This window comes from Rhipicephalus microplus, chromosome 3 (genome assembly GCF_043290135.1).
Source record: "Rhipicephalus microplus isolate Deutch F79 chromosome 3, USDA_Rmic, whole genome shotgun sequence".
Taxonomy (NCBI): Eukaryota; Metazoa; Arthropoda; class Arachnida; order Ixodida; family Ixodidae; genus Rhipicephalus; species Rhipicephalus microplus.
The window spans coordinates 238123352-238345466 of NC_134702.1; the positions used below are offsets into that span (position 1 = coordinate 238123352).

Consider the following 222115-nt stretch of genomic DNA (forward strand, 5'->3'; position numbering starts at 1 on the left):
GGAGTGAGGGGGCAGAGGAAGCTTCTCCTCTATTGCTTCCAGAAGGGGCACCCCTTGGAATAGTAAATTTTTGCTTTCAATGCCATGGCGAAAATAGTTTAAAGTGAGGGGGGGAGGGGCACGTTACCCGTTTGACACTCCCTGGCTACGCCCCTGGCACTAGCATTTTAGGCAGAGCTGTGCGCGTTAATGCATAATTCTCTCTACTGTGTGTCGACTTAGCTCATTGACTTTGGACGGTTAGTTGCTCTGAGCCTAATTTTGACGAACATTTAAAGGTCGATATAGGCTTGCCCAGTTGATTGGCTGTTTTGCTGTTTAAGTTTGTGCTGTTAATTTTGCCTGTTCGTTTTTTTTAGCTGTCAAGTGCAAGTGACGCACATAAATTATAGATACGACCTGCATTGATATCTCGTATGCTAAAATTTAAAGAATGCATACAGGTAAAGAAACAGCTTTTGGGGTAACTGTTCTATTTATATGAAAACGGATCCATTGGGAAAAGCTATTCTGAATGCGGCAAAATGTCACCTTTTTTATATATTTGAAATACCCTCAATGTACATTATAGGGGGAGGAGCAAACATGAAAAAGATAAAAAAATAAATGAACAACCAATCAGGTGCGGTTAGTGACAATGTACAATAAATACAAATAGTAAAAGAGAAGACCATTTAAATGCTGGTTATACATTATGTACCCCACGATTAAGTCAGAAAAAACGGATGGCAGGATTTTACAGTTATAGATCATGTTCACAAGGGCATGTTTGGAAATATTCAGATCACGTACGTTTACTAGAGACGATGGCAGATTGTGCTAGTAAACAGAGGTTTCCAGAAGAAATGAGTGTGCGCTCGTGACAGCGTTAGAAAAGGAGACCTTGACTTCATGACAATGATCCCTACGAGCAGGTATGAATGGTGATGGGTGAATGAAGAATAATCGGAGAGTGGTATTGAGAGAACATATTTTATGAAAAAGTGAAATGCGAGCTCTCTTGCGGCTGATTGCAAGTAGTGGGATGTTAAGAAGAGTTTTCACTTCTGTTACGCTTCCTTTACGGGGTAGTTTGTTTGTACAAAACTGACAAAGCAATTTCACGTTGCCTCAATTGCGTTAATTAATATGAATTCATGCGGACCCAAACCGATGATGCATAGTCTAACTGAGGACGCATATACGTGGTTTAGAGCAGTAATATTAGTGAAGATACTTACGGCAAAGTTTCTTACCATTTTTCATGTCTCTCTTCTAATTTTTGCTTTTCTTCGAAGAGCCACTCACCAGGTTTGACAATTTTGAGCCGACAAGCGCAATGCATACATATGGAGTTCACAATCACGTCTGCCAAACTTTGCAACAATACGCGCCGGGGAAATGGGTCAAACTTCAAGATGAACGCTGCTCATCCTTCCTTTCGCGGGCGAGCACCCAGGAAATTAGGGTATGACGTGCACGTATGAAGTGCCCTACGTACACGACAGTGCAGCGACGTTGGTCCTCTACGTAGACGACTGTGCTTTGACGTTACCAACAGCGGCACATGACATGGCGAAAATTTTTTAAAACGACATGCGTGTTTTACGTAATTTGTTACTTGAAGAGATTAATAAAACTTCAGGTAAATATTGAGACGCAACAAGTGAATGTGCGTGTCTTTTTCATTTTTTTTTTCTGTTCAATTGCAACGAGATGCGGAGCTAACGTACCGGCGTTTCGCATGCGTTCGTGTCCTCGCGGTTCCTGCATCAAGTATACGCCTGTCCTGGAAAATAAATAATTGGTCTTGCGCTTTCAAGCACTCATTATGCTCATCTCTTCTACCGCGTCTACGCCATCGCTTCCAAACCATCTCGCAAAAACAGGCAGTAGACAAAAAAATGGCAGCATATCCACGGAGTGAATGATGGAAAGTGGGGCGAAGCATTCGTCCGTCCATTCGTTCTTGCTTCCGTCCGTTCCTGCGTACGTCTGTGTAACCGTCCATGCGTCCATCCACCCGTCCGTGCGTGCGTCTGTTCGTGCGTCCGTCCCTGCGTTCGTCCATGCATCCGCGCCTGCGTCCGTTCATGCGTCCATCCATGCATCTGTCTGTGTGTCCGTTCGTCCATCTATTCAGCACTCCAAGTACAAGTACCACCATCTCGCATCTTTTCATCATATATTCTCCATATAGAAGCACCGCCATCCAGCGGACATTTCAAGGACTAAACGGGAGGTGGCACATGCACACTTTCTTACGGCTTGCGCTTCGGGTTTACTTCCCACCTTTAACCACCTCGAGTTCATGGTATACTAGTTCACTGTATTCATGGCTATGTGGCCCAACGCTCGCTAAACCTTTCTAAAACCAAGAAGGTTACACCCAGCGAGTATAACGTAGCAACCCTTTCTTGTCAGATCGTGCTCAATGTACATGCCAATAGCTGCTAATGGGGATCGCAGCGTGCGCGTTACCTAAAGGCCGAATGCTCCTGTCTCTCATTCCCCCTTAGCAGCCATTGACATGTGCATTGAGCACTATCTTTCATTGTTCAACAACGCACAGAAGAAATCTCTCACAGGAACCACCTTGGAGGTCAAAATCGTAAGGACCGCTATTTCGGGTATGTGCCACTGGTGGTTACGTACTACGAGGGACGCACATGCCACGCCATAAGGAGCTTCGCCCCTAAAAATAACGCTGGTCAATAAAACAACGGCACTCGCGTGCTCGGGGGTTGGGCTTGGTCAGGCACATCATGCGCACGTGACCTCTTGGTCGGATGCCGGAGAGCGTAAGGAAGAGATTCGGCTTGCGAGGTCTACATGGGGGAGCGGCAGGGGTTTCAAGCTTACCTCTTAGCATTCCCCCTTAGCAGCCATTAACATGTGCATTGAGCACTATCTTTTATTGTTCAACAACGCACAGAAGAAATCTCTCACAGGAACCACCTTGGAGGTCAAAATCGTAAGGACCGCTATTTCGGGTATGTGCCACTGGTGGTTACGTACTACGAGAGACGCACATGCCACGCCATAAGGAGCTTCGCCCCTAAAAATAACGCTGGCCAATAAAACAACGGCACTCGCGTGCTCGGGGGTTGGGCTGGGTCAGGCACATCATGCGCAAGTGACCTCTTGGTCGGATGCCGGAGAGTGTAAGGAAGAGATTAGGCTTGCGAGGTCTACATGGGGGAGCGGCAGGGGTTTCAAGCTTACCTCCTCTCATCCTCGTTTTGCACCGCTCAATAAAAAAACTCTTTTCTCAGCTCGTAAGGAACCAATAGAAAAACTTTTTGTGGCATAGTGCTCTTCATTGGACACACAACTTCCACAGTCTAACTAAAATTTGTTATGGGGCCTGGTGACTGGCCCTTTAAGGACTGACTTCAGGGATCAAAAGTATGAATTTGGGCATGTTGTAAATACATAACTGATCACATATCACAAAAATTTCACTCGGGACAAGAGAAGGTACAAGGACGAGTGCTCACTTCTAACAAGATTTATCCTGAAGAGCAAACAGATATATACTCTTGAAAAGCGAAAAACGGACAAATCATTCAAGTAGCCCAAAACTGCCATGCACAAAAACCTACATTCTCAGGAAAGACAATTCATTTGCACAAAGACCGAGAGAGAGAGAGAGAGAAAGTGCTGACGCAGTTCAGCTCTAGTCTACAAATTATTTTTGCCTCGATAATTTCTCTTGTAGCTTTATTTGTTTTGTTTTTTCTTCACGATAATGGTGCCACATAAAAGTGGTCTGCAGGCACACCTGCTGCAGTGCAAGGCCAAGAAACTACTGCTACCATCCTTGAGGTTAAAAGCATGTTCACTGCAGCACGTGTGGCTGCAAACTGCTGTTGTATGAAACTATTATCTCTGGAAGAAAAAAAACAAATAAAACAACAAGAGAAATTATTGAGGAAAAAAGGATTTGTAACTAGAGCTGAACTACGTCAGCACTTTCTCTCTCGCGCGCGCGCTTTGTCAAAATGAATTGTCTTTCCTGAGAATGTAAGGTTTTCGTGCATGGCAGTTGTGGGGTGCTTGAATAATTAGTCACATTTTCGGATTTCAAGATTATAGCGACGTAGTCCTCTACACGCCTTTATTAGGCCTGGACGACGTGGCCAAAAACATTCACTTCCGAGGCACAGAACAGACAGTACAGACTCAAGGGCTATCTCCACTAACGATGGAGGTGAGGAACACTATGTGATGATGGTTATGTAATGGTAATGGAGAAGCGTGTTGTAAATTCCCACAGTATATATATGTTCGCTATTAAAGATAAATCTTGTTGGAAATGAACACTCGTCTTTGTTCCTTCTCTTGTCCTGGGTCAAATTTTCGCGCTTTGTGGTGAGTTAACCTTCTCCATTCACCATCTCGTTTTTCTCCTTTGCCGTAAGTGGTGGAGCGTTAACTAGGAGTAAATAAAAACATTGCCAAATGTGGCATGCCTGTTACCCACAATCCTTTTTGTGGCATTCCTTGTTTATTGACTTCTCATCACGTCAAACCTGTCTCTTCCATAAAATTTCTAAGACTTGCTTTTGCTTTGTTTTTTCTCCCAAAAGTAGAAAAATTTCCTTCCTTGAGCGAAATTTCCTGAACTAAAGGTATTCATATGTAATGCAAGGAATGAAAAAGAAACAAAAGAAAATCCATAGGAACAACAAATTCTATTATTTCTCTCCTCCCCCCCCCCTCATTTTCTTTTTTTACATTGCGCCAAAATAATTTCACAGTCAAAACACAGTAATCATATTTTCCTAGTCTAGAAAACCTAAAGGTATTGACTTGCATTAACCACCGGCTTCTTGGCCAATCCCCCTTAGTGGGTGAGAGCCACAAAAGAAAGGAACAAGCAAGCAAGCACCGGACGAGAAGAAGAACACGACCACCAGCTGTCAACAAAATCGGCGTCAACAAAATCGATGGCCTTAAAGACGCTCCTTATGCTAATTCCTCCTCAGCTGCAGCTACTGAAATTAGTATGGGTACCCGGTCACTGCGGCTTAGAAGTAAATGAAATCGCTGACTCTCCAGCACGGGCAGCATTGGAAGGGCCAGTACTATCAGTCCTTCCCGAAGTGGCCACTATAACTGCGACAAGATACAGAAAACTTGCGCTTAGTGCAGACGCTATGGAAGCAATATTGTCAACACCAGAATTTACCCACTTAAGATTTCCATGGAAAATTCATTGGTGTCCTACAACTCAGTTGGAAACCATAATAACCAGATTTCGATGTCGCGTCCCCCAGTAAAATTTCTATTCACATAGGGCTGGTCTGGCGATATCACCACTATGCAACTTTTGTTCAGAATTGGAAACAATAGAACACTATTTTTTATAATGTCACCGATAAAAAATGTTCAGGAAACCACTCTTAGTCCTCCCATTCGCTAGCCTGGGGCTGAATTTCACTATAAAAAACATACTTTCTTTTGGTCCTTACGATCTGGGCTTCAGCCACGAGAACGTTTTCTATGCAGTTTCCAAGTACCTTAATGAAAGTTAAAAAAATTAAGCTTTTAATTGCGTGATTATTCTTCGTGCGAAAAAAATTCCAACATACACAAGAGCATTGTTGAACCATGCTGATTCCTGATTGATTGATTTGTGGGGTTTAACGTCCCAAAACCACCATTTGATTATGAGAGACGCCCTAGTGGAGGACTCCGGAAATTTTGACCACCTGGGGTTCTTTAACGTGCACCCAAATCTGAGTACACGGGCCTACAACATTTCCGCCTCCATCGGAAATGCAGCCACCGCAGCCGGGAATCGAACCCGCGACCTGCGGGTCAGCAGCCGAGTACCTTAGCCACTAGACCACCGCGGCGGGGCACCATGCTGATTCCTATTCAAGGTAATGGATAATTGTCTTATCTAAACGAGTTGCAAACAACTATTGCACTCCTTTCGTTCTGCCTAGGGTGTCTTCTTTTTTTTCTTTTTTTTCCGGTGGGTGGTTTCGATATTGAAAAAAAAATCTTACTGAATTAAGTCATCGATTCTTGGCCGATCCCCCTGAGTGGATACGAGCCATGGCTGTGGGATCATTGTCATCATCATCATCATCATCATCATCATCATCATCATCATCATCATCAGCTGTGCGGTGGTCCTGATTCTTCCAGAACGGTGGACGGTCACTGTTTTTTCTGTTGCTCTGATCCTGTTCTGCGCTGCTGCTCACCGGTTGGAACGGCTTGAACGACGGGCGGCAGGATTGCACTTGAGCTTAACGTTTGCTTCTTTGTGGTTTTAGGGCTATTTTGGCAGTTGTTTGTGGTTTGTGCCATTTGATTTTCTGAGTTAAAGCGACTCAGGCTATTTGGATGTCGGTTTCTTCGCCTGGCCAAGGGCCTTCTCCTTGGCTAGCATCTATACCGGCCAAGGATTGGCCGATTGATTTTTTTTTTTTTTTTTTTGCAGTGGGGTTATCAAGGTCCCCGTGGCTCTGGTACCGACCAATGGAGGTACGATACCTATGAACAATCCGAAGATAATTCAGACGGAGCTTCGGAAAGCCACATCACACTTTCAAAAGATCACTAAGGTCCGGCATTTCGGTCGTGGTGGTATTTTGTGCTGCTCTGCCGATTAGGAGTGCGTCCGAAAGCTTCTCAATTGTTCCGAATTTGCAATGCAGCTGGTGAGCCCATTTATTCCAGCGCATCTTGCATGTTCGAAAGGCATAGTCCGTGGTGTAGGTACCAGCCTGACCCCTGCAGAAATTCTTGAGTTTTTTTCGGTACCAGGTGCACGCGTCTGGTTGGATATAAAAAATCGCCTACCGAATCGGTGATAGTAACCTTTGCGGGAACGATAAGGTCATCTGAAATTAAGACTTGGCCTCTTATCTATAAGGTAGAGCCTCTATCCCCTAAGCCAATGCAGTGCTTAAATTGTTGAAAACATGGCCAGAGCGCCAAAGGGTGCAGATCAACTGCCAGATGTCGAATATGCGGAGAAAATTACGACAGCCGTAAGTGCAACTTGACGGAAGAGAAGTGCTGTTTACGTCATGAAGCGCATCCTGCAGACTCTTTAGATTGTGAGGCGAAAGAACAAGAAGTTAAGCTGCTGGAAATTCTGGAACGCAGGCGTTGCTCCCGGAGGGAAGCTGTGACTGAATTACAAAAACGCTTGAAAGGTTACGCAAGCGTAACAGCACGACATACCATTGCTACAGATGCATCGTTAGCAAAATCTATCGCAGAGAATATAGAGAAGGCAACGGAAAAGGCGATGGAGCGTCTTGCCAGCAGTATTATTGGAGTCGTTGCTTAATCGTTAACATCTCAGTTGACCCAAATCATTGCTTCAGTGTTTATGAAAAATCACACTTCATGGGATTTGGAGGTTTCAAAGTGTGCAGGGACAGAAAGTCCTATAGCTCCTACACGATGCACATCTCCTCAAGCAGGACCCTCCAATATGATACTGCGAGCAGATCCAGAACCTATATTAGATGACTCTAATGAATTCACAGATATGGATGCGGAATCTCAAAATTTCTTGAAGCGTGCCAGATCTCCCCTATCGAAAAAGTCTTCACAATAATCAAAATCTAAAAAGTACTTGTCAAAGAAAGACTTTTTGGAGAACTTCTCCAAAAAAGACTTTTTGAAGAAAGATCTTTTGGATCAAGCAGTCTCTGCGGTGGGTTTATAGTGTCAAAATAGGCTGCTTGAAAGTATTACAGTGAAATTGTCGATCAATAGGGTCGGTTACCACAGATTTATCGTTTATTTCTTCGCAAATTTCCCCAGATATTATTACTTTACAAGAAACTTTGCTTACAAATGGACAAAAATTTTACCTAAAAAATTATCGCTTATTTCGTTTAGACAGACCTAGCAGAGGTGGTGGACTTGTCACTTTTATATCAACTAAATTTAGTCATAGAGCGAAGATTAACTACTTGTGCATAGATAATAACTATAAAATTATGGTATTAGACATCACTCTGCCAGGCTGTTCTCCTTTTTATTTTGTTAACGCATACTTTCCGGTATGAATACAGGACACAAGATGCTTAGATGCAATGTTAGCTTCCTGCAGGAAGGATGTAATATTACTGGTGACTTCAATTCACACCACGTGTCTTGGGGTTTCACGACTGATGTAAATGGAAGGCGCAGGAAGGATGTAATATTACTGGTGACTTAATTCACACCACGTGTCTTGGGGTTTCAAGACTGATGTAAATGGAAGGCGCTTGTGGGAATGGACTGTTGATAATCACCTATATTGTGGAAATTTACCCACTGTTACGTTTATTAGGAGACAATCAAAATCAGCGATAGATCTGACCTTCTCCAGCTCCTCACTAAGCATATCGTCGTGGAAAACATTAGATTGCGCAACAAACAGTGACCACCTTCCTGTTAGCTTCGATGTTAACTTTCCCGTGATATTTTTAAATGACAAAATTGGCTCGTTTGTAAATTATGAGCGTTTACAAAAAGACTTAAAGTCTACTTTGGTTCTTCGCAAGGACATGCAGAAAGACATTCGGGCTATGAGTCTGTGTGCGGTATTGAGAAGAGCAATAAAAAAGTCAACTTTTTCAATAACTTCAGGCACAGGTGGGTCGTTTAGCCCATGGTGGAACGCTGATTGTATGAGGGGTATAGAAAACAAATAGCGGCGGGGAAGCAACTTATCCACAACCAATGTCCAAAAAACTGGTGTGACTATAAATACGTGGCAGCAGATTTTAAACGTACAGTACGTAAAGCAAAAGATAACTATGACACTAACAAATTCAGCTATCTTTCAAAACCAAACAACAGCAAAACGCTTTTTAGATTTTTGCGTTGAAAAGTTATACCACCATCAGAAAAAATTGATTCTTCAATTCTAACGCCTAGCGAACTCACTGAAATTTTAGAAAACGTTGCTTAAGGATTAGAAGAAAGATTCAGATCAATAATGCCAAGACACATAGTGAAGCCAATTGCAGGGGAGGAGTTCAATGAGGTGACATTAGCGGAACTAGCGGGTGTAGTGAGGCACTTACCTCCTACAGCACCTGGACCAGATGGAGTAACCTCAGCAGTGATAAAAGTACTATATGACATTTCCCCACATGAACTCTGTATTATGGTTAATTACTCTTTGAAAAATTCTTGGATACCGGTGGATTGGAAACTTTCCAAAATAATTCTGATACCTAAAAAACAGGAACTTGGGTATACACTTGACAATGTGAGGCCAATTTCTCTTACATCTAGTTTGGTTAAACTAACTGAAAGAGTTTTGAATGCACGTGTAATAAAATACATTGAGAAGAAATCAATACTGAACCTCAGTGAAATTGGCTCTAAATCGGGATGCTCCATATGGTGTGCGCACGTGGATTTGGAGAGTCGTATACAGCTGGCTAGGCGTAGAAGAGAATATTTTGCATTAGTTACTCTGGATTTGGCCAAGACGTATGACAAAGTGGAGCATAAAATACTAATAGAGCAGATGGAAATGTATCACTTACCAAACTACATGACATCATGGGTAGCAGAGTTTTTAAGAGAGAGAGAGTTGCTTTCAAAGGGGTTGTTTTTCTAACAGATATCGACAATACTGTGGCGTACCGCAGGGGGCAGTGCTCTCACCGGTGTTGTTTAACATCTTCCTCAGTTCGATTCCAACACATAGCGATATTCATTTATATGTGTATGTAGATGACATTGCTTTCTTTGCGACAAACAGTGATCTGCAATTACTTTATCAGACATTACAGAATTACCTAAACATGATAGAGGAATGGCTTAAAAAATTGGAATGTCTCTAAACGTAAACAAAAGCGCGCTTCTAGCGTTCTTGTTCAAGGATCCTGTCGACATCTCCTTGATGTATGGCACAGAGCAGATTCCCCAGGTGGATTCACTCAAATACTTAGGCATCATATATAACAGCTCGTTAAACTAAAAAAGCCCCATCGATCACATTGGGTCCAAAGCAACACAAGCCATGGGGTGGTTATGCAAGCTCAACGACATAAAAAGGGGGTTGCGAAGAAATACAATGGTAATGGTCTATAAAATGTACATTAGTTCTATCATGGAATTCGGCTGTGTCTTATTTTCGGGCAGTGCGACATATAAATTGAGACCGCTAATACTATTAGAAAGGGAGGCTTTACGACTGTTCCTTGGACTGCCCAAGTTTGTTGCTAACAATGTGCTATACATTGAAGCGCGTCTACCGTCGTTGTTCAATAGATTGAAAATGCTTACTATTTAAACGTTTTTAAAACTATACACTTTGCCCCAGAAAGAATTGTTTTATGCTTTTATTAAAAAGCCAAGCTTATTTTTTGAAATTTGGTGGTCGCGATTCCACTGCCCACAGATCATGTTCGTTCAAGCGCTGCTAGAACCACTGAACGTCAAAATCAAACGTATTTTGTCAACAAGAAACGTTAATTTAGATCTTCAAATAGAGTTTGATAATATTTATCCCTCTAACGCAAAGCAAATGCCATTTAAATATTTAAATGATTGGCTGCAGGATTACTTGGCACACGTTAACATGAGCAACATAATTGCGACTGATGCATCCGCATCAAATGAAAAGGCTGGGGCAGGTATCTTCTCACGTTCCCTTGACTGATCCTTTTCGGTTAACTCCCAATTTACACACCAATATTCATAGCAGAATTGTTTGCTATTGTACTGGCACTACGGAAACTTACTTTGGGCGAATCGGAAGCAGTCGTAATTACAGATTCTTTTTCAGTATGTGCTGCTCTGTCTTCAGGAGCCAACTTAACACTTATGCACATGTTTCGACAACTCATACCGACAAACCTGAAAAAACTGCAGCTCTTATGGGTACCAGGCCATCGTGGCATATATCTCAATGAGATGGCGGATGCACCAGCCACAGTATCTCTTAGCGGTCCCCTTATCCCGATTTTGCCTGATACGGCTTACGCGACAGCGATAAGGTTTAGAAACCTCTGTTTGCATTAATACGGCTGCTACTCATTGGATAAATATCGAGATTTCGCACATCTAGGATGCCGCTGGAATAGACAGTGGTGCGCAACACGGCACTTGGAAGTTACTTATACAAGATTGCGTTGCAGAATTCCGCAACTGAATTATTATTTGCATAAGGTTAGGCTAAAAGCGTCACCTTTATGTCAGATTTCTGAAGAAATGGAAACGATAGATCATTTCTTTTTGTTCTGTCGCCGATATTTTCATCAGCGGAAAAGATACCAGGTAGCTCCACTTGAAAAATTAGGATTAGAATTAAATGTGGCAGTAATTTTATCGTTTGGCAGCATTAAATTCGGTTATATGCACAAGGACGTCTGCTCTGTGATATTTGAATTCATATATATATATATATATATATATATATATATATATATATATATATATATATATATATATATATATATATATATATATATATATTTCGTTTTAGACTCACCATTACCTCTGTCTCAAATCGCATCTGAGAGCCTGCATCGCTCCCTGTTTAGATATACTCCTTTTTCGATTTTTGGCTTCTCTGTCTATATATTTTTTTTTAGTTCAAACTTACGTTGTGGTTGAAAAACCATAAGCCTTTTACTTAAGATCCTGCCGCCTGGTTCTTGGCCGATCCCCCTTTGTGGGTGTTCGCCAGAGTATCAAGGATCATCATCATCATCATCATCATCATGATCAGAACCGAACGCGGTCTCGGCGCGCGACTGGTCCTGGTCCTGGTCTACCTTCTTTCAACCAAGTCTGCCGAGTCTGCCTTCTAGTACCCGGTGGTTTGGTACGACCTGTCCGCGGGGTGTCGGTTGTGTGTCGTGCGGCAGTGTTTTGTAGTTGTTCGATTTCCATTCTTTTGCTCTACTCTCTCTTTCAGCTCTCTACTCTCTCTTTCAGCTGCACGCGCCACATCAGTGTACCGATCGATGCTCACGAGTCACGAGTCGTGGAAAAAGAGAGTCCCCACAGAGTCAGTCATAGTAACATTTTCAGGCGTACACAGACCAACAGAGATTAAGGCATGGCCTTTAATTTATAAAGCTGAGGCTCTCGCTCCCCACCCGCTTCAATGCATTCAGTGCAGGCGTAATGGTCATACCGTTAAGGGGTGCAGATCGCCTCCTCGGTGCCGCGTATGGGGAGAAGAGCATGACCCGAAAACGGGTTCCTCGCAAAATGAACGATGCTGTCTTTGCCAAGGTGCTCACCCTGCTGATAATTCAAACTGCCCGGCTTGAGATCAAGATCGCCAAATTTCAGAGATAATAGAAAGGAAGCGATGCTCATGCCGTGAAGCTCGAGCCACAGTATTAGATAGATCGTGCGGGTACGCGGAAGCTGCTGCTCGACATTCTAAAGCTATGGAAACCTCTATAGGAGAAGTTGTGACAAATGCTGTCGAAAAGGCCATGTCGAAAGCACTGAACGCCCTGTTTTCTACCCTGTCAGAAACAATCGGGCAAGCTTTGACAACTCATATTAGTCAAAGCTTACATAGCGCAGTAAACCCTACTATCAATACAGGTATCGCGCTTACCCACGAAGGCATAGATGAAACCACGCCAGATACTGCGTTGGAGTACACTGACACTCTTCCATCTCCTTGCGAACAGCACGATGGGAGTGGTTCCGAGACGACTGCACAAACTGTTGAAAATATGGATTTGGACAATAGAGCCACAAAACGCCGGGCTTCCCCTTACTCACTGAAATTCACCATCCTGCATAAATTGAAGTAAAAAAAGTGCCAGGACAACAGTCCGCTGACAAATTATGAGTTAATAAAGGACAACATCATTCAAAAGGCAGTTGAGGCCGCTGGTATACCTTCAACATAGGGTCATTGAAAGTGCTTCAGTGGAATTCTTGCTCAATTCTCGCTGCAACTACTGATCTTTTACATCTCTGTACTGAATTTTCTCCTGAAATAGTTATATTACAAGAAACATGGTTATCTACGGAAAACGTTTTGATCTTAGACGCTATCACTGCTTTCGTTTAAATCGCCGTACATGTAGAGAGGGGTTAGCGATTTTCATCTCTACGAGATTTGCCCATAGAGCAAAGATAGCATATCAGTTTACATCGACAGAGTGTGAAATTTTAGCAATAGATATATCTATTTCTGGTTGTACATTATTTTCAATATTCAATGCTTATTTCCCCACAGGTGCTGTGAATACTACTTTATTAGATTCTGCAGTAGCCGCGTGTAAAAAGAATATAATCATCGCAGGAGATTTCAATTCACACCACATAACATGGGGTTATAGATCCAATGTCAGTGGAAAACGGTTATTAGAATGGGCCAGTCTGAATGGCATTCAGTGTGTGAATTTCAGGTCCCCCACTTATATATCTGGCCTATCACGTTCTGCAATAGACCTGACTTTTTCTAACTCAGGTTGTATCATTTCGTCCTGGTCCACCATCACAGCAGCCACAAATAGTGATCACCTTCCAATATTCTTTGAAATAATATGCCCACTTACTTAGACAAATAACTATGTCCGAAATTATGTTAATTACACCAAATATAGAGATACATTACAATTAGGCTTAAATGAACAGGCAGGTCAAAGCGAGCAGGCAAAGGCCCTTAATTTATGTCAGCTATTAGGTGCCTCTATGAATAAATCTAAATTCAGTAAACAGTCAACTAGCAGTAGTACTCATTCACCATGGTGGAACACTGACTGTGATCGCGATTATAGGCGACGAAAGGCAGCTTGGAAGAAACTAATCTACAACCAGTGTCCATGTAACTGGAAAAACTATAAATATGTTGCTGCTATATTCAAGCAAACGGTTGAGAGAGCAAAAGAGGAGTACAACTCTAGACATTACAGCTATAAGTCGGAGACAAAAAATAAGAAAGCCCTTTTTGTATTCTTACGATACAGAAAGGTTGTTCCGACACAAATAAATCTAGAATCGATTTGTTTATCACCTGCAGAATTATCGCTGTCAATGGAAACAATCGGGGAAGGCTTAGAAGATTGCTTTACATTGGTACTACCCCACCCTTTGCCGAACTCAGAAAAAGTTAATGAATACAATGCAACAACACTAGAAGAAATATCAGAGGTAGTACAATGACTGCCAGCTTCATCTCCAGGTCCTGATAACATAACAACAGCGATGATAAAAATTATGTTTGATTTGTCTCCCAGCGATCTCTTTAACTTTATAAATTTTTCTATAGAAAATGCCTGGGTGCATCCTGACTGGAAAGTTGCTAAAGTAACACCACTACTTAAAAAACAGGGAGCAGGTTATGCTATAGACAACATTAGGCCCACTTACCTCAATTCTAATCTTGTTAAGCTAATAGAACGGGTTCTATATTGACATCTTGAAAAATGAATAGAGCGAAATAATGTATTGAGTGAATCTCAAACTCGATTTAGACCTGGCTTCTCTATATGGTGTGCGCATGTTGACCTGGAAGCTAGAATTAAACTTGCTCGGCACAGAAATCAATACGCCACTCTTGTGACTTTATATATTGCTAAGGCGTACGACAGTGTGGAGCGCGCCATCTTAATTAGTAGGCTTCGAAGTGTTAACGTTCCCGAGTATCTATTTTCATGGATTCAAATTTTTTTAAATGGACGTACATATTATTGTTCGCAGTATGGGCTATCTTCACAACATTACAAACAGACAAGGGGAGTTCCTCAGGGATCCGTTCTTGCGCCCATTTTATTCAATATATTATTAGGCTCTAACCCACGATAAAGTGCAAGTATGTGTATACGCAGACGATATAGCCTTCTTTTCAGCTTCAAATGACATACACTCGTTGTACCACATTTTACAATCATATTTAAATGCTATTAAAGTATGGCTTAGTGACTCGCGCATGTCCCTTAATTTTACGAAAAGTGCTCTTCTTACATTTCCATTGAGTTCTCTTGTCAGAATAGCATTGATGTACAGACAGGACTTCATTCCACAGGTAGACTCATTAAAATATTTTGGTATAATATACACTTCAAATCTCAAGCGGTATAATATACACTTCAAATCTCAAGGGTTGCTCAAGCGTATCAACAATGGTCGAATTGGAATGCGTAGAAGAGCTTTATTGATGACATATTGCATGTATTGTAAGACAGTAGCAGCTTTGGAGTCTCGACGGCGTTTATTAGGCCGAATGGCCTGATCAACCAACCCTTCGAACGAAGACGACGTTTTTTGTGATGATGATTATATACAGATGAAGAAGATGAAGGTCAAACGTTGTCAATATTGTGCTTACACTAATATCCCCCTCGTGCGGAAGCGGCCAATTAGGCCGCTGTTAATGACGGTGGTGTACCGCCCAATATTAGAGTTTGGATGTGTGTTGTTCTGTGGGGGACCCACTTATAAATTACGTCCGCTTCTTTCTATAGAGCGTGAGGCATCGCGCCTATGTTTATGCCTCCCTAAGTTTGTCGCTACTAATGTTCTTTATCATGAAGCACATCTGCCCTCTCTACGAACCAGGTTTCCCATACTGACTGTTCAAGCATTTTTGAACATCTACACCTCCCCACAGAGACGCTCCCAATATGTATTTATAAGGAAGCCTTGCATATTTTTTTTATTGTGAGTGGTCTCGGCTACGTCGACCTCAAATAGTTTATGTGCAAGAACTCTTACACCGATTAGGGGTAAAAATCCGTGATATGAGTTTCTCACAGGTACGGAATCCTACGGTCAGAATAGAGCTTGACAATATATTTCCTAAATATGCTAAACTTTTGCCGATAAAATATTCGAATGGGTTGCTCGGAGACCATCTCAATAGCCTACAGATAAGTTCAGTTATAGCCACAGATGCTTCCGTTAATACCGACAAAGCAGGAGTGGGCATCTACTCAACAGCATTAGATTGGTCTTATTCACTGTGACTGCCCGATTTTACGCCAATATTCCAGGCAGAATTAATGGCAGTGATTCTGGCCATACGCAAGCTACCAACATAAATCCCTTCGGCTGTTATACTAACTGATTCTTTGTCAGTTTGCACTGATCTGACAGCAACAAAAACATCGCCTTGTTTATTAGAATTCTATACGTATATACCCAGTCACGTTCGTGTTATTCGATTGGTTTGGGTGCCAGGTCACACTGGACTAATACTAAATTAAGGGGCGGACACACTGGCGGCTGAATCAATTCAGGGCCCCATTCTGAATATTCTGAAACCCTGCTGCTTATATACAATCACGCGATTTCGGAATTTCTGTATGCGCCAGGAACACACAAGCTCTTTTGTTCTAAATGGCGCAGATTTTCAGCACCTTAAATTTCAGTGGTACAGGGCTTGGTGTGCAACAAGACAATTCGAAGTGACATTCACTAAATTGCGAGGCAGGATTCCACCTTTAAACTTTTATTTATAGAGACCTGGTTTTATTTTCCCCCTCATTGTCACTATTGTACACGAACAGAAACTATAAAGCACTTTCTCACAGAATGCCGCAGGTATCATGATTTAAGGAAAAAATTTCTAATACCAGTTTTCCAAAAACACGGGCTTGAGCTGTCTGAAACAGTACTGCTCTCCCTAGGGGCTTCGGAACTAGGTCATTGCAACAGGGACATATATGGAGCCATATATAGCTATATAAAAGAATGAAACCGGCTACCATGCTAATCTCATAAGTACATACTCATTACTTATTTTCGTCTTTAGTCTATTTTATATATTTTACTGTATTTTATTTATTTTGTATCCCACTGCCGCGCGATTCATGGCCGATCCCCCGTAGTGGGTTGAGCCATTCCTCTCGGGAGCAACCAACCAACCAGCTAAATTTCAACTGAACGAGGATTGCAGAAATATTATCATGAGTGGCACACAACAACCCTAATGCATGCAGCCTTTTAACATGCGCAGCATTAAACTTCAAAACAAGTATCGAATATTGCCGCGAACCATGCATTGGGTTTGTTTATTTGTGTTTTGTTTTTTCGGCCTGGCTGCGCCGGCCTGTGCTATCGCCGTTTTCACAGCGCTTCGAACAAACGCTACCACAGCGTTTCGAACAAACGCTACCACAGCGTTTCGAACAAACGCTATCGAACAACGCTTCAGGCGTTGTTCGATAGAAACAATGCTTCAAGCGTTGTTTGTTAGAAACGCTGTTCGAACGAACAGCGTTTCTGACAAACGCTATCACGGCGTTCTCGATACAATTCGACTATTCGAGAAACCCTCGCGCCGAGGGATATAAATTCCCGCACAGCCGATGCCGCGTCATTCGATCGCCGATGCTCACTAGCGTGCCCGTCGTTTTTCCGGCCGCTGCTTCGCCGCCTGTGTATTTTTTCAGTTGTTAGGGGAGCACAGGTTCGCTCCAATAAACTTGTTTTCCTCATAGACAACTGCGTCGTCTTTTGCTGCGTGACATCTGGTGGAGGTGCGGGGTACATGAACCCTAAGCCATTGCCAAGCCGACAAGCACGCCCAACTCGTGTCAGCCGCCGACAGCAAGGCCTTCAGCTAGAGTTTGGACTGCTCCCGGATAAAAAAAGGAAAGAAGACGTAAAAACCACGATGATCAACGCAGGCACCATGACCAGTGCTACCAACCCTCCCGTCGTTCCGCAACAACCTCGTGAGCCCCCATCATTCCGAGGATCTCCTGGTGAAGACCCGAAAGAGTGGCTGGAGAAGCTGGAGCGCATCCGCATCTTTAACAGGTGGGATGACAAAGAAACTTTTCGTCATGTCTTCTTCTATTTGGAGGATGCAGCTCGAACGTGGTTTGAGAACCATGAAGGCTCCCTAACCGACTGGACTGTCTTTAGGAGCGAATTCCTCAAAACATTCGCTACGGTTGTGCGGAAAAAACGAGCCGCCCTTTTGTTGGAGACGCGAATGCAACACCCTAACGAAGGTGTTATACTGTTCGCTGAAGAGTTGAAGATGCTGTTCCGGAGAGCTGACCCCGAAATAGCAGAAGAGAAGAAGGTGCGCTTTCTGATGCGGGGAGTTAAACAAAAGCTCTTCGCTGGACTCATCCGCAACCCCCCTAAGACCGTCGCTGAGTTCGTCACCGAGGCTTCGATGATCGAGAGGACCTTGGATATGCGTTCGCGGCAATACGATAGACCACTCAACACCCTTTCGGTGAACCCGGTAAACGCCCCTGGATTGGCGACGGAAGACTTGCGGGAGACCATCCGCGCCGTCGTTCGCGAGGAACTGAGGAAATTGTTCCCAGCAACGCCGCAGCCCCAAGTCGCCTCCCTCACTGACGTCGTCCGCGAGGAGGTTCAGCAAGCACTGGGGAATTCCACGCCGTCGGAAACATCTTGCGAACCACAAGCGATGACCTACTCCGCTGCTGCTCGTCGACCCCGACCCATCCCAACCCGTTATCAAGAGGCCCCGCCGTACCGCCACCCAATGTCGCCCGCCCGACCCCCCGTAACCCGAAACCAGGCGCCCAGGAAGACCGAGATGTGGCGAGCGCTAGATAATCGTCCGCTGTGCTACCACTGCGGAGAGGCCGACCACGTCTACCGCCGCTGCCCGTACAAGAGGCTGGGTTTGCGTGGGTTCTTCGTCGACGCACCCCGCCCGCGAGCCGGCCAGCGCCCATTTGAGATCGAAGAATACCTGTCGAACACGAGCCGTGGACCATCCCGTTTCAACCGTTCGCCGTCGCCCTACCCGTACCAATCCCCCAACCGTCGCAGCCATGCTGACTTCGCCCGTGGAAGGTCCCCCAGCCCACAAGGGGGAAACTAAAAGCAGCAACTTCTGGAGGTGAAGTTGCACAACGGCGAGAAAATGAAAACCCTCCAACGACGCAAGACCGTGACTCACGACATGCCCTCATCCCGACGACCCGACGACACCCTGACGAGACCCCCGAAAACGACGACAGCTACGCTGCGCGAGGCGTACCCGAAATGACGAAGCCTGCCGCTGAGAAGACGACGATAACGACGCATAGTGCCCGACCATCAACACGTGCAAGCCGCGATACGACGCCCCGACGCACCCGAAATTCGAGGAAAGCGGCATCCGACGTCCAGTTGTCAATCGACGGCCTTGACGTAGTCGCCCTCATCGACACGGGAGCCGACTACTCGGTCATGAGCGGGTCATTCGTGTCCAAGCTAAAGAAAGTTACGACCAGATGGGACTGTCCGCACATACGCACAGCAGGAGGCCACCTCGTGACCCCAAGTGGAATGTGCGCATCGCGCGTCACCATATACGGCACTACGTACCCTTCGGAGTTCGTCATTTTGCCTAACTGCTCCCGCGACGTAATTCTCGGAATGGACTTTTTGACGGACAATGGCGCAATAATTGACCTGCAGACCAGGTCGATAACGTTTTCTTCCGATCACTCCACGACGCCGCAGCCGAACCTCGGACACCGTGCTGCTGTAAGAATCGCCGACGATCACGTCACCCTGCCACCCCGCGCAAGCTTGGTGATCGCCGTCTATTGTGAAGTTGCTACTCCTGACGTCGACGCTATCGTGGAGACTGACCAAAGGTTGCTTCTAGACCGCGGTGTGTCTGTCGCAAGAGGCATTACGCGGTTTAAGCAACGCAGATCCCACGTTTTGGTCACCAATTTCACCGAGGAGTACCAGCATCTAAACAAGGGCGCTGCAATTGCGTTCCTCGAAGAAACGCAAGAAGCGAGTCAAGTGATCGCGGTCGCCACCTTTGAACGCGCACGCGCAGATGCTTCCAGGCTGCCACATCCTTTCGACGTGAAACCGGCGCTGTCGCAAGAAAATCGGGACAGATTACTGGAGTTGCTTCGTCGCTACAGCGAGTGTTTTTCCTCGAACTCGAAGTTACGTCAGACACCTTTGGTGAAGCACCGGATAATAACCGAAGATGGAGCCCGACCTACCAGACAGTCACCGTACCGCGTTTCTTCACACGAGCGCGAAGCCATCCGGACTCAAGTTGATGACATGCTCAGCGACGACATAATACCGCCATCAAAAAGTCCGTGGGCTGCACCGGTTGTACTCATGAAGAAAAAAGATGGCACTTTCAGATTCTGCGTTGACTACCGGAGACTAAACAAAATCACCAAAAAGGACGTGTACCCCCTGCCACGAATCGACGACGCCCTCGACCACCTCTGCCATGCCAAGTACTTCTCATCCATGGATCTGAAGACCGGCTACTGGCAAATTGAAGTGGACGAGAGAGACCGAGAGAAGACTGCATTTATAACCCCGGACGGTCTATACGAGTTCAAGGTGATGCCGTTTGGGCTGTGCACGGCGCCCGCAACGTTTCAGAGAGTCATGGACACTGTGCTAGCAGGCCTGAAGTGGCACATTTGCCTCGTATACCTCGACGACGTTGTCGTATTCGCCCGGACTTCCGACGAACACCTCACAAGGTTGGAATCTGTACTCGAGGCCATTCGTACGTCGGGGTTAACGCTGAAGCCTGAGAAGTGCCGTTTCGCGTACGAGGAACTCAAGTTCTTGGGTCACGTCATGAACGCCGCGGGAGTCCTACCTCACCCGGCAAAAACATCAGCCATTGCGAACTTCCCAAGGCCGAAAGATAAGAGGGGTGTGCGAAGGTTTCTCGGACTGTGCGCATACTACCGGCGCTTCGTCGCAAACTTCGCACGCATTGCAGAGCCACTCACGCGCCTGACGAAAGAAAGCACCCCTTTCGGCTGGGAATAATGATATGTGGGGTTTAACGTCCCAAAACCACCATTTGATTATGAAAGACGCCGTAGTGGAGGACTCCGGAAATTTCGACCACCTGGGGTTCTTTAACGTGCACCCAAATTTGAGTTCGGCTGGGAAAACGACCAAGAAAAGGCATTCTGCGAGCTGCAACAACGCCTGCAAAACCCGCCCGTGCTCGCTCATTTCGACGAAAACGCCGAAACGGAAATGCACACGGACGCCAGTGGTATCGGTTTGGGTGCCGTCCTCGTCCAAAAGCAAAGCGGTTACGAAAAGGTAATCACCTATGCAAGCCGTGGTCTGTCGAAGGAGGAGAGAAACTACTCTGCCTCCAAGAAAGAGTGCCTGGCTATCATACGGGCCATTTCAAAATTTCGCCCATACGTCTATGGTAGACAGTTTAAGGTTGTGACAGACCATCATGCGCTGTGTTGGTTCGCCAATTTGAAGGACCCCTCTGGCCGTCTTGGGCGGTGGAGCTTGCGCCTGCAAGAGTTTGACGTTACAATATTCTACAAATCCGGCAGGAAACACTCCGACGCCGACTGCCTGTCCCGCGCCCCCGTCGACCCACCACCACAGGACTCCGATGAAGACAGCGCGTTCTTCGGAGTCGTGACAGAGAGCGACCTAGCCGCCCAGCAGCGTGCCGACCCTGACCTCCGTGCCATGATCGACTACCTCGAAGGACGCAACGTCGCCGTGCCTAGGGCGTTCAAGCGCAACTTACCAGCATTCAGCCTCAAAAACTCCATCCTAGTGAAGAAGAATTTCAACCCCGGAACGAGAACGAATTATCTACTTGTCATCCCCGCAGACCTTCGTGACAAAATTTTGGAAGCATGCCACGACGACCCGTCTTCCGGACATCTCGGAACAGCTCGCACGATTACAAAAATCAAGGCGAAATGCTTCTGGCCCCGCCTTACATCCGATGTCGCCCACTACGTCCGGAGCTGCCGTGACTGCCAGCGATGAAAAACACCCCCGACGAGACCAGCCGGACTTCTGCAGCCGATCGCCGTCCCAACGAGGCCCTTCCAACATATCGGAATGGACCTTCTGGGCCCGTTCCCTACATCCCGATCCGCGAACAAATGGATTGTCGTAGCGACAGACTACATGACGCGCTACGCAGAGACCACCGCTTTTCCTAGGGGAACTGCACAAGAAGTTGCAAAGTTCTTTATTAACCAAATTGTGCTGCGACATGGAGCCCATGAGGTCCTAATCACGGACCGCGGAACGACCTTCACTGCGGAGCTCATGCAAGGAATCTTACGCTACAGCAACACAGATCACCGAAGAACGACGGCGTACCACCCCCAAACGAATGGACTAACGGAACGGCTCAATAAGACAATCGCGGATATGCTGTCTATGTACGTCGACGTTGAACATAAGACGTGGGACGAAGTCCTCCCGTACGCCACGTTTGCGTACAACACGGCTATTCAAGAAACCACGCAGATGACACCACTCGAGCTCGTCTACGGAAGACGGCCGACTACGATGCTCGACGCCATGCTTCCGCACGTAGAAGACGGCGATCTCAACGCCGACGTCCAAGGATACCTCCAACGTGCAGAGGAGGCCCGCCAGCTCGCTCGAGCTCGTATAACGGACCAGCAACTGGTGGATGCCGGACGCTACAATCTCCGACGCCGAGACGCCGAGTACCATCCTGGAGATCGTGTGTGGGTTTAGACTCCCATTCGACGACGTGGACTCAGTTAGAAACTTCTACGACGCTATTTCGGACCCTACCAGATTCTACGACGTGTTGGCGAACTAACGTACGAAGTGATCCCCGATGGGGACTCCCGTACATCACGACGACGCACGCGGCCCGAAGTCGTCCATGTGGTTCGCTTAAAACCTTTCTACGGACGATGACGAACTTTTAATTTGTGTGGACTGTCCCTTATGTTAGCATCGGGTCGATGCACTCTTAGAGGGGGGGTAATGCCGCGAACCATGCATTGGGTTTGTTTTTTTGTGTTTTGTTTTTTCGGCCTGGCTGCGCCGGCCTGTGCTATCGCCGTTTTCACAGCGTTTCGAACAAACGCTACCACAGCGTTTCGAACAAACGCTATCGAACAACGCTTCAGGCGTTGTTCGATAGAAACAACGCTTCAAGCGTTGTTTGTTAGAAACGCTGTTCGAACGAACAGCGTTTCTAACAAACGCTATCACGGCGTTCTCGATACAATTCGACTATGCGAGAAACCCTCGCGCCGAGGGATATAAATTCCCGCACAGCCGATGCCGCGTCATTCGATCACCGACGCTCACTAGCGTGCCCGTCGTTTTGCTGGCCGCTGCTTCGCCGCCTGTGTATTTTTTCAGTTGTTAGGGGAGCACAGGTTCGCTCCAATAAACTTGTTTTTCTCATAGACAACTGCGTCGTCCTTTGCTGCGTGACAATATTGTATATGTTTTTTTTCAGCAACAATAACTTGCCCTTCGGAAGGAAAATTTGTAATATGAATTTTTCAAAAATAGTCATTTTTGAAAACCGGTCAATATATCGAAACAGTTTAGTTGATTCATAATTATGCAAGAACTAGTTCTTGCATGCCTGTGGCACTGCGATTGTTAATGTGGGCAGGTTGAATTTTGAATGCCTCAGCCTTTTGGTGTTATATTACAATCAAATATTTTATGAATTCAATTATAAAATTCGCTCACAATGAGTTTGCTCCCGTTCAGCAATCAAAGTCACTGCATACATTGCCCATATTAACTTCACACTGCCACAAGTCTCTAGGTGGAGCATGACAACTACAGAGTGCGTTCTCGGGTGGCGGATAGAGAAAGGTCTTACAATGAAGTGATGCTAAGCAGCTTCAATAATCAAGACTGGTACTTGTGCCCATGGACCAACAGGCAAAAAACGCATATGACAACAGGAGTCATTTCACCACAGTGGTGGGCAAGTTGAAAGTTGCAAGTGCCATTGTTTATATTCTTTGATTCATCTGGTTTTTTCTCTGTTTTCCTCATCTCGTACAGGTCCAGCAAATAGTGCACTCACCATGTTGTCAAGTCGTCAGGACGTTGGATGAGGCTGTCTTCTTCCAGCTAAATTATGCACTACTCTCTAAGAAGGGGGTCAATTTCTATTTTGTAGCAGTCATTTTACAGAAAAATGTTAGTAAAATTTTTCTTGGTTGTAAACAGACCACATACTTGCTTGGTTGTAAACAGATATCACATAAGACAAGAATTTAAGAGGACAACAAAAAAGTGCTGCGATGAGAACCTGTTATCAATAGGTAGGTAATAAACTTTATTGAAGATCCAACGAGGAATGACTGGCCCGGGCTAGGCTTCCAGGAGCCGTCGTCCACTGAACATCGTGCGATGTCCTTGGCAATAGGCCTGGCTCGCTGGACCGCCCAAATTTGGTCCACTGCACGTGGGCTGAGATGGATGGCTTGCCACCACTCAGCCAGTCGTCCTGGGGTACACTCACGCTCGTCCGAGTAGTGGCGGCGAACACCGCAATCGCACTCCCAAAGTATATGCGCCATGTCAGCTGTCTCATGCCCGCACCATGGATAGCCGGGTGGAGGGAGGGTCACAGTCTATGCAGGTGTCGCAGATTCTCAAATGTTTTGGTGTGCAGACACCTCAGGTCAGACGCCTGAGACCTCTCTAGCTGCATGTGGGGTGGCGGGGAATATCGTCGCGCTTTCCTATAGTGGTTGATGATCTCGTGTAAAGTAACCATGATGTCCTTGCAGTCCTGTAAGGCCTCGGGGTCTGCTATCGTCGTCGCACAGGTATTATGTCCTCCAACCTAGGGTGACTCGCCATCGTCGATGTGTCACACATCGGCGGCCCTTTCGTCTGCGTCGCGGCACGTTCGCAGTCTCGCGACGAAGTGGGCGCGCTTGTTTTGGTTCAACGGAAAGTCAGACCTTTAGTCGCTGCAAGCTCTCCCACGTTCGCGGGGAACCACTTGAGAGACTTGGCAGCAATCGCGCCAGACTTGATATCATCGGTTGTGGCGCTTAGCATGTGCGCCGCCTCGACAGAGACCCATCCCTTCGTAAAGTTTCAGACCACCGTCTTGGCGTCAGTCAGGATAAGCGTGTCCTCGTTTCTGCTATGAACTACTGCGAGTGCTATGGCCCTTTCTTCTGCCGCCTCAGAAGATGACAGCCTTGCGCATTCCGTCACCAGATTTCGTTCCCTCGTGTCGACCACCGCCATGGAGAATGCAGGTGTCGATTGGCGCGGTTGTTGGTCGCGCCCGTTCTGCTGTTGTCTTCGGTCGGACCGGGGGTATCTAGCAGCGTCGGCAGAAAGGACAACGTCTCGGCTGCCATGCTCTTTTAGGATCACCTCCGCTCTGCATCTGCGCCATTCGGCATTGGGCACTGGGTGTATGTTTCTGGGCGTATTCTATGTGAATATACTATAGCATTCTTGACCGCTGGCAATAGCGCGTCCTTCAGTCCCCGCATCCCGAGGTGATGAATCTCGAGGGAGTCGAGGATGGTTCTTCAGGTCTTGATGCCCGACAGTCTCTTGAGCTGCGCGGACCTCTGAGCTTCGATGATTTCGGCTAGCATGCTCTGCACGCCCAGCTCAAAGAGCCGGCATTTGGCCGTGTAGTGAAATACGCCTAATGCAGTTTTGTAAGCCCTGTGGATGGTCATGTCCAGCTTGTTGCTTCCGCTCCTACTCCAGTTGACGTAAGCAGCAACGTACGCGACGTGGCCTAAACCATACGCTTGTATTAGTCTCGCTACATCGGGCTCTTTCATTCTTCTCCTCTTGTTCGCGATCTTTCGTATCAAGTTCGTCTCGGCTGCCTTTTTATTCTGCGGCCGGGTGACCAGCTCGGAATCGGCACCGTTTTCTTCCAGCCAGAGGCCAAGGACTCGTATCTTGTACATCGTGGGTGTGCGGACTCCTTATTTTGTCGTGACACACACGCCGTCAACTGGTCATTCTTAATTTGTGTCTTTTATTTATCTCACATTAAGTAACCGCGCATGCTTGCTTTGCAGGCTCAGAGAAAATGTAGCTCCCTTTCTTGCACACAAAAGGCTGCTGGCAGTGAAACAGAGCGCCCCGCCACGGTGGTCTAGTGGCTAAGGTACTCGGCTGCTGACCCGCAGGTCGCGGGATCAAATCCGGGCTGTGGCGGCTGCATTTCCGATGGAGGCGGAAATGTTGTAGGCCCGTGTACTCAGATTTGGGTGCACGTTAAAGAACCCCAGGTGGTCGAAATTTCCGAAGCCCTCCACTACGGCGTCTCTCATAATCATATAGTGGTTTTGGGACGTTAAACCCCACAAATCAATTAATCAATCAGTGAAACAGAGCGTTATCAGTGCTTTGATACATACTTGAAAAACGAACGCGAATACGACGAAGCCACAAGACAAAGACGCAGTACTGAGTCTTTCTCGTCTTGGGTCTCCATCGTGTTCGTGGCTTTTCTCCAAGATTGCATCGTTTCCAACTCGACGAAATGTTTACCTTACTGCACTATTTGGAATACTTCATAAAATAATGAATGTCCGAAGTTTTGTATCCGTGACACTTTCACAAAATGCATCACTCCTAGTGTCAACGATAGAGCTATTACAAAACTTCGATAAGTCGCAGTACACATAAGAGCAAGTTCAAACATGTCAGTTATATTGATTGATGCAGTTTTCACAAGGCCATAGTGGAGCACTGGGTGCATGTGAACTCGTAAAAAAGTTATCAGGCTGTCTGAAGTTTTGCCCCTATGGGAAATATGCACTGGCTTCATAACTGCGAAAGTGTTTAATGAAAGACCGGCAGGTTACAGCTCGTGGAGCAACAACATCAGCCAAGTGCATTTATACACGATATGAAATAAATGCATGCACAGGGCACTTGTGCATGAGACAAATATAAGCATTTGCGACTGCTGTGGCCAAATATGCATCTTGGCGCGTCCACTTAAGGCAGATAAAAGGACAATCACTGAAGTATGGTCAAGCTTAACTGCATTGCGAAAGCACTGCGGTAAAGCCAGCATGAGCAGTAAAGCGCATTAAGTGATATCAACATGATATGAATTAAATGCATGCACAGGCCTTTTGTGCATAAGACAAATGTAAGCATATGCGACCGCTCAGGCCGAATATGTATTTTGGCGCGTCCGTTTCAGGCCAACAAAGTGACATCACTAAAGGATGGTCAAGCTTCACTCTATTACGAAAGCATTGCGATAAAGCCTATAAATAAATGATGTGCTGTAATCAAAGCACAGTGCCCTATTCATCGTACTTACCTGTTGGTGCATTAAAGCTGCTCAAGCGGATAGCTTCACATTTGCCAGGTTTCCATGTGAGCGAGAGGCAATACCTGATGTGATAATAGCTATTACGTATCTTTAATTCCTCACTCTAAGAAATATAATCCCTCGTTATATATAGCCAGCTATATATAGGTGGTTGATCACAATTTGCATTTGCATGACTCCTTGAGTAACTTTGCCACGTGCCAGCTTTGCACATGATATCTTAGCTCTCACAGAGTGCAATAGATAGCGTGGCTTATTGCACGTGCAATGCTGATTAGGTTAACTGCAGCACAAGGGGAATAAATTTTTAAAATCTCGCGGTCCAGATGTATTTGTTCAGGCATGCGGGGCTTATTCTTACGTATGATTCCTGCTTACGAGCTGCGCAGTCTGTGAACTGCATTGATAGAGGAACTGATGGTGGAAAAAATTACTTTTTTCGGCTAAAGGAAACCATGAATAGATGTGAAGCAGTGGGTGCTAACGCTTACACTGGCGGTGGCGCTGACGCTGGCTCTCATCGTGGCGTTGCGCAGGAGAGGAACCTGGGGAGGCGCCAAGCACGCAGTGATGGACCGGTGTTTCCTACTTTAACATGCCAACCACTGCTAATGAATGAGAGACACAGGACTCCTATTGGACACAGAAACCCGCAGTTCACTTTTAATTAAGTATAACGCGCACTCTGCCAAGTTTCATTGTTCAACAACGCATAAGAGAATTGTATCACCGGCCCTACCTCGGAGGTCAAGATCCAGCTAGTGCCTGATACGGGGTGGTTGCTTGGTTGGTTGGTTCCTCAACACCTTGACGTAACCCACCTAGCCAGTGAACGGTTGTGCAGCGCTAGTAGTCGTTTTTCTTTTTATCAAAGAACTCGCTAGCAGACACTGCTTGCGTTGGTGGTGTGGGGCTAGAGAGGATGGAGCGTAAAAGAGGGGAGAGAGGGATAGGGGACCCGCATGCGCAATGGGGGTGTAAACACAGCGTGGAGGGATGCCTCGAGGGGAAAGAGGGAGGAGCAATTGCTAGCAGACGCTGGCTGCGTCGGCGTTGCGAGGCGAGTGAGCGGGGAATGTAAGAGAGAAGAGAGACGGGGAGGGGACGCGCATGCGCAGTAAGGGTGGTCACGCTGCACACCGGATCGAACTCGATCATAACATCCTTGGCATCTAAAACGGCACCAGCGTACGAGAGAAAATTGCTGGATCTGCAGTCGAAGGCTTTCCGCCGACGAAATGTAGACTGCAGACTTTAGATCACATTACTGGCTGCTATTCAGTTCAGTACTTTAAAGATACCAGTGAATTTTCATGGAGCGTAAATTCACGACAACCTATAGCCACATGCACTTTATAAATGTGCCTGCAAAATCACTTGTAAATTTTCACGGTATACAGTAATCTAGTGTTCCCGCCTGTTTCTGAAGCATTGTTACAGCAGAAAACTGAAAAAAAAACATTGTCCCAGGTGCGTATATATATATATAGTTCTCGTAAATTCACACAGCAATTTATACGCGACTTTCTAACTACCTGACACGTACACATGGCCCCACTCATGGGTAGGCTGCTGTGAGGAGCACGCACAGTAGCTTTCATTGACTCTCGAAGTGCGGCGTGTTACTCGTAACATAAACAACAGCGTCATAAGGCTTGACTACATTGTAGTCTTATGGCCTTCTTTGGCTCTCAAGGGGCAGGATGCTCTCCTGGAAAAGAAAAAAAAACACATCCCGTGCAGAGTAGTAATCTATGCATAATGCGGAGCCACTAGGAAGACATGCTGTGCAATTAAGACATGGATGTCAGAATTTGCATGTTAGAAATCGTCATTTATGCCCATCATACAGCGTTATGCAATGCAAACTTCGCTGTATATTAAACTAGCGAAATCGCCGCAAGCACACCTAGAGCGTGGCATGTAAATCACGTGGTTCATGATTGCATGTCATGATTTCCATGTTAACATTTGCCCTTTATGTTCATCATGCAGTGACGTCCATAGGTTGACCATCTCACTCACGAGTCGACTCAATCGTACTCCGACCAAGCCGTCAGTCTCAATCTGAGTGAGCTGCATAAGTTTTGCCGACCTATGGTTACGTCTTATCAAATTTGGTATGTATCATACTATAGCAAAATTACCGCAAGCCCACCATGAGCGTGACATGTATGTAAGCCCATTTGCGGCGTGAATGTTATAATTTTCTCATTACCACTCCCTTAATTTATGGTATTTGTATAAAAACATCTCATCATATCATATTTGGCTTATATCTATATAATGAAATGGCTGCGAGTGTCTTGAGGCCATGTCACGTAAAATATTCCGTAGATGACATGCGTGTCATAATTCGCTCTTTAGGGTCTGTCACTAATGTTTGTCATACACTTTGGTGACGCCATACCAATTTTGTTACATATCTAGTTAACGAAGTCGCCGCAACAACACCTACGTGTCATGGCATGCATGTAAATCAGATCATTCATGACAAGTGGGTCATGATTTTCATAATGTGTCCTGTCATTTATGTTCATCGTAACAATGAATGTATAACAAAATGTATACCGGTTTTGATATACATCCCTTCAATGATATGCTAAGGAGAGCACAAAGTCTTAGATAGATAGATAGATAGATAGATAGATAGATAGATAGATAGATAGATAGATAGATAGATAGATAGATAGATAGATAGATAGATAGATAGATAGATAGATAGATAGATAGATAGATAGATAGATAGATAGATAGATAGATAGATAGATAGATAGATAGATAGATAGATAGATAGATAGATAGATAGATAGATAGATAGATAGATAGATAGATAGATAGATAGATAGATAGATAGATAGATAGATAGATAGATAGATAGATAGATAGATAGACAGACAGACAGACAGACATACAGACAGACAGACAGACAGACAGACGGACGGACGGACGGACGGACGGACGGACGGACGGACGGACGGACGGACAGACAGATAGATAGATAGATAGATAGATAGATAGATAGATAGATAGATAGATAGATAGATAGATAGATAGATAGATAGATAGATAGATAGATAGATAGATAGATAGATAGATAGATAGATAGATAGATAGATAGATAGATAGATAGATAGATAGATAGATAGATAGATAGATAGATAGATAGATAGATAGATAGATAGATAGATAGATAGATTCAAAGTCACAGAAGTTTACTAAGAAATGCGTTGCATTTGGCATTAAGCAATTTTAAAAGGTCACCTTTTATTACTATATTGCGTGAATGGAGCCAGTGCTTTATCTGGCTTATTAATTGCATCATAATTAATTTCTTGTTATAATAAGTATACGAAACACCCTATTGCATTTGCAGAACACCTTGACGAAAGTAGCATGTTGAAATCTGTGTTGGCTGGATGACTCATTGAGAAGCCGCCACCCTCTGGCCAGATTGCTTGAATTGCCTCTGTTGGCAATCAAACGCCAATAATAACCTTATTTTATTTATAGAAAGTGCCAAGTTCACTGTATATACCTCAGGTCAGTGGGCTTGGGCTGAAAGCTATTGTTTCGAATGCATGTTGGCACTTGCATTACGTCGTCGAAAAGCTGGCAGAGTTAAAAATTGAAAAAAATATTTCTCGAGTCCAGAAAACAATACCTCTCTGTAACTTCACATATCTTTAGCTAATATGTATAGTTTTATGTATACTTTTAGTCCACTTAGTGACCAAAAAGGTTAGCTTTCAATAAACACCTGGCTTTTTTTAATAAAAGTGAAATCGGAATGTCTTTTTCAGACGATATACCTTAAGCACCTTAATTGTTTTTGCTTCATATCATGTTGAACAAGCTGCTATGACAATTTATTTGTGCTGTTTAAATTTGACATGCTTCCAGAGTGAATATCAAATTTCACAAATTTATTCATTTTGGCTCGTGCCAAAATCTGCTAATGAGTTTATATAATAAATAATTATTTTAAAGTTTCTTTACCTCATCTGCTTGCAATAAAAACCATTTTATCGAGTGCATCCTATAGACGTCCTTTAAAGGAATTGTTTGATACTGTATAGCTGAGTTGGTGCAAAGCTACGAACCAGCACCAATAGGCAGGAAAACTTTCGTCTGCAGAAATTATCAAGTAGAGCTAGTTTTAAACACAAAAAAAAAAACTGGTCATTTTTTAAGCGAGATTTCGCAAAAAGCTGTTAGACAGTGAGAATCATTTTAATGGAGAGTTGGAGATGTTTGTCTCGCTTTTCGCCAGACATTCTGCGCTAGGTACTGGGTGATTACTATGATACATACAGTCATAAACACATAACACATACACTCACACACGTGCACTACACTATTTACAATGTTTCGTTCAGGCTTGGGGCCCACAAGAATGTCAGCAGCGTCTTTGTGGCATGTAAAGCACTGGAGCTACTTTGCCAAGGGCCTATTATATCCGGTGAACTTGCATTGAATGACTCTCATTAAAAAGTAAAACTGATTGTTGTCTAGATTTAACAAATTCTTGCACTTTATATTATACTTATTACGCCTTTATCTTGTGTTTGTTTGACACCATTGAGATCATGCTGTAATTTTAAACATTCAAAAAACATTTCATAGAGTTATCAAACAAATGACCAAATTGAATGGTACATTACACCTCACTTGCACTTTTCAAATATCTGCACACTAATAATTCTGACACATAAACTCTACCACGATGTGTTCAAATTCTTATTGCATGACTTTGTCAGTGTACTGTTGTGATTTATTTTAGAGTCTTCCCCCTAAATATGGGTTTACAGAGTTTAACAATGTGGTTCAACCTTTTTGAGACAGTCTAGTGGAAGGCTCCAGGCACTTTGAACTACATTGGGTTCTTTATTGTGCCGTAGAATCCCCCATGGCGCGGTCCTCTAGGATTCAGTTCTACTGAAATGCACCCGTGGTGACTGAATCAATCAAACCTGCATCTACTGGGCGAGTAGGCAAGCACTGTATGAGCCACTAAAGCGGCGCCACCTCTGAACTTATAAGCGCATACATGTGCACGTGTCTATACATGCAAGTGCTTCTCGAGTAAAAAATGATCTTTTGTGGCTAAAGTATTGTCTTCCTATTTTTTTCCTGGCTTAAAAGTGGCATAACAAAACATTCACAAACATTATGGACAATAACCAAGCAGCCCAAAAATTGATAGAGGGGTGTTATATCAAAGGGAAGGGGACTTTGGTACATTACCTTACTGCAAAAGTGAGCGCCACTGGGTGCCAGCGTCCAGCGCCATGCCTAACTATGGGCCCAGTATGGCGCTGGTACTGGAACGCTGTAGTAGCAGCGTCCCAGTACTCTGCGCAAACTGCCTTCACAGGGTCATAATGGGGGTGCCCATTCACCATAAATAAATAAATATATAAGTAAAATAGCGCGCATTCACATTACAATAAAAAACAAACAAATGGAAAAAATAACATGGTTTGTTACGTGATTCAAACTCGCCACCTTCCGATTTTGAACCGAGTACACTACCCACTATGCTACGTCTTTTTTCCTTTTTTCTTAATTTCCTATTGAACTTCACACACGGGGTGCTAAGATAAAAATACTACAATACGCAACGAACAATACAAAAAAATTAAAAATAACTAAGGCTATCAAGCATCACTAAAACACAAACCTTCCTAGAATTCCTTCATGGTCAGTAGGGCTTCTATCCTATCTAACCATGAATGTACACATTCGTCTGTTCTTACTACCTCGAGAAATCTTGAGATACTTTCTTTAAAATACTTTCTCGCTGGTCTCCTGTCAGGGTCACATTGAAGTCCGGTCATTCGAGAGCGCCGTATACTGTGCAAGGTAGCCATCATGATAAAATCGAAAGGTAATCCATCCTCATTCTCTATTGCCAAATACCTGATCCCATGAGGGTCTAACGGGAACTCTTTTTTATTGCCTTTTGTAATACGTCTCAAAAGTAAACTCCTTCGCAACAGTGCAGGAAAACATGGTCAATAGTTTTCGGTGTCTTACAGATTAGATCCCCATGGCATATAAAACCCACGCTCCTCTAGGAAGGTTCTTACAGGAAGTGTTCTGGTGTGTAATTTAAAGAAGAACTTTTTTGCACTTGGAGCTGCCGGCATTTTTAGGGGCGAAGGTCCTTATAGCGGCACCCGTTCGTCCCTCGTAGTCGTAGTAGTGGTGTGTAACAAGTGTTACATTTTGACCAGCGAGGTGGTGCCGGTTGGAGATTTTTGAACAATAAAAATTCGCGGCCGTGCACGTTAACTAAAATCCGAATGCTCCTGTCTATCATTCCCCATTAGCAGTCATTAGTGTGTGCATTGAGCACTATCTGACAAGAAAGGGTTTCTAGGTTATACTCGCTGGGTGCAACCTCCTTAGCTTTAGAAAGGTTTAGCGAGCGTTGAGCTGTAGTGCCATGAATACAATCGACTAGTGTATACCATGAACTCGAGGTGGTTAAAGGTGGAAAGTAGATTCGAAGCGCAAGCCACAAGAAAGTAAAAGCCGAATTCTCCTGTCTCTCATTTCCCATTAGCAGCCATTGGCATGTACATTGAGCACAATCTGACAAGAAAAGGTTGCTACGTTACATTCACTGGGCGTAACCTCCTTGGTTTTAGAAAGGTTTAGCGAGCGTTGGGCCGCAGTGCCATGAATACAGTGAACTAGTATATACCATGAACTCGAGGTGGTTAAAGGTGGGAAGTAGACCCGAAGCGCAAGCCGTAAGAAAGTGTGCGTGTGTCACCTCTCGTCTAGTCCTTGGAATGTCCGCTGGATGGCGGTGCTTCTATATGCGGAATATATGATGAAGAGATGCGAGATGGTGGTACGTGATGATTGATGACTATTCCACCACCGTAGTTAGATGCAAGGTGCCCACTGGTCATTTTCTGTCGGCCTAAAAAAAAATGCGTTTCTGGGCTTCTTTATACACCTTGTTAAAATTAAGGTGGAGCGAGACTTTTGATGCTTCAAATATGGCTATTATATTATGGCTGTACAAGAGCGGCGGTAGAAGCTATAAATTTAAATTTTGCAAGGTATTTTAAAGGTATATAGATGCAGCTTGCATTGGAGATCATAATTAGTTCTAAATTTTTAGCGTTTTGTAGCGTGAGCTACACAGGCCAAGGTTCAGCAGTTCCGCGTGGCTTACCAAAATCTGTGCTAGCCACCCAAGCCATGCTACTCATGCCCGAGGAGCAGTGACGTCAACAGCGCACAGCTGGTGCGCTGGAGATGGCCTGGAAGCAACTGGAGTGGCATGTCACATGTGGGCTGGCGCTTGACTCGCGTGAGATCGCTCACTCGTCCGTCCGTAGCTCATGTTACGTATATGCTGGGCATAGCCGAGGTAAGCCACTGCAAATTCTTTTTTTTTTTCGGTTTAGTGTTCTTCAAATGCACCTCGTTTTTTTAGGATCTAATATCCACAGAACATTGAAGTTTTATAAAGAAGATATAGCTACCAACGCTTTGCAGAAATGAAACTAAAAAGGCGCTACCGAACACATCAACTTGTTTTACATTTTATCAATGTAGGAAAATTGCAACTTATGGCTTCTTTATACAAAAAAGAAACTACCTTGGTTACTATAATTCCAGTTCCAGTGAAGCATATGCACTAACATATGCGAGAGTTTTTGATTGATTCTCAAGAAAAAAGTGAATAAATGTTGAAAAGTCTTCTTTTGAGGACGCAAAAATCACATAGACGTACACCCATATCTATCCCGTCGAAGATAAAGGGCCAAAAAACATTTTTTAACCGCCATTGCCCGAATATCATAAATTTTCTGAAGGGGAAAGAACTCTATCCCGTACGTCACTGCGAAAACCTAAAATTGAATATTTTGACCTAAGGAAGTCTCGTCCCACCACAAGGCTTCAAATGTGTGCAACAAGTTACGTTCGGAATGCTTTTTGTTTTTGTTTTTTCTTTAAGCTAACTATGGAAAGCAGCTGTGGGGGTGAATCAGGAGGTTTTGAGTTTGAGGAATGGGCCAGCGCGCGTATCACGCCTGCGCGGTGAGTTCAAAGACGTTAACCAATGACTCATCAAATGGTGCTAACAGACCGAATGCGTGGATGGAATGGAAGGTGCTTTCGGCAAATGCAGCGACTGGAAGTCACATTTCTCACGTGTCAAAGGTAAGTTTCTCCTATCAGAACTGTAACGCTCTCAAATTTGTGATTGCTATCGAACTGTAACGCTCTCAGATTTGTGATTGCTATCAGTTTTTCTCCGAAAACACGCACAAGCTCTGTGATTTTTCAAAGAGGTGAAGACATCACGACTGAACTTTAGGCACGGGGTGTTGTTTACTTTGAAAACCACAGTTTGAGTAGAACGGGGCCGTTGAATGGAGGTACTCTCTATCCTAGAGCCACATTGCATTACACAATGCAAAAAGAAAAAAGAACAAGGTACCTTACGTGTACAGCGGGAGTACGATCAAAAATTTACCCAGGTTAGCAGGACAAGTCCTAAAAAACGAGTGCACAAGAGGCAACACTATACCACCACAACCCATTAAAGATATATAAAGCAGCGTTTGCTGAAGGATTGCTGTTCTTCGAGCAAAAAAGACACACTTGTCATCACCTTTGACGAGTGACAGGTCAGGTTTTGATAATATCTGACATGATATCTGACATATACTTATGTAACAGAAGGCAATGTTTTTCTCGTCAGTTTTAGCTTTTAAAAAATTGGCATTGATTGCATGTCTGAAGTGAAGAGCAGTAATGAAATGCCAGTGTCAGTGCACATTTCTTGCGAAACAAAGAAAGAAGCTCTCAGTTCCACTTCCTTCCTAAGAAAGATACAGGGATTGAACCAACTACAGACATTGCGATAAAGGTGCTAGTATCAAAAAGTATCGATGTAGCGTAGTTTGTGCAACCCCATTTGACCTTTTGTTTCCCACATACAATCTGTGCAGTGAACACTAACGTAAAAAGATAGGCAGTTTTGTTCAAACTAATACATAGAAAACTGCTTACGTCAGTGCTTCTGCATTTTATCAGAATTTCATTACTGTCGCGTTTGATGCAGCCAGGAATGTGGAATTGACCGGTGGCCAACAATGCACTGAACTTTTGAAAGCTTTCACAAGACAGGAAAAGTTTGAAAGCAGTTCATTTCTTTTGTATTGTTATTTTTTGGATTTGCTATCTCATTTTGCTATCTTGATGAGATCCTTCTTCACCCATTGCCATTGTTTTTTCTCTGTTCTATAAGTAAGTTCAACGTCGTCATCCTCACTGTCTCTAGCTTTCGCCATCCATGCATGGCTGGTCTCTCTGGCTGAATATACTCATTTACGCAATCCAAGTCTTCCAAGTTTTCATCTTCACATCAACAGGGTTACATATTTTGAAAGAAAATGTCTTGGATTTGCTCATCTATGAACTCTTGTCCCAATATTTAAAAACCATTCAAGGCTTTGAGGTGGTTTAAAAGTTTGATTGCAGTAAATCAATTAAAATAGGACTGCGTCTCACTTCCAACTGCAGCAGACTATTTGTAATACAAGAAAGCTGGACTTCCACGTCCTGAGTGCCACAAATGCGTATGCAAGCCTAAACTGCACACAATGTCGCCCATTATCAATAGAGCCAAACTACTATAGAAAACCGAAGCTCAAGTTTCCGGAGCGACAACAACGCCACGCCCGGCCCTGGCGGCAAGCTCCGGAGAACCTAAGGATAAGTGCGGCAGAGGGCGCAGGTGATTCGCTGAGAGAGAAAGGACAAAAATAAATATTGGAAAAATAAAATATGGACAGTGTGCCGTAAATGGCAGAGAAATTAAGCTGAAAATTTACCTTTTTTCCATTAAGATAGAATTTATCGAAGTAGAGGCATTAGGCCAACATAAAAAAAGAAAAAAGGTTTTCTTTTTTTTTTTTTGTCGAGCCTGGTGGCATACTTGTCACCACCCCGTTATAAAGGGGACGCTCATAGCATCCATCCATCCATCCGTTTAGAGTGCCTCGATGCGCGCGCCCCCGCGCGCATCGAGGCACTCGATGCGCGCGGGGGCCTCGAGCGCGCGGGCATCAAGGCACCCTAGCTGTGTTTCGCCGAAGTGGGAGCGCGTGCTTCCGTGAGTGGTAGTATATTTATGTTCTGTGGTGCTACACGCACAGGACGCAGCAGTCGGTGCGGGGAGCTTCAGTGCCGTGACGACAGCTTTGCGCGCAAAAACGAGACGCTCGCTGTGCGTAGTTCCATTTCCGCGATGCCACAGGCGACGCCATGGAAGCGTCGGCGAGGTCCAAAGTATTGTTGTGCCGTGGGCTGCCACAGCAGTGCAGACAACACCAAGGGACGCGTTTCACGTGTAAAGCTGTATCTGTTTGCCCAACTCTGCAGGGCTGACTGGTGCATGAATTCACTTCTTCATTATGTATGTGGATGCATACCGCGGCTGCGTGCTTGCACTGTGCTTTAATGCCAGCTTTGCAGCTGCATGCGCCTTCTCGAATACAAAGATTCTGCTTCTTCTGGCATGACCATGTGTCACACACTTCGGGTGAGGACCAGCCGATCTAACATCAAAGTGCGGCAAACTCACAGGCTTCCACTTTACGCTTCGACCTGCGACGCCTGAAAGACCTCGAAGTGGTACATTTCAAATTTATCAGCAGGCCGGTCGACACGTGCGGGGTTGCACGTGCGGGGTTGCACGTGTGGTGATGTTTGGGTCTGACTGACGTACTCATAAAGCTGACACGGACATTTGGTTAAACACAGACAAACATCTAATCAAAACACGACAATGGCAAAGAGTTAACAACAATTAACCTAAAAGCAAACAACGAAAGTTCGCATGGTAGAAAAGAACAGCTACAAAATAAACTATGCTCTAGTGCTACAACAGGTACAAACAAAACACAAATACACAAAACATAAATACGCAAAACATGCGAAACTAAAAGAGTAGAAAGAAAATTTACGAAATAAATATCATGCTTGCGCTTCTGAGTTTCGTCGTGCGCACACAACTACAAATATTGAAAAGCTAGTTGTGCTGAAATATCACTTGAAAAAAATCCAATAAAAAATATCATACGCACCAGGCCAGCTCGTGGTACACGTAGGGGAGCCGACGTGGTGCCGCTGAAGATCTCGCCAGCTTAGTAGACGTCGCGGGTGCCCGGTATTGCAGCCGTCTCAATACGTTGCGCGGGGCACTCCATGATCGCCGCCTACGCGAGACTCACGACACTATACGACCGCGCTCCTCGGTGGTTGAACGTCAACTGCGAATGCAGAAGCAGCCGAAACTTTTTCAGGGCTTACGCGTGCTCCCGTTCCCTCTGGAGGTCATTTCTTTTTCCTCGAACACATGCGTGCCCCTTTCGGTACAACTGTAAAGAAGACGCGGTGGCGCCGTTGTTGGGTCATTATTATACTCACCAGATGTCGTGTTCCCAACACGTACAAAGGCGCCCTTTCTTGGTGGAGGAGGGGCGCACGGGCGCTACGAGAATTGAAGTCATTTGTGACACCATGAAAAAAAAACTGAATAGCCAGCTAGTTGCCACTGTTTTTCACATGGAACTGCCTTCTCAATATTCAGCAACGTGTTACATGACGGCACACGTTTTAAACCTAACCTCATATTTGCACCTCTGCCAAAATGTTTCAGGAGCGCGTACAAAGCGAAAATTAAGGTGGCAGAACATGCTTAAAAGTTAATTACACTCCGCACAGTGCTTCGAGTGCGCGTTTACGTGCGCGCTAATTGCGCGTCGCTCAACCGATACCACACCCCGCCTGTCATTCGGCACCACTCACACGAAGCCGCGTTCGCGAAAGATGGAGCAAGCATGACAGAGAGCCGCAAAAACGAGGCGAGCACTTCAACTTGACTCTTGAACTTCTCGGACATTTTAATGCCATAACCGTATAAAGTTTAGTTTTCATTTATTTTTTAAGAACGCCGCAGACGTTTGCACATGACCGTACACGACTGCTACTGTTAGATACCAAATCAAAACAACAATTATATGTAATTTTCGTAAACGTCCACGCGCGGCTTCTTATATGTCGACCGAATGATACTTACCTCGATGATGATGAAAACATTTCATTATGAAAATTAAAGGAAACGGAGAAGGTCCCTATTCTAGGACTCCTATGGTAACTTCTGTGACAGCCCAGGTCCTGAGAATGAGGGTCCGGCAGACCTCAGGGGCGCCGCCGCGAAGGGTGCCTTCCCACTGCTCCGGGGTACGGGAGGACCGAAGGATTGGAGGGAACGAAGAGAAGTAAGCGGCGGAGCACTCTACAGTAACGTGAAAATTTGGGGGGAGAGCATCACAGCCTCGACTAGGCATCAGCTAGTATAACGAGTCGGGTATATTTAATTTATGAAGTGGAGGTTCGGAAAAGTTACCTCGAGGCATACGTCATACATGGTAATGTCCCGGACCTAAAAAAATGCATTTCTCAGTGACTCGCGCCTCCTCTTCTTCTATCGGCTGCTCCACATCATAAACGTGACTAACGAGCTTTTCTCCTTCTGTTACATTCACTTGTCGGAAGTGCTTGTTTAGTTAAGAGATCCTTTAGAAAGCCGCACTGCAGGCGGTACATTGTGAGGCGACTCAAATGCACCACGCGCGCTCTGCACGAGCAGGTGAACGGAAAAAGCGTTGGCGGGAAGAGAAAACGCGCGATATATATTCCCGATTTCTACTTTTCTACCAAAGATGGCGCGGCCTGTCCAGACTCGCAGGTATTTACTAGTTTGTGCGTGTGTGTGTTTGTTTCTTTGTGTTTTTTTTTCTTTTGCCACCCCATGGGGGAAGTGCATGTACATTAAACACGCAAATTTTGTAGTAGAGCTTAGACTTTCTCTTTTTCGTAGGGCAGGGATTGAGTTTTGTAATTATCGAAGAAGACAATTCATAAGGACAATCGGTGTCATAAAGACGTGGTTAAAAAAACTGTAAAGTGTTCAGGATGCGGAGTGAGTTTGAAAATGGACCCAAGTGCATAAGCAAATTGGGATGAGGCTGACGCGAAGTGTAGGCAATGTGAGATCGAGGAAAAAATGCAGAAAACGATGGTTGCCCAGAGTGAACTGCTGTTGAGAATCACCGAGCTGGAGACTGCGTTCGCTACAGAGCAAGAAAAAACGAGGGCAATGGGAGAAAGGCTGAAGTCCACCGAGGAAGCACTAGCCAAGGTGAACAAAGCAGTGGCCGACGGAGAGAACATTAGGGCACCGGCAACCAGAACGACGGAGAAGAAAAAGCTAGCAAGTTTGGAAAAGACAGGTTCAGCCGGTTCAATTGCCGCAAGGACCAGCTTCAGCGAAGTAGTGGTGGGGCTGGGAGGGGACAAAGCAGCCGGCGTCACCGGTACAAGTAACCCTTAGGTGCAGGACGCTCCAGCTGAAAAGTCACAGCATGTGATAATCACCGGGGATTCGAATTTAAATAGATGCGCAGAAGCAATCAAAGAGCGGGTAAGAGATGACAAGAGGGTTGCAGTAGGGACGTTCCCAGGACGCAAGCTGGAAGCAGTCATTAGGGAAGCGAGCGCAAAACGGAAAACTACAGCTGATGGACGAAACCTCGTGATAATTGTAGGTGGTTTAAACGATGTCTGAAATGAAGATACGGCAGCACTAGTGACCTCACTCAAGAAAGGGGTCAATGACATGCACGCTATTTCTCCTCAGGTACAGGTAGTGATATGCACGATACTGGAGGTACCGGTGCATGACGGCAACTTGCAAAGAGTGGTTGTCAACGCAAACCAAGAGATATGGCGGATGAGTCGAGAGTAAGGCTTTGACGTGTGGAAATAAACGAAGAGGTGCATAGGTGGGGTGGTTTTCAACGAGACAGAATTCACTTCTATGAGCGGCTAGGTTATGAGGTGGGTTGGCGACTTGCAGGACGCGCAGTAGCTTTTTTGGGGGGCACGCGGGCCCTTCGGGGTGCAGGATAGCTAGTAAGAAGGAAAACAACCAAGGAGACTTTTTGACAGGTGATGTGGACAGATACGATTCCAAAGTGGCACCAGTATCTAAGATAGGTAGAGTCCGGGGCAGAAATAGACGTAGCCACGAGCGCCGAACCAATTCAGACATAAGGTATATTAGCATACAGGGTGGCAGGAACAGGCTGAAGTGGGAAGAGATAGAAGAACAGCTAAAAGAGGAGAAGCCGATGATATACGATTTTGTAGAAACACATCTTAGGGGCATGAAACAACCTCCTAACAATCCGGACTGCACGTGGGAATATTGTAATAGAACAGAAGGCAGCAGAAAGGGGGTGGTATTGGAGCATTCATTCATAAAAGTACAGACTGGCAAAGGGTCAAGCAGGAGTGCAAGGAACATTTATGGCTAAAAGGGAAAGTGGCAGGGCAAATGACACTCATTGGTTTGGAGTACTTGTGGACGGGAGCAAAGGCCATAGAGGAAAACCAGGCAATGGTAGAGTGTATATCAAAGGACACTGATGAGTTAGGAGGAGAGTAAGAGATAATTATACTAGGATATATGAATGCGCGCATAGAAGATATAGACGGGTATACCGACTCAATAGGCAAAATGATCATGGATATGTGTGAAACACATGATTTGATCATTTGCAGCAGTACCGAGAAGTGTGAAGGGCAAATAACATAGGAGGTAGGAAGGCTGCAGTCGACGATAGATTACACACTGATGTCACATAGGATGTATGATAAGCTCAGGGGAATGCACATTGATGAAGGTGGCTCCAGAAGTCTGGGTAGTGATCACGAACGTATCAGGCTAAGTTTTGGAAGAGCAGTGAAAGTGGGAAGGAGACAAGATGAGCAACTACAAGAAAATTTAAATTCAGAAAGGCAAATAGAAATAGCTACTAAATAAATTGAGAAAGTAATCACTGAGGAGAATAAAACAGTGTGGACATACACGTATCTAATTAGACTGTTTGAGCTAGAGCTTGTTAAGGCACGTTACAAGTCACCCCGGAAAAGAAGACACAAACCCAAGAGTTGTTGGGACAAAAAAGTTAACAGAGCCATAGCAAAATGACAGGAAGCCTCTAGGCAACACAGACATGCTAAGCAGCAGGGTGAACCGACAGATGAAGTTGAAAGAAAATGGGAAATCTTTTTAGGCTGTGGGATGCATCCCTTCTGATCAATGAAAAGATTAGAAGAAAGGGAGCTCAGTGGCTGGCAGAAGTAGATAAAAAGATAGAAAGGCAGCTTCGAAATTTTGGAACCATCTAATGTCACAAAGAAATGAGACGAGCCTAGAGCAGAGATTTATAACTACTGCTTAAGGTGTTAGGCTAGAAGGGGACGAAGCTATTGAATATATAAAAAACAAGGGTGACAGAAAAATTTCAACAAAGAAGTGCTTCATTCACCACAATAGACAGGGATGAATCAAGTGGCCCAATGGCTTTATTTTCACGAAAGTGGGAAAGGGCTGTGAAGAGGGTTCTTAGTAGTACATCAACAGGCCCAGATGGCATTCCAAGTATGCTGATAAAGACATTAGGTCCGAAGTCTAAGCAGGGTTTGAAAGAGGCAGTGAGCAAAATAATAATCGATGGTGAAGTCCCCGATGGATGGAAACTTAGCAGGATAAGCATGATCTATAAAGGAAAGGGGGACAAAGCTAACATAAACAACTACCATCCTATAACAGTGACATCAGTGGTCTACAGGCTGGCGATGCAGATTATAAAGGAAAGACTGCAGGCATGGATACAGGATGAGGGAGTGCTGGGGGAACTGCAGAATGGGTTTCGGAAACACAGGAGGTTGGAAGACAATCTGTTCTCACTGACGCAGTGCATCGAAATAGCAGAAAAGGAACACAGGCCCCTGTGGCTAGCATTTTTGGATATCAAGGGAGTGTACGATAGCGTGGTTCAAGAGGAATTGTTGGGAATACTGGACACACTAGGTGTGAAAGATAAGAGTGACTAATCTTTTAAAGGATATCTATAAAGGTAACAAGGCCGTTATAAATTGGGAAAAACAGGTATCCAAGCCTGCAGCGGTAAAACGGGGGCTCAGGCAGGGGTGTCCTCTGTCACCCTTGTTATTCATGATGTACCTACAAGGATTAGAGGCCAAATTATAGGGAAGTGGACTGGGCTTCAACCTCTCTTTCGTCAAACAAGGAAAACTCATTGAACAGGCACTACCAGCATTGATGTACGCAGATGATATAGTACTAATGGCCGACATCAAGGAAGATTTGTAGAGATTGATGGACATCTGCGGTAATGAGGGAGATACCTAGGTTAGATTTCAGATTCAGTAAGGAAAAATCAGCAGTCAAGATTTTTAATGATAATGAAGGTAGTGAGCCTAGAATACAGGAGGTCACGCTAGAGATAACAGATAAATACAAATATCTGGGCGTATGGATGAGCAATGGGGCCGAGTACCTAAGGGAACACGAAATATACATGACGACTAAACGTAACAGGAATCCAGCGGTGATGAAAAAAAGGGCACTGTGGAATTACAATAGGTATGATGTTGTGAGAGGAATATGGAAAGAGGTCATGGTTCCTGGTCTGGCGTCCGGCAATGGGGTCTTGTGCATGAGATCAGAAGTTCAAGCAAGATTAGAAATTAAGCAACGTGGAATAGGTAGGCTTGCCTTAGGAGCTCACGGGAATACACCAAATCAGGAAGTACAAGGTGATATGGGATGGACAACATTTGAGGGCAGGGAAGCTAGCAGCAAGATAAAATTTGAGAAGCGATTGAGAGAAATGGGGGAGGAGCGTTGGGCTAGGAAGGTTTTCAGCTACTTGTACATGAAGAATGTCGATACAAAATCGAGGAAGCGAACCAAGTAATTGACTGGTAAATACTTAAACAGCAGGTATCCAAACCAAAAAGAACTATTGGTTAAGAAGAAAGTGAAGGAAACGGAGACTGACATGTGGAGAATTGGCATGATTAAGAAGTCCGCACTAGAGATCTATCGAACTTTTCAGCAGGAAATCGCCAAGGAAAGAATCTATGATAATACTCGGGGTAGTTCTTTACTGTTTGAGGCCAGGACGGGAGTATTGCGAACTCAGGCCAAATACGAAGGGGTAGGCACGGTATGCAGTGCGTGTCGAGAGGAAGAGGAAACTGCCGAACACTTGATAATGTTCTTTAAAGGGCTTCACCCTATAGGTCAGGATGATGGCGCAGAGTTTTTCAAAGCACTGGGGTTTAGGGACAGGGAGGGCAAAATAGACTTTAAGCGGGTAGAATTAACTAGAAGGAGGTTATCTGATTGGTGGCTAAAGTCCAGGCACGATTGAAAATTGAACCCTTCACTGCAAAGTACGAGTGCTCAACCTCACTATTTAAATGTAAAAAAAAATAAATCTAGTTTTTGGTTCATTAAGTATTACGGCTTGGTGGCGTTAGCGGCCGCCCGATCTAAAGGGTATAGCCATATCATTCGATCTATCCGCAGCGCCATCATATGTTGCTTCGGCTTCCTATACACTAAAATGGTTAAGCAGGCTTCGCGAAAAGAATAGAGGTACTTATAACTAGTTACAGTATAATCTCGTTACAGTGGATTCGCTCACAACATACTTTCGAATACAACATACCAATTAGTGGTGTTATGCCGACCATCCTATTTGTTCCATTGATTGAGCTTCGTTTGCTACAGGTTCTGGTACAATGGACATTCGGATATAGTTGACTAAAATGTGAGGCCCGCAAGGTGGTCAGTACTCTTTAACGGCAGAGTTTTCTACCACGAAGTTCCAAATTCAGTAACTTCCGACTGATACATTGGCATATTTTAGGGACGGGAACGGCACACCACGGATATCGACGTACCAATTCAAGAACAAAAGTCGGTTAATGATTAGTTATGCTTAACTATGCAACAAAGGAATCGGCTCGCAGAGTGCTTAATCTTGCGTTTCGGGGCAGTGATTATTAGCCGCTGCTCAGAGCGGTCGCGCGTACCGAGCTTGGCCGAGGAGGGGGGCGGTCCACCGCTGTTGCGCAATATGCCCATCCGTGATTTTGAGGAGCCAGTGGGCGATGTAATAGGTCACTTTCGACGAAGCACATTACAGCTTCATCACTTTTGCATGTCCGCTTACGGATGGCCTTGGCCGTTAAATTTGGAGCGAAGTTGGGCCTAGCAACGGCTTCAAGCAGAAAGCTCGGTTGCATTGTGCGTAGCAGCACTGCCTGAACTCAGGTGCGGATTATCCAGGGTTCAAATGAACCAGGCCCTCCGGTGTAGACAGGCCTGTAATGGGCAGAAAAAATAACCGACTTCCTTGTTTTGTTAGAAAATGTTTAACCCTCCTGCTGGATTCCCCTGATAGAAACAGATTATCTATCTTAGTAATCAATCGTGACAATATACATGCTTCTAACAGGTCTTTCGATGAATGCCACGCATAATCTCGAAGTCAGCTCACAATTCTGCAGGCTGTGGTAAAAGCCTTTTCCTCGCCCAAGACTATGCATCGTGTAAAGGGAAAGAGCTGATCCTTTGCACGGACACATAGAGCATCCCGACGAGCGCTTTAGCAACTGTAATAAATATTGTTTAATGTGCTGAATGAAAATAACTGGTATCAAGCTGACGCAGAGGTATGCTATACTATGCTTCCATTATAGTGTAAACAATGCACCATGGAATATATGGCTTGGGTTATTTGCTGCTAAATCTAAAAAGGGTCAAGTCTCGAGCATGACAAAGTGGAAAAGAATGGGGGCAGGGTCCCCCCTATCTTTTTGAACCAAGCCCTCCGCGCTATTGATCTGGTTCTGCCTGACCTACATTGCGCCCCGTGAACACAGAACAAGTGCGCAAACGTCACCAAGTAGCGCTATTTTCAACGATTGTGCCGTTTAGGAGCTATAATTTTTTTGAAAAATGGCGCTTGTTTGTGTGTGTGACTTCTGCAATAATTCTCGCAACCTCAGCCTAGCATAAACATTTTTCTTACAGTTCTTCTGCGTAGTTTTCAGCAACAATATTCGGAATAAAATTTAAAAAAAAAGGGCTACAGAAACTAATTAGCTGGGACATTGAAAAAATCATGTTTTATGCCCCTGTGGAGCGTAAATCCATTTATGACTAGTGTGATGACGTTTATTCGAGCCGAGAAGTCGCAGCGAGGTCGCAACGGAAAGTGGGCGTACGGCAAGTCTGGCAGAGGCGGCACAAACTCTCGCGCAAGCAGAGCACGGGCTTTTTGTTGTCTTCCGAAGGCGCATACGCGTTGGTGCGTATGCTCCACTACAATACCCCCGGGATGAAGGGTAGCCATCCTGGCGACTCAGGGAGTAGGCACAATGATGGGGTCGTAGTAGGGCTTGAGACGGTCGACGTGTACGGTCTCGCGTCCTCGACGGCGCAAATCTGGTGATTGTGTTAACGGCTCGATGATGTAATTCACCGGGGAGGTCGCGTCAATGATACGGTACGGACCATGGTACCGGGCCAGAAGTTTGGAAGATAGGCCAGGAACGTGCGGGGGCACCCAAAGCCACACAAGGGAGCCAGCACGAAATGTAGGAGCTATGCGGTGAGCGTCGTCGTGTCGAGTCTTTTGTAGACCTTGAGCCTCACTTGTCAGAGACCGAGCCAACTGACGGCAGTCTTCAGCGTATCTGGCGACTTCCGAAAGCGGGGAGCACTCAGATGCATCAGGGCGGTACGGTAGTATAGTGTCGAGGGGGTGGGAAGGTTCGCGGCCGTACAATAGAAAGAACGGAGAAAAACCGGTAGTCGCTTGCGTCGCGGTGTTATAAGCGAAGGTAACAAAGGGCAATACAGCGTCCCAGTTAGTGTGGTCGGAGGAGGTGTACATCCTCAGCATGTCGCCAAGTGTGCGGTTGAACCGCTCAGTAAGACCATTTGTCTGTGGATGGTATGCGGTAGATTTCCGGTGGATAATATTGCATTCAGCGAGGATAGCTTGGATGACCTCCGACAGGAACACTGGACCCCTATCACTGAGTAATTCCCGCGGAGCACCATGGCGTAGAATGAAGCTGCGGAGAATGAAGAGTGCAACTTCGTGGGCGGTCGCTGCCGGTAGAGCTGCAGTCTCAGCGTAGCGTGTCAGATGATCGACTCCGACAATAATCCACCGGTTTCCAGAGCTACTATATGGGAGTGGGCCATAGAGGTCTATACCCACGCGGTCGAATGGGCGAGCCGGGCACGGCAGCGGCTGTAACATGCCGGTAAGGTGCCGCGGAGGTGTTTTGTTCTGTTGGCAAGTGGTGCAAGACTGAATGTATTTCTGCACAAAACGATACATTCCTCGCCAGTAATAGCGTTGGCGCAGCCGTTCGTAGGTTTTCAGGACACCTGCGTGAGCACTTTGGGGATCTGCATGGAAATTCATGCAGATGTCAGAGCGCATATGAGTTGGGACAGCAAGGAGCCACTTCCGACCACCAGGCGTGTAGTTGCGGCGGTACAGAATGTTGTCACGTAAGGAAAAGTGGGCTGCTTGCCGGCGTACCGCTCTCGTGGAAGGGACAGAAGACGGATCGGTAAGGTAGTCGACTAACAAGGCAAGGTATGGGTCTTTACGCTGCTCCGAAAGCATGTCAGTGCTGTCGAGTGGTGACAAGGTGGTAAAAGGGGGTGACAGAGAAGCCACATCTGGTGTTAATGGCGATCGGGAAAGTGCATCGGCGTCCGCATGCTTGCGACCGGAACGATATACGACACGGATGTCGTATTCCTGCAATCGAAGTGCCCAACGGCCCAGACGTCCGGACGGGTCTTTCAAGGTGGACAGCCAACATAGAGCGTGGTGGTCTGTGACCACATCGAAAGGACGGCCGTAAAGGTACGGGCGAAACTTCGTAAGCGCCCAGATTATGGCCAAACACTCCTTCTCTGTCACGGAGTAATTCAATTCAGCCTTCTTAAGAGCGCGACTTGCATAAGCGACTACGTATTCGGTTTGGGTACCTTTCCGTTGTGCCAAAACTGCGCCAAGACCAACGCCGCTTGCATCAGTGTGAACTTCTGTGGCAGCAGTGGGGTCGTAGTGGCGAAGAATAGGTGGCGAGGTCAGCAGGCGGCGCAGCTGGTGAAATGCGTCGTCACATGCAGGTGACCATGCAGATATACCTTTGCTGTTGGAAATCAGACTAGTCAGAGGTGAAATGATGGACGCGAAGTTGCGCACGAAGCGACGAAAGTAAGAGCAAAAACCAACGAAACTTCTTAGGGCTTTCAGTGATGTGGGCACGGGGAAGTCAGCGACAGCTCGAAGCTTATCAGGGTCCGGAAGAACACCGTCTCTTGTGATGACATGTCCCAAGATGGTTAGTTTGCGGGCTGCGAAGTGGCACTTCTTGGTGTTAAGTTGTAGGCCTGCAGAAGCTAGACACGCCAGAATCTCGTGGAGACGACGAAGATGTGTCGGGAAATCAGCTGAAAAGACTACGATGTCATCTAGGTAACACAAGCAAGTTTTCCACTTGTGGGCCCGCAATATGGTATCTATCATGCGTTCAAACGTCGCAGGCGCGTTGCAGAGCCCAAATGGCATGACTTTGAACTCATACAGGCCATCTGGCGTTACAAAGGCTGTTTTAGGGCGATCACATTCAGCCATTGGCACCTGCCAATACCCAGAACGCAGATCCAAGGATGTGAAGTACTCGGCGCCTTGTAAACAGTCAAGAGCATCGTCTATTCGTGGTAGCGGGTAGACGTCTTTCTTTGTAATCTTGTTTAAGCGGCGATAGTCCACGCAAAATCGAACGGTGCCATCTTTTTTCTTTACCAGAACCACGGGTGACGACCAAGCGCTTTGAGAAGGCTGTATGACTCCACGTTTAAGCATGTCATCTACTTGCTCCGTAATGACGCGGCGCTCTTCGGCAGAAACGCGGTAAGGACGCTGTCGCAGAGGCGAATGTGAGCCGGTGTCAATAGTATGAGTGACAGTCGTGGTGCGGCCCAAAGCAGGTTTCTGAAAGTCGAAAGAAGAGCGAAACTTGTTAAGGAGAGCAACAAGTTGGCTGCGATGCGAGGGGGGAAGGTCTGCGTCAATAGCATCGTCGAAGGCTGGTGAGCTTGATGGCTCAGACGCCTGAGTGATTGCGGCAATCTGACATGGCGTTTCGTCGGGAAGAATAATATCATTGATATGGTCGACAGGTTGCACATATCCTAACGTTTCACCACGAAGCAAGCCAATGGGGTAGTTGCAGTGGTTGGTAACCAGCATTACGGATAAACCAGACGCAATCGTAAGAACGGCAAATGGGAGCACGATGCCCTTGCGTTCAGTAAAAACAGGGGATGGCGTAAATACCACCGTGGCGTCAGGTTGCGCCACACATGAAAGGCTAATAGGGACTGAAGCTTCCGGAGGCAAGGTGATGTCGTCGTCAGCGATGAGTTTGCAGAGCAGTGGTGAATGGTCGGGCGATGGAAACTCACAATTTGGCACTAGGGACACTTCCGCACGGCAACAATCGATGATAGCTTCATGACCTGATAAGAAATCCCAACCCAGGATGAGGTCATGAGAGCAAGATGGTAGTACGAAAAATTGGACGATGTACAAAACGTCTTGGATGACGACGCGCGCCGTACACACAGACGAGGGCTGAATGCGTTGCGCGCTAGCCGTGGACAGCACGATGCCACAGAGAGATGTGGTCACTTTCTTCAGTTTGCGACAAAATTTTGCGTTCATCACAGAAACGGCGGCCCCAGTATCAATTAACGCTTGTGTGGCGACTCCCTCAACATTGACATCAACAACATTTCGCGGCGAATATGGAGGCCTTGATAATTGCGCAGAAGTTGCAGTTCTTGCCTCTGGAACTGCACTGATTAGTTTCCCTCCTCAGGAGGTGGTCTACGACGCATTGGAGATGGTGATCGGCGACGAGGAGATGGGAAACGAGAAGTTGATGGGCGACGATCCGAGTCAGAGTGCCTCTGTTCGTATGCAGACGTGGTGGCCTGCTGCGACGCATAGGTAGGAGTTCCAAAGGAGGCGTACGCAGGTGTGGGACGGCGGCGGCAGTAGCGTGCAATGTGGCCAGCGATGCCACACGCGAAGCAGATAGGACGGTTGTCATAAGTGCGCCACTCATTAGATTGACGGAAAAAGCGAGGTGAGGGCCTGTAAACCGGTGGCGCTGCCGGAGGAGTTGGAGCCGATAAGGATACTGGATGCGGTGGGGGTCGCGCAACCACAGCTGCGTAGCTGAGAGGTGAAGATGGTACAGGTGGTGCGTAGCTGACAGCTGAGAGATTAGATGCTGCTGAAGTGCATGCGTAAGGGGCCTGCACTGTAGGTAGGGCATCGCAAATTTCAGTGCGTATGGCCTGCTGCAGTGTCGAAGGCAGACTTGCGGTGGGCGCGTCGCTATGCGGCAGCAGGGAGAGCTGTCGGGCGACTTCCTCCCTGATGAAGTCTTTGATCTGGTTGGACAGGCTTTCTTGGCGAACGTTGACATTTGCGAGTGCGACAGCCGAGTTCGAATCTGGTGGTGAGACACTCTGTCGGGCGATGGAACGCTGACGGCGTAATTCATCGAAGCTCTGGCACAGGCTTACGAGGATTGCCACCGAGGTCGGGCTTTTCGCTAGCAACATCTGGAATGCGCCATCCTCAATGCCCTTGAGAATCTGCCGAATTTTCTCTTCTTCGGGCATAGATTGGTTAACACGCCTGCAGAGGTCGAGAACATCCTCAATGTAACTCGTAAACGTTTCGCCAGGCTGCTGGGCTCTGTGGCGCAGACGCTGGTCGGCGCGGAGCTTGCGGACCTCTGGTCGGCCGAACGCTTCTGTTACGAGGGTCTTAAAGGAGGACCAGTTGGTGATGGCGGTTTCGCGGTTGGTAAACCAAAGCTTAGCTACGTCTGCCAAGTAAAAGATGACGCAAGCGAGTTTAGAGTCGTCGTCCCACTTGTTGCTGACGCTTACGCGTTCGTACAAGGAGAGCCAGTCTTCGACGTCTTGCTCACCACTTCCGCTGAAGATTGGTGGGTCCCGCTGGCGGGTAGCGCCGGGGCAGGTAGACGGGGCAGCCAATGGTGCTGGCTGGGCTGGGACGGGCTGGTTGGCGACTGCGTCAGTCATGTTTCGCGGTAGTCTTTCAGGCAACTTGCGAGAGCGGAGCTCCAGGTCTTCTTGGGGATCTCAGCACCCTCCACCAAATGTGATGACGTTTATTCGAGCCGAGAAGTCGCAGCGAGGTCGCAACGGAAAGTGGGCGTACGGCAAGTCTGGCAGAGGCGGCACAAACTCTCGCGCAAGCAGAGCACGGGCTTTTTGTTGTCTTCCGAAGGCGCATACGCGTTGGTGCGTATGCTCCACTACACTAGTAATTCTCTCTGGTTGTACCAAACCCATTGAGTGCTCACATAAGTCTGTTGTAACAGCACTTAGATTTTATATACTCCTTTAACCACAGACCAAAACCCTCTCCACTATGGGGGTCTGTTGTAATCAGATTATGCTGTATTACAAGTAATAAGCTAAGAGTAGCATCAAAAACCAGCTACTTATAGTCCTTGCTGGCCACACGTGATGTCCATTTTTACAATGAAAGTAGTACCAATGGTGCCACCAATTAAGTGTGAGCGAAAGCTTAGGCTTTCACGCTTGCGGCAGCTATAGGTCAGAATTTCTGGGGAAATATAATTCAAACAAAACTGCCACAAAAGTGGCACCTGGATTATAAAGAGTTTATGTTTGATGCTGAACTATTTGCTCATAATGGTCACTGAAGACACTAGGATCATTGCATTAGATATATTCCACTCCACCCACAGAGGTGCACCGACTCTGTGGGTGGAGTGGGACAAGACAGACTTGCCATCACAAACTATGTTTTCACAGCTGCACCTGAATCCGTAGGAACCAGTGTGTCTGTCTGTGGTGTTTTCCAGCTTGCTTAGACCTGTAATACTATTATCAATCAAACACTGTTCTTCCTTCCAGTTCATCAGAACTAAAAATATAATTGTGAAAAGTGTGGCAATCCTCCCAACTTATGCGTAGTCACCTTTTGCACATCTGAGATAGAAAGGCAATAGGGAAAAAACAACAAACCTTTAACCCTCTCCTACGACCTGACGTCTGCGAAATTAATTAACAGGAGGCACTATGATTAAATAGAAATACAGTCACACCAATCTCGCATGAGCTTATTTTTCTATAGATCCATATAGAGGACGAATATCACAGTTAACATGCTGTTTCCTTGGCCGTCTTTTAGAGAGGAAAAGGCGCTTGTAAATTGCTCTCCTTGCTCTTTTGTTCACAGGCACAGATTGAGTGGAGAGAAATGGTGGAAGAATACCAAGGTCTCAAACTAATTTGGATCTTTCAGAGCAGCAGTGTCACATTAGGGTATGGGGGTGAGTATATTAAGAGCAGTCCAGTGAGCACTTGCATTTAGTTGGGGACACTTTGACAAAGTTGCAAAGTTATTCCCACAATACATTGAAAATTCAAACAGCATACGATGTTGGTTACAGTGCCACTCTGAACCACTGTAAAGCACCTGGGACACAAACGTGCCCCCCCCCCCCCCAAGTCAACAAGCCAAAAACAGAATTCAGGTGTTCAAATTCTTTTTTTTTCTTATATGTATGTTTTCCTTTTTTTTTTCAGCGTTTTATTTACAAATAATGAGGCAAAAAAGACTACTAGGCACGGTAGTAAGAGCCACTACGGAAATAACATTTGTGCAGATGTCGCGGCAAGTACGTCGATGTAGATGAAGATGGCGCTCAGTTGTGAGAGGCTACGTGGCGGAACCTGCGAAGAAATTTAAAAGAATAAATCAAGTTTGGTCAACTATGTCAGAAGTGTAAAAAACGAACGCACTTCTTGCAATTAAACCAATAATCTTAGAGCAGTATCCACAACTTAGAAGCATGGCTTAATAATTTCAAAGCGACCAGGAGTGGGCTTTACAAGCACTCGTCATTTTGAACATCAGAAATTTATGCACCGCAATCATCACTGTTAGTGTGTACAAGTCGGATTATGAACTACATGCAACACCGACAATGTGCTCCTTCATTTGACTATTCACTGGCGTACCACCATAAAAACCTAACGCCAGTTAAGAAGCTGTGTGCCCGAATCCCTTTTCACACACTATTGTTTTCACAACATTGCTATTCGATATACAGGGTGCCCTAGGTAACCTTAGCCAGAGTTTAAAAATATGCCGAGACGCAGTCACGATGCGACCAAATGCATGTTGCTCACAGTTGCCTGGAGCTAGTCAGACAATATTTTGTGTTCTAAGATATTGTTTAATTCGAACTGTTTAATTAACTAACTTTTGAAAGAACAAAGATGGATAAAAATTTCAGTGAGAAAGTTGTAGTTTGGTTTGCAAAACATCCAATTAGACAGTTTTGAACTTCATATCTGCCAAGTATTTGCATGTTTCCGGTAATTACAAATGCCCACAAGATACAAAAAAATACCACGTGACAAACCCGCTTGCACTAGTGTGCACACCGATTCTGGTGCTCCATAACGTTTCGCATACGAACGATATGCTTCCCTCGCACTGGTTCATGCCCCGCCACGGTGGTCTAGTGGCTAAGGTACTCAACTACTTACCCGCAGGTCGCAAAATTAAATCCCGGCTGCAGCGGCTGCATTTTCGATGCAGGCGGAAATGCTGTAGGCCGGTGTACTCAGATTTGGGTGTTTGTTAAAGAACCCCAGGTGGTCGAAATTTCCGGAGCCCTCCACTACGGCATCTCTCATAATCATATGGCGGTTTCGGAACGCTAAACACCACATATAAATCAATCAAATGGCAATGGTTCATGACAGCGATCAGCAGTCACAGTGGTTATCGTTCTTGTGGCCGATAGCAAAACATGTTCATCCCAAAGCTACCACCATCGTTGCGGCCCTGTCGAGACAGCACAATGGGGCAAATGCTATGATCGTCATCTATTACATCTATTACCTAGGTGATGCACGTTCTAGGTTGCTTAGGTCACACTAAAATGTTTCTACTTTGATTCTTGGCGCAGAGGCTCGATTGGACTCACAGACAGTCACAGGCATGACACGGATGTCCAAACTGCAGAGACCCGATCATGCGCTGAAACCGACTGTTCACGTCTCTCATAGATCGTTGCTATTTCCATCCTCTAGTATTCTCTCGTACATAATCAGGGCCTTCGGCTTACTGCGATAGCTTGCAGCCATTCGTTGCACTGACTGCTGCCCTTTTCATGTTCAGTGAGCCAGGGGTGAGTGGTGGCACTTACCAGATTTTCGTGGCACATAACTCTTTATCATGACAGTTTTTTTTTGGTATGGAGTGAACAAAAACAATTTTCTAAACAGCTCCACTGTTGATAATCAGGACTGATTATATATATTTCAAAAACAGAGGACTAAACAATTTTGCCTGGAAGTTGACCATCATGTGGTATGCCTAGCAGAAAGGCTAAGGTGTGTTTGCAAAATAAGTTTACGGTGCCAATCTATTCTATTCTAATCTATCTATTTCACACTTTGCTGGTATCATCGTCACCCATCACAAGACTCCAACTAACATTGCTAAGCGGTGTTCGTGACAGGTGTTGAACGTATTCATGAGAGCTTGGGCAATCACTAAAATGCCTGATAATAGTACTGGCTGGCATTAAATCTATTTTGGACATAGCGGTGGCGATTTAACCACTTGAGCAAAACATAATACACAAACCAGGTTCTCAGATTGCCCGACTTTCCAGACGATTTCGCGGTACCAATTAAGGCCAAAGATGTGGAGGTTCACTACCTTCTGGAAGTTTAAATAGTTCAAATAACAGAATTCCAAAGTGAATTAAATTATTAGCGAACAGTCCTAGAAAAATATTTGAATATTTTCACGCTGCTAATTATAAGTATGCACACCAATAGTTAGAAAATATGAAGTTTCCCTCACTATATTGCCAAGTGCAGTTGTTTTGCCATTTTATGTAACAGGTCAAAGAAAGGACAGAAATGTCATAACACATGACCACTGTCTCGTGCAAACTGTACGCGAATGTCTAGTAACGTTCCAGATCATTTCAGAAACTTCCAATTGGCTTGAGCACGTAAATGTGAACAGTTGAGTTCACTCCGGACCTAACGCAGTCACCAGCCGCACGTATAAATGTTGACAGAACTTATTGTGGATCACATGAGTCGATGGCTGACAGATGTTCTTGCTACTATTGGTGCATAGAATTCATTACTTGTATGTTGACTTTTCCTTTGCCAGGCACAAGTTTGGCCAAATAAAGAGTTCCATATTTCCCGGTCTTGCTTGGCCTTTGTTACTGTCACAACCATGTAACAATATTGCCGCCAGCACGTAGTGGGTTGGCAGCAAGAGCGGCTCTAAATCTGGAGGAAAAAAGAAGATCGCGTTCTTCTTTGCTCGAGAGCCAGCCACGACTGACGCATCATCCTAGTGCTAGCTACCTGGTGGTTTAATAAATCCCCCAGTACTTGTGACTCATCGTGACAAACTGGTGGAGGTGCTGGGTAGTCTCACGGATGCTGCAGACCTCCCCAGGAAGCCGCGATACGAGTCCAGTGCCAGTCAATACTCCCGTGCATCGGACCAGCCGCCGAATCAGGGGATTGCCTCCGGAAGCCGACGATACTACTCCCACCACGTCGACAAACACGACCAGCGCTTCGGTGCAAACCTCGGCAACCGGCACGGGAAGCACTACGTCGAACCGCTACACGTTGGAAAGCCCACGCGCACCGGCGACGTTCCATGGCTCGGAGCACGAAGACGTTGAGGACTGGTTGGCGGATTTCGAGCGCGTAGCCACCTGAAATCAGTGGGACGACGCGGCGAAACTGGGTCGTGTCTAATTCTATCTCGAAGACGGGGCACGTACGTGGTATAAAACCGAGAGGAACAGCTGACGACGTGGCTCGAATTCTCTCGTAGACTTCTGCAGACGTATGCCAGTGCTGATCGCCAAGAACGAGCTGAACGAGCTATTCTGGCCCGCGTCCAGCTGCCAAACGAAACTGTGACCACGTTCGTCGAAGACATGACGCGCCTCTTCCGACGGGCCGATTCAAGAATGACGGAAGACAAGAAGTTGCGTCACTTGATGCGCGGTATCAAGGACCAGCTTTTTGCCGGCCTCGTGCGAAGTCCTCCGAAGACGGTCGCGGAGTTCTTGTCCGAGGCCGTGACAATGGAAAAAATGCTGCAGCAGCGATCCAACCAATACGACAGGCAAGTCAGTGGCATGTCTACTGCCGACATTTTCACCGCCACTAGAACCAACAACGACTGTCTACGTGAACTCATCCGTGATATAGTACGTGAAGAGTTACAAAAGGCTGGTGTAACACCTCATCCTACAGTCAACTCTATTGCAACTGTGATCAAGGATGAGCTGCACCAGGCCCTCCGGGACACCTTGCCTCATGATACAGCTGTGCCAGCTCCTGCTGAATACCGCCGTGAGACAACCTACGCGAAAGCCTTGAAACGCCCTGCTGCAACGCCGCCATTATTCGTCCATCCTGTTCCTGCTGTTTCACTACAGTCAGCGCAGCACATACCGTACTACGAAGGCACGTACACGCCACCTCCGTTGGCCTTTGTCCCTGGTGCTTCTGTCGCCCATCGTTCAGTGCAACCAGTTCAGTACATCGACGATCGGCGCACGTCTCCTCGAAAGTCTGATGTTTGGCGCACACCTGATCGCCGGCCTCTGTGCTTTCAATGCGGAGAAGCTGGTCACTTGTACCGCCAGTGCCCATATCGCCGTCTTGGGCTTCGCGGCTTCTCTGCGTACTCACCGCCACCCCGTTACGGCCAGAGACCGCGCAACATCGAAAACTACCTCTCCCAGCAGCATGCACCACCATCTGCCGGGCGCCAGTCGCGCTTGCCATCACCGAGGCGATTTTCATCAACGCCCCAGCGGTATTCTACCACACGGTCTCCCTGCCCCCGCCGGTAAAACTAGCCAAAGCAACCTCTGGGGGCGGGGTCGCTGAACGTCGAAGCGCTGAAGACCTCCTATTGACGCAGAACTGTACAGAAACCGGTCCGACATCACATACTGCTGCAAAGGATGGCCGACTTTCACTCGACATAGCAGTGACAATTGATGGTTGTGCAGTTAATGCGTTAGTGGACACCGGCGCAGACTATTCCATACTGAGCGGGAAACTGACAACGCAGCTGAAGAAAGTCATCACGCCGTGGCATAACTCGCAGATTCGGACAGCTGGCGGCCACGTCGTTACTCCACTGGGTGCCTGCACAACTAGAGTACAGATTTAAGGGTACACATTCGTAGCAAGCTGCCTTGTTCTACGCGAATGTTCCCGTGACGTCATTCTGGGAGTTGACTTTCTACAAGAAAATGGAGCTATCATTGATCTGCAAGAGTGCCGCGTCACGTTCTCAGCCCAGCGAGCAATCAACGTGCAGGATGGTGGAAGGCGTGTCGACGTACTCCGTATTTCTGAACAGAGTGTGACGCTTCCTCCACGAACAAGTGTTCTAGTCGACGTAACATGCTGTGGTTTGGGCGATGGCGATGTGGTGGCTGAGACAAATTTAGAACACCTCCTGCAGCAAGGCATTTGTGTAGCTAGAAGTGTAATACACCTTCGTGATGGTCGATCTGAATTGCTCGTAACCAACTTTAGCAACGAGCATCGACATCTTTTCCGTGGCACTTCGATAGCGTTTGCCCACGAAGTAGCAAACGTCACTAACTGTTTCACGTCCGAAATAGTGGATACCGCCGACACGTCAATGAGTAATATTGACATCAATCCTGATCTGTCCACCATTAACCAGACTGCACTACGAGCGCTCTTGTTCGAGTTCAGGTCTTGCTTCGCAACTTGCTCAAAGATCCGCCAGACGTCCATCACTCAACACAGGATCACCACGTACGAGGACGCACGTCCGATACACCAGAACCCCTACCGCGTGTCGGCCAAAGAACGTGAAGCAATACGTACGCAAGCCACCGAGATGCTTGACGATGGCGTTGTTGAACCATCTAACAGCCCGTGGTCATCTCCAGTCGTACTTGTCAAAAAGAAGGACGGGTCGCTACGCTTCTGCGTCGACTACCGAAAGCTTAACAACGTGACGAAAAAGGATGTGTATCCGCTGCCACGTATCGAGGATTCGCTGGATAGACTTCGTCGCGCCCATTATTTCACTTCTCTCGATCTCAAAAGCGGGTATTGGCAAATCGAAGTAGATCAGCGAGACCGTGAGAAAACAGCCTTTGTGACTCCAGACGGCCTATACCAATTTCGAGTGCTCCCTTTTGGCTTGTGTTCAGCACCGGCAACTTTCCAGCGAATGATGGACACTGTCCTCACAGGGCTCAAGTGGCAGACTTGTCTTGTCTACCTTGATGATGTGGTGGTCTTCTCTACCACGTTTGAGCAGCACCTTCACCGCCTGCGCAACGTGCTGGAGGCTATCCGATCGGCGGAACTCACACTAAAGCCACAGAAGTGCCACTTCGGCTATAAAGAACTAAAATTTCTTGGACATGTAGTTAGCGCCGAAGGAATCCGTCCCGATCCGGACAAGCTTGCCGCTGTTGCCGAATTACCAGCTCCTGTCGATAAGAAAGCCGTCCGGCGCTTCCTTGGTTTGTGCGCCTACTATCGCCGATTCATTCATGGCTTTTCACAGATAGCAGAACCTCTGACTCGTCTCACAAGGGACGACACGCCGTTTGTCTGGGAAAACGAGCAACAAGCAGCTTTTGATGAGCTGCGGCAGCGCATGCAATCAGCGCCCGTTCTCGCTCATTTCGACGATGATGCTGACACGGAAGTCCATACCGACGCTAGTAACATTGGGCTCGGTGCAGTGCTCGTTCAGCGTCAAGAGGACATCGAAAGAGTGATAGCCTACGCCAGCCGCTTTCTATCCCGTGCCGAGGCAAATTATTCCACAACGGAGAAAGAGTGCCTCGCAGTCGTGTGGGCAATCACCAAGTTCCGCCCGTACCTTTATGGTCGTCCCTTCAAGATAGTGACGGACCATCACGCGCTCTGTTGGTTGGCAAGCCTGCGTGACCCTTCAGGTCGGCTAGCACGGTGGAGTTTGCGGCTGCAGGAATTTGATGTCACCATCGTCCATAAGTACAGCCGTAAGCATGAAGACGCTGACACACTGTCACGCGCACCCCTTCATGTCCTCAGTCAGGAAGCAGAGGAAGACGAAGGCTTTCTGGGCGCCGTTAGTGCATCAGACTTGAGCAAACGACAGCGAGATGATGCAGAGATTCGTCCAATCAGTGATCTTTTAGAGGGCCAGGGCGCAATCATACCACATCATTTATCCCGCTCGTTGACGTCGTTCTGCCTACGAGATGGTGTGCTGTACAAGAAGAACGCTCGTTCGAACAATCGTGCTTACCTCCTGGTGGTTCCTCGAGACATGCGAGACGACGTCCTCTTCGCTTGCCATGACGAACCCACATCCGGTCATCTGGGCTACTCAAGGACACTTGCCAGAGTGAGCGAGAGGTACTATTGGCCAGGACTTTCAGCAAGCGTAAAGAAGTACGTAAAGAGCTGTCGGGAATGTCAGCGCCGAAAGCAACCATCTGTTAAGCCAGCTGGTTTGCTTCAGCCCATTGAAGCACCCTGCACGCCGTTCGACCAAGTCGGCATGGACATTCTCGGGCCTAGTCCTATGTCTGCGGACAGCAACAAATGGGTGATCGTCGCGACCGACTATTTGACACGCTACGCTGAAACCCAGGCGATCCCACGAGCCACGGCTTCTGAGGTAGCACAATTTTTCATGCGCCACATCGTGTTACGACACGGTGCTCCTTCCAGTGTAATAACGGACAGAGGGACGGCATTCACGGCGCAGCTTACGGACGAAGTTTTCAAACTGAGCAACACCAGACACCGAAGGACAACTGCGTACCACCCGCAAACCAACGGACTTACTGAACGACTGAATAAGACCCTCGCAGACATGATCTCAATGTACATCGACGTACAGCACAAAACATGGGACCGGATCTTGCCTTACGTGACCTTCGCGTATAATACCGCCGTGCAAGAGACCACGCGATTCACGCCATTTCGGCTTCTCTACGGCCGCGAAGTGCAGACCATGCTAGACTCAATGCTACTGTGTCAGGACGAAGACAAGTTGGCAACAGACGCCGAAGAATTCGCAGAGCGTGCCGAGGAAGCCCGGCAGCTCGCGCGACTGCACATCGGCCAGCAACAGCAGGCAGACGCACGACGCTATAATACCCGCCACAGAGAAGTGTTTTACAGCCCCGGAGATCAAGTTTGGGTGTGGACGCCCGTCCGCCGCCGTGGCCTTAGTGAAAAGTTGCCGAGCCGGTACTTTGGCCCATATAAAGTGTTACGCCGCGTCAGTGACGTGAACTACGAAGTGGTTCCGGACTCAACACCCCATGCACGGAGCAGGACACGGCTGAGGCCGGACGTCGTTCATGTGTTGCGCATGAAGCCATTTATTGCGCGTTGTTCGTAACTTTTCCTTTACCGTACAGCGTTTTTTGTGTTTTTTGTTTATTTTGTGAACTTACTTTCTCGTTCGTTGACGTTTCCTATGTTGGCACGCTCTTCAATTTTTACTTTCACTTCATCCGAATTTCCATTTTTTTTTCACGTGCCTAAGTAGTAGCATCGCGGTGCTGCTATGTACTTTCCTTTCCTCTTTTTGGTACTTGTTGTTTTTTTCTTTTCGGAAGGGGGGATAATGCCGCCAGCACGTAGTGGGTTGGCAGCAAGAGCGGCTCTAAATCTGGAGGAAAAAAGAAGATTGCGTTCTTCTTTGCTCGAGAGCCAGCCACGACTGACGCATCGTCCTAGTGCTAGCTACCTGGTGGTTTAATAAATCCCCCAGTACTTGTGACTCATCGTGACAATATAATAGCTTATACCTGCATTTGTTTATCAAGGATCTACTGAAGTACAATTCATAACACCTACGGTGCTAGACCTTTTTTTTTGTAATTTTTGCGAGAACCCTTTTGGACTACATGACAAATTCTTTCCACACAATCTTGCTTGCAAGTTTATCAGGAAATACCCAAGGTCTTTTGATCTCGTTAACAACAACTGGTAACAGTGGTAAAAGTGAAGCCACTCACCGTGGTGCAGCACGATTGCAGGTTACCGCAGGTTACCGTGACTCATGCTTCAGGCAGCTGTCTCCCTGCGCAGTGCAAAGCAGAGAAAGGCCAGAAAAAATAAGTGTTTGTCCTTTTTTTTTCGTTCTGAACATCTGCAATGAAGGTTTAGGTGCAGCTGCATAGCTCCAGGCATATTCTACACTTCTGGAAGACTACAGTATTTTATGTACACATAACTTCTATGGCCAGCTGGTCACTGAAGATGGCACTGATATCGTGCTAAATGAAATGTATCATGCCACTGTGAAACATTAATGCCAAACTTTGCCCACTGCTTTTAAATCAATGTGTGCAGCTTTAGCTACTTAACTACCAAATATAATTTGCAAAGGTTTTGACATGCGAAAAATTGGCAGTGTATTTATGTGCTTCGCTGCAAATAGCATTGAAAATATGATAGTGTTTTGGCAACCCTACTACACGAGTCCTGGTCTCATCCGTGGCCACCCATGATCCCGTTCTCGTAGCATTTCCACCCTGGCATAATAAATACAATGGAGGTTTGTTTGAACCAATTTTTTTCTCCACATTATTACTGCTGGCATGTCATGTATTTGTGTATTCAAAACATGTCAGCAATGTTTTGGCTTCATGTGGTATGTATAGCAGGGTAGTTTCCAAAGACGAACCATTTGTGCAACATGAATGTATTCAGTGATCCCACTGGGGACTGCCGATTTGGAGCAATATTTGGAGCAGACAAATTTCAGTTTTGGAGCACTTTAGAGCAGTAAAACATTAGTTTTAGAGCACTTTGGAGCAACAAAATTTTAGTTTTGAAGCATGTTGGAGCAAGTAATCTTGCGATTAGGTCCACCTTGAAGCACTATAATTTTACTTTTGGGGCAGGTAATCTTGCACTTAAGAGGATTTTGGAGCAGTAAAATTTTAGTTCTGTAGCAGGTAATCTTACAATTCGGAGCACTTCGGCATAGGTATGCCGCCAAACGTCGTTATAATGAAGTTGAAGGGGAGTTGTAATTAAATAAACCTGGATATAATGAAAATGATGAATTCCCAGGAAAATTTGTTATAAAGAGGATTTTGTTATATGCAGGTTCGGTATGAAAATTCGAAAAATAACACACACAAATTAAACGAAAGGGGGGACTGAAGGCAGAGCTAACCCAAAAAACTTATTATTGCAATAGAAATTGTATGGACGCTCTCGGCAGATTTTGTCGCCGCCACCATGTTTTGTAACTAGTCCAAATTGATAACATGCCCCCGCACATCGTAAATTCACGAGCGGGTAAAAGGGAGGGGGGGATTGCTCGAGTAGCAGTAATGAACTTGGATTTCTATGGCGGTCACGATCACTGGGGCACTTGCTATCTCGGCGAGTATCAGTGCAATTTCAACATGAAGGGACTGTGTGAAAAGAGCACATCTCCTAGGAGCAACCGTACTTGCTCACACCAGCGTTTTGTAGGTGTTCCGTGACATCAGATCCAAAAGAGTTGGCTGCCAGTCTTATTTCTTATGGGCATTACAATTTCTTGCTATCACATTGCATTCAGCGCGCCGCCGTGTTGCCAAAACTAACTGACTAATCACGAAAGCTACCAGCCTGCGAACTCGCAGCGCGGCGCAGGACGGAAGCGCGTGGCTAGTTGACCTCTGAAAATCGGTCGTCGTCGTCCGTAGTCTGAGAGAGTTTCCATCAGCGCCTAATCTGACATCTCCTTGGTGGTGACAACACGGTTGCCCGAAATTAAGAAAAGTTACAGTTTCGGCGCAAGGGCGAAGCAATGAATGCGTAACAACAACTTGGAATGTAACGCTAAGAACGGCAAGCAGATCAAAACGTGCAGCACGCTGCTCACATACAAATGATGCACGAAAACAACATACACAGGACGAGAGCGAACCAACAATGTTGACTGTTCAACACTTAACGCACTGTTTAAACAAAATCGAGACACGAGACATAATCATAGGTACAGATATGAGCGCAAACTAACAAGTACCCCAGTTGTTACTTCGCTGTGCTAGAAAAGCACAGCAAAGTGCTTTTCTAGCGAGTGTTTTTGTAAACAGCGCCTGTAAAGCGAGCAAAGTGATCATTGTGCGCCTGGCAGCTATACTCAATCGTACCGCCCGAAGCCGAAGGTGCGCGATTCTCCCTACCGACGGATTAGCCTGCGCACAAGCTCGGGCATTCTTTTTGTTTTCCCTTTCTTCAGTTCTTATCTATAAAGATACATATAAACATACAGTGAATGATGACGTCGACAGCGGCCCAGCCGCTACTCCATATAATCGAAAAAAAAAGCAAAAGATGAACGTTGTTGGGGGCCACACCATGCGCGCGCAGTGAAACCATGCATGCGCGCAGGGCATTGAAAACGAAGAGCGAATAACACAGATATGGATACTGCAGAAAACTGTTCGGTAAAACCCCTCCATATGCAGCGTGGCCCCACATATGTGTCAATAACTAAAAGTGTGGCACTGACAATACAAAAAAGTAGTTTTCTTTTTAGGGAGAGTTGGGGGGGGTTGGCACACCAGCGCATGTGCTTGTGGCGGTGAGAGCTGTGGCAACGCCGGCTCGTAGGGTGCAGGCCGGCCTCGCGCTTGCTCTCGCCTGGTGCGCCGTGCGCGCCACCACCACTTCGCACTTCGTCGGCGCAGGGGCAACCGCAAAAGATGCATGCTCATATCAAAATGCCCAAATGCGGAGCACATTTCCTAGATTGTCCATGGGGAAAATTCATTACATAAAGGTTGTCTCTCTCTGTTACTTTGTTAAATAGAGGTTGCCAATACATGTACTTCTATGAAGCAACAATGAGGAATGGAAAAACTTTGTTTTATCAAGAAATTCGTTATTTGGAGGTTTATTATAAGCAAGGTAAACTGCACTTTGTTATAACCATTAGTTCGTTATAGCCATTATCCATTTCTACTGACAATTAGCCAGCAAGAGAGAATGTACTCAGTACCGAATATCACAACAGCCCACCTCGTAGAAAAGAACGGCCGTTGGAAGGCAAAAAAGTAGCGAAATAATAAAGAACAATACAGCTTTAATTCCACCAAATTCGGCACACCAGTTGGAAGGTCACTTCGATGAAAATAGCCCATATTAGACATTTACCAACTCTTCTTCACGTGGATGACTGCTTTTTAAGCTGCAGCAGCTATTCCAAGTTCGTCTTTGTGATAATTGCAAGCACCAAAAAAGCATCACAGCAAGTCTGTCGCATCCAGCACTTGCGCAGGCATTGGTACGTCGGGTTCGCTAACAGTAGGCTCCGGCGTGTTCACACATTCGTCACTGTCGTCATGCACATCCGTCACCGCGCGTACTATTTCCGCATCTGACAACTCTTCCGTTGTCACCGCGTCAGCAACAACACCGACTTACGCGCAGAAAGTTAAAGGGACCTAAAACACTTTTTCAAGTAACCATGGAATGAATTCGCTGGAAGAGTTTATTGCCTCAAGAATTCAACGCCACAAAAATTTTTATAATCTGTCCAGTGCGAGTAGAGTTACGAATGTTTGTCACATGCTGCACCCGACGAAAGCCCTGGAAGCTAAGCAAGGAGGGATGGCAGGGCCAGAAAACCTCACTCATGCACACTTCGCGACCTTGAGCACTTTTTTTCGTTTTTTTTTCTTCGAATGCACAATTTTTCAGTGTGATCGCGCGCACGCGTGGACAAGTAGTGGCCTCCCGCGGCGATATCTGTAACGAGCGAGCACGCCATGTTCAAATCAGCCAATGACTGATAGATGGGTAATTTACATGTGATTTTCGGGCATATAACGTGATTTGTCGAGAGAAGAGAAAGCAACTTTTAGCTGACTTTGTTAATTTATTGTGATTTTCAGGCCGCATGCTATGCTATAATATTTGGCTCGCGTGTTGTCGGGGGCCTCTACTACCGATTGGCAGCATTTTCTGACCATGCTCAAAAAGTGTTGCAGGGCTCCTTTAAGCACAATGCGGCGTCAAGGAGAGCATCCCATGACCCTTGGGCCTGGTTGCCCGTGAAACCCTCACTGGCGATGACACCATCGAAATCTTCGACTACTTTTTTTTTTTTTCGACGCGGGACTCAACGGCTTTCAACACTGCCAATGTTCTGCCAATGTTCTGCTTTGCAAATGTTCTGCTCAATTGTTATGTTTTTGAGCTGTCGGGCGGAAAAACTAATAGAGGTGGTGTTGCTCTTCCATTGTGAATGACAAGGAACATAGCCGCAATCTCCACCGTCCCAGAGTGGAGATGAAGGGGAGAAAGAAGTCAGACGCGGGGGCGGGTCAGTGAGTTCACAGGAGAGGGGAGGCCAGCTGATATGCACGCTCGCGCGAGTTCAGGAGGAAAGAGGAGGCAGGCAGACACAGCCACGCGCGTGTTGGAAGGCCGTTCCCGGCAAGTGCAAGGCGCGACTTATAAATAAATGAATCCGTGATGATACGTAAACCGTCGCATGCTATAAGATATTGAATTGACGTACGCCAAAATTATCAGTAAATGCTCGTTGTGGACAAAGAGTGGTTTATTATATCCATTGTGAGGAAACTTTCACTTCCTTAAAATGAGGTTTTAAATACATCGGCGTCTATGAAAACTTCAAGGTGAATTACAATTGCTTTGTTATTTCCATTTGTTCATGATATCCTACTTCGCTACAACGAGGCTCTACTTAACACCAAGCAGCGTGAGAAATGAACATGAGCTCTACCACAACTTGACAGTGGTGCTACTAAACAAGAAATCAAGTGCACACGTGTGCACTTGATTGGATGCCCTGGATATCGTCGTTATATAGAATTCTAACTTCGATGGTAGTTTGAGGTCCTTGGAACGCGAAAATGTGGTCATCAAACCGGTACTTGAGGCCGTTTGCGGTCTCTCGGCCTTTTTATTTTTCAAAATAAACAATATGTCGTGCTTGTTGCATGTTGGTTTTGTTCCTACTTGTAAAACCGTATTTACGTGCGTAATGAGCGCACTCCCATAATAAACCCACCCTCAACTTCAGCCGTCAAAATTTGGACTTTTTTCCCTGCATAATAAACATACCACCTATATTCATACATATATATATTTATATATATATATATACATATATTTATCTGTGCACGACACGTACTCCATCTTCTTTATCTCTGTGCGCCACAGCGGGGTTCATGAATGGGAGTGTAGAGACATCGCAGCTGATAAGCACACAGCGAGCGAGAGCAAGCGAAGGTTACGAATCTGCTTGCGCGAACCGAAGATCGCTTCCTGCAAATACAAAACTTTAAGGCCCAACGATGTGCATGCTATTTTTGAGCGACGACGATAGGATTTGCTGTTTTGAAGGGTCATTCGTTGCTATCGCTTCTCAGGTTTCTGGAAAACCAGAAAAAAAAAAATCGTTTGTCACCCAGAAAATATCCTTGACGATTTCGACAATATGGTAGCACCCCCGATAGGAAGCCAAAGTAACGCATGGTGGCACTGTGGCTCCGGACAAGCAGCGCCATCTTGGGTAGAAAAGTAGAAATCAGGGATGTAGATGGCACGTTTTACCTTCGCTCCAATGTGCAGCCGCTTGCTTACGTGCTCATGCAGAGAGCGCTTGCTGCGTTTCGAGTCATCTCACAATGTACCGCCTGCAGTGCGGCTTCAAAAAGATCTCTGAGCAAGACAAGCACTTCCGAGAAGCGAATCCAACAAAAGGAGTGAAGCTCGTTGGTCAAGTTTATGATGTGGAGAAGACAGCGGAAGAGGAGGATGCCTGAGAAACTGCGAAATGCATTTCTCGGGTCCTCCCTGATAATACCATGTACAACGTATGCCTCGAGATAAGTCTCATTCTGCCGACCTGAAGCCGCGTACACTATCGATGTGCTGTGTTGATGCTTATGAAAAACATATAATTGTTGTTTTGATGTGGTATCTAGCAGTAGCAGTCGTGTACTGTTGTCACAGGTCCTGTTAATTTGGGAGGCAATCGCCGGGCTAATTCCAAGGGACGAAGTATCGGCCCCCCGAACCGCACTGCGAAAGCGTGGACAATTTAGAAGTGGTCCTTTTTGGTGCGCCAGCGGACACCGGCTGTGGCCCAAAGAACAAGTCAGAGCCGAGAGTTGATAAACAAAACAAAATTATATTCTCAATAATGGCAGATCGAAAACAATACACAAGTATGCACACTCCACAATAGTTGAGTACAATATGTCACCAATCAAACAACGTACTACACAGTACAATCAGCCACACTCGAAACAACGGACATAGACAACAATACGCACTACAATGGAGTCGCATGCATTGAACAATCAAGACACTTAAAGACTACAGAGATAGAAAACCTATTCAGTCCAAAGTTCTTGGAACAAAAGTCTGGATGATACTCTTCCAAGAATCACTCACTCAAAGTCCACAGCATTGTTGTCATTCTGCTGCCCCCGAAGTTTCTCTTCCAGGAAACCTCTGTCGTTCCGCTGCCCCCGAAGCTTCCCTTCCGGGAAACCTCACGTCTTCACTTGGCCGCTCTCCAAGCTTCAAACTTCTTCGCCGGAAACACGTCGGCTTCACACTTGCAGCTGTTGCCACGCGTCTTCGCTCGATAGCGGTAGACACACGCTCTTGCCTGTAGCTCGAGCCTTCACCCCTCAGGTGGAAATCCTCTTCTTCTCCTGCTTTGTCACTACGGACAAAGCCTTCGCCGACTACACGGCGGAATACCCTAGGCGCTCTGGCGCTAACTTCTGTCTTCTCCTGATCTCCCATCTCGGCTGCTCGATTAAATACCTTCCGCACGAGAATCCAGAAAGTTCTCATCATTTTGTCGGCGCCATACGCAGCGAAGGCTGGGGAGAGGGCGAGACGGTTCGAAGGCCGTCCGCGACGAATGACACAACCCGGCATCACCACGCCCCTTTCCATCGAGAATCTTCTAGGGCCTGCTCGGCCGCCGATGTGGGGTGAGGAGGTTCGTCGGCGAACCTACGCTTCCGAGGGGAGAGGGACACGTGCCCGGGGAGTCTTTGGATGCTTGTTTTCTTTTTTTTTTATCGTTGACCTCGCGGCGTCACTCCGGCGTTTCGTCGAGAAAATTCGGCGGCGCGCCCTTTTTTGAGCGCTCGTTTTGTGACAACTGTCATGTGCAAACGTTTGCGGCGTGCTGTAAAAATAAATAAAAACTGAAGTTATACGGTCACGGTATAAAATGTCCAAGAAGTTTTAGAGTCATGTCCCCCTTGCTGCACATGACCCGCTGCAACGCCGCGAAGCAGCAAGCTAAGTTTAACCACAGCGGGTCTAGTTGAAGTGCTCGCCTTCTTTTTTTTTTTTTTTACGGCTCTCGTGTCATGCTCGCTCTATCTTTCGCGAAGGCGGCTGTGTTCCCGGCTGTGACTAGACGGGAAACTGATACAGCTTTACACGTGGAGAGCGTCACTTGGTGTTTTCTGCATTGTTGTGGCAGCCCACAACACAATACTTCGGATCTCGCCAACGCTGCCGTGAGGCCGCTACTTCCATTGCAGAAAGGCAACTTCGCACAGCAAGCGTCTCGTTTTAGCGTGCATAGCTGATGGGTCGGCACCCATGTTCCCCGCTGGGGCTTCAGAACGCGTTGAGCACGTGTTGCACGCGCTCCCGTTTCGGCGAAACACACTCACTTGCTTGCAACCTTTCCCGCGTCTCTCCTCAACTGTTCCGGAGCTCGCTGCCAGGGCCAGGCGCGGCGTTGTCATCGCTCTGCAAACTTGAACTTCGGTTCCCTATACTCACCTCGCTTGTTTGCCGCGCGTACGGAAACTTCTCATGTGGAAGTGAGGTGGCGGTCGTATTTTGTAGTTAATCTTGTTATGGACGGTTTGTTCTGATGTCACGGGGGTAGCTTGCTGCAATGTTCGTTACTTGCTACAATGGCAACGCGTCGTCGTGCGAGGTTGCCGCAAAGTTGGCAAAGTGCAACGTAGCGCACGCCTCTGAGCGCCCCTCGAGATCATAGCAAATACCACTGTTGCGGTTAAACGATTGCGAGAAAGGATAACCGCAAAACGCTTTCATGGCCTGCGTGGGCGGCGTGGAAACAGCTTGCAGAAGATAGTGCCATCAACAACCGAAGATGAGTAAAGTGCAACAAAGAACATGTTTCTAAACAGTCTATGCGTCTGCGAAAAGCTAAGTGACCTAACTTTTTTTTTTGCATTACAGCATATTTTGTTCATGCCGAGAAAGTTTTCATAAAATCTGCCCCACATAATGAACACACCCCCAACTTCCTATATTTCAAGAAAAAAAAGTGTGTTCATTATACGAGTAAATACGGTATTCTTTGCTGCAACCAGGTTTCATCTGCAAACGGGTTTCGTTTGCGATTAGAGTACATATATTGTAACGAGTGCAAGAGAAGAAATGTCAAAAACTAGTTTATTATGGGTGAACTTGTGCCCTGAAAATTATGTGCGAAAAGATGGAAAAGTCCGCTAGAGCGTTCCAAAACAAAAACTGTTCATCTGCCAACGCACCTTCTTCTTCGCAGCTCCAACCCACACTGACTCGTGCCTGTGAACAAGAGGCATGAGTCGTGCGGCCCCAAGCAAGAGTGCGCACAAGACTGTGGATGCTGATTCTTCATAATGTCGGATATTATAAACAGTCTTTGTGGCATTAGTCCCCCTTTGAAGTACGCATCGGCCCGATGCGCGATGGAGGGAGGCAAACAGAGAAAGGGAGCATTTTCATTCCTTTTCATACTAGGGCTTCATACGAATGACGTGAACGACTTCTGCGCTGTTTTGCCGCTTTGAACGGATGTGTCCATCGGCAATGACTGCGTAGTTTAGGTCACTAATTCCTCGGAGAACCTTATAGGGGCCAAAGTATCGACAAAGAACCTTTTCTGATAGGCCACGGCATCGGAGTGGTGTCCATATCCACACTCGCTCGCCTGGGTTGTACTGAACTTTTCTGCGGTGCAGGTTGTAGTGGCTTGCGTCCTTAATTTGCTGTTGATGTATTCGATGTCGTGCCAACTGGCGTGCTTCTTCAGCCTTTTGCAGAAAGTTGTCAAGTTCAGATGGCTCGTAATTATTGTTGTCTAATGGCAACATGGCATCGAGTGTCGTAGTGACAGTGCGACCGTAGACCAGCTGAAATGGTGTGACACGGATGGTCTCCTGCACGGCCGTATTGTAGGCGATAGTTGCGTATGGCAAGATTTCGTCCCACAATTTATGCTCAATGTACATCGAGAGCATGTCAGCGATGGTGCGGTTCAGGCGTTCTGTCAACCCGTTGGTTTGGGGATGGTATGCAGTGGTCTTCCTATGGCTGGTGTTAGTCATTGTCATTAAGGACTGCATCAAATCAGCCGTGACCGCTGCTCCTCGATCGGTAATCCCGACGAGTGGGGCTCCATGCCGAAGAACAATATTCTGAATGAAAAACTTCGCGACTTCCGTTGCCGTTCCTCGCTCAAAGCAGCCGGTTTCCGCGTATCGTGTCAAATAGTCAGTCGCAACTATTATCCACCTTTTTCCTGATGCCGACATTAGAAACGGTCCGAGGAGGTCCATTCCAACCTGTTGAAATGGAGTCGCAGGTGGCTCTATAGGCTTGAGAAGGCCGGCCGTCTTGAGGGGTGGTGTTTTAGATGCGGAGCATCTAATACTCGAGGCTTGTAGTGCGGCGCCGTCCGCAAGCTTCCTCCTCCTCCTTCCACCATCTGTGCATCCCTTCCTCCTCTACACACCGCGCGCGCTTCACTCCTCCACCATCTGTGCACCCTTCCTCCTCTACACACGGCGTGCGCTTCTCCTCTTCACGAACATTCGCTAGGTGTATAATGTAGCGCGCATGCGCCGTCACGCTTCGAGAACATCGGCAGCTGACGCGCGCGCATGCGCCGTCGCGCTTCGAGAACATCGGCAGCTGACGCGCGCGCATGCGCCGTTGCGCTTCTCCCCCTTCTCGAACATTCGACAGCTGACGCGCGCATGCACCGTCACCCACCATCTGTGCCGCGCGCGCTTCTCCCCATCGAGAACATTCTACACTTCTCCTGATTCTCCAGTGGACGCGCATGCGCCGTCGCTCTTCGAGAACATTCAACAGCTGACAGTGCATGCGCCGTCGCGCTGTATATATACTCAAGGTTGGCGCTCGCTCGCTCAGTTGCCGCTCGTCGGTTGGTTTGTACGGCGCGCCGACGTCCAAGGTCGCGGTGAAATGAATGCCAACGAATCCACAAACACAATGATCGACGTCCCTTCGACCAGCGCCGCCCTTTCGCATACGTGTGTACGTGTTCACTCATTTAACACCCCCTCCTACAACCACGTTAACCAATTTAGCCATCGACCCAAGTAAGTCGCAATTTAACACCCCATTTCGCAACCACGTTAACCAATTTAGCCATCGACCCAAGTAAGTCGCACTTTAACACCCCGTTAACCAATTATATGCTCCGCATCCTCCTCAGTGTTCCCCCGAGGGAAGCTGCGGGCAATCTTTTTTCGCCTTTGACACTCGCGACATGTCTTGACGTAATGCTTCACGGACGCTAGCAACTTGGGTCAGTAGTATTTCTGATGAATTCTGGCGAAAGTTCGACTCGTACCCAAGTGACCCGCAGACGGTTCATCATGACAGGCTTCTAAGACTTCATGCCTCATGGCTGATGGTACAACGAGTAAGAACTTCTCCTTGTTGTGTTCGAAATTCCTCTTGTAAAGTGCATTATCTCGGAGGTAGAATGAGGATAACCCTCTCCTAAATACGCGGGGAACTTGTTCGTCGTGCCCTTCGAGGGAGCCCGTTGATGTTCGGCGATTTTTGAGGTTTTTATCACACAAAGGAGTGGGAAGTCCCATTCTTCTGAAAGAGTCCAGTGGACTGGTGAACGTGATAAGCAGTCAGCATCATCATGCTTTCTGCCAGACCTATATACGACCGTAATGTCATACTCTTGGAGCCTGAGACTCCATCTCGCAAGCCGTCCCGATGGGTCTTTTAAGCTCACCAGCCAACAAAGTGAGTGGTGGTCGCTGACGGCACGCAACGGCCTGCCCTAGAGGTATGGCCTGAACTTGCTGATTGCCCGTATGACTGCCAAGCACTCTTTTTGGGTTGCAGAGTAGTTTCTTTCCGCTTTTAAGAGGGTGCGGCTAGCATATGCTATTACTTCCTCTTCTCTATTTTGCCATTGCACCAGGACCGCACTTAGGCCAAGATTGCTGGCATCTGTATGAACTTCTGTATCTGCGGTTTCGTCAAAGTGGGCCAGGACAGGTGGGGCTTGCAAACGTTTCTTTAATTCGTTGAATGCACTGTCTTGTTCGGTGCACCAAATAAATGGCACGTCCTCTTTTATGAGTCTTGTTAGAGGTTCGGAAATTTTCGCGGAATTTTTCACAGACCGCCTATAATAAGCACATAAACCCAAAAATCGGCGTACTTCCTTCTTGTCTTTTGGTTTGGGAAGCAGCCCCACGGCCACAGTCTTCTCCAGGTCCGGGCCAACACCTTGAGCGCTGATTACATGACCGAGGAAACGAAGCTTCTCGAATCCAAACTGGCATTTTTCCGGTTTAATCGTCAAGCCAGCTGACTAGATAGCCTGAAGTACCGAACGTAGTCGCTCTACATGCTGTTCAAACGTTGCTGAAAAAACCACAACGTCGTCCAGGTAGACTAAGCATGACTGCCATTTGAGGCTTGAAAGGACGCTGTCCATCATGCGCTGGATAGAATGTTGCAGGCGCATAACAGAGGCCAAATGGGAGTGCTTTAAACTCATATAGACCATCCGGGGTTACGAAAGCAGTCTTTTCACGGTCCCTTTCGTCCACTTCAATTTGCCAATAAGTGCTTTTTAAATCCAATGAAGAGAAGTACCTTGCGTGCCGTAGCCGATCCAACGTATCATCAATACGCGGCAAAGGGTAGACATCCCGCTTGGTCATGCTGTTCAGCTTTCTGTAATCAATGCAGAATCTCAGCGTATTGTCCTTTTTCCTCACAAGGACTACAGCGACGCCCACGGACTATTGGATGGCTGTATGACATCATCCTCCAGCATCTCTTTTGCTTGGCTCTTTATGATCTCACGTTCCTTCGGTGATACTCTGTACGGACTTTGGTGTACCGGCCTTGTAGCGTCATATGTTATTATTCGGTGTTTAACAACCTGGGTCCGCCGTGCTTTTGACGAGGTAGAGAAACATCCGGTGAAGTCTCTTAGGAGGTCTTGAATGATTTTCTTCTCGGCTGGGGATAGGTTTTGGCTGATTGCAACTCTTGCCACAACATCGAGCGCAGGTTCCGAAGTAGGTGGCCCTGACACCAGACCACATAAGTCCGTCACTGTTTGAAAACCGTGCAGGAAGGCGATAGCAGTGTCCTTTGCAACGTGCTAAATTTCGTTTCCGAAATTCATGAGCAATACATCGGCACATCCACCACGTAATTGAATAATGCCTCGAGCTACACAAATGCCTTTCTTGAGCAGTAGTTCGATGTTTGCATTCGCTATACCTTCAGAATCAACGAATGCTTCATTTGTTACACCGACTATTACGCTGCATCGTGGCGGCACGGTAACATCACAATCTATAACACGTAATGCAGTGTGTTCTGGCTCATTTGTGTCTATGGCCAGTTTGGTCGAAAAAGAGACACTAGAATTCTAGAAAAGAGACACTAGACACTAGAATAGCTCTGTTTGCTAGGAGAAAATCCATTCCGAGTATTAAATCTCTAGAGCATTCTGGAAGTATGACAAAGTCAGCAACGTAAGTAGCGCCTTGAATTCAGATTCGTGCGGTACATCTTCCCAGAGGTGTGATGAGATGAGTCCCAGCCGTGCATATCTGGGGTCCACTCCAAGGCGTCAGGGCCTTCTTTAAATTCTTTGCGGCAGCGTAACTGACAACCAAAAAATCAGCACCTGTGTCAACTAAAATGGTAAATTCACACCCGTCTACGGTAACGCGTAAGTCTGAAGAAATTTTGTCTTTACCTAACCTAGTTGTAGTGTTCCGCTCGTCGTTGCTGCACTGGGACCTTGACGGAGAATCTTCAGTTGGTCGGACATCAGCGGCCTTGCCTCCATAGGTCACTGGCTTCAGTTTTCCTGATGGGGACTGCTTGAACGACAATGTGTTGAGGTTGAAGGTGGAGAAGGTGAACTAAATCGTCGAGGGCTTGGCGATCGATAGCGAGCAGGCGCTGGTGATCTAGGCTGATGCTGGAAACCAGCAGTTGGAAACAGATGACCGGACAAGTAATCTTCAATTTCAACGGGTCTTTCGCCATTTCGGGGGCATGACGCGTTTCGAGAAAACCCACTGAGACCAACTCGTCGATATGGGCACATTCTGTACAGGTGTCCAGCTTCACCACAGTGACAACAGAGAGGCGTCCTGTCGGGTGCGCGCCACACGTCGCTTTTTCGTGGCCTCGAATTAGCTGGATAGTTTGAGCCACGCGAAGCCGGTCGGTAGCCACTGGGAGCTGCAAACGAAGCAGTATGCACGGTGGGCTGGCGCACGGCATCGGCGTAAATCGGTACGGGGCGTTCCTGCAATTGCTGTTCAAGTCGAACAGGTTGCGCCTCGGGTTCGGCTTGAAGAATGGCGTGGCGAACTTCATCTCTAATCAGGGTAGTCAGAGACGAAACTGGCGTTGCGACTTGTCGGGGCAGCAGCTTCTGGAGCTCTTACTTCACAATTGATCGCACCATTTCCCTCAATGCTTCGCTGCTGCTTCCCATGTTTGCTGAGAGGACATCCGCAGGAACACTACTCGTGTCATGAATGTAGTGACGGGAGCGCTGCTGCAATGCCCGCTCTATGGAGGTGGCTTCGTTGCGGAATTCAGCAACTGTACGAGGTGGGTTTCGTACTAAACCGGCAAATAACTCCTGTTTGACACCTCGCATCAAGTGACATGTTCATGTTCAGGTCAGCGCGTTTGAAAAGGCGGGACATGTCCTCAATATACATGTTAACGCTTTTGTTCGTCCGCTGGTTTCTGGACTGTAGAACATTCTCCGCCTTCTCCCGACAATCAGTGCTGGCATATGTAGCTACTATTTGTCGTCCGAATTTTTTCTATGTCGGTATGAACACTTCTTGGTTTTCGTACCACGTCCTCGCTGCATCCTCCAATGCGAAGTACACGCGACGCAGTTTCCTTGCTTCATCCCAGCCGTTGGTTCTCGCAACCCGCTCGAAGTGTTCTAACCAATCCTCCACATCCTCGAACGTGTTGCCGTGGAAGGGCTCAGGCAAGCACGGTGGGGACAGAATAAGTTCCGATGATGTCACCTGGTAAGCCATCGTTCTGTTGTCTGTGAACGCTGTTTGTGTTGCTGGAGCACTAGGGAGGGGTGCAAATTCAGGCGGCTCTCCTCGGAGGCGGCGGCTTGAACGCTGGTGTACCGGAGTCAGTTCGCCAGGTTCCAATCGTTGAGGATCGGGGCTTCGCTCTCTTGCGCCAAGGGGGCTTCCTATCATACCCAGCACCGTCCACCAGAATGTAACGGGTGCAAGAGAAGAAACGTCAAAAACTAGTTTATTATAGGCAAACTTGTGCCCCGAAAATTATGTGCGAAAAGATGGAAGAGTCCGCTAGAGCATTCCAAAACAAAAACTTTTCATCTGCCAACGCACTTTCTTCTTCTTTGCAGCTCCAACCCACACTGACTCGTGCTTGTGAACAAGAGGCATGAGTCGTGCGGCCCCAAGCAAGAGTGCGCACAAGACTGTGGACGCTGATTCTTCATAATGTCGGATATTGTAAACAGTCTCTATGGCAATATATGGTGTTGGGGTATGTGGGTAAACCAATGCAGAACTAACACCACTGCAATCACCATCGTGAACAGTGACATATCTCTAGCTTTCTGCTATAGTTGCGCTCATCGGGGCTTTGGTTACAGTTCTGCTGCAGAATGAGGTTGAATTTCATTGCTCCACAGAAGTACTGGCGGCCAATTTTCGAAAGCCGCAACAGCTTGTTTGCAAGAAGGTAAGTAATTATCTCATTAGACTCTCCTACTGTTTCCAGTATTTAAAACATTAATTAATGTTATTTAAATACTGCCACAATTATAGTGTCTAGCGATTTCAAGATTTCTGACATCGTTCCGCGAGCCGCATAAAACTGCCCTGCGAGCCCCATGTGGCCCGTAGAAGGTTTGGCGCAATTTACATCGATTTTATCAGGTTGACGCAGCAAGTCTCATTTGGCACAGTTGGCGCAGGAATGGGATCCCTGTGTATTTTATTGCATGGAAGAGCCAATGGCTGTGCGCATGTACTACTGGTACATTCTGAAGTAGGCGGGACCATATTGTTGGCAGAGGGCTTTTTCGTGCACAGTGTCACATCTTCAAAGCAACCTAGAAAACACTAGGCTCTTTAGAATTTCGTATCTATGCATTATCTAGTAATGTAACACACCACCTTATACTACTTACGTATTGATGTTGCGCCTCAGATATGCGTAATATTCGCTTTTTGATCGACAATGCTTTTTGATCGACAAGTTTGAACGAAGCCACCAGTTCAAAATAACTGGGAGTTCGGAAAGTGCTTAAACTTTAGCTGGGTGGTTCAAGTGTGTGGCAGACAAACAGAACAAAATTTCTGGGTTCAAGCATCTTAAGAAAGGCTATCGCCTTTAAAAGTACAGCACTCTTCCACTGATACGACACTGGCTCAGTTGTAATTTAACTTGCTTAATTCATTTTCAACAGAAGGTCCTGTTCAATGCCTATTCATATCTATGGGACTGTATTTTTGTTATTTCAATTTTGAAACTGCCCTTACTCACAGAGTTCAAACTTGGTCATTCATCCCACTCGATCCCCGCCAAAATTGCGACCACAGTAATGGTTCTAACAATGTCTTTGCAAAGCTCAGGGAAGAACGAATGCAGCAATACCGCCATCCCCCTTTAAAAATACCCACTCTCCTGCCCGTTGCTCAACTTAATGCAGAAATGGTTGTGCAGATTGGATTACAGACGGGTACAATTTAAGGAAGTGGTATTAGCTCCTCAAAGATGGAGTTGAAGAAGCATGAATCAATGGCTAGGCTTGTAGACTAACAGCATAAGCTGGGTGGCCAGTGATCCTGGCAACGGAGAATGTGGCTGAAAAGATGAGCACGATTATTTCTTCAGTCACTATGAATTTGTCAACCAGGTAGGGCCTCTCCATCCTCCTCAAGCCATATCTCACTACAGTTTAGCACTCACATGATCTTACTGTGTCCTTTTAGAGAAATTATGTACAAAAATTTCTTGGGTGATTCAATCCTATACAGCTGGCATATTGGTTAGTCTGGTACAGGCCACTGTGCCTGTCGCATTTTTGAAGAAGCTGTTTGACACATGCGAAACATCAAACACCCCATCGACCGTAAAACAGACCACATACCTTATTCTTCATAATGAGAAAGGGCTGCTGAAGCTGGCCGGCTAGTTGCATTGACCAGAACAATTCATATAATCCTAGAGTAATACCTTCACAAACCAAAATGAGTACTGACCCGGCTTTCTTGGCAGTGGCTGAGGTCCACTTCAATTTGTTGGGGGGTGGCACACCACCCTCCGGGTGACTATACAGACACGATGATGACTGGCATGCTGCACCAAACCTGCAGGGCTGCACCAGGAGAGAGGCACTAATCAACCTAAAGGTAGGGTTACACCACTACAGAATTTAATTCATTTTCAGTGTTTCTGCACAGCTGACGAGGTATTGGTCTTCCCAAGCAAAATTGCATTGACCAAATATGCAGGCTTGCACAAGTATTCAAATGCTTTGAATATTCATACGAATTGTAGAGTATCTAAATTTGCTTCGATTCTAATTTAAATAATTAAAAATTTCAAAGTATTTGCAATGAACGAATAGGTGTATATTAATCTGCATGTAATTGCCTGTAAAGGTGGTTCCACTGCAGTATTCAATGCTAAACCGCGAAAACAACAATCCAAGGAAAAGCCGGCTCTGCCGCAAAGCCTTCCTTCAAACGTAAAGGGGCCCAGCAACACTCGCTGAGCATGGTCAGAAAACGCTGCTGATCAGTAGTCGAAGCTGCCGAGAACGGCCGAGGCAAATAATATAGCCCGGCACGCGGCCTGTAGTTTAAAATAAATTCTCGAAGTCAGCTAAGAATTGCTCACTATCCTCGGCAAATTACACTACAAGCTCATTCACAGCCACTGGCTGACATGAGCACGGCGCGCTCGGTCGTTACTGGGGCCACCGCGGGAGGCTGCCGCTTGGCCACGTGTATGTGCCCGATCGCACTGAAAGGCCGTGTATTCAAAGAAAAAATACAAGAGGAGGTCACGAAGCACACATGACGTTTTTTACTTTCCCTGTGCCATCCTGCCCTGCTTAGCTTCCAGCTCTTTTGTGAGGACGAGAAGAGAAAATGCAATTGAGGTGTGCGACAAATCTTTGGAACTCCGCTCATTCTGAACCAATTCTAAAAATTTTGTGGTGATGAATTCTTGAGGCAATAAGCTTCTTTAGTGGCTCTATGGCCACTTGAAAAAGTGTTGCAAGGCCACTATGTTACCTTCAAATCAATTCATCATTTTATTATGCTTAAAAGCTTGTAATGATGGCTTACATGTTCTAAGTATAATAAACTTTAAATTGTTATATAATTTACAGGTTATCACCAGCATCCTACCGAAACTCAAATCCCGCTGCTACTCAAATTCAAAGACTTCCTTTGAATGGAAAAAAAAAAGACATTTGCGTAGAGCCACTACTTCAATAAATATATATATTTTGCAGATTACCAGGTCACAATAAATATTCCCATTTTTTTAAATATCAGATACATACCATTCGAATTCGATTTGAAATTATTCGACCAAAATCACTATTCGCTTTGAACGTAAAACTCACTATTCGCACAAGCCTACAAATATGGTCCTGGAATGATACATCAGCTGACTGCACTGTTTGTGGTCATGTCCTAAATGGACACAGTTTACAGGGCAGCTGCTGCAGTGCACTCGCATTTAAGCCCTGCATTAATTCAAAACACTTGAAGTTGTACATTTGGTGCATACTCTGACTATGTGTATACGAATTTTAGCACCCTAGGGATGCCAGCTTCAGATGTTCCACAAGGAATCAAGAGCAAGTGGAAGCAGCACAAACATCTTATTGGGAGCACGGCAGCGTGGAGTGAAGAGTGCAACTATCGTACGACGTGCGAGTATGTCCCACTGGCAGGCTTAAACATCTCTCTCACATGTGGCAGTTACGACACAGTCCAGCAGGTATTGAAAGTTCTGGTTGTCTTGCTGTGCTCGCAAAACTTCCATATCTTCCATTTAACACATAACCTGTTGGTCAGCAGTGACATGAAATTTTGACGGAACCTGCAACACCTTCTGAATGTGATCCCAAAATGCTGCCGGTCACATTCAAATCCCCTTAGACTGTGTGAGCCGGATATTATCGCGCTGCACACAGCAGTGGATTTAAAGTTATGTCCCAAAGAGAGCTGCACATGGCTAGTTCTCCTTTGAACAATTTACGTCCCTGAAAAAACCAACTATGTCACGGCAGAAAGGACGCGACCATTGAGCCATTTGAACTGTCTTGTGCAGCACGGTGCTTATTGTGCATCATGGCCACCACGAGGTATCGCCATGCTCTCGAAAGTAAGTCGATGTCTTGAAAGGAGAAAAAGGAGCTGAAGTGCTTAGAAGGAGAGGCTACACTTGACAGGCAACTTCTTTATTTATGGATAGATTTGAACCAAATTCTCACAGTTCGTGTATTTAAATGTACAGATTCTAAAAATGTTACTTTTTTGATATGCCAAGTAGTTTCCAAGATACTCCACAATCAATTTATAACCTGGGCCCTTTTATTTGAAGCTAAATTATAGCAACTAAGCAGGAAACACACACACACACAAAAAAATAACAGTGGTCACAGTGTCGAAATAATGTAGGGTGTTTAAGGGGAGACACGGGTATGGGAGGCCGAAAATTTTCCGAAAAACCAATTTTTTGAAGTATTTTTTTCATAATCATTAAGGTCTAACGAAGCTGTTCCTAAAATATTATAGCCCTGTAATGCATATTTGTCGAGTTATTGGGTCGCAAAGCCAGTTTGATGACCATATTCGCTTCCGAAACCACCTCGAAAACGGTCGTATTCAACGCCGCGGCGCGCGAGAACCGCACCAAGTAGCGCAGCCATTTTGGTCTCACTTTGAAGACGCATTTTTCTATTATCTGTTCCTAGCAGAAGAACGTTTTTCGTCTAGCAACAATGCAGCTATCGCGCATAAAAAAAAACTGAATACTCGCACATCATTGGTGCGTTTTTGTCACGTGGGGCAGTTCCCGGTTTCCTATTGGACGCGAAGGGATTCGTCTGCTAGACAGCGGCATGCAAGCCGCCATTTTGCGTAGAGGCCTAACAACGGCTGTGCATTCGGTGCAATGGCAGGCGGTCATCGGAAGTTCCGGAGTGCTCATGCGTTCGGAAAAAGGCGAAAACGGCGTCCGAGAGCCCGCACCTTATCACCAGCAAGACCTTCTGCCGCTGAGAACTCGGAAGAGGCAGGCTGTGCCAGCGCTATCACCGCCACGGCACCCGCGATCGCGGACGCGATAGCCGAGTCCCAAGATCACACGAGAGCTGTGCGCGTCGACACTCCCCTGGTTTCCGACGCTAAAAAACTGGCCATCGAGTGCCGTGCGAGCGATGTTCTGCAAGATCTTTCATCGAAGTCTGCCACAAAACGCAAGCGGTCTTTTTTGCGAGATTCGGATGGAGCCGCAACGCCTGGTACGCCGTTCACCATCGTTAGCTTAGAGTTGGTCAACGAACTTCTTCAGTGTATGAAGTGCGGTGTGTGTGGCGGGCCTGGCAGAATCTCCAAGAAAGACCACGAATATGGCATAGCCCCGAAACTTGTTCTCACATGTGACGAGTGCGGTAAACTGAGGACCGTAGGGAGCTCGCCGAGAGCAGGGGGGACGCAGCGCACGCCTTCGAAATTAACGTGCTCGCGGTTCGCGCGGCAATGAGCACAGGAAAAGGGCAAACTGCGCTCAACGATATTTTTTCCGCCCTAAATATTTCACCGAGAGGCCTACACACCAACACATACCAGGATTATGTGAAATTGAAAATGAACCCTGCCGCGCAGAAGGCTGCCGCGCGCGTTATTGACGACTGCGCGAGCACCGTGAAAACGGTGTATTCCGAACTCAACTATGGAAATCCTGGAAATATCGCCGTTTCCTTTGATGGGACTTGGCTGACCAGGGGCCACTCATCCCATATTTGTGTAGGGACCGTGATTGAACTATTCACGGGATATGTGCTCGACTTCGTCGTCCTATCGAACTTTTGTTTGGGCTGCCAGCTAGGGCCGAAGGAGGACAACCCAAGGTATGCCGAATGGCTAGCTGGTCACACTCGCCAAAAGAATACCTCCAGTAAGCCAGGACAAATGGAGGTGGAAGCAGCACAAATTTTATTTGGCCACTCATTGGAGAGACATGTGTCCGCTACACAACCATGTTGTGTGATGGAGACAGCCGGGCCTTCAACAGTCTGCAGGAGGCACAGGTACATGGCTTCGTACCAATAGAAAAAGAGGACTGTGTCAACCATGTGCATAAGCGCATGGGCACAGCACTTCGAAACCTCCTGCAAAAACAAAGAGCTGAAGGAAAGCCAAGCCTTGGCGGCAAGGGCAAACTGACAGGCGAGCTGGTCACAAAGCTCACGTCATATTACGGATGGGCTTTACAAAGCAACCAAGAAAGCACTGAGGCCATGAATAATGCTGTCTGGGCAATTTTTTATCACGTAGCATCTACTGATGCAAGCCCTCAGCACTCTCACTGCCCAACTGGTGAAGAGTCATGGTGCAAGTACAACAAGGCTGTTGCCAAGCAGAAGACTCCTCCGAATCATCGCTACAACCTGCCGGAGTATGTGGTTGATACCTTGCGGCCTATTTGCACGCGCCTCTCTGACAAGGAATAGCTGGAGCGTTGTCAGCGAGGCAAAACACAGAACTCAAACGAGAGCCTGCACTCCGTCATCTGGTCGCTAGTGTCCAAAAACAAACACGCGTCGCTTTTCACCGTTGAAGCTGCAGTGGCCGAAGCTGTCGCAAGGTTCAACGCTGGCAAAGGGAGAGCAGATGCCGCCATATTGAAGGAGCTGCACCTGCAGCAGAGTGTTGTGGCCGCTGAAAGATGCTTAGAAAAGGACAGTCGCCGACTAGTGGCATCGGAGAAGAAGCATGAGCATGCTGAAAACTTCAAGCATGCCATGAAAAGAAAGCGCACCAAGGAGAATCATGATGACTACATTCCTGGTGGCTTCTAACATGGTTAATACACCGATTCACACCTTTTCTTGTTATATATAAGTGCTCAGCATGTTCCTAAACTTCTTTTCTCGTTTTTTCAAAACAACATTTTTCATCACACCCTAAGCCATTGCCCACAGTATCTTTTGACGTAGCAGTCGGATTTTGATAATTCTTGCAGCATTTGAAAGCTTATACATTGATTAGTGCAAGAAAACCAAAAAAATACAATATTTTTATTTATAATAGTGATTTAATTAGCAACAAACTTAAGCAACAGTTTCAGATTTCTAATGAGTATAATTGTTAAGGCCATAACTCTGGTACCAATGAAGCTAAAAATAAAATTATGGTTTTGTTGCACTCCCTGGCCTTCATGGAATGCTGTCATATCAAATTTGTAGCAATATTTTATGAGGAAGATGTCAAAAGGCTGGGCAGAATGCAAGTTTATGTAACAGTCAATATTTAAAAATCTAAATGTGATAGCAAAAACTAATTGCATATTTGTTTTCAGCTGTGAAAAATACATATTGTACTAAAATTTCAGCTGGAAATACTGAATATTAAAAAAAAATTTTCAGACCAGTGTCTCCCCTTAAGGAGTGCAATATGCTATAAATTGATTGGTTGGGCCCATTTCAACACGAGTTCGAGGATATAAATGTTCACAGAAAAAAAAAAGCCGCCTTCACATGTGATACATGTGAACCAATTAAAAACACTTTTGAAGTGTATATTGCAGTCAAAATAGGCATATTGCTTACTGCATGCATTTATCTTTCTGCCAAAAAAATAATTATGCTGATAACTCAAACAGAACAGAAGCTATTTTTCTTTCAATAGGCAAATGTACCAAAATTGTTGTTTTGAGAAAACAGGATGAAACGTTTCAAAACACTTTTATTCAAAATATACTAATAAAATTTTATAAAAATGCACCAGGGACACAATTTGCATGTATCCCATCCTTACGCTTCCATTTGACGAGCTTTCTCACACTTTTGGATGCTTATTTATTGGAACTTGCACTCTCCTTCTCCCTAGCCCTCAAGAATATGCTGCTGGATATGGTGATGTCCAGCTCCTCTAGAATTGCAGCAGATGCATTGAGATTTCCTGTGTTGAAGAGCAGCACAGCTTATACAACAGCAACTTGCAGAGCAAAAGAAGAAGCATGCTGCTACTCTGACACCAAACTCTAAATACCTGGAGTGGAGGCCTTCGTTTGAATTCTGAGTGTTGCCCCGCTGACATCTTTGGAGCAGGGCCTTTTCAGACGGCCTAGTGTGTAATGGCAACCCCTTTGGCAATTTTTCGCGTTGTTGCAAACATCGACGAAAGACCCTTAAGCATGGCCGTATCGCGAGCGCGTGCACTTCGCTGGCATTGATCACATCAGCGTCTACCCACACCCAGCCAGAGTCGACATCGCATGCGCTGTCAGGGAGGCACGTGTATATGTGCACTTTATCAATGCTGATAGCATTGACGCTGTCCTAGTCCACAGAATGTCCACTATCCGGGGAAGCTGTCTTACACACTCCTTCGTTGATAACACCTTCAGTAACCGTACAGCCAGCGTCTACGCCGGCATAATCAAACAACGTTGGTGCTAGCTCCCCGTGACCCAGTTGCAGCACCGTTGGGCTTTCTACCGCTGCTTTTCTTCCGTGAATTGCCAAAATGATGCTGCAAATGGAACGTTTTTGTACAGCCGGGCATAGCAAAATGCACAAGCATGTTACGGACATGACGCCAACGCAAGGGCAATACATTTTCAAAATAGCAGCAGACACTGCCAGCAAGTTTTCTTCGCCGATTGGCAAACGCCATTTTGGACACGTGCACCAAGCAACTAATAGAATCTTGCACTGAGCGTAATTTTGGCTTCGCTGCTTCGCTTTTTTTTTTTTGCTTTTGCCAAGGGCACATATTTGTCTACTGAAAAAGAAAAAAGCTAGAAGCACGACCAATCAAACAAGACCAAAATGGTGCCGGTGGAGCGCGTAGTTGACGTGCTGTCGGCGGTTAATGTACGGCTAGTTCCGACTTCTAATTCAAAGGCGTGCTTGCACATAGTTGCTCTTTTTATCGGTCATAACTTGAGAAATAAGTGGAATTTTGAAGCCAAATTTGCAAATATTTGGGAAAGGGCATCGAAAACGTGAAAATGATGAAAAATAAAATGTGAATTTTGGACCGATTTTTTACTTTTAAGAGCTACATCCTCCCAAGAATTGCTCATACATAGACTCAGCTCGTTGCCTCCTTTGTCGTTGCCTCCGTCCTTCCCCCTTTGTAGTTTCCAGCGCACTTGTTGAGATGAAAGCAGAGGAGCACTCAATGAGTCTAATGAATTTCCATAACTCAGCTCATACTTGATGCATTCATAAGAGTTATCGGCAATCGATTTACGAGGCAATAAATTCCCAATACAGGGGCCATTTGATGATTTCTAGGCGAAGTGTTGCAAGGCCCCTTTAAAAAAAAAGGGGGTGATTGTTCATAAAACTGGCGCTCCCGTGGGCCCCGTCTTGGTGTACGCACTCTCATAGCACTCATACCTACCCTCCTTTATTTCTGTGGCCTCCTCTTGTCACATGTGCAATGATTCACAGCCATGCCCTCCTAACACACATCTACGCGCAAGTTCCAAACCCACCACAAGTAGTCATGCAGCAGTCATTACTGCCCTCACCTTTGGGTGAAAGAAGGGACACTTGAGGTTGGTGCAGTGCGGGTAAAACTTGCACTGCTGCACCGATGGGGAGGACACCACTGTTTCCAGAAAAACAACAAAAGAAGGCAGAGCTCAACATGAGTGACATATGCTGAAGCTGCAAATTTTAAAGAGACACAAAGCACGAAGATATTAAAGTGTCGAGACACTCGTCTTCACACTGTTTTTTTTTTTCTTCTTTTTGTTCAGACTGCTCTCTTTACAGAGAACCTGGACAATGCTGCTCAGAAAGGAGTAGTAAGCTATACTTCGTTTCATACATGAGGTGCAATGCCGTGGAAGCTATGCAAGGTGTACAGCCAGCAATATGTGTGAGTATGCGTGTGTCGCGCTTTGCTTTCACTGTGGTAAATGCTCATGCGAGATGAGCATGAACACACATACTAAGTGTCATGAAAAAATACAGATACAGTGAAAGATCAGTATTTCGGATGCCCCTTTTTTCAAACATGTTTGATGACTTGGACATTTATCTAGCACCAGGACATACCACATAAATTCAATATATTTCACAGCTCAAAATTTCGGACACTTAAGGATGGGCTGTTCGATATTTCGGGCTTTCTAAGCACTAGTCGAACCAACCACCACCATTTTTTTGGTGCCGCCATCTTGTTTATTTACATTTTCCTGCAATAGCCTCGAACCGGTGCTGGCCTGGTGCATGACCAATATCTCTACTAGCCTTCGCTAGGGTTGCTACCTCGAACACCTTGAAGTGCTGGATCAAGGCTATTTCTGCATCAGCATTGCTGGCGAACATTTTTCTTTCTTCTCTCTTGTCACTGTTTAACAAATCGGACCACCTCGACTGACTGTTTGCCTGTGCGTGCGCCATGTGTTCCACCTGTGTTGCCTAGCAACAACGCCAGCTAAGTGCGCTGTTTCGTAATGAATAAGGGATTATCAATGTTATCGTGGGTCTCGAGAGCTCCTACGAAGTGGGGTGAGTATGTCACCATGTCGATGGCGAAGAAAGCTGCCATCGTCAAGCTCGTTGAAAGCGGCCGATCACGGGCAGCTGTTGTAAAAGGGTTTCAGATTTCCTAACAGACTCTTTCGGACCACATGAAATACAAGCAGCAGATTTTGGAGGCAGCGGAAAAGTCTACTGGATGTCACCTGAAAAATGCAAGCCAAGGCCCCTACTCAAAGCTCAAGGAGGCCCTTATTTTATAGCTGAAGTCAACAGCGGCAAGCAAGGTTCTTGTCTCCGGGGGCCTCCTCAATCAGAAAGCTGAGACAAAGGTGCTTCAAATGAATATTAGAAAGTTTAAGGTCAGTGATGGCTGGCTAAGAAACTGATCTCAGCTTTAAAACTGTGCAGCAAAAGTGCAGCTGTCGACCTTAGCGCTGTTGCGAACTACCGCTCTGAAAAGCTGCAGTCCCTTTTACAGCAGTACTCGCCAGATGATACTTTCAACTATGACGAGACTAGACTTTGTTTCAAGCTGATGCCAGAAAAGATTCTTGCCTTTGCTGGCGAGCGTTGCCATGATGGCAAACACAGTAAGGAGCGAGTTACTGTACTAATCGACAGCAATATGTCGGGTACAGAAAAACTGCCGATGCTCGTGATAAGCAAGTTGAAAGCATCGAGGTGCTTCAAAGGTGTAAATGAGACCAACCAAAAGGCCTGGGTAACTCGGCAGACTTTTGAAAGTTATGTGAGAAGACTAGATTGCAAATTTGATCTAGAAGGTCACAAAATTTTGTTCTTCGTTGACAACTGCGCTGCACACCGACACATTAACAACTTGAAGGCTGTGCGCGTCGAGTTCTTGCCACTGAACACTACAAGTGTCCTACAGCCTATGAACCAGGGTGTCAAACGCACTCTGAAAGTTAACTATCGCTTGCGTTCGTGTGCGGTGGTATGCCTCGACAGTCGAAAAGCGTACTCGGTCAATTTGCTTGGAGCAATTAGCATGCTCGCCGGTGCGTGGAGGTCGATGGCATCGACAATGCTGCGCAACTGTTTTTGCCACGCGGGATTCATACTGAATGGCGTGTCGGCTGCATCGGACGAGGGCAACGTCGTCCACCAGGTGTCCGGAGGTGAGGTGCTCATCGACGACCTTCGCACTGCGGGCATCGAGATTTCCCCATATGTCTCGTTTTACGAGTTTGCGTATGTGGACAGATAAAGAAATCATTCGTCAAGTTCTAGTAGCGTTTGAGAGCGACGATGATGACTTATCTGCAGCAGCTCAGACGACACAAGCTGAGCTGATGCAAGCTATCGCAACTTTTTCATCTGCTTACAGCGACACGGCAACTCTTGCTGAAATGCGGGCGTACATGCTCATGCAGAAGTGAAGCATAGTCCAGGAGACGATCAATCACTTTTTGCTCCCTCTATCTAAATAGTAAGCAATAAATTGAGCACTTTGGGGACACATTTGGATTTTCGGACTGCCTGATTTTTCGAACATTTTCGAGGTCTCTTGAGGGTCCGATAAATCGGTCGTCGACTGCAAAACATCAAGAAATGGGAACAAAGACATGTGAAGTGATCCAGAACAATGTATAGACAGATGTATTAAGGGGCCCATTTATCTCTATTGTACAAAGCATCTGCCTTGATCGTTAATTCCAGAGAAGAAAAGAAATGTATTAGACGGAAAAATCATCGCACTATTAGTGAAATATACACTGCAAAAAGTCTCGCTAACTTTGCCAGCATTGCACATGATATATGAAACAAAGTATGTGACCTGTAAACAGTAGCATCAACATTAAAGGCAAGGACAAACAAAACCCTACACATGACTGCTTGCCACTTAGCCACAATACACCCAATTGTTGTTTAGTGCCAAGTGGCCACAGCTTAGGACAGCACAAACGGACTACATAAAGAGTGCTTTTTTTACAGATAAATAAAAAAGAGAATTTTAATAGATGGCTTTGTCTTTTAACAGATGGTTTTGGGACACACAAAAAAAAATGAGAACAGGCAATAATGGCAAAAGAAGTCTAGGCGATGTTATTTGTAACGACTGTAATATATCATATTTACTTGCATAATGAATCCACCTTTTTTTAGAAAAGTAGATGCCAATTTCGGGGGAGGGTTCATTATGTGGGAGAAAAAAGCCATCGGAGTTATATCAGTGAAAATTTCGGGTGATGACATTGCTTGTTTTGACCCGTGAAATGCGGGCAAATTTTTTTTGTAGCCCAAAGCTCTTTCTGTTTTGTTCCGTAATGAAAGTGCATGGATCGACGCTGAAGTGTCGTCCAGCCGCTCAGTTCCAATGCTGCAGCCCGTGCTGTTAGTAACCAGCCGTGTAGCTAGTGTACCGGCCGAACGCACGCTGCGCAGCAGGTGTCCCAACTAAGTTCACAATGACAAACCCATTAACAAAAACGCAGCGTCGAACGGTGGCGCACAGACATTGTATTATATGTTGCGAGTGCACAACACGCTGTCGGCGCGGTGGTTGCAGTTGTGCTTTGCATAGGTCTGACATGGCGAGCGCGTGGCCTGTTCCATTTAGGACACCACGCACTTTGTTGTTGTGCCGCTGAGTTTGCGTGGCGCTACCAGCAAAGAGGTTTCTCGTGCATTCAACAGATGGCGCTTTGCTATACTAGGCGCGACTTTCAAATTTGAATTGTCATCGTCTGCGCTCACGCTGCTCGCAACTGTTTAGCATGATTGCATAAGTATCTTTTACTTTTATTGCAGTTATTTTGTCATATAATGAGTTGATTTAACGTTGTTTTGATCTTTACCGGCACTGGCTGTCATACCGAAATAAAATGAACAGATACATTTAAAAAAATTTTTCATTCCCTTTTTGATGTGGTCTCCCCGTGGATGACCTTCGGGTCGGTTAAAACCAAGAGTTCACCAGGTCACATCCGTGCGACATGACAAACACAGAGAGAGTTGTTTCTCATTCCCTTTTTGAAGGTTCAAGGTGGGGGGGGGGGGGGGGGGGGGGTTCGTTATGCAAGTGGGTTCATTACGCGAGTAAATTCGGTAAATGTGAAGAAAGTAGAGTGGAAGCAAAGATAACTTGCTGCTGGCACGAACCAAGCCTGCAATTTACATATAATGCACCCAGTGCTCTACCAACTCAGCTACGACAGCGGTCATCCTCCCATCCATTTCATTGGGTCTATATGTGCATTTAAAACCAGGCAGAGTTGGTCAACACTGCTCGTAGCCATGAAGGCGAATGTGAAATGTGGAAGGCGAATGTGGAATGCCCGACAACCTGGAATGTGGAAGGCGAATGTGGAAGTGCGACACAGCGTCCTGCAAGGGCGCTGTGTCGCACTTCCATATTCCTGATATTACTCTCCTGTAGGACAATAATATCTGGGAAACAGATATCCTGGGAAACACAGAGCTTTCTGGGAACAAGCTTTCTGGGAAACACATGCTCTCGCCTATGCAGCTGGTTGGCCACTCAAAACACAGCACCTTCTAGACAACGCCATGGTGTTGCTCCTTGCAAGGTTGATCATTCTGTTGCAGTCGCAAGCAGGTAAGTGTCGATGCAGGCTGGTGAATCACAGTTACCTCTTCTTTTTTGTGAATCCTGGAAAGCTCTTCACTAACTACCGGCACAAATAACATGATGATGCGCTGGGCTGACATCTTCGATTCTACTGCTGCCAGTCGTATTGGCACAAAAGGAGGGGGGTCATGTAATGCGCCTTTCACAGGTGGCTTTCCATGGTAAGGTGGTTGTACTCGTGATACATGGCGTTACACTTGGCAGATAAACACTTCCGTGTATCCATCCTTAAGTAGCTCGGCGACGATACTCTCCTCGTCTGTCTTTCTAATATAGCTAGTTGACATAAATGACTGGCAAAAGGTTGGATGGCTCAACGTTTTCATGAAGGCAAAAAGTGTAAATTTAAGGGCTAATTTTCTTTGTTAACTACAATATTCATGAGGACTAACAGACAATGATGCCAAGGAAAGTGCCTCAAGAACGAGACTGCAAGTTGAATTCAAAAACAAAAAACTCAAGAAAGGCAGCCATAAAAGGTCGACCCCCCTTTTATACACCAATCATTCGCACAAAATCTTCCGAAGTCTGGTCACTATGAGCAACTAAAGTAAACCACCTTCATTGCCATTGCAATCATCAGTGTCGGTTTGTTTACTTCCCACCTTACACAGTGAGCAGATTGATCTTATGTTTTTTTTTGTCCTATGAATCTGTTTGGGCTGTGAGCTGCATTTTTTCTGGTTCTCAACCACTGGCCAATGACAGCTCATCGTAGCTTAAGGAAACAGCCCTAAAAATCGTGAAGTCATGACGAAACCTATTCTGAAGTTTGTGAAGGGTGTGTTGAAATGCTAGTGCACAAGAACACAAGGGGGTTCCGCGAGTAACACACAACAAATGAAAGCTTATTTTTGCACGAGTGGGTGTTCTCGCAGCTCTAGTCTTGCCGGATGCTCTTTCCTTGTTGCTTCCAGCTATGCCGGCAGCTCCGATTACAGCAACAGGTTATGGTTATGATCAGCAGACAGACAGTGTGCACCAGAGAAACATTCGCTGCTGGCCGACCCTGAAGATCACATTGCGACATGTAGCAATCGAAAGAAAAGATTGTTTCGCTGCCAGACCACAATGAATCTACAGCTGAAGACGAAGGTTGCAGAGTTTATCTGGCAGCTGCACTCGCAGTCTAATTGCTACCGGTAACCTCAAACTGCATGCAAATTAAAGATTTCAAAATGGCTGCAATGTTTGTGAGCCCATGTTTTGGCTTTCTCCCATCCTCAAATTGCAAGCACATTAAGGATTTCAAAATGACTGCAATGTTTATGAGCCCATGTTTTGGCTTTCTGCCAGGTGAACTAATGTGTAAGCACGTGGAATGGCCTTTTCACAGGGGCCATTCTGAATTACATTTAGTTTATGGTGAAGATGCCTTTTAATACTTTGGCCATTCCATGTACTCTCATTTTTATTTTTAGTAGTTATCGTTGAGTGGTCAACCTGTATATTCCAGTCACGACTATCCCATTGATAAAAAGCTGCTCCACTATTGCCTATTTGTGAGTTAACAATTGAACAACAGAAGGCGTATGAGTCACTGAGTACCGTATTCGCTCGCATAATAGGCCACTTTTTTTCCAGAAAATCAGACTCCAAATTCGGGGTGCACTTATTACAGTCGATACCGTATATATCAAACTTGGATATATCGAATTATTGGCTATATCGAACGGTTGAAAAATCCCCTTGAATTACCCATGCAAAAGTATGAGAACGGTGCATCTGTATCGAACTCCCACACAGCGGGACATTCGCTTTATCGAACGCTGCGCCACGTAGAAGTTCAGAAAGTGCATTTTTCCTAGCAAATACTGATTATTTTCAGCCGCATTCTAACAAGTTTCGATCCCTTTTCATGCGTAGATGACGAAAAGGCGGTGTTATTCCGTCGCCCAGATCTGGTACGTTGCGCGGCATTTCACAAGTGTTCCAGTATGTTCGATGTACGATCTGCAGGTATTAATGCCCGGGCATATATGTTTTTCAAAAAGACCGATTGCCGAAGACACCAAAATGAGAATGTGAAGTGACTCAGCGATCTTGTTGCAATGTTCGCATTCCTTTCCTTGTTTATTGGCGCACAATGGCATGCAAGCCTGAAAAGCATGGCCTTGGAGATGTGCAACCTCATGACGTACCATAAAAGTCCGCGTATAACCCAAGACTTTTCCCTAAACTTTATGGAACGAAATTTCAGCTCCGTACGATATGCGGGTCACAAACATCTTCAGCCAAAATTCAGTTTTGGTTTCGGCATAGAATGGTGCTACAGGCGAACATGGATATATCGAACTCAAAGTATATCGCGAATCAGTTCGATATATGAAAAATTCGATATATCAGATATAGAGGCCCCGAGAGCTTACCTGTACCAGATAATCACCTACAACAGGCGAATTCAAGAATGACAACTTATTCCACACACACGCCACAACAGAATGATTTATTTGCGTGAAAAAAATGGCTTATCTTGGCGTGCTGAGTAGTTAGAATGTTGAAGACGCTAGTATCAATCTTATCAAGGCTGTCCAGGAGCGATAGCCCGGTTCCCTCCATGTGGCCGATGCTGCTGCCACTTCAGGAGCGGAGTGCGCGCGTGTAGCCAGCGCTTTGTCCGCACAATCCTCCTCATCACATGCGCTGTCGGCCTGGGCCTCCACAGTCCCTGCGATCGCAGCTACTATGTCCTCGTCAGCGAGGCTCGCAACAGCCAGGACATTGCAGTTCATTTTGACAAAATCGTGCGCAGACACTTCGTGTGAAACTGCTGCCGGGAAGCGGGACAACAACTCGCGAAACGCGTCATCTATGCGCTCGTTGACGTCGTCTTCACCGGTTTCTGCATGTTCCGTTGTCTCAATACCTGCCTAGCGGAGCAATTGACCACTGTGTCCGTTTTCATGTCTCGCCAGAAGTTGAAGATCTGCCCGGAAAAAAACTCGGTGGAGATTTCTAGCCACTCCTTCGCCATATACTGCTGAATGTCTTGGATGCTGACAGCTTCGCCTTCACCAGAAATGATTTTGCCAACGATCTTGTGGCGATGCTTAAATTGCTAAAGCCACCCGGTATTGTCGGCAAAGTTTTTTCACCGAGTGCAGCGGCAAACCATCTGGCTTTGGTGATCAGCATTGAGCCATCCACCGGAATGTTCTTCGCGTGCGCTTCTAAAACCAGGCATACAATGCCTTTTACACATTCCCGTGGGCAGGAGCGCACACATGATAGGCTCGCGAAGTTCGCTGCTGTGCTGCATTTCCTTAATATCTGCTTTGTTTTTCAATAAGGTACTCAGTGTGCTCCACGGTATCTCTAAGTCGTCCGCGACGGTTAAACATTTGTCGTCTACCTCCGCACACTGAATAGCCTTCAACTTCATCGCAGTCAAGGGTTTTGCACTTCTTGATGCTGGACATAGCTACACGAAAAGTCAACAACTCAAAGAGCCCGCAGCGGCTTTGCACACTACACACGCAAAAGAAAAATGCTGCACATGCGGGGGTACGTAGTGGTGGTAGTGGTTAGAAGGCGCATCATTTCTGCAGCCCGGTAGGGAGCATGGTGCAGTGCCTGTGGTACGTAGGCGGCGCGCGAAACGCAACAACACAGCGCTCACAAGGCAATGGCCACCTCCGAGGGCAACAGTAAAAGGCGTGAGCTGTGGTTGATTGGTCAAAACTCTCAAAACAGCAACAAAAAGTAAAAGAAAAAGCGAAAGGAAGAGGACGTCGGCTCCTTCATTCCTGTGGACGAGTACGCAGAGAAAGAATGCGAGAGAGAAAGTGAAAAAAAGAAAGCAAGCCGTTCTGCAAGTTAGAGATTGTGCAGTACAAACCCTCTCGCCCTTACTTTTTTTTCAAAAGCTTGGTGCCGCGCGGAGGTCGCCGGGTGCTGTAAGTGCCAAAGCGCAGCTTCCAACTCGCGCCCAGAGCCACGCTGTCGCAGATATCGCGGGGCGCGGCAAGCACCGAAACGCAACTTCCAGCTTGTGCAGCATTCGATATATTTGAAGGCGGGTAAAAATACCATTCCATATAAACGTGCGAATTTCTATGCTCTTACAAAGGAATTTAAAGAGGATATCTTACGTGTTCGATATATCCGAAAATTTAATATGTGCTGGCTCGATAAATTTGTGTTCGACTGTATCATCATCATCATGTATCATCATGTGTTAGTGCGCTTCTGCGCTGGGTGCTAGGTAGTGTTGGCGGCCCACCCGTGCAACAGTGGTCCTTTGCTTCAACTTGGCACCAATAACGACAGCCACGATTTTGCTCCTGCGATTTTACGCCATGTGAGGCTGCTTTAAAAAGAAAAGTTATTGCTGCTGCCGAAACCATTGGCAACTGTGCCAGGGAGTGGCAGTTTGGAGTCAGCGAGTCGAGTATTCGCAGTTAACGAAAGCAGAAGGATGCCCTCTTTGCTTGCAGCAGCCAGTGAAAAAGTTTCCGCAGACCGATAAATGGAGCGTTTCCTGACGTGGAATGAGAACTCACAGACTTTATGCGGGAGCAGCAAGTTGCACATCTCGCTTTTAACATCGAGCTGCTACAAGTGAAGGCAAGAGGACAAAGGCATTCATCCGGGAGATTTCAAAGTGAACAAGCATTGGGTGTCTCTCTTCACGTGCCACGCAGGGTTATCCCATTGTCAGCGTACGTCGATCTCGCAGAAGCTACTAAAGAGCTAGGAAGAGGATCTTGTGAAGTTTCAAAAGTATGTAATTGCGTTGCGAAAGGTTTTCCCCTTTAAGCTGGGCCAGACAAGCAACGGAAATTGAACGCCGAGCTACCTGGATGGATACGCTCTCGGCGCTGACGGTGCATCAGAAAGGCTCCAGGCAAGTTATCGTGCGATAAACTAGGAACGAAAAAACCAAGGTGACTGTAATGTTGTCCTGCACTGCAGACAATCGCAAGCTGCCACCCACCACCCTACATGGTGTTCAAACAAAAGACGCTGACGAAGGGGAGAAGTTCCCCAAAAAATGTCGTCGTCCGCTGCTAGGACAAGGGGTGGATGGATGAATCGCTAGTGCTTGACTCGATATAGTGGACAGCCCAAAGAACTGCTGGTGCTCCCTTCGATGCTTGTGCTTGATGGGTTTCGGTGTCACCTGACCGACTCCGTAAAGCGACTGCTGCGCGACTCTCACACCGAGCTCGTCTCACAGCTGCGGCCGTGTGATGTGTGCCTTAAGGGGGGACACGGGTCTTGAAAGGCGGAAATTGGGAAAAAAACCGACTGTTTGAAGTTAACATTTTCGGAGTCTGCATCTATTATTGAACTTATCTGAGAAGTTTCAAGCGTCTCACGTCATCATTTCTGGCACAAATTCAATTTATAAAACACCCCCGTGAGATGAATCTGAGCACAAATAGATGCTAAAGTCGCGCTTTTTCCACGCCGAACCATTGCCGTTATACACGAGCTATCGTGGTCATCTTGGTCTCATTTGGAAAGGTCGTTTTTCATCTTCAATTCCCCGCCACCAGTGGCTCACCTTGCTAATTAGTTTTTCAGCAAAAAAGCGTCATCGAGAAGCACCACCGCGCGATTCTATTGGCTGCTTAGGACACGTGACGAAACCTAGGCACCCGATTGGCCAAGTGGCGTTTCCGGCGTCTGCTTTTTCATCGTGACGCGCACGGACATGTGCCATTTTGTCATGGTGCTGTCGACTGCCTGCCGTAGTAAAGAAGTTCCTCGCAGCACTAATTTATGAAGCGGGTGTTGCGATCGTTCGTTCGCTGTGAACCTCAGAAAGAGCCCCGCTATCACTCGGGACAGAAAGGATAGCAAACTCGCGCCGTTCAATGGCGGTCGCCGATTCACCGGTGTAGGCCTAACTCACGTACAAGCCCGTCGGCTGTCGACAACGGCGCTGAAAGCGGCAGCGTTTTGGAACTTCAACAGTTACAGGGCGGCAAGTAAAAAAGCAGAAGTGAAGCTACGAGAAATAGCAATCTTTGCAACGATGAAACGGAAGCGCAGTTTTATCCCTAAATGCGCCGATGCCGCGGGTTCCTCCCGTCTGACGAGAACTGCGTGACGGGTCGCCAGAGTGGAGTTCACCGCGCGTCGGCAAACAGCAGAAAATCAATCCGTTTACGGTGAATGTGCTCACTGCCCGTGCAATGAAGGCTACTGGCAACAGGTAGAGTGCTTGTAACGACGCATCCGCAGCGATGAACCTATTGCGCCGCGGCCTCCACTCGAAAATGTGGCAACCTTACGTGAAAAGGAAACTAACACCTCGCTGCCCTTGGAGACTTGAAATTGATGAGCGAGTGCACGAGTTCGGTCTGCGACATCAACAACTCAATCTGGACAAGCCGGAAAGTCGCTTTATTATAGGACAAATCGCGGATTACGCGCGCGTATTCGTCGCGCATAGGCGTCACCGAACTGGTAAGCGTCCTAGTCGGCCGACGAGCCCAAGGTGACTGCATCAGCTCGAAAGTGTGCCTCTGTGGAAAACATGCAGCGGGCATTAGAAAAAACACCATTTAGGTGACGCAAAACAGAAGGACTACATGCCCAGTGCCTACTGAGAAAGCTGAATTTGCAGATAATTGTAAATAAACAGCTTTTCCATGCTACTGTCTGCCCAAAATGGACTTGTTATGTTTTTGCATGATTTCTCAGGATTCAAATTTTGCTGCAGTTGCAAACTTGTCTAGAAGATATCTCTGCCTCCAGAGCAGCTAGGACTGTCATTTTTGTTGTGACATGTAGCTGTATCTTTAGTTTACACAATGGTAGGTGTGAATTTTTTATTAAGATCTTCTAAAAATTAAATTTTTGCCAGAAATTCGAGCCTAAAGTGGGCGTGTCTGCAAGACTGAAGTGCAAGGTGCGACAAACCTTGCTAAAATTATTAAATAAAAAAAGCACTCCTACCATTGTGTAGCTTATGTTCATTAGTATACAGGTATGTGCCAATAGTAGCTCTGCAATACAAATTTCCTGTCCCATTACACCAGCAAACAATAGGTAATTAATTTCAGGATACTAATTGATTTAGACGAATAGTATTTGAATTTTTTGAATCAGCATCAAAAACTCAATCACAGTTTAAATTTCTTTATAGAAGCATGAAAATATCTGACATTTTGTCTCAAGTACAGTGTCCCCCCTTAAGCGCGAGACAGACGTGCAATTTTCCGTGCGATTCAGCATGCGGTGTCGCATGGTGCGACGTGCCGGATGTGACGTTTCGGGACACACGGGGTCGAAGGAGCTATCAGCGGCAGACTCCACCCCCATGCGGCGCGTCAGCATGCGCGGCCCGACGACTTCGTATCCTCGTAATGTAGCTCAAAACAAACAACACTGCACAGCCCCGCTTCATTCTACAAAAAAATAATGAATAAAACGCCTTCGTGAACGACAAGCACATCTCAACAGCGGTAACAGCTGATTATTCTCGACTCCGACAAGTAGGCTTAGCATGGTGGGCACCGGTCGTCGCCTATGCCGTTCACACTTGAGCTTGTCATCAAGCGCTTGTTTTTGACAACACTATCAAGCTTTGCACGCGTATGTATTTCATTAGCATACGCTATCACTTTCTAGATGTCATCAATGTGAAAAGAAAAGGCAGAAGTGAAGCGAGCCGGCTCACAGAGACCACAGTGTAGCCGTGTTTACCTGCGAAATGACCGTGCATTGCTGCTCACGATCTCCGATTTCGCTGACGGTTTCAAAATGGGCGTTGTCTAGCAGAAATGGCAGACTTCAAACATCACTTTATTCAATCCGGAATAATTTCATGTCACAAGGAAAATGCACTCAATGTTTGTCATGCCACCACAATTGGCGATGTCAGCAAATCCACGCTCGCACCACTTCATCGACTCGCTTCAACCTGGACTACGGGTGGCCTGGACCACGGGTGAATGGAGCGGCAACAAAGAGATGGCACCACCAGCGGCATGACGCTACTTGTTTGCTCGCGCTGTGATTGGCTGCTGCCATGCGACAGTGCGATGCGGCGACAAAAATATCTGGCCAATTTGATGCTCGCCGCACAGGCTAAGCGGCGGTGCGATGCAACGATACGTCTTGAAACGTCGCAAAACATCACCACTCCGGATGCCGCATCGTCGCACCGCAAGCCGCATTGCACGAAAAATTGCACTGTCTGTTTCGCGCTTTAAGAGGGGACGCGGCCTTTGAAAACGGGAAAATCGCCAGAAAGTCATTTTTTGGGAAACCAGTCAAACCACATATTCGGGCAGTATGTGTCACAAACTACCTTTTTTTGTAAATATCGACATCTAATTTGTTGCGAAACTGTTTCAAATAAAGTTAACAACAAGCCACCACAGCCCTCAAGCGACACAGGAGCGCTCAAAATAGCCCAACTTGGTGCGACTGTAGTTTCTCGACCGCTTGACAGAGATCCGCCATTTTGGTGTTGTTTTGTTTGTGAATTCTCGCACTTTCTTTTCCTTCCACTCGCGGCGATGGCAGCAGCGCAGGAAAGGAGCAAGCTACTCATGATTGGAGGGCTCACAAGAGCTTTGAAGTTTCCCGTGGCAGAGACGCGCTGCCGGGATTGGGTGATGGGCGCGCTCCTCAAGGACGAGAGAGACCCTGCGACTGCTATTGGCTGCTGCACGCGATGACATAGTACTCTAGCACATAACGTGGCTCTCCATCGTCCGCTGCTCCTCCATCCCCGGAATTTTTTAATTTTCCGCTCGCTATCAGCTATCGTAGCAGCCGTTTGCATACTCCCCACGTTTCAACCGTTTTTACGAAACGATTTTCAAGCGTCTTCACGAGACGACTTTCAACTGTCTTTACGAGACGGTTGTTGCATTCGCTCACGATGTTGGTACACACGCCATAATCTTTAAGTACTGTTGTACTACATACGCCGCGATTGCGGCGTGTGTAGTACAACAGTACTTAAACGTGCGCATGAACTTCCAAGAGAATAAATTTTCCAATTTGAGAAGACATCTGTCTCGCTCTCTACTTTTCTAATCGTCAACCTAGGAGAAAGCAAGTTTATATTTTGCACTCGTGAATATTTGGTCCACGCTTGATTTGAGTGAAGGCGTTGTTTTTTCTTATAGACGCAATTTGAATGTCGTCATAAGATGCGGGGTCGACGTAAAACTGCGTCGTATGACCATGGTAAAATACATTGTTGTTATTGAAATTTTGCCATAACCTAACCATAACGAAAAATGCGGGTCGTCGCGAAACCGGGGGACATATAACCGAAGTTCCACTGTAGATAGTGCCAAGCGATGGAAGTCCCTGCCCAAGAACCTCTGCTGTCCTTTCCCGTCTGTTTATAAAGTGTGAGAAGTAGTCCCACGAGACTTAAAGTGGCTCACCGGGTGGCGGGCAAGCAAAGTTCCGTCTGCTGGCGTGCGTGAAGAGGCAGTCCTTGCGCTTGCAGAAGGCATCGTACTTGCAGTTGGGGTGGATGAAGAGGCACTTGTCTCGGTACTTGCAGTTGGGGAATGCCCTGCACACATTGCAACCAATCAGTCAGGACACTTGTCTCACATGACTGTATTGTTTAATCCCTCAACAGTTTTGAATGAGCACTAGCTCGTGCTTGCCAAACTGTGCACAAACCATTTTGAACATGTGTGGCTGGTCTGCGTCAGATAACATTTCTCCACAAGTATTTTCAATGAGACCTGCTGGCTTCTAAGCTAGCTCATATGTCATTTCACAGATGGCAGCACTTGCTAGGCAATTTTTTTTCAATTTTAATTGCCATTTCACACTTTTTTTTTCAACATGTTCAGAAAATGAGGTACAATGAAAGAACTAAGTGCACTGTCGCAGAAAAGAAGCCCTTCGTCATCCTATTCTCCAGGCACTAGTTATTCAGATACCGAAGTTTACTTTCATGACTTGACGTGTTATGTTCACCAGTTTCTTCAGAATGACATTATTTTGCGAATCCTGAAAGACACTAATTGGTCATGGGGCGATAAACTTCGTTAGGCTAATTCTAATAACGTATGCTTCAATTTTTTATCAACAAAACATGCTTTCTAGAAGCAAGATATTTGAAGTTTGATGAGAAAAAAATATTTGATGTCTAATGAGAAAAAAGACGGAAAAATTTAAAATAAAGTAAAACCGAAAAGCAAAAGCGAAAGGCTAACCGACCTCACTTTCTTTTTGCATTACTGCATTTTTTCCTTCTCCCGAAAAAGTTTTCATAAATTTCAACCCGCGTAATAAACGCACCGCCCAACTTCGCTCCGATTTTTCAAAGAAACAAGTGCGTTCATTACATGAGTAAATACGGTATTCCCAGAATTCAAAAAGTGTCGGTTGCTTCCTTTCCCTTCCCAACAGCATCACGATACGATTCTTATCCATGCATAGCAACGCCATGGTGAAAAGCTCGCTGAAACAACAGCCACAATGGCTTTCGTGAACAAACCCAACAGTTGCACTAACACACTAACACCAGCAGCGGTCCGCCGTCAAAGTATATCTGACAATCCAGCGACGGAGGCGTTGTACTGTGGAGCGATGACTCTTGCCTTATTCTATGCTCTTCTTATCATCCACTACTTGGGGCTGGCTGATTTTGTTGATAACGTGGACAAACAGCCGCTCTGATTAGTTATTACACTGGCCAAGCCCGGACAGAAGCAAAAGCATTGGTATCATGATATATAAAGTCAAGCGATGTTAACGCAGGCAATAAACTATTTAAAAAGTCAAAGCAGAGAGGAAGTGCTCCACCCATTTTGAAAGAGGATGAAAAGAAGCGAGGGATGGGGGCGTGCCACTCAAGCAACAACTATGAACTTTGCTTCTAAGGGCGTGGTCGTGATCGCTGGCGTGCACGCTAGCTTGGCAGCCATCAGCGGGCAGCTAGCATACACTTCTATATCCTGCACTCTCATCACGGAGAGACTGTGCGAGAAGTGTTTTTCGTCTTGACGTGGCAATATTTTCATACACCAGTACCAGCGTTTTGTACGGTTATGTGACATCGCATCCAAAAGAGTTATCTGCCAGCCTCACTTCGTATAATATTACAATTTGTTGCTATCGCATTCATTGCTTCGCCCTTACAGTGCAACTGTGACATTCATTAGTTATGTACAGGTGTCCATCTTTTTCTAAACCTGAGCACGTGAGCGCCTACCATCGAGTCAATGAGTGTGAAGGACAATGGCCAAATGAAGGAGAATATGCGCACGTGCTCGATGAGCAGTCATGTGCATCCATGTGTGCACCTGTCGTTGCTAGACTGTTACAGAAACCGGACACCACCCCAGCTTCTTTTAAATACTGTCATTGCCATGCTTTTTTTTTTTCCTTTTAAGAATGCAGCCATCAAGCTATAAAAAAGAAAACAGTTTCACCGGAAGGGCAGAGCAATGAATGCGAGAGCAACAAATTGTCAGGCTGGCAGCCAACTCCTTTTGTTCCAATATCGCGTAACTCTACAAAACGCTGGTGTAAGAAAATACAGCCGCGCCAAGAAAAGAGGCTCATCTTGCAGTCTCTTGCATTGAGAGCACAGCACGTAGAAGGGCTCACGAGCCATTCCTGCTGACACCTGCCGTAATTGCACGCATATAGCGATAGCGACCTTAGAATCAATGTTCATGGCTGCTGCTGGAGCGATCACAGCCTTTACGAAACCAAAACTATAACCATTTCGATAAAACGAAAAAGACGATGTTTCAGCCACATTTACAAGCACGGTGTTTGATGGCATTTGCACCTTGGGGCTAAATTATGGTATTGCAGCGCAGTACAGCACTGATAAGTACAGCACTGATAAGCAAGTCTGGCGAAGCAGGAGTGGATCAGAGCAGGATGGTGCAGGTAAATAAGTTTGGCGCACAATGGTGCAAATGGCACAGCTGTTCCACCCCTGCATATAAACATGGGGGATGTTATCCATTTAGAATTTATATGGAACATGACAGTGATGGCACAAATCCCTTGAGAGGGTCCACCTAACTGCTATCAGAATGAAAGAAAAGGGGGACAATCAACCAACTGTTGGCGCCCTCTCCCCGATGCCACTCACTTGCAGGGCACGCTAGGGTGATGGTAGGGGCAGTGGTCCCCATTCTTGCAGGCAGGCCAATAGCGACATTTCTCCAGGATGTGCGAGGCCCCATCGTCCACGACCATGGCCTCCTCTTCCTCCACTATGGAGGCATCCTCCATCAGCTCTGCGCAAGGACATAGAGGAGATCAATTCTTGTTAATGCCAAGGTAAACAAGGCCCAGCAAAAGCCCTTACTCAGTACTGGGTCCCGAAAACCATGGCCGAATTGAAAGCAAAAAATAGAGCGTTCACTGAAGGCTTGCAAGATCTTGACATTTGGCAGCACTGTTACCGAACAGTTAATTGACATTAGCTTTGAAACTAAAGAAAAATCTAACTAAAGAAAAAAGAATTCGGCTTCGATTATTCGTCCTCAATACAAACTTCATACAGAGACGAGTTGATGCAATTAATCTGCAAAATGGTCGATCAATAGAAGGCAGCAACTTGAAAAATTCCGATCATGCGGTTCTAAAAAATATTTTGCTGCACTTTGCAGTTGTGCTTGGTGTGTGCAAGTCACTAACCGGCACTGGAGACTGGAGCCATCATAAGGCGGCTCTTGACTGGTGGCCTTCGGGATGTGGCAGGGATGAGCTGCGCATGGTCGTCTTCTTCCGGCAGTTCCTCCAGGTCATGACCTACGGTCATCACCTCGCGGTGGCTGTTGCTGCTGTTGAAGCTGGTCGGGTCCACGCCGTCGAGGGTGACCACAAAGCGTGGCCACTGCGACGAAGACGGCGAGCTGCCCAGGCTGCCCGGTTGACCACTGCAACAGGTCATCATGGTCACGCAACACACACACACACCCAGCGCCCATTTTTACTGTGTAAGAACTGACAAGGAGATTAATTAATTTGCACAGGTATTTAGGGCATGAAATATCCAAAGCAGTAAGATGCCTGCCAGTGTTGTCTAAAGCATCATTTAATCAATCATCTATTCGCACGAGCCTACTTGATAACCATTTGATCCCGCCTGATTACGCGCGAGTTCTCATCTGAGTACCAGAATGTCTTATTAGAGGTGCCCAGGCAACAGTGCTTGCATTCGGCTCTACGTAACTTGAAGGCCGCCGACAATGAGAGCCAAAAGCAATCCATGCTTAAAAAGTTTGTACATTTGAATGACAGTCAAGTAGGTGACAGTTTTCCTTTCACCAGTCTTCCACTACCTTGCATTCTCATATCTGCAGAAACACACCAAAGTTACAATCAGTGTTTGAATCTTTTCCGTGGAAGAAAAAAAATCAATGACAGAGGCTGTGCTCAAGCATAATCTCTGCACAATCACTCACATTGTCGAATCATCGAGCCCACTCAACCGGTTTGGTGTAGATGTGGGCGTGGTGTCCTTGACAACCGAGTGCACATCCTCGTTGGCAACGTCCAGCTCCAACAAGTCTACAAAAAGACAGCATGTTGGTACTCATGGTGCCATAGCTACTTCTCACAGATCATGCCGCATCCTAGTGCAGTTATCACTACACGAGGAAGCTTAACATCAGTAAGTTTGTGAATGACAAAAGAGTTCAACTAATTGTTAGATAAGATATTCATGTTAGAGATACAGAATGTGCAAACACGGGCACAAGAAAGAAGTCGACAGGGAAGGCGTTTGCACACCATCATCTCTTTAATATCAGTAAGCTTCTAAAATAGCATTGTTATGCAGGTTTCAATCTAATGGTTGTTTTCATTACGAGTGCGTTCATTATGCGAGTAAATACAGTAAACGTTCTTTTGTTTTTGTAGGTCACATCACCAATATTTTTGCGATATCACTACAACGAAATTTTTTTCCACACCCCGTCAGTTTCGTTGAAGCAGAGCCTGAAATAAAAAAAAGTCTTTTCTTTTAAATTCACATGCAAAAAATACAATAGATCCTGGATATATCAAACTTGGATATATCGAATTATTGGCTATATCAAACAGTTGAGAAATGCCCTTGAATTACCCATGCAAAAGAAGGGGGCCGGTGCACCTGTATATCGAACTCCCGCACAGCGGGACATCCGCTATATCAAACGTTGCGCTGAAGCCTAGAAAGTATTTTTTCAAGTAAATATTGATCAACTTTGGGCCGCTTTATCACCACTTCAAATCCCTTCCCGCGCGCAGGTGATGAAAAGGTGGCATTATTCCATCGCGCTGACCTGGTTCCTTGTGCGGCGCTTGTGAGTGCAGCGGTATGTTTGACGCGCTAGCTGCAGGTTAACGCACGGGCATAGTGTTTTTCAAAAAGACTGATTGCTGAAGACGCCTAAATGAAAATTCAACGTGACTTGGCGATCTCATAGCCATGTTCGCATTTCACTTCCTTGTTTGATAGTGCACAACGGCATGCAAGCCTGAAAAACATGGCCTTCGATGTCTCATCAAATGCATGTCTCGGAGGCTATGCTTATTCTAGCTTTTCACATCAAAGCAGCTGAAAGCAGTGGCTGCCGGCTACAAAGGCACAAGTGACATCGATATCACCAACATGTCGACAGTGGCAACTCGACGTTACCTTTGGCGCCTTCTAGACTTGTGTACTTCTCGCCTCATTCTTGATAAATCTTTATTCGGGAGTAGAGCCGAATGTTTACTTCTACATAACGATAAAAAATACGACTGGTGCTTGGAGCGACGTCAAGTAAAGCACAGCCGTAAACTTTCTTTGCCGGCCAAGTGACGACTTCAAGTACGTTGTGACTACTGACAACAGCGTACAGTGCGACTTCACAGGTGCACATGATAGCGTAGCTGTTTTTCACTGCATCGATGCTGAGATCATGGCTGCCGTAGCCGAAGAAGTGTACCCATGCGGTTATGAATATGCCAACGCCTTTGCTGCCGCCGCTATCTAAGCTTTTGCCACGCTACAAAGCTTGCATCGGCATTCTGCATCAATCAACGCTGTTGTGACCGTAGAAGCTGAATTCACTTACTTGAAAAGCTTCAATGATAATGAGGATGACTGGAACATGATGGCGCTCAAGAAGCAAGACAAGTTTATGGACTTCTTCCATGCAAAATAAAGAGCGGTAAGTTGCAGTTCACACCTAGTTCTTCCTTATACGGTCAGAGAATCGTTATGTTAGCACTCGTAGCGATTTCCTAGGCCTGAAATATGCATATTTAGAATTTTCAAATATCCATATACCAAACTATTTTGTGATCCTTTTCGAGTTCGAAATATCCGGGATGGACTGTATAACTTTACGACAAAAAGAGAAAACAAAAAAAGGAGAAAGAAGAAAAACGCGCAGTCAAGCTACTAATGTGTTAAACCCACTGCAATCGGTCATGTGATAACAAGGCAAGGTTCTGCGAACTGTAAAAAAAAAACACCAAAGTCACCGGTATTTCCAACACTTGAGCTGGTGTGGGCAGCAAACTCATTGCTGGTGCACAGTCTCATTTATGGTGAGGGCACTTGTTAATCGGCCGAGGATGAGAGTCAGCACAGAGGTCATAGCATGATCACACTGAAGGATGCCAGAGGAAAGAAAAATGATGAGATTGAATGGCATGAGTTTGACTTGGACAGCTCGAAAAAAAAGACACTGTAATCAAAGTCCATGCCGTCAAGTTTCAGATTCGAGCACGAAGGGTCCGACCGCATCTGGCTCCAGACATTCTCAGAAACGGGCAATTGTGCAGACGAGGTGTCACACTTTGAGTAACTATTCCGAGCCGCTGAAACTCTGTGGAGAGCAGATTTCACCCTCCCAGTTGGCAAGCTGTTGCCAGATGCCAGCCACCGGACGAGCGCAACCGCCTGCTGTCAGCTACCATGCTGTGTAACAGTCTCTCGGGGCTCATCCTTCTAAGAGTTCTTCGCCGACTCACCTCCTTGAGTGCTCCATGAGTGCCCTCACAGCCAATGAGACCATGCGCCAGCAACGAGCTTGCCGCCCACACCGCCTCGGGTGCCGGAACTACCCCTGACTGTGTTTTTTTTTTTTAGCGGTCCATGTAACCTAGTTGAATTTTTTTCGCGGTCCATGTAACCTAGAAGAATTTTCTTTAGTGCATCGCTGAAAACAGTGACGAAGTCGGCAAGCGATTATTCTCCATTAGGATTTAACCGATTAGGTGTGTGCAATCGGATACCTTTGCGATACCGTGTTGTCAAAAGAACAGAAGCTCCCTGATGTGAAGAACGTCTAGTACTTAGAAGAAACAGTTTTTATAGAAAAAGCGATTGTGACCTTTCAGCATAGTGCCAGGCATTGTACGACATAACCATGCCAGTAAGTGTGTTGAAATTAAGCTATCGAAGCTAGACATTGCATGTAGTGAGCTCGTCCCACAGTGTGCAATGAGCGAGCCCATCGCATCACAGGTCTTGCACTATATTACAGAAGCTGTTTTGGTACATGCTTTCCTTTTTCTTGGCAGTGTGTTCAACGGCTCCAATGAATCCACAAAATTCTCTTATCGCAGCCTTTTTGAAAAAGAAACAGTCTTCGAAGCTGAAGTTGAATCATGAAATAAATGTCCCAAAGCAACGTGCAAGTCAAAGGTTCTCGTAATTGAAGATTAGTGCTGTTAGTGCAAATGTGAACAAGTCGTAGTGATTTTCCTTTAATAAAGTCGACTTGCCATTGTCTGCAGACCATTCACAAACTTGTGGTCAGCTGTTGCCCGAGCCCAATACATTAAAGAAACACCTTCGAAAAGCGTAGTAATTGACTATGTGCAGTGCTGGAACAGGGCACATGGGTTTAGGCACAATCCTAGTAGTAGGCAAAAGTGACTTTTGTAGCATGCTTGGCACGTTAAGAAAGACATTTTGGAGCCGGCCTGTAGCAGTCAAAACGTTCAGAGCAGATGTAGCCCCGAATCACAGCTCTTGTGAAACAACATTTTTACACTGCTGCATTTTTTCAAACGCTAAGCTAAATTAAGCATAGCTTTACTATTGCGATATCAATTATATCAACAGTCTCATCGTCTTTCTTGCTGTCGGCGTAATGTTCTGTGTAAAATCCGAATTAATATACAGTATAGACCGCTTATAACGTAAGTCGCGGGAGTCGCGAATATCCGCACTATAAGAGGTGCCACAATATAACCGAAACAACCTTTTCAAGGGCCGCACTTGCGCAAAACGTGTTCAGCATGCAGCTTCACATGTCCAAGAATTGGAACATGCAATGGGTGCTTGTTAACATCAAAATTTCTGAATGTTAAAAGAATGTAACGTTCAAAAACACGTTGCCAATGAAATGAACATGAGGGGGGGGGGGGGGATGTTCAACAAATGAAAGCACCATCACCGAAATTCCCGGACTACCAGACAGCATCGACTATGTGCATTACACAGAAATATGTCAAATCACGTCGAGGATTTGACACCTTGAAAGACGCCAATCATTTCATTTCACAGGCGCACACCTGATTTAGGACATCGTAACCGAATCACGAACCATTATTTGAGCGCTACAGGTATCGCCCTCATTTTCATAAACGATATGTATCCCTTCCTGTCAAGTGTGGCTACCGCAAAGAGTTTCGGAGATGCAGTACCAAACCGCAACTTACATTCACGTGACTACTACCGATCGAAGTCCAACCACTGCCGATTAGGCCTAGCTTGCCGTTTTGTATGTTGCCACGGAAAGTTTGTCCAAAACATAAAGATTCAGCATCAAAAAGATCGCACTAGCAGTGAACCATGAACAGCGTGCGTGATACGAAGTTCGCGTTCGCAGCCGAGAGATTAGTGACGACAACAACTTGCCAAGCTTACGTATGACAGCGCACTGCCAGCAAAAGTGAAAGTTTGCGTGATAACACCGTAAAAGCAAGCAAACGCGATATTTGTTGCAAGCTCAATAACGACGATGTCTTTGCTGACAGGAAACTGTTAAGCGCTATTGCGACTCTGGGTCCCGCGGGTCTCATTCTGGTAGCGGGCCCCCGTCCTAGGACCCATCGTCCAATAAGTCAGATGAGGCGCTCGTAAGAACGGAGTGGGCATGGAACTTCAGCGAAGATGTACACGCATGTGACACCCTTCTGTTATATTGTGCAGATTTCGACCGTCATTGCCTCATGTACCAGGCCTTTGCCCGGAGCCGCGTCTGCGCACCCGGTAGCGTTCCTGGACACGCGCTTCAACCAAACCCTGCGATCAGCTGACTTTCCCGCTTGCCAGCCTTCCGGATTGCGCGTTCGGGAATGCCTGCCGGTGCTCGTCCCCCCACAGTTATCAGCATCGACGGATGCATCAACTGGCAGCTATATAAGGAGCTGGATCTTCGGCCGCCCCTTTAGTGGGCATGGAACTTCAGCGAAGATGTACACGCATCTGACACCCTTCTGTTATATTGTGCAGATATCGACCGTCATTGCCTCATGTACCAGTCCTTTGCCCGGAGCCGCGTCTGCGCACCCGGTAGCGTACCTGGACACGCACTTCAACCAAACCCTGCGATCACCTGACTTTCCCGCTTGCCAGCCTTCCGGATTGCGCGTCCGGGAATGCCTGCCGGTGCTCGACCCCCCACAGTTATCAGCATCGACGGATGCATCAACTGGCAGCTATATAAGGAGCTGGATCTTCGGCCGCCCCTTTAGTGGGCATGGAACTTCAGCGAAGATGTACACGCATCTGACACCCTTCTGTTATATTGTGCAGGTTAGTTCACCGGTTTCCCTCTATGCTAAAAAAACAAACAACGTTTGTTTGCTGATGCTTCCATGCCCACAAGTTTTGCTTATGTCCATTTGCGAGTGCGTTCATGTCGTTAGGCTTCTGGCTATGTCCGGTGATGTTGAGGAAAACCCGGGCCCGCCAAAAGAAGATACGGGGAAGCAATACAACGAGTTAATCTCGTTGATTAAGGGACTGCACTCTAAGATAGACGCAAAACACGAAGAACTTATGGAATCCATTAACGAAGTTAGAGAGGCGCAAGTGTCTCTTGAACAAAAAGTGGCAGAATTAGACGACCGATTAAGCGCAGTTGAGGAATGTGTCCGGGTCTCAGACAGCGAGCCGAATCGTCAACGGGTACCAGAGGTACTTTCGGTTAACAAGCGCCTTGACGAATTTGAAGATCGCTCTCGCTGAGGAAACTTGGTTTTTTATGGAATAGAAGATTGCGATTCGGAAACGTGGGCGCAATCAGAAGAAAAAGTTTGCCAAATCCTCAATGAAGCTCTGAAGCTAAACTTGGGAAGTAGCGACGACCGCATATCCCGCGCGCACAGGCTAGGCAGATTCGTAGTTAGCAAATCTCGACCAGTGATCGTAAAATTTGCTTCTTTTAAGTTCCGAGAAAGCATACTGCAGTCTAGAAGTAGTTTTCGCGAGTCTCATGTGTCAATCAGCGAGGATTTCTGCCGCGCAACAAGAAGCATGCGCAAGAAGCTTTTTGAATTCGGCAAGGCGAGTGGCGAGAAGTATACCGTCAAGTACAATAAGCTTTACATCAACAAAAAGTGCTTTGTGTACTCTCCGGTGACCGACAGCGTTTGTGAGCCGCATACACATGCGCAGAACTCATCAGAAGCTTCGTCCTCCGCTACGCATGCCGACGAAGATACGCTCTTATCCTAACAAAGTTCACCCCTCGGCCACTTATCGTAACTACTCAGTTTTATATTCTAACGTACGAAGTGTTCTTAACAAACGGGATGCATTATCTTCAATTTTTGATGACTGCGCCGCCGATGTTGTAGTGTTAACGGAAACCTGGCTTACCCCTAACACTGCAAGTGTAGAGCTGTTCGATTGTGAAAATAATTATACCATTTACAGATGTGATAGAGAAGAATCGCCAGGAGGTGGTGTACTTATAGCCGTAGCTGATTATATAGTTTCTAGCCAAGTAGTAATAGCATCACCTTTAGAATTTCTCTGTGTTTCCCTCCATGTCAACTATCAAAATGTCATAATTTGTGGCTGTTACCACCCTCCGAGTGCGACGCCAGTGTTTTGCGAGCAACTGCATGATGCTTTGAATGATATTGTCAAAAGGCACCCGCATGCACCTGTTTTTCTTCTAGGCGATTTTAACTACCCGAAAATAAACTGGTCACTTCCTTCTTGTTCATTAAGCTCACTTTCAGCCGACAGTTTACATTTCATGGAGCTGTGCGAAGACTTTAACCTTTCCCAACTCGTAACGCAGCCAACAAGAATGGGCCCCACTTCATCAAATGTTCTTGATCTGATTCTCACCACTGTACCAGACCTTGTCCATTCTATTTCATATATCCCAGGCATAAGTGACCATTGTTTCGTGCACTTCAATCTAACAGGTTCTTTAAGGCGTCGGTCAAACAATCGGAAAACAATAAGAGACTACTCACGCGGCGATTATGACTCAATCAACAGTGAACTCTAATCGAATTTTGAGAGCTTTGCTAGTGGCTTCTTTGATCGCAGTGTTCAACAAAACTGGAACTTGTTCAAAATGAAAGTTGAATCTTTAATCATGCAATACATTCCCACATACGTTATCAAGGGTCGCCAACGCCTCCCTTGGTTCTCAACTGGCATAAAAAAATTGCGGAATAAAAAGAAACGGTTGTTCCGTCAGGCAAAGCAGACTAATTCGTTCGCCCGTTGGCACGTGTACAAATCTGTCCTTTCCGAATACAGAGCAGCTATCAAGGAAGCCAAGCGCATTTTTCTTAATAATACCCTTCCCTCAATTCTTGTAACCAACCCTTCTAAGTTTTGGAAAACTGTTAAACCTAGGGAAAAGAAAAACATTTTGCTTACGAACTCGGACGGGCAGCCAGTTCGCTGTGAAGAGTGTTGCATTGCATTAAATGATATTTTTGTTACTTCTTTTTCAAGTTGTTCTGCTTCTGCGTTGCCACAAATGCCTAGTCGTGATTTTTTACCCATGTTTCCTGTTACCGTTGATGCCGTTGGAGTGCAAAATTTAATTCACAAGCTTAAGTTATCCTCTTCTTGTGGCGTAGATGAAATCAACTCAAAGTTTCTAAAAAACACTGCATTGTATTCATCAATTTACTTGTCCCTAATCTTTTCGCAATCTATTCAGACCTCCACTTTGCCGTTTGACTGGAAAGTGGGGAAGGTGGTCCCTCTGCACAAGTCTGGTAACACACAGTCTCCTCTCAATTACAGACCAATTTCCCTAACCAATGTTCCTTGTAAAATGTTAGAACATATAATTTACTCCAACCTTGTCTCATTCCTAGAATCAAACTCTTTGTTTACTCCCTACCAGCACGGATTCCGAAAACGTTACTCATGTGAAACCCAACTTCTTTATTTTACTAATGACATAGCATCGGCTTTAGATCGCGGCTCACTTGGGCATTGCATTTTTCTTGACTTTCAAAAACCTTTCGATAAAGTACCTCACCAATTACTCCTCCTGAAAATTAGTGCCTTAAACATTGACCCGAACATTCTTAAATGGATTGAATGCTTTCTGACTAATCGCACTCAGTTTGTAACAACTAATGACTATAACTCACCTCTTTCTAAAGTAACATCCGGCGTACCCCAAGGTTCCATATTAGGCCCTTTACTTTTCCTTATATATATTAATGATCTCCCCGACAGCATTAACTCCACTATAAGGCTATTTGCAGACGATTGTGTAATTTACCACGAAATAAACAATGAATCAGATAACCAATTTCTACAGTCAGACCTTGACACTGTCTCAACCTGGTGCAATAAATGGCTTATGACTCTCAACTCTAACAAATCTAAATGCATGTCAATAACCCGGCGATCTATTTCTCCCCCCTGGACCTACAGAATTAACGCAGTTCCCCTCCAGCATGTCTCTTCATATAAGTACCTCGGCGTTTACATTACCAACAATCTATCTTGGCACACGCATGTTACCTACATCTGTAATAACGCTAACCGAACGCTAGGATACTTACGCCGCAACTTTTCTCGCGCTCCACTGTCCCTCAAAATTCTACTATACCGATCACTAATTCGCCCGAAGCTTGAGTACCTGTCCGCTATATGGGATCCTGTGCAGCAAAATTTAATCAACGCGTTAGAATCTGTTCAGAACCGCTCAGCTCGGTTCAATTGTTCTAATTATTCCCGTACTGCTAGCATATCAGAAATGAAATCTAACCTTGACCTGCCCAATTTAACTGTCCGGAGGAAACTGGTGCGACTGCATTTTTTTCATAAGATATTTTTTCACAATCCATCAATGAAGCGAGACCTCATTTCACAACCGTCATACCACTCATCGCGCATTGATCACCAGCATAAGGTTGCCATTCCGTTTTGCCGCAACAAATTCTTTTCAGCAGCCTTCTTACCGAAAACAGCCGCCGATTGGAACCACCTTCCCTCTTCCATTGTAACAATAACAGACCCTTTGTTATTCAAGACTGCAATTTCTCAGCAATGTTTGTAACTATATGCAGTTTCCATTATCTATCTTTGTCTTGTATGTGCTTGAATTCTTCCATATACATTTTTAGTTGACTTATGTTGCCTTCGTGATTTGCGCATCTGACACTTGTTTCTTTTCTTTGTCTTTTTTTCTTGTGTGTTATAAAATGTTGTACCCACCCCCTCTGTAATGCCCTACGGGCCCTGAGGGTATTCTAATAAATAATAAATAAATAAATAAATTTATTCACATGGGTAATAACTGAGAATTCGAAAGGAGGTGATCAAATGATCAAGCAAGTATAAGCTTGCTGCAGAACTGAAAGGAACTAGAACTCTGAAAATATACAAAAGGTCTTCCGCTTATATAGCGCCGCATTGCCAACCCTGGGCGCACTGTCCGCGGCTTCAGCCAATACGGCGCTCGATGGTCTAGGTGCTCCACCCACGAAGGAGGGAAAGACACCACACAATGTACGTGGAGAGGGCACAGTCTACACAATGCCCAAATATGGTCACGAACGCGCTGCACCAATGCTTTGCTCATACTACCAAGATTTCGCGCACGTCCGATGATCCTAGATGATCTTGGTTTTCAAGATCTTTTACGGCAAGTAGGGTGAGGTTCAAAAGACTGGCTCCCCGTACACGTGTCAAGCTTGCCTGACTGCATTTGGCTAGGACAATATAGTGACCTGACAGCTTATCGTCAAACATGCCACTCCATTTAGCCGATGCTCAGGTGAGAAGGGGAAGTAGGAGCGGTCGACTAATCCCTCGCCATTTGCTAGAACCGGTTTGGGTTTTAGCTTTCAGCCCGAACTGCAACTACCACGCTGGTTCCGGCCTCTCCAAATCCATGGTGACCTCGAAAATCGGCCAGTTGCTTCCTTGTTTGCCTGGAAAACCTTGCATGGAGTCGACTTCACAATGGCCTTTCCTTGCTCGTGCGCTTTCTTAGTGCCGAACCGGTCCTGGGACCCCTTGATCACGTTTTGCTGAAAGGAAACCAACCCGTCTTGATGGAACATTCTTGCTTAGAATGCCGTTGAAATATCTTCGTCCAGTTCATAAATGCCGAAAGAACTTCAATAATGATGGCGGTCACGACGGCACATGCAGTTGATAAGGACGGGATCGCACGTGCCACGTTGAGTCGTGCGCGCGGCCAAAGCCCCGCTAGCGACATATTATGCTGTAGCCGCGTCGGCGCCGGTGCAAAGGTTTATCAGTCGCCAAGGCAACCGCCCTCCTCCCTTAATCAGCAACCCCGCGCAGTGCCTCACGGCTTTTTTTAATTTTCTTTTTTCTTCCCCCGCCCTTCGTTCCTTCACTCCTTGTCCCCTCCTTCTTCGTAACAACCTCCTCGTTCGCTCCCCAGCGCACCTCCTTTTAGAAGCACACTCGATACCGCATTTGTCACAATTTCTGGAAACTGCATTATAACCAGTATTTCATCTTGAGGGACTGCACAATGAGCGGTATGCGTATACATGGGGTTCTATGGGAGGGTAAACAAAAGTAGAAAAATACCACATTGTAAGTGGTTGTGCACTATAAGTGGTCTGCGCTGTAATTGAATCTAACACACACAATTTTCTGATAAAATGACTCCATAAATTGTCTGCGTGCGAGTATCAAGAACAAAACCAGGGTTGGCCTTTTTTGGAGGAGTTAGGAGCAGTAACATCTGAAACTGGTGGCTGCATTAGTTGCAAATTTACATAAGTTATTCCTGTCCTTGACTGCGAACTGTGGGTCAAAAATCAGTTTGTGACAACCATACTCCAGCACACTAAAGGTTAACAATTAACAGGCCTTGACCAGGACTACAGAAAAATTCATATCATCCTGAAGTTCGTGTTAGCCTTGATTGTATCATTGAGATGCTACTGTGCCAAGGTGGCAAACAATGAATGCCGGCCAGATTGTGGGTATTGATAGATTTGGTCTCTTAACAGCCTTTTTTCTTTCAATAAAACTGCTTTCTGTTTTAGTGTTCTGAATTGTAAATTTCAAATTTGTCTTTTGGTACCCACTGCACAACAACTTCCCATAGAGCCAATTTTAGTGTCAGATAAATGCTGAAAAAAGGAAAAAAAATGCCCAGGTGAAGCCCTCTGTCCCTACAGTGCCACATAGTCACTCACCTGCATCGTCCTGCTCCGAGCTGATAATGTCTCTGGTGACTACTGCAACAGAAGCCAACAAAACTTTATTATACGAGACTGCACAGACATGTGCACAGTGCCAGGTGATGGCAACACATGTGGTGTGATGCTGTGTGTCACAACTGCATTGCACACACATATTGAAACTAAGAACAAAAAACAAATTCCCGCCTTGGACAAATCCTAACCAAAGCCGTGTGAAAAGAGAACTAATTCAATCGTAACACAAATCATCAAGAGCCTTGCAAAACCAGTCCCTCGCTAGTGATGTAAGAGTGGGATGCTCAATACATCGGTTCTCATCAGAGCTATGCCGAGTGGCTGAAAATTACATAACAGGTGGGAGAGCGCAGCATTGCGGAAAGTAATACTGGGCTTCCACTCTACTACCTCAGTCTTGCTATATAGCAGCAATGGGACTATTGTTTCACTGAAATCCTTGATAAACACACTTCTCCAGATACAGGTTGAAAATACAAAGCATTGAATGAACAGAAAGTCATAAATAGTTACTTAATTATGATGACTTTGATGTATTGAGGTTCATAACATAGGGACTCTCTTCCTGTTAACATTCCATGTGCATAATAGTACAACTACTGCAGGTTTCACTACATGTGCTCCACACATCGTGCTGACTTGTTCGGAAGAATTTCAGAGCTCCTGCTTACAAGGTACAAGGTACAAGGTAAGGTACAAGGTAAGGTACAAAGTACAAGGAACACGGTACACGGTAATAAATTTCTCGGTGACAGGTGCGTAGCAATGAGGAATGGCCACCGCTGCAGCCACACTCACAGCTTTGCGCGAGGCACGACCTGTAGCTGCCTGACCTGATTGCTGCTGGAACACTGCACGCACCTGTATAGTTATTGTTGCTACTATTGTGACGCCATTGTCACTTTTAGCCCAGTGTTTGCATTATTTTTTCTTTGCTGCTGTTTACATTGACTGTCCCGATAAAATGACGAATCTGTCTTCAATAAAATAAGCATTTGTGGCATACATCTACCCAGCACTGCCAGTACAGCTGTCGTCGTGTGTTGATGTACAGTTGAACCCCACTATAACGAAATTAACGGGGCACGCAAAAAATTTCATTGAAGCAAAAATTTCATTCTACTGAAATGAAAAAAAAAAATTGGCAGATCTCACATACAGTGGGAATTGATGATATGCGAAGCACGAATGAGAAATGTTGATATGCCACTTTAAAATCAGCACAACGTTGCGAGGTGGAGGTAAACGATGCCGTACATGATTTCCGCGTCATGATTATTATGTTTGGATGTGTTGTTTACCTTCGTCAGCTATTCATGTCACGTGATACCAAATTTAGCATATGTGGAGCTAGCGTAACGGCCGCGAGCAGGCTATGAGCATGTTTGCACCAGTCATATATTTTGTCATCCATGGACGTTACGTAACATCGAATTTGGTATATGTGGAGCTAGCAAAACGGCCGCGAGCACATCATGAAGGGCCCAGTGTACTCCAATGTAGCGTTGACGCGCGCACACGCTGGGCACAGTGACGCTACGTTAGCATAAAGCGAGCACTCTATAGTCTGATGCCAGGCACGACCAGCGTCCGTCGGCACGGCCCGACGGTAATCGGCGCGAGATGCGACATGCGCGCGCCAATGCTTTACTTAGACAACACCGCGTCTGCCTATTTTCGTGATGGAGGGACGCCGGACGTTTGGAAACACCCATGCGTCAAAGCAACGCAGCACGGCGCGCGCCAGAGAGTATATGGCAGAGCCGGCGCCTGGCGTGGCAACGCCGGAGTGACGCGATGAAATGAACGCCGCCGAGCATGCGCACCGCATCACGTCGAAATGTATTTTTGCCTTGACTCATCCATTGGCGTCACGTAATACCGAATTTGGCATATGTGAAGCTAGCAACACGGCTGCGAGCGCACCATCAGTGTGGCATGTAGTCATGTTGTTACATAACATGCATGTCGTGATTATCATGCTTGGATGTGTTATTTACCTATGTCGGCCATTCGCATGCCGTAATACAGAGTTTGATACATGTGAAGCTAGCTAAACGGCCGCGAGCGCATCATGAGCGTAGCATGCAGTCTTATTGTTACATGACACGCACCTCATGTTTATCATGTTTGCACCAGTATCATACCTTCGTCATCCATTCACGTCCAGTATTACCAAATTTAGTATAAGTAAAGCTAGCAAAACAGCCGCCAGTGCATCAAGAGCATGGCATGTAGTCATGTTGTTACATGATAGGCATGTCATGATTATCATGTTTGCACCAGTCACATACATTCATCATTCATTCATTCACGTACTGTAATACCGAATTTGGTATACATGACGCTTACGAAACATCCGCGAGCGCATCGAGAGCGTGGCATGTAGTCATGTTGTTACATAACACGCATGTCATAATTTTCATGTTACGGTCTGTTGCTGGCGTTTGCCATGCAATCATGTCATACCATACCAGTTTTGCGACATGCCTTGTGAACAAAACCACCGCAAGAGCTGCAGGACCTTAAAATGTAAATCATAACATTCACGACACACATGTCATGATTTTCATGTTATCCCCAGTCAAATAAGTTTTTCACACAGTCATATTATGCCATACCAAGTTTGGTATCGACACCATTATCGAAACCGCCAGGAGAGATAAAAGTCGTAGGCGGACGGACGGACGGACGGGCGGACGGGCGGGCGGACGGACGGACGGACAGACAGACAGACAGACAGACAGACAGACAGACAGACAGACAGACAGACAGACAGACAGACAGACAGACAGACAGACAGACAGACAGACAGACAGACAGACAGACAGACAGACAGACAGACAGACAGACAGACAGACAGACAGACAGACAGACAGACAGACAGACAGACAGACAGACAGACAGATAGATAGATAGATAGATAGATAGATAGATAGATAGATAGATAGATAGATAGATAGATAGATAGATAGATATTGTAGAATGGATGGATCCACACGGACGCTAGTGGAGTCGGCCTTGGCACTATCCTTGCGCAGCGGAAGTCTGGCTTCGATGAGTACGTCGTTTCTTACACGAGTCGCACTCTGACCAAAGCTGAAGAAAATTATTCGGTCACGGAGAAAGAATGTCTAGCCATCGTTTGGGCAATCGCTAAATTGAGACCTTACATATATGGTCGGACATTTGTCGTCGTGACTGACCATCACGCCCTCTGCTGGTTGTCGTCTCTAAAAGACCCATCTGGTCGCCTAGCCCGTTGGGCATTACGACTCCAAGACTACGACATACGCGTCGTCTACAGGTCAGGGCGCAAACATTCAGACGCCGACGCTCTCTCTTGATCTCCACTTCCCCATGACTGTGCAAATGCGCCTGTTTCTACCTACAATTCTGCCTCCCTCACACACGCTGACATGCCATCCGAACAGCGTCAAGACCCTTGGATAGTGTCTTTAATAAAGTTCCTATCGAAGCCATCACCGAGTACCACCAGTCGCTCGCTGCGGCGCACAGCTCGCCATTTCACCATGCGCGATGGGCTACTTTACCGCCGCAATTACCTCAGTGAAGGTCGCAAGTGGTTGTTGGTGATTCCTCGCCATCTACGTGCTGATATTTGCGCCTCGTTCCATGTGGACCCCCCACGCGGCCACACTGGTGTAATAAAGACGTATGCACACGTCCGGCTCCGATACTACTGGCGTGGAATGTACCGATTTGTCCGCCAATACGTGCGTTCATGCTCAAAATGTCAACGCCAGAAGAGTTCACCGCATGCCGTCACTGGACCACTCCAGCCATTGCCCTGCCCATCCCGACCTTTTGATCGCATAGGAATTGACTTACACGGCCCACTTCCATACACACCTGATGGGAATCGCTGAGTGGTTGTCGCTATTGATCATTTGACACGGTATGCTGAGACTGCCGCGCTGCCAGAGGCTACATCACGTGAAGTCGGCTTATTTATTCTTCACAAACTTGTTCTTCGCCACAATGCTCCTCGCGAGTTACTCAGCGACCGTGGACGCACGTTCCTCTCAGAAGCCGTACAAGACCTCCTGCATGAATGCAATGTTGTCCATCGAACGACCATTGCGTACCATCCCCAAACTAATAGCATGACTGAACGCTTCAATCGCACATTAGGCGACATGCTGTCCATGTATGTATCTGCTGACCACACCAACTGGGATCGCATACTACCATTTGTCACCTATGCGTACAACAGCGGCACTCAGTCCACGACTGGATTTTCTCCCTTCTTTCTTCTATATGGCCGTGAACCCTCCTCATTTATGAATACTATTCTGTTGTATTGTCCGGATACTTCAGAGTCTGCAACTATCTCAGAAGTCGCCACCTATGCGGAAGAACGCAGGCAGCTAGCACGTTCGTTAACTACGCAAGACCAAGCACAACAAAAGGATCGCCGTGACGTCAACCTGCATCCCCAGTCATATTTGCCTGGAACACTGGTGTGGCTTCGCGTTGCCTCCTCAGCTCCAGGCCTTTCTTCAAAGCTGCTGTCTAAGTATGAAGGCCTCTACCGCATCCTGCGTCAAGCATCCCCGGTAAACTACATTGTCGAGCCCGTACAGTCATCCACAGACCCCCGCCGTCGCGGCCGTGAGACTGTTCACGTCAACCGACTGAAGCCGCACTATGACCCACCAGTTGTACCTGTGCCTTAGGTCGCCAGGATGGCTCCTTTTCAGCGGGGGAGTGATTTGTAGAATGGATTGGGTGCATTTAGCAGTGCCTGCAAAAGACGAGGAAGGGGACCGTGGTTCGTGCTCGTGACAGCTCCTATTTGGATCGCTGAGCGCTTGACCTGTGTTCGTTTTTAATGAACGCGTCGTGGACTCAACGCTCAACGCGTACTATAGATAGATACGCTCAAGGTCGCCGAAGTTCGCTAAGAAATGCTTCGCATTTAAAAGGCTGACCTGACCTAGCAACACAAGAACTTATTCCTGAAACTCAAAAAGTTTCGGCTGCTTCCTTTCTTTCCCAGCATAGCCATGACAGAATTCTCACACATGCATAGCGATGCCATGCTGAAAAGCACACTGAAACAATGGCATGACTGAGCGAAACAGCTGTACTAACACTAAATAAGCCTAGAATTGCATCGTCAAATTTAACTGAAGCCAAACAGCAGAAGAAGTGTTCGTTGTGCTGAGAATATCCATGCATCAACTCCTATGGACTGCTGACGGGGAATCGAGAATTTTTCGTTGAACCAGAAATTATAATAAAGCAGCGTACATTGCAGTGTGGTTCGATAATATGCATTTCATCAGTGCCTTTGCAACCCATTTAAACAAGGTACTGCTCCAAGCAATTTGCACAAGAGTGGCACAAAAGCAGTCTGTTTAGCTCACCTGTGTCAGCGACAGGTACAGCCACTGAACTTTTCTCCGCAGTTCTGGAAAAGTCCGGCCGAACTTCGGGAACAATGGCACCCACAATCCGTGAAGCCCTCGTACGGGCAGGCTCTGGTTGGATAAGCCGAAGCAATAAATGCCTTAGTGTATGCGCCCTCTTAGAAATAGCAATAACTTCTGTTGCAGCAAAGCTGTGCTGAACAAGAAGTACTTTGGTTTGGGCTGGCTTGTTCATACTACTCATTTTGAAAAGGGCAGCATAACGACACAAGGAAAGAAACACAAAGACAGTGCTCTTTGTCTCTCTGTCTTTCTTTCCTCGGGTTGTTACGCTGCCTTTTTCAAAATGAGCTGGGCAGTAACAAAGCAAGAAAAAAAATGCACAGCACACAGAGTACGACCCAAAAGTTGAAAGTTCAGTCGAGCATGAGTGTTTGGAAAAATGCAGTACCCTTGAGCAGGGGTTCTCAGGTATGTTGGTACAAGGGAATCACCCCAAGCTACAGTAAGTGCCCGCCCCCGGCAAGGTTTTTTTCATTTTTATTTTCAATAAGTTCAAATTCCAAATCCATACTTTAAAAAATACCTCAGGAGTAAGCTCTATGTTTCGCCTTCTTACTCATGTAGAATGATGCACAATCGTGTTTACAGGACACGCTACGCTTAGCGCTCTAGACACATAACGCGTGGCCAACAATGGTGGTAGACAATTGAGCGTAGCAAAGGGACAAAGCCTAAGCGTAGCAGCACCTATCTTGAAATAGCCAAAATGCGCATGGTGGTAATATGAGGCCTCCCGAAATTTAAGCCATCGTGCGTGCCATTTTCTCAGTCTGGCTGACTGCAAACTGTTGCCGGGATTTATTATGCAACTGATGCATTTCTGTTACGCAATGAGATGTGCTTACTGACACTCAGGCATGAATAATGGAGGTTTCCTAGGTCGATCACACATCGGAATCACCGTCTAAGTGAGCTGAGTGCGGAACCAAGAAAAATTTATTAGTGGCTCGTGGAACCCCGAAGAGGGGCCCTGTGGAATCCTTAGGTTCTGCGGAACTCGCTTTGAGAACCCCTGCCTTCGAGAATGGGCATAAAGCATACAATGGTTACGAAATTGGTGATATAGGTGGACATGCAGCATCGACATAGCCTGTTGCCTCACACCCTTTTATCCATGTGGCTTCCTCAAGTTGACACAAAACCAATAATGCTAAACACTGAGAAGACCAAAAAAATTGACATTGCACGAACTCAGCAAAATCATGACGCACAAGAAAAATTCAAAACAGGTAAGCTGTGTGTGCATGATGCTGGTCAGTTTACGCATAACCTAGAAAAGATTCAGACACTTTGTGGACACGCACTGGTTGACCGAATCAAAACCAGACATTTTGTAAAGAGAACTACAGCTCAAGGATTGGTTTTGTTCTAAAAGAATGCCCCTGTACAAATCTCTACTGTGATGTGCATGCCCATCATTCCTTAGTACATCATTCTTTGGCAAACCAAACTCCTGAATGTCCTACGACACTTTTCGTTGTAAGAACTAAAATTAAGGGAAGCGTGCGCACTTTTACTATGTGAACATGCTGCCGCAAGAGTTTTGAAAATTAATGCTATAATAAGGCAGTTACAGAAGGTAGAACATTCGCTTCAGCCGGTATCAAATACGCTTGCGGCCTCACCAGCCTTCTCTGCCATAGGGAAGGAAAGGCGTAGCCCGCCATCACGACTTCGCCCCCTTCAACAACCTGACACATCAGTGATATGTTATCGGCGCATAGCCAGTGAACAAGCAGGCCATCCCGGACTTGAGCTCGTATCATCGTGGTGCAATGAGGAAGTGCAACTCGCGGAGCACCTTTACCCTAGCAGTCAAGTAGTGAGACGCCTCTTTATCTCGACGGCTTTCGTTCTTGCGATACCGCTTATCTTGCTGTAGGGAACTGCACAGGAAAGTGAAAATGCGGATTGCACCACTGAAACAGCATCACCACAGGGTTAAGGCACCGTTCGACGAGTTCCGTGGTGCATAATGTTGCCCATGGGCAAGCTTTTGTGAGACCACACAAACGAGGTGGAGCAATCAGGAAAGAAAAACAGAGGCTGCGTTGTATTTTTTAAATGGAGGGTCTGTGTGGCGTGCAGCCATGTAATAATCGAAAAATGTGATTGCTGTGGTCAACTGTACAAATTGACGAGCTTGTTAAGAGGGTGTAAAAAAAAGTTGCAGCCCGTTTATTGGCCCTTTGAAAACAAATACTGTCAAGAATTTTACAGTGACACATGCATATGCTGTATAATATAAATAAAAGCAACATGATATAAGTAAATGTCATGCACCGTTAGAAAGAAGCTTCTTACCTACGAGTAAACAGCAATGACCATAAACAATCGACACAATCAACAGAAAAAATAAAAAGACAACTTTTGCCTACAAGTTGTCTCAGGTGAATCCACAAGGGGCTGTGTGATTTTTTAAATTCTTTTCCACAGAAGTACTAGCTGTATGCTGTTATTTCTGCAGGTTACATGCATGGACTTTTTCCCCTTCCCAGTGCACTGCATTTCAGGATTTTGGTTGTACATGGTAATTTACAGAGTGTTTTAGAAGCATGGCTTCACAGCAATAAAAACTTCATGCAAAAAGGGCGGTTTAAGCATACCATGCCGTGCTGACTTGAAACCACCTTTTTATATGAGTTATAGAAAAGAAAACGCATACATTTGTTTGTTTCCTGAATACTTCTAAAGCTACAAGTACCAGCATTTGAGCTATAATAAACATCTGATGTCACATTCAAAGGCATCCCCCCACTTTCACTTGAGCCAACAATATTGTTTCATATCTCTATTTCTTTTTAATTTTCTGGTAATTGGTAGATTGTGATCAGAGAAGGTAACAGTGCCTTTATAAATAAAAATTTCAGACAACAGTGTTGGCCTTCTAAAATGTCAAAGATATAAATGTACAGTAGACTTGTGATGATTCAAACTCTGATAAATCAAACTTTGGGGTTAATTAAAACAAAATTCAATATTTTGGTTGGCCCTCTATTCTTTCAATGTATATAAAAGCTTTTTAATTCAAACTCTCTCCTTTGGTGAATTCACACTTTTTGCAGATCTATACCAGAAAATATCAGCTGCTTTCCCACTACTACTTAAAATTTGTGTGCTTATATGATTCCAACAGTCTGAAAATGAAAAATAAGCACCTGAGGCCTTCAAGAAAAAAGGCTTTGCAAGTAAACAAATGTTCGAAACGAAGCACACGCATGGAAAACTGTGGTGCTTCTCAACTGGTATCCAGAGCTTCGTGCTAAAGGCACGTGTACAAAGAAGCAGTTGGCAATTCACGATTTCTTTAAGAGGTCTGATCACCAATAAATGGCTAATAAACTTGCGGACCTTACATCTCTGCTTTCTGTTCATGGCATGCAGTTAGGGTTTAAGAACACATAAAAAATTTTTAAATGTTATAAAATCAATGCCTAATTGTAACGTGTGGTTTCACTTCACCCACAGTCATATACAGTCGAACACGGTTACAGTCGAGCCTACATATAACGTCCCTACTTAAAACGAACTTTTGCTTAAAACGAACAATATCCGCATGACCGTGAAAATATACATTGGTTCAATGGCACAAAATCGCACTTACAACGAACGTCTCCGAGCGCCGCTGATCGGCTACAGCGAACGGAGTCAGCGGTCTGCCTACTTCCCGGGAAACCAATTTTGACTACCGATCAGGCATCGGCGAGGTGCCCATAGATTCTCATTGTTAAACGCCGACCCTGCCTTCGCGCACCTCTACGGTAGTTGCCGCTCTCCCCGACCGCTTTTTGTTACGCACCCCTCCATCCTTTGTTCCCCTGCTACTTTGAGCAACCCGTATCGCCAGGCGAAGCCCGTGTTTTCGCACTGCCACCGATCTTTCGAAGACGGGTCGGCCATCTACCCTGTTTTTGATCGCTGGTACTGTCGTTGGCGTCGCCGGCCTGGAGTGACCAGACCATTTGCCAATATCGTCGGCCACCGACTATGATGACTTTCGATTAGTTTTGTGTTTAAGACTTGTTCTCGCTCACTTCACACTCGGCTCAGCATGCCTTCCGCGCGCGTGCAGAAGCGTGAGAACGGCTGTTAATTTGCGCGGAACAAATCGCGAAATATCGAAGTTCGTGAGGCCACGCAAACATGCCGGCACAACAAAACGTTTTTTTCACCACGGCCGCCGATTCTTCGAACATCGCCGCGTGCACCGATTCAGGCAGCCATGCACTCTTTACAAGTTTTTCTACGTGCGAGTTTCGCGGACTTTTCAAGCAAGCTACCCAACCTGCCTCCTTCCCGTGTGTTTTGGTTTTCAAGGTTGCTCTCCCGCCGCATCCTCCCCTCTCATTATCGCAACTCCTTGCGCTTCTCTCGCAAGTCTGCTCTCCTCTCTTGATCACAATCCCTTCGCCCGTCTCCACCGCTCCGCGACCCCCGCCATGCTGGCTCAAATTAGTTTCATTTTCTGAGTTCTGGCATCTGTGTCGCGTGTGCGCGTCTTGCTTGCTCTTGGTGTGCGTGTGTGGTCATGATGGCCGACGGGAGGACTAGCACGATTTTTCCTACCGCTCAACAAAACCTCGAAAGTGTGACCGCTTGGCTTGAGCGTAATCTGCGCATTAAGTGCCACGTTGTGGAGCGCTTGCTCATAGCTGTTGATCACCTGGCAGCCAACTTGCCGCTTCGGGCGTCCCGGTATTCAGCTGTGAAGATGGTGAATATTTCGTGGGCGACAATGACGACTACATGCGCGTGAAACTTTTTGCGCGAGGCCGACTTCGTCGACGTTGGGCCTGATGCGAGCCTGAAGCTTCCGAACTGCGGCGACGATTTGTGGCAGCGCGTCGTCGACTCTGACCTGAGAGAGTGGGTGGGACATCTGTTGCGATGGTTTAATTACGGCCGATGATGATGCCGACACTGCAGAACCGTGCACGGATTAGGGCATTGTGAATGAAGTACGTGGCGAGAGCGATTTGGAGGAAACGGATAGCGAGAACGACGAAACTTGGGTGTCAGTGCCTCATGTAGCTTATGCCATGGGCCTCGGCGAATGAGCACCCTGCCGTTTTAAATGAACTCGAGACCGCCCTTATCGCTTCTGCTATCTGAAACACATGCATCACAGACATTTTGGGGCATACAAAGTTTGTTCTCACTCGCAACTTTTTTTAAAAGCTGTGTTTCATGTACTGCGAACTTCGGGATACAGCGAATGGATGCCGCGCCACGCTCAGGTTCGTTATAAGCAAGCTCGACTGTATAACGAACCCATACATATCGAATCTTCGAGCATATTGAAAACATAAGTTATGCCCTTGAAATTCCTGTGTCAAAGTATAGAAATTTGCACGTTTATATCGAACAGTATTTTTAGCTGCCTTCAAGTATATCGAACGCCGCGCAAGCTGAAAGGTGCGCTTTGGCACTCGCCGCGCCCCGCCATCTTCGCAGCAGCGCGGCTCCACGCGCGAATTGGAAGGCACTCTTTGGCACTTGCAGTGCCCAACGACCTCTGCACGGCACCATGCCTCCACTGAAACCCGAAACGCTAGAAAACGTAAGGGCGAGAGGGCTCGGACTGCACAATCTCCAACTTGCGAAACGTCCTTTTTGTTTCTCTTTCTCTCTCTCATGCTCTCTCCGCATACCCTTGGGCTCGGAGAGCTGGAATAGAGGAGCCGACGACTTACTTTTTCCACCTCTTTTTAAATTTTTTTTTGCTGTTTTGCAAGTTTTGATCAGCCAACCACAGATCATGCTTTTTGCTGTTGCCCTCGCCTCGCGAGTGCTTTGTTGCATTCCCTGTCATGTCACCTACGTACGACCGCATGTACAGCACTTCTCTTTTGCGTGCGTGGTGTGTAAAGCCGCTGCGGACTCTGTGTAGCCATGGCAAGCGTCAAGAAGCACAAGACCCTCGACTTCACGACGAATTTGAAGGCTATTCCGCGTTTTGAGATGGGCGAGACATGTTCAACCGTCACGGACAACTTTGGGATACCATGGAGCACTCCAAGTACAGTGGCGACCGATTTTTTGGAACCTCAAGGGACCAAAAAAAACGTCCAAAAAAAAAAACGAATTCACGCAAAAAAAAAAGAAAAAAAAACACTTTATTGACCGAGCAGCTTGAAAAAGTGCTCAATACGTTTGTGCAGGACGTTACGTTGCCATACCAACCAGTCAGTTGGCACATCGGCGAGAGTGGTGTTCTTGCTGTAAACAGCGGAAAGCATAACAAACGCTTGCGTTAGTTCAGCACACGTAGGTAGCGCAATCACTGGTTCCTCTGTGTCGGAGCCCAAGTCATCGTCTTCCAGCACCTGAAAAACTATTTCATCGTCAGTCAGCTCGGCACAGAGCTCGATTTCGCTGTCAGCATTAGTAAACTTCTCCAGTGTCACTCCCATGGGAACGGTGCCTGCAGCGCGCAGATGTTCCATGAGATCAGCAAGTGAACACGGTTGATCATATTCAGTACTGTTAACAGATGACAATGGCACTTCATCCCTGAACGCGAAATCCGCGTGGCGGAAACAATTGGGGATTGTGCTTTTGGTAACCACTTTCCATGCATCCGAAAGAATACCAAGTGCAGAGAGCAAGTCAACTGAGTACGTTTTGCCATTGTCCACGCATAGGACCATGCGACTAAGCAGCGTGACCAATAGAGCTGTTTGTGTGCAGATAATGCCTTGATCCATGGGCAGTAGGAGATATGTGTTTGGGGGCAATAATTCCAGTTGCATGGCTTTGAGGTCTTTCACATGACCATTTGCAGCGCACTTGTTCACCATCATTAAAACTTTGCGTCCCTGCCGCTCAAACTTCTCGTCCAGCATGCGAATGTACTCTTCGAAAAGCTTCTGTGTAATCCAAGCCTTCTTGTTGGCTTCGTACAGCACAGGAATGCACGCTCCCTTGAAATATCTGGGATTCTTTGATTTTCAGATAACGAGCACCGGAAGCTTCTCTGTACCCAGTATGTTTCTGCCAAGAAGGACTGTCAGGCGCTCCCTGCTATGCTTGCCTCCGTGGCAAGAGTCCCCAGCGAAAACAAGGGTTTTTTCAGGTAGCAACTTATAAAACAGCCCGGTTTCGTCGCAATGAAATGTATCTTCAGGTGCGAATTGCCAGAGCAAGGACTGCAGTCGACCACAGTGATAACTTTCAACAGCCGATAGGTCGACTGTGGCATTCTCACCGCACAATTTCTTGAGGCTTAAGTCATTTCTTTCTTTTTAATTTTGGACCCAGCGATCGCTGAATTTACACCCCTCAATATTCATTTGAAGCGCCAGGGTCTCTGCCTTTCTCTTCAGAACATCACCGCACACCAGCACCTGTCTGACAATCATGTCTTTCAGCCTTGTGAGGAGAACTTCCTCCAGTTTTAGATGAGCACCTTGGCTTACATCCTATAGTCGCGCTCCAGTCGAATTCTTGGCAGCTGCTAGGATTCTCACTTTGTCTTTGTAGTCCGACATAGTCTGCTTGGAGGTTTCAAGCTGCTTTGCGATGTCCGCTTGTGACCGGCCACTTAACACTTGCCTGATAATGGCAGCCTGCTTCTCCATCATCAATTGACTGTATTTTCCTCGCTTCAAAGCTGTTGACGAAGAGGCGCGCAGGGATGGCGGTGTCGTTGCCATCGGTCAGAAGTGGCGATAAAATCATGATCGGTTGTTCAAGCAGCGATGCAAACAGCTGCACAGGCGACTGATGAACGACTTGCTCGGAGGCTGTCAACAAATCGCCTAATGGCGACACTAGGGAACACCGATGGTCAAGCGGTAAGTGCCTGCTATCCAGGCTATATGCGAGATCAGCTGACCTGACCACATGGTAAATGTGAAGCAAAATCAAGGCTGCAAAGAAAAAAAAACGGCAACGGTGTACAGTGCGTTTTCGCCGGATTTCAGTAGTTTTTGATTTGTGATCGAAAGAAAAAGTCCAGAAAATCAAAGGATAAGTGTTGAAAATGTCCTAAACTCGGTCGGTGTTATACTTTGACTCTATGGAGCGCGTAACGGTGCCATGGCAGAGCCTGGATATTCAGGCAGGTCTGAAATATGGGGTGTCCAAAAAATCGGTCGGCGACTGTACCTTGTTGAGAAACAAGGCCGATATCAAAGCTGCAGCGAACGTCGGGAGCCTGCCATGAGCACGCTTCCACCCACGGGAGTGTAGAAAAGGCACTCTATGCCTGGTTTTTAGAAGTGCGCGCGAAGAACGTTCCGGTGGATGGCCCGATGCTGATCGCCAAGGGCCAAAAGGTTTGCTGCTGCACTCAGTGAAATAACTTTGTAGACAAAAGCGGGTGGCTTCACTGATTTGAGCAGCGCTACAGCATCGTTGGCAAAACCAATTCTGGCGAAAGCGAAGCTGTCAGCAGCCAGGGCATCCAGCAGTAGATGGCGAAGGAGTGGCCGTAAATCTCTCCAAAGCTTTCTCCCGTGGAGATCTTCAATGCCTAACGAGACGTGAAGAAGGACACAGTGGTCAACTGCTTCCGCAAGGCAGGCTTCGAGACGGCAAAACTTGCGGACACCGGTGAAGACGACGACAATGAGCGCATAGACGACGCATTTTGGGAGTTGTTCCGCTTCCTGGCAGCAGTTCCACACGAAGTGTCTGCGGATGACTTCGTGGAAGCAGACTGCAATGTCCAAGCAATTGCGAACCTCGCTAACGAGGACATAGTAGCTGCGGTCGCAGAGACCCAGGACGCTCAGGCTGACAGCTCATGTGACGAGGAGGATCGTCCGGACGAGTTGCTGGCTACCCGTGCGTACTCCACCGGTGAAGTGGCGGAAGCCTTCAGTGTCATTCACTGTTGTATCGGCCACATAGAGGGAACTGGGTTGTCGCAACTGAACAGCCTTGATAAGAATGAGACTAGCGTCTCCGACATTTCAAAAACCAAGAAGCAGGCCAAGATAAGCAAATTTTTTCATGCAAATAAATCAGTTTTTGTGGTGTGTGTGCGAAATTAGTTGTCATTCTTGAAAGCGCCTATTGCAGGTGATGATCCGGTACAGGTAAGCTCTCGGGGCCTTTACCTTTTTATATCGAATTTTCCACATATAGAACTAATTCGCGATCCCCTTCGAGTTTGATATATCCTTGTTTGACTGTGTTGGTTTATCAAAATTTTGAAACACATGAAGTTCAGTACCACCTATTTAGTTTCTTCAGAAAGGAACATTGTCTATATTACCAGTCAGAATAATTTCTGCACAGGCACTTAACACCAACCAGGCTGTTTATTTTTCTTTTCTTGCAATTCTCACCTCATAGCGTAAACATGGCTCTTTTAGTGTTGCAGAGTGATAACGCAAGATATGCCACGCGATTTGAATCCTTGGTGTCCTTCGGCACAAGTAGATTGTCTCTTGGATCATAATTCCTGATATCCTAATAATGCCAACAGTTCCTACGTCACCCCTAGACAAGATAAAAGACGGCGGAAATCCTGTCGGCGGGCATTTGCTCAGCGGTGGTGGCAACAAGAAAGACGTCTGGATCTTCAGTAATCGTTACTTTCTGCTTTTGCAGGTTGGTTTTTTTTTGTTCATTGACTACCTTTAACATATTGCCACCACCGCCACTGCGTCTATTGTACTTTCTGAGCTGTAGTTTCCTTTAACCCCTGTGCTATGTGAACAGAAATGTCTGAGCTGTGTTTGGTTTGTAGCGAGGCTCTACCAGATAATGCCTCGTATCCAACATGCTCCGAATGTAACTAGGGTTACCATTTAGGTTCATGCTCGGGTTTAACCAAAACCACCTTCAAGTCTAAGGATGACGCGATGAAAAAAACATGAAAGTGCCAGACATGCATCGTCTCAGCTGCTCGTAGCAATCAGTCTTCGAGTGGTGGCCTGAGAGATGAAAAAGCACTCGAAAAAGTGCTCATTGAAATTAACGAGAAGTTGGCTCAGTTACTAATAATCCAGAGCAGGGTGGATGCCCTTTTTTCTGTCAAAGAAACTGTCGACAAATTGGAGCACTTGATTGAGTACCTGTCGGAACAGTACGACACGGAGCTTGCAGAATCGAAAAAAGCAATCCGCTGAAATCGTAAGCCTAAGAAAGAAAGTTAAAATTGTGGAATGGACTAACAGTACGCAGGAAGTTTCCGAATTAAAAAAACAAGTAAATGCTCTACAACAATACAGTAGACGGCATAATTTAGAAATACAAGGTATGCCGGTTGTCGATAAAGAGGATTTGCTTGGAAGGATTAACGAACTGGCTAACAAACTTCGCCTTTTCGCGTTGACCCGCACTGACCTTGAGGCGTTACACAGACTGCCAGCTAAGCCTGGAAACAATCCTGCAATACTAGTTCGTTTCACTTCACGTGTTTTACGTGATGAGTGGATGCCCAAGACAACTGAACTTAGAGATGCTAAACTAGCGGTTCAATTCAGAGACAATTTGACGCCGCAGAACAAAAAACTTCTCTGGATGATGAAGGTAAAGGCCCGGGAAATGCACTAAGATTTTGTGTGGCAGAAGGATGGAAAACTTTTTGTACGTAAAGCTTCTGGCCAACGTGCATTGCGCATCAAATGCGAAGCGGATCTTAATAAAATTGCTTGATCGCAGATAACTTCGCCGCGTTCTTGCTTTCCTTTTTTGCATTTCTGTTTCGATGGCTGACCACACTAAGGTTGTGTATCACGATGTTTCTTCAATCAATTCTTTAGCAGATAACGTGAGCGGTAGAGATGATATCTTGTCTGTTTTCCATGTAAATATTAGAAGCTTGAAAAACAAACAACTGGAAATTGATTAATTTTTTGAGTCGCTTGACTACAATTTTAACTTCATGGCATTTACCGAAACTTGGTTTCAGAATGATCAGGACGTCGTACACTTTTCTGGTTATAGATCAGAAGGTGTTTATAGATCCGATCGTAGAGGTGGAGGAACCTCTTTGTATATTAAGGATGGTATTACTTATGATGTGTTGGGTGAATTTTCGGGTGTTACGGCAAATTATGAATCCGTTGTTGTTAAGAGCAAGGGAACAGTTATTGCTTTGGTTTACCGCCCCCCTTCATATGATACTAAACCTTTTCTTGAATATATTACTTCCCTGTTTGATTATGTGTCTACAGAAATGTTGCCTATTGTTCTTGTTGGAGATTTTAACATTGATATATTGAGAAACACTCCACAATCAGATCAATTATTAAACTTGATCGAATCATACTCTTGTGGAAATGTAATATATTCGCCAACTAGAATTACAGGATTAAGTGAAACACTGATTGATTTGTGTGTTACTAACTTTGATAAAAGTGATGTTATTTCTGGAATTTTCGCGAGCGATTTGAGTGACCACCTACCCATTTTCTGCATCTTTCCTGCTAAAATAACAGAATATGCCGAACTCGTACTGCTCCTGTTCCTTATCGTAGGTTTGATGAAACATCTCTCTCTGCCTTTCGCTCAACGATCGAGCTTGTCGACTGGTCAAATGTTCTCGAGGAAGAAAACCCAAGCATCTCATACGATAGATTTCTGAAAGAGGTCAAGCGTTGCTATGAGGAAGCTTTCCCTAAATGTTATGCGAAAATACACAAAAAAAGTGGAAAACCATGGGTAACGAAAGAGTTACATCAGAGAATTACAGCACGAGATATCATGTACCATCAATTTATTATTCTAAAAGATTTGGTACTTCTTAACGAGTATAAGAAAGTGAGAAACAATTTAAACTCTGACCTCAAGAAAGCTAGGGCTGAAAACAGATTCCTTGCTGTTTCCAAAGACTCTAAAAAAGTTTTGAACACATTACGTTCTCTAATTGGTCAAGAACAAAATACCATTCCTAGCATGTTGGTGACTGATGGTGTCTCATACAGTAAAGAGGCTTTGTCAAATAAATTCAATTCATACTTCTTAACCTCTGGTACATATTTGTCTTCCGCCAAGCAATTCAACATTGAAAAATTCATAACTTCCTCTTGTATGAATGCTCTATTTCTATGGCCATGTAGTGAATTAGAGATCTATTCTTTTCTTATGGGGCTAAATAAAAATACTGTGGCCGGTAACCATGAAATCAAAGCCATTCCAGTAACTTTTGTTGCAAATTTACTTGCAGCGCCTTTACAACATATCTGCAACAGAGCGCTAGTTACAGGCATTTTCCCAGCTGCCATGAAAATTGCGAGGGTAACAATCTTACATAAAGGAGGCTCTATCAATGATTTCAATAATTACCGGCCGATATCGATGTTACCCTTATTCTCAAAAGCGTTAGAAAACGTAATAAAAAAGATAACCAAGTTTCTCGATGATCATGAACTACTTGTCTGTGAGCAATTCGGCTTTCGAGCAAAGAAATCTACAGAAATGGCATTACTTGACATTAAAGAACAAATCGCTCAAAATATAGACAGCAAATATTGACCCTGGGAATATTTTTAGACTTTCAAAAGGCATTCGATTCGGTTAAGCATGATATTCTGTTCAAAAAATTACCGTATTATGGCATTCGAGGTATTGCTCTAGAGTAGTACGTAGCTATTTAACAGACAGGTTACAATATACATGTGTTCACGGGTATAATTTCCAGTTAAAACCAGTAACACTAGGTGTGCCTCAGGGTTCTATACTGGGACCTCTATTTTTTATTATTTATATAAATGATATCGTTTACGTGCCAGTGGCTTCTTCTACAGTTATGTATGCAGATGACTCAAGTTTGTTCTTCTCTGGCAGCTGTCTAAAAGATCATGAGAAGAAAGCGAATGAATGCCTGGTCTCACTCTCTTATTGGCTAGATTCAAACCAACTACAGTTGAATATTAGTAAAACTAAATTTATTTTATTTAGGAGCAAAAACAAGTGTGAAGATTACAGGATTTCTCTCTAGTTTGAAAATAATGAAATCCAACGAGTATCGTTATTTAAATTTTTAGGTGTACTTTTTAATGAGCACCTGAGTTGGACACCTCAAATAAATAAAGTACATGCCAATATGTCTCGATCGATTTCGGTTTTAAATAAACTTAGGTCCCTTGTTCCAAACTGGTTAAAGCTCCAGCTATATTATTCTTTGGTTCATTCCCATCTACATTACTGTCTTTTAATTTGGGGCACAACTTCAAAAACCAATCTTGACAGGCTGTTAGTTTTACAAAAAAAAGGTCTGTACGCTACATAGAAAATCTGCAACCTAGAGATCATACTCCTCCATTTTTTGGCAAGCTTCAGATACTTACTGTCTACCAATTATACCATCTTAAACTCAGCTTATATGTCATTAATGAAATATGAAACACCGTTGGCACTTATATGGAGCATTGCTACCCAAGCCATACTCCCCATGAACTACGCTTTGATCGTTTTCAATTGCCTTTTTTCAGAACAACATATGGTAAGCAAACTTTATCATATCAAGTACCTTTACTCCACAAAAATAGCTATGTCCGTGAACTTTTGAAAGAACATAACACTAAAAACAGTGTGAAGAAAAAAGTTAAGATGTACTTCCTTTCTTGTAAGGAGCCTTAATTGTATTATTTACTATAAATATTTCTTTTGTGTCGTTCGTGCTTTAGCATATTAGATGAAAATTGCTCAACAATTTCTTTTTTTTTCAAATGTATTTCTTTATGGTACTTAGTAATTCTGTCAGAAATTTCTCCTTGTTGCATTTATATATATATATATATATATATATATATATATATATATATATATATATATATATATTATGTTGGTACTGCAAATTGGTGATGACTGTAACGTGTTATTTTAAAACGTATGTGTCGACATCTGTTATACTTGTAGAATTTGAATTTTGTGTCCCCTCATTCAAAAGCAGAATGAAATTTGTATCCTTTGTTCCACTTCACCTGAGCAAATGTATGGGTGGAGGGACCTTAGTCAGGCAGATGTAATCTGCCTTTAGTCTCTTTAACCTAGGCAATCATTGTTTTTGTCTGAATAAACAGTGAAAAATGAATGAATGAATGAATGAGTGGACAAGTACCAGTCATGCGTGAACCGAGAAGTAATGCTTTATATATTTTTTACTTGATGAACGGAAGTGATCAACCAGCTATCTACGCATTGTTCTCCGCGACCACACTTAACAGACTTAAGTTTCAAACCATTAGTGATTTTCCTGCACTATCTTGACAGCACCAAGCCAACAGAAGGCAGTTCTTGCCAATGTAATGATTAATGAGCGCTTACGCAGACAGCTCTTAAACTGAGTGTACACAACTTACTTCGTTCCAAGCTGGAGGGGACCACAGGCTCCTCTGAGGATGCTGCAACAAATCAAAATTGCAGTTCACAACTCTGCACTATGAACAAATGTCATGGAATGTTGTAACCTGCATTTGCTACTGGGTGTAAATTCTGGCTATTACCAGCAGATAAAGCAAAAATGCATCACAGAACCATAAGTGTTCTACTTGATTGTTTATTAAAACTCCCAAAATGAGCATGCACCTAACTTTTATGGGTTCAATGTATACTAACTTTGGACCAGCTAAAGCAGGTAAAAGTGGCACGTGCCCCCAAACCTACAGCAAAAAGATACCACCTTTCAATTATGGCAGCTTAAAAAAATAAAGAAACACCTAAATTCTCTTTCACAAACTGAACTGCTGTCTACTTAATTTCTATCATCAAAAGCTCTTAGCTGTTCCTTATCCCTATGAAGAATGACACGACCTCATTATGGCCGGCAGTGCATTTGATGTCATCAATTTACAAAATGCCTCCTCAAAAATGACAAACGATATGGTGTCCATGTCACACAAATCACTTCACCACTCAGTTCTACAACACCGTCTGATTTTATGAAACATCCAAACTCGTGATGCGATCTGTTGTTGCTAGTGCGCTGCCCCCGCCCGGGTAGCGCCATTTTGATGTGATGTTCAACAGTTTTGGCCTGGCTTGGCTACAAAACAGGCTGCAAGAAGCCGCAGGTGAGTTGGAGAGGCCACCCCTAGATGGACATTTGTGAAAAGTGCTATCATCAACATCACTGTGCTTACATGGAAGGTTTACTACGAAAAAGTCCCACCACCACATGTTATGACACGTCTTCAGTGGCTGTTGTGCGCGTTAAGCCTGTTACCACTGAACCTGTAAACACTATCTTTGTCAAGTCTTTCCCTTGAAGAAAAGGTGGAGGTACTTAAAGCAATCGACAAGCAGCCAGCACCAAAAAGGGTCGACATTGCCAAAGACCTTGAACTGCCACCGTGAGCAGAATCGCCTCAAGGTGTGCCAAGACTGAAAAGAATGTCGCTTTTTTCAGCGCTAAAGCCAAGCAAGCTCGTGGTGCCAATCACGAGAACCTCAGTGACGTTCTTTTCGCATGGTTCAAGGAAGCTCTCGCTGCCGGTATCAACTTCGACAACAGCATTTTACACGAGAAGGTAATGGAAATAGCCGACAGACTGGGCATCGCTGATTTTGTGGCTTCAAATGTCTGGATTGACTGTTTCCGCTATGGTACGACATCGCTTGCATAACAGTCGGAGTGCCAGACAATTAATTGCAGAGATCGTTGGAAACTCAATCACAACTGAAGACAGGGGCATTAATGACGACAAGCACAAGCCACACTATTTTCATGAGACGGCAGTGGAGTCGGCCGATCTCAACTTCGGAGAAGCTGTCGCGGCCCTGAACTACCTTTGCAGGTATGTCACACACCAAATTGATGCTGAAAGCAAAGTCGCCTTCCAAATTATTAAGAAATACGTGGTACTTACCAGCGAGCGAAAGAAGCAGCAGTAAACTATCTATTTTAAGTCTTAGGCTCATTTTGCCCAAATAAATTTTTTGTTGTCAAAGCTCCTGCGCTCTCGTTCATTTTCGGAGCTTTCCTCACTCTTGCGTTTTTTCGGTTTTTATGTTTTTTCTATGCAGTTCACTGAAAAACGTATGAACGGGGTTCCACTGTATCTGCTCAGGCTTGCATGTGGCGTAGCAACACTTTATGCCACTACCTGCTTTTAATGGGCAACTACCTGAACACACTGGGCCACTGATCGCTGCCGCCTCAATGTGTGGGATCATGTTTAAGTGTGCACCGCTTTGCAGAAACACAAGCAGTTCGTTCTCGCAGAGTTTAGCATTGCGAGTCGCAGGCTTTGAGAAAACTTGCTGCATTGACGCTAACACGTACACGGTACAGCAAGCACATTTATATTGAGTGACAGTCCAAACGAGCCTCCATTAGCTGCTAGGGCTGCTAGAGCATCGCGGAGAGTGAGCAGCTTCCAGAAAGCTCATTATTACCGCCTTAGCCCAACAGGCTACTCATCGATCTGTGCATTCTCTAAGGTGAAGTGAGCATATTCTATAGCAAGCGGATCGGCAGTCATGGCGTTCACAGAGTATGTGAAGCGCTGCACGCAACTAGCCAATAGACGATTAGGCTCTCTGTGAACACACCATGTTGAAAATAACAAAAAAAAAAAGGCGCCAGTTTTGCCTTAAAAGCAGATTACGGAACACGTGTATCGCGGACAAGTGGTTATGTCCATTCTATCCCTGAACAAAGTGATAGAATGGACATAAACCCACAGTAGTTTCAAAATGTGCATCACCACCCGATGCTATAGGACAGTTGTGCAAGAGTGACAGAACCTTTTCTGCACTCTGTCAAAAAGAAAAGGGGGGGCACTTTTGGCAATATTTGCTGTGGTACTGTATTTATTTTTGTTGGCAGTGACGGTGCACTTCAGGATATGCGAAAGCAGCACACTTGGAAGTGCACTGCTTCGTGAGAATAGTCAAGTGTGATGACGATGTGAACCAGCACAATCTTGTAGTGCTTGCAGACCGGCCAGTTTGGACAAATACAATGCCAAAAAACACTCATTCATTTTAGGCATGTCAATGTAAAACATGAGGTAAATAAAATTGTGGCTTTGGATATGACTTGTGATTTGTGCAGCCTCTCTGGCAGCTAAGGTGGTTGCCAGCTAATTTTATGTGAAATGACTGAAACAATTGTTTTTGGCACATTTTTGCGCCACACTATTGAAGATATGGTTCTAGAGAGACGCATAGACCCTACTTACTCGGCTAGTACATAACAACAAGTACTCACCCCGCCTGCGTCCTAGCCTCTCTTTGATGGACAGCCCACTGGGTCGTTCTGGGCGAGAGTTGAAAGAAATGCAATTATTTTCCAGCCACTCGCTCTTGGAAACTATTTCTATAACCAATCAATTTTCTATAGATTGATAAAGGCCAATAGCAAATCACTTTGAAAAAGTGGTACGCCTGAAAAGTTCCAAGACAAAAAATGTTTGTGTTTTTTTCATATGGCTAAGTAAATCCCACTTTTAGTGACTTCAATATAGTAAGCTTTCAGTGTATTTGAATAAGTGAATGGCATCTACTCTGGTTCATAAGTATACTCATATCAATTCTTACAGAGTGCACTGTAATGAACTTGTTTCTGCCTCCTTCCCCAACATTGGCCCTCAGTACACACGTATAAATAAATGTAAGTAAAATTTGCACACATGTGTTCATAATAATGCTACAAGTGATTCTTCTCTGTCAGATGGCCTAAGCTATCTTTGTCCGCATGCATGTCTATATAAGCACCTGTCACTATATTGGCATCAGCACTTTCCCCGCTAACTACCTCTCCGTCAATATGTTGCTTCTCAGCACATAGGGCAACGCAACATAAAATAAATCGTGTTGTAGCTGTGAAAGCCCCCAGCCAAAACAAGTGGCAGTTCTTGTTTATTAAGGTAGGCAATGACCTGAGAAGATCCCGTCGAGGCTGACCTGTGGATACGTTGCATAGATGTGTCGAATACGTTGTTGCATCTGCGGCAAGTATAACCCTTTGATCAATCTCACCAGCAGGTTAGAACAGAAAAGTTCCCAAGCATTTTTACAGGCTACCAGGCTTTTCAAAGAACAGACAAACTACAGTATTTACTCACATAATGAACCCGTTCGCATAATGAACCCACCACCCACCTTTGTCCTTGAAAAAAAAAACTTTTTAAAAATTTATCTGATCATTTTATTTCGGTACGAGAGCCAGGGCCATCGACTATCGAAACAACAATAATGGTTCTATTATATCCCAAAATAACAATGCAATAAACATAGTTTTGCAACCGTGCAAAACAGTTACGAGCAGCAAGGGCGCGGACGACGTCAATCAAAATTTGAACTCCGTGCCTTTTGCGGCAAAGCGCCATCTGTCGAATGCAGGCCAAACATCTTTGCTGATAGCGCCATGCAAGCACAGCGGCACAAAAACAAAGCAAAAAAACAACTTCCAAATTATCAGGCGTGCGGCATATAACACACCGCGAGCGCGCCATCTCAGAGGCCATGCAACGTCTACCTCAAGGTTTAAGTGCCGCTGTCAAACGCTGTGTTTTTATTGTTGGATTTGTCGTTGTGAACTTTGCTGGGACACCTGCTGCGCAGGGCGCGTTCGACCGGTACGCTAGCTGCACCGCTGGTTATAAACAGGATGCAGTGGAGCATGGGAACAGAGCGGCTGGACAACACTTCGGCGTTGATCTGTGCGCTTTCGTTATGGTAGAAAACAAAAAAGCTCCAGGTTACAAAAAAGATTCATCGCACAGTTCACGGGCCAAAACAAGCCACAAAGCCGTCACGTGAAATTTTCACTGTTACAATTCCCGTGACTTTTTTTTCTCGTGCGTAATAAATCCTTCCTCGAAACTAGTGTCAACTTTTCTGAAAAAAAAAAAGGGGGGGGGGGGGGGGTTCATTACGTAAGTAAATACGGCAATATGTGAAATTCATGAGGGTCAATAGCTTATGTGCTGAAGACCATCACTTTTCTCAGGGTCTCAAAGCTAAGAAGTCTTCTAAACAACCTCTACAGTTGCTGTGAAACAATCAAACAAAACAGAATGTTAAATAAGCCGGTGCTCTCATGGAGACTGACATTTCAACTATCTCATTGATGCCCCATTTCCAGTATGGGTGTGCAGTAGGAGTGTATATATATTCAAAATTGTGAATATTTTTGAAACAATACTCGCTATTCAATTCAATTCGCACTAAAATGCTCACTATTTGAACTATTCGAACTTTTCGGAGACAAATACATTGGGCATCCGATTGACAGTAGCCCGTTCGAATTTTCAATACGCTTCCCCCCATGACACTCTCGTTTTTAGCAAAGCTGCCTTTTAGGCTCTATTACATTTTTGTATGTATTCACTCGAAAAAACACTGGTTACAAAATGGAGTAGACAGATGCAGCAGTGGTGGGGGCTCAATTAATGTGTTTCTGGACCTGCAATCTGGGCATGAAGTCCAAAAAACTGGAGGCCAAAGAATTGTAGCATCCGAAATATCATATGTACCAATATACTGACATCTACAAGGCAGATTCAAACCTCCGGACAAGAAGGGAGTACACCCTTGTCTGCTACATCAGTTAAGCTTCCACAGAGTTAAAGAGGAGGAGAGGCTGAGGAAGCGGCATGTTTGCCTTTCACGTGTAAAGTGTTCTTCACAACACAATGGTTGCATCAAATCATGTAGTACGTAAATATGATTCGGCCTCCATATTGCCCCATTCTAGATGAGACTATGAAACTCAACCCCGCCAGTGCTTCATTACCTAGGCCCCTCCCCCCCCTCCCCATCCCCCCCCCCCCAAAAGCAAACACACAACACTTTTACGTTGTCATCTCATAGAAATATGACTAGAAATCCTGCACAATTTTTTCATCTGCAATTTTGCTTCAAACCACTGAAAAATTTTCTAGAACTATTTGAGCAATATTCGAAAAGAGAATTTCATTTGCACTCACACTTAAGGGGGGACATGGGTCTTTAAAATCTTTGTTCTGTTTTTGGCTCAATCTTGACCAAACCTCACCATCTTGGACAGTTTTTCATGCTGATTTCAAATATGTAATTGTTTCTGAAATAGCTTCAGTGGATAAAAAGATATTAACATTTGTAATTTAATTAATTATGCACTTCATTGGGGGATTTTTGGCAACTTAATCAAGCCAGATCCAAAAAATAAATGCATAGCCCCAATGCTGAGGGCTTTCTGTATGGGGTGATGCTATTTTTATTAATTTTTAGGCATTATATAGATAGCAAAACAGACCAGCACTTACAATGGATATTCTGTTCAATTTTCGCTCATTACTATCCATAATTGTAATTAACAGTATGCTTCTAGAGTAATCAAAATAGCATCACCCCATAGGTAATGTTATTACAAATAAAATGATACCAAGTTTGTCATTCTCAATCAACAGTAACATATAAGAAAAACCCCTAAGGTTTAGTGTGGTGCACAAAAACATCGAACTGAGAAAAACACATTTAAAGTTTATAATAACTGTAACTTTTGCTAAAGTGACGCTAGAGCAATAAAAATGGCACCGTTGTATAGCTCTATATTATGTGAGTATGGCTGTACCAAATGTGTCAATGCACCTTCCCAAAATATTTGCCACAGCTCGTTTAAAAACTGTGTACCGGCCGTTGAATCAGTATAAGGAACCCAGTCTACAACTTTGTGGCTGTTCTAGTGCACTGAAAACCAAAGGAAGACACATGTTATATATAAAAACATCGCCCTTTTATACATAAAACACTAATTGTTTGCGCTGCCTATACATAAAACACTATTTTAAAATAAAACACTATACATAAAACACTATTTGAATGCGCTGCCTCGGCCATCTCCGGCGTTCTTGGCGGCGCGCAGGCCGCTCCCTTCTGCCGCGCATTCCACGCTCGCTTTCGTTTCCTGCCGAAAGCTTGACGAGTGTTCTTCTTCAGGCGAGCTTCCCAAGCCATGCCGGCGAAATGCAGAAAGACGTATACGTCGGCGACGTCAGTACACGAGCGGGTAGCAGACGAGATAACACGCACGAGAGCAGGCGCCGACGGAGCAAAACCAAACAAACAAAAAAAAAGAGCGAGCAACCGTGGCCGCGCCAGCCAATGGTAAGCGTGAGACGGGGAGGCTCGCCGGCGCGCGCGCGCTCTAGCCAATCAGCGGTTTGGCAGACGGCTTCGCAAAACGGGGGGAGGGCAGTCGTTGTGTTGGAGCTACGCCATTTTGAGAGCCCGCAAAACGCGCACAAAGGAACCAGCTTCAAAACAAGCCCAAGATGGCGCCGATCCGCCGACTGCTTCGCTGGCAGCGCGCGCGGGAAGTTCGAACAAATTTTCTGTTTTGCGGGTTGTTTTGCGACTCCCGTGATAGTTTGAAAATAGATTTTAACCTATTTTTTTATCGAATTTAGCATTAATAATTTGAGGAGAGGTGCTTATAGGTTCAAAGATTCGAAAAATGCGTTTTTCTCAAAATCGATTTTTTGGCCATTTTTTACTTTTCTAAGACCCGCGTTCCCCCTTAAATATTCCAATTCACATCGGACCTAAATTTTGCTATTCACACAGCTCTAATACACAGTCAAACCCACTGATAACAAAGTTAAGTGCCACGCTAATTCCTTTTTTATGACCAATAATTCCTATAAACGGCTTGCACAAGAAAACAGAAACAAAATATGGTTATGACAAGGTGTCGTGAGAAAACTATAATAGCAGATGGGATATGCCAACAAACATCAGGGACAAGGATGACAAAGTTGTCGATTTTTTTAACATACTTAAGGAGAGATGCGAGTAAAAAAAATGCATTTTTTCCAAATTTAAATATTTTTTGTTTGTTTGCTTGTAAAGATTTAATATCTCTACTTCCAAAACAAAAAAATAAAAAAAAAACATTGCAAATGAACTCGTAGTAGGTCACTTTTAAAGATCACAAGGTGGTTACTAAATCTAGAAAGGGCTTATTGTTTAAAGTTCCCTGGAAATTGTCGCCTGGCTGCTTGCCATTGCATTTCACATGAGTTCACTAAGGCCACATGCTCAAAATGACAAATAGTGCCAAATTATCATGACGGAAATATTAATTTTAAAAAGCATATCTCTGCCGTATACATCAGCTTTGACTTATACCTTTAAAATGCGTTCTTCTCAAGATCAATTTTTGGGCAATTTCTTTAGTTTCAACATCATGTTTTTGGTACTTCTGATCGCCAGATCAGGATGAAATTTTGCCCATGTATTCATTAACACGTGAAGGGTGCAAGTATCTCCTACATATTGCCTGTGTATTTCAAACCCAAAGCAAGCTATTAGTATGGACTGCATTCTATGGTTAATGTGGAGCAATACAAGTCATTTATGGCTCCAAACTATAAAAGTTTAATGACATAAAATGTTTTTCTAAATTGAACTAGACTTTACACATTGCTATAGCATAAAATTAAAACTGTGTAACTTACTCTAAAAAACTAATTACATATTTGAAATCAGCATAGAAGCTTATATATACTGCCCTAGGCTACAGATTATTTAAACTTCTTTTTTGAATTCCCATTCCCCTTAACCCTTTACTGCTGGATGTCGCGAATTCGCGACATACTAAGGATGTCTACCAATTTGGTATTTCTAAATTCCCTGACTTTTTTATGTTTTCCATGATGATTCAAAAAGCAAACTCCATGTTTGCCACGTCTGCTTGAAAAACTCTGTTCACTGGAAACAGACAATCGAGTGGTTAAAAAAAAACCCACACGCTCCACATAAGTAAACATATTTACCAGACGCACTCAGAATGCTCTGAGCGCATGCAGTAAATGTGAAAAAAAAATATGTATATCTAGCCAAAATAAAACATTTGAGCTAGGCAGTGATCAAGTCAGCTGTTTGATGTTCGGAAGAACCATGAAGCAAACACACCACTTAAAAGTAACCACAGATGAATGTTTGAAAGAGCCTGCGATAGTCCGCCATCGCAGTCAAAGCTCGTAGGAAACATAGAAGTGGTGCCATCTCGCGGCATCCGTGTAAAATGAGGACACGGCAGCCTGGTTGGTTCTGCCACTAGAGCATATTCTAGTTTACTATAGTGGCTGTAGCCCGCGCCGCTTAGAATGTGGATTGGATTGAATTAGATGGACCTGAACTGCTGTGTTATTGCGATAGCAATTATATAGACACTGTCGGCTGGATTTCGCCGCCAGCGTCGGCGTCAATGTCATGCACTGTATATGTATACGTACCTATATATATGAAAACGCAAGAAAGAAAAACATCCAGAAAAAATACTCGGCACACAGAATCGAAGGTCCCAGGCGTTAACCACTGAGCCCCCGAGGTGTATTTCCTTCAATGTTCGAATGGCAAGCTATTTATACCTATCAATTACGGCTGTTGGCGGGCATCTCGGGGGGGGGGGGGGGGGACTATAGTGTTTTCAGCGTTATGAGCAAGATGGCGCAATGAGCACCCGGCTGCTCTCATCTCTCACGCGTACTTTGGCCCGCGGAGAGGAGGGGAGTGGGCAATATCTCTTGCGCCCTTAGGTGGGGAGAATCATACGTCTTGGCTGGCGTTGGGCTTGCACTGGAACGATTCTGTTGAAGTTATGGGGTGCACAAAGGTCACTGCAATCATTGCACAGTCTCCGTTTGCGAAAAGGGTGAGCTTTTCAGACACAGCGAAATAACAAGTGAGACGCTTAACCGCGTTCATCTGTACCTGTGAGTACATTTCGTGCGTTATTTGTGCGTGAGAAACGCGGGGCACGTTTCGATCTGCTTGCCATTCTGCGCGTGAGCTTCCAATTTGTTGCTATTGCGTTCATTGCTTCGCCTGAGCGGCAAAGCTGTGACTTTCTTTACTGACTCAATTAATTAGGATGTGGATTAGACTAGATCTATCTCGACCTTGACTGCTGTATTTACTATTGATTTGCATCTCCACCTAATTTGCACACCTTTAAGATATACCTTTCTGCAAAAAAAAATTAATAACTACTACCCATGTATTCTGTGTACCTTGCCTTGACAACAAGTAACGACAACGTTGCAAGAACCGAGCCGCACTGCAAAATTCTTTCTTTCTTTTTCTGATGATCACATGCATGTTTCTATTTTCTGTCTCTTGGTTCTGACGCTTGAAGTGCAACGGAAGTCCTCGGACGGCTGCAACAAAACATGGGGACGGTATTTAAAGTGCCGATGTTTGAGTATGTGGCGGCAAGAAGGAATCTGTCAAATCACGGATGTCGGCACGTTACCTTGATCTACATAATCTTCTGTGGACGTCACGCTAAAAAATTATTGCAGATATATTTACACAATCTCACGAAACTGAAATGAGACATTTATCTGAGGTTACACAAGTGTTAGTTACCCTTGAAAGACGAGCTACCAGCAATAGAGAGTTTTAGTACTGCGTACGCTGCATACGTGGCGGCGTTGCGTACGTAAGGACGCCACGTTCTGCGTAGTGCGCATGCGCAGACCACAACGCGCACGTATCGCATTACGTACGCAGCCGCTACGTACGCACGCATGAGATGCGTGCGTGCGTACGTATGAGGTAATCGCGCCGCTCTCGAACAAGTTCGCGACAGCGCGAGGCTTCGTATTGCAAAATGGCGGCATCGAAGGCAAGCACCACTTCCTCCGTGGCACGCATCGACCAGCTCTGTGGCTTCAGATATGGCCATAATCTGGCTATAACACTTGGATTGGCTCACATTGGCTGTCAACAACACGTGCTTCTATTTTGATCTACCAGATGGCGCATCACGCTTCACGCTTGTTACGTACGCAGGTACTACGGCGTACTAAATGCCGATTAGTGGCAAACGACGCCACGTAACGCGAGGCACTTGCGTGATGCGTACGTAGCACCAATCCGCAGTACTAAAACTCTCTAATAAGTAAGAAGCTGAGGACAATCCAATGCCTACATATACGGGGTGGTCAGTGAACGGTTGTGCAGCACGAGCAGTAGGATTTTACTAGCAGACGCTGCCTGCGTCAGGCTAGCAAGGCGAGAGAGGGGGGAGCAACAGTTGGCATGAGGTGCGAGTATACCTCACCTCAACAGTTGGTATACCTCAACAGTTGGCATGAGGTGCGGCACGAAGCGCAAGACCCAAGTATGCGCAGTAGGGTGCACACACCACCGCCAACGCCATATTTGTGAGGAGGTGTGACTACAAAATGCTCCGCATAAATAAGCTTGCATAATGCCTGCACCTGGAATCCAGATACAGACGACTGTACATACACTGAACAGGGGTGATGGGAAACTTCTGACAATGTACTCTCGCTGCTCACATCCTGTATTTAGGCGCACTTAGGTACGCTGTGCCTTTCTTATGGCTTTTATTGTAAACAAGGCTCTCTCTCATATCGGGTGCTGAAACATCAGTAAACTTTGTGTTCCATGAGTCAGTGTATCCTTTCGCATTTACACTAAGAAACAACAGTTATACACTGCCTTTTTTTTTTTTTTTTTCACACATCTTCTAGCAGCTCACTGTAGCTTCAGTTGGAAGAGCAACTTTGTAAGCTTTGATCAATAGTAATGCTTATTTTTGTGACGGCCGCACAGAACTGCTGTGAGTTTCCATGACCTGGCCAGGTTTTTCATAAATTTCCTGACTTTTCCAGGTGTTCCAGGTAGGTAGACACCATGATACTGAAAAACTTTGAGCATGTAGGTCACGAAATGCGTGCCACCAATAAGCCCTCGTACGGCATATAATTTTCAGCATGAAAAGTTTAAACCTGTTTCGTTTAAGGTATTAGAATAGAACCAAATGTTCTGGAGCTGATGGTGGAGAACGCGAATCCCATGCAACGGCTTTGCCATTTTGAGAAAATCAAGAAAACAGAGAATTCTAACACTTTTACCTGTAGAAATGTATGTACTTAGAACTACATAGTCATTAACATATATATAGATACTTGAAAGCCAATGGAGTGCAACGTTGAAAGCTGATTGAAAATTAAACAAGTGCTTCTCGAATTACACCACAATAAAGTTCATTGCATGTAACCAAGAACAAAAAATTGGCTCTCAGCGTTGTTTTTGTGAGCACATTTAGCTACATTGTGCTAAAATATTTACAGCCCTAGCTGTCTTATGTCCATTTTTACAGAGCAAGCAAACAAAGAAAGTGGTCAAAGTTCGTGTTTCGAGAAAAATACTGTTAAAACTTTATTTCACCGTTTCGAGTGAAAAAGATCATCGCACACATACTTTTAGTCAGTTAATATGCACCGAGCATGTAATTGGATTCATTGTTTGCATGAGCGCGTTGTTTCTTCAAGTCCTGTAGCAAGTTGTCTCCGTGCCCTCATCTGCCGACAAGGCCGCTTATTTGTTCGGTGACGGTACTGACGCCAATGTGCGCCGAATGTGCACGCGTCATCCGCGATCCACCGAATGCCACGGCGATGTTTTCCGGCTTGTCCAGAATGAGTTACACGTAAATGCAGAGAACCGAACTTGTGCAATTGCTCATATTTCGAGGCTACATGAGTGCCAATCGTGTAAGTTTTTTTTTTTTTCTTTAACCTAAGACTGCCGCATTTTTAAGTAGGCGTTGACGCACGGCGTACTCCACTCTGATGACCCATGACGCAGTTCATGCAGAAGCGAGGTCGTTATATATATAAGTATATATAATATAAGTATCGCCACACGTCTCAAGTATGGCGATACTTATATTGAGCTAGTAAATAGTATAAAAATTCTTGGAGTTACATTTTCGAGCAATATGCTTTGGAGCGAACACATTGACAATGTGCTGGGTCAGTTATCTCGCGTAGTGGGTATGGTGTACAGTGGCAAAACTGTTCTACCATACAAGGTAAAACTCTTACTTTATAAAATCACTTTTCTATTCACATCTTACCTATTGTTTCTTGGTATGGGGAACTACAACTAACACGAACTTGCAAAAACTGTACCTGATGCAAAAGAAGTATATTAGAATCATTTTTAACTTGCCGTATGATGCTCACACAAGCAAATTGTTTCAACGGGCTGGAATACTACCCGTACATTGTCTCTACAAATTTAAGTTAGCATTGGCAATCAGGCGTGAATTGAAAGAAAGTAGACATTTTTTGTATGACCTCTCAATATTGCAGCCAAATATTACATTTTTTGAAACACGAAATAAAGAAACATGGAAAATAAAAACTTCGAGAACAAACTACTCCACAGATAAGTTATCCTACATTGTTCCGACGTTACTTAATAAATATGTGAAAGCTGGCATAGATTTTTTTACACTGTACACACATTCAATTGCGCGATATACACAAGTTTAGTTTTTAAAATTTCTTTGTAGTTGCTGTATTATCATGGTTGCTATTTTTTATTTTTGGAATTCGGACTTGATACTTATATCTTTATTTTTTATTTATTTATCTGTTTGGTGGTGTTGTTATTATTATTGACTTCACATAGCTGATTGTTTGCCACTGCTGTCGTGCTAAAAGGTGGCTGTGGGCCTTTGTCAAGCTGCCTCTCTTAGAGAGCAGCTTTTACCTGCAGCTGTCCTTCATCAAACTATTCATGAAAAATAAACATTATTATTATTATTATTAGGTCAGGCGCGGGGGACCACAAAATCGGCTCGTTTAGCGATAAGACTGCGCTTCCGTTCCATCGCTGCAAAGATTGATATCTCTCCTAGCTTCACTTCTGCTTTTCACCTGCCGTCCTCTAACTGATGAGGCTACAAAACACGGCCGCTTTCAGTGAAGTTGTCGGCAACCAACGGGCTCGTAAGTGAGCTAGGCCTACACCGGTGACTCGGCGACCGCTGTTGATCACCGCTAGTTCGTTATCCTCGTTGTCCTGAGCCATAGCAGGGCTCTTTCTGAAGTTCACAGTGACAAACGATTGCCACAACCACTTCACGAATTAGTGTGGCGCGGAACTTCTTTACTGCAGCAGGCAGTCGACAGCACCATGACAAAGTAACGCACGTCCGTGCGCGTCACGATGGTAAAGCAGACGCCGGAAACGCCACTTGGCCAGTCGGACGCCTAGGCTTTGTCACGTGCCCCAAGCAGCCAATAAAATCGCGCGCTGGTGCGTCTCGATGGCGCGTTTTTGCTGAAAAACCAATGAGCAAGGCGAACTAGCGATGGCGGGAAATTGAAGATCAAGAACGACTCTTGCAAACGGGACCAGGAAGACCACGATAGCTCAAGTGTACTGGCAACTGTTCGGCGCAGAAAAAGCGCAATTTTAGCGTCTATTCACGCTCACATTCATCTCACAGGGGTGTTATAATTGATTTTGTACCAGAAAAAATGACGTGAGAACCTAGAAACTTCTCAGATAAGTACAAAAAAAGGTACAGATTCTTTAAATGTCAGCTTTAAAAAGTAGTTTTTTTTTTTTTGCAATTTTCGGCCTTTTAAGACCTGCGTCCCCCCTAAAGATTGCTATTTAAAGCTGAAAAATGACAAGTTTTACTTTGCTCAGCACTTTCATAATTCAGGCATTTAAAAGTTAAGAATTTGGACGCTTTCACACCTTTGCCGAAATTGCCGTAAAGTCATTGCATGAGAAAGTGAAATTTCAGATGCTGTAACTCTTTGAAACCTCAACCGTTTACTGAAACTGCCAGTCTAAAACTGCATTATTACAAGCCACTGCCAATAACACATTGTAGCAGAGTTCAAAAGTCAGCTTTGATGCAATAAAGCATGGCGTTGTTTACAAGACTTGGGAGTTAAAACTTCTGACACCATATAAGGAATGACAGGCACACAGCGTCGCAACAGTAGTCAAACTGATGATTTATTTTATGGGCATGCGGTAGACGTACGGGTTGCGGGCAACGGGTTTCATGCTCTCCTTTTTTTCTAAGCATTTCACATTCTATTTCCTTTTGCCCACAGGCACCTAGCAGCCAAAATTCATTGTTATAACTGACAATGCGGCATGTGGGCATTGTAGTAAGCGGCTTAGAAAACAATAAAGTTGACACCTTAGCAGCTTCTCGTTGCCATAACCAATATAGTGTTAAAACCAAATTCATTATCAGTGGGTTCAAACGTGCTATAAAAAACTTAATGCGAGATATCAGGCACAAAATATCAACAACTTCTGTAGGCCACTAAAAGCAAGCTGCTAACTTTGCCATTAGTGATTGGGCTGTCAACCAGTTCATGTTCCTTTCTCTCTAGTTAGCAGGGAATAAATTCAGAAGGTGCGGTCAGCACAACTCACTGGCTGGTGGCATGGAGTTCTCGTCGTCCAAGTCCTCAGTCCTTGCCGAGCCTAGTCGACTGGCCGGTCTCCGCCGCTTCGAGCCCAGCTCACGAAGGGGTGTTGGCTGGTATGGTTCCACCCGGGCTGCTGCAAATTTTGAACAAGAAATCATTAATTGGGTTAACCAAAATACAGGTGTATAGGTGCGTGGGTAGCTGCACCCAATAATAAGTGCAACATACTGAATACTTTTCATTTCATGATGTGCTGCTCCATTCCCAATCTAAAAAGTTCATACTTGTGCCAAGTTATCCACTCAAATTAAAAATTTTATGTTGTCCCGCTTTCTATATTTCAGTAGCAAAAGCTGCTCCCTAATTTTCACAGTAGCATCAGTTTTTCCTGCCATCTTCACAGGGGCTTCAATCGTTCAGCCTCGCATAGCGAGCCTATAGTTCAAGCTACATATTGTTGATCCTGGACTAAGCTCAAACAAAGCCTACAGAAATTTGAAGCCAAACAAACACTTTCTTTTTCGTTATTCCATTCTGCAAATAATAAACAATTGACCCCACCCACCAGCAGTCATGATTTCAACTTCCAATCACTGCTTTTTGTTGACATTCCTTATTTACACACTTTAACTGTGATGATTACGCTCTGATGTCTTGCTTCTCTGCCTTTTTTTTTTTTTACACACAATACAAGGCCTAGTGTTACTTTTACTTTTTATATTTCAATAGGCTTCTGTATTTGTAGTCTGCAGCTAATAATACAGGACATAACACTTATATGTACGCATTTATATCTCCTCATTTTTGTTTCATTCCAGTTTTTGACCATTTTTATAAACTTGGTAACCCACTCTCTACAGCAACTCCTTGGCGACTGAAGGCATGTCAGATAAATAAATATTGTGACGACACGAGATTGACGAGCACACAAAGCGCCTCAAATACGATTTATCGAATGCAGGAAACAGACTGGAACGACTTCTTCGTCTTTTGCCCTCGGCCAAAGACACTCGCGCTCCTTCGTTGTCCTCACAACTGGCACATACGCGCGCCATTATTCCCCCTTTAAAAAAACATCGTCCCGATGTTAAACGTTTGAGAAGCAAGGCGAAACCAAAACTGCACAGTTAGTCACTGAAAGTAAGGCTTCATCCGAAGCACGTGGACAATTTCTGGTGAATGTCTGCGCCGCTTTGAACACTACACGCCGTCCGGAACAACCTCGTAGTTGACGCCACTAATGCGTCGCAGAACCTTGTAGGGTCCGAAGTATCTTCGCAACAGCTTTTCGGAAAGCCCACGCTGACGAACAGGTCCAGACCCATACTTTGTCGTCCACGTTGTATATGACGGGTCTGTGCCGGAGGTTGTAATACTTGGCATCGTCGTCTTGCTGTTTGGCGATTCACAACCTGGCAAGTTGTCTGGCTTCTTTTGCTAGCTAGGTAAACTCTTCGGCGTCTGTCTCATTGCCATCATTTTCATGAGGGAGCATTGCGTCTAACGTTGTTATAACCTCGCGTCCGTAAAGGAGACTAAAGGGTGTCTTCCGAGTGGTCTCTTGACGAGCTGTGTTGTACGCGAACGTGACGTAGGGTAAAATTATGTCCCAGTTCTTGTGCTCTACATCTACGTACATGCTTATCATGTCAGCCAGGGTCTTGTTGAGGCGTTCGGTGAGCCCGTTGGTCTCGGGACGATACGCCGTTGTCTTCCTGTGAGCTGTACCACTTAGTCGGAAAATGGTGTCCAAAAGATCGGCCATGAACGCAGTACCTCTGTCGGTGATGACAGAGGGGCACCGGAGGGGCACCGTGTCTTGAGACGATGGCTTCGATAAAAAATTGCGCCGCTTCAGCTGCCGTTGCCCGTGGCAGAGCGCCTGTCTCCGCGTATCGGGTCAGGTAATCCGTGGCGACGATTATCCACCTGTTTCCAGTGGCAGACTTTGGAAAGGGGCCCAGAAAATCCATGCCAATTTGTGCAAACGGTGTCGCCGGCACTCGAACAGGCTGCAGCAAGCCAGCTGGTTTGATGGATGGTGGCTTGCAGCGCTGGCAATCTAGACATGCCTGCACGTAAGTTTTGACAACTTCGTCAAGTCTTGGCCAGTAATAGTTCTGCCTTATCCTCGCCAATGTTCTTGCGTAACCCAAGTGACCAGCGGTAGGTTCGTCGTGACTGGCTTGCAGTACCTCACGGCGAAGCGAAGAAGGAACGACGAGCAAGTAGCTGCTGCCGGTGGGTGAAAAGTTCCTCTTATAAAGAACGTCATTTCGCAAGCAGTACGACGGCAGCCCTCTCGCAAATAACTTCGGAACGCTATTCGCTCGTCCTTGTAGGTAATCTATAAGTGGTAGCAGCTCAGCATCGCCACGCTGCTGTTGAGAAAAGGTGGCAGTGTCCACAATTCCGAGAAAGGCCGTGTCGTCATCGTCGTTGTCCGGGGATGCCGTCTCAACAGGAGACCGAGAAAGACAGTCGGCATCGGTGTGTCGTTTTCCCGACTTGTAGGCAACAGGGAAGTCAAATTCTTGGAGCCGAAGACTCCATCGTGCAAGGCGGCCAGACGGATCTTTCAAGTTGACTAACCAACAGAGAGAGTGGTGATCGCTGATAACGGTGACTGGGCGGCCGTACAAATAAGGACGAAACTTCAGGACTGCCCATACCATTGCAAGACATTCTTTTTCCGTCGTAGTGTAATTAGCTTCAGCTCGGGACAGAGTCCTGCTGGCATAGGCGATCACGTTTTCATTGTTGTCCTTCGACTGTACGAGCACTGCTCCAAGACCCACATTACTAGCGTCTGTATGAAGTATTGTCGGCGCGTCTTCATCGAAGTGGGCCAGCACGGGGGGGTGTTTGCATTCGCTGACGAAGCTCGTGAAATGCCTGCTGTTGGTCTTCGCCCCATCTGAAGGGGGTATCTTCCCGAGTAAGCTGTGTCAATGGCCATTCGATGCGCGAAAAATTAGCAATAATCCGCCGGTAATAGGCACAGAGTCCTAAAAAACGTCGCACTGATTTTTTGTCTGATGGCGTCGGGAAGTTTGCCACGGCGGCAATTTTATCCGGGTCGGGTCGGATCCCTTGGCTGCTCACGACGTGACCGAGGAATCGAAGTTCGCGGAAGCCGGAGTGGCACTTTTCCGGTTTTAGAGTAAGACCAGCCAAGCGTATTGCTTCAAAAACTGCTTCGAGCCTTCGTAAGTGTTCCTCGAAAGTCGTTGAAAAGACAATCACGTCATCGAGGTACACCAAGCAGGTTTGCCACTTAAGTCCCGACAGAACCGTGTCCATGAGACGCTGGAATGTTGCTGGCGCCGAACACAAACCGAAAGGAAGAACCTGAAATTCATAAAGTCCGTCGGGCGTAACAAAGGCGGTCTTCTCACGATCTCTCTCATCCACTTCAATTTGCCAGTGGCCTCTTTTTAAGTCCATAGACGAAAAGTAGCGTGCGTTTCGTAGTCTATCCAATGAATCATCAATACACAGCAGAGGGTAGACGTCCTTCTTTGTGATCTGATTAAGCTTACGGTAGTCGACGCAGAAACGCAAGCTACCATCCTTCTTTTTGACGAGTACTACAGGTGATGCCCAAGGACTGTTAGACGGCCGAATAACACCATCTTCTAGCATCGTTTTCACCTGTTTTTGAATTACCTCACGCTTCTTTGGGGCGACTCGATAAGGATTTTGCCGCAGGCATCGGAATCCGTGATGATGCGGTGTTTCGTCAGTGCCGTTTGACCAACTCTTGATGTGGATGAGAAGCAGCCGTGGAACTTGTTGATCAGCGTGAGAAGGCGGTCTTGCTCAATGGGAGATAACATTGGACCAACGTCTACAGGTGTCGGTGTAGTGATAGTAGACGCTGCTGCTTCCTCCACTAAATGACAATCTTCTGTTTGCGAGAGTTCGTCAAAATAGGCAATAGCCGTGCCTTTAACTATGTGTTGGCGTTCTCTGCTGAAATTTGTCAATAGCAGCTCAGCGCATCCGTCAATAACAGTGATGACAGCCCTGGCAACAGAAATGCGGCTAGTGAATGCGAGCTCCTTGATGTGTTCAGCGATGCCAGTACCATTTTGTAATTTGTCACAGTGCACGGATACGAGAGAACAACTTCGTGGCGGCAGTATGACGTCGTCATCGGCAATACGGAAGTGAGGTGGCTGGTGTTCCTCATCTGTAGCAGTCTCTGAGCTTACAGTGAACGTTACGCTTCTGTCACGGATGTCAATCACAGCCCCGTATTCGCGCAAGAAATCCATTCCCAATATGAGCTGTTTACAGCACTCGTGGAGAATGACGAGGGTGGCGACAAAGGTGGAACCAGCAATGAAGAGTCGGGCCGTGCACTTTCCAACCGGTATCATCAAGTGGCCTCCTGCAGTTCTTATATTGGGTCCCTGCCATAGCATTTTCACCTTCCTTAGTCTTTCGGCTAGCTATAAGCTTATTATAGAAAAGTGGGAGCCAGTGTCCACAAGTGCCGTCACTTGGTGGCCGTCAATGTGAACGACGAGGTCAGCGCTGATAACGTCGGTTACGTCGGCAGTTGTCTCATTCGTCGAATTAGTCGTTGCTGTCGTCTTCTTCGGTATCGATGGCATCGAGCTGTCACTTGTCTGCAATGGGGGCTGTTCGGAATTTCGAATATTGCAACCCCACCCCCCCGAGGTCGCTGCGTCTAGTTTCCCCGTCGCGGGCTAGGGGACCTGCCCCTGGTGACGTCGGCAAAACTGCGACGATTAGGTGAACTGTGCCGCGCAGGAGATGGAGAACGTGATCTGGGCATTACTGAATTCTGCGGCGGTGTGTTCACATGGGCGTAGTTGTACATGCGTCGATCGTCGTACGCAATGTAATCAGGGTAGCGAGGAAATCTCGAGTACTGAGCGTCGCGATAACGGCAAACTCTGTAGACGTGCCCAGCTTCGCCACAATGAAAGCATATCGGTCGACGGTCAGCGGTACGCCACAAATCGGTTTTCCGACGCTGGTAGGTAAGTGAAGACTCACTATTGGGCCACGTTGTGGGGCTACGTTGTGGGGCATGTTGGTTATACGGCATTCGTCTCGTCGGAGGAATCGGTGAGGTTGCGAAAGTGGTCGGTGCTGACAGTGGCTGTGTTTGCAGGGTTGGTGGTGGTCCAGTCATTGGGGTCTGCTGTGCTGAAGGAGCGACGACGGGGCGTCGGACTGCATCAGCATAAGTAAAATGTCGTCGCACACCATTATAGCCGGATGAAGAGAGAGCATGGCGTACCTCATCCCAGACAGCATCAGCGACAAAAGACAATGCCGGCATCGGTTCAGTTGCTGGAATTAAACCAAGCTGCCGAAGCTCCTCCCTCAAAATCTCCCGGGTGACTTCCCGCAGAGGCCTGTCGTTGTCGCAGAGGCTCGCCGCACTCGTGACAGGGCTACTAGCTCGAACGTTGACCGGGTTCTGCTGGCGGTACCGTTGCTGTAGGGCCCGTTCAATAGCTGTGGCTTCTTTCGTGAACTCAGCTACTGTTGTTGGCGGATTTCTCACAAGCCCAGCAAACAGTTGCTCCTTCACGCCTCGCATTAGATACCGCAGCTTCCTGTCTTCCGGCATCTCGGGATCCGCCTTGCCAAAAAGACGGGTCATGTCCTCGGCGAACATAGCAACGCTCTCGTTTGGTTTTTGAATTCGAGCTTCCAAGAGACGTTGCGCATTCTCCTTTCTGTCAAGACTACTAAAGGTGTCAATTACCTGGTTGCTGAAGTCATCCCAAGTAGCCATGCTTCTTTCCCTGTTGATGTACCACGTCTGGGCGTTGTCGTTCAGGTAGAAGTACACATTCGCGAGCTTGTCTTCTGGGGTGGCCCACTGGTTGTACTTCGCGCAGCGTTCGAACTGGTCCAGCCAGTCTTGTGCATCTTCATAGGTCTCACCATGAAAGCAGTCAGGAATCATGGGATTCTGAAGTGTCATGTGCGATGTAGCTGCAGTGGCCATGGTGGTTGTAGGAGGCAAGCGATTGCTGGCAGTTTCTGGAAAGGGATTGAGCTCGGGAGCTAGGCCTCGCAGACGGCGGCTGGAACGGTGGACTGGTGTGTCGACGGGTGGTAGTGATTCCGGGCTTGAATGTCGGGTCCGCGAAGGGGTGCCCAGCATGAAGACGTACCCAGCACTTCCACCAGTGTGACGATGCGAGATTGACGAGCACACAAAGTGCCTCAAACAAATACGATTTATCGATCGCAGGAAACAGACTGCAACGACTTCTTCGTCTTTTGCCCTCGGCCAAAGACACTCGCGCTCCTTCGTTGTCCTCACCACTGGCACATACGCGCGTCAATATACGGTTTGCATCTTCTCTGCAGGGTCCACTTGACGTGATCTTCTCATAGCATAATAAAGCTGCCTGAACTAAATTTATGAGTGATTACCTTTCGTAAATGTGGCGATGGCGTTCTACGGAACTGAGGGGACCTTTCCAAGTTTCCGTAGTGTACACACGGTACATGTTACCTGCACATCTATGTTTATGTGTGGTTCCCAGCACGGTCGTAATTGCCGTACACCTTAAGCTGTCATTTTCAAGTTACTAGGAAAATCATGAAGTATCGCGAAACCATTTTTTTCCTGCCTCATCCAAGCTAATCCAAAGGAGTGGTGGCAGCTCGTCCGATATCTTGGTGGCAAGCGCTGTGGTGCAGAGAAGGAGTCGGCCATGCCCTTTCTCTGAAATTACGCTCTCTTCGTGCCGTTGGAAGGATGAGAGAGAAACCTGCCGGCACACAACATCTCGGAGGTCATGGCTAATAGCTTCAAGTCGTGGCTGCCACCACCACAGTGCATCACTCACACAAGTAGTATCATCATCACGGCCCATCAGTGTGCAGCGGGTTTAAATACCACCACCGGTCTAACAAATGCTGCGCCACTTTTTCCGAGTACCATTCGAAATTAGGGTGTTTTTTTTTTTTTCACTTCTTTTTAGCAACGCATTCATACAAAAGTACATGCATACGATGAGTACTGTATCCTGTCACACAGTTAATTTCTACTCTTCAGAAGAAGTCAAGTAACAAACATGCAATGACAGCTGTCTTGTTTGTTAATGAATCACCTAGTCTCTTTTAAATGACAACACAATAAAATATCTTTCCTTTTTTTACCTGCATTAGGAGTCCAATTACTAATAGCAGAAGTGACTGCCTAAACAGAGCTAAATGAATGATTCATTATAATGTGAGTGCAGAGCTCAGTTGTGATTCCCAAGCCCGAGCCAAGTTAAGGGGGGACGTGGCAAGTAAAACTAATTTTTTTATTAATGTACTGTTTGTGATGAAATTTGGTGTGTGTATGTGGATGATTGTGAGGATTCCAAATATGAAAACCGTTTTCAAATACCTCTTGTACTTTTTGAGTTACAAGCATAATTATACTAATTAATGCTCCTCACACTTAAAGAGATAATTATTGCTAAATGAAATTATTTTTTCATATTATTATGTTCCCAAAGCATCAACTTGTGCAAAGAAGCTATTAGTTGATTTTTCTAGTTCTTGTAACCATAAATAAAATTTCCAAAACATGGATGTTGTTTTGCGCACACATCGCAGTAATTATAAAATGTGTTCTAAAAATTTTAAATGATGAGTAAGAAGAGAGATAAAGCTTTATTGCACTGCTAAAGGCCTCCTGAGCCTAGTGCAAAAAACGGAACGACTCTATCAGTCTTTGTTAGAAAATGACAGATGTTCTAGCGAAGGCACATAGGCGAAAATCAAGAGTTGAGAAAACTGACTTTGAAAGTTCACTCTTGTTTGGAAGTTCACAACATGCCTAAAACACTCAGAATCCTCCTGGGCAGTAATCCTGAGATGCTGTGGCCTTGGTCTCTGTAGAGCGCGACCCAGTTTTGCGCTTCTTTGTCCTGGAACAATGCGCCTTTTGAGCCCTCTTTACCCTTTTGGCATCCTTTTCGGCTGCTCGCCGCAAAGAGCAGTCTCCTGGATTGAAGCCCAGTTGAGCAGTGATCTCTTGCAGCCACCATTGAAACGGCAGACTGCATCTGCAACTGCACTTTCCACACTTCAAAGGGACGCGAACTGGCTCTTGGACTGGAGTGACCAAATGAGGCTGTTCATACTCTCCACAGCGTTCTGGGTTTTTCCCTGCGCACACCTTTCAAGGAGCTCTTTGTTCGAGAGGCGCTTGTAGATTGGCAGCAGTGCCACTCGCACGTGAGGGGGCAGTTTATGTTTGTAAGGCGGCAGCGGCTCTCCCTTGGCCAATGCCTGATTGTGCGGGCACCAGGAGTCAGTCCTACTTGGGCACAGGTCGTGGTGTGGATCCTGGTCTGTGGATGTTACATGGTAATAAGTGGCCATGATGGCCCTCTCCATGCCAGGAACATCGTTGGGGTGGCTCTTAATGGCCCAGCCATAATAATTCGTCAACTTCTTTATCAGGCCCTGCGTCAGCCGGCCTTTGCCACCCATGCTCAGTCCTCGGCCTTTGGATTTGTGCTCATCAAGAAGGTTGCGCAAGGAAGTGCCCATTCTTTTTTTCACATGGTTCACACACTCCTGTTTCTTAATCACCATGTAGCCATACACCTTGTCTTGCGTGAGGGCAAGGTACGTACGGCTGTCACCGTCGCAGAGCACATTGATGTATCGAAGCTTGTGCTTGGTAAACGATCTTTCAAACATGATCCTAGCTGCTTCTACTTCCATTTGGCCTGCATTAGCATCGGTGTTCTTTTGGCACTGTGGCTTGTGTTTCTCAAGCCACTCCTCATAGTTGTCGTCACCAGGCTTGGGGCCAACAGCACAGCCTTGGCAGTAGTTGGACAGGACACAGTGGTCCAAGACCAAGCCTGTGTACAGCTCGATTACACAGCCCACGCCAATATGACTTCTGTGCCCCCTCGTCATCCACGTGCCGTCGTAAATGACGTCAATGTTGCCTGGCACTCCTCCTAGGTCCTTGTAAATGTCATGCACCTTCTGTGCACTTTCTGCTTCAATGCGGGTGGCAGCTGATGTGGTGGCAGGGTGGCTGTACTTCCTTTGCAGTCTCTGGTAGGACTTGTGGTGCAGTGCTCGATGCGAAATGTCCATCGCAGAAAAAATGTCATTTATGGCAGATTGTTTTCTGCCAACTGACTGCACAGCCCTCAAAGCACGCACGTTTACCTCAAAGGGGTTCGTTTTTTGTTGCCCGGAGCACCTCGGGGACGACCACGCACTGTTCACTATGCCACAATTGTCACAAAAAAGTCCCATCCTCGCCGCGAGTCCAAGGCAGTGCGTAGTCTCGAGGCGTATCGACCCTTCGTCGCACTTGTTGCACTTTACTGACGAAAGCAGACCGTTCAGCATCTTCTTATTTACAATGAAGAATGTGGAGTCCTTACCGCCGTCATTTTCGTCGCAGCCTTCGTTCAGAAGCTCGAGCTTCCGCTTTGAAGCGGACTTCGATGCTACGGCATCCAAAACATCCCGCCTTGTCTGCGCCCGCTGCGCGATTTCTTCACTGCTCGGAATCTGGGCCGAAACTCGCGATAGAATGTTCGACGCGCGCACGCCCGGAGTTGCAACGGCTGCCGACGCGGTGCCACCGCAATCGGGTTCGCGAGAGCGTCCATCACGGTCGACGGCATCCGGCGGTCTGACATACGACGATGTGGCACCTTCCACACTCTCGGCCTCACAACAATCAGCGAAGGGTCTGAGTAGAGGCTCCGTGACGCTTGAAGAGCATGCTCCGTCCGGAACTGCGACTGGGACGGCAGCCGCAGTCGTCTGCCCTTTGTTCCAAGCTTTCCGACGCTTGCCGTACTTGTGGACGCTCCGGAACTTTTTTTGCGACAACATAGCACCGCAGTATGAGCAAGCACTCAGAAGAGACCACCGATGTAAACAAAGCTTGGTAAAAAAAGCACGCGAACGATCACAAAAACAGCAAACTGGCAAAAACCGAAGCGCACGCCGGATGATTCTCGACACGGCGGCCGCAGATGCGCTCGCGCTTCCAAGGTTGCCAAGGTGCGCGGCGCAGCTTTGACCAGTAAGAGGTCGCGCCTGCTACCACGTGACCCGCGCAGCCAATTGCCGTTCTTCGTTTTCGTTTTTTTACTTGCTCCTCGCGCTTTTATTTTCACTCGGCGAAATACGAGACCGCGACCATCGGGAAGCCGGCTTTCTCCTCTTTCCAAAGCTACCAAAATGGCGGCCCACAGTCAACAACTTGGCGCGTTTGTGCGGCGTGAACAACACCGTTTCAGGGGCTTTTTTTTCGCACTTTTCGGCGACTAGCCTCGGCAAAAACACTATTTGCGGGATTTGTAGCGCACGTTTCGCTGTAATATTTTAGAACAAGGAAGTTGAAGGTCTGAAGATTACGAAAAAAAATAAATCAGAAAATCGCATATTTTGACCAAAATCGGCACTTTACTTGCCGCGCCCCCCCTTAAGTATTTTGCCACTAAAACGTGAATATAGTAGTTAACATTTACTGTGAAACACGAAATTACTTCAGCTCATAAACTGCTATCAATATCCATGATGCAACAGTGAGCAGGTGCGGATAACTTCAAGCCTCGGCAAATATACCAAAATATTTTTTGTATTAGTGCAATAAAATATGAAAATGCCACAGCTTTTATATGCAGTTTTTTATTCCCACTGCTCAACTTGTATTCTATGGTACAGCTATTGGTCATCTCTTGGGAGCAACAGACCTGGTGTAGGTATAGAGAAGTGCCTGCTATTCGTTGCTAATAGGACAAATACAGTTGCATTAGAACCAATGAGACCTGTCCCGGCATTTTAAGAACTGAATTGATGAGGCTATGTTGTATAGCCTGCAGCAAAAAAGAAAAAAACTCGAGTATATGTTCAATTACTTTTTTCTTCAAACTGTTTTTTCGTGCCCTCCAGGTCCCTAATGCATTAATTCTTTTGCTAGTTTTTATTAGTATTGTAGAGAGGAAGAAGAATATGTGCCGCAGTGGGTCACGCCTTTAGGAAGAGGAGCCAAGCACGAGCTGTGCCCCCGAGCGTTGTGTTTCCTGCGTCGGTTGCTGCCGCCCGCTTTCCGCATCAATAGACCTGCTGTGCAAGTACTACTTGCGCCAATAAACCCCGTTTCAGAGAGGTGGAGGTGCTGGGTAACTCAACCTGGAACTCCGCAACAGGAAACTACCTGCCATCCCAGACATGGCTGAAGAAAACACCCAGCAAGGTACTACCCAGCCTCCGATGGTCATCGTGCCCACTGCGCTACGCGTGCGCGATCCACCGACGGTACTGATGAGCAAAACGTAGAAGATTGGCTGTCGACATTTGAAAAGGTGGGCGCAAGCAACAAGTGGGATGACCCTTCGAAGCTGCAATATGTACCCTTCTACCTGAAAGAGGTGGCGAGTCTCTGGTCTAACAACCACCACTCGGAATTCGCCACTTGGGGTGCCTTTATGCTACGCATTACCGTTGTGTTCGGTCGCCCCGAGGTACGCAAGCTCCGTGCCGAACAGCGCCGCCTACGGGGACGCGCACAGCTTCAAGGAGAAGGCTTCACAAGCTACATCGAGGATGTGCTCGACTTGTGCAAGCACCTTGACCCTTCAATGATCGAAGCAGACAAGATCAAACATATTTTGAAGGGGATAGACGACGCCTTCCAGATGCTGCTGGCCAAGGGCCCACGTACCGTGTCCGAACTCGCCACTGTTTGCCAGAGCTTCGAGGAGTTGCGCAAACAACGGGTCATGACACGGCGTCCAGCGGCTACTGATGAAACTCTCGCGGCATTGAGCCTAGGTGGAGACCACAGCACAATCATGTCCGAAATCAAACGATATGTGCGCGAGGAGGTGGCCCGACAACTTTCGTGCCTGTCTTATCTAGCGGAAACGGAACCCTCTTCTGAGCATCTCGCGCCCACCATCAGGCAGGTAATACAGGCGCAGGTCTCTGAGGCATTGCCGTCCGTCTCTCAGACAGCACCCGTCATTGCGCCATTGACTTATGCTGCTGTTGCTGCTACTCCACCACGACCTCCGCTTGGGTTGACTCCCCAGCCTCTACGAGTATCAACGACGCCATTTCCAGCAACACAACAGCGCTATAACGGAAACCCTTGGCGCACAGTTGACAATCGCCCGATCTGTTACGCATGTGGATATCCAGGTCACGTGGCGCGCTTCTGTCGCCGGCGCTTCGCAACGGGCCTGGCTGCACCTCCGAGGTACCCTGACTACTCTTTACCGGCCCCGTACAACGCGCAACGAAAACTGCCACGTCAATGCGACCGACAATCAGTGAAACGTGACCCGTCACCAACCGAACTAGACCACCGTCCTGCTGCCGACTACCGATCATTCGGTCCCCGTCGCTCATTCTCACCACGCCGCTACCGTTCTCCGTCCCCTCTGCGTCGCCGACCGAACCCTGTAGAGACGGAAAACTGACTGCCGCAGCTCCGGAGGCACGAGCTGCGAATTCGTCGCATTGTACAAGTCCTCGCCCGTCCCCCACAAACGTTCTGGAAGTGTTTGTTGAAGGTCTACGAACTCTTGCGCTTGTTGACACGGGTGCCGCCGTATCTGTGATGAGTCAGAAACTCTGCCATTCGATACGAAAAGTAACGACGACGCCTTCCGACGTTTTGCTGAATACCGCGAGTGCGCAACCAATTCGACCAGTCGGAGCATGTACGGCGAGAGTAAACATTCAGGACGTCCTGTACCACATCGAGTTTCTCGTGTTGACCACTTGTGCCCACGACGTGATACTAGGATGGGATTTTTTGTCCCGCCACCACGCCGTAATTGACTGCGCTCGCGCGCAGGTGGAATTATCTGTGTTTTCAGATGCGCCATCTACCGACAATGAGCGCACTCACCTGGGCAAGCTTCTTGTTGCTTCCGACATTGATGTTCCTCCTCTTAGTGCCATCGTTGTCCCCGTCAATTGCACTGAATTGTCCGGCTCTACCGTTGTGTTCTCCCCATCTAACGTTTTCAGTCGCCGTCACGGTACGTCTCTGCCATACGCCGTTCTGCCACCTCACCAAGATACTTCCGGAATTGTCGTTTGCAATCCTAGCTCATGCCCTCTCACCTTAAGAGCTCACGAAACACTGGGCTATGTTCATCCTGTTGATGACAACGTTATTGTGCCTATTGAGTCCCACAACCCTGGCCAGCAACTTCAACTGAACGCCGTTACTCCTCTTTTTACGCGGGATGACTACTCCTCGGATATCTTCAATCGTTCCATCGACAGCAAGCTTCCTCCGGATCAACGGGACCAGCTAATAACCCTTCTGCATGAATTCCGAGATTCATTTGACCTTTCTCAAAAGGCACTGAGTCAAACTAACACCGTCGCTCACACAATCTACACCGGAACGCACCCTCCTTTGCGGCAACGCCCCTACCGCGTATCACCCAAGGAACGAATTGCAGAGCAGGTGGATGATATGCTTCTCAGCGCGGTGTCATCAAACCATCTTCTAGCCCCTGGTCTTCACCTGTTGTGCTAGTGAAGAAAAAAGACGGTTCGATTAGGTTTTGTGTCGACTACCGGCGAGTGAACAAAATTACACGGAAAGATGTATACCCTCTTCCCCACATCGACAACGCTATCGATTGCCTACAAGGTGCCGAATTCTTTTCTTCGCTGGACTTACGTTCAGGTTACTGGCAGGTTCCGATGGCAGAGTGTGACCGTCCCACAACAGCGTTCGTTACGCCGGATGGCCTATACGAATTCATGGTTATGCCATTCGGTCTGTGCAATGCACCTGCAACGTTTGAGCGAATGATGGACAGCATTTTACGCGGCCTTCAATGGCAGATATGCTTATGTTACCTCGATGATGTTATCGTATTTTCTCCTGATTTCCCTACCCACGTCGACCGTCTGCGCACCATTCTTCAGTGTCTTACCAAGGCAAACCTCCAGCTTAACCTAAAGAAGTGCCGCTTTGGGGCTCGCCAACTTACTATACTTGGTCACGTTGTGTCAAAGGATGGAATTTGCCCCGACCCAGACAAACTTCGAGCCGTAGCCGACTTTCCGAAGCCGACTTCACTCCAAGAACTTAGGAGCTTCATCGGCTTGTGCTCGTATTTTCGTCGTTTCGTCCACAACTTTTCTACAATAATAGCCCCACTTACACAACTACTGAACGGTCCAGCTAATCTTTCTAACTGGACCCTGGCATGCGACGAAGCTTTCCTTACACTGCGCCGCCTACTTACGTCCCCACCCCCGATTCTACGCCATTACGACCCAAGTGCCCCCACTGAAGTGCACACAGATGCCAGTGGCGTTGGTCTGGGAGCAGTACTCGCGCAACGAAAGCCCGGTATTCCAGAGTACGTCGTTGCATACGCAAGCCGCGCACTCAGAAAAGTGGAGATGAACTACTCCGTAACTGAAAAAGAATGCCTCGCAATCGTTTGGGCGTTAAGCAAGTTTCGTCCTTACTTGTACAGACAGAGTTTCGACGTTGTGACCGATCACCACGCACTTTGTTGGTTGGCGTCGCTAAAAGATCCTTCAGGTCGCCTTGGACGTTGGGCTCTTCGCCTACAAGAATTCGACATTCGTGTCGTCTACCGCTCAGGACGAAAACACTCTGATGCGGACGCCCTCTCACGATCACCAGCGAGATCCACCGCAGACCTGCATTCGGACCCCAGCTTTTCCATCGCTCCCATTTCCGTCACAAGCATGTCATCTGAACAGCGGAAAGACCCATGGATAACATCTCTCCTTAACATTCTTTCCGACTATTCAACATCTGCGTACCCACGCGCTCTTCGCCGCCAAGCCACACATTTCGCGATACGGGACGCGCAACTATACCGCAGAAACTAACACGCGAATGGTCGTAAATGGCTCTTGGTTATACCACGCCACATGCGATCTGATGTCTGTGTGTATTTCCATGCCGACCCACAACATGCTCACGCTGGTGTGTTAAAAACATATCAGCGGATCCGCCAGCGTTACTACTGGCGTGGTATGTACACTTTTGTACGAAAATACATTCGGTCTTGTTCATTATGCCAACGACGAAAGACAGCTGCCCATTCACCCGGATTATTACAGCCTCTACCGTGTCCGGCGCGCCCTTTAGACCGCATTGGTATCGATCTATATGGTCCCCTTCCTTACACTGCCACTGGAAATCGATGGATCATTGTCGCCGTCGACCATCTGACGAGGTATGCTGAAACAGCTCCACTACCTACGGCTGGTGCACGTGACGTAGCCAATTTCGTTTTGCGACGCTTCGTAGTGCGTCACGGGGCACCACGTGAACTACTAAGTGATCGACGGCGTGTCTTTTTATCCGAAGTTGTACAACAACTCCTTCAGGCATGCCGCACGGTGCACCGCACCTCTACAGCCTACCACCCGCAGACCAACGGTCTAACTGAGCGCTTCAACCGAACGCTAGGAGACATGCTCGCCATGTATGTCAATTCCGACTAATCAAACTGGGATGTCATTCTCCCATTTGTGACCTATGCGTACAACACTGCGACGCAGTCAACCACAGGCTTCTCGCCTTTCTTTCTTCTATATGGGCGTGAGCCATGCTCCACCCTTGACACCATTTTGCCGTATCGTCCCGACGTCTCAGAGTTCAGCCCTCTTTCTGAAATTTTGCACCACGCTGAAGAGTGTCGTCAGTTGGCCCGATCATTCACCTCGGACAAGCAAGCATTCGAAAAAGAGTGCCACGACCGCGACCAGCAAGTTGAGACTTTTGCCGTGGGCTCGCTTGTCTGGCTCCGACTGCCCTTCCACTCCCCAGGTCTGTCCGCTAAGTTTGCCCCCAAGTTTCACGGCCCTTATCGCGTCGTCGAACGTCGATCTCCTGTCACATACGTGATCGAGCCGGTCACGCCATCTACAGACAGGCGATGCCTTGGTCGTGAGACTGTCCACGTGAGTCGTCTCAAGCCATATCACGACCCACTCCTAATCTCGTCACGTTGACTTGCCAGGATGGCTCGTCTTCGTCGCCGGGGTATTGTAGAGAGGAAGAAGAATATGTGCCGCAGTGGGTCACGCCTTTAGGAAGAGGAGCCGAGCGCGAGCTGTGCCCCCGAGCGTTGTGTTTCCTGCGTCGGTTACTGCCGCCCGCTTTCCGCATCAATAGACCTGCTATGCAAGTACTACTTGCGCCAATAAACCCCGTTTCAGTTTGAATTTCAGTTAATTTAATCTAGCTTGAGATTCAATTTAAGAAACTTTTCTTGTAATCATCACTATAAATATGACTTGTAGTGTTCCAAGTTCTGCGTGTAAAAGGTCATTGTGTCCCATCTCATCAATATAAAGTTTTCAGTAGTTTGAACTAAGTGGCCCAATCTAACCAAGCTCCATCCAACTTGATGCATTAAAAAGCTCAATAAATGACATTCAAATTGAACCTACCACGGATAATTCAAGGAACACGCCATGAAGGCTGGTTTTTACAGTAATTTTGTCGAACGGCTGATGCCAATTGCTAACCACCATCAGCATCATGATCCTCTGATTACTATTGTGTGATTGACACATGAGTGATGGTAAGCTCCAATTACGAAAGCTATTTTTTGTGGTCCACGATATTTTGTGACTGCGATGCTCATTTTTCTGAACTGTTTAGTTGCATAGGTTGCAACATTATTGATCTTTCACTGTGGCTCGCATGAAGGCACAAGTGTTTATGCGTTCACACCCTACATTTGGAAATTTTCCAGCACTTCTCTCCTTGACAACCTTTCAGTGAGACTGAGAATCGATGCAAGTGAACTGCTGATTTTTCAGACATGCTTGAAAATTCGGACACTTTCGTGGCGTCGTCATAATCCTCATAGACATCAATGTTTAAAAACATGAAATTACAAGTACTGAAACTCTTTGACGTCAGATCTTTTCTGACTTTCTGCACGAAATGAAGGTCCAAATTGAAATTCGTCGAAGTCCCCATGTTTATCCCGTCTATTATTTGGAAGATTTGAACCAGTGCTTTCACGAGTCTATCCTTTTGTGACCATAACAGTGTCCGAAATTCAGCTTTGCCGCAAGGCTTAGCGTTATGGGGTGGGGTAGACAAAGAATCTGAAGAAACTATTATCGAAGTGCAGTGCTTCACAGATCAGCAGTGAAAATGCACGAGGCATGATGGCCGCACATGGCAAACACATCTGTACAACTTGACCCTTCGGTGGACATTAGGAGGAAACAAATCTTAAAAACAGTTTGGTGGAATTATAAATAACTACTTCATTCCAAGAAAGCCAATCCAAAGTTACAAGTGTTTTACTGTGAAGAAAAAAAACGGGACTCTTTATCATAAGTGCCTTCAGCTAACTGCTCAATAGTAAGCGCGACCTAACGAAGTTGTGAGTGTACAAAATGCCCCGGGCCCGTGTATAGCCGGGAATGGAGTTGGCCTAAAGAACACTTTGGCAGCAACCGCATGCTTATGTCGGCTTAGTTGGTGATGTGCTGCACACAACTAGGAACAAATGGCTCACACAGCAGCAGCACCTGTGCTTGTCTCTTCTATTTTTCGTAATTTGTCTTGGTTTGCACTGAAGTTTCAACCTTAAAAACCTTAAAAGCAAATACTGCATGTCAGTAGATATTTTCTACACACACTGGATAAAGCCGGATGAGCAATCCTTTCCTCCAGAACAGCCTTTGCAGTCTGCGTCATTTCCAAACGCTTCATGTGAGAGAGGCATAATTTATTTCTGAAATTTCGTTGTATCATTTATGTGTACGGTTTATTGTCCAAAAACCACCATATGATTATGAGAGATGCCGTAGTGCAGGGCTCCGGAAATTTCGACCACCTGGGGTTCTTTAACGTGCACCCAAACCTGAGCACACGGGCCTACAGCATTCGCCTCTATCGAAAATGCAGCCGCCGCAGATGGGATTCGATCCCGTGACCTGCGGGTCAGCAGCCTTAGCCACTACAACACCGTGGCGGGACGAAATTTCGTGTATCATGAGAAGCGAATTTGCAACTGGAGGTTGGCAAGCAGTGAAGGGGAATAGCAGCAGGTACCGAACATATTTATGAGGCACGCCTGGGCACACCTAGGCACACCAAAATGCTGGGTAAGTGCACTGGGAGACCTAAAGCTGGTTTGGATGTGTCCATGGCAATTTGACCACTTGAGCACAATAAAAAGCATGAATTCGTTTCATCGGACAGCCGAGATTTTCGGAGAATTTCGTGGTTCCCAGGCAGCCTAAAAACTCAAACAAAGACTGTATTCGGCAGTAGTGTACCAATTATGAAGTAAATTGAAGCTAACTAAGTGAACATAAAGTCACCTGTTTTGTAAGTGGGACCTGAACCCACAACCTTTGCTTTACATTTCCACGGAGTGTATGTGTATAACCCTTTCTTGTCTGTTGTGTTTGTGCCCTTCACATCGGATCTCAGGGGTTACATGAACAGGTATACCAAACGAAACTAATGGGAAAGCATTTCCCATTAAGCATTTCCCAAGTGTCGATGAAACTTAAACGCGGCTCGAGAAAGCAACGAAGATAAGCCAGAAGCGATGCTCACGTGTGTATGCTTAAAGGGCCACTCACCAGGTTTGACAATTTTGAGCTGACAAGCGCAATGTGTAGACGAGGCGTTCATGATCACGTCCGCCAAAATTTGCAACGCTACGCGCCGCGGAAATGGGTCAAATTTCTAGATGAACGCTGCTCCCCCTCCCTTCTGCCTGCGCACGCCTAGAGAATGAGGGCACACAGCAATGCAATGACATTGGTCCTCTACGTAAACGACTCTGCTCTGACGCTGTCAACAGTATACCACGTGACATGGCAAAAATTATTTAACGCAACATGCGTAGTTTATGTATTTGTTGCTTTAAGAGATTACTAAAACTTGAAATAGATAAAGACGCAATAAAAAATTGTGCGCGTCTTTCTTTCATTTCTTCCCTTGAAATGCTTTGAGATGCGGGGGTAATGTGCGAGCGTTTCGCATGCGCTCGTGATGAACCAATTCGAAAAATTTTTGTGGCAAAATGTTCCTCATCGGACACCCAACAACTTCCACTGTCTAAATAAAATTCGGTATGGGGCCCAATGAGTGGCCCTTTAACAGCCAAGACGTTCGCGACCAACTTTCGAGTTTCACGGCAAGCTCCTTACCACACCTCGGGAAAGATCTAAACGTCTGGTTTCACTGAGTTGACTATTGCTTTAGAACCTTCTGCATTCCCGATGAGGCAGCCATACCATTCATTATTTCAGGGCTTTCAGCTAACGACTTTACAAAGATGCGTCACCACACGAAGGTGGCTAGTATCAGTACTTAGGCTGACATGAAGGCAGTGTGGCAGCTTGGGCTAGTTGGTATGGCATGACGATAGTTATAGCGCGAGAACAAAACGACGACACAGAGACAAGAAGGACACGAAAGACACGAGCGCTCGTGTCTTTCGTGTCCTTCTTGTTTCTGTGTCGTCGTTTTGTTCTCACGCTATAACTATCATCATGAAGGCAGCGTCCCGCCGATGTTATAACATGGACTGCGATGTAACATCTAAGCAGCGAATGTTCGGTGGAACGCAACGAACAGGGAGTCATGTACAGACTTCGCATACCGAAAGCTCGACCTGATGGAGCAGTGCAACTATCCTGTACTACAACAGGAAAAGGGCCAAGTTATCATGGCTACTCTGTCACCCAAGGCAAAAAAGCACTTTTTTGATAAAACATTTAAGCGGCTAGACGATATAAGCTCTCTTCTGCACTTTGACCAGATCAGAGATTCGAAGGAAAGCATTCAAATTTTGGCTGCAGAAGAGTGTGGAATGCCATCCACAATGCCATCCGCCGAATTCAATGTTATGGCAAAGCGTTCGCCTCGGAAGCCTCTGCGCCGTCGTCAACGCACGGACAGCATAGGGCCTAGCGGTTCCGCAGATGATGAAGAAGCTGAGAAAAAGGTGAAAGAGGATACGAAAGCAAGGCCATCACCGTCGTGGCAATTGACTCATTCCCCAACACGTGTTTTTGAAAGGTCGCAAGGAAATGCCCCGAGAGTTCGTAAACTGTCCTTGGACTGCTACAGAAGTGGCCATTTTGTCACACAGTGTCATCTACCGCTAACTGCAGAATTTTTGAAGTGGCAGGAAGATTTTGAATCTTCGAGCTCACAACAGCGGGGAAACGAACAGCTAGTGACGCCGATGCCCGCAAGCAGTCGCCAGTAATTGAACAGGTGTCATGTGTCTCTGAAGCGGGTACTTTTTCTGTTCCTGTCGCCATCAACGGACAAATGATCGAAGGCATCTTGGATTCTGGAGCTGTCAAAAGCTTGATTACGGCTCCAATAGTTGACAAACTCGAATTAAGCATAAGGCCTTCGTCCCTACATTTGGTAGGAGCAAGCGGCCATCAGATACAAAATTTAGGTCAAGTCAGTGCTGTGGTGACAGTGGATGACCAAACACCGCAGCATGACTTTGTTGTTGTTCCCCAGATACCTCACGAAGGAATACTGCTAGGCGATGACTTCTTGCGGGCTTCAAGAGCCGTCATCGACTGGGGCTCTGAGAGCTTCGCGGTATCGATCCCCCAAAGGCTACGCAAGGTTTACCTGGTTAGGGAGCAACCACTGCCAGCTTTATCACGGAAGTTAATTCCTGTGGCCTGGCATTGCGTGTCGGAAGATGAAAATCATTTAATGGTCATCACCGGAACAAATTTTTTGTACGACCGCTATTCAGTCATAGTGGATTCCATGGTAACAACTGCATCGGAAAATACAACGAAGGTTTTGATCACAAACTGCTCTTCTCAAGCCGTGTTGCTTCCTTATCAGATGACAATGGCCTCATTGAAGAAGCAAGCAGAATTGAGGATATTGAACTTTCTGGAGAGGACTGCCAACAGATCCTCTAAATTTCATGCCTTCCTTCTCCTGTGAACCTTGATTCACCACCAGCTCATACAGTTGTCGATCCGCAGCACTGTTCAATCGCAATAGGAGACGTCAGCTTTAACATTGGCACAACGCTATCTTCCAATGAGTTGTAGGTCGTGAAGGATTTGTTGGTGCAACATTCGGTTTGCTTTGCACAGTCAAGTACAGATGTAGGCTCCAGCACAGTTGACTAAAATTGCATTCCAACTGGAAACGTGAAGTCAATATCGCAACGTCTTCGCAGATTGTCATCAGCACAGCGTGATCTCGTCATAAGTATGATCAAGGACCTCATTGATGGCAATATAGTGCGACCTTCTCGGGGTCCTTGAGCGTCACCCCTTGTCATTGTAGCAAAGAAAGACGGGACGACGCGCATGTGCGTTGATTATCGACGTCTCAACGCTGTCACTGAAGACATTGTGTAACCTTTCCCAAGAATTGAAGATGCGCTGCAGGCACTTATCGGAAGCAAGTACTTTACTGTTATGGACTTGGTGTCTGGATTTTATCAGATCGCCATGCATCCAGATGACATACAGAAGACTGCCTTCGTCACGCTGTGGGGTCTTTACAATTTCCTCCGAATGCCATTTGGCCTTAAAGGTGCCCCATTCACATGTCAACGAGCCGTGGATACCATCATTGATGGTGTTAAATACGACAATGCCTTTGTGTATATGGATGACTGCGTAGTCTTCAGCCGGACATTTGAACAACACGTTTCCCACCTTCAGAACTTATTTACAAGGTTCGAAATAGCAGCCTTGATGTTCAAGCCACAGAAGTGTTTCTTTTTTTATACTGCCATCAATTACCTCGGGCTCGTCTTCACAAAAGATGGTGTATCTCCGGACCCATCGAAACTGGCAGTGGTTCAGGCTTTCTGGCCTCCTTGAAATGAACAGGAAATACAATCATTCATCGGGCTCACATCGTACTTCAGAAGGTTTATCCCGAATTACAGCGTTATTGCAGCACCTCTTCGATCACTCCTAAAGAAAAACGCTACTTTTTCTTGGGAACAAGATCAGCAAGTGGCATTTGAGACATTAAAGAACGCGTTGTGCCAGCCACCTGTCCTTAAGCTATTCTCCGAAAAACTAGAATTTGGTGTCCAAGTTCACACAGATACATCGCGGCTCGGCTTGAGAGGTCTATTGCTGCAAGAAGATGAAGAGCGACGATATTGTCCAGTGCTATACTTGAGTCAATCTCTCAAAGGTGCATAGTTTAATTATTCTTTGACAGAACTGGAAGCTCTTGCAGTAAAATGGGCATTAGAAGAGCTATGACCATACTTGATTGGCCGAAAATTTCAAGTTGTCAGCGACCACCATGCACTGTGCTGGGTCTTGTGCTACAAGAAAACCAATGCCTTCTTCGTTGGTCACTGATTCTGCAGGAATTTGACTTTAATGCCATCTATAAATCAGGAATTCTGCACAGTGCACCAGATTGTTTTTCCAGGAACCCCCCAATGTTGATGATGCTGAACCAATTCCTGCAGTACCATATCCAAAACTGCCGATTTTGTGACAACATGGGTAATGAGCAGCGTCAGGATGCATTTTACACTAAAGTCCTGAATATGCTTAGGGGTGCGCCGGGCAGGAAAAAGCAACAGAAATGCGTGCAGAAGAAGTTTATCACGCATAACGACGTGTTGTATAAAAGAGACCAAGGCCCAGTCAGCAGTCAATTTCTCCTCTGCCTTACTGCACAACGACAAGCTGAGGCACTTCGTGAAATGCATGAAGGACAATACGGTGGCCACATGGGCATCAGGCGAACATTCAATGCCCTTAGATCTAAGTATTACTGGCCGAAACTCTATGCAGATGTCAGACGGTACGTGTGTCACTGTGACCTTTGTCAGCGGTTGAAGATGTCGACATCGGTGCCTTACGGTCTATTACAGCTAATAGAAGTCCACAGCCCATTTCACACAGTTGGGATGGACATAATAGGGCCATTGAAAACTTCAAGAGATTACAAGTACATCATTGTAGCCATTGATTACCTCACTAAGTTCGTGGAGGCAAAACCACTCCGGAACATAGAGGCCGCAACCGTTCAGAAGTTTGTCGAACGACGGATCATCTCAAAGCACTGATGCCCAGCCACATTTATTACAGACCGCGGTACTCAAATGATGGCGCACTCTTCTGAAGCATACCTCAAACATCGGGGCATCAGACATGCTGCCACTACCGCATATCACCCCGCAGCAATCGGCTTGTGCGAAAGAGCCAATAAGACAATCAAACAGATTATTGCCATGACTACCGCGGGGGGAGAAAAATGGGCTGATGTCCTCCCTTATATTGTATTCTGTTACAACACCAGGTACCAAGACACGGTTGGTCAAACCCCCTTTGTTCTGGTCTACAGTAGGGATCCGGTACTACCATTAGATGTTGTTACGATACTACCATTAGATGGTTAGACAGACAGCGGCACTTCCAGTGCCGCTGTCTGTTTCCTTCTTTCTCTTGTCCCTCGTTATTGGCGCTGTTTTTTAAGTGAATCATGTCGTACCAACTCGCCCAAGCAACCACGTTAGGTACTTGGTGCGTGTCTCGCGCCTTTGCGCGAGGAAAACGAAGTAAATCGGCACCAAGCTCGCGGGCGCTCGAGGAACGTGGAATAAAAAAAAGGGTCTGGCGGTCCCTTCCTGATCTTTAAAGAGTGTGGACGTCCTTCTTACGCTGCCTCGGAACCCAGTATATCCGACGACCACAACGGCACGTCATAGCGACGGTGGCCCAACTTCGACGTCCAATAATCAAGCTCTTCTGGCTGTCACATCGCGTTCTTTGGTTTTGCTCTGACTTGTGGTAGCTGTTTACTACAGCTACCACAAGCGTCTATGAGCACAAAGGTTTGTTCAATCATTATTGATAAGATGTTAGTCGTTGGAATGGAGACGTACAACTAAACGTCAACGTAGATGCAGCCACATTAAGTGGTGCTTTAGCTTTCAAACACCAACTGACATTGCGCAAGTTCGCTTGTATCAATGTACAGTAGATTTTCAACTACGCTTTAATTCTGTGTTTTACCGATTCCTATGATGAAGGGATCAAGCATGTTTTTTTTGTTTGTTTTTTGTTTTTTGTTTTTTTTGAGAAAATCTCCTGATGGTTACACTCGTTGATGGTAGCAAGAGAGTTCACGTGTCATCATAAAGTGAGGCTGATGAGAGAGACTCACAGGGGTTTCGGCGAGCACTGCTGGAGACAGACTGGTGGGCAGCCTTCATGGCCTTGAGTAGCAGAAGCTTGTTCGCCTGCATGCCCTCGGGCACGCTCGATCTGCAAGAACCAAGAAGTAAGGGCTGCATCTGCAATCAGCTAGACCAAGCCATTCATTCACTGTACAGTCAGTCATACTGAACTGGGTCCCATTGAAACAGTCGTTGTGACTAGGCTTCAATGAATATCAATACGTAGTTTGTTCAACAGAAATAGCAAGTGAATATCAGCTAGTATTGGACAATTGCAATGAACAACGAGCAGCAGGATTCTAATAGTTGTGAGGAGAAAGTTATAAGCACCACAATATGCGATGCTTGCAAATTTACCATGTTTAGCCTTCATACACAAACCTGTACAACCAGCTCTTAAACGTAGAAGAAAATTATTCAGGGAGAAAAAGATATGCACACTTCACACTGAAGTGTGGCTTCACTGCAGCGTAGATTTCACCAACCGTATTCACTTGCATAATGATATCACTTATGTAATCCCGCCCCTATACTTTGCCGTCAAAATTTTGTCCAACCCCACCCCGCATAATGATCGCACACAGAGCTTGCTGTAGCAATAAGTTGTGTGTGATGTTTAGCTGATGAACATCATGTTTACCGTCTCACGAATGTTCCATAAGTAACTTAAGACTCGCCAAGAGAGTTGCACGCAGCAAACAGATTCTCAATTTACACCCACCCCACACGCAGATGCGCCACATTAGGATTGCAGTAAGGACAAATGCCACAGTTTTCACTGCATGCCCGCCATATGTTTTTACTTCTGTGGAAGCTGAACGCGCCCACCTCTGTTTCTGTTCTATTAAAACAGACATGGCTACACTACTGCCACAAATTTGCCTACTGAAATAAGATCATTCATTATTTCGACATAAGAAACTGCTTTGACACATGTGACCGACCCCTACGACTCACGGAAAAAAAAAACTGATTTGCCTAGCTTTGTCAGCTGCGAGAAATGTTTTAATATTCAGGACGACCGTATTCACTTGCATAATAAACCCACCTTTTTTTTTTTTTTTTTTTCAGAAAAGTTGACACAAATTTGGGGGGTAGGTTCATTACGCGAGATAAAAGTCACAAGAGTTATAACAGCGAAAATTTCATGTGACGTTTTTGCTCGTTTTCGCCCGTGAAATACACAACAAATCTTTTTTGTAGCCTGAAGCTCTTTTTGTTCACTCACGTAATGAAAGTGCCCAAATCAAAGCCAGCCGTGTAGCTAGCATACCAAAGGAACGCACCCTGCGCAGCCAGTGTCTCAACTAAGTTCAGAACAACAAACCCGACAACATATGCAGCGTGAAATCAGGGCGCACTAATGTTGCGGTAGATGTTGCGGGTGCACAACGCGCCATCGGCACGATGGGTGCGGTTTCGTTTTGTATGGCCTCCAAGATAGAGAGCGCGCAGCGTGTTACTACGCCACTTGCGCACCATTTTGGAGGCCATGCATTTTGCTATTGTGCCGCTGTGCTTGCGTGGCACTATAAGCAAAGAGGCTTCTCCTGCATTCGACAGATGGGGCTTTGTCGTAAAAGACGCCACTTTAAATTTTGATTGACATCGTACGCGTTCCCGCTGCTCGCAACTTTTTAGCATGGTTTCAAAACTATGTTTTGACTTTTATTGCGCAGTTATCTTGCGACATAATGGCTTGATTTACCATTGTTTCAATCGTCAATAGCACTGGCTATCATGCCGAAAAAATATGAACAGATACATTAAAAATATATTTTTTTCTCTGTTTTGAAGGACCAAGATAGGGGGTGGGTTCATTGTGCAAATGAGTTCATTGCACTAATAAATACGGTATTACAGCGGCATCTGGCTGTTAGCTGACCTGTTGTAGTACTGCAGCAAGAAGCTACCGATGTATTCCCGTAACTGCGGAGAATAAACACAAACAAAAGTTCACAACACTGCCATCCATCACCGCGTCTATGACCACGTTTTTTTCACCATGTGCATTGTCATTGTTTATATGAGTGCCATTTCACGATGGGGAGATAAGAGATTTACTACCATGTTTAAGCTGAAGGTGGTCGATTATGCGCTAGAGCATAGCAACCACCCTGCCAGCAGGCATTTTTATGCCGACCAAATCCAAACTAGGTACTAGAAGAATCAGTGCGAGAAGCTCATGGCTACCGGCAGCACGCACCGGGTTCTGCACGAGCCCAAATCTGAGAAGTTTTCAGACGTAGAGAAGGCGAACCTCGAAAACGTCAGGACATGGGCAAAGACATGCGGTGTCATTGGACATGATAAAGAAGCAGGCGCGCACAATTTCCCAGAGGCTGGGAATTTCCACAAAGTCCGTGGCAGTGCTATGCTTTTGGGCTGTCGAACCATGAAGTAGCACCTCCGATGAGATGGTCGCCAACAGCTCCAAGAAAGCGGCCACATCAAACACGCTCGGCAAAACAGAAGATGACCTTTCATGGTGCTGTGACGATGACATTGCCAGTACCAACTGGAAATTGTGTGCCAACGACACTGATGCCGGTGATGCTTCAGACTCTTAATGAAAGTCAGAGATTCAGTGAATGAAAAAATAGAAGGGTAATGTGCAATAAATGTAGTTACAGCGTAATGTGCGCATTACAAAGGATTATTTTTGGTTATGTTTGTGATAGCTATTGCAAGAATCATGATCTGCAACTCGTTAGCATTTTGGATGCTCGAACAATTTTTTCAAAAAAAAATTTACTGCGTCTTAACAATCGCACTGCGAAATTTGGGTCTTTTTTTTTTTTTTTCAAGTGCGCTCATCATGGGAGTAAATACAGTAAATATATGCACCTTACAACTACGGCTTTACAGTAACGCGGCCTTACAAAACAGGGTAACCACCTTTTCTGGTGAGTTACAAGCAGTAGATAATGTCAAAACATTCATTTCGAATGTTTGGAAATTTTAAATTTGTGTCAAAGCGAATATGAATACACTCAAACATCGATATAACGAACATCGATATAACAAGATGTTGGTTATAACGATGTAAATAAAGAATAATCGTGCAACAGACATAGTGTTAGGAATATACCTTTAAAACAAACTTTCAGATATAAAAAACTTGAACAGTTGTTCAAGCTTGGGCCATCAAGCTGCCATAATGGGCATTTCTTCAAAATGTTTTTGGAAATCGCATTAGATCAGCAGGCTCATGCTCATATCATCTAGCGGGCCACATTAGCGAAATTTAGTCCAACGAGGGCCAGGGTAGCGAAGAAAGTAGAAGTGGGGGAGGGGGTATTTTAACAAAAAATCGTATAACGTTAACATTTGAAAGAACGTCTTCTGCATATCTGACAAGCGGGTCATATCTGCAAGAGACTCACGCAGGTTTTGACAAAAACATCAAATCTATACGCTCTGCAGAATGGCTAAACCTGAAAAACAGAGTTTGTTCTATGGTGACGTCTCAGAACATAGTGACCTCAGGAAGAAAATGCTGGAGATCAATCATGTCTCTGAAGTTCCCAGAGCAAAGCATTACTGCCAATCTTCGAGAAAATAATGTGAATACCATTTTTTAGCAAAGGTACAAATGTTTATTCTTATGCCATGGGCCGCAAGCGAAAGGTAGGAGGACCCCGTGTTTATTTAAGACCCCTGAATTAGACACTCAAGGTAGCCTCCAAGCTGTCCAAGGTGACATCCACTTACCTCCTTTCGGAAACTTTGACCACGCTTACAATGGAGCCCACTGATGGGTTGCTTGGGTCGTACTCTTCGTCGTCATCTTCGGCCTCGCTCAGAAAGTGCGGTTTCCGGCGCACGACGGCTGCTGCTGCTACCACAGACTTCTTGGTTGGCCGTTCCTGCAATCATAATTACGTTTCCCCCAATTAGTGACAGGTGGCCTCAATGTGTACACGCAGTGCATAACAAAACTTGGATAAAGGAAAGTTGTTTTGCAAGCGAGAAAACAAGAATGCCTGCCCTCTTATACTGTTCTCAAGGGCTCCAATAATTGAGGCCATGTCAGCACCAGCACTCAAGGCCTGCCATACAGTTACTAGGCATCTCAGTGCTCGTACTGTGCAAGGAGAAAGTGGGTGTGCATGTGCATAATAGCAGAATACATACAATGTAAAAGAGGTCATTCTAATGCTTCAGTGGCATACTAATCACGTAACCCCTATGCATTGGGGTGAAGGTGAAATTCCAATACTGCTGCTGCTGCAAGTAAGTCAGTCAACTAACTTTATTTGGGTCCTAAGGAAATACAGAGTCGTAGTTGTGGGCGACACCCACATTGGGGCCGCAAGACCATGGTCCTCCACCCGTTCATGGGCCCTTTGAACAGCCCTTAGTTGCTCATAGAGATTGCTGCTTCAGAGGGCTTCCTCCCAGTCCTCTTGTTTATTAAAAAAAGCATTTTTTAACGCCGAGCATTGCCAGAGCATGTCAGTGGATCACCACGTGAGAGTGCTAGGTCACTCTTGCAAGATCATGAAATTGCCGACAGTAGTAACTTCGATTATTTTATTTGTTTACTTATGCTACAGTGTGCTCTTGATAGTTCAAGCCCGAAGAAAGCCCAATTATTCATTTAACCTACCAGAAGTTCTCATAAATGCGACAACGGGCAACATACACACTTGTATTGAAATGAAACATTCACATGTACATATTTGCCAACCTGGAAACCTCGAAATTTCAGAAATTAGGAAAGGCAGATGTATCACATAAAAAAAAAATAGTGTTCTATGCACTGTTCCTCGGGGCTGCACAAAGATCACAGACAGCTCTGAATAATTTTCAGTAATGCTTTTTATACATCACTGATCCTACATGTATAGTCGAGCCCACATATAACGGCCTCACTTAAAAGGAACTTTCGCTTAAAACTAACAATATCCTCGTGACCGTGAAAATATACATTGGTTCAATGGCACAAAATCGCACTTACAACGAACTTCTCCCGAGCGCCGCTGATCAGTTACAGCGAACGGAGTCGGCGCTCCGCCGACTTCCTGAAAAACCAGATCAGGCATCGGCGAGGAGCCCATACAACCATATTGTTAAACGATGAACCTGCCTGTGCACTTCTCTAGTTGCCGCTCTCCCCGACCTATTTTTGTCACCCACCCCTTCGGCCTTTGTTCTTCCTCCCCACTACTCTGAGCACCCCGCATCCCCAGACGAGGCCCGTGTTTTTACACTGCCACCGATCTTTCAAAGACCAATCGGCCATCTACCCTGTTTTTGATCGCTGGTACCGTCGCTGGCGTCGCCGGCCTGGAGTGACCAGACCATTTTCCAACATCGTCGGCCACCAACTGTATCCGATCGTCTGCGCCTAGGGCACGCGTGTACACTACCCCACCGACTCTGATAATTTGCGATTCGTTTCGTGTTTGGGACTTGTTCTCACTCACTTCGCACTCAGCTCAGCATGCCCTCCGCACGCGTGCGGAAGATCAGAAACGGCTGTTAATGTGCACAGAACGCATCGCAGAATATCGAAGTTGGTGAGGCCACGCAAACCCTCCAGCACAATAAAACGATTCCTTGACCACGGCACCCGATTCTTTGAACACCGCCACGTGCACCAATCCAGGCGGCCGTGCTTCGACTTCTGCATGCGCAGGCTCTCTGTCAAGTTTTTCACGTGCGAGTTGCATGTTTCGCGGACCTTTCAAGCAAGCTACCCAACCTGCCTCCTTTTCGTGTGTTTTGGTTTTCAAGGTCGCCCTCCCGTCTCATCCTCCACTCTGTCGCAACTCCTTGCCCTTCTTTCGCAAGTTTGCTCTCCTCTCTTGATCAAAACCCCTTCGCCAGTCTCCACCGCTCCGCGACGCCAGCCACGCTGGCTCGAATTAGTTTCATTTTCTGTCTAGAAACGAGCACAGAGCTGTTCTACGCGTTCTGGCATGTTTGTCACGTGTGCGCGTCTGGCTCACTCTTGGTGTGCGTGTGTGGTCAGGATGGCAGACTGGAGGACTTGCACGCTTTTTCCTGCCGCTCAACAAAACGTCGAAAGTGTGACCGCCTGGCTTGAGCGTTGTTACGACTGTCATCATTCTTGAAGTTTTTCGGCCTTTGTGAACGGGACGAAAATATTTCGACGCATTCCAAGCAAGGGTGTGCCGTCAAGACGGGTTGATTTCCTCTCGGCGAAACCTGAACGATGGGTTCGAGACTGGTTCGCACAAAGAAAACGCACCAGCCAAGAGAGGCCATTGTGAGCTCGACTCAAGAAAGGCCATGGTGTTTGCTGCGAGCAAGGCTTTCGAGGCAGACATGGAGGCAGCTGGGCCATTTTCAAGGTCACCGAGGATCTGAAAATCTCTGAACCAGCATGGTATTTGCAGTTCAGGCTGCAAGCTAAAGCCAAATTGGTTGTGGCTGCATCTTGCGAGGACAAGCGGAGCCCCGGGATATGTGCAGCTAAGCCGCAGCTTCTAGCAAACAACCAGGAATGGAATGTGGGGGTGAAGAAAAGGATAATGCTCTATCTGCTGCAGCCCTTGCCGGAGCCCGCCTCGGCGACGAGGGATTAGTTGACTAATCATCCCCCCCCCCCCCTTTCTCCATAGGATCAGCTGAATGGGGTGGCATGCTTTGAAGGTATGCTGGCCCATCACTACATTGTCCTACCCAAACAGTCAGGCAAGTTTGACACGTGTACTGACAGCCGGTTTTTCGAACCTCACCCAGCTGCCAGAAGAATCTTGGAAACCAAGATCATCGGACATGCGCGAAACTTGGTGACGTGTGCGAAAACGTCAATGCTGTGCTTTGGTGACCATATTTGGGCATCGTGTGGACTATGCCCTCTCCGCATGCATTGTGTGGTGTCTTTCCTCTCCTTCGTGGGTGGAGCACCTAGACCATGGAGCGCCCTATTGGCGGAAGCCGTGGACAATGTGCCCAGGGTTGGCAACTAGGTGCTATATAAGCCGAACACTTTCGTGTATTTCAAGTTCTACAGTTCAACAGTTCTCCTGTACAGTTTTTGACTTCTTGGTCTTCTTTCGAACTCTCGATTACTAACCATGTAAATAAATAGTTGTCGTTTTCACGAGTGCCTCAACTGACTTGTTCGACGATGGGTCCTAGTACGGGGGCCCACTACCAAACTGAGACCCGCGGGACCCGGAGTCGCAACAACTGAATGGCAGCGGTGGGATCGCGTCAACCCATGTCGCAACCACTGGATTCAGCGGAGAAATAGCGTCAACCCAGGTCGCAACCACTGGATTCAGCGGAGAGATGGCGTCAACCCAGGTAGCAACGACTCGATGACAGCAGTCAGATGCTACGACCCCATCGACTTCGAGAGGCGATTGGACAACGGTCGGAAGCTCTGAGCTCATCGACTTGAGAGGCAGCTGAACGGCACTTCTGGGGTGACACGAGGTCATCGACTGCGAGAGGCAACCGGAAGGCACTGCTGAGATGCACGACGCTGGAGGTACAACTGCGAGCCAGGTGAGTGCCGACTTTCTCTGCTAAACTTTACCAGGCATTTACTAATGTGCGAGTAAACGCTGGTAGGGAGAATAGCTTTTTTTGTCATTGTGTAACTGGCGTCAGGCAGATTGTGAGATAGCTTCATTAAGCTATAGTCTGTGGGTGACGGCAAGGTTAACAGTGACAGATCTATTTTAGTCATCAGGTTAACAGATAACTTGCGTCGGGCAGATAATTGTGAGATAGCGTGTTTAAGCTATAGTCTGTGGGTGACGGCAAGGTTAATGGTGACAGGGCTGTTTTAGTCATATGGTTAACAGATAACTTGCGTCGGGCAGATAATTGTGAGATAGCTTGTTTAAGCTATAGTCTGTGGGTGACGGCAAGGTTAACAGTGACAGAACAGGATTCCGTGTAAGAAAGGAAGCTTTTGCAGACTAAGTTAACAAGTAACTTGAGGCAAGGCAGAAAACTAGGGCTGTCATTGTCAGGGTTAATTAGCTGCAAGACAGGAATCATTTGTGGAACACAGAACGGTACCGGAAGCAGTCATGAATCTGAAAGCCCTGCAAAAACCCGTATTGCTAGCGATCGCAGAGGAGTTGAAACTGGATGTGTCGGGCTCCCCAAACAGAACAGAACTGATCGAGCGGATCGTCGGGACAGGGACAAGCGATGAGGACCTCTCAGAGTATGTCGAGAGCATTCAACAGAGAAAACAGGCAGAAGAAGCCGAAAGGATACGTACACACGAAGCTACGATGCAGGCCATTTTTGAGAGGATAGAAAGGTCGAATAATCGCATTCGGGAACTGCATCAGGATCTTCGTCCGTCGTGTATATGTGAAGTATGTGTAAAGCCTAAAAGGTGCGGTGAAGTGGCGAGTACGGTGCAGTGTGAAGTCACCAAAAAAGCCGCTGTTTGCGAGGTACCGCCCGAGAAAGGTACGCGTCTCTATCAGTGCGACATGCAAAGTGATCCTTCGGCGGAGAGAAAAGAGCAACAGATCGTTAGTAAAATTGCGCCAAGGAAAAGTACGCGACTCTCCGATGATGCGAAGGTAGTGCATGTAGAGAGCGGGACGGCGGCTGGTATGCAAACTGTAGCAAGTCCAAAAGGTGTTCCATGTGAGACCGAGGCTGGTTCCAGTCACCCTGGTGGAGTCATTGAGCAGATTGATGAGCTGGAGACCACGCTCGAGCCTCAGCAGGGAAATGACCTTTTGGAGGTTGAAAGAAAGGCTGACGAAGGTAGTCCTAACTGTAGCGAAGACATAACGCTACTGAAACCCGACAGTACTGCCAGCGAGGGCGAGCTACTGTTGAAAGTATCTCCTACAGATAGCGTGGGAAATACCTCAGAGGGTGAGAAAGTACATTGCGAGGCTGTCGTAGGTGTACAAACAGGCGCAAGTTCGGTAGAGGATCGTTTCGAGGAAAAGTCTAAACCCAGCAGCATGAACAGAGCTTGTGCGGTGTTAGAGACATGCCTCGTGCAGCGGCACGTAAACGATCGGCCGAACGATAAAAACTACCCGGAAATTGAGAAGGACGCGAATTTCCAAGAGTTCTGACCTGTGGAGGGCCCAGCGTCTGGTTTTGCGAGGGGTAGCACAGATAAGTTAGCCCGACAGAGCAATGGAGCGGAGAAATCGAAGGGCAAAGGTTGCAGAAAGGGTGATGCACAGGCACACCTGAATTGTAAGATTGCCGATGACGCAACCAGGGAAGTTCGCAACAACCAAAGAAAGGTTGCACGTAAACGTCACCGCAAAAGAAGGAAGCGGGGACGTGCGGCACCACAAAAGGTGGAGGCAGAGGGCATGCCGCAGCGAAAACGGAAGGGTTGGCCATTGGGCAATTCTACAAATCGTACTTCGCGGCGTATGGTCAGGCGAAATTGGCGAGAGAGGAGTAGCGGAAAGGGACGCGGGTCTCCAAGAAGGAAGGCGTGGTTGAAAGGAACAGGTTTGCGTTGACAACGATGTTGACAAGTTCTTAAAAGAAAGGCTGCGAGTCCTAAATTCAGGGTGGAACCAAACACCAAAGGAAAATGGCGTTTCCTCCGCACTTCTGGAATCTTCGGTGTTACGAATAAAGCAGGCCAGAATCAGCAATGAGGCGAGATAGCAAAGTTGGGCTAGGAGCTCGCGCTCATTGTGGCCTCTGGCGATCGCGAAAGCGGCAGAGAATACGACCGCCACGTGCAAGGCTGAAAGCGTGAAGGTCAGCTGCAAGCTTTTCGCAGAATGCGACCTGCATAGTTCTGGAAGGTAATTATTTGAATATTCTTCTACTTATGACCCTTTGAAGTAAAGTTTTCTTTTGTCAGGAAGGTAAAAAAAAAACTGGTTTCAAAGGGTTCGTGCCGAATGCGGTATGTTGTGGTTTTTGTAAATATTTGCAAACAAACACGCATTTAGAAGATATTTAGATGGTACAAAAGCGTACGTTGGTCGGGAGATGTTACAGTGCTCTATAAGTGTGAATAGAGCTAAAAGACCTGAAAGAACCCAGTGCGTTCTTTATCCAAGTGGCTAGCATGATAATGTAACATTAACCAAACAAGACTATTACGCAAGGTTTAGTTCCGTCCCTTTGGTTTTGATGGCATGCTTGGGTATCGCGCGATAGTTTAAACAAAGCGTTACGCGTTACCGAAAGTCGAGGTTAGAGCGACATTTCGGACGGTTATAGGATGCAGATGAATGTAATCTGAAAGATTTGAGTCTGTCAAGGTGTGTCCTACTAAAGACGTGAATAACGGTAAGGTTTGAGCTTGGGTTATAGCGTCCGCAGAGAACTGCACGATGGCTTAACTTTTTCCTTGTGCGTAAACGGAACTCATGCGAGAATTCTTTGTTTTGAGCTTTTCGTTGGTTTGAAAGTGTCCTGCTTAGGTGGTGGAAAAGCCTAGTGAAGGCAGCTCAGAAAAATAGCTTACTAGGTTACCAGCTGAGTTTTATCGAGGTGGAGCATTGTCCTCTCTCGGAGCTACTGCCTTTCTTCTCTAAGGATGGCCGCCTTCTGCGTTGAAGCCTCGTTTTGCAACAGTATACGTTTGACATACGTTTCAAAAGAGGGATACCCCATGGCAACACTGAGTGTTTAAGACGCTGTCCCTGACGCGAATGCCATTCTCAAGAGTTCAGCAATATTTTTTTTCCTGACCTATACGAGGACCATTGGTTAGGTTTTGTTGTTGTTTTGTTGTGTTTTAGAGTTCGTTGAACTCATGGTGAGTACATTGAAGACACCACTATTCAAGGTTTCAGGTTGGGTGTGCTTTCCGTGCTGTTATTCTGTTTCACTCAAACGTAGGAAAGGAATTTAGAATAACTAGTGTACTTCTTTTAATTAGTTGTAAAGGGGTAAATATGCCTGGTGGGGTTTGACGGAATTGTCTGGCCCTCACTAGGTGAGTGGTTGTGTTTCATATGCGTATGTGATGTCTTTTGAGCCAAAATGAAGCAGGTGGTCACTACTTCATCAAGGACAGTCTTCACCTTCACCAGACCAGACGTCAGCACTGATCTCTCCGAACTGTGGCTGCAAACCTCAGCCCATCGAGATCTTCACCCCACCGCGCGAGAGACTGTTACGACCGTCATCATTATTGAAGTTTTTCGGTCTTTGTGAACGGGACGAAAATATTTCAACGCATTCCAAGCGAGGGTGTGCTGCCAAGACGGGTTGATTTCCTCTCGGCAAAACCTGAACGATGGGTTCGGGACTGGTTCGCGCAAAGAAAACGCACGAGCCAAGAGAGGCCATTGAGAGCTCGACTCAAGAAAGGCCATTGTGTTTGCTGCGAGCAAGGCTTTCGAGGCAGACAAGGAGCCAGCTGCGCCATTTTCAAGGTCACCGAGGATCTGAAAATCTCGGAACCAGCATGGTATTTGCAGTTCAGGTTGCAAGCTAAAGCCGAATTGGTTGTGGCTGCATCTTGCGAGGACAAGCGGAGCCCCGGGATATGTGCAGCTAAGCCGCAGCTTCTAGCAAACAACCTGGAATGGAATGTGGGGGTGAAGAAAAGGATAATGCTCTATCTGCTGCAGCCCTTGCCAGAGCCCGCCTCGGCGACGAGGGATTAGTTGACTAATCCTCCCCCCCCCCCCCCCCTTTCTCCTTAGGATCGGCTGAATGGGGTGGCATGCTTTGAAGGTATGCTGGCCCATCACTACATTGTCCTACCAAAACAGTCAGGCAAGTTTGACACGTGTACTGACAGCCGGTTTTTCGAGCCTCACCTAGCTGCCAGAAGAACCTTGGAACCAAGATCATCGGACGTGCGCGAAACGTGGTGACGTGTGCGAAAACGTCGGTGCAGTGCTTTGGTGACCATATTTGGGCATCGTGTGGACTGTGCCCTCTCCGCATGCATTGTGTGGTGTCTTTCCTTTCCTTCATGGGTGGAGCACCTAGACCATAGAGCGCCCTATTGGCGGAAGCCGTGGACAATGTGCCCAGGGTTGGCAATTAGGCACTATGTAAGCCAAACACTTTCGTGTATTTCAAGTTCTATAGTTCAACAGTTCTCCTGTACAATTTTTGACTTCTCGGTCTTCTTTCGAACTCTCAATTACTAACCATGTAAATAAATAGTTGTCGTTTTTACGAGCGCCTCAACTGACTTGTTCGACGATGGGTCCTAGGACGGGGGCCCGCTACCAAACTGAGACCCGCGGGACCCGGAGTCGCAAGAGCGTACTCTGCGCGTTAGGTGCTGCGTTGCAGAGGGCTTGCTCATAGCTGTTGACCACCTGGCAGCCAACTTGCCACTTCGGGAGTCCTGATATTCAGCTGTGCAGATGGTGAAAATTTCGTGGGCGGCGGTCCCAGCTACATGCGCGTGAAACTGTCTTCGCGAGGCCGACTTCGTTGACGTTGGGCCCGATGCCGAGCCTGTCGCTTCTGAACAGGATCACTCTGGCAGCAATTTGTGGCAGCGCGTCGCCGACTCAGACCTGGAGAGCGCGTGGTCCCGCTGTTGCGATGGTTAAATTACGGCCGATGATGAAGCCGACTCTGCGGACCCATGCACGAATTATGGCATTGTGAATGAAGTGCGTGGCGAGAGCGATTTGGAGGAATCGGATTGCGAGAACGACGAAACTTTGGAGCCAGTGTCCCATGCAGCTTATGCCACTGAGGTCGGCGAACGAGCACCCTGCCGTTTTAAATGAACTCGAGATCGCCCTTATCGCTTTTGCTCTTCGAAACACGTGCATCACGGACTTTTTTGGGCAGAAAAGTTCGTGTTTTCACTCGCAACTTTTTTAAAAACGGTGTTTCATTTACTACGAACTTCGGGATACAGCGAACGGATGCCGCGTCAGGCTCAGGTTCGTTATAAGCAGGCTCGACTGTATTCACTACTACACAAAGCATGCACGTGAATGTAATCAAGGAAGAAAATATCCTGTAACCTGTGAGAAATGGTTCCCCTTTCTAATATATCAGCGCGCTTTTCCGCATGAAGCCACTGAACTGTGGTGAAAGTAACATAAGTGTTCCGCAAGTGATGGACCAAAGCCAGACAGTCTCCATGTATTTTTATTGTGATAGCAACAATATGAACACTCTCGGCAGGATCTTGCCACCAGCGTCAGCGTTAACGCTGCTGTCACTCACCGTATATGTATACGTATCTATATAAAGAAATATGCAAGAAAGAAAAAAATCCAGGAAAAGACTCCGCTGCGCGAAGTCGAACTTGGGTCCTCTGCATGGCGAGTGCGAGGCGTTAACCACTGAGCCACCGAGGAGCACGTCCTTCAACGTTCAAACGGAAAGCTATTTACATCTACCCCTTACCGCTGCTGACAAGCAACTCAAAGGGAATTATCGTGTTTTCAGCATTAACAGCAAGATGGCGCAATGAGCGCGCGTCGCCGCATCGTGCGGCGGCGCATGCTCTTATCTTCCACCCGTACTTAGCCCCGCTTAGAGTAGAGGACAACATCCCTCGCGCACCCTTCTAATGGCTAAAGTACTCGGCTGCTGACCCACAGGTCGCGGAATCGAATCCCGGCTGCGGTGGCTGCATTTTCGATGAAGGCGAAAATGCCGTAGGCTCGTGTGCTCAGATTTGAATAGATGTTAAAGAACCCCAGGTGGTCAGAATTTCCAGAGCCCTCTTCTACGGCGTCTCTCATAATCATATGGTGGTTTGGGACATTAAACCCCACAAATCAACCTCGCGGTGGGGAGAATCGTACGTCTTGGCTGGCCTCGGGCTTTATCTGGAATAATTCTGTTATGTTACCGGGCACACAAAGGTCACTGCAATCATTGCAGTTTTCGTTTGTGAAAAGGGCGTGCTTTTCAGACACAGCTAAGCAAGAACTCAGATGCTTATTCGCGTGCATCTGTACCTGTGAGTAGGTTTCGTGCGTCATTTCTTATTTCATTTATTTGTTGTTGTTTTTTCTGATCGAGAAATGCGGGGCACGTTTTGATCTGCTTTCCATTCTGCACGTGACCTGCCAATTTGTTGCTATCGCATTCACTGCTCACTTTTGCAGCAGGGCTGTGCCGTTTTTCTTTTTTTTTTGTTCTTCCTTAATAACCTTAGGATTGTTAAAGGCAGATACTTATCAGCATGAACAAGACAACTATGTATTATCTGTACCAATGCAATGAAGCAGATTGAAAGGAGAACAGTGTGCAAAAATGAAACATGAAGAGGTAAAACTTGAAGCATTGAAAACGACAAATTTGACATTTGTCTTGTTTAACCGAAGATGTGAATTATATTAAGTATCCTGTATTATCCTGGCATTCACAGGACAGCAAAGGCGGCAGTGATCTTGGTGAGCTATTGTGTTTTCTACCACCCTTTCCAAGTAGCGCAAGCATTTGCTGTTCTCTGAAAATTTGTCCATGGGCTTGTCTGGATAATAGAACAGAGCTTCGCAAGTGGAGTGATTAAAGAACTCAAGCTTTCTGTTTGGCAGTTGCAGTCATTTATGTTCTCCTAGTATGAATACATGCATAGCTGCAGTTGACAGGAAGGAACCCCTGCACAAGAAGATGCAGGTGGTCATGCATGCAAAAAAACTAAAGCCGCCTTTCGCACCTTGGAGGACTGTTCGGGTTCAAACGCCCTGGGAATGGGTCGCACCAGAGAAACACTGCTGCTCGCACCACCGCTGGCCATTCTGGGCTGCTGTGTTGTCAGCGGCTGCTCCGCCATGGCACGCAAGTCGTCTGCCAGATCGTCATCTGTAGCCAAGACGCGCAACGCCCATTACAGCACAGATCGGAGGATACCAAACTAAATGAAAGTGACTGTCAGATTGCACTCTGAAGCCTTACTGTGAACTGCTACTGTAAAATCATGCGAATACATTAAGTACAGCTAGAACAGCACACTATCTTAAACATTTATTTACGGCAAAAGCGCCATCAGTTTCGCACATGACAGTAGTTGATAAGAAGCACACAAACACAGCTCACACAAATCAGGATCGCTTGCTGGGTTTGCCTCGAAACGAGAAGGAACACACATACCTGGCTCAGGGTCGACTTTCAAGGCAAGGACTTCGTCGCTGTACTCTGGCAGAGACTGATCCTCCAATAACGAAGGGGCCACTGCGATTGCAGTTGTTGCGGGTGCCGCTGACTGTGCCTCGACCACCTCCTGTTGCCTGGCAATGTCGAGGTGCGGGGGCAGCACGGGCCGTATGGGCTCAATGGGTGATGATGATACATGCGGTAGCAGCTGCTCTTTGCCGCCACGCTGCTTGGCCTCTGAACAGTGTTAAAGCACATGTGTAACCTGTTAATGACAGGTAGCTGTGTGTACTGTTAACAACAGCAAAAATAGCGTGCCCAACAGAATATCAGCAGTACAGTGATGGCAGGCGACATGCCACTCTTGAGCTCTTCTTCAGGCATACTGTTCGTCAGTGCACTTGAACTCAAGCTCATCTTAGAATGAAGTCATCTGTCATCATCATCACATCAAAGGTTAATAAAAACACCACAGAAGCAGATGCATTGTAACCCTCGCAGCTTTAGACAAACAAATGATAAAGCACCTTTACAACCACTCCTATAAAATGCCTATAGTAAAAAACTATGACTCAGGGACCTTGCAGAGCTTTTCTAGGGTCTACATGCAAACGCAACAACTCATTACACCTGCTTTTCAACAAACTTGGCAGTTCTATGCATCCGGATGCGAGACTTAGCCTATTGAAGTGGCAGTCCAAAGGCACGATGAAACTTGCAATATACTATTTTGGTGAGACCACGATGGGGCACAAAATTCGGAAAATAACTATTTCTGAAATAACACAAATTTTTCGTTTGCGATTCTTTCTTTATCCTTACTGAACATGTTACTTCCATGCATTGAAATAAAAAAAAATATATGGTCTTGGAAGTAAAATAAAAATACGCTTGACTGAGCCATACTTCTTTGCAGACTAGTTCATTCATACTGAAAAACTCTACTTGCTGTGCTGGTAGGAAGAAAGAAGAAGCAAGACAGGAAAGAGCACAGACTACCAAATGTTTTCAAGGTCAATAGACCTCTGCTGGTGCATGTCACAGTGTGACATCACCGGTGCACGTGCAGAGTGGCAATTGTCAAAATATTCCCACTGGTGGCACAGTGACGTACAGTCACGGGGTGCATAAGAGAAGGTTTTTTCCCTCTGTTTTTGAAGCTTTAACTTCATCTTACTGAGGCAATATTACTGCGGTATGTGTCAGAGGACATCTAGGTGTGATAAACTGCGTGATGAAATATTTCCATCGAAGGCTCGCTCATTCCTTTGGAGAATTGCACACACGTGGTGGCCTGTGTGAGGAACAGCGGCACTGCCTTTGAAAATGTGCAGTGTTTGTTGTGGCGTGTAATGTGCATTGAGAAAGACATCGACAGTATTGGTTCACAGCGACGCTGCGAATACTGTGTGTGTGGTGTGGGCTGCGTGAATAACAATGTGTCTTGTTTGAAAAAACATTGCCAATCATTGTGGGCCGGTGGCAGTAGCCGGTTATCGATGAAGCTCCACGATTCGATATTTTAGTCAAGATAAAAACGCATTTGGTGCAATCATCTGTGAGTGGATACATCTCCAAATTTGTGCTGCATGTAGAAAAAAAAATTGCATGATCTTTGGGCTAAAAGATACGACTATGCATGATCTATAAGCATGTTAAATACTGCCAAAGCTGCATATACACATCACCAAGGCAAATACCCAAAGCCAATAAAGGTATAACTCTTATTATCCGAGACCTCACATGTCTCAATATAAAGAGTGGTTTATTCTTGTTTCACTTACAGGTACTTTGTACCTTTAGAGCTCGATCTTTATGAAGTGAAGATACGCATTACGAGGAGCAATGTAAGCATGCAAACACATTGTAGGCATCAGATTTAGCAAGGCAACGGCGCAAAAGTTTATGTACATAATTAAATGGGTACTGACACAAAAACTCTGCCGTCGCGTTTTTTTCGCTGCAATGCATTGCTGGGAGCCTGTTAGTCATCACACGACACATCGTTTCAGCACGCGAGATAATTAATTACAGGCCCCTCATTATCAAGCGGTTTCAGTTTTGGTTTGAGAGTTCCAAAAACTGGGTGCAACTGTCGCCATTTAGCTTGTGCAGCTCTTGACCACATCAGCACACAGAACTGTGACACACTTCCGCATGGTCCGCATCAAGAACTAAGCCCAAACCCCATAAGCGCGAAAATGCACGCGACAGCGACGAGCGACGCGACGTAGATCGTCTTCGCGCGATCAGTCGCTAGCGCAGGCAAACCTCATTCACGCGACGGCTTCGGCGAGCGAACTCCACTGTTGCTGGCATGAGGCCGTCTACTCGCACCAAGAAAACTGCGTAGCGAGCGGTATGCAATTTAAAAATAAGATAACTGTTGTGTAATAAAAAGGAAAGTGTTTATTATTGCCTTGCAGCACTTTTTTATATGCACATGCGTAATAAACATTGCGTTATTTTTTGTTGCGCAAACGTGACTCGGGCAGGGTCACGTGCACCTACGTAGTCTTTGTCTTTTCCGGTTTTTGGCTATTGGCTGCTTGAGCCCAGCACTTTCGGGCAATGAGCGACGGTTTCCAAATCGGGAGAACCGAGCGATCGCGCGAAAACGAGCACGCGACACGTCGCGCGAACGCCCTGTTTCGTCGCTCATAGCGTCGCTCGTCGCTGTCGCGTGCATTTTCGCGCTTATGTGGTTTGGCCCTCACTTTTGAATAGGAAACGGGAGTGGAATGTCGGCAAACACAAAACTTTCTAAGCGTGCGCCACGGCCACGCACTTGCAACCAGCCACCGAGAAATATAGACTTTGGGAACTAACGAGCAAAAGAAATATGGCGACGATGATGTCATCATAGCTTGTTTTGTTGACCGCAGCCTGGTGACATGAGGGAAGTAGGGGTCCCCTCGGGGTCCCTTTCGAGGGTGTCTATAGCACTATGAAGTTGGTCGTTCACGTAAACTTCAAAATTAATTTTAAAAACCTTCCAAGCTATATTCGCTGTTGATATCTTCCAGATAATATACAAATGTTCACGAGAATCGACCCTGCAGGCAATCTCGGCCCCGAAATTTCGTGTCAGTACCCCTTTAAGTTATCGGGTATAAAATCTCAAACTTTCAGTTAGTTACGAGAAACGCTATCAAAGCGTTCCTCATAACCAACTGAAATTAATTTTAATGAGGATTTGTTAACTTCAGCTTAACGCACAACAAAAAGTTTCCTGATGTTTTATTTATTAAATTTTTTCCCTTCATCTCCGATCAGAATTTTGAGCAGCGAGTGAGGATTCTTTCCCTAATCTCGTGCACGGCATCTGAAAACAATGCTGCCGCCAATGCTGTACCTCGTCTAAAACTGAAACTGCAGGTTGATTCTACGAGAATTCACAGATGATATTTTTGTTTTGTATGGTTCTCTTATATGCTATGCGGGTATATTTGAGGTACACGGAACCGAAAATTTTATTTCCGAAAGCTATCTCAGTGTGGCAAAGAAATATTTGAAGGAAGCAGTGAACGCGTCTCGTTATTGCTTGCTGCAACATTTTACGATTTCGCAGGCGAAATCAATGCCCACTGTACGCATCACAGTGAATTACATCCATGCTTTCTTTAAGTTGCCTGCAGAATGGATAATTCTGAAAAAAAAAAAAAGGCAAACTTGGTCAAAATAAAAAAAATTGATATCTTCGATATGCCTTGGCGCATGTCTTATTCTGTGCGAAAATTTCAAAAAAAGTGCAATTGATACCTTTGTAACATTCCTGCAAAAGATTATTATCTTAGACGCAGCGTGATAGAATAAAAGAATAGTTGATGTGAGATTTTTCAAAAAACCTTATTTTTGAAAAAGAAAATTTAAAAAATGGTCCTAATTTTGACCAAAAGTTTTTATGAAAGTCTGCTTATGTCACTCAATACGTACATGGTTTCAATATATTATGTCCTCATTTTCTTTGTGAATAGATGCAAGTATAAAGGTTAATCCAGGTAAGGCTGATAGTAATGCTGAAGAGGAATAGATAGGACCATAGGTCGGCAAAAAAAAAAAGTGGCACTCACTCAGACTCATTCAAAAATTATATTTTGCACTTTGGACTCACATTTACTAAAATTTTCTTCAACTTACTCAGACTCATCAAAATATCACTTGACCCAAACTCACTCCAACACAGATATGGACTTGATCAGAGTCCGAGTGAGTTCGTCAACCTATACTTTGTACACACACTATGTAGCACTGAAAATGGACCTGTGTGAGAGCATCATCTGCATCCATATTCACTTCAGTACACATGTGAAACCAATATTGCTGTTAGTGCCCAGTTTAACCCCAGATGAACTTTTATCTGAGCAAGGCGGCCACCTCCATTCTGAACAATGTTGCAACCCGCCAGCCAGCTCACCTGTGGCAATGGCCTGCAGGTGGTCCAACACTCCCTGCAACCTGTAACAAGGATTACACCACTTAAAACTTGCTTGTTTTCCATCTAAGACATCTTTGCTCATGTAAATGATATATTCTTTTGATGCTCTATATGAATAATAATCACTGATTTTACACAAGCACATTCTGTTTTCACCATATTTCTTCAATTCAAATGAAAGATTTTCTTTGCAATTATTATCACTTGACTTCAGTCCTTCAGTAATGACAGGTTATCTGCCAATTTGACATTTCTAAATTCCCTGACTTTTCCAGGTTTTCCATGATGAATAAAAGCAAACTCCATTACCACCACCTCTGCATGCAAAACTCTGTGTACGGTAAACAAACCCTCGAGTGGTAAAAAAAAAAAAACAGGCACTTTATATAAGTGAACATAATTACCAGATGCACTGAGAATGTTCTTAGCACATGCGGTAAATGAGAAAAAACATGTATATCTGGCCAAAATAAAACCCTTGAGCCAGGCAGTGATCAAGTCAGTTGTTTGATGTTCGGAAGAACCAGGAAGCGAACACACAAGTTAAAAGTAACGGGAGATGAAAGTTTGAAGGAGCCTGCGTTAGTCTGACATCGCAATCAAAGCTGCTAGGAAACATGGAAGTGGTGCCTTCTTGCAACATCTGTGTAAAATGAGGACACGGGAGCCTGGCTGTTTCAGCTACTGGAGTATAATCCATTTCACTATAATGGCTGTAGCCCACGCCTCTTAAGGTGTGAATTGAACTGAATTAGATCGACCTGAACTGCTGTATTTACTGACTCAACAATTCAGGATGTGGACTGGATTAGATCTGATTCATCTGGATTGCTGTATTTACTATTGCTTTGCGCCACTGCCTAATTTGCGCACCTCTAAAGTAAACTTTTCAGCAAAACAAAAATGAATCACTACTACTCAGGTACTCTGTGTACCTAACCTTGACAACGAGTAATGAGAACGTTTCACGAACAGAATCGTACTAGGAAATTTTATTTTTTTTTTATTTTTCCAACGAGCACATGCATGTTTGTCTTCAATGTCTCAGGGCTCTGATACTTGAAGTGCAACAAAAGCTGCAAACAGCGTTTAAAGTGCCGGCGCTTGAGTATGTGACGATAGTTATAGTGCACAAACAGAACGACGACAAAAAGACAAGAAGGACACGAGCGCTAACTTCGAATTGATTTTATTGCGCAGAGAGCGAAAACATATAGAGGAGACAGTAAACCATGTGGAAAAAAACATGTGGCACAAAGAGCATTGCATGAGTAAGGGGAAAACACAGAAAAGGGCAAAAAAAGGTCAATAAGGGAACAAAACAAAAAATTAAAAGCAATATAACTACTTGCGCATAGGACAAGTGGCTCTTTAGGGCTCTGAAACCTTCGAGAAACCTTATTTTATTCTCGGACAGAGACATGCGACGGCTTGCTAATGCATGACACTTATTGGCGTGCCATCTGCATGGCCTTGACGATAACTCAAGTGCGCTCAACCCTGTGCTTATAAAGTGTCACTGTGTCCTTGAAAAGGGGCACACAGTTGCACTGAGTGCCGTGCTGAGCAAGAAAACCATCTTTCCTGTTTCTAACATTGTTAGCTTGTTCTCTCAGCCGATCGTTCAGACACCTTCCGGTCGTTTCGACATAACAAGCACCACAGCAAAGAGGAGTCCTATAGACAACTTCCCGGGAGCATGCCACATACCTGTTTCTATGCTTAACTCTACATTTAGTTGATGACTGCATTTTCAGTGGATTTGTAGATTCGGTGACACTGACTAATTTAAACGGTGCAGAGAACACCACACGAACTCCCGCACGTTTTCCAATTTTCTTGAGCCTGTGTGGTATCTGAAGTTTGATATCAGTGTAAAAAAATGTGCTCAAGGGCACGAGGTGCGTGTCACGTATTTTCTTTCGTCGTACCATTCCTCCCTACTTTAATTTCAGCTATTTTGTCGGGACGAGAAGATAAAGTGCAATTGCAGCATACGACAAATTTTTGGAACCTCGTTCGTACTGGACTGATTCTAGAAACTTTGCTGCGGTGAATTTATGAGACAACAAGCATGTTTACTGGCTGCATGGCTACTTGAAAAAGAGTTGCAGGGCCGCTTTAAAAACATGTTGCCCTCAAATCAATTCTTCATTTTATTAAGGTCCTTATGATGGCTTATATGCTCCAAGTATAATAAATTTTAAAATGTTATGTATCTTGCAGGTTATCGCTCGCATTCTATCGAAACTACTACTCAAAATTGTTTTGACTTCCTTTGAACAAAAACAAAAAGGCATTTGCATAAAGCCTCTATTTCAATTCAAAAGAAATATTGTGCAAGTTAGGTCATGATAAATATTCCTTTTTTTTTAGATGTCATACATACCATTCCAAGTCGATTCGAAATTATTCGATCAAAATCCCTATTCACTTCGAACCTAAAATTCACTATTCGCACAAGCCTACAAATTAAGTAAAGGATTCATTTTGATCAGTTGGCTGCATTTTGGAGAATCGTCACATGTGGTAGATGCACACCAGCATGAGACGATACGTCACAGTCACCAAGGTTAATGCAGGGTGCAAGCTTTTCCTTTTCTGCTACTACATCTCTCCTTTATGGCCCTCTTGCCTCCTTCCACAAAGGCACTCAGGCGTACGCCCCCGGAGCATTGTTGGCTGCCAGTGTCATTCATAGTGGGTTCTAACAACTGCAGTGGGGTTTGAGTGGGTTAAGAGATATGGGGGAATGCCTGGCTTTGTCGGCTAGCCCGTTTTTTGGTACATAATATATCCTCCAAACGTCACTTCCTCTAGTTCACAGTGTGGGTGTTGGACGTGGCAGTTTCTTAAATATGCTTAAATTCATTACATCCCTCCAGTTGCTGCCCGAAATTAAGGTTGTGCGTTCAGTTTGGCTGAAAATCATTGCACAGAGTTCATAACAGGTTCTGAAGGAAAAAATTGAAGGACCCTTAAGGCGTGAAAAAGTTTTTTTCAAGGACCTATATCAAAATTTATCTCCTGCTCGTCATATAAAAAAAAACAATTTATTGAACGCTAAGAAGACTCGAATTATGAATGGACTAAGATGAGTTTGCGTACTACAGTGAGACAGGTTCATGAGAGCCCCAGAAGTTTTGTGGTTATTCCTTGGTTGACGTTTAGCAGTTCCTCCATGTTGCCTTTTGCTGTTTTCCCGACACTGTTTGATTTCACTATGTACAGTCGCCGTCCAATTTTTTGGACCAGGCGGAAACTGCGAAATAGTCCAAAAAATCTAACAGTCCAAAAAATAATGGTCAAGCCGTGCAAATGAGGTTTAATCAGATTGGAAAAGCCTAAAAGAAATCCCTCATAATGCTGTTCATGCTTTTCTTGAGGACGAGAAAATTTGGTTCTGTTTGGGCTACAATAACATCGTTGGCAAGCACGTTGCCAATCACTGCTAACCATCTGCATGGTTAAACATTGTTTTGTCTTCTTGCAGTGCCATTCAAAAGCCATGCATCTGTACCAAATCATCCTTAACTTTCAGCCTCAGTCAAAATATCTGGAGCCCTCCACTACGGCGTCTCTCATAATCATATGGTGATTTTGGGACGTTAAAACCCACATATCTATCTATCGGTCAGCCTCACTTAACCTGGTGACCGGTGCAGTGCTGAACTACTTGGATGTATGACATACCATGTTGTAAAGTTGAGTGTGCTGTCACCCAGAAAGAGGGACAGGTCGTGCGTCATCTGCTCCTTGGTCTTCTTGTTGGCGATCATGACCATGATGTAGTCGGGCAGCTCGTCATCTAAAAAATGTTCAGGACCAGATGTGATCATGCAGGACAAAGCATATGAATATGAGAGTCTGTATGAGGGACTGGAAGGCCTCCAAAGATGACCAAATACTTAGTGTTCAGAAGCAATGTTGTTATGAGGCATACTATCATACCAATATTAATGGCAGTAATATTAACACATTACTTCCTGACGAGTGCTATCAATGTGTAAATATTCCATGCCGCTGCAAAGAGGCCCCCGAGCAGCTCAAGAATCATTCGCAATGAATTAGCACTCCAAATTATGAAGAGCCCACTCAATTGAGTTCTAACAAGAATTGCGCTCTCAACAACACTTACACCACTCTCCTGCTCAAACTGAGGAGAGACACTCGTTTATCACCCAATCTCAATGCTTGCCCTTACTTATTTCTTGTTCCATTGTTTGAGGTGACCTTGTTTAGAGTATTGTGGTATGCCAGTTGCCCATGCCTCTGCACAGAAGCAAGACTACAAGAAATGTCAACAAAGGCTACCAGTATGCCTCTCTTATAGGATTAAAGAAAACCAGCAGGTAATGAAGCGAAGGAAAGTGTAGGGGACGTTAATGGTACCGTTTTAACAGTACTGCAGTAATTGTGATACACATGTGAAGAAAGTAAACTGGACAAAAAGACAACTTGCCGACAGCAAGTTGTGTGATCATTAACATCCTCTATACGTTGTTTTACAAGCTGCTGGTTTTCATATTGTTGTGTTTAGCAAAGAACCAAGCCCTCAAAATTCATTTTTGTCATGTTTTTTTTTTCTCGTTAGTTGTTAAGTAGAAAATAAAGAGAGATACTACAAGTCTTAACAACTTTTTCTTTAAAGCACGTGTTATGGCACTTGAAACCCAAAAAAGATGACATGAAAAGGTTGAATAGGCAGGGTGAGCAGCACCTTCAAACTAAACTTGATTCTCGAACTTCGCCTATGTTTATTATTCTGAGCAAGGTAGTAGAAGCACAAACATACGCCCACAAGAGAGACGACAAGTACACACAGGCACTGTAATTTTTTAATGTTTTATCATGCGACAAACCAAAACACCCAGCATACATGCTCAACGAATAAAAACTATAGTACCGGAGAAATATATTATTTTTCTTCTACCTCGAAGCACTGCCCTACACATTTGGGCAGACTCAGATTAGCTCAATCTCACATGTTTCCAGATTAACGTGTGCTTAAGCTGAGAGAGCAGTTTTGAGTGACTTACCTACATAGGCACCAAGCTCCATCAGCTTGGTCTTGATGGCAGCCTGGGACAAGAACAAGTAAAACAGTGAGCAGTTGGACAACAACGGGAAAACAGGCAGTTGTCAACGAGCAAGATGCACACGGAATATACTGCCAACCACAAAACAAATAGCTACATACAGAGAATCCCCCTTTTATGAACATGCATTCAGAGGTTAATCAATTAATTTTTTATTTCTACACCAATATTTCAAACACTGCACCTTAGTGTCAACCCACACCTATTGTAGATGTAAGCCATTGTGAGCTAAATTGATGACTGAAGGACTTTAGCAGCCTACTCATGCATAATAAGGTTGTACAGTTAAAGTACAGGTATATAGGGCAATTTAGTTCTTTACTCATAAGACAAATGGTTCTTTAGGGCTCTGTGACTCCTGCCAGACAGGACGCTCCCATAACCTCCTTCAAGCCGGCCTTCGCTACAGCGACACAGCCAATTAGAACCACTGGATACATGACAATCCATTCCGCAATACACTATTTCATTTCATACACAACACTGGCCTAACGGTGCACATTTAGCAAACATGCTCTCTAAAATATTATGCCTTAAAGGCAAGTCTTTTGCAAATAAAAAAAGGACAGTTAGGGCTGCACAATACAGAAACCTGACAAATTAACACCACAAGTTCGATTCCTTGACCACTCAGGGGTCGGTCAGGGACTTCATTGGCAAGGCAGCAGCCAAAGCCTCCATGAGAAAAACCATGAAAGGTTAGTCAAAAAAACTTGGCTTTAACATATTCCAAAGAGATGCCAAGCACAAGTAAGTTTCACCTGAGCGAAACCACCCATTCCTCTGCCTTTGATGTACTGTTGCTGCCTACTATTGAAACATATCTTCATAGCCGAGGGAAGCCATCTGACAAGCTTTACTCTTTTTGAGTGGCAATCAAGCAGTGCAGCGGCCTCATTCTCACAATTGCAGAATTTTGCTTCAACCAGAAACACTGCCTATTTATGCGTGCGATGAGTTCCAGCAAATCACGGGACCGGGCTGTACCTAACAGTCTGGGATAAACCAAAGCCCCTCAACGCATCCAAAGAATGATGTCACAAATCTTGGAAACAGACTTCATACGCCTACACTTGAAAAGTTATTCTAAAGCACCTTATGGTTATGTCAGACTACTAGCACCCTTCCAACATTTTTACTTTTTCAATGTAAACTGTGCTCAATTTAGTGCCGCTTTACTCAATAAGTCACTGTATTCATATCAGCATATGTGTGACGAATACTGCTCCTCTCTTTTCCATACACAAGCGGCAACTAATGCAGTTCACTCCAGCATAAAGGTGCACTGTACTCTGAACTTCATCATGCATTGCATACTTACCAGCCAGCACTGCACAAAAGTAAAACATCTACTGCTGTCACACAGATTTTATTCCGCGAGTCTCGCAGTGCAACTTTCAGGCTGCAATTTTTTTTAGTGGAGAAGCTGGCATTGCTGTAGCTAAACTCTCAAAGCATTGAATGCATAATCCAGAAGTCGTGGGTGCTGTCTCCACTGATGGTAAAGTCCGTGTTCATTTGTTTCCTTTTGTGTTTTAATTACTGTGTCTCAATAGATCGTTCTCAGCCTGTGTTAGTTCGCTGCAGGACGAAGGCCTCTCTCCAGTTTTTGCCCTATCCTGTGGAAGCTCCTGCCATTTTATCCCCGTGAAGTTCATAATTTTCACCCTCCATCCGACTCTCTGCCTCCCCAGACTGCCCTTCCTGTCCCTTTGTAACCATTCTGCTGCTCTTATAACTGTCCATCGGTTCTCTGCTCTACAAATTACGTGGCCAGCCTGCATGCACCACAATGTATGCTTTGGTCATGAATGTAAGTGATGCATTAAGGCAGCTGATCCCAAAAATGGATGATTTCTGTACAGTGGTAAATAGACGTGCATCTGTAACCACATCAACAAATACAATGTCTCACTACATGAAAATACGAGGCAACGTATGGCACCGAATAACATGGTCAAGGCAAAATTCCTGATATACGACATAATTTTTTAGTACAGGGAAATCAGGACTGCCCCCAGAATTTTCCACTCAGGGTTGGATGTAAAAGGACCTTAGCGAGGGGTTTTCCTGAAGGAACTGGATAAAAGAGTACGGAGTTTCTAGCGCTGTGGTGAATGAGGTGGGTGCCGCTCGGTTTCGAAGCCCTATTTGCTGCATTATTACACTGTGCTCTCTGCTACTGCACTGCTTGATACGCTAGAAATCAATGTGCTGTATAATTACAATTACTGTCACATTACAATTACTGTCATGCCAAATCGAGATGTAGGTCACAAGAAAAGGCCAACACCTTAGAATAGCGGGAAAATCCCGACAGGAAACTCTCAGGTATTTGAATAAAACTCTCGTGTTGGGCATGACTTGCGCACGCGTCCGATGCTGCACGGAATTCGTCGTAGCTTAAACAAAATGATAGACGGCTGAAAAAGGGCTGCCAAAGCAAACACCAATGAAATAGCCTCCCGCACTGTCTGATCGTGAACTAGAATACAAAGCTCAAAGCAGTCACTTACTTTCAATGAATAGCTTCGAGATTTACAAACAAGCAAGCTTTCACCGAATAACGGAATCAGATCAAGCAAAAATGTAACAACGAACAAACGAATGATCAATACGTGCTCCAAAGCATCTAGTGCAGGCGCTAAAGCGAGCGTTCTTTCACCTCCGGCGAAGGATTATCTCACGGTCTGCGCGAGACCTGCAGCATCGGCAGATCAGCACTAAATAGCACTACAGAACACTTCCATTAGAAAAGATGAGGGTCGTAGAGATACGCGGAACCACCAGACGAAATTCAGTTGAACGTTTAGGGAATGTAAACCTATGGCAGAGAAAACGTGCGGATAGCTCGTCAGGCTGTTAACTACGCGCGGGCCGCCGTCTTTTCAACGCAAGCCTGGCGCAGTCGAGCGCAGCAAGTGGTCGTTTTACGGTCATCGTAGCTACAATGCGAGCGAACAGTTGTTTCGCGATGCGGACAAGTGGGACAGTCGCGATTGCAGGCTGGCGCACGCAAAGAACTACCACCGGTCGAAATGAAGGAGACATAAGGCTCACTCGGATTTTTTGGGTCACTTCATTTCCGTCCATGGCAGTGTGTCAGTTAGCTTTCTTGCTGCGTCTTCAACGACGAACAAAGTAGCATCACAAAGTCCAGATCAACCGAATTCCTCAACCGAGCGAAAGACTTCCCTCAACTTCTCTCTCTCTCTCTCTCTCTCACGCAGCGCAAAACAAGCACTGTTGCCAACTGAAAGAAGTGCGTTGCGGCCAACGCTGCCAAACGAAATCCTCGGCATGATCACGTCCATAGCCTCCTATATTCTTTCGCCTGCCGGTAGAGTGTACTAGAAAATTTTAGTACACTTTAGAACAACACCCGTCATCTGTGACAACGCCACTTACGTAGGGTTAAGGGTTTTTGTACTTGGCCTCTAAGATTGGCAACTTTGGCTATTGCTAATATTTGATTGATTGATATGTGTGCTTTGACGTCCCAAAACCACCATATGATTATGAGAGACGCCGTAGTGAAGGGCTCCGATAATTTCGACCACCTGGGGTTCTTTAACGTGCACCCAAATCTGAGTACACGGGCCTCCGCTAATATTTAGAGGCGATGGAGGAAGGAAAAACTAGGCACGTATTGATCCCGAACACGTCCAAATATGCAAAGAGCAGACGTTGCGACTTAGCGTGGCACTTTACGTCGCTTGCTCGTGTGCTCGCAAGTCGCAACGTTGGCGCTTTGCTTATTTGACCTTGTTCGGGATCAATACGTGCCAATGTGACCATGCCACAGTGATGGGTAAACAGCAAACACGCTGCTTGGCACCTAGATGCAATGCGGGATATGTTTCGGTCCGCAAACAAAAGAAGAAAGCGTCTCTCTTCGCTGCTCCCGCCGACGATGAACGGCGCAAGGCCTGGGAGCGTGCGATTCCTCGCGCGGACAAACAACGAAAAAATATTTGCGTTGTGTGTGAAGCTCATTTCGACGAAAGATTCATCGTCCATAGCTACAAGCATGTTATCAACGGGTTCTGAGCAACTTGGGAAAAAGCTGTACCTAAGGAGGGTGGGTTCCTGAGTGAAGGACTGCGCGTCGCTCTAACCAGCACCCTTTCCATCCAGCACTATATCACGAAAACCTTGGGCTATAAATACTTGATGACGTTTCATTTCCGCCAAGACGTGCTTAAAATCTTTTTGGAATTCTGAAGCAAATGTCTGGATCGAATGATCACCCTTCGCCAACACAATTTTTTATCTCTGTGAATTGCCTCAGTTTTTACAGCTTGGCATGATCACCCTCCAGTGGAAACATATCTTCTAGCTGGAGTTCTGAGCAGCCTTCTATGTCCGAGCATCCACAATAAATTGATAAAATTGCAGAATAAGCTGACTATGAGCTGCTATATGTGGGGCGCCTCCATGCTGTTTATGAAATTATGCTTTTGAAGCCCTCCCTGACCACACTGATCTCACTGAAAGCAAAAGTGACTCCCGGATCACTTATTACGTCAGTGGCTGTGTGGCCTTGAAGATTGTTAAAAAGACGAAGTGCAACGAATGAGTGACAATGATTGGGTCTCGGATCAGCGACTGACGTTTCCCTGATCTGAGGGTTTGGCCAAGAATTTAGTAGTTGTGATTGATTTTGTTTATTATTTTTTTCATAAGCTATATATAGTGTCCTAATTGATTAGCGAGTGTATTTTCAGATAGTACGACCAGACAGATGCCGTTTTCCTCTCCTGGACCAGGGGCTTCCCTCTGGTCTGCTTCTCTTCCTTCGCAGGAATTGCCAGTCGACTTGTTTTTACGCAATGGCATTGGTCCCAAGCAACGATGGTATTATACGGATGAAGAATCCAAAAATGATTCAGACGGAGTTGAGAGCCGCTACAACTCACTACCAAAGCGTCACAGAAATCAGGCTATTCGGCAAGGGTGGCATTCCCTGCTTCTCGTCTGACCAGCTCTGTGTTCGAGACCTACTAAAATGCTCGGTATTCGCTACCACCCCGGTGAGCGCATTCATTCCACCTCACCTAGCTTGTGCCAAAGGCCTCGTTCGGGGTGTTGATGTCAACTTGACTCCAACTGAGATATTAGATAAGTTTTCAGAAGCAGGTGTGACAGCGATCTATAGATGTAGTCGGTTTGTGGACAAGAACAAGGTCTCAACGGAGTCCGTGATTGCTACATTTGCTAGATCAAATCGCCCAACCGAAATCAAAGCGTGGCCTATAACATACAGAGTGAAGCCGCTATCACCTCGTCCCCTACAGTGTATTAAGTGTTGGCGTTATGGGCACAAGGTGAAAGGATGCAGGTCAGTACCTAGATGCAGAATTTGTGGTGAGACGCACAACTCAAACGACTGTAAAAGTAATGAAGAAAAGTGCTGTCTTTGCCATGAAGCACACTGTGCTGATAACCCAAATTGCTCAGCCAAGGCACGTGAAAACCAAATCCTTGAAATTGTAGACAGAAGGCGATGCTCCCGAAAGGATGTCATTGCTGAAATTCAGGCCAGAACTCAAGGGTACGCAGGAGCAGCTGCCCGCCATAACATAGCAATGGAAACATCTTTTTCCCTATCAATTGCGGACATGATCGAAAAGGCTGTGGATAAGGCTATACAACGCCTTGCTACCACCCTGTGTGAGTCGCTGTCGCACATTGTAAATAACCAAATCGCACAACTCTATGGAGCACAGATAGATATAAGTACGGCTGTAGAAAATGCTGAGTCTGCACACCCGACAAGTGAGGCAGAATCTGAGATAACTCCACCGGATGCACAGTCTGCAGATCCCTCTGGAGATGGCATTCAGAGGCAAAGCTAGTGTGCACAGGAAGCTTCTCAAGACACACAAGATATAGACATGGATCTCAAATGCCTAAAGCGTTCTAGATCACCTGTATCGAAAAAAACCTGGCTCGCCGAAACATGTAAAACGCAAGAAATACCAGAAAGACAACCTTTCAAAAACCAATTTTCTAAAAGAAAGTAGTTTAGATAAGGTAGTTGCTGAAACCATTCTAACGAAATCACAGGGTCTCGTAAAATTATACATTGGACTTGCTGATCTCTTCACGCAGCCATAACAGATATGTTATACCTGTCTTCCAAATTCGATGCGGCTATTATTGCATTACAAGAAACTTGGCTTTCCACACATCACTTATTTCATCTACCCAACTTCCAAACCTTTCGTCTAGGCCATCCAAAGGTGGAGGTTTAGGTTTCTTTATAAATAATAAAATTAGTTTAAAAGTAAAAAACTCATACATATGTATGATCGTCTGAATGCGAAATTTTCGCGTTAGATATTACCTTGCCAAGATACTTGCCTTTCTCGCTAATAAACGTCTACTTTCCTGTAGGCGTTCAAGACATGAGATATGGCTGCTAATTCAGGCTGTAAAGAAAAAAATTATAGTTGGCGACTTCAATTCTCACCATACATGCTGGAGTTTTAGAACAGTTCAGTGTGGACAACGGCTGTGGGACTGGTCAGTAGACAACAACTTATTGTGCCTTAACGCTAGAACTCCCACATTTATTCGAGGTCATTCACGCTCCGCCTTAGATTTAAGCTTTGTAAGCTCGGCCATTGCTAGTACATCGTGGACAGCCCTTGATTGCGCCTCCACCAGTGACCACTCTTTAATAATGTTCGAGATCGCTTGCCCCGTCAAACCATCATGCTTCCTCCATGCCCAGACCTATATAAATTATGCAAAATTTTAACGCAACCTAAAAACTGCTTTAGACTCTCCCTCCCAGGATGGAGATGACACTAAAGCTATGAAATTAAGCGCAGTAATTAAAAGGGCATACAAAAACGCCAAATTTGCTGTCAATCGGCGAAGAGAGTACCCTATAGCCCCTGGGAGAATCGCAACTGTATTCACAGACGACGACAGGCAGCTTGGAAGAAGCTAATACATAATCAGTCTCCTAAAAACTGGTCAGATTAAAAATTTCTTGCCGCTGTATTTAAACACACGGTGGCCCAAGATAAAGAAGAATATGATAGAAGACATTTCGATTTTCTCTCGAAACCTAAATATAAGAAAGCTTTATTTCAATATATGCGATCTCGCAAAATCCTGCCGTATACAGTAAATACTGATTATGAAAACTATCATTGGAAGAAACGAAGAACTCTTTAGAGTCAATTGGCAAAGGTCTAGAAATTAGATTTTCTTTGACTATAGCTTTCAACTGGCAAAAGTCTAGCATAAGCACTTACTTCGAAAAGGTAACGCTGTCTGAAGCATCAAAAGTAATTCTAGATCTACCCTCGTCAGCTCCAGGTCCAGATGGAATCACAGCTCCTATGATTAAAGCTTTATTCAAGCTATGCCCCGGTGACGTTCTCAATCTTATAAACTACTCTTTAAAGAATGCAAGGATACCGTATGACTGGAAAATAGCTAAGGTAATCCCATTATTAAAAAAGCAAGGATTAGGTTTTACCGTAGAAAATATCAAACCCATATAGCTAACTTCGAACATGGTGAAACTCATAGAGAGGATCCTAAATGGCCGAATAAACTCCTGGATTAGGAATAAGTTCATATTAAAGCCAAACCAAATTGGTTTTCGCAGTGAATGCTCAATTTGGTGCACCCATGCGGATTTAGAGAGTCGAATACAGCTTGCTCGTGAAAGGAAACAGTACGCCGCATTAGTAACTCTCGACATAGCTAAAGCGTATGACAGTGTCGAGCACTCTATTCTACTGAACACCTTGCAGAGCCTAAAGTTTCCTCATTATATTACTGAGTGTATAGCAGAATTCTTAAAATCAAGGGAATTGTACTACGTGAAGGATGGCTCTCGTTCGCATAAATTCAAACAGAAACGTGGTGTTCCCCAAGGGTCCGTCCTATCTCCAGCATTATTCAATATACTGATGAGCTCTATTCCAATTGTTCAGGATGTCAGTGTAAACGTTGGTGTCTACATTTATGCAGATGATATCGCGTTTTTCGCTGCAGAGAGCGACATTTACTCACTACATCAAAAATTGCAAAGATATATTAATAGTCTAGAAATTTGGTTGCAATCCATTTCATTGAACATCAGTAAAAGTGCGTTCTTGGTGTTTCCTATAGCAGATACAATTTCAATTTCTGTATTAAATAATCGGGAACCTATTCCACAAGTAGATTCAGTGAAGTACTTAGGAACGATTTATAATGAAAAGCTAAATTGGAGCCCACACATGGAATATATAACACCAAAGTCACAACGGGCGTTAGGTTTACTACACAGGTTTAGAAGCATAATATACGGTATGCGCAGACACACGATGCTAATGATATATAAAATGTATGTGCGACCAATATAGGAATTTGGGTGTGTATTATTCTCGGGGGCCGCTGGTTATAAAATTAAACCGCTAGTAATATTAGAGTGAGAAGCCCTGCGAATATGCCTGAGACTTCCCAGGTTCGTGGCGAATAATGTATTGTACCAAGAAGCACGATTGCCAACACTCCTCTGTCGATTCCGCATTCTAACGGTTCAAACCTTCTTAAAGTTCTACAGTGTACCTGCGCGAAGATCAAAGTACGCATTTATCAGTGACCCTGACTCTTTCTTTCTTGCACATTGGCCTCGATTTCATACCCCTCAGATAATTTTCGTTAAAAAGAAACTGGATTGCATAAATGTAGACATAAGCACAGTAATTGAAACTAATTTCTGAACCCTCAACATTAGAATAAAGTACGATGAAATCTTCCCCCTACAAGCCAAGTTGCAATCTCTTAGATTTTTGACCACTACCATAAAAAATTACTTGGTACATGCAGAAACAAAAAAAAAATGTAATAGCTACAGATGCTACTGTCAACAATGAAAACGCAGGCGTAGGAATAGCGTCTGATGTCCTCGGCTGGTCTTTTTCAGTAAGGCTTTCAGATTTCACTCCTGTATTTGAAGCCGAGCTAGTAGCTATTATTTTAGCTCTTCGAAAAATTCGTACGACCGAGACTAGTGCAATCATCTTAACAGACCCACTTTCGGTGTGTACAGCTTTGACAGCCTCCGAACAATCTCGTGCCCTAGCAGCGTTCCACACATTAGCACCGCCGCATTTAAAACTCATCAAATTAGTGTGGGTCCCAGGTCACTGCGGATTACAATTAAATGAATTGGCAGATGCTTTGGCGCGAGCATCACTTGATGGACCAGTAATTTGATTTGATGATTGATTTGTGGGGTTTAACGTCCCAAAACCACCATATGGTTATGAGAGACGCCGTAGTGGAGGGCTCCGGAAATTTCGACCACCTGGGGTTCTTTAACGTGCACCCAAATCTGAGTACACGGGCCTACAACATTTCCGCCTCCATCGGAAATGCAGCCGCCACAGCCGGGATTTGATCCCGCGACCTGCGGGTCAGCAGCCGAGTACCTTAGCCACTAGACCACCGTGTCGGGGTGACCAGTAATTTCAGTACTTCCCGAGTTAGAATACTTATCAGGGGTTAGATATAGAAAATTCGCTATTTTTACAGATAGTTTAGAAAATATCACACAATGGACAGATTATCAGCACCTCAAATTTCTATGGAAAGCCCAGTGGAGTCCATCAAAAAAACTTGAAATTATAATGACCAGATTTTGGTGCCATGTCCCCCATTAAATTTTTATTTACACAGAGCTGGTCTGACACTTTCCCCCTTTGTCCGTTTTGCGAAGAATCAGAAACTATTGAACATTATTTTGGCTCATGTCGGAACTATGCATTAATTAGGAAACGACTTCTAGACTTTCCATTTGCGAAGCTAGGTTTAAGTTTAACCATAGAGAATGTTCTAAATTTTTGCGCCTTTGTTTTGGGATATTGCCACAGAGATGCATTTGATGCGGTGCGTAATTTTATTCAAATTTCTAAGCGTTTTTGAACATAAAGCCCACGTTAACAGGTACTAAAAAACTGGTCGAAAAGTAATTTTCAAATCTGGATAAATTCGTGACATACCAAATTAATCGGGTTTGGCAAAACCAGCTGTCTGGTCGGCTCCCAAAATCAAGGTATAGCTATTAGTGTCTACTTTCTTGTTGATTTTTTCTCACTATCTGAATCTTTGGTTTCTTTTTTTTAATATACCGTCTTCACTCTACAACTCCCCCCCCCCTTTTTTTTTGTTGTAAGCAATAGTGCAGTTATCGTCCATATGAGACTATATGTTCTCTTGGCCAATCCCCCAGAGTGGGTATGAGCCATGGATTCTAAGCTACAAACAAACAAACAAACAGACAAGTAGCAGGTTGTTGCTTCAATCTGAGAATTCCAGCTTGCTTCGGGTAGAATCATACCTTCTGTACCCGTCCGAGTCCTTAACAGACCTGGTCAAAGCTATGGAAGATGCATTCACCGATTGCTTTAGCTTCAACAAGTTGAAAAGTGAAAGCTTAACAGACCTTATCTCTTGCCTAGCATGCTGTCTGTATAGAGGCTTAATATGGTCGGTTGTGAACACTGAGCACCAGAAACTGGAAGCGACAAATCAGATATCTAGATTCTTTACATTGACCAGAATGCATTTTATCGTTGCTGGAGAAAATGCGTCTAATGAAAAAAAAGAGGAAAAAGGAAGTTCTTGAAGTTGAAACGTATGACTTAATTGTCATAATATGTTAACACAGCGAACAAGGTTTTATTTTATGTTATTGTGCATTCCTCACACTGTGTTGTTTCCTGTGATTTTACTATTGTATTGTTCACAATGTTACGAATTTTTCGTTAACATTTGTGATATCATTGTCTGGCTGTGTTTGTGGTTTGTGGTTGTATCTATGTTTGCCAATCAAATCTCAGTGTCATGTGTGCATGTATGCCCACTGTATGATCGTATATATACTATTCTTCTTAGTAGCCTTATTCACTTGCTTTATAGCTGAGTTTCGTATAACTTGCAGTTCACTCCTACCTTAATGCATATACAGTGTTTATTTTTCATGTTGCTTTTCGCTTTCATGAAAATAAATGTCTTAAGTGCTTGTAAAAGTAGACGTCCAGTGCGCAAGTCATAAAAATATCGGTTGCCGATACCTTTACCTGCATTAGGACGTCACGGAGAACACTGCGGCATCAAAGTGAAAACTGCACAGTTTCTGTTTTGGTGTCAAGCTCACGGCAAGTAACTTGATTCTCTATCTTCTAAGCTTTGTAGCTGTATACTGCGAAGTGAATTGAAAAAACTAGTTTTCATTGTCAATACCCGCTTCGCGGCGCACCGCCAAAATTGTGGCAGGTATACTTTGTTATAATCCGCAGGGTAGCGTGAAATATTTGGAACGAAAAACGACTGATACGCACGTAGGCGCGAGGAGGGGCATCTCGAAAGCGACTGCAGCGCCGCTGCATCCGGATGAATTCTCGCCAGCTCTCCGGCGCGCCGATGTTGACACCTCTCCCATAGAGTTTCCCACAATACTTACTATATTACAATATAGAGGAAACTCTGGCGCTAGTGTCTATGGGAGCTGCAATGCACAGCGCTTCAGCGAGCATGGGAAGGATGGGTAGTACACACATTTGTATAAACTTCGTTTTTCTGGCCTGCTCTTGGCTCCGTGTGTGTTCGTGTAGCTTGAAGATGTTTTCTAACGAAACAAGTATTATCTCAGTGGTTGCGCTTCACCATTTTATTTTTTAGACTTACTTTGCAAATTGGCTCACGAAGTACAAAAGCATTCAATCTTTATTTCAAAACAAAACCGAAACACAGCAATAAACGAAGCCGCAAGTACGATTTGCCACCCGTAAGTACGAAAACTAGGCAAATTCATGATGGTCGCTGAACGATCGCAGCGCCAGAGTGCCCTCCAGTTAATTTTGAGAAACTCTCCTTCTAGCCTTCTTCTATGTGTAATGGAGGGGTTGCCTGTTGAATGAGCGCGAAATGCTATCACCTATGTCGGCGTCACTGACGTAGCGTTAACTATAAATATTTACAATTATATGTACGCTTTAAAAAATTACGTTATTTTTGTTGCATATAAGCTCCGAAAACGTAAAAACCTATTTGAAGAAAACCCTACTGAAGTGGCGCCACTACCGCAGTTCTGACGACGGCCGCTTCCCAATGACCGCTGATAATCCGGCAGGCAAAACAAATCTAGGAGGCTGTGCCATGACCTACTGTACTCCTGACCTACTCAGATAGCAGGGATCTTGAGGGAACGCGTCTCCCCGCTTTCGCTCAACCGCTCACCATCAGTGGTGCTACCTACAACCTGTTCGTCTGCTACTTAACGGTTGTTTGACCGTGTTGGAATAAGAATGCCTGCAGTCTCTGGTGAACTGCCGGTATATATGTGACTATTTCGTCATTTAGATTGCTGGTCAAAAAAGCTGTTTAGTGTGCTTAAGTATTTAGAGCACGGTGTACTAGAGGGGGGAGTGGAATGAACGAAGCGGCCACTCCGTATTTATCTGATTCTATGGCGGGTGACAATAGTGGCGGTATGGTGGGTAGAAGGGGGAGGTGATGCCAAGGGCCGGTCAAAAGCGATGCGCCGTTTCATGCCTGGCGCACGGCGGCGCTGCTTGTCGTAACTCGATGCCCGCTCGGCCGCTCGCTCTACGGCTGGGCGCGCGGCGGAAGCGCAAATTAGAAGTTCGCCGCACGCGCAAGTCTAATTTTACTAAGCACGCAAGTGGCCTTAAATGGCATATACTTCGGAACTCGTACTGAGCACGTCGAAGTGTTCTATTCCGATACGCATGACCGATGCAATCCCGAACAGCACTGATCCCTCGCTTCCGACTTCCGTGCTCTACTCCACACTTCCCATTTTGCACTCGACGTTAGTTTCGATAAAATACAAGGAAGAGACCATACCCGCTGTTTGCATGAGTACACAAAGCATAAAAAACTATTTATTTTTTCCAATCCGAACAACTGACAAGAAATCAATAACTGCACGTAAACAGAAAGCGTCTGTATCTGCGACTGCAGCACATCACTTTAACTAATAAAAGAAAGACTGTTCAGTTTTTAAGTACAGATTATTTTTTTTGCAAATTTAGAACACATTTTACTGAAAGCAGAATAAAAACATGAAGTCTGCAATTGGGGGAAAAGGTAAAAGCGCTTCACTTCATTGAAAACATGAACAAATACAATAAAAACGTTTGCATTGGAGTACGGCACCAATTCATCTCGACGACAAAAAAAAAGTCAGTCATGTTCATACATTTTCAACTATGGTGATCACTTGTGAACATATTTACACAACTCATACAAAGGCTGCATTGAAAGTAGAGTGAGGAAAAGCGACTAATCCACTCAATTCACAGCACTATTCTTAATTTTAGCATCTTCATCTTGTTACCCTTGTCACCTTGGCTGGCATTCTGAGTTTTCACAAGAAAATGCAGCTTGGTGAGGACGTAGAATTTGATGACCTTGTTTGTGAGTTCCGTGTTGTGGTCGGGGCAGCTCACGACGGTCAACTTAGCCAACTGCAAAAATGAGATCAAGTCCAGGATACTGTCACTTTTGATCTCCTTGATGCTGAAGCAACGTGTGAATGCGTTCTCAAGCGAAGTCACCAGGTCATTCAGCTTGGCTGATGGATGCAGCAGGCCACCCCTGTTCACTGCATTGGTGAGGCATGCTGCGGCTGGCAGTGACCCATCGTTCTGTCGCAGGAGCTGTGCACAGCAGTCGGTGCACTTCGTGGTTGCGATGCTTTTCCTTGCCACATAGCCGCCAATGTAATAGATGAGCCTTGAGTCACTGGCTTCCACTACCATGTCAGTGTGGTCAAGCCTACACCCACTGAGGACTTCACGTGCTTCACAGAGGTTGCCTATGTCTAGCAGTTCATCGATCCTCCTATGAGACGTGGTGCCCATTGCACCCTCGGTGTCTATCAGGTTCCTTAGCACTCCTGATGACACATTGGCATGTGACGGTGAATTGGCAAGATTTTGGAAGGTCAGAGTATTAATGGAAATGAGGAACTGGCTGGGCGACGGGTGATCATTAGACCCAGACATTTGCCTAACAATCCTAAAGACCCTTTCCATCGGATCTTGGCACAACCGGCTTGTCATGAGGTACTTGTAATTCAATTTCGTTGTCACGTACTCCAGAAGGAGTAGGGTGCTTGAGAGCGTGACGCGAAGTCCTTCTGCGGTGGTTTGGCTAAGGAAGCCAGCTGACCCCTTTTTTTCAGACTTTTTTTCACACTTTTTTTCCCACAGGTCCAAGTAAGCCAAGAAGCTTTCAATGCAGGCTTTGTGGGCATTACCGGGCCTGAGTGCACCTGAACTACACCTAGAAGTCATGGCCTCAATAAGATTTGGCATCCTTTCTACAAAGTTGACAGTGGGAGATTGGTCTCCATGTTTCTCTTCAATATCTTCTCTGTAGAGAAAAAGGCCACGGAGGACTTCATCACTGAACAGCAAAAATGCGTAGTTGACCCTCATAGCCTCAAAACCAGTAGGCCGAACCACGGACTTACTGACGTGTGGCATTGCCTTGAGCGTGGTGCTACGACTTTCATCAGAGTTTCGGGCACAGTCTATACCGTCAACATCAGCGTGCCCTTCTGGAAGCTCAAAGCCTGTGCGAACAAAGCTGTTTCTCACGCATTTGACGAGATGCGGGAAGTCTGATACAAAGTAAAGGAAACGCTCGGGGTCACTGGGGCGCTTTCTTCTGCACACAGTTTTTTCCTTCGTTCCAACCACACCAAATGAATGCCACATGGCCCGATTCCATGAAGCTCCGTCACACGTTACGAAATCCACGTGGAGCCCAGCATTCTCGCACAGTATGACACACTCAAGGATTATTTTGGCTAGAGTCTCTGCTTTAACATTGCTATGTGAGGCAAATACTCCAATAATCTGATGCCACTTCCCACTGAAGGGCTGGAACATCACCACCAGTCCATGATCACATGTAAGTGAGCGCTCGGCTTCAGGTGTGAATTTCCCGAGGTCAACGAAGCCTTCAATGCTGCCATCCGAAGCAAGACTCAAGTTTTCCGATAGCTTCATTTCATCGATGAGTAGGCCACCGTGGCACTGAAACGGGTCCATCGACTTTGTTTTTTCTTTTACAGCAGCAAAAACTTTGCTGCTGAGGCCAAAGCCACTTCTGAACTTCTTCAAGTAGCGCCGAAGACACGTACGTGATGGAAGAACCATGATCTTATGCTTTCTTATGTGCTCATAGAGCCGTGGACTCTTCATGCACATGACTGCACACTCAAGCACCCATTCAGAGTCATATTTCATTCCTTTGGTGCTTTTGCGCTTCGCCGCTGCTAGGCATGCTCTTACCTGCTGCTGCTGTTTTGAGGGCAGGGATTTGATGGCATCCACAAACACCGAGGAATATTCGCTTGCATTTTTCCTTTTTAGTTTCTCAATGTTCAACTTCACTCTCAGAATTTTCGATTTCGTCCTCTTCAGTTGCATGCTCCGAATCTTCAGCTTGTATGAAAGGGGCCGGGTGCAAGCATGTGCCTTCCTTCGTTTGTAGGAGGCCCGGTTGAACAGTAGCTTCCTTAGGTATCTACACTGTGGGCAGGCTTTGCCTAGTTCTTGTGCCACTCCGGGGCAAGACATGCTGAAAGTCTTCCCACCACAGGTCTTTTCTTGGCGTTTGGGATTAGCAGCGAACTCGCCCTTTTCGCCGAATCCTTTGCACGGTATCAGAGAATCCGCTTCCGCAAGCAGCTCTTGCGCCATTGCAGTGCTACTGACCTGTACGTTCTTCACTACCGTGGCTTGAACGGAAACTTTCGCTTGAACGCTGCACTCGTTTGCAGTGAAGAGAACGACTTTTTCTAAGGCAAGGTTACCGTTATTCATGGCACAAACTGTGCATGCTGTAGCACTGTCCGCCCCAGCGATCCTGTGCTTCGCCCAATAGGCACTTGGTGGTTCACAACTCGCGATATCAAGCGCGGTTGGAGAGTTGGAAAAGCTTTCGTCTTCATGGGAGTCGGCAGCGTTGTCGTGCACAGAGGCGCTTCCTTCACACCGCGGAATCTTTGCAGGTAGGCCCCCCGTAGACGTCCTCGACGTTCTTTTCTGGGGCGGTTTCTTCGATAAATACGCAGGGACGTTCGGATAAACGGTGGGGATTGCATTATCCGTAAGCTTAGGTCGGTCACGAGGAATTCGCACTGTCTCACCGTTGATAGTGTGGGTGAAAAGCCGCACGAGGTATTGTTCGTCGAAATGCAGCTCACAAAGAACTGAGGTTGCTTCCAGTGGTTTGTCCGCACGTGGCACTGCTCGCTGCCAGGCTTTGAAGCGTTCAGGGTCTTTAGGCACAGAAAACAACGATACTTTCCGACCGGACTTCCTCGCAGAGACGTAGCCCGAAGAACAGCCGGGCGCGAAGCAGTGCGTCTGCGACGCTTTCCGTTTCACGCCAGAGCTCATTGCGCTTTAGATCACCGCACTCAGTACTGACTGGAAATAAGTTTGTGCGACATACTTGTCACACAAAAAGCGACGAACTCAGCCTGTAAGGCACAAAGAAACACGTGCGCGAAACGTTAAACAAATGACGGAAGAAACAGCGCCAACCCCCTCGCTTCGCTTTCGACAGGTATCGAAGAGCTAGCCGGAGCGCCACCCCGGCTACCGCGGCCGTGTCATGAAACGACGAATCGCTTTCCCTGCGGCGGCGCATGGGCGCTGACGCCACCTCCCCTTCTAGCCACCATAGTGGCGGCACTCAAGTCTCATGGAACTCGCAGTGGCGCTGCAGTCACCGGCTGCAAGGTCGTGTAAGGTGGTGCCAACGTTACTAGATAGGTTCAGTTGTAAAACTCTCCCCATGCGCCGTGCGCCGCCGGCGTCTCCGTTTCTCGGCGTGCCGCGAGAGACGGGACCGCCGCATTTTGCTCTACCCGGCCGCTGCTCATCGCGTGCAACGGCGCTTCTCCCAACGCCGCTTCGGCCTTCTCATGACGTTAGCGCACGATAACATCAAAGATTACCCGCTACCCGTCAAGTTGTCCGCGTCCAGACTACATCTAGGCCAGAGTACTTTCCAGTAGCTGCTCAGGATCACTTAGTGTGGGGCAGAAAAGCCGTCCGTTACGGCTCATTGCATTGCTTTCTACAACAGGTCAGCCGAAGCGCATCGTAGTTTGCGCGCGCTTGCGTCGGCTGCTCGCCGCAAGCTGGTAGCATGGAATAAGCCTCCGTTAAAACTTATTTTGATTGTCTCTTCCGAATTTTATAAAAAATCACGAAACCGCTCATTTTGTTTCCAGCCAAATAAGCAAGGTCACCATTGGAGCTACGTCATTTAGTGGCTCTAGTAATTATGGCCACTCGAAGACGAAACTTCCCAATTGTCTCGACGTCCTTTTTGGAATAGTACCTTTTCCATGTCTTGCCCTGACAACAGTTAGCTTTACCAAACGCCACCAAGAAGCGACATTTCTGCAAAAGGCGAAATAGCTTTAATTGAAAGAATTATTGAGTCAATTAACTGACGAAATTAAACCAGCTTACATGTCAATAAGCATAATGTTCTTTTCAGCAATTTATTGGTTTTCACAGTGCACACTTTACGGCAGACACAAAGTAGAAAAATATATGCAACGTTTTTTTTTTAATTTACAATCAACTCCACACCTTTTTTGCTTGAGGTGAATATTGCTACAATATACCAAAGCATGTTAAGAGAAACAAAGTAAGTAATGAATAGATACATGCAAGCATTTTTATTTACAAATCAACTCCACATCTTTTTTGCTTACGGTGAATATGGCTACAAAATACGAAATAATGTTGACAGAAAAGAAGTAATGAATAGATACATGTATTCAAGGTTTTTTTTTTCATTTACAACAAACTCTACAACTTTGCCAGCGTGCTTACAGCAGCTTAGCGCGTTTGCGCGCCGACTTGACCTGCACATTCAAGGCACGCTCTCGCTGAAGGAATCTGGAATAGAAATACATGCGCGTCACCAAATACGATTTGATGACGCGCGCAGAGAATTCCTCAGAGTGAACGTCGCACCCCACCCGCACGAGGGACTTTTTGCTCAGGTCTTCCAAAATAGACCAAAACAAATCCCCAAAGACCTGCTTTACCTCTGTGTTCTCTTCAATAACTTGCTCAATGCCCGAGAGCAAGCAGGTTAGAGCATCTGATGGGTGCTGAAGGGCGCCTGGTACAAACGACCTCATTTCTGTGAGGATAGCTGCTGCTGGCACATTACCGCTACCCTTAACGGTCGCTTTACAGTCGTCACAGTCTGAGAACCTACTAGCCTTTTTCACAATGTAGCCCCCAAGGTAATAAAGGACAGCATCCGTGGCAGCAGGCCTGTCGCCTGCGCGCTGTCGCCTGCGTCAGCTTTCTTGCGTCCGGCCCCTGGAATACCCTCCCGTCGCTTTCGTTTTTTCGGAGGCGGCTTGGACAAGTAAGCAGGCAGGTTTGGGAAAACACTGGGAATGGCACCATCAACAAGGCTCCACTTCCCACGTGGCGTTTGAACAGTGTTGCCATTGATGGTGTGCACGTACCATTTGTCGATGTCCTGCTCGTGAAAATGGCAGTCGCACACTTTGGACTTCGTTGAAAGCTCCTTATCCGCACGCGGGATGGCCTTATTCCAAAGCGAGCGAAGCGTCGCATCTTTGGGAGCCGAGAAGAAGTGCCTGTCCGTGTTGTTCTTGTTGCTGCTGTAGCCACTGGTACACCCGGGAACGAAGCAGGTCGGCATTGTCGGCCTCAGCCTCACATGCAGAGGCCCACAGCAATGAAATACAGTTGCTGGAAAATCACTAAATGTGCCACTCGAACGGCATCGCTCATTCAGCACTTCTGAAAACGACCGCGCGAACAAGAAACGCCGGAGACCGGGGCACCGAATGCGCCGGCCACTGCGGCGCATAAGCGAAACCGCCTGCGAGCGCCCCGGCAACTGAGCCGGTTGCGACTGCAGCGCCACAGAGAGAAAGATCGGTGGCGGTTCCGGGCAGCGCCGGCCAGTTTTACAACTGAAAATAATCTAGTAACGTTGAGGTGGTGCAAGGTGGGTTGGTGCAGGATCAGCGCACAATGAGAGATAAGTTTCTCTTCATTTCTTTGTGTTTGTGAACACCATTATTATTTTTTCTATCCTAATCAATACTTAGCGTTGCGAGTATTGCCGGCGTGGGACACGGGCAACGTTGTAGTGACGTTAATCACGTGAATGGGGTAGGCGGCTGTTTTGAAGAAGTTCGGGGCGTCCGGTTAGTTGTTAAACAGCTGGAGCCGAACACGAAGGTGACCTAGTGAGAGGCTACTAGCGAAATTGAACACGTTGTGTGTGGTGTAGGCGGCAGCTTCAAACAGTTGAGGTAGAAGAGTTCACGGAGGCGGCTGGATAGCGGGACTAGGGTTAAACGTAGGGCTATCGGGCGCTCGGTCCGATGGTCGGGCGGGCGATGGCTAAGGAGGCTAGGAAAGCCACGAGCGAGAGTGAGCTGGGGCAGTGCGAAGAATGCAAGCGCTGGTGCTACTTAGATGAGACAGCATTCGCGAGTTTGGCCGACGCGCAGAAGGCGAGCTTCGTGTGCAGGCTGTGCGAGGCATTGAAGGCGGCCGTGCTGCGCACGGAGGCTAGCATCGAGGGGCTTCTGGGGGAGCTTAGGGCGGAACGGGAGCAGGAGATAGATCTCCAAAAACAGCTTGGAGCGTCACGTGAGTGGGAGGAGGCTACCGCCAGCCTATTAGAGCAAATGAAGGGCGACCTTCGAAAAGAATGGGAAGGGCGGACCGAGCTCGAGCAGCGGGTAAAGGAGCTGAAAGCGCTTTGGCCCGGCCCCGAGCGGTGTGACACGGAAGGCATGGGTAGTGGAGAAGGTGACGGGCGGGAAGAAACAGGTGAGAAGGGTGGTCAGGGGGCCGCAGTGTCTGGCCACAGCACGGAGGCCCCGAGAACATACCGCTCGGTGGCGCGGCAGTCTTCGAGCAGGGCAGGAACACAGGACAAACGGTAGAGAGAGAAACAGGTGAAGCAAACAGGGGCACCATCACAAACAGGAAGCCAGCGATTGGAGCGTAGAAGGGTCCTGGTGGTGGAGGACTCTAATGTGGCCAGGGTTAGAAATGGTGTCTTCAAGACAGTGAAGGAAGATGGGAGAGCGAGGGTGGAGGCCCAGTCAGGGAAGGGCATGGTGAATGCACTGGTCAAAGCTCAGGAGGTTGTAGAGGACAGCATAGAGGGCCAAAATCTCGTCATTATTCATTCTGGGCTCAATGATGTGTTGAAAGGCAAGAATCAGAACCTTCAAAGACAGTTAGTTAAAGGATGGGATGCGTAAGCTCCGAGAAGCCTCTGGGAGTGTGCATGTGACCATATGCACAGTTTCAGAGGTCTGGGGGCAGTCTCGTGGGACTGAAAGGAGGGTAGTGGAGGCCAACAGTGTGATGAAGGGTATGAGCCAGCAACTCAGATACAGCGTAATGGAGGTGAACCAAGACGCGTACGAGCCCGGCGCTCGCCCCTTTGCACAGGATGCCATTCACTACAGTGGTGCGACGGGCAGGAGGGTTGGTAATAGAATGGGTCTTCAAGCCACAGCTTTTTTAGGGGGACCCAGAGCTCTGAGGCCAACAGTGTAGCCGAAGACGGATCTAAAGGGGCACAAATATTCGAGCCACACGGAGTCCGTGGGAGAAAAAATTGACGTAAGCACAAGGGCCGAGCTAAGTCAGACATAGACTATATTGATACAAAACAGCCGCTAAACACGGCTGCATGAAAGAGGAGGACCAAGTGAGTTTTCGTTGGATGCTGGTCTGGTGCCATCTTGCTCGTCGAGTTCAGTGTGCTGTAAATAGATCATTAAACAAGTTACTCGTAACATTATTGGTGGAGGTGGACGACCCCCGTACCTCAATGGAGACGCGCAGCGGTCGCGCCATCGGCGACCTTTCGACTGCTTCGACTCCTAGTACTTCCTTTACGCCGCCCTCATCAGTCCAAGCCACCACCTACGTCACACTCCCGCACCTCCGGGATCCCGGCACTTTCTCCGGTGATGGTATGATCGATTCTTGACACTTGGCTGAAGCGGTACGAGCGTGTCAGTGCTACTCACCGCTGGGATCCCACGCTCATGCTCGCCAACGTGCTTTTCTACCTTGACGGCACCCCCCGAACATGCTTTGAAAGCCACGAAGCCGACATAACGAGCTGGGATCTCTTCAAAGAAAAGATACGTGACCTGCTTGGCGATTCATCTGATCGTCAGCTCGCTGCGAAGAAGACTCTTGCCACACGGGCCCAGTCTTCTACCGAATCGTACATCTCCTACATTCTTGACGTCTTGGCCCTTTGTTCCAAGGCCGACCAGTCCATGTCAGAAGACGAAAAAGTTAACCACGTCTTGAAAGGCATTGCAGATGATGCTTTAAACCTGCTGGTTTTTAACAACGTCTCGAGCATCGACAGAATCCTTAAAGAATGCCGACGTCTCGAACAAGCTAAAGCCCGCCGCGTAGCCCAAAGCACCGTGCGCCTTCCGAACACAGCGGCCACTTCGTGTGACGACGCCTTCCACCAGGCCCCTCGATGTGACAGCCTTACACGCATCATTCGTCGAGAGGTCGAGGCAGCACAACCGGTAGCCACGCCATTACCGACGCCTACGCCTTCCCCGACCACGATCTCTTTAATACAAGTGGTCGTTCGTCAAGAGCTATCGAATGTCGGCCTACATCCTGTTCCTACCGTATACTCTGCTGAGCCTTCTTATCGTACCCCTTCTGTGCCTCGCATACAATGCAATCCGTCCGAATGGCGTACTGTTGATGGCAGGCCCATATGTTTTAACTGTCGACGCGTTGGTCAAATCGCTCGTCACTGCCGCAGCCGCTGGGCTCCACCGTCCCATTATGCACCTCAGTATCACGCCACTTCTGCTCGCCAGTCGTCTCCATCACTTTCTCCATCAACGCCGACCACATTTTCCGCTCCTACAGCACCTGTGAGCAGACCTCGCTACGACCGGTCACCGTCCCTTGCTCGTCGTCAGACCCTGTCGCCCCCACAATGCCATGCTGCCTCCCCGACCTATTCGCACCATTTCCGACCGGAACACTAGGCCGTGCAGCTTCTGGAGGTGGAGCTGCGTTGACGACCTTCGTAAGAAATTCTGGATTAACGTTAACAACGAACCGGAACCTTTGGACGTTACTGTCGACAATGTTCGTGTCATTGCATTGATAGATACTGGCGCGCATGTGTCCATTATGAGTGCTAACCTTCGCCGCCGACATAGAAATGTTGTCACGCCCGCCCTCAACCGAGCTGTACGAGTCACCGATGAAGGAACTGCCGCAATTCTTGGCATGTGCTCTGCGCGAGTGTCTATTGGGGAGAGAAGCATTGTCGTTCTTTTCGCTGTTATCGAACATTGCCCTCATGAACTCATTCTCGCTATGGATTTTCTAGCCATTCACTCTGCCGTCATAGACTGTTCAGCTGGCTCTCTCCATCTCGATTTACCCCTCTTTTCCAACCCGCCTAGCCCACCGCAAACCAGCCTCTGCTGCATTGATTTCACGTGCCTCCCTCCTAACTCTGTCACACATGTCGACTTATCCTCCACGCCGCCAGTACCTGATGGTGATTACATGGTGGCCCTGATTCCTGCCGTGATGCTTACGCACGGGGTTGCTGTGCCGCATATGATTCTGACGATTAAGAGAAATCGCACCTTCCTTCCACTGGTCAAATTTTCACTCACCACCCAAGTTCTGCCACAGGGTATCTCCCTAGCCAAAATTACTGCTCTCCAAGATAACCATGTCGAGCCCTTCAGAGTTGACGATTGCTGCAGCTCAGTCAGTGGTTCCACTCCATCACGTTCTTGGGGCGCCGACATCGAGCGAATGGTGTCATAGGACTTTATATCTGAGCAAGCTGCAGCGCTTTGCCACGTTCTTGAGGGCTATCGTAGCATTTGCGACTTTGCCAGCTTTGTTAGACTTTGCGACCATTGCACGCCCACTCACAGACCTCTTGAAGAAAGACGTCTCGTTTACCTGGGGCCATGACCAAGCGTCATCGTTTTCGCAACTTACGACACTGCTTACAACGCCACCAATCTTGGCTCACTTTGATACATTAGCCCCAACCGAGGTTCACACGGATGCCAGTGGACACGGCATAGGAGCTGTACTATTGCAGCAACAACGCCGACACGACCGTGTTATAGACTACGCAAGTCGACTGCTATCTCCAGCCGAGCGCAACTATTCCATCACGGAGCGCGAGTGCCTCGCCCTTGTATGGGCAGTCGCCAAGTTTCGCCCATACCTGTACGGGCGCTCATTCCGTGTTGTCACGGATCATCCCGCGCTCTGCTGGCTAGCCTCCCTGAAGGACCCCACGGGACGTCTCGCTCATTGGGCTCTACGCCTTCAAGAGTACACGTTCTCTGTAATGTACAAAACAGGGCGATTACATCAGGATGCGGATTGTTTATCCCGCTACCCTGTTGACGAAGGAACCGATACTGACGCTATCACGGCCTTTTTTCCGTGTCGCAGCTGTTAAACATTGGCGAAGAGCAACGTCAAGATGCTTCTTTACGAGCCATCATTGACAAACTGGAGTCAACGCCTCACGACCTGTCCCTACGAATGTTTTTGGTGAAAGACGGGATCCTATATCGCCGTAACTTTGATTCCTTCGGATCAGACTTACTTCCTGTTATCCCAGCGCACCTGCGTTCCACTGCCCTGCATCAACTTCATGACGCTCCCATGACGGGCCATTTGGGCGTTTCTCGCACATACGATCGGGTACGACGTCGGTTTTTTTGGCCTGGACTGGCCCGTTCTGTTCGACGCTATATCGCCGCTTGTGAGCCCTGTCAGCGTCGCAAAACGCCGTCTGCCCTCCCAGCCGGCTACCTTCAGCCGATCGACGTTCCCAACGAGCCTTTCTTTCGAGTTGGTCTCGACCTGTTGGGCCCTTTTCCACTCTCCACAGCGGGAAATAAATGGATTGCTGTTGCCACGGACTACACGACGCGGTACGCAACCACACGAGCACTCCCGACCAGCTGCGCTACCGACGTTGCGGACTTTCTGCTGTACGACATAATATTAGTGCATGGTGCTCCCCGTCAACTTCTCACCGACCATGGCCGCACGTTCTTATCAGCTGTTGTTCATGAAATCCCGAGGTCTTGCCATACCAAGCACAAATTTAGTACTTCGTACCGTCCCCAGTCAAATGGCCACACAGAGCGCCTTAACAGGACCCTAACCGATATGCTTGCCAAATACG

General features: G+C 46.0%; 1 protein-coding gene across 2 annotated transcripts; it reads right to left on the reverse strand.

The window, feature by feature from the left end:
* Nucleotides 1-52634: 52634 nt before the first annotated feature.
* Nab2 (Nuclear polyadenosine RNA-binding 2) lies at nt 52635-201005 on the reverse strand. Of its 2 annotated transcripts, XM_037420191.2 has the most exons (21): nt 200843-201005; nt 197723-197765; nt 196377-196491; nt 192663-192703; nt 188243-188482; nt 187809-187954; nt 176972-177126; nt 173245-173345; nt 149053-149181; nt 137042-137089; nt 134190-134231; nt 119863-119976; nt 114449-114490; nt 103240-103345; nt 102470-102711; nt 101919-102066; nt 99232-99365; nt 85296-85375; nt 77765-77880; nt 61205-61269; nt 52635-52838 (listed from the first exon to the last, which is right to left on the reverse strand). In XM_037420191.2, exons 1-20 carry the CDS (start codon nt 200873-200875, stop codon nt 61254-61256), a joined length of 2091 nt encoding a protein of 696 aa, XP_037276088.2. In that variant the 5' UTR covers nt 200876-201005; the 3' UTR covers nt 52635-52838; nt 61205-61253. The 2 variants fall into 2 exon arrangements, with proteins under 2 accessions (XP_037276088.2, XP_075746946.1); XM_075890831.1 differs by lacking the exon at nt 114449-114490.
* Nucleotides 201006-222115: the final 21110 nt, after the last annotated feature.

What these genes read in the sequence shown, in the direction of transcription:
- Nab2 (XM_037420191.2), bottom strand. Translation starts at nt 200,875, where the DNA reads ATGGACGGAAATGAAGTGACCCAAAAAATCCGA. An exon ending in GGGCTCGATGATTCGACAAT is followed by an intron (nt 102,712 to 103,239) that starts GTGAGTGATTGT and finishes GACCTGTTGCAG; the next exon opens with TGGTCAACCGGGCAGCCTGG. An exon ending in CTTTGCTTGCCCGCCACCCG is followed by an intron (nt 85,376 to 99,231) that starts GTGAGCCACTTT and finishes TTCTGGAAACAG; the next exon opens with TGGTGTCCTCCCCATCGGTG.